Below are 217,440 nucleotides of genomic sequence, written 5' to 3' on the forward strand. Positions count from 1 at the left end.
CTGCTGTAAAGGTGATTCATTTACACAGAACAAATACCACCAGGCAGAAATCAATGTCTGCACAGAAGCTATTTTTAATGCTGTTTAGAATAGCACACACTTTTTCCTGAAATGTGTTCAAAGATCATCATTCATATGACAGAATTGTGTGTTTGCTCATGTAATTTCTGTTGGATATTTTGGATTTCAGAGAAAACAGGAGCTGCTTGAGAGCAAAGTATTGCTAAAATGATAAACATGCTACCATTTGAATTTTTGAAAGTGGCCATAAAAAGTGACACATCAGTAGTGGATTAACATTAAAAACTCTGGTGTACAACAGGAAGCAGGGTTTAAATCTGGGGAAAACAATAGGCAGTAAGAGCCTTTGTATCTGGGAAGGATTTCCTTGTTTTAAATTTGCTTGTAAACATGGCATGAATTCTGCTGAAACATGTGGGGCAATTTTAGTGATTTACATGTCTGAGAACTTTCCCTGGTGACAAAAATAGCAGGGATTTTATTTTTAAAACTTAAATAAAATCTGATTGCAGGGGGCACAAAGCCTCTATTTCTACCTACTGCATTCAGAGCTGTTAAACTGTAATATTCTCAGTCAGATGTGTAACAATGCTTCTCATTTTCAAAGCCAAATGAATCATACAGAGATACCATACCAACCAGGTTTTAGTCTTTCTTACTTCTAATGAAAATTAATTATTCTTTTAAACCTTATTTCCAAATCTTCTGGGTGTGTAATCTGTCCTGAGCAAATTTCTGATTTTTAAATCTTAATTCCCTGGTTTTCTTCTTGCCATATTCATAAAAAGAAAATTGACTTGATGTTTTAAATTTTTCAGAATGGATGTTTGGTTACCCAGTGGCACAATCACTTCTAGCCTTTTAAAACTTCTTTGTACTTCTAAATTAGTTTAAAGAAAGTTATTTACTTATTAATGATTAATGACATTTAATAATGCAAGATTTCTATGATTTTTTTCTAGCTTGGATCATACCACCTCATATAGCAAGATGTTATACAATATGAAGAAACAATGCTTTGCAACAAGTGCTTGAAATGAATTAATAATCTGGATTTCAAGGTCAGTGGTGCTGTTTGTGCCAAGATTGCTATTGTTGCTTGGCCCTGCTGGTCTCTGCAGGCCAGAAAGGGGCTTTAAAAAAACAGCCAGTTAAGAAACCAAAGTATTGCTTAATGACATACACATGGTGACTGAAGTCATGGTGCTACTGGGAAATTAATCAATTTCTTTAGTCCTCTCATAATTAGGTTTACAGCCTTTAGGGAAGAGCTATGGTTAGGAAGATAGAGAACAAATATTCCAGGGGGGGAAAGGGGGGGTCTAGGGAGAGCCAGCCTTGAAACTCTTTCCAAAATCTGGACAAATGAAAAATAGTCATTATTATGTCAACTGAATTAATATCTAAATCTAAATGCTAATCAGAACTCTCTCTGCAGTCTAAACACTCATTTTACTGTATTTTTTTCCCTAGAAATATGAGCTGGAGGCCATGGAGGCAACTTCTAGACAGGCATTTTCATGCCACTATTTCCTGGGGAGTGCTAGTTTGCCTAATAGAATCCTAAAGGTCCAAAAAAGTCTGCTTCCATGTTGTGCTTTGACATGGGAGTTCAAAAACCCAGAAAATAATTGCATCAAATGCCAAAATTATATACCTAAAGCTGGATATAAAATGATGAGAGGAGTGGTGGATCTTTTACACAGATTCACAGACCAGTTTCAAAGGATTTGTGCAAGCCAAGGTAGGACTGATTAGCTCAGGATGCAGCACAGAGCAGGGTGATTTGCCTTGTTCCAGCAGCCCAGGGTCAGCAGCCTTGCAAGCTTGCCAGGCAGTATTTTCTTTTCCCAAATTAGAAGTTGTGTGTGCCAATAGTAGATTTCCTGGTTAATTCTGGGCTGTAAATTGAGGGAGAGCCAGGTGCCCTGGCCTCATCCAGAGTCAGGACAGAGCTAGTGAGTCCAGGGGATCTCCCTGCCCTGAAATTCAGCAGGAGCTGTGAGTCCCTGGTTGCCATACAAGGGGTACTTGTGACAGTACCCTAGAAAGCAACTCCTCTATTGCAGCATCCTGCTATAAGAAGAAAGGTATGATTTTCACAAATCTAGCAGATTTAAATAAAATGGAAAAACAAACCATCACTATGGGGATGCACTATAATTGCACTCTGTGCAATATCAAGACAGGAAAACATATGCCATAGTTAAAAGAATTTTCTCACTTTGAGACCTTATTTCAATTATGAAAAAAGCAGGAAATTGATTCTGACACTCTTCTACTATTGGATTGAAACATCAGGAAAGTTTCTTTTTCAATTCTTGATGGTCCTTCAGTGCTAATGTGGCAGATGTTCCTCAGCCCAATCAGTGTCAAACACTCCTTGGTTTTGTGCATGCACAAAGTGATGGCTGACAGCACTGAGGGTATGGAGGGAGTGTTCCATGCTGCACTGGTGCAGGCTGCTGCTAATATTAGAACAGAATGAAAGCTCACTTCCTGGAGGCATCAGCAAGCTTTATTTGCAAATTTTTTTCAGTTGCATCAGACATGTGGAATAAATTATCATAAACTGCTTGTGATTAAATGTAAAGTACCAGGGAGGATTTGCAATAGTTAATCCCTTTATTTCTGGAGTCTGTGAAGAGCAAATTAAGCTGAAGACTGATACATAACTGGTTTTCATTAAACTAATGCTCTTATATTATAGAATTGTTTGGTTTAATTATGGAACATAATTTTAGAAATTATAAGCTTTAGAAGTAAGGCAGTCAGCAATGTATACTAGTCTGTAACTGATGTTATTATGCATGAACCACAAGTTTATACTGTGATACTTCTAAAGTGACATTAGAGGCACTAAAACTTATTCCTACATTTCTTAATAAACTAGATATTATTTTGTACCAATATATTAAATGGCTATGATCAAAAGATTTCCCCTCTAAATTCTACTGAAAGAAAATCCTCTATTTCCATATATTTTAATTTCAACAAACTTTTGGGAGACAGTCTTGCTTTCCATTTAACTAAAATAGATGAGATTCTGACATCTGAAAGGATTTACCTCAGCAAATGTGACTCCATGTTTAAAAAAAAACCAAAAAGACATCAAACAATCAAATTAAATTTTGTTAACATGCAAAAAGAATTAACCTCTGGACTGGGAAAGTGTCTAAATAACAAAGAAAGCAAGCAGAAAATAGTAAATGCACTTGGTTTCTCATTCAGTTCCTTGTCTCTTTCTCCTTCTTTTCCCTTTATATACCTACCAAAGGAGCAGTCCCCACTGGTGTTTGTGATGTAAATGTAGCCATGTTTGGAGCTCTGGACAAGAGGCGCTATGAAGAAGGAGTTCTCCTCCTTCAGTGGCAGAACAGGGAGCTCTGGGTTGCTGGAGACTCTCTGGGTGCAGAGAGCAGCACAATTCTGTTGGCTGAGCACATTCTTTGCCCAGCAAAGACACCAGGTTAAGTGGATTATCTGCAGGTATTGAGGTAAACCTCAACCTCTAAGCTTGTGGTTTCATGAGGCAAGGTGAGCTGATCTTGTAGTTTACCACTGCTGAAAGGATAATCTTGTTCCTTTGCTCCCAGCTAACACACCCAGCACTTTCTGTGTGTTATCTAGCCCTTCAGAGAGTCCACTTTAACCTGTTCACCCTACAGGACAAGGGCAGGATTTTCTTGAGTTAATAAATGGAATTGATTAATGAAAATAGGTGATTAGTGCTGTGGTTTGGGCAAGAAGCAAGGTGGGACCATAACAAAGAAGGGAGGAATGGCTTAAAAGAGAATGGAAACACAATGTTACTCTTTTTTGGTTTTTTGTTTTTCTCAGGTTCTTGTGGAACTACACCATGAAAGACAGCCCTGATTTATCTGAGAAGGTATATAGAAGTATTTATTTAGGTAACTGGAAAACACATCATTGTTAAAGCCAAAGCAGTAGGTAGTAGAAGAGCATGGAGAGATGTTTGTGTTGGTATGTGTGCTTCTTGTTTCCCCTATTTATAGCAAGCATTCTTTTTAAATATGTGCCCACTTAGGTAAGGACTTTTCTTGAACTAAATGGCTTTTTTGTGCATCACATGATACCTTTGAAACACTGCTTCTGCATTGAAGGATCAGAAGACTGGAATGGAAAAAGAGGAGACTGTGCACACATCCTTCTTGACAAGGGAAAGCAAAGGCATCTCTAAATTAGGTCTGATTGGTCTGATTTTCTTGTGCATGTCTTCTTTTTCCATCTGGAAATTTCTTTGTTGGAGGAATTTGAGCCATTTCTACATTTGTCCAGGATTTATGGATGTTCAGTAGCTCAGGCAGAGACACTGCAGTTTGGAGATGCCAGATATGTCCATGTTACATTTTCAGAACAGACACAGAGTGCATTTGCAGTAAGTCAGATGTTTTTTGGGCAGTAGCACAGAAACCTCCTGTGGATCTAATATGAGTAGTCTCGATAATTCCAACACAAACCAGAAGCACTGAAATATTTTATAATAAGCATGTAGTTTTCACTGTCCATGAAATCTTGCAAAGTATGGCGGCCAAGCCCTGCTGTAGGGAATTGTGGGGCTGTAACATGCAGGAATAGAAAAGAATGGAAACAAAAGTGCAATATCAGTATGTGCAGTGATCCTGGCCAAAACACAAAACATGGTGCCTTTTGTAAGTAGAACTTGCCAGGGCTATACTGAAGGCTGTGAACATCAATTCCAAGAATGCAACTTTTCCTGGAGGGTAGGAAATTTTTTTTCTGATTTTCTACAAGTTTTGCCCTACTGGATGTCCTCTCTGTTCAGCGGGTACACTGCATTCTCAAGCACTGACATGGAGTTCAGTGAGTTTAAACCCTGGGGAACAATATTCCTTCAAGTTTTGGCTGCAGGCTTTCTGTTCCAAAGCACTTCAAACATCCTTCCCCCCAGGACCCGCCCTGACTTACTGCTGGAGGTGGTACACAATCAGTAGCAGTCTCCTTCAGTCAGATGGGTGTGCTAATAAGCTAAAGACAACATGCAAAGGAAATACTATTCAGAGGTCCTGAGGTCCCAGGGGCTATGACTCAGATTTGGGACAGGGTGCAAGGAATGGCTTTATTTGGTATCTGCTGCCTTCTGCAGTGCCGTGTCATTGTTAAAAGTGAAAGGCTCACGCACCCAACTCTTTTCTCATTGTTTATAAGGGTGAGGTATGTGGATCATACTGCTGTTAAACAAACACAGGCATACAAGGTTTTCCATGTTCTAGGTGTAACTTGGCTAAGGCTGAGGAATCCAGAGCTAAGGCTGCTGTTGCAGACATAATTAACTCCAGCACCATTACGTGTAATGCAGTTATGCAGCTCCATGTGGGCCATCCACTGCCTACCCAGTTCCATGTCATGGGCTCTGGATACTTTTTCAAGTGTATAACTGTATAAAGACCTCAACATCTGAACAATTTCTAAGAATGGGGTGTTTACAAGATAAGAAAGCACAGGTGGGTGCCCTAACTGCAATTGTAGCAGCAATTATCAGCATAATGTGGCACGAGAGGAATAATCACAGTAAATTATGATTATAATCCTCTGACCTGGCATTGATTTACACAAGTTTTATAGCTGTAGTTTCTGAATGCTTGGCAGAGAATTTTGAGCATTCTAAAACCATTCCTTCAATCACATGCTTTAAGCTTAAGGTTATTTTAAAAACTTCTTTATTTGATTCAGGCTTGGGTTAATTTTATAATGAAGGAGACAAGTGCTCATTAACAAAAAACTGATGCTTTTATACTCTGTGGTTTTGCAGCTAGTAGCTGTTATTTGAGGTGAATCACTTATATGAATGCACTAATATCCACCACTGAGCTTGTTACCCACAGCAAGTTTTGGTACTAAATAAATTTTAGCTTTCCTCTGCAGTCCGGACTGAGGTTTGCTCATGTCAGCAACCACACGTGTTGCTCTGCTGGTAATTGTGAGGAGTTACTGAACAAACTCAAGGCAGGGACTGTGCATTCACTTTCTTATATTGCTGTCATGCCCCAATGACCAAAATGGAATACTGGGAATGCTGCATTTAAACCAAGTCTGACAGCAAGGATTAACTGAGACAAGCACTGATTTGAACTTGACTGTGAATGTTTCTGAAATATACAAGCAGGAAAAGGTAAATATTGAATGTGGGGGACATCCTGATCCTTTTATTTGAGCTCACTACTTAGTAGGGAGAGGGAGAAGTTACTTTTGCATTTTATGAATGCCTAAGGATCTGAGCATGCTCTGTCAAGCAGGATACAGAGCAGACTGCAGCTCTGTTCTGTGTCTGTTAAGGAAATGAGCCCCACCTCTGCTAAAATGGGCAAAACATCCTTGGTAAACAGAGCATTGGGCAGAGCTTACACAATTAGCAATTACTCTGTGAACCCAGGCTGGCCACTGCCCAACTTCAACTGAACTTTTATCCTCCTACAACATTCTGTTTAGAAACTATTTTTAAACAATAATACTCTCTAGCAACACCCATCCTAGAGGACATCAACTGCTCTGACTGTCATCTCAATTCCTGCTTAAATTGGCAACGGGAGATGCCACCTCTTACAGAAAAGTCAGTGTCCACTACTTCATATCTTATATATCTTCATTAATGAAAAGGAAACAATTGCTCCCACAATGCTGTATTGTTACACTCAGTCCTGCACAAAGGCTTCTTTAGAGTCATTGTGCCAGTGCATTCTTCATGACAGAAAGTGAGTATGTTGGAAAGCTGTCAGTCAGGGAACCTGAAATCATCTCTGCCCTCGGTTTGGATTTATACTGTGTGGCAGAGACAAGGAGTATTTTGCTGATTCCAGGTTATGCAAGCAAGAATATGCCTTAGTTACCTTTCAACAGTCAATGTCATTTTGTAATTTGACAAAAAATTAGAATCTTTAGTCACCTGCTACTTCTAATAATGTCTTAGAGCACCTCCTGGAAAGTGTTGGCAAAATAATCACTGCTCTGCGACAATTTTTGAGTTCAAATAGATGGGAACTTGCCCAGAATTTCTTGAAACAGTATTAACCACTGATGTTTTCCCAAATCAAATATCTCCTTCCTTTCCTACCAGCATATTTTGCTCTCCACAGCTTGTCAGCACTAACTGGCTGGTTACACTCTAAGCATAGTTATATTGCAGCCATGGTCTCTTTTTGAAAATAGAATTGAAAGCAGCACATGCAAGGAGGAAGTGATGTAGAGAAAACAGGAGGACAGAATTTACTTTTGTTTCATAATCCAATTGCTTTGGACACACTGAATCAATGGGGCTATTCCAGCTCTGAGAATAAGGCCTGCTCATGTGACTACGTGCTTGGAATCCCAAACTCTGCCAATTCATGCTGGCATAACTAAAGAGATTCCTGCCTGTTCTCCTAGATGCTGTCAGGCCACTGGGAGGGGTGGCAGCTGGGCAGTGTTCTTGCCCTGAGACATGCAGTCTGGGGTAGCAGAACAAGCAGCCATAAAATTCAGTTTTTACTGTCCTGTGAGCAGCAGTTGCTGAAGGCTCCAGTTCACAGTCTTTTATGTATTTTGACTTAAGCAGCTGAAAAGGTCACTATCCTGCTAGCACTCATTACTCCAGCAAAAATTGTAATAGGAGCCTCTAAACTAATCACAGGGGGTTAAACCCTGTTCGTCAGAGCTGTCACCAGTATGGATCTGTCAAAATCATTGCTTGTATCCAAGGTCAGTGAAGTCAACTAGCCAATGTGTATTTATGTGCATGTACACACATGCTTTTAAATACACTTCTGCCTGTTAACTACGATCTCCTGGTGAGCGTTTGATTCCTCTATGGTTCTGAAATGAAGCTGGTTTTGTCAGCAGTTTGTCAAATCATATACTGTGAGATTTTCCCACCAAGAGGAGCAGTAGCAGAGCAGCACTGTGGGAAAAGTGATTTATTGCACACATGTTATAAGGGAAGTTGCTCTGAAGAATATTTATATTTATGATTTACATGAGATCATGTGAGGATTTTTTCTCAAGAAAGGAGTAAGAAAAATTTAAATGGATGCAGCTCTGTGTTGGTGTGAGCAGTGGCCATGACTTTTTGTGGGAATATATGAAAAAACCTCAGAACTATTGCTCTGATTTTGAAAAATAATGTAAGAGTTATTTTGGGAGTATAGCCTCCAAATTCCTACCCTTTGGGTGTAAAGCAGGCGAATGTCTGGATTTTCAGAATAAAAAATGCTGCCAGTAGATAAATGTTTGGAATTATTTTGACTGCAGCCAGCAAATATATCTCATCACTATGGTTGCAAAAACAAACACCCACCAAAGAACTGTATCTGACACAGGGAAAATAATTAAGGGAAATGGAACAATTTGCAGCTTGTATTAAATTCTTTGCGTTCCCTCACACAAATCAGTAGTTAGAGGGGTGAACTGTGACCTTGATGTGAATATTCTGTTTGAGTTCTTGCCATTCTGACAGTAGCAAATAGGGCAAACACTACTTAAAAATAGAAAGGAGCTTGAGATGTAGCCTCCTACTCTGAACCATTTTCCATCCCACATTTTTGATAATCGATGTGATTTCAAAAACATAGTTTTGCTTTTGAGTCCAAACTGAAAATAATTTGGTTTTTTACCTCCGGTTTGGATGTAAAGACAACAGAACTTCCCAGAAGCACCTTACTGTAAGGAGTTCTGCCAGCTCAAGTGCAATGGGATCAGTCCATAGTTAAGCAAGCAATGCAGCTCTGTACCACTATAAAAAATAATTTCCTATAAAATATATTAATATGTTTTAAACCCCAAGTGTTTTAATTTAAAAAAAAAAAACAATAAAAGGAAGAAAAGAAAGGCTTGTGTATCCATGGTTAGATAACCATAAAGGAATATAAAATTCATCATAGGTTTTGGTACGTGGGGCACAGCTCACATTGGAATGACTGATGCCCTTCTATATTGATGTGTTGTGCAGCTGCTAAACCATCAGCATTTAGAGCCAGCTTGAACATGAAATTAATGCTGTGTTTTTATGAGCAGGGTTGGTTGTAAGTAGCCATGAAATATTGTTTCTTCCAGGACCTAAGGTGACACTTCTTGGTAGGGCATTCTTGGAGAGAGGAGGAGCCAGAGGAAGACACTGCAGGTACTGTAGAATTAAGTAATACCATGATCCACTTCCAAAATCTTTTTGACATCACCTTACTAAAAAGTAAACTTCCATTTTTAAATTGCGTTCATGGATACTCACAAACCTTACAGCAAGTGATTCCAAGCTGGGAAAGGAGTGAGAAAGTTCTACCTTACCTCTTTTTAAGTATTTTGCACAGGAAAATATAATTTACCTATAAATTTTAGAAAAGTAAGTCATCAATCCATTCACCTCCCCCCTCCTCAGACAGCAGTAGGGTGACATCATATAAAGGGAATGAACACAATGCTGAAAGTGTCCTGCTGGTTTGTATTAGCCTCCCTGATCTGCACATCCTGTGTAGCACCAGTTCAGCTTTGCCAGTTTGAAAATAGACAGATAGTTTGTGTGAACAAGGAGTGAACCAAGAGTTCACTGTGTGGAGAAGCTTCCCAGCACCCACCAAACAGAGAGCAAAGCTGTTGGGAACTTTTCAAAGGTAAATGCACAGTCATTCCTCTTCAGACACAGCGCACTTTCTGTACAAACTTAACATGTCCTCCTCCTTCAAAATACTAACATAGGAATGAGCAGGATGAGGGATAAAAGAGGTTAAAATTATTGTAAGTAGTCTAAGTGATACCCTTCATCCTGTCAGATGTCAAAATGCTTTCTGAAACAGATGTAGCAACTAACCTGGGAACTAAGGAGCAAGTGGGTCTGTAGGCAAGGAAGGGAAGAATAAACCCTGTTGTTTAGAACAAATGGGATAGCATGTTCAGGCCTGAAAGCACAGACTGCTTGCAAAGTTTGGTTTTGTGGGACTTTGATGAGGGTTGTCTGCAGCTCCTGTTACACATGTAAACAGCAAACCCACCTATATCTTATTGATAGTTGTGAAAGCTTCATTCTGTGAGGATGGATTTGAGAACCTCTGTGCTGAGAAGGGAGGGTGGGGTGGCATTTCTTCCCTTGATACAAATTCAGACTCTGATACTGCTAATAACAGCTATATGTGTAACTGTGGAGCTGCTAAAGATGAAATGAAAGGCAACTTAAATATTTTTTACTTCCTGAGTCCAACACCTATACCATCCCTTTTGTCTATTCATTCTGTGTGTGTTAAATTTGTGTATGTTTCAAAGTAGCTAACTTATTTTTAAATGCTGGACAGATGAAAGAAAATTCTGTTTTCCCTTATAGAACCCCTTCTTGAATCCTTTGATAAATTAACTGTGTGAAAACATAATCTTATCCTTAATTTTTAATTCTTTTTTGGAAAGCTTGAGTAACACAGTATTTATGTTTCTATGAGTAATGAAGGCAACAGCAATTTAATAGTAACTTATTTAGTGTGTGTGTGTTACTTATATCTCCACAGTCATCAACTGAAATGGAGGTGATGTTCAGCTGCTGGTGATAATAAAGGTAGTTGTATCACTGTAGTTGATCTCTGGATGCTTTGAAAATTAAGGTCCTAAGGAAGAGTAGAGAAAAGGAAGGAAAACACTAAACAACCTTGTGTTTGGACTGGTATTTGCTGAAAGATCTCAGCCCACTGGTAGGAGGCATGTTGAGCAGGTGGCTGGCAGAGATGGACAGACAGCTGGTTTTGTCTGGCATGCAGGTGTTTAACTTGACTGCCTGCAGGTTAGCTGTGCCATGCCAGATTTTCTGAGGGAATCACCTTGTTTAAGAAGAAGTGGCTCTTGTCCATTCCCATAGTGAGGTCAGTGAATGAGGCTGTGGCTGTTTTCACTTCCTCTCTGCTCATCTCTTTGACACAGTCCCAAAAACCCTAATCACCTGCTGCTGGATTTCGATGGGACAGAAAGCAGGCTTTGCAGGTATGGTACAGTGAGCTTGCCTTTTATTATATTAGAAACAAAAGATGTAACAAAGCCAGATGTTGCTGTGATGTTTAATATTGAAACTACTGTTAATGCTATATCATTCTTCTGAGAGTTCTTCTTGGTTTGATTTTGATAGACTGACAAACATTAGCTGAGCTCTGTGTGCTTTTATTTGAAATGTTTTTCAGTAGTTCCCAGATGAGCTAGAACTTGATTGTAAGTATTTTGGGATTCGCTGCTGTGAAAGTTTTGGGGTCAATCCAAAAGCAAAACTGCAGAAATCGCTGTATAACATCAGCAAAGGCAGTTTGCTCCTTTCCAAGTTGTAGTAAGCCATAAAGTAAATGTTATGCACTAGTAATAGATGTCAACTGAGAATCTTCATGAATGGTGGCAGACACACATGATTAATGTGCTGTCTGCTAGAACAGAGTGTCAAATACAGACTTGTATAAGTAGGTTAAATAAGTTTGCCCTGAGCATAATGTTGTCATCAGTGCACTTTTCCTCTGGTGCTAAGTGTGATTGCAGCCTGACTGATCTGGGAGTGCTGTTAAAGGCAAAGTTCTCCTGTTGCGTTTTTGTTTTGTGACCTGACTGCCCTGTCAAGCAATCATTTGATTACTCTTGCAATTTTTATGTTTCCTGCATGGAATCAGACCTGTAAGAGTGCAGGCAATCTCTCTTAAAGTCAGACATAAATTTCTGATGTTGTAAAAGGAGAGTAGTTGAATGTTGTTCTGACTTTGTTATCTTTAATCAAGAAATATAAATATACGCAGAGTACAATATTTTGATCTTGCTCCACAACAAAAGCTGCATTTCATTACTTTAACTTATAAAGTAATATAACTTATAAAGTTTTATAAGTAAACTTATAAACCCTCAAAATGCTAAGAAAAAGCACCAATACTGTTCTTTATGAATGCAGGTTGTGCAATCAGCCTCCCAAACATGGCACTGAAAATGGAATTCCCACTTTCATAGCTGGCTCTGTAGATTTACCCCACTGAAGTTCTTCAGAAGACAAGCATGCTGGAAAATGCACAGTTCTGGGAGAAGGTAAGGAGAACCCGCTTCTCACCACGGTCCAGCACCCCAGAGAGAAGTTTGCTAAGGTCAATCCCAGCTGGAGCCTGTACTCCTAACCTGAGGTAACCCATCAAATTTTGCTCCTGAAGGGTCATTTTGCTGAGTGCCTCTTAATCTGTTTTTGCAGTCATGCCAGAGAACAAGCTGACAGTCAATCAGCTTAACTTAAAAGAGAGGGTGCAAGCTTTGCTGTCCTCAGTCCTGTGAGGCTGCTCTGGAAGAGACAGTGTGTGTCTCACCCTTCTCCCCTGGGTACTGCAGCTCCCTATAGACTCTAACTGAGCAGCACAAATTACATGTCTGATTGTATCATTACTGGTGTTTTACTGCAGTGACTGGTCTGTTATGCAAGTCTGTGGTTGCACTGGAATCAAAAATCCATATGGCTTGGGGAATACAGGATAGGACAACAATCATTAGTGTAAGGTCAGCTTGAACCCTTAGGTGTTGAGTGGTCACCAAAAATATTTGGTTTCCCTTTAATATACTACACAGCAGATTGCCTTCTTATTCTAAGTGAAAAACTGATATTGAATTAGAAGACCTTGCTCTATATGAAGGAAACTCAGAATACTTAAAATATGGGAACATAAGGGCAGTCATATAGAATGTGAGATATGAAACAAGAGCCAAGTTAAAAAATGATTAGCTGCTTGCCAGCCAAAGAAAACAAGTCTCTGTGAGACCTAACCTGCCTACTCCTCTCCTAAGGCTCATATACCAACTCATGGGAGCTCTCCAGTGGAAATGTACATTTAATTCTGATTTGTTTTACTTGGCAATTGTATTCCTCCAACCGTACTGATTTCTGCATTCAATATTTTAATGATGCATCTCAATGAAAAATACCTAAGATCTTAGTCAATCAGTGCTGAAAAATATTACAAATATCACTTCCATTTAATGACATAAGGCATTATTCCCAATGATTGATTCAGATGAAGAGCAACCAGTGCTGCATATATAATAAGGTATAGGTAAATAATGTATTTACACAGAGGCAAAAAGATATTTCTTGTTTTGTTCTCTATTCATTCCTGATTATTCTTTCTTAGGCTTTTCTTTGTGAATTTATTCTAAGAGATGTTGAGTGCTTTGGAAAGAAAAAGCTAAGAAAACTGGTCAGTATTTTGGGTCTACTTCGAAAAGCATAAACAACCAAACTAGGTTTACCAAGTTAGTGTATTTAAAAGTAGTAATTTAGAGAGCAAGTACTTACTGAATTTCACCAGCAAATCACAGATTTGATGAGTCCTTGAACAATCCTTAGCAGAAAAATTTAGGACTGATGTGAGACATGTCTATATAAAGCTCTGAATGTATATTTGGATAGATTTTTCCACAGCTCTTTGAAAGTCTGGCCTCTGTTTTATGAAGTTTGTTATTTTTTTTAGTTGTGAGAACAGGAGAAAATTATTTGTTATTTACCTTGTTCCTTCACGTGCCAAACATCTCAAATTGAAATAATTTCTGTATTGTTGTGACTCATTCAGTCAGAGAAACTTAATGCATTTTACTCACTTGAATATTTTCACCATCACAATAGTTTTGTGAACTAGTTAAGTGTTATTAACCCCATTTTACAGCTGAAAAACACAGAAATAAGAGAGATGAGAAATGACACTTTCAAAAATGACCTCTAAAAACCATAAGTGTAAAAATTCAGGAGCCCCGTTTGAATGCAGATATCAGTCATTTTGCCAGTGTGTCCTAAGAAATTTAGCAATTTTGGTGATGCATCTTGTGACTTACATTTTAATTTCATTTGCACTTTCACCATATTACTTCAAAATGAAAACCAATGCATACTTTATTCATCAGCCATCAGATCTGCTAAGAATAAATAATACAATACTGACTTCACCATGCTGGTGAGTGCTGTGCTTCAGCTGTTTATTTAGTAGTGGTGCTATTTATAGAAAGCTCCTTCATGTGATGGTGCTGCCAGTAACACAGATGTCCCTTCAATGCACTCTATTTTAAACAGAGGTGAAAGGCGAAGGAAAAATAGAAAAGAACCCACCTTTAATATTTCAATTTAACAATAACAAGCAGGGTGTGGCCACCCTGAAACTGCAGCTTGTCAAATGCTTGGGAGAAGGGAAGGGTGGGAAAGCTCTCTGCTTACCAGTTCCACAGTCTCTTTAGTAAAAACACATCTGACACCAGTGATTGTGGCCTGGGAGATACAGTGAGAATGGGTGGTGCTTTTAGTAATTGCTGTGGATAAACAGTCTTTCTAGCATGTAGAATGTAGCAGTTTTATGAGTGTTAATGTAGTTATATTTTAGAAGATGTGAATGAAAACTCAAGAATTTTTCTCTGTTTAAAAACAAAAAAAATTCTTTCAAATACTGGTTTTGCCCCCAAGGACACTGTGAGACTCTGCACATAAAGTTTATGCAGAAGGTTTCTTCTTTGTGCTCAATCTGCTCTCCTTAAGCTGGGCACTGGGGTATTTTCAGTGTTTAAAATGAGACTTACTTAAGTTACAGAAAATGCTGTTGCTCCTATTTGACAGTTGTTTAATAGTAAATGAAATTCACGAGAACATGGGAAGGTCAAAGAGAGAAAAAATGCCCATTTTACACGTGGATAATCTTCCCTGGAATAACTTGCACTTCGTATCCATTTGGTTTTGAGCTGTGTTCTTTTGTGTATGTGTGTTCTTGTTGTTTCGGGGCAGTGTTGGGGTTTTTGTTGTGTATTTGTGGTTCAGTTTTGTTTGTTTTTAATTAGAGAGTAACAATCTGAACTTTCTATGAACTGTAAATTTAAAGCTTAAATAATATGTATTTACCTGGAATCAGCTTAGTAGAAGCTAAGCTAGCTTCATCCTAGCCCTGGAGGAAAAAAATCACATATATTTCCAGCCAGAATAGACTTCCAGTAACCCACAGTTACCCAGAACTTGCTCTCCAACATATGAGGTCACCTGGAACAAGCACTTGAATTTTTAAATTCTCCTTTTATTGGGATTTATTCATTTAGCTCTGATTCGAGAGGAGTTAGAAATGAAGAAAAAAATATGAGTGCTGTGTAGAATCAGAGTTAATGTGTTCTGCTATTCCAGAAGACTCTACCAAATAACATCCACTCTGTTTTATCTAACTATGAAGGAATTTTATTCTGAGAAAAGGGAGTATTTTTCACAGTGTGTAGCATGGTTGAGTGTCTGCCATAAAATAGACTGGTCATTCCTCCAAAAATGCTACAAGCAGGTTGTAGTGAGTCTAGTATCTAGACAGATTTTGTCTGGGTTCATTCAGCACATGGAAAAAATATTTCATCTCATTTCTTCCCAAACTGACACCACAAAGCCTTTTCATTTATTTTTCCTGACATGTTGTTGTGTTGTTCAATACTGAATGCTGTGTCCCCTGACTTTGGAACAAGCTGGTAGGATTGAGCAGAATTTCCTTTTCACAGAAGGAAAAATGAGATCATAAAAAAGAAAGTTAACTACAGAGCAGTGATTGGGCTCCTTGCACAGAAATGTCAAGCACACCTGAAGCAAATTACTCTGTAAGGCTTGCTAGCCACATACTGTACAGCTATTTTTGTTGCTTTCTATACCTTAAGGCCTCCTACAATAAATCCTCACCTAGTGAGAATCTAGTGGTAAATTTTTCAACTTTAACAAATTATAATTCTGCTGATGGCACAAAATAACTGTACCTTCCCATCTGGGTCATCTCCTTATCAAAGCAGGAAAAGATCAAACCCCTTCCAGAGATAAGCAGCATGAAAAAACTTGCAAGGAAACTAAATATTACAACTTTTTGCTCCTGCAACTTCCATTTGGGTGGGAGTGGGGGAGGAAGGAAGACCTGGAGCCAGCTCAGAGAAGGCTGTAGTGTTTCTGGAATGAATGGGAAGTGCAGGGGTGTAAAACGGAGCTGCTATCTTAGACAGGAGTCAGGCTTTACTTGAACAAGGGAGATCTCTTTCAGAGTTCACTATTGAACTGTGAAGGTAAAAGGAGAACACGATGCATGACAAAGATGCTCAAAAGGTGCAAAAAGCTTGACTTACCACTATTCTTTTGTGTCTGTGATTCTCTTCAATCTCATATCCATGTTAGCAGCTAAGAAGAACGAAAAAACCTACTTTTACACTGATCCATCTTGCTTAACACTTTGCTCAAATTGCTGCATAAGCAGCACCTGAGAAAAAAGTAAATGGGAAAATTTGGGAAATGCAATGATGGCAGAGGATCCTGATAAAATGAGAGCAGAAAATCTGCAAGTCCATCATAAATGTGGGACCACCAGAGCATCCCCCCTCCAACAGAGTCTACTTTGAAGGAGTTAGCAAATATTTTATTCTAGGACTATAGCTCTTATTCTAGTCAAGGACTACAGCAAAAAGATCACAATTTTCCCAAATTCATAGCTGACAAATCAAAGGTCTTTTCATATAAATCTTATCAGGGATTGCTGCTTGCTCACAGTGGCTCAGATGAGTGGCAGGGAATTATCAGTTTTCTGTCATGTCTTTTATCATCTTTTGTGAACCAAGATATCTGCAGATGCTTCATATCTGGGCCTCAAAAATAATTTCTAGAAAAAAGAGTGCCAGTAAAGTGTGACTTCTTACACAGTCCTAGAAAAAGTGAAGGGCAGAGGAGATGGGTGATTCCTCCTAACTGAAATCCTAATTATCAATAATCAACCATGAGTTAACTGGGAGTCACAGCACGTCAGGGGCCATTGGCCTCAGGAGATCTGAGCTTGTTTCCTGCTTTATGGCAGATCTCAGTCTCTGAAGCTGGGCAAGTGATTTAATCACTCTTGGCCATCTCCAGCAGGGGTGATCAGCTCAGACCTTTTGCCTCTATTGCCTCTGCAGGCTAAAGGCTCCCAAAATGTGGCAGTCTGTCGCTGGAGTGTAAGCTCTGTACAGCCTGATTAGACAGGGGCCCCTTGCACAGTCATCTGGCAAACACCATAACACAGTTCATAAATAATCATATTTTACAATAGTCCTTTTCTTCAGTTCCCAAGGAGAAGACGTAACACATTGTGTTAAAGGAACAACTCTCATCTGGTAATATTAAAAATGTTCTGAATGCTCTCTAGTCACCTAAGAAGTCAGATGAAGTTGTAAAATCCCTTTCAACAACTTGGTGTGATTTTAACCTGTCTTCAAGTCTGAGCTTGGAAATTCTTCCTTTGAAGAGAGTTCCTTTGAACAACTAAGATATGAAATTAATTTCTCAAAAAGTTCATGGTCTTTCAGGGTTCCAGGTTTTGTTCTGATATTTATCAGTGACTTTTAGCTTGCCAGAGTCTGCTTGGATTGAATTCATAATTTAAGAAGGGAGGATAAAGTCAGCTATTGCATGTACCTTTAATGCAAAGTGAGTTATTGTATGTGCACTGCAAAATGACAGCAATGACTGTCTGAACTATCCAGGCACAGAGAGCTGTTTCTGTCAAATACTTATGGTGTGACTGAACACATGCTCAAAGTAAGATCTTTGTTTAGTAAATATTGAATATTCCCTAGTCCTTTATATCCTGTCGTCATTTCCTTTGTACAGCTTGCAGCTGTACTTTCAAGCCTTGTACAAAAATAATTGGTTAGGCAGAGTTCAGAAGTGTGTTTAACTATGTAGCAGAGATATTTTTGGTGTTTTTTCCTCTCAACAAAATTCATGGAGTTCTGTATCCAAACTCTGTCCTGCATCCTAACTGGCCTACACCAACATCTGTATATAAAACAGTAGAATCATTCATTATCCATTTGTTGAATGTAAATATACTGTAATGCACATATAAATATATAAATATATACATATATACATAAATATAGATTAAAAATAGGGAACTTGGCTGCCATGTAGTCACTTTGTGGTTTTGGAAAACACAGGCTTTAGGGTGGAGATAGCCATTGTATTGCATTAGCTAGTTTCTCACAGTGTGAGAAGCAGCAGCTCAGAACTCTTTGGTCCATACAGTAAAACAGGAAAGCATGCAGACCCGTGTGTTTCACCAGACCTCTGAAAAGGGGTGGGTGGAAGGGATGATGGCTAATTCAGAGGTGTCACAGGTTCCTGTGAGTTGGGCAGGAATGGGAAAAGAGGGATTTTGTGTAGTGGTGAAGCCTTGCAGGGAGGAACATCCACTGAGGAGGGTGAGGAGGGAAGGAGCACTGTTCACCCTCAGTGTTCACAGGACTTGCTCCATGGCAATGCCTCTGTGTGTGCTGGGTTGCAGAACAAACATGGAAACCACATTATTGCAGGGTGGTTTTGTCAGTTTTGAGTTGTGGGCAGAGCACACAGGTTTTGGATTGAAATCTTTGTTTTATTTGCTGCCCAATTCATATTGAAATGCGTTCATTTCTTAGTGATTTTTTTTTCTGTTGTGTTGTCCACCTGGCATGTTTCCATTCTCTGAGTTGAATGTGCAGTGACTAACACTGACAGAGTTAATTAATTGAATAGTAAACATCTGTGTTAGGGCTGCTGCCTCTCTCAATTCTCACTCTTTTTAAGCTCAGCCAGAGGACTTGGGCTGTGTAGGGCTGGACAGAAGAGGAGTTTGGATGTTGTTAACATCTCTAAGTTAGGAAATGTATTGAAGGTGTAAGCACCACTCAAGTATGCTGCTGAACACTTATAAGTCACCATGATTCAGCTCAGTGGCCTACAGGTGGAAGGCAAGCCATTATTTTCACTTTTTTTGCCCTGTAGAATTCATATGGGCTTCAAAGTCAGGGGATGAAAACCTGAAAATTCTGAAAATATTTAAACTCATTAGTTCCTGAGAGTTGTTCCATAAATGATAACATAAAAGCCACAGAAAATAAATAATTAAAAAAACTCCAAACAAACTGACCAGCAACTTAGATGAGGAAGAATTCATGCTCAGTTCTCTGGGAAGACTCCCAGCCTATGAATTGTAATCCTGAATGGATAGTGTTCAGCAGGCAGCATCCTATTTTCCATCCTTACCAACTCAATTGTTGTGATTCATCCAGAGATGGTTTTTTTCCAACGTTAAGATAATGGAACAGCAAAATCTTCCATTAATATGAAATTCAGAGCCTCTGACTGAAATTGAAATTATTCTTTTGACAGAGTAGCAAAAGAAAGATGATAAATAACATTATCACACCAAGGGAAGCAATACATTTGCAGTGTCAAGGGTATCAAACCAATGATTAGCATATTCAGTTTCAAATTAACCTCATTATAAATTGTAACTATAAAATCTCTTTTGAAAAATTACTTCAAAACTGAACCTTACTCCAGACAGATAGCTGGAATTTGACCTCTTTGTAATAGCTTTATTTTTTCCCTTTTTCTTTTAATTCATTATGTTGTCGCTAATAAATACAATAATCTGTGTCTTCTGCCAAAGTACTTCACAAAATATTATCTGTCTCCCAGGAGAAGTGAGGAGATAAGTTTTGTTTGTTTGGAGTTTTTTAAAAGTGAATTTAAAAAGAAAAAAAATATTATATAACATGTATTTTATGATTCATCAGTCTGAGGCCATGTTAAGAAATAAGAATTGTTTTATTGGTGTTTTACTGCCAATTCATTTACATCACCAATTATGTTGCAGAAATAAAACTGGTTCAGGAAGGCTCAGAGCCTGGATCACAGCTTCACAGCCCTATCCCCTGGTGGGAATTTTACACAATATTCCCCCAGGTGCTGCAGCTGGGTCAGCAGCTCTCCTGGGAGCTCGGGCAGAGACAGATGGGGCTCTGTGGGAGCTGCACAGCTTTAGCCCTGCTCACAGACACCATCCAGGGCCCAGGAAGGGAACATCTCTCTATTTTCTTCAGGCAGAATACAAGCAGGAGCAGATCTGTATAACGGCTTTTCTGCTGCACAGTTCCCCAAGGCTGTTGCTCAGCTGGAAGCAAGGGTGGGTGAGTCAGCAGTCTCTGTCCTTAAGGTGTCCTTATTCTGTGCTCTATTTAGGCAACAAAACTGTTGGATTTTTCATTCAGATCCATGATCTGTGGTGGTGAACATACTGCACTGCTATTTCCAGAATAAAAAGTTGTCAGTGTAGCAACAAGGGTGGCTCTAGCAGCACAGATTTTGAGGAGTAATTTTTTTCCTTCTTTTCTCAGGACTCTGGATTAAGCTCTCTCAGTGTTATCTGGCTCTCTCACCTGTTCCAGCTGCACTAGCAGGGCTGTATTTAGTTTTCAAGGTTCAAGGTTACCTTGAGGCTAGATTCAGACCATGGTCAAGAAATGTAAATATGTGAAAGGCATGTGAGCACGTTTGGGAAATGCCATATGGTGTTCTTCCTCCTCCCCATCCTTGCCAGTGAAAGCCTGCTGACATTTTTGCCTTGAATTCTCTAGGAAAGAACAGATAAACACCAAGACAAAACTGCAGCCTAACCAGGCTCAAGCTCAGATGAGAGTTTATCCCTCTTCTGAAAACCTTAATCAGGCCAAGCTTACATGGGACTGGTGTTTGCTGACTTACTGTTCCTGCCTGTCCTTTGGGAATCATGGAGAGAAACACATCCCAGGGCCGTCAGAGATGCATCCAGGCTGCTTTAACCTGTTTTTAGTGGCTCCTGGCGTATGTCTGCATTGCTCAGTACAGATACCTGTTTTGGCTACAAGTAAGTTTCCTCCAGAGCCTGAGCCAGCACGGCTGTGCCAGGGGGGCTTTGCATAAAACTGATTGTCATGTGCTGCTACTTCTGTGTGCCACACTCTGGGCTGCACAACCCCACTGTCTGCTGCAGAACAGAGGTAACTCTCAAACTGTTCTGCCTTGAGGGGCAAAGCTTTGCTGTCCTCATACATGCTCAGGATTTCTTCTCATTTTAAATTTTTTAGTCTGTGTAAATGCTTCAGGTTATTTTTGCCTTTCCTTTTGACAAACTGACGAACTCACAGAGACAAACTTACATCTTTCCCACCAGAGAAATCAGCCCATACTGTTGTTAGTAGTGCTGAATTATGGTCATGCAATGAGAAGAGTTGGAGATCTCCCAATATCTTCCTTTCTGATACAAGAGACAGTCATCCAACAGCCAGGTATGATGCAGTGCTCCTGTTCTTGTCCTAGAGATCCTATTCTGGTGATCAAAAATCCCAGCATTGTGCAGGATTGCCCTGGAAGCCCCAGTGCTTACTGGGAATGGCTGCTCTCAGTCCTTTTCTTCCCCTTTCCACCTCCCTGCTTTCCACACAGCACCTGCTGCCCACCAAAAGTGGGTTCTGTGGGCTCTGAAGAGGGCAGGATACATGTTTCAAATCTAACAGAAGTACAGAATTCACAGGGCTATGGCTTTGTGCATCTCCAGGGAATTCAGAGTTGTATTGCAGTGCCCAATTTCCATAGCTGATTGGCTGATTTCAGGGACTCAGTTCCACCACCAAGTCTCCTGTGCAGCATGTGACTGGCTGGATGGTACCCCACATATTGATTTTAATTTGAGGAACTGATCACTCACCTGCAACTTCTAAAAGTTTAAATTTAGTTTGCTATTATTTGGTTTCTCTTGTCTGAAAATTCCCCTGGTAAAAACATTGTGCTTGCTTTAATCTCCTTTCCTGCTTCCTCAGCTGCCTCCAGCCCATTTGAGCTGCCCCTCTTGCCACCCTGGTTCAAGTAAGTAAGTCACAGAGCTGACCCAGAATCACCTAAATCAAGGTTAAAACTTCTATCAAAGTTTTTTATTTCTATTTCTAAATTGTAGCCACATTTTCCAAGGTAAAGCTCATCTATTTCTTTTCCTTCATTCTCATCCTTGCTTCTTTTTTCACACTTTCAGGCGCAGCTCTCTGAAAGCTGGTTTCAGTGTTGATGTAAAACTTTAACAGTTGGCATTTGGTCTCACTCCCACTCAGCATTTCTTTATTTCTTTAGCTGTGATCCTACAACTGTGTGTGGGCTTATGTTAAAAACCAGATCACTGAAATGGTACAACATTTATTGAGGCAGGGAGGGAGAAAGAACAAACTTGGTAAACTGACTTCACCAAGGTCTCTTAGAGGATTCATCTTCCTTCTCTCCCTTCATGGCTTTCTCTCCCCTCCTCTCTATCTTTGCCCACCTGCCACTTGTAGATCCCATTTCTTGCAATCAGCTCCTCACACCCTGTGTTTACAGAAGTTAACAAAGTTAACATCATGTTAACAAAACTTTCTGTCTTTGTCTTGTGCACCTTTTCACCAGGACAGAGAAAAGTGTATTTGTACTACTGGGGCATGTAGTAGACAGAAAACAAGCAGCACATCAGGTTAACCCAATTGCAGTTCTGTATTGTAAGGAGGATGTGTTAATGGGGCTTTTCAGGGAAGCCTGTTTGCCTCTGAGTGCTCATGGAGGATTCTGGATGGTATAATGACAGAATTTTCACATGACCAGAATTTCATGACATCATTTGTTAGCATATGGAATGCCACAAGGGAGTTCTACTTTATTTAACATAGTAACAATGAACAGCTGGCTGCATTACAGTCCTCTGTGTCAGAAAGGATACAGTCAAAATATATTAGTCTAGTTTAAAACATTCAAATTACTTTTTTGTAGGCTGGCCAGCATGCCCCGTGAGTGAGCAAAAACAAGGAAAAGACAACTCAATAGTGGAAATAAAATGTCAAACATAATGAGAGCCTGAGGTCCAAGCAGAAGAAATGTTGCTATGAAAGGTGTTAGAGGGATTTAACCTATTTAAGGGACATGGATTTTAAAGGTATCTAGTTTCCAGGACTGCTCTGTTGTCTACCAGGACTTTTAAGCCAAGAGTTATATATGATACAATGTTGATATCACTATTCTGATAAAATTATGATTTCACTTGTCTGAAAATTCCAGTGTTAAAATGTCAACTATTAGCTCCTTTTGCAGCTCTGTGAGTTTAGCAGGGACATTTGATCATTCCCAGCTCCTGGCATTGCCTTATTTGCTGGGGTTGTTCTGGAGCACCTCTGCTCCCTTCCCCTGCAGCCACATCAGCATCATTGCAGCTGCAGTGAGGGCACCAGACAGCTCTGACCATTGTGTATTCTATAGAGAATTTTAGAACCTTATGCACATTAGCACTGTGTGGTGTGTCCCAAAATGTGCCATGTGCAGTTGGAGCCCCTGTAATGGCAAACAGACTGTGAGCTGCTTCTTTCCCTGTGCAGCCTTTATCAAGTTTCCTAGTTTTTCCAAATCTCAGCTCACCAACTAGAGAATTAGGATTAAGCATTCATTTTCTCATGTGTTTGATGGATGTACAGAGTTCTGTCATCTAGCATTTGTTTTGATATGTCATTTGTCATAGCAAAACAGAAATACTCTGCACAAACCTTCATTCATGTTGGATTTTTAGTGAAGTTTACTCAAGTACATGCAGTATTATACAAGTTAATAATAGGAAGAAAGATGTCACTTCTTGACAGTTTTTTGGTATTACCCACAGACCTTTTCAGGGTGCTTTGCTAATGCAGGTTTACAAGCTGAAAAGGACATTGTGTTACCACAGTTGCTATAAAAGATCTTTCTGTAGTATTAAAACATGGGATTGACAGGAAGATTTCTCTCATGATTGGCCTGATTTTTTGTTGCTTTAAGTATGCATTGTTATACCTTGGCATTGGTATTCTTCTAATAGTTAACAGAATAACACTGCCATTAGCTTTTCTTGCCACTAGGCAGAGTTAGACATATTCAGGAGCTGGTGCCTTTGGGCATTGGTGTTTGCATTGCTTTTTCCCCAGCTTACCTGCTATTCTGCTTTGGAGGCAGATGGCCAGAAAAAGAAAGGGTTTCCAGATCTGGCCTTACAAACTGCTGAATGAACAACCACTTGAGGTTTTAGTGCACAATTAAATGTGACTTTGTCATACTTTAATGGCCAGATGAAAGGGGATTCAAAATTGGGAAGGGAAAGAAAGAAGAGCAAAATGCAGCAATAGTCTTGAGGTATCATCCTCAAAGGAGGTTTTCAACAATTGGATAAAGGACTGAATGATATCTTACAGATTTTTTTTTCCTTCAGAAACATTTTTCTTATCTGTCCATGACATTGAGAGGGAAACACTTTCCTCAGCCCCAAAGTGAAATGAAACAGAATTTATCCTTACAGTTCCCCTGAAACAAATACAAAGAGAATGACATTGTCTCACATCTTAGAGTTACTGATGGGGAAAGTGAGGACTGAAGTGGTCAGGGTGGGTGAAATCTGCTGAAATGCACTTTTGGAAATGGACTGGAAAATACAAAATGCAAAGGCTCTGCCAGTCTGCAGCAAGAAAATTACATTCCAGCTTTTCAAGCAAGAGACGTTGAAACAGAGCTGCTGCTCTTAAACACAGCTCCTTGTGCAGAGGTGTTAAATCAGTTTATTTACCTACCACAAACATGACTAGAATGTGTGAGGAGGAAGGTGCCTGCCTCCTGCAGCATCCCAGCTGAGGACACAGGCAGCAGGATGTGCAGGCAGCGCTGGTTAAGGGAGGGATGGAAACAGGAACTCGACTCAGCTCAGTCTTATGATGGGAACAAGTGAATTAGAATAAGAGATGTAGAATTTCATGTTGATTTGAACATTTCAAATTACAGAAAGGACACAAATTTAATAAAAATTTTATTGTCTTCAGAATAATGGGGAGATTTGTTATGGTTTTTGTGTGTCAGAAAATGCTGTAATTAAGACTGCACTATAAAAACAAGTGAGACGAGAGTTATTTTTAAGGTTCTCAAACTCTTTGACAAATTCTCCTTTTAAACTTTCTTGCTTTCCCCAACAGTGGGTAAAAAAAATTATATGATGTAACAAAAAATCATAATTGCAAGCCCTTATAAAGCTTGTTTAAAAAAAAAAAGTAGAAAATTAAATAAAATATATATTCTGATTCCAGTTTGCATAATTTAACAAAAATAAATTTAGGCCTCAGTGCGAAAAAGTAGCTCCCATATAGCATTTTCTATGCCTACATTTTTTAGAATAAAATGTAGTCATAGAAAATATAAAGAATAAAATATAAAGAATAAAATATAAAGAATAGCTTGACACACTTGTTGCCGAAAAATATGCATTCTAAATATTTCAGCACTGAAGAGCTAACATGTATTGCTTGATATTCCCCTTTTTGCAATTTAGCATTGCCGTTCTAATAAGGCTTTGATGTATAATATCACTTTAAAAAGTCAGTCACTCTTCACTATTTGGTCTATGCCTGTTTTGCTATGTAGGAATGAAACCAAGCAGTGCTTAGTTGATGATTAAATTTATCTATCTGCATTATTTCTGTTAATTATTCCAGGTGGGCTCTCCTACCTGCTGGGACGATACTCAGTAGTAGAGTTGTAGTGCTAAATAGCCTGCAAGTAACACTTTTTTATAAACCAGACTGTATTTAGCCTCTGTGTTTTCATTATAGCTATTTTCCAGACACCAAAAGCTGAGTTTGTTTTTTTGAAAGAGACTCCACAAGTATAAACTAGAGCTTAACTTTTTATTATTTGTAAATGTTACATGTTTTATTGCTGAAGAGCTTTATCAAAACTTTGCACAGGACATTGAATTCAGTGCTGGTAAGGGAAAATGATCCATCCTCCCTATGCAGAAAGCATTACATCATGGAGGGATGGAAACAAAGAGCTCTGAGGGACTGGGATAGGCAAACTTCCCTCCACTCACAGGAAATGGGTGAAGCCTTTCTTGAAATTATTATTCAGACATTTTGTGCTGTGAAGGAAATGTCTCCTGATAGCACAAGCTATTGGTTTCCTGTTGTGAACTAACAGTTTTGGCATAACCAAGAATGGACAGGAAGGGCAAATGATTGGGGGTCATTGGAAGAACTTATTTTAATGAAAAGACCAGACCAAGTAAGTGGGAAGAAATTTGGCCTGAAAAAAAAAAAAACTGAAATTAAAATGGGAGTGGGGGAAAGGGGAAAAAAAGGGCTCAGATGCTGATTTCTATAGTGGAATTAAACAATAATAACACCAAAAAAATGTTCCCCATGAAATGTTCCCAGGGTTAGCAGGGGGAACTCTGTTGTTGGGCAGGAAGTATTGCAGGGGGAGAAAGCCCTTTGTGTCCTACCTAATCAAGGGCCTAATTCAACAAATATATATCCGGCTTCTACACTGAGGAAAGCAATTTTTGGAAGGTTTCACAGATGTGCAATTGCTTGGGTTTTTTTTACAAGTAAGACCTTATAACAGAGGCACTTTCAAGTATTCTTTTTTCAAGCAGGGTGTATAAATAGCAGTGCCAGCAGGTCCCTGCACTGCCTGAGTGCTGGGCCAGCTGAGTGTGAGCAGGAAAAGGCAAAGGGAACACAGGCAAAGGCTTACATGACATGTTCCTTCCCAGCCTGCTGTGCCAGCAGGGAGGAGGAGGATTCCCTGGTCCCCACTGAGCTCTTTGGGGACCTGTGCCACCTCCACAGCCTTGCTGAGGCCGTGCCAGGACTGCCCTCACATGTGTGCTGCTGGCTCTTCTCTGGAGGGAACAGTGCAGAGCTGCTCCCATCTCCAAACCTTTCTCCTGGAGCATCATCACTCCAGCTCCTCTCTAAAGGGGACAGTGCAGAGCTGGTCCCACTCCAGAGCCTTCCTCCTGGAGCATCATCACTGCAGCTCCTCTCTGGAGGGGACAGTGCAGAGCTGCTCCCAGCTCCAAACCTTCCTCCTGGAGCCTCCCAGGGCTGGAGGATGGAGATCATGGCAAGGAGCACTCACTGAGCCCTGCCCTGTCCCTCACAAGGTTTCACTGCCAGCAGCAAAAAGTAAATCTAAAAATCTCTCCAGTGTTGCAGGCTTCTTTTTAAGATGGCAGCCTAAGTTTCACTTCAAACATTCCAATCATTCTATTTCTAAAAATCAATGAAATCTGCTTGGACTTCTGTGTTATGTACTTTTGGAGCAAGCATTTGCACCCTTGCAAAGATTATTTTGGTTGTATGGAAATTCAGGTTGTAGAAAGTGGCTGCCTGGTTCAGAAAAAACATGAAAAGAGTTACTTTGTTTTTGCAGATTCTTAAAAGGCTGCCTCTAAAGAGTCTTTGATGATGCCAAACCTAAAAGAGTTTGTAAAAATGTGTCTGAATTTGTCATGGGATTTAATTTATGTAGAATTTTTAAACCTATATACAACATTTTTGCTTTCTACTCTTAGAAAAATACAAACTTCAGTCACATTGGAATAATGCTTTTTTTTTAACATCTCCTTTTAAATATTTTTGTTTCCATTTAGGACTGCCAGCATTACCATGGAAACCCCCAAAAATAAAGACTCCCAGCCTTATGAGAGTACACCTGCAAGAGCAAGAACTGCCTATCAAAAGGGACTTCTTGATTATGGGTGTCACCTAAGGACATTTTGTGAGGTCAGTACGACTTTTTCTCTCAAAACTTATTGAAATTATATTCTTAGCATTGATACAATTTGGTATCTTGCCATGGACCAGTAACAAATGTCTGTTGCTATCCAATAGTGCTCTTTTAAATATACTATCTCTGTTTCAAGAGAAAAACCAGCTCTTGACAAACTGTAGAGTTGAGTTTTGAAGCTGTGAAATATCAAGATGAAATAAGCACTCATCTCAGTGAGACAAACACGTAAAATGCAGATCTAATAAGCTGTTTTAATATAAATCATTCCACTGGCTTCAGAAGGACTTGGATCAGAGTTACAAAGAGAATTGCAAGAATTCATCTGCTGCTTCCTAGTAGAGAGGTGGAGAATATTTACTAGTGAACATTGGCTACTATCAAAATGGATCTGGTTAGATTTTTCAACACTGCTAATTTTTTTTTTTTTTATTTACAGAATTAAACAGTTTGAAATTTTACAATTGCAATTAGTTCTGTGCAGTTTTCAAATTAAAAAGCTTTTTAGTTAATTGCAATGGCTCAGCATATATTTTTTCCAAGAAGAAGGCAGCTATGCTGGTAGGACTGAATTCAGATAACCTGGCAGTACATATGAATAATATTTTAAGACAATGTTCTTGTAATAACAAGCTCTCAAACCAACCAGATATTTCCATTCTTTTGGTGCCTACTCTCTGTTCTCAACTAAATGCATTGTATATTCTGCTTGCCAAATTGTTAAAATTTCCAGTGTATGAAGGCTTTTGATTTGTGTACCTTTCTGCAGTGTAGTGGCAATTTGACAAGCCTGCATCTGTAATGAGCACCACTGGGAAAATAGAGATTTTTGTTTGTTTGTTTTTCTGTATTAAGGACATTCCAAAACTAATGAAAAACTGAATTTTAAATGAAGCTAGAAATACACCTTTGTGTTATTACCAATAGCATAGGAAAATCACCTACATATTTTTTGCAGTTGTTTAAGCACACTTATTAAGCAGACTAACTTAAATGCACTCAGGTGTTACCAAGATTTGCTTTTCCCTGCTCTTTAATGAGCAAGGTCCTTGGCAGAACTGTTTTTCAGCATAGACAAACCTCAGAAATGCTATCTGTAACATCTCCATGGTATGTCTAACACCAAATGATCCTGTTCAAACCAATGGACACCTTGGGAAATCAGATGCTATTCCACATGAAGAGGAGCATCAGCTCTCCAGGAGTACTGAAGTATTAAAAGAAAGAACAAATTCAGTCCTCAAACCAAGTGTTTGCAGTACAGAGCTGTCTAGAGAGGGAGAGATTCATTCAAGCAGAACATTTAGCTGTACAGGACAAATTAGTGGCATGACTATTGATTGCACTGTCTCTGACTATAATCTCATCAGAATATTATCATTTTTCAGAACTGGAGCTTCCTGTTGTACAAATGACAAATTCTCCCAAAGAAGTCTGGTGCTTCTAAGAAGAGATATTTCCAAAAGTGCACAGGTATGTCAACAAGATATAAGAGTACTGGAGTAATTTTTGCTGAATTTACCAGCTTTAGGTACTGCACTATGAAATTTCTGGATGTTTGCAGTCAATAAGGTTTCTGTGTCACAAGATAAATGTTTCCCCAACAAATGCCGATTTGAATGTTATACATTCCCACTGCTTCAATTTTTGCTCTAGGCTAAGTAGATGATTATTTAATGTTGCTACAAGCTGTCGTATTACTTATGCTGCTCACCAAAGAGGTGGTTGTGTTTCAGCATTAGGCAGGGAGCGTTCCTGTGTGTGCATTTGAGCCCAAAAGGAGCATTCCAAAAGGTTGTTGCCTATGTTTGTTGATACCCTCTAAGGCTGATTGTTGTTGCAGACGGCAGCAGAAGATAAATTTCCCTGTGAAGGTGGGTAGGAGTGGCAATCAGATGGAACTGGGAAAGGGTTATAAGTGTTTTAAATTCTCGTGTGGCAGAAAGTGTGGAAACTGTGGATAGGTTAAAGAATGATGGGTTACCATGCAGGGTTAATTTTTCAGAAATGAAGTGGAGAAATTATAATGAAATTTATTGTAGTGGAATTTGTAAACTGGCATAAAATTGAGGTCAGTCATTGTAAAATTATTCCTCTTCCTTTGGCTGGATGCTCTGCACAAGCTGCTATTCCCCCTCCTACAGTGTTAAAATCACTTCTTTTCATTTGTGCGTGCTTTCTGGAACTGATGAGATTAAAACAGCATAATACCACTTCAACTCAATAGGGAATGATTGCAACTGAAAAGCATTTATTTATTTGATGTGAATCATTCTGTAGCACATTTCAGTTTCAGTTCTGTACTGGAGAGGAGGTTTTTTTGTCTTTTAAATATTTACTTAAATAGGAGAAGAGACATCCTCTGATGTCCCTGTCTGTGGCACCTTTACTTTGCTAATGCAGGTGAGACACACCTCTCTTCATAGTGCTGATGTATTGCAAAGGGACATTTAGGGTAGTTTCCATTATTCTAGTGTTACTACATCAAATCTTTGCAGTTGTATATGAGGATGCTGGTCAGTGTAAAAAAAAAAAATCATAACATAATGTAAGTATCATAGAAAAGGTTACAAAGAAAACAAACCAAAGAGTGGGTTTTGTTGTAATGCCACTATCTGTTTTCTCTATCTTACTAGTAGTTTTTGAAATGAAATATTAAATAGCCACAGTTTTATCTAAAAATGAAGTAGATGCTTTATGGAGAAAGTTTTGTCCTAATTAAAAGGACAGGTGAATTGTGGAGAGAATGACTTAATATTGTGGTAACCATAATATTTGAATTTTAATTGTATTAAAAAACACTGCCCCTTTAATGACAGCTTTCTTACACTAATGCATAGCTTTTCTTTTTTTTAAACTTAGCTAACAGTTCAGATCAGATCCTTTTATTCCAATTTACATACATGCCAATCATTCCAGGATGGAACTAACAATTGTATCGTAGCAAGAGTGCAAGAGAGTTTGTAGACAAAGAACATTAAAAAAAAAAATTTTTTAAGGCCAGTTAATATAACTGGAAAGAACAGGCAGGCTTTTGGACTCAAAGTCCTTTCTCTGGGTCTGAAAAGGAGTGGCAGAATCTAAGACAGAGACAAGATTAGGTCCAATTCCTCTTAGTTTAATCTAATTATATTAGCTAGGGCACTTGAGAGATAAGGGTTCTTAGCATGCATAGGGCAAAGCTCCCTCCCAGTTACAGCCATCACTCTGACGGGAAAAGTTGTGTTGCAAATTGTACATCAGTTTCCAGAGAGCTCCTGGGGTCCCTAACTGCTGGCACACACCCAGCCACACTGGCAGCACACACGGGCACTGCAATGCAGGGTCTGGGGTGGCTCTGGACAAGCCAAGTTCACATTACCATGCCAGGTCTGCACACAGAGCTCCCTGCACCTCCTCAGTGACTGTCCCACTGCTGGGGAGCTGAGTCCCTGCAGCTCAGTGCCTGGGGTTTGGGAGCCCCTCTGGAGTGTCCCCTGGGCTGCTGTGTGGACAAGATTCCAACCAGGCAAATGGGTGGATTACCAATATCCCTTGGAGTCCTTGGCCATCTGGATATGCTGCTACCACCAGGCTCATTCCTCAGCTTGATGAATGTAACGATTTTGGAAATGGCTGTGGCTGCTCCCAATCATTCTTTTAACAATTTCCTGGCCAGTTATTTTCAGGGTCTTGGCCTTTTCCTTCAAAGCTATGTGTCTTTATGTTTCAAGATCTCTGAACAGCAACTTGTACAGGTATGTCCCTTTGTGTCTACTCCTCATCTTGGAGCAATTGCCTTTTGAATGGGCTTGTGACAAAGTGACTCAGGCAAATGCTGCTCTAAATGACCTTCCCACAGACACTGAGAAAAAAGGAGACAAGCATCAGCTCTCCATTTTGCTGGGCAGGGCATACCCACTAAGCATACAGTCAGGTGGAAAGCAATGTGAGTTTCGTAATGGTGTCAGTAGCAGACCCCAGCTGCTCCCTCTGATACAACACACATAGGGACTCCCCAGACAAGGCTGGCTTCAGCACCATTTTACTCTGCAGTTCTATCTTCAGGGTTTTTCAGCCCCAACAGGCATCTTCTTGTGTATTTTAAGCTGAAAGAAAAGTCAGCAAACAAAAACTGAGTCTACACAGACACCCAGAAACAAAGCTGTTATTATAGGATATGCAACTGCTTTTTCTGAAGCATTGCTAAGTCTTATTCTCTCAGATCCGTACACACTGTCCAGTTCACATCTCAAACCACTGGGGAAAAAGAAAGTTCCCAAACGTGCTTGAAATACTAAAGCAGTCCCAGGAGGAAAAACCTAAACAAACACTGTCCCCCTCACTGAACACACCCCATGCTCCCCTAACCTACTGACACTCTCAGCACTTTCTGACTGTTCTGCTCTTCACAAGGCAGGCTTACATTGCTTGTACAGCTTTTTGTCACCCCTGTGCATTGTGTGCCTCAGTTACTGAGCCAGCTGTTCTGCTGATTCTTAGAAGGGCTTTCACAGAAAGGAATTCTGTATAAAAATGCTGCTGCTGCCCTGAGACTAGGTGGTGACTAGTGGTGACTGGTCATTAGGTCAGCCCCGGTGACTTGTGGTGCCTGGCACCACTGGTTACACAAGGGGCCAAGCAGCAGAGAGGCATTTTGACAGAATGGCTTCTGAGTGACCACTTTCCTGTTATAAATCTTTACCAGAGTATGTACATATCACTGTAAAGTAGACCAGGCATTTCTAATTTCCATTGCTAACTCACAAATGAGCTGGCTAGTTGGCTAGGGTTGGCTAGTCTTAGCCTCTTGACAGAAGTTGTAATAAAAATCAAAAGCTGCTTGTGTAAAATGATAAGTTATCACCTGAAATAAGGACATTTCAGATGCCATTTCCTTGAATATATGGTTAATAGTTTCAAATCTTAGGAAGCATGTGCCAGTTCCTACCCAGTTCATACAGCTGCACCAACTTCCGAGTCTTTGGATTCAGTTCAAATCTTGTTTTCAGTATGACAAGAACTTTTGGCAACACTGTAATTAAGCAACAAGAACTCCAGTAATAAGACAGACAAACAAGAATACCTTAGCAAGCAGGTAAAGATCTAAAGCCTTGGGAAGGGCTGGGTAAGCTTTCAGCACAAACAGAACCATAGCAAATTAAACAGGTTTGCTTAAATTGTACTTGAAAAGGCCACTCCTAGAAACAGATCTTGAGCTACAACCTAATTACTCCTTTCCAGGTGGCCCTTGCAGACAACCTGAATCCAGAATATCTAAAAGTGCCATGGTCTCGCTTCAGGCCACAGAACATCTTGTCTAGCTGGCCTCAAACTTATGGTCTCATCACAAGGACAGATGGGTTGTGGGGAAGTGACTGGGACAGGTAATGCTCAGGGCTTCCTCGCACTGCAGGATAAGGGTCTGATGCTGGGAGTGAACTTTAGTTTTTCTCCAAGTGTACTGATTATTTCAGCAGTCCCAAATATGATCCTGGGACCTGATCAGGAGTTTAATTCAAAGCAGTAAATTTGTTCTTTAGACTGTACTCAACTCACAGAGCTCCACTGGATCAAGGAAAGCCCCAAAAATTACACATTAGGTATGCACAGTTTCATAGCAAATGCAAATACTCACTTTAAATGTCATATGAATGCAGTGGATTGCATTAACAGCATGCTGGTGGCCTACTTAAATACTGGCATTTTCTTCTCTTCAGTGCATGTGCAATTTATAATAGCCAACTAACATCAGGAAGCTTTTCATGCTCCAAGGCTGAAATACTTGTATATTATACTTGTATACTGTACTACCCCCAAAGACTAATAGTAAAACAAGATAGGGGAATTCACTCCCTAGAGAGAAGACTCCTCTAGGCTTTAAGGACACATAACTTCCAATGAAAGCTTTACAGGAGAGCTGATATGTGCAGTATGACTGAGGCTCAAGACTACCCCAGTGTGTGTCTGTCTGATGAGGTGCCTGTGGCACTGCTGTAGCATTACAAACATGTACCAGTAAATCCACCTCTGAATGCACTTAATCTCCCTTGGGAATGAAGTTCATCTTTCACAATGCAACATGGTCTTCTAAACAGAAGGAGAAAGAAAAAAACATTTATCATTCTTGTGCCAGGCAGAGTTCAGCTTGAAAGAAACCGGATGAAATGTGTATCATTCATCTGAGGAACAAATCCACACTACAGATTTGTCTGAGAGACAAGTGAATGTGATCCAAAAAAGCTATCCATTTCAGAATGGGAGGCTTGAATTCAGTCCAACCAGAAAATGCATGCTGAGTAGCATCCATTTAGTCAGAGTAGTAATGGTTTCTTCTAAGAGCGCATTGCCTTGATCATTGTGTTAAACACTGTATATATAACCAACAAAAATTCCCATCTTTGCAAATGCAGGCTATCTGCCAGTTCCACAAAGGGATTTTTTTTTCATAAATAGCTACTGCAAAAGGGATGTTGCCTGCAGAGCAGGTTCTGTGTGCTCAGCCTACTGTGATCATCAGGTCTGAGGGCACAGTAAATGGAATTCACAAGCCTTTCCAAGTCACCTCCTGTGTAAAGCCCTGAACAGACAGTCCCAGAAGTGAAGTAAGGAACAACTTCCCCCTCCGCCCCTTTGGGCAGCTCTCAGACATGCCTTTAGCAATACCTAAAACAAGAAAAACACCTACAGCCACTTCAATGGGGCTGGTGGAAACAGAACGGAAATGAGAAACTGATTAGGTGGAGAGCCAGCTTCACATGCACTGAAACTTCCAACTTTTGTTCCTAACGACTTTTTAAAAACTGCTTCAGTTTTGCTAGTATTCCCTTTGAAAAAAAAAAAAAATCTTGGCCCATGAGCTCTCAGTGCCTACACAGATGAAAGCTGTGAGAGGCCTTAAATGACTTCAGCAGGAAACTACTGGGAAGGGGAGGGGTCTGTTTTCTGACAGTCCCATTACACATTTCTAGGAAAAATCTTTTCAAGTTCTGTGGACGAAAACGAAACAGAATTACAGCACTGCCTCTCTTTTGGAGACAATCAAAACAACACTTTTTTCTGCTCTCATGCTGTAGTGCTGCAAAGTAATTTCATTCTTTTTTTATCTCTCCTTCTTAGGATCTCGGGGTCAGGAATAGCACTTCAGAGTGAAGAAATTGTTAGAACCAACGCAATCTAATCTGCTCAAAAAGGACTCACGTTTGTTTCAGGTAAACTTGAGAAACACTTTGTTCTACAGTTGCTTTCATAAATCCTTCTGTCATTTCCCAAACTGTTCAGTGATCTCAGGAGTTTTCTGTTTAGTAGCAGTGACAAAGCACTCGACTACTGCAGGAAAGCTGAGCAATAACAGACGTCAGCCAACGCCACCCCCAGATCACTGGGGTGGAAGGTCATCCTCAAACAGTATTTCCATTTTCCCCTCTTGGTAAATTGCTCTGGGAAAAAAAAATCCTCTTTTTTTGGTGTAATGTAGTTAAAAATTAGGAAGTCACCACCACTAACACAAAGCTGGAATTCCTGGCTGTGTTGGGAATTTCAGCTGATGTCTCCACCCAAGCAGCGTGTGGAACCAATGTAATGGCTAACACAATTCGGAGCTTAAAATGGAGTGATGGTGCAGCTCCAGCTGTTTTTAGAAGTCAGTACAAGAGATCTTAGGAAGCATTAGAGAAGAAATAGAAACAGAGGTGATTTATGGCGTCTAGTCTGATGATGTGCACAAAGGAATATGTGAGTGACAGTGTAAAAAGCAAGGGAGAAAAGCATCACTGGACAGTATTACACAGTGCCAGGCTGAGGACCAAGACAGCCACAAAAAGTGATGACTGTTGGGACATATCTCATGGGAAGCAGGTGCATTGTTTTTCATCTGTGCTTCTAGAAAAGGCACAGTCCCCAAAGGTGAAGATACATGACAGCCTGGGATAGACAATAGAGCTTTTGTTCTGATGAAGATGAAAGGTTCACTGTGAGCAGACTTGGCCCAACTGCCCTTAACAGTTCCTGTGACTGGATTTGCTCTACAAATCCCTCAGTTATCACAAGCTGCAGCTCCCTATTTATCAGCTCATCCAAGCCAAATCTGCAAGGGCTTTTTTATTCCCGGAGAACTGAGCTGTACTGTTTGACCAAACAAGTTTCCACCTCCTTTCCCAGTCCTAACATGCAGAGAACCAAAATCACTGGCAGGGCACAGTGATGACAAGCATTTACCTTATTACCAAATATATTTCCATATAGGCCCCTGCTTATATAGTTCCTCAACTAGCTGCTAGTTCTGATGCAGATTTTTAGCAATGTAATAACTACTTAGTATTTAATGAGTATTTAGTAGTAATTTTGTAGATCTGATGTCTATCTGGAGATGTTAGACACAAAGGCTTTATCTGGTGAAGAGAATCATGGTATAAACTCTGTCCTCACTGAAAACAGAAGCTGATTTGCTGCCAACATCAATGCTTCATATTTGCACAGGGTACTGCGCTGTGTATTTACAAAAATAATTAAATAAATAGATAAGCAATGGAACTATTTGACAAGAACTACAGAGGGGTGAGACATTTAATAAAACACTTCTAGGGCTTTCATCTCAAAAAGCTAATTTAAAAGGTTGCCTATAAATAATAAAAAAAAAATCAGTGTTTCTTTGAAAAATCAAAATACCCAAACCTCAGGTAATGCAGTTCTTCACTACGAGTACAAAAACCTCTTCTCAGAACATGTTAAACCTGTACATCCCAGTTCCATATTGGCAGGTAGGACTCACTCTGCAAACTAGACCTAACTAGAAACATTTTGCTAAGCACATTCTAAAGGGCTATAATTCCCCCTCTACAAATGGTCTGAGAGTTCTGTAGTTTCTGGAGCGGTGAAATTAAACAGTTTGAAAATAAAATGTTTCGGGCTTACAGGACTCCTCAAACACTACTACAGATACAGCAGCAATTAAAATGACTAGGTTGAAATTATCATCAATTTGACTTCAGCACAGTGCTAGCTTCTTCCCTTAGAAACAAATTTAACATAATTTCACTCTGTCACTAACCAGGATTCTTTGGTTCTGATATAGTAACTATCACTAAAGCACATTAACAAGCTGAGCACTTTTCTAAAATAAAACTGTAGGACGTCAATGCAAATCAACAGTAAAAATCTATTTTAGAAGGATGTAAGAAGTAAAATAACTTAGTTACAGAGCATCTGAATGAGGAAAAGAAATCTTGTTTTGCAGCCCATTTCTGTAAACTAAAGCAGTTTGCTTTTTCCCCATTGATAGAAAAAACCTGCTAGTTTTTGGCATAAACCCCCCAACATTTAACGTGTTATTTTTGATAAGTAGATTTTGAAAAGAGCAAAATATGAAGGAAGGCTTTCATTAATCATGTAGGATATAAATTTTTTGGCAGGTGAAATTCTTTATATTTTGGAATGAATAGTCCTGAGGTAGAAGGGCTAGTTCAGAGTTATTGAAAGAGAAGTGTCCATCTTACCATCTTACAGCATTTTTCCTACAGCTGTACTGTGACCATTCTTTATGCTCCATTCTCTTGACAGGAGTGACTTTCCTTGGACATCAGTGATTAATGGAAACTCCAGATCACTCCAGTAAAATGCAGTCTCACAAGGAAGAACCTGCAACATCTCAGAGATCACAGTCTTAAAAAGGATCCAAACCCAGTGAGCAACTGCATCCTCCATAAATGAAACCTGTCCATCTTCTAAAAATCATCTCATGGGGAGGAGATGTCCACAGTAACAGCAACCAACTATAACAGCAACCCAGGAGAAGCTATGGCTAAGGTAATAACCTTTGGGAAAAGCTTTTAAAAAGTACTTTGACTATTTTAAAATAATGTTACTATCAGATAGATTTACTAGATTTTAGAAGTCTTTTTTACTCAAACTTCTTCCTGATCACCACTGTACATTTGCAAAGTATGTTTATCATCCAGTCTTCTCCAAACCACCATTATTTTCAAAGGAAAAGGGAAAAATACTGCAAAGGCTTCAATGATGTGAGTGAATTATTTCATTCACAAGTGCAGCATGTGCTCTCTCTTCTGTAATGACACAGTACAGAAAACAAGAGGTAATTAATGCAATTCCTTTGCCAAATGAGTGGGATCTTATAAAGAATTGGCACATAATTCTGATTTGAGCTTCCTTGTTTTAAACAAAACCAAACTTAATACAGAACAATATAATGTACTAACATGGTCCTTTGCCATATTTTTCTTTTTCCCCCAATACAAGTGTCTGCAAAGTGCTGGGCCTGTAATCAAAGGACACTCAGTGCCCAAACCAGCACTGTTGATGCAGCCAGACATTTCTGTGTGCTGCAGTACAGCCATGAAAGTGAACCAAACAAGAACATTTGGTCTTTTGTTGTCTTACATACCAAGAGAGAAAAGCATGGCTCTGCCTCTGTTCTACCCAATGAACAGATGTGGGTTTAATCACATACAAAAGAAAATGCTCACAAGTTTCAGACTGTGACTTTGATATTTAGGAGTAAAATTTCTTTCTCAAAGAAAGTAATTTTCATCTAATTATCTTGAAACTGTCCATAAAAGGAAGATAGGTAAGGAATTGGATAAATACACCAAATAGGGTTTCCTTTGGAGTTATTTTCTGCCACTGGAGAGAAACCTAAGGAAATTTTCATAAACAAAGCACTCGTGGCAAGATAAGAAAAGAAGCCTCAGGGTCCAATATCAGAAAGTTATAGGAGATTCTTCAATAAATAGATACTACAGAGCAGTGTAAATTCAGATGCCTCCTCTGTCTTGCTGAACTCAAAGCTGCAAATCAACTCAATACACAAGGTTAGCAAACAGCAGAATTAGGTAAAATAGAAGCAGAAAATGCCATACAAAAGCCCCAAAGGACACCTTAAGGGCTATAACTTTAATCTGGCCACTAACCTACTATCCAGCTCCCCTGCCTCCCCCCCAGCTCAAATCACCTCATAAATACCTAAAGCAGATTATCCTTCCTTCTGGGGAGCATTAGAGCTCTGCCAAGATGTGTGAAATGCAGATCCAGGGAACACAGATCTGGGGCAACTCTTCAAGACACATTTTGGAAGGATGTCCACGGCATGGAGGTGGTTGGCATTCACATCCAGAGAGAACAGGGATGATTCCAATGCCACCAGGATCTATCTCATGCACGTGGCCTCTGCAGGGATAATGTGCACAAAGGGATCTCTCTCCCACATCTGGGTGCTGCACCAGGAGCAGAGGGTGGAGGGACAGAGATGAAATCTGTGGTTCTGATGTGAAAGCAAGATGCACAATGCTGGCATCTGGCAGCCATAAAACACTCATGAGGCAGAGCTGGGCCTTGGGCTGCTGCCAGCCAGGGTGCCTAAAGGATAACAAGAGCTTGTAACACATGCAGAAGGGTCAGGATGGCAGAACACAATCATGGCCCATGCAACTGCAAATTCCCAGCTCCCCAGGGTTTCAATAAGAGTGTACCCAACATCCTAAATTAATTTTAAACCCACAGGCATTCAAAGTTCATCACAAATGACCAGGCCCACAAAGCATCCAGACACAAACCTCCCACTGAAAATCAGTGGGAGTTAAGCCCCTAAATACTCCAATAGTTCTGACCAAATATTTTCCCTTTTCCCCCACCCTTAAAAACCCCAAGTTGTGTTGTCCATTTGAGCCTCTCTTGCTCATAGCTTTTTTCAGTCCTATATTTCACTGTAATTTCTTGGGAGCATCCCAACCTGCAGTGTCCAGGCAGCAGCACCTATCTGGAGTTTCAGAGATAGCGCTGGTGTCTCTGGAGCATGCAGCACTCACTTCAACAACTGCTCTTCATCCCACTCACGCGTTACCAGCTCCATTTACAGGCACAAACTCCTCTAATGCCAGTCACAAGACAAGATTACAGATCCTGAATGAAACCACGTCTAAACTCAGTATTAAGGAAATTTCATGCAGCAGTTTCACTTACAAACTTTCTTGCAATGCCTAGGACCTATCTGAGTTTCTAAAAAGTGAGTTTTTAATTATGAGCAGAGAAACAATAGCTCACTTCAGCATGAAAAAGAATACACCCATTATTTTTCCATGCTCTGTAATTTAAAAATAGGTCAACTCATTAGCTTTAAAGCTTTCAAAAATACTAAAACTGAAACACAGGGCTCCGTTTCTTTTTGTTTTTTAAGCCAGACCCAGGGATTGAAGAGTTTTAGACCAATGACTACTTTAAGATGATGAAAGAGGATAAAGTTTTTGAACTATGAATCTAATATAGCCAGAACAGATTGATTTCATAGTAAATTTTTAAACAGAAAGTAAATTTTTAAACATTGACTAAATTTGAAGCATTTAAATAAGACCAGTGCATTAACTGCACACCAATTCAGAAGTGCTGCAGGGCCTATAATTTGTCACTCTGCACATACAGATCAAGATGACTTTTCTCACATTTTTCCATTGTGTGCATGGTCAGAATGCAAACAGGGGCCAAAGTGCACCTGAACAGCCAATTGAGAGACTTCCTATATGTAATGTGAACCAGACAGAATCAATACACACTGAAAAAAATTGACTAGGAAAAGGCAATTTCTTACTCTGTGCTTAAAACCGTAACCCTCAGGGCCAGAATTGCTCTCTTGACATTTTGTAAGTTGACAACAACAGAATTATGGTTAGTGGGACATTGAGTCCCAGTGCTTCCCAAGCACCTTCTGCATGACCTGGGGGACACCTGCATTCAGTATGAAACACAAGTTCTTCAGTGCCCAACAGGCTTCAGGGCTGTGTTGTCTATCCCCAGACCAAAGTTCAGCTGCCCAAACAAAACTGCTGGTTTAAGATCTTGATAGGTAAGTCAGACCAAAACCCAACTACTCTGAGCCATCTCATACTTCCAGTCACTTCAGCTGAGAATAATTTGATTTTAAAATTGAATTTAAGCAAGTTGTTAGTAATCACTTTTCAAGTATTTATTTTATTGAGGGAGGGAGGAGAGGAAAATCAAGCTATTTGGCTTTCCAAGTATTTAACATAAAACCCAGAAGAGCTCCATCTGGCAACCAGCAGGATTTCTAAATAATCTAAATAGTATCTACATAAGAACCAGGCTGTCTATGGAGTGAGACAACTTCAACTTTTACAGCCACAAGAAGTCTTTATTAACATAAAAGGAAATTATAAAGAATTACGTTAGAACAGGAACAAGAGCCTGGCAAGCTGACAAAAGACCCCAGGAATCTCTGCATTAATCTTGAAATGCTGCTTTTGACTTGTTGGAATATAGCATCATACTCTGCATGGTTTTAAAAAAACAAAATAAAAACCCTCTTAGGTTCAAAGGACTCAAGCACAATAAAACCAGCTCCAGGAAAATATTCAGATTAATGAAAATCAATATGTAATTCCTTACTTTGCTACACAAAAAACAACCCTTAATATTTGAACATACTTTGGAAAACATCAGTATTTAATTAAAGTCATGGAAAAAGCCCTTCATGTCCATAGATGTCTGTCTTCATTAAGAAGATGGTTCTGAGTAATGCTGCTAATTATGTAAATTAAATACACTTTTTTGAACTAGTTTTACATATAGAAAATATGGTAATTCTAATTTCCAAGTAAGTAAATACCTCAGAGTATACAGTATTTAATTTTCTGACTTACTCATGTGTAAGATCTGTCCTTGCACTTCATACCTAGCCTATCCACTTTTTGGATCATTTGTGAGTGATCCAAACCTGGTGGTGGTTTGGTGTCATATGGGAAATATTTAACTGGTCCTCAATGGCCCTGTCAAGTTGCCATTGGGATTTTCTGTCAGTTTCTTGGCAAAAAATCAAACAGTGAAACAGTGGGCCCAAAAAAACATGTTATGGTGATCCTGTGTGGATAGGGCAGCCTTGAAGCTCTGCGTTTTCCGCTATCCCTGGGCTACAGGAAGAGAATTTCTATCTTTATCATTGCCCATCTGGCACCTTTCACAGGCAGCAAGAACAAAGAAGTAAAACGTACTGGCCCCTACCATCTGCTTCTGCTTGTGAAGTCTGGAGAGAGCCCGATAGGGAAGAAAGCAAAGAAAGATAAAACCCAACCCCTTCGTTTCCCACCAAACTGTTCTGGCAGGTACACGTTGTGCCTGGATTGTACATCTCTTAGGGCCACCCCAGAGACCTCTGGTTCCCCACAGCAGCCCAGCTGCTGAGCACAGAGCATCCCAAACCCTCCCAGCCTCCTGCCAGCCCTGAGAGAAAGGCTCTGCTGGCTGAGAGTTGCTTTATTGGATCAGCCGCTGCTTTATCTAGCATAGGAAAATTCCTGTGGGTTTAATAAGAGGTATTGCCCTACAGATTTTCCCTGGTCCCACCTCCTTTCCCATCAGCCACATCCCCTGTTACTGCAAGGCTGCATACACCATGTGTTGGCTGGACCCCTTCTGTCTCTGACAGAAGTTTGGCCAAAAAGAGCAGATTTTCTGCTACTTTGATCATTTCCTGTGGTAAAAAGTGAAGGGAATTATCTGACCCAGGGTCTTTTTTTTTTTTTTTCTTTCTTAGTTTTGAAAAATAACATGGCTTTACATTTGCAAGTTCCCTTAAATAGTGTACTTGCTTTCCAACAGCATTCTGCTGCTGGTTTACTGGTTGCCTTACAAAACTTACTTTTTTTAGAACCAGAAAACACATTGCTCTGATCTCAAACTCGAACTCAGCTGCTGTATTATTACATCAGTAATGACCTTCCCCATGTTGAAGGAGCAACCACAAGATAGTATCAAATTTACAGACAATACAAAGGTGGCAGCTCCTTCCCAGTTAAAAAATTATTACATTTAAAAAACAAGCTTACTTCTCTTGTGGTGGGGATAGCGTTGTTTTTGGCTACAAATGTGCATTGCATAATGTCTTTAGAAATAAGTTAACCATTTTATTAAATGCACTATTAAGAATGCATTTAGCTATGACATATGTGATATAAGCACCCTAAAACTTTTTTTTTTTCCTTCAAGGCTCCACATCAGAAAATCTCCTGCTTGTGTAAGCCCATGACCCAACAGTCACAGTACCTGCTGATTTAAATGGTGAGGAAGATTTGGGAACAGGAGCCTAACTATGGTGCCAAGTGAGAATCACTGACCTCAATGGGCCCTGCAAGTGCACCCTGAAAACTCATCCATTTTGTATTTCTTCTGGCCCAGAGTGTACAAAGTAAGCAAACAGCATGAATCTACCTACTGAACTATTGTCTTGTGTCAGAACTAATATTCTATAGGAATAAATGCCAAATAAATTATCACAATAAACATTAAGTCTATAAATGTGGCACTACAGCATTTAGATACGGATATTCACACTTAGTAGTGGTACCCCACTTTTTTCAGCTCAGAAAAATGCCATAATGTGCAAGTTGTGCTTGTTGGCATCAAAACTCTGGGGTTTTTTTGACTTTGCTATGCTAATTACATGAGTAGCCAGATTTTGACAGATACAGTGTTAAGCTGAGACCAGGGTGCAGCGTGTGCCTCCATTTGTGTGAGCTGTACTCTCAAAAGAAATGATTGAATGTTTTGACCTGTTAAAATTACTACTGTTTTAAAACGTTACAGGAAGTCACTTTGGTGAATTTACTATTTGTGTATATTTATTTTTTTTATCAGCCTGTTAAAAAATCATGGCCTGGCTACATTTCCCACTTTATTTATAAAACTGAATCTTTCCTGAATTCACACAGCTCAAAAGGAAAGGAACATCTAAGGCAGTCTGGTTTCTTTCAGTATTAAAAAAAGAAGAAGATACGTACTTATTTATATATGTATGCATGTACCTCACTTAAAAATATAATAAGAAAGGGGAAGAAGAATCTACAGTAACCTTGTTAAAACAAAAATTGCACAAAACCACTTCAAACAAGATCTTACCACAACAAAAATCAGCGTTATCATCGTTAATAACACAGTGCCTTTCATATGCAGAGGTAATAAGGAGGCTGTACTGTGATCCATATAATCTCAATAATGTATAAATGAATCAAAAAGGATCTAATTAGTTCAGCAGCACCAAAAACTAATAAGTAGAAACATCAAAAGAGCCAGCGGGACATTCCATTTTTTTTCAGAATTGTCTGTTTTGTGTCTGGCAGGAGGAGGCCCCACCATGGAGGTGACAGCACCTGGAGCTCAAGGATGCTGCTGTGGCTGTGCCCTGCAGCTCCCAGCCCATCCCTGCACATCCCGCACGGATCCTGCCCCACCGGGATCCGCACAGGAAGGGTGGGGCGGGCTCCTCACCTCCTGTCTGCAGATAGCACATCCTGAACCAACACTGCCCCTTTTCCTCCTTCCACACAGCCCCGGCGGAAAAGGAGAACGGCCACTGGGGAGGCGCCTCGGCTCCCACGGACACACGCGAGGGAGGGAGACCAAGGAGAGATGGGCAGAGACTGCACCTAGCATGGAGCCATGGGACCTCCCTGAGCAGGGCCTGCACCCAGCACAGAGAGACTGCACTCAGCACAGAGCCATGGAACCTTCCTGAGCAGAGACTGCAACCAGCATGGAGCCATGGGACCTCCCTGAGCAGAGACTGCACCCAGCACAGAGAGACTGCACCCAGCACAGAGCCACGGAACCTCCCTGAGCAGAGACTGCATCCAGCACAGAGAGACTGCACCCAGCACAGAGCCATGGAACCTCCCTGAGCAGAGACTGCATCCAGCACAGAGCCACAGGACCTCCCTGAGCAGAGAGTGCATCCAGCAGAGCCACAGGACCTCCCTGGAGATGGCCTTGGCCTCCTGCGAGTCCATCCCGACTCCTACAGCTGCTCCTGCCCTATGATGGGAAAAGGTTTGTGTATGCACACCTGAGAACCCCTTAGCAAATACCTGTGGAGGCATCCCAGTCAAAGGTAGAACACTGTGTGCATAGATGTACTTATTAAAATAAATAATTAGAATAATAATAAGAATAATAAATACTTAGAACCTGTGTTCTGTGTGGTGAAGTATGGAAGTGGGAGGACTTCTGTACTTCACCACATAGCTGTGGGCAGCCATGCCTCTGCAGCACTCACTGCATGGCAAGAACATCACACCCTGCAGAAGTGCAGCCCGGGCTGATTATGGCAAAGAATTGTTCACACAATTCACTGAAGTCAGAAAAGTTCAATTTAAATATAAACAGAACCTAACCCAGAGGTCTGCTGTACTTAAGGAATTATTTCTCTCTAACCCTGAAGATTCAGATGTAGCTTTTATGTCCTCCAATAGATGTGTCTGTCCACTACCCAGTAATGGTTCACTCCACTTAAGTAAAAGCATCATATGCAAGAGAAACAATAATGCTATAAAACAAAGACCTTTCACTACTCCAGGTCCATTCCACACCCAAAGCCCAAAGGTTTCCTTCTTCAAAGAAATAAACAGGACAGTATTTGTTGAGGTTTAAGCCACAGTAACATTTTAAGGTGCCAATAGCTTTCAACATGGTTTGATCTGCAGACCTATTTAAAAACCCAATTATGCAATGGAGCAGGACAGAGAAACAAAACCTCCTTTCCAGAAGATTTGCTCTTCTATTTAACAGAACGTATAGAAAGCATCAGATCTCACAGGGCCAGGCTGACAACATCCATCACTACAGCTCTGGGAACTACTGCAGCATGCACAAAGCTCCACTCACACCTCCCAAGGAATTCAACTGGAGGTCAGCTGCACCTCAAAAGCCAGCCATGGTCTGCTGTAATCTGCAACACCAAACTCAAACTGCTGTGACAGAAATCTCTGCTGAGGAGCTCCAACACAAACCTCTGAAGAATTAAAGTCCACTCCAGCAAACCTTCACAATCCCAAGAAGACATATGGCACACGCCAGTCTAACCAGCAAAGTTTTCTAAGAAATCATATTGAAACTCATAGATTTAACACACAGATGGCCCACAACACCTACAAGAATTAAAATTCAAAACCTTCTCAAGAGGTAACACCAAATGCTGCTAAAGACAAACAAAGCCAGGCTGTGCCCCGCTGCAGCAATCACCAGTGCTCTGCACAGCAATCCCAGTGTATGCAGCACTGCCCAGCTGCCCACAGTACAACTGGAGCAGCTCTGTGTGCTAGGGCTAGTACTGGGAGAGGAACAGCATTTATGAAAATAAAAGAACTGAATTGAAGCCTCTATGCTGCTGTCTAGAACTTACAGTTACGTTTGTACCACCCATTCCCTGGGGGAAATGACATACAATACAAACAGGCCTAGTTGTTCAATTATTCAAGTATTAAAAGATTCACAGAAAAGCATCTGAGAAACATAACATTTTAATAGATGAAATAAATACTCCAGTACATGCAAGATAAAAACTGACATTGGAAAAAAATTAAAAATCACTTTTGTTATAGTGTAATTTTGTTTGTTTGTTTAAACACTCACAGTAGCTTTTCCCCCAGTTTGGAAATCAACACATGGAAAACATAATCCACAACCTCCAGTCCTTCCACTCCTACACACCAAATGCACTTCTAACCTAACACTTGATGCAAAATAAAAAAAAGTCATACAAAACAAAAACAAACAAAATAGTAGCTACATCCATCATCTATGTGTTGTTGGGTTTTTTCATTTTTTTAAATGAGTTAGAACTGAGGTAACCTTTTTCCTGCACAACCGAACAGCAAAATTTAGAAGGGAAATTTCGGAAGACAAGACAAGACAAACTTTAAAAACCGCACCCAGCGCGATTAAAGCTCTTTTTTTTTCTCCTTTTTCTAAGATACCCCCACCTCCCCAAATATAAAAAACTTTGAAACAGTTTTACCACTTGTGTGAAGACCTTGTTGAATAAAGGAAAATTTATCTGCAGATACTTGCTTAACTTTAAAGTAAAATAAAAAGAAGCCAAAACTGGCTACCTTTATTAGTACATATAGTTTGAATACGTTCTGCATCTTCACCACATGAAATCAAAGGATTGGGCTCATCCAAGCAAATTCTTTGGTATACAAAAAAGGGGTGAGGAGGTGGGATATTATTTTCCTTTAGCAATGACTGGGATCTAAACAGAAGATGTGGGGGTTAATTCACAGAATTGGAGTTCACTGGCGGTAAAGTCCTGGGTGAAGATCTTTCTCTTAGTGCCTGAGATAGCAGGTTGCAGCCATCCGAGACGGCGCAAGCTGAGTTCCTCAACCGTTCCCTGTAATCGCTCATTTTGGTGCTACTTTCGGGGTGTTGGGCGATATCCCTGAGGCATTGGGTCAGGAGCACACAAGCAGATACCACGCTCATGGCTCCTCCTAGGATGGCAGTTTGCACAGCTTTGCCCTCTGGATTAATGGTGGCAGCTTTACCCAAAAACTGGGGCTCAGTGGCAAAGCCCACCAGAGCATAGACGGACTGCACCAAAGGTCCACTGAACAAGACGCACCGGTTCCTGGTCAGCTCGCTGGGCGAGGTCTTGACCTCCTTGACACAGGCCAAGAGGGCAGAGGCGCTGGTGCTCATACATTTGACACTGAGTTTGAACTGCTCCTTAGCAAATTTATCCTTGGATTTCTCACTGGCCAGCACGCAGGCGTCTGTCAGGAATTTCAAGTTCTTGGACATGTTCTGAGAAACCTCCAGCAGGAGCTGAGGGCTCATATCTGCCAAAGGGGTGGTCTTCAAGACCCCGCAGCCGTGCTCCACCTCATGCCTACATCGGGTCACCTTGTAGCGATCCACCAAGCCAGGCATGGCAGGCTGGGCCCCCGGAGTCTCCACTGCAGCCAGGTAGGCAGCGTGGGCAGAGCACTCGGTCAGGGAGACCACCAGCTCCCCCATCTCCATCAGGCTTTCTCCCACCTCCCCGAAGCGTCCCATGTTGAGCTGGCTCTGGACGTCATGGGTCAAGATGGAGAGTCCTTTGGTCCTGGCAATGATCGTGTCCCTGCACTTCTCAAAGGACTCACCGAAGACAGACAGGCTCTCGGTGTTCACCGGCCTGGTCTCGCTCGACAGCAGAAGCAGATCGGCCACCAGTTGCATCTTGATCTTGCAGTGGTCGCAGATAGAGATGAGCTTCTTCCTCTGCAGGGAGCTGCTGCTGGGGATGCCGCCGCCGGAGACCTCGCTGCTGGACTTGCCGGAGCCACCGCTAGCCATAGCGCCGGGGGGGCACTCGCATGCCGCTCGCTACCCCGCTGCTGCCGCCTCCGCCGCCGCCCGAGCAGTCCCGACTGAGCCCGGCAGGATCGCTCTGCCTTTTCCGCAACATCATTCCATTAATCGCCGGGAGGCAAGAAAAGGCTCTGGGCGCCGGGGCTGCCGCCGCTCGGGGAGCGAGCTCGGCCGGGGCGCCCGCCCCGCTCCGGCGCCAGCCTCCGCTCCTACGGCGCTCCCGCGGCGGGGCGGCGCTCGCCGGGCGCCCCCGGGCCCCGGTCTGGCATCCTTTAGCTACAAATACGTATTTTTTTTTCTCCTTTCCTTCTCGCACGCTGGCTCGCCTTCCTTCCACCGTCTCGTCCGGCTCGCCGCCTGCGGGATCCTGCGCGAAGTTCCCTTCAGCGGACGCGGTACCTCAGGGACGCTCCTCCGCCGCGCGGAGTTGGGGCAGGGGCGCAGCCCTCCAAGTTGCTACCGCGCCCCCGGCGCCTCCGCTCGGGGAGCGCCCGCCGGGCGCAGCTCGCAGGGGCCGGAGGGGCGGCGGCTGCGCACCATGTGCCGCCCCCGGCGCCCGCCGCGGCCCCGGCTCGCAGGAAGCGCCGCGGAGGGTGTGGCCCGCCCGCCCCGCACGGCCCCGCCGCGCACCCGCGGGGAGCCGGCCCGGGAGGGGAGAGGGGCACGGCGGGGAGCCGGGACGCGGGGGAGCGTGGGGGGAACGGAAAAAAAAAAATAAAGAAGAAAGAGAGGAGGGGGTAAAAAAAAAAAAAAGCTCCACCGGATCCGGGTGCTGGGGCGGGCGGGCGGATCCGTTCCCCTTCCTTTGCCGCTGCCTCACTCCTTCCTGCCGCGATCATTCACGCGGGCGCTGCGCGCTCGCTCCCCGCCGCCGCCGTCCATCCCCTGCGCCCCGGGCCCTCCTCGCCGGCTCCCGCGGTGGCGCCGCCGCACCAACTTAGGCTCTTCCCGCAAACAAGGGTGGTGGCCGCGGGCTGCAGCCGCGGATGCTGCGACCCGCCCGGCCTTGCGCTCCTCCTGCCATCTTCCCTGGCTGAGCGGCCAACTCCCAGGGAGGGAAAAAAAGAAAAAGAAAAAAAAAAAAAAAAAAAAAGGGGTAGGAAATCTTCGTTTAAATCCCTTTCTCAGGCTTTCAGACAAACTACTGGGAAGCGGCGGCTGCGACGGCGCTGCCAGCCAGACGCTGCACGGCTCCGGGGGAGCTCCCCCGCCCCGCTGCCTTTGCTGTAACCTCACTTGAGCCTATCGAAATCTTTTGTGCGGTGTCACCGCCCTTCGTTTAAATCCTGCCCTCCCCCCGCCGCCGCTCCGCGCCCGCCGCCGCTCGCTCCTCCCAGGCGGAGGGGGCAGCAGCGCCGGCACCGCCCGCCCGTCCCCGCCGCTGCCCCGTCCCCGCCGCGCGGGGCTCCGGAGGGGCTCCGCCAGTGCACACACTGCGGCGGTGCCCGAGGGAGAGGCCGCTGGGAGGAAGGCGAGAGGCAGCCGGACAGCGCGGCCCGGGGCGCACGGAGCTGTCGGATACCGGGGAGCGAGGAGCCGGCCCGGCCCGGCCCAGGTGCCGCTCCCTGCCCCGGGCAGCCCGCCAGGTGAGTGTGGCGTTCCGCTCGGAGCTCCCGGCCCGCGGGCGGCTGTCCCGGGCCGGGGGGCAGAACCCGTTCCTGTGACAGAGCCCCGGGCAGCGCGGCTCGGAGCGCGGGCCCGCTTCGCTCATCCCGCGGGCTCCGGTACCCGGGCCGGGCTGGCCATGCTGAAACGGGAGCGCTGGAAACGCGGGATGGGGAACTGCCGCAGCTTTCTTTACACTCAAATACTGCTCTCAGCACAGGCCCTGACCCAGATTTTAAACCAATGAAGACGAATTTGGTCTGTTGCTCTCCCGTTTCTGTCGCTGTGTTTGAACACTGGTTACTGTTTATTAGACTTCAGCAGGGGAAATGTAAACCTACTGACACTGCTGTGCACTGAAAGCTCTACAAAGACTTCCTCTGATCTGTTTCCATTCTGCAGCACACGGAGAACTTTTTGAGATTATTCTTGTCAAAAGCAAGATGTCACGCTCAGTAAACTTGAGGCACACATCAGATTCTGTCCTGTTGTACAGTATTGGCATCGATATAATTCTGATTAATCCAAACCCATGTTGAAACCACATCTTAGATTTGTTACGTATTTTGCTGTAGCTTAAGCTGCAGCCAAATAATATCATTATTTTGTTCCTTTCAATCAGAATTCTCTTTTTAAGTCAGCCATTAATTCTAGGCATTTACAATGCATTCAGCATTAGTTACAGATGTTACAGAGCTCCAGAAGTACATTTGTCCCAATTCACAGTTAACATCCTACATTCCTACTGCTGCAGGGGTATAAGTGACCTTGAAATAAATGGAAATTGAACCAGATTCCTCACTTGCAGTTGCAGGTCAGATCCAACAATACCCTGGCACAAACAGAGTCCACCAAATGGATTCCATACATTTAAAGAACTTCAGACAACTTTATTTGCACATAATCTTTGCCATTAGCTAGAAGAACCTTTGGCCTTCTCATTGTAGAGCAGGATGAACAGAGATGTGAAAGTGGGGGGTTAACAGGGTGTACATATTTGGGGGGCAAAGGAAGCCCTTGCCATAAAGCCAGGCTTGAGGAAAGGGGTAGATTCTGGTCTATGGGTGTGTCAAAAATAGGGCAGTTCTCCACCCATCCCTCCTCACAAAAACAGTGTGAGGGAAATTCTGTTTACTTGAGTCAGATTATAGCAGTTTCAAGGAAGGTCATGATTTGGGCCTAAACAATTTTGGCTTACTGCCAGCGACTTGTTTTCAAAAGTATAAATAGGAATGATTTCAGAGTACTCTGAAAAATAAAAATCAATGGGCAGAAGAAGCCAGCTGAACTGTATTTCAAAGTATTTCCAGATACATCTTTAAATGAGGTTAGATAGTATGCAGCACAAGGAATGTCTCTCATAAATATTAACCTAGTTTATCTTTAATGAGGATTGACTACATTTAATTAGGGTTTGAAAGATTTCATTTTAGAAAACGTAGGTCTCATCCCTGGCTAGAAGAGGTGTTACATGACCTAATAATCTTTTCCATTTTTAGATGCTGCTGCCTGCCATGATGCTCTGTGTGATTTGTGCCATTCCCCAAGGACAAAGGGGAGAGATCCTTGGTTTGGACAGGTCCTGCAGTGCCTCCTGCACCAGTCTCCCTCCACAGAAACCCAGCTGGGCCTTAACCATGGCAGTTCCTGACCAGAGCTCTTAGTAACTGCTACAATATAAAGCAAATTTTTTTCTAGCTCTTATAACCCATCCACCAGACTGATCCAGTCTTTATCTGCCTCAGTATTAGCCAGGGGGAAAACTGGTAATTTTTGTCCTGTGGTAGGTGTTGCATGTGGACAGTGTCCAAGGAAGTCTTGCCAAATGCCATTGTCCTCCCATAGTAGCCCTGAGTGTTCAGTTTTTCTGCATATTAAATGTTTGGGGAAGAGTGACTTGACTTTTGCTTCTTGAAAAAATAATATAAAAATACCACCTTCATTAGTCATTTTTACCATGCAAGTGGCTTTTCCTGGAGCAGGTCCCTGTGAGATCCATCCTGCAGACTTCAGGGTTGCTGCCTAGGTACTCCTGGCCTAGCTGGAGTCCCTCTTAGTCTGTTTCCCATGAACATGCAGTCTTATTCTAAAAGGCAGCCTTGGAGGTGGATTCTCCTGGGCTGGTACCTGAGCAAGGTATGTGCTTTAAAGTGCCAGTACATGCATCTCTGAGACTTGTACTCAGTGATGTTTGGGTAGGTATTTCCTTCTAAGTCTTCTGCACATCTCTTTCAAGGAGGATGGGTTTATACCCATTTATTTCAGTGCAAAGGTGATCCAGGGGGCTTGGGCAGCTCACTGAACTGGTGTAAAAACTTGGATGATGTGACAATCATGTGGCCATGTTTGGCTTTGAAAAGATTTCACTGCCAGAGTCTGAATGAATTAACTCTCTGGGGTTCAAACCAGCAGGCATTGTCAGATACAAGGGATTAAAAGGCTTTTTAATGTGGCTTAGTAGTGTACAGAAGATTGGCTTACTTGTATGAGCTCTTCTTTTGTCACATTGATCTTTATTTTGCATTGTGCTTAGTACAACAGAATCTGGAGGCTGAAGTCTTCTTTCCTGAATCGTCTGAAAGGACCTGGCCCTTTTATTGCTTAGTAAAATATTTTATTGTGAAGGAGGAATTGATTTTTGCCAGTGTTGAGTAATAGCTGAAGAATACCAAGTTGTAATAATTTCATGAGCACTCTATGTGGCCAGGTGGGTGAGAGGAAGTTACTATATGGTGGGTTGTACTTCTTTATATTACTTTCCTGTATAGATGTATTGATCTAACCTAATAGGGAGCTAGCTGATGAAGGAATAAAAGGCAATTCAGTGGTTCCCCTGTGTCAGCTGTATGTGACTAAACCCATGAGGTGGTAATTACAGGAATGATAGCTCCAGTTCTGAGGGATGCAGCTGGTTTGTCAGGCTGTAAACTGAAAATCATAGGAGGATAAAGTTTGCAGGGACTGATGAAAGAAATACTTCCAATACCAAGGCAGAGTTTGCAGAAGAGGGTGGATGAAGATGGGCCTTCCTCTCTGCAGCAGTGGAAGTCACACAGAAGGAAAGGCAAGTTTCCAAAAATGACCAGCTTATTGTTCTTGAGATCTATTTTGTCTTAAATGCTTTGGTGCTGAGTAAGTGTTTTGTGGTCAGTGCTTACAGCCATTACTTCATGAGAGATTAAGCTGTGAGGTCTGGGTCTGTCTCGGGTCTGCAGAGGTGGCCATGGTCGATGCACTGGGATGCAACCTGAGAACTGGTCTGCCTGTAGCCAAAAACACGGATCTGGAGGAACAGTTAACTAGGCATTTGAGACAGCAAAGTGCAAACACAGTCACAAGTTTTGTTTCTTTTGTCTATAAATAAATAGGTTTTAGGATAGTGGGTGGGCTTTCACATACAGGTTTAATTAATCTGGTGTTCTGATGTAGTGGTTTGTGTTTGTTCTTTTTTTAACATGGCATAGTCAAAACCACAGTATCAAAGGTAAGAACAAATTTATTATGTAAACAACATTAATGTAAACATCCCAGTAGTGGGATGGTGGTCAGTTCCTGTTTCTCGGCTGAAAGGTAATACAGCAAAAGAGGTTTTCTTTTGTTGTCCTTTTATTCATTATTTATTGCACTGTTTTCACCACTTGCTGTATATAATCAATTGGTTGTCCCCTGCTGTTACCATGGATATTTAATACATCAACGCGGAGAAGAGACACATATTTACGAAAAGGAAAATGCAGCTACAAAACTCCTCTTGCACTGAATGGACAGCTGTGCCATATTTTATGTGAATACAGCCAATAATGGCTTTTTGCTCCTTGTTCTTGCCTGCCATCTGCACACACAGACATCCATCCTGCACCTTGTGTGTCTCGGGGCTGGTGCCCAGGAGGTGTCATGCTGCTCTTTGTGTCCCTTCTCCCTCCTGGAGCAGGTGAAAAGGGCCAGAGGCACGTTTGTAGCCTTGAAACTCAGGAGCACTCAATGCAAGAATGCCAAATGCTGTTGGTTCCAGTGGTCCAGCATAAACAGGACTCCAGGACCCTCCCTTAGACTCCTGTGTCTGGGTTTTTTTGACATCAAAGGAGAACATGGTATTTTGAACAAAATGTGCAAGGGCCCACCCTTCCTGAACTGCACTTCTGGTTCTATGTTCTGTCCTGCAGCTGTACTACTCTACAGAAGGGTTTGGGTTTCTCCCCTCCCTGCCCTCTTATAATGTATTGTGAGAGAAGTTTAATAGATGTTTTCACAGGAGTCTCTGGTCCTACACTGCTCTCATTGTGCCTCTCTCTGTGTTCTCTTAGCAGGGCTGCTGGTCATTAACAGTTTAAGCTTAGCGCCTCTAATTCATCTGAAGTTCATGTAATGTATTACTTACATTAGATGTAGGGGCCAAAACTGACCTGTAAACCTAAAATGAAATTGGGACTACAAAATTAATTTCATTTAGATTCTGAAAATTAGACTATAAATGGAATTCCTGTGGGAGCTGTGTAAATCTTTGACATGGATTTAATGTAATTCTTTTCTTAATAGGGTAACTTTAAATTGTGTAACCAGTACATAGTTTTAACCAGCACAGATCCGTAGCAAATCCTGCATTAAGATGAGTACTAAGAGGAACATTCTGTGGTGTTTCTGAATTTAAGGATCACACTGTATAGTTTTAATGTAGTTGAGTAGACAAGCATCATACCCCTTCCCCAGCCCTGAGCAGGCAGGTAATGACACAAAGCTGTGATGTCATTTATCAGACATCTCCATTCCATCAATGAATTTTAATTTATAAAATGCATGTGCACAGGATAACACAAATTCACGGTAAAGATTTATTTTATGTTCAAAGCTCAAATCAGAATCTGAATTTCAAGGTTAGTACCTGAATTAGAATTTCATGTCAGAATCATCATAGTTAATCCTTAATCTGGGAAAATTTTGAATTAAAGACTTAGTTTTTTAATTGGATTCAGGAATTCAAGATCTGACAAGCTGTGGAACAAACATTTGTATTCTTTTAATAGATGGCAAGTAAGTGTGCTTGTCTTACGCATGAAATTAAATTGAGGACTGAAATTATTCTGAATTATTCAAATGTTCACGCTCTAGATGACAGCATGTTCTGCTTGCTGTGCTGCTTTTTATCCAAGACATTTTCTTGTTTTTAAAGATGGCATGTTCAGGTCTGATTCTTCAAGTTTAATTTTGCCTGTGAGTAAATTCAGAGGGTTGGATTACAAATGCACTGTCTGTGCATGAGAGCTCGGGCATTAGATTCTCTCTGCAGGGGAACATTTAAGGTACTTGAGATAATTTGACCTATGAAAACAATAATTTTGAATGTTTTACTGCAAATAACTCATAACAACCTGACATTCTGTAAAATGTATGATAGTGCTTTTAAACAGGGAAGAATATGCTGAATGCTGGGACATCTCAACACTTGCATCCAAAATTGCCACTGCAAGGCTGCCTTGCACAACATTTAATTCATGTGGGCTTCTATTAAACATCCTTCTGTGCCAGTAGAGTTCTTGAAATGAATTGATTCTGCCAGACACAGCAAATGCTGATAGCAGGCAGCCCTTGCATGTTCATTGTCCCTTCTGCATGCTTAGGGCTGATCTTCTGTCTTAATTGTCTGTATGTCCTTCCAGGAAGGCAGGCGCTGCCTTTTCCTTAATGAAGTCAAGTTCTCTGTTCTTTCTAAGGTTTAATTCCAAGGATTGTCAAGGAACAAGCTTTAAGATTCTGCTGCGCTGTATTTGCAAAGAAAAGTAAAATGTGACAAATAGGAATCCACTTTAAAATAGAAAATTGCATATAAAACTCCACCAGCAGCTAAGACTTGAGAGAGCTTTTGGCAGTTAAAAATTCACATTTTTCTCCCAACTCATGAGAAAGAATGGTATGGAAAATAGATTTTGCGCAAATATAGTTCCAAAAATGGGAAAAAAGAGATAATTTAAAACTTCATTAACAGAACATCCTGAATGCTCTCATATTACAGCTTTGCCCAGCCCTACTCAGTAATGAAAACAGTTTACAAGGGAAGGTAGATTTGCATTTCTGGTAAAATATAACTTTATACTTAAGTGTAATACTAATTAAACTTGAGTGTAGCAGAAGCAAAAATGACAGTCACTGCTTGAGACCTTCCCTGGCATGACTAGACGGGACTTTTAGCTACAAGGTAAAGTATTTACCACCTTACCCTCACAATCTACAATGAAAGTAGCCATGTATTCTCTGATATTCTGTATTGCAATCCTGATAGTGTTAGCTGCTAGGACTATAAAAACTCTTAGGAAATGTGACGATGCTTAAGCTATAATAATCATATTGGCATGATTCAGTGGATGCTCTGATCAACACACTGTGCTTCAATAAAAGAGAATGCAATTTAATTTGCTGCTGTTGGTGGTGTGTGCTGCATTGTGTTTGTTTCTTGCATGGAAAGAGGAAGAGCAGAGGGCAGGGGCTGAGCAGGTGTTTGTCCTGCAGCTGACCCCACGAGCAGCAGACTTGAACGAGTCTTCCCAGACACAGAATTTTGCCTGAACAGAGGTAGTTGCAAAGTCAGAGCCAAGCATGAAAACTATCTCCTTTTCAAATGAAAGCTTTTATTGGCACGACAATGAAATGTATCATTTTGTTGGTGCAGTGCTGGGTATCCTGAACAACTTGTTCACCCACCAAAGGGAATCAGGTTACTTTTGAGATCTGTATCTGAATGTAGTATCAGATATTAAAGAAAGTAAGTTGGGTTAGTTTGTTCTAACAAGAAAAAACAGAATTGAAGAAAATATTTCCTAGTAGAAATTCAAGGAAAACATTTTACACTTCAAGTCCAGCATTGCAAGATAGAATCTTTTTTTTTTTCCAGTGAATGTATACACGATCCAGTAATAACAAAAGTTAGCAGAAACCTATTTCAGTAAAACCTCATTAATCACAGCAATCTGATATAGTATACCTGATGTTCATTATATTTAATGAGAGATCACCGAGCAAATGTGCTCATTAGTGGCTCTGGTGTTGGACAGCTCTGTGAGAAGTACTTGTCTAAACCCTGTTTCAGTTATGTACATTTAACAAGCTCCACGAATAGCTCTGGGCTGCTTCCTGTTCCTCAGGCACTGGCAGCGTGTCTGAAATGTTATAAAACACATGGAGCCTGCAGCCCAGGCTGGTTGGTTCTGGGGGTGCTGAAATCCTGGATCCCACATCCTCCTCTGCTCTTTCTCATGGTTCATGTGCTTGGCAAGCTGCTCCTTCAGGTGCTGTGTCTCCCTGGTGTTCTCCCTGCTCACTTCAAGAGTCAGCCAGGCTTTGGAGAGCCCCCCAAACCCACACCTCTGCCTCCTGACTGCTTGTGTTTTCTATGTGCACACCTTGCCCATAAAGGCAATGGGCTCCTGGTTCATTACACGACCAGAACTGGATCATCTGTGTTTGATACTAGTGATCTTAAAGTCCCTTCCAACCCAAACCATTACAGCATTCCATGATACAGTAACAGAATTGGGGCTGAAGAGTTCTCAACAGAATTAGTTCCTCTGCTCTGAACCTGGGTCTACCTTCAATGCTGAAATGGAAAAGCAGCCTCTTCACTAATCAGACTGCATTAAATATATACCAGCAGCAATAACTGTGATGCTTCCCTGAATTCCCAAGTTTAAACTTATTGGAATCCAAGGCGAAAGGTAGAAGATTGTGCTATTTGTAATTAAAATGCTGCCATGAGGAAAAAATGAAGATTGGAGTGAGATAAGGCTGTGCAGACATCCATGCATGTAATTTGGTTTAGATAATGGAAAAACAGCCTGTACAAAGAAAAACCCCTATCTTAATACGTTGTTGTAGTGGTCAGATGTTCTGGAGTTGTATTTTAGTAGCAAACAGCATTCATTTTAATAGTTTTCTTTTAGAAACTTAATGTTGCTGAGACAGTAGTCAAAATCAGAAGACTCATGCAATGGGCCCAGATCAGCAAACCCAGATACTTTTCATCCTGTTTTTTTTTTTTAAAAAAAGAAGCAACCACACAGTTTAGATGCCAGGCCTATCATTTATTTACTCGTTTAAACCTCTCAGTGCCCAACGTTCACTCGCTGCCCGGGCCCTGCAGGACCGCACCGGGGCTGCTCCGCCTGGAGCGGGGCTTAGTGCGGGGATAGCGGCACCCGGGGAGGCGGCGGCGGTGGCCGGCAGTGCCCGTCAACGCCGGCCGCTCCGGGGACCCGGCCCGGGCCGCGCCCAGCCCGGCCTGATCCGCCTGTCCAGCTCCTCCTCCCGGCCCGATCCTCCTCGCTGCCTTCCAGCTCCTCCTCCCGGTTCGATCAGCCCTGCTGCCCTTCCAGCTCCTCCTCCCGACCGACCCATCCCATCCCGCTGCCCTTCCAGCTCCTCCTCCCACCGCCCGATCCATCCCGCCCCGCTCCCGTTCCAGCTCCGCCTCCGGCCCGGCCGCGCTGCCCCCGCCCATGAGGGAGCCGGAGCCGCCTTCCCGGCAGCGGCAGAAGATGGCGGCGGCCGCGGGCTGGGCGCTGCTGGCCCTGGCGCTGTGTCTGAGCGCGGCGGCCGCGAGCGGCGGCTCCGAGGGGAAGCGGCCGCCCAAGAAGAAGGACATTCGGGACTACAACGACGCGGACATGGCCCGGCTGCTGGAGCAGTGGGAGGTGCGGGAGGCGCCGGGCCGGCGGTGTCCGCCCGCAGCACGCGGAGGGAGCGCCGCGGAGCCGGGGGGCGGCGGGGCCGGGCCGGGCCGGGGCAGCTCCGCGGGGCAGCGGCCGCTCTGCCCGGTCCTAGGCAGGGGGGAATCCCCGGGCCTGGTCGGGACCGGGCGGGAGGGAGCCCCGAGCCTGGTGGAGGGTGGCCGGTGCCGTATTCCTCCCTCCGAGGCTCCGGGTCCGTGTGGGGGGGTTTCAGAGTCGGGCGAGCGGCCCTCAGCCTGCCCTGCCCTGCTGGCCCTGTCCCGCCTTCCCAGAGCCCCAGCACCCAGCCCGGGGCTCGGTGTCTGCCAGCAGCCTCGCCTGCCTGAAAAGTCTGGTTCTTTCCAAGTATTGAGCGATACACATTGTGTGACTGAGGGGTGGATACCAGAAAGCGTATTAATTTCACGTTTACAGGGTAGATACGTTGTTTTGGTTTGGTGTTTCTTTCCTATCTTTCCTCATAGTAACAACTTCTAATTCCAGCTCTATCTCGTCGTTTGCATTCTTATCAGCCCGCTGGCTTAACTTTCCTTGGCGGTTTCCCATCACTCTTTTCTCCATGTGGTTGTCATGCCACTGTTGGGTTCTTTTCACTATGTTTTATTCCATCATCTTCTGATAAATGCCAGAGCACTCCTCACTGTAATTTATTCTTTCCCGTGAGGTTTTTCTCTGGAATATTTTGCAAAAAGCCCTGGAAGAAATAATAGAGAGAAAACTTGTGTTTTATGTAACACCAGTTGCAGCTCTAAGTCAAGGTGAAGTGTGTCTTGTATGTGAATTATAGATAAAGTAAGAGGAAGTATGGATGCCTGCTTTGATCCTGGTTGGCAGGTTATGGACTTGCTTATTCCATGGATTGTTACTCCATATATCCCTTTAGGAAAGGCAGTGCTTAGAAAATTGAGTTAAAATTTGAAATAAAATTAATAAAAGGCTCAAAGTTCACTTTTCTGTTAGTAGTATCAGCCAAGGACCCAGCAGGCCCAGCTTCCAAAAAATCAGTGCTTCATATTGCCCAACTTGAACCAAATTTGGCCTTGTAGAAAAAAAAAAACCTTAAAAGGTGAGCATCTCTTATTAATGAGATGGCTGAAAGGAAGACTCAAGTTAATGCTGTTGAACTGTTGACTGTGTATTCTGCTCCAGCCCTAGTGGGCAGGTCAGGAGGCTCTGGAGGGTTTTTCCTTTTCAGCTGGGGCAGGTCTCTGATCCAGGTCAGGCTGTGCTGCACAAATGCAGATGTGGCAGAGCAGCTGGGGAGTCACTGCTGGGGCTGGGGTGTCCCTGGGGAGAGGCACACGGAGCAGAGCAGGAACTGAGCTCAACACTTGGGGGTTGTTTGGTCTCCTGGGATGGTCAGGACGCACAGGGAACATGAAAGGTTCAAGGGGGTGGTGGAGCAGGAGAAAGGGCACGAGTGCACTGATGGAGTGGGATGAGAAACAAAGGGGCCACTGTGAATTCGGGTAAGAGCAGGAACTGTGCTTGGGAATGGGAGACACAGGGCATAGATCTGTACAGAATCAAATGTCATTGCTTTCAACTGAATGAAGTTACTCCAAATTCGTCTAAAACCATTGGAGGATGGTGGTTGTGACCTGCTTGGGTTCAGCCACAAGGCTGTGTGTGTGGCTCCAGCAGCTTTCCCAGCAGGGGCAGCCACCTCTGCACAGGGTCTGGTACTGCCCCTTGCACCCTGTGCATGACTGCCTGCTGATCGAGGAGAGGGCTCTGTGGAAAACAGGGATAGGCAGCAGGGCAAAGAGGCAGAGGAGCTTCAGCAGCTCAGTTGCACAGCTAGAGCTTGGATGAAGCCACCGAGGGATTTTCCTCATGCAAAGGAAGCCTGAAGCCTGGAGTCCTGGGGAGCTGGACACAGAACTGAGAATCTGGGCTGGAGGACTCTTGGTTATTGAAATGTCAAGTACTTTAAATAGTTCATGAGTGTTACAAGCTCAGGGTTTCCCAGGCTTAACTCTGATCATTGAACAGGCAAAGCAGTTAAGTGAGATATGTTACTAATGCTTTTAAAAATCAAAATGCAGGACATGTATGAGAAATTTCTGAAAATGGGGGCTGAGGAGAGGAGCAAGTGAAGGAATATGCAATTTTTCTTGTGTCTATGTAATGCTTTTCTTCTGGAACCTCGTGTTACTGTTTAAGTGAGTGAGTCTGTGTCCTGGGGTGACTTTATGATGCTGAGTTGTATCCCCATTCATCTGTTAACCCAGAAATAAGTTTTGCACCCTTAAAGCAAGGTCTGAGAGTGAAGGGGGAGGAGAAGGAGAAGCAGTGGGATGTCTGAGGCAGCTGAATTCAAAAACACAGAGATAGGAGCTTCAGCCTTTCTTCTCACAGACAGGAGAGAGCTCTCCTTTGCTCTCAGTTTTTAGCTAGCTGGGGCAGAGAAGTTCCCCAGACTGGTTTTTCTTTTTCTTCAAACTGATTGGTCCTGCTCTGGACTGAAAACACTGGAGCTCAGGCCTGTGACCACCAGGGCCTGGGACACTGCATTCCAGTGCAGGAGGGACTGAGAGGAGACTGAGTGAGTTGATCTATTGTTTAATATTATTAATTTTTATGCTTGTGAGTACTTTGCTTCTTAAATAAAGGTTTCTTTCCACTTTTCTCCACGAAAATCTTTTCCTGAACCAGTAGAGAGAGGCCACTTGAATCTGCTTTCTGGAGGGACCCCTTAGGAAGTTTCCTCCCAAGTTTGCCCTAAACCAGGACAGTCTGCTGGACTTTTCAAAGCAAAAGCTTACACTTTTCCTTCACTTCTTTCCTTTTAGATAGCTTTAAGCCCAGCTGCGTGACATTTTGTACAGGAAATAATAAATGCCATCTAGGGGAGCTCTTGGCATCTTCTGATAATATTTCCATTCAAAGTGAAAGAATATAACTTAAGGAGCATTTAGTTGAGTAGTTTGGAAAAAAATGGGTAATACATGTTAGTAGCTCATGCTGTCACTAAGTCCAAAGTCAGTTTCTGTATTTCACACAGAGTATTTGGAAATGTTTCTGTCTTTTTCTTTCAGAACTGTGGAATAGAGCAAAGCTGGCTTTGCTCTAGTCAAACCAGACTTAAGCTTCTTTTAATTGTAGAGAATGTTTTTCAATCAATCACATGAGATTTTGTATTTTCACAGTACTTTACCAATCTGACCATTCTCTGGCCTCCTGTAAAATAATGCCACCACTTAGTGGTGGCAGGGACTTTCTTGGGCTCTCCTTTCCTCCCAGTTCAGTCATTTCAGAAATTTCAAGGCATGTGAACTACTTGAAGCATGTTCCAGTCTTGCAAAATTGAAACCAAGACATAATTAGTAAGGAAAGAAAGGATAAAATTTAAGCCTCCTACAGCTTCTGTTCTGTAGTGCATAAACTTTAAAGTTTGCTGTTACAGAAATCAGGTTTTGGCTTCATGTAAGTTGTCACCATATTCAGCTCAGAGTTGTGAGCTGTTTTAAGGGGCAGCAGTTTGATTGTGCCTTTCCAAATATTTAAATGGCTGTCAGCCTCAGCAGAGGCATCAAGAGGTTGACTTTTTTCTTTTTTGTGGGAGTGATTTACTCTGGGTGATTATGTTGTCAGGCTGGGAGCTGCATCTGTGCATTAGAAAAGTCATGAAACCCTTAATCAAAGTCTTTCTGTGGCATAAGCACGCAGAAGATCTAAATTCTTGTGGGTTTAATTGTTTAAAGACACAAAGTAAGGGAACTTAAATTCTCAAGCAATCACATGATTCCCAGAAGTGAGTTTTGACCTCTGAAAGCAGCATCAGATGAATGTTTTTTCATGTATGTGTGTATGAGGCTTTTTATTGCAACTTTCCCATTTCATCTTGCATGCATAATAAATATCTGTGAAACTGAAGAAAAAATGCCATTTTATGAGTTTCATAGATGGAATTGTATTGAAATAGCCTTAAGGCTGAAATATTTGTCAGTATGAAAATGTGAATCATTTTCAGGGGAGGGTTATAAATGGAAAGAACACTCTTGGTGAAGTATCTTGAAACAACAGTCACTATTTCTTTTGGTTTCACAATCTCCATCATTCAGCTAAAAAATATTTTATCAAAGCACAGTTATTCTCTAAACAGAGATAAATTTTAAAAATAGACCCAAATTACATTTGTGGAACAGTTGAGTTTAAAGCTTCTTTGTCATTTTCAAAACAGAAAGATGATGACATTGAAGAGGGAGATCTCCCTGAACACAAGAGGCCTCCAGCACCAATAGATTTCTCAAAAATAGATCCAGGCAAGCCTGAAAGCATCCTGCAGCTGACAAAGAAGGGGAAGACTTTGATGATGTTTGTCACAGTGTCAGGAGATCCAACAGAAAAGGAGACAGAAGAAATCACCAGCCTGTGGCAGGGCAGCCTCTTCAACGCAAACTACGACGTGCAAAGGTGAGCTGTGCACAAGGATAAAGTTCTTGCCTTTGCAGAACCCTTTCTTTCTTCCTGAAAACCTTTTCAGCTGTTCATCCTTTGCTGTTCTCCATCTCCATAATTCATTACTGTTTCTGTTTCTTTGTCAGTTGTTACAAAATTTGTGGTGTTGTGCAGAAACCTCTTCAATGCTTGTGCACTGTGTGTGTGTGTGTGTGTGTGTGTAGCCCCAATTCTTTTTATCTCACTATGGTTCAGCTATTTATCAGTTCTAGCTGCAGTAGTTTGCCTCTATGTGCTTGATGGAAAATATCACACTCTGAAGACTTGTCACCACAAAAGGCTTTTTGTTCCCCTGTTAAAAAATGAGACTCTTTTTCTCTCTCAGAGAGCATAATTTTGAAACAGAAGAATGTTGTGCTCTTTATTGAGGCTGAGAAGGGTTGCAATAAGTGTATAAAGCAAATTTAATCATTAGTAGATTTTACATAGTGCCAAACTAGTTCTAAATTTGTTCCCTTATTCTTACTTTCTTGGTTACTTATTGATAGACTTCATGCATTTTATTCTTAAATGTCATAGAAGATTGTTCTCTTGTCCCCATCCCCAGGCAACAACTAGACCAGCTTTTTGCTCTTAAACATGTGCCTCAGTTATGGAGGCTCTCTGAGCAAATGCTGAAGTGTTTGAAAAGCACAGAGTTAACAGAAAAAATTTGGATTTTTCCTGTAGGTTTATTGTTGGCTCCAATCGAGCCATCTTCATGCTGCGGGATGGCGGCTATGCCTGGGAGATCAAAGACTTCCTGATCAGTCAGGAAAGGTGTGCAGATGTTACTCTGGAAGGTCAGGTTTATCCTGGCAAAGGAGCAGACGGAAGTGAGAAAGTGAAAAACAAAACAAAACCTGAAAAAGCAAAGAAGAAAAAAGACACAGAGAAGAAATCCAACGGCGTCAAAGAGGACAACCGAGCCACCAACCAGAGAGAGGAGCTATGACAGCCACGGTGCCCAGACTGAATCCTGCTCTGCTGCTCCTCGAAGGGAATCTGCTGATGAGTTCTGGCTTTTGGGGAGGAAGGAAGCAGAGACTACTGAAGTTTAAATTTATGTTGAAATTCACCAGTTTACTCATTGCTGTCGGCCATTTGTTTAGTTACAGGAAAGGTAATGCTTCATGGCAGCAATTGACTGCTTTAGTTTGTAATTTTTTTATGCTTTTGTTGTTGTTTAAAACTAGCATACAAATCTGTGTGTCTAACATCACAAACTTAATTTAAGTGGCAAAGAAGAATTATGGTCTCAGAATACACTGATGTTCATCTGTAGTAGCTGTGCCTATCTTGGGTGTGCAAATCATGGATTCACTGCTGCTGAGAGCCAAGTGCAGTGTGAAAAGATTCTTTTGGATGATGGTTTGATGGACATAGTTGGCACAAAACTGTCCAAAGTAGCAAAGAATAGTGGCCAAAGATGCCTGAAATTACAGGGTTTAGGACATGTTTGGTTAGAATGCCTGTTTGTTTAAAATAAACTCAACCCATGTGTCCCAGGAAATCTGTGCTTAGCAGTGTGATGGATGCTAGGTAGGAACTCTGCTCATGCACTCCAGATCTGTGCAGGAGGGACACTCTGTGCCTGCAGAGGTGAATGGAACTGTAGCACCTGCACGAGCAGTGCCAGGGTGGAAAGTGAAGATGAATCCAGGGCACTCAGGCTGCTCCTGCTGCTGAAGGACTGTGCCTGTGCAAGCCCCTGTTCCTTGTGCCCTGTTACTCAGGCAGTGAGCTGGAAGAAAAACATTCTAGCTCTGAAGTTAATTTGGTTTACTGATTTAATGGTTTGTTTATGTATTTGAAAAAGCTCTAGCACAGAGTTAAACTTCGAGTCAGACATATCACTTACTGATGCTGATCTGGTTAGATTTTGGTTGGGTTTTTTTCTTGGTACAGATTCCTGACTGACTTGATTGATTGTAAATGACCATTTGATTCAAATACTCTGAAGATGAGCCAATACTTTGTATAATTGGGGAGGTTTTATTATTACTCAGATTGTATTCAGTCAAATGCTTTGCTTAGAATTGTTTCCCTTCTGCCTTACTACCAGTTAGGGACAAAAGGCACCGAGTCGTGTGGTCCACATCATTTTGCAGAGGATGAGCACAGTACCAGCTGTCCTCATTCAATACTGGTATGGTGTTACTTTTTCTTTAAGGTGCTAAAATCCAAGTGACTTGGATAAAAGGCCTAATTGAACCATAATGGTTGATCTTGTGGAATACTTCAGTATCAAAAGTATGAAACTGTAACTGAGTCCTTGTTCTAAAATAAAAGATGTCACTAAACTTACTGTTTTGAGGAGTAGTAAAACCTTTTAAATAGATCTGCATTTGGTTCTGTATTCAAGAGGCAGACTAACTCATCTTTGGTTTCTGTATGAAAGGACTAAATCATGTTGATGAAGGTTCCAGTTGATTCATTTTATTTAATTTTAATTATATTTGTATGAATTTAGATTAAAGAAATCTTTGCAGCTACACTTCATTAAACAGGCCTGTACCTGTTTGAGTGGAAAATTAAATTTTTTTTCTTCAGGATTAACTATTACTTTTTTTTTTCAACAAGAAGAGTTGAAAAGAGTCTCAGTGATACTTGCATAGTTGAGCTGTGCAGTCCAATTTTTGTGCATAACTAATTTATCATCTGGATTAGCACCACCTTTCATAAACAATACTGCTTCTCATCTCAAGAGAAGAACAGAGGTCAGATGAAACTATAAAAATGAAATATTAAGGACTTTTTGCTTTTCAAAGTTATGGTATAGAGGTGACTGTTCAGATTTTGATCAGAAAGACATGGAAGTGCAGTTTTGTATTCCTCCTAATGTTGTTTCCTTTTTGATCAGGTTGGGTTTCAGACTGTTGGAGAAACAATTACTACACTATAGCTATAGCCCAGCTTTTGAGTACAGGTACTTCAGTCATTCATAAATCTACATTTACAGTAGATTGGGTCTTTCCCCTTTGTAGCTAAAAGGAGCTTTGTTGAAATTGAACCAGCCAATTGACTTTTTTTTTTTTTTTGATTGGTTGGTTGTTTCTGGGTCAGTCATGCCAAATGCAGGCGAGTCTTGTGCCACATAGCTTAATCAAATTTCAAAGTGTTTGGGTGGTTTTTTTCGTTTGTTTTTTTTTTTTTTAGGTTTTCATCTGTGTGATGACTTGACAGTTGCTTTTTGATATAAACCACAAAATGCTGCCTTCACAAAATAAATTTATTTTACTCTTCCATTTTTCTTCTCTCTTTTTCATGCTTTACACTAAACAAATACTGAAATATACCAGTAAGTGTAACATGGCAGTCTGGCTGCTTTACCTCAGCCAGTCTTTCTCTGCTATCACAGGTCATTACTCAAGAATAACCTGAATTGCCTTTTAAAACTGATCAAGTCTTTGAGAGACTTGCACTTGTCCTGGAACAGCATTACATAATTAAATATTTGGTGATGAGTTAAGAAGCCCAAACCCTATCACACACATGAATACATATATATATATATATATATATATATATGTATATATATATATATATATATATATGTATATATGTATATATATATATATATATATATATCTAAATAAATATCCTCCAAAAGTTACATAAGTCCAGGACTTATGTAACAGGAATGTTCCATCTCCTTCACCTCAGGAGATGAAGTCTTCTTTGGAGGCTTATCAGGCTTTCAATAACAGACTTTTTGGTTCCACATACAGGACATTGAGATACCTCCTTTAAAACAAATTTCAACCTGTAGGGTGGTAATTATAGCTCTTATTATTTCCTTGGGTTTTTTTCCAGTTCTGTACAGAGATACATGGCAAATCATCTGTTTTCATGACAGTGAAACATCTGCTGCCTTTCTCCTCCCAGCATAGTGGCTTCTCTGTTCTAGTGCTAGAACTAACTTTTCTGAGCTACTGTTAAATTTTTAACCCAGCTGTCCTACTCAGAAAAAACAGTTTGTCAGTGATGCTACACAGGATGTGGTTGCACTTTGTGAAGAATTTCCTATGGACAATAAATTTTTTATGTAATAAAATACTGGAAAAAATATTCTGAGTTTTGTTGATTTGGGTTTTTCTTCAAACTGCTCTGACACAACTACAACAGGATTTCTGATCTTAACTTAGAGTGGTCAAAGCACTTCTCTGAACAGTCAGGTCAGACTTGACTTCTTAGAGAATCTACTTTTCTGTCACTGTTCCTGAGCTCTTTCAGTTTTGTCCCAAAAAGGAAATCATAAATTAAAACTCCATTTTGTAAAGCTATGGAACAACCTACTTTTATCTGATATTTGGCTACTGTTCTCCATGCGTTGCTGGTAAGATTTATAAATTATTTCCATTCTTTTACATGTGGCTCATTTCCTTTTTTAATCAGGAAGTAACACTGATTAAAAAAGTGTTACTCCACTCTGTCTTTTCCAGAGCTTTTATTTTAAATTACATTGGATATTTATAGAAATTCAAAGAACTTAGTGCCTAAATAGAGGGGATGCCTCTGTTTTTAAAATGCCTAATTCATTGGTACTGTCATGTTTTTCTTTATTAAGATTGCCATCCTACTAGGTCCATCATACCCTGCTATTTGATAGTTCTTATTCTAAGATATTGAATGAAATGAATATTTTATCTTAGAGTGGATAAAATTAATTATTTTTGAATATCACTGTTTTTTATCTTTTATACTGTACCCCTTTAACAGGACAAATGCTATTGAATTCAGGTAGTACCAAATTGCCAGAAAGGAAAAGAAGGAAAATCACTCCACTTGGATTTTTGGATGATGGTATTTTTTCTCCTGCAGCAGTCAGGTGGTGGAGGGGGTTGGACACTGTGGCTCTGGAGCAGTTTTTGATTAGCATTTAAAAAGCTGCTGTAACACACAACAATCAGGCATTGCACAGTGCCAGCCTTTAGCCAGGGACAGATGGGAAATGCTTTGTTCCTTTTGGGTGTGATGCTACTCAACAGACCAGTGCTGATACTGGCTGGGTCACCAGTGGCATTATATCAGTGTGATAGGAAAACCAGATATGTTAACCATCATTTCAATTAACAGTGATAATGGTAATAATGATTTTTAATAGGTATTTTATTTATTTATTTATTTATTTATTTATTTATTTATTTATTTATTTATTTATTAGTTTATTTTTTATTATTACATAGACATTGGTATTTTGGGAGGGGACAGTTAGAGCTTCAGTCTTTTCCCCATTTTATGGACAACGGCTACAACTTCTCAGAAACAGAAGCTTTTTTCTTTCTTACACCAGAATTGTGTTTCTGTTGAAGTGGGACAAGAGACATCTTTGTTTTTTGCAGAAGAGCAACTGCAATGCTCTAATTCATGGAGTTTATAACCCAAACTTTTTTCCCCTTAGATAATTTATTGGTACCTCTCAAAAAACCTGTGGCCCCATCTGTACTGCCTGTAACATCTGCTGCTTTTAAAGTTTTTTTTATCAGGTTTTTTAATCAGTTGTGTCTGAACAGCGGCTGGAGTTTGGTGTTGGCACCCTGCCCACCAGTTCTGTGGGAGGCACTGACCAGAGCACTGAGCACTCATTAAATCATTAATATTTAAATTAGTTGGCTGCCTTAATTGGTAGCAGAGTTACATGTCATCAGGGCTCTGTGTGCATTGGAAAGAGGTGAACAGCAAGGCCCTGGAATTTGCTTGCAAGGTGCAAGGATTGAACAGCACCATGAAGTGAGCTGGATCTTACTGTAACTTTATATATAAAGTTTTCTCTGTACTAAGGAAGACTGAATTATACAGGAATAAATGTAGTGCAAGGTTTAATAGATGTATTTATGTGACAATTGGTATTATTTCTGAGATTCATGCCTGAAGGCCATCTTGTATATTTGGGATTCTTTTTAACTTGCCCTTCCTGCAACTCCATTTCATTCAACTTCTTTTTGCAAAAAAATTTAGTAATGAGTCAGTTTGCATCCCCTCATCTAAAATGATATTTCAGAAGTGTCCAAAATAGTACATATGTGAAATTACATGAGACTTTTATATGAGTACTTTATTATTAATCCTGCCAGTTGTATCCACAGCCATACCATGTGCCTTGCCAACCCTAGATAGTCAGCTGCTGTCTTTCAGGTGCTGTTCAGCATATTAATCACTGGGTGGACTTTAGATAATTGCACTTATAATAGGATGCAGTTGCTAGGACCTTAATGGAAGCACAGACATGCAAATGCTTTGGCATTTCAGACAACAGTTGAGCACAAGATCTTGAAAAAACAACTGTCACCTTTAATGTGGGTACCAGGTAGTTTGTTGCGAACTAATGAGCTGTGCAACCTAATGAGGGCAAGACCACTTTCCTTTTTATCACCACTCCTCTCAGCCTCTGTTCCCACATAACATCACCATTTAAGCCATATTGCTCAGTGCTCAGATAACCCAACTAAGGCCTGAAATTATTTCAGCCATGTTGTTATTTCTGGCAGCAGTGATAAGCCAGGACAGCCTCACTTTCTGGGATGAGAAAATCAACTTTAGATTTGTAATCAGAGCAGTTCGTGTTCAAGAGACAGAGCTGTAGCACTTGAATACTGGAACTTTCTACAGGAAAGCAGAAATAAATGAGCTGCATTCATTTCCTTAGGTGTTGCTATCAGCTGGCAGGCCCTTTGCTTTCAGGTGAGGTATCTGTGCTTTAAGAAACATTATCCTGTACTAATCCTACACCGACACAGGAGGAGAGGAGATGGGGTTATGGTGGGGCTGGTAATTTCACTGTGATCTCACATTACACCTCTGGCAAAGGAAGAGAGAGAAGTATTTGTAGGGAGCTTCCTCCTGAGTAATTTCCTATTGAATCCTGTCACCGTTCCCTTATCACAGGCCCCTGCCCATGTCCTGACAGTGCTAAGACACTCCAGCTGAGCCTTACACTGTGAAATTGTGAACAGATCCCTTTGCAGAGTGCTGCAGGTCTCTCTGCCGTTTTGTTAAGGTTATCGTTGCCTTGTTGTTGAGGTTATTCAGTGAGGTACGGGCTGGGCTCAACTCCGCGCTGAGGGAGCAGCTCCTGGAGGGTTTCTGTGAAGGAGGAAAGGTGTGGCTGCAGCCCTGCTTTGTACACATCCCTCCCCATCCTGTGCTCAGAAGGGGGGTGGCAGAACAGCCCCTGAGAGAGCTCCGGGATCCGGGCAGAGAAAGCCGGGACACAGCGCAGCGGCTCCAGTGACGGACCGGCTGCTCCCAAAGGCCGCAAGCGCTGCATGAACAGCGCTAAATCTGGGGACACGGACAGACAGCGATTCCTGTGCTCCACAGCGCTGCGGAGAATAACCAAAGCTCTGTGAGGCAGCGGAGGGAGCATCCCTACACCCCGCAGATGGCAGCAGGAGCGGTGAGAGCTCCGTTTGGCCCTTGGTGCCCGGGAGAGGCTCGCAGAACGTCAGGGCTCGGCCGGGACCGGGAGCGCCGAGAGCCGAGACCGGCCGCGGCCACCAGAGGACGCCCGCGGACAGGGAACGGCCTGCTCCGGCTAAAAAATAGATAAAAATTATAAATGAATTATATAATATAATATAATATAATATAATATAATATAATATAATATAATATAATATAATATAATATAATATAATATAATATAATATAATATAATATAATATAATATAATATAATATAATATAATATAATATAATATGCATAAATATAAGTTGTAATATATAAAAATATATATTATCTAATATATGGTTATGGCTGTTGGACTCAATGACCTTAGGGGTCTTTTCCAAAATAAACTATTCCATTATCTTCTAGTCTATAATACTCTTTTAATAATTTATGTTCTCTTTATAATGTAATCTAAATGTTAAATCATGTTATATTTTATGAAAAAAATTATATTCTTATGTTTTTTGATCTTAGGTAACTGATCCACTCAGCCATCCCTGGTCCCAGAAGGACAGATACATATGCACATACACACACAGGGCAGCAGTGATTTCTGCCTGTGTCCTGGCAGAAGGTGAGGTGGAGGGAACCCTCTTCAAATCTCCTTTTGATTCCCTAGAGTTGGGTGCATTTCCATTTTCCTGGCCTGTCACCCCACTGTACCCCAAATACAGGCCTTTTCATGGCTGCAATATCCCCCTTCCCATTCCCATCTCCTTCCCTTCCTGACCCCCTCTCTCAGATCCTGCAGCTGTGACCAGGCAGTGAAAGGTGCTATGTCTGTGTGGACTGGCCAACAAATACAGACAGTGTCTGCTTGGCCTCTTGGGTTTGTCTTTTGAAATAAGTAGGGAGACAAAAATAAAATAAGAAATTTGCACAGAATATTTATTTTGATAAACATTGTGTACTCCAAACAACTACGTGTTATTTCAGTTGTAAGCCACAATCTTTTGGAAACGACGTCCCAAGAGCTCTTGTCATCATAAACCCGACAGTCAATGCACCACCACAGTCTGTGGACATAGAGAGCTTTCAAGTGCAAAGCAGATTATCAGAAAAGACACATTGCCAACCTCCTTAACAAACTGGACAATGCTCAACTCCTGTAAAAATGCTTCATATGTCTGCAATTTAGTTGTCTTAGTGCCATTGTAATAAATTAATAGAAAATATATCTTTTTTTTTTTTCATTGGAAAGTCTATAAGAAAATGTACAAACATCTAACTCCGAAAAAGGACCAGCTGTTTCGGTGACAGGTAAAACAAGCAACTGAACAGAGGCAATAAAACCCAAACATCCAAACAAAGAGACAAACAAACAAAATGCAACCAAAAAAAAACCCACTCCACCAATGGCAACTGTGTAGGCAAACATGGAAACATCTGCAGTAAAAAGACCTTACAGAGAGGGTCACTGCAGCTCGTGCAGGGGATGAGAATTGGGAAATTCACTGGTCAGAGTTCACTGCAGCTTCTAGAACAGGCAGAGACTGAGCAGGAGTCACTTGGCACAGAGCTCTTGTGACTGGGGATGGCAGCAGGCTCCATTCTGTCTCCAGAGGACAGAAGGATGTCACCTCTCACCAGGAGCCCTGGGCATTTCCCTGCACACAGCCAGGATGCTCTGCTGGCTGTGTGATTGATTCCCTGCAGGAATTCACAGCACAGGACCCTCCCCAGCTCCAAAACAGGCCCCACCTGCCAGGCTCAGCATCACAGCACAAGCTGCTGAAGTTTTTTCTCTTAATAAGGTGAGATCTTTTAGGAAAGGAAAAGAAAATGGTTTTGCCTAAAGCCAAGTCTTATGCTTTCACCCTGAGAAGTCCCAAACCAGTAAAATCAGATGCTACACTTCAGCACAAAGGAAACAAGCTGAACAAAGCAGTCTAGGGGACAGACCCACCTGGTGGGATGCTCCTGGGTGTTTGCACTCTTAGAGAGGGCAGGAGAGGGGAAATGGCCATGGCCAGTGGAGCACTGCAGAGGGCAACCCCAGCACTAAGCAAATCCCACTCCAGGCACATCCCAAGCCTGGCTCTCCTGCCCACCCTCTGCTAAGTGCTCATGAAGGAAAAACTCCTGTTTTGGTCCATCTCCTGGAAGCAAATGTGTTCCACCAAAACTGCTGCAATCAACAGCACTGGCTCAGGGCAGGGAAAAGGTTTAGACAACTCAAGCTGACAGACCCAAGGGAATTCCTGTTAGTCTCTTCCCTTGACTTCATGGATCTGGCACTGCTGTGGCCATCATGGGACATCAGATAAACGTTTTGAATGATCACAGTTGAAACACCAGTGAGACTGATTCTTTCATGGAATAATTTGCAAAATCCCCAAACTATCATAAGAATTTTCAGGAACAAACAACCCATCTCATTTACCTTTTACAAATGTTGCCCACTCACTCTGCAAACAGCACAAATGCCTAAGGAGCATTCATTACCAGACTCTTGTTGGGAAGCTTGGAGGGAACACTTGGCTCTTTTTTTTTTTTCTTTGTTAAATACAATACACATGACATTCAGTGAATTCAAAACAATTTTGTAGTAAGACTGAAAAGAACATTTCCAGTTTCAAAACCCAGGAGAGGCTTGAGTGGAATGTAACCTACAGTATATTTAAATTTTGTTCATGCTTGCTTTAACAATCAGAGCACCTTATCTAAACCAGTATCTGCACAGCCTTTGGAATGACAAACAAAATCCTTGCTTTTTAGTCTAATTTCAAGGTAGTATTTTTGATACTGTGGGGAAAAAGAAAAACCTAATTAATAAACAAAGTAGCCCTCAGCAATTGGAATAATTTATGTGGCAGTAGGGACAGGCAGAGATAAAGTGGGGAAATAAACCCAAGTCTTACTGGCAAGATTGACATTCTTTAAAAGCTTGTCATGATGTCTTTCACACTTCCCTCCTGCCCTCAGATTTCTAAGAACAGCCACAGCCTCCAGAAACGCCTGTGTGGTATTTTGGGGCAACTGACAGAAATATCACTGAACACCAGAAACGCTTCAGTATTTTACAAGATAATTTTAACATTCCACCTTCAAGAGATGCCCCTGTAAAGTCCTGATCCACTCTGATCTGCCATCATTACCCAGGTCTTTGTTTGAAGCAGGGGGAAAGGAGGTACAAGACATCCAAATAGTGCATTGGGATTCCCACTTTAATTCTTCAGCCACCTGGAAAGATCTCATCCAGGTCTCATGTAACCCTTACAGGAGGACCAGGACATAATATCTTAAGCCTGAAGACAGGATCAGAAAGTAAAACACAGCAGAGCAGTCTGATCCTGTTCCCTCTGATGTCCTGGGAAAGGCAAGGGCAGCTCACCCTATTTGATGCTGAATAAGATGAGTCCCAGTATTCCTAGTCAAAAATTGGAAGCCTTGAATTGGGATGGCATTAGCTGGCAACCATAAACTGATCCTGGATGTTGTTGTACAGAGGGAAAGGCTGAATGGGAAAGGCTGAGAAAATACATGTGCTAATTAACATTGCTCTCCTTCTAGCCTGCAGCTGTTTGTTGAAGGAAAATTTCATATTTGCACAGCCACTATTAAAACACCTTGATCCATAGGAAAAATGCAGTTTTCTGAGGAAGCAGGAATAGGTGGTTCCATCAGTCTCTGCTGGCATGTTTTGTCCACTCCTTCTGTCATTTCTTCCCCAGCTATGTGCCGTGGGCTGCATGTACAACACACACCCCAAAGAGCTTGATCCAACCTCACAGAAGCGTTAGGGGAAGTGCTTACTGTCCAGTTACACTTCCCAGCATCCAGGAAATCACTCAAACCCGATTGTCAACCAGTCTTTGAACTGGCATCCCATGTCTACGCGAGCAGCTAGTTGCACTACGGAAAAGTCAATTTAGAGGATGGTGGAAGCAACAACGCTTGATGGTCTTCAGAGAGGATGGTGGAAGCAACAACCCTTGATGGTCTTCAGACCAAGAGCTCCCCTTCAAGAGGCAGCAGCAGGATCAGTCTGTGCCAGGAGCAGGGCCTGCAGGAACAGCCCAGGCCTCGCTCAGTGCCCCCTGAGCCAGCCTGGCCTGGCCAGCCCCGAGCACACGCCGGTCACACATGTGGCTCTTCTGTCACGTGTGGCCACTCTACTACTTACAGTGAGATTTCTTTTTCAACAGCAACAACAACAACAAAATGCTACGCTGGCGATGCAGGCGGGCGAGGCCTGCGCAGAGCGGTCAGTAGTCTGTCCGTCTGTCCGTCCATCCATCCCACAGGGCGGTGCTGGCGGCCAGTAGGCACAGCAGGGTGTCCTCACAACTTCATTTTCTTCACCACAGGAATGGGCAGCGCTTGGTAGATTTTAGCTGAGTCCTCGCTGGTGGCCAGCCTCACCCAGACGGGGCGGAAGCCGCCTTTGAAGCCCACAAAAGCCATTTTTTCTGCAAATCAGAGCAAATACATTTGGAGTGTGCCAGAACCCCAGCTGTGTGCATGGCCACACCTCATGGCTGGAGGGCTGAAGGTGCACAGAAGCCACGTGTGTGACACACACACACACAGATGGAATCATCCCTAAAGCTCCTAGAGCTGATTGCAGCAATGTGCACGTGGAGCTGTATTCTAATGCAGTATGTGATGCCCTGAAATCAATGTGCTTTGTGCCATCAGGTCAGAATGTTTCAAGAGAAAACCAGCTAAAAACAGGTTCAAACAAGTAAAAAAATCCTGGTTTAGGGCATTTAGTGGGTGAAAAAACTCAATATTTCTATTATTAAAAGGTCTTTTTATCTAAGCTTAATCTGGAAAATCAAATCCCCTGAATTATTTACTTCTAAGAAAAACTGCCAGTATGTTTTTTCTATTTACAGTTTTAAATGGAGCGTGTTAACCAAAGCTGCAGTGGATGCAACCTTTCTGAATAAATAAATTACTGGTTCTAGGATGTTTTGAGCACATGCTGATAGAAACAAGCTAGGCAAAGTTTAGAAGCAGAAAAAACGGTCCCTTTTCTGGAATAATGGGAGGTTAGAAATGAGTTTTTAAAAACTGGTTACCTTTTAACCTAAAACCCTCTCCTGCTCCAAGTTTCTCCAGTACTTTAGTCCATGGTCCTCTTGAAATGAATCTTCCTTTAGATGTCACCAGCACTATGGAGCTGAAGGAAACAAAGAGGTTTGTAAATGGGTGAAGAGTCAGAACACCTTCCTCACTTCTTTGTCCTGAGCACTGGTAACTCCTGCCTCTGTGTGGCTTCAGCTTTAATGCTTCTCAATGCTTTCCAACAGTTTGGTCACAGATTATTTTTCCAGTCATGCAAAACCCATTAGAAAGCAGACAAAAGTCACTTTTTTAAATTTTAATTTTAAACATGGTTTTCTAGGATGATTTAAATGTTTCTAACCTGCAGTTCCATCCTGCTTTGCTCAGAGAAACCCATCTTCTCCCTGGGATGCCCTTAGCAAGTCTCAAGCAATTTCTTGTTCTTTCATTAGCAGATTAAACCTGAATAAATTCATTTCCACTAGACTTTTGTTGACTTTACTTTTTTATTCCTTTCAGTGTGCTTCTCTTTAAAAAGTGTGTTAATATTATCACTGCTATTACTAATCAGGAACTGGACTTAACCAGGATTGGGATTTTTGCAAAGCAGGATGATGGCCTCTCTGAAAAGACTACATATTTTTTATATGAAAAAAGTGAAAAATTACCATGCTTCCCTGAAGTAACTATGTGATGTGATTTTTGAAACCTCTAGAATTATTTAAGACAATAGAAACACATCTGCCTGCACCTGCATGGCACTCTGCTCAAGCTTCCCCCAAGTCTCTAGAGTAAATGCCAGAACAATATCCAGTCAATCTGCCCACAGCTATTTCAGATCATTTGTCAATAAAGCACTCATATTTTTAATAAATCAGATTTCCAAACAGATTTAATAACAATTAAATATATTCACTTCCCACAAGCACTCCACAAGCTAATGTGGGAACATCCCCTTTGGTTAATGGGGTTTCTGATGTGGTTCCAATTCTCCCTCCAGCAGAAGAAGCCATTGTCCTCCAAGATGCAGGAACATCTCTTGGCTACTTATCACTTATTTCCAAAACTCTTCATTTCTGGCTGCCCATACTTAAAATAAAAAATAATCCAGCCTTTAGGCCTGGGCAAGAAATGTGCAAAGGGGAATGTATTTTATTAGTAGAATTATCTGCAATTTGAGAAAGCATATATGCAGTAAAAAAATGCAAGCTGTGTGCATCTGTATGGATCAGTGCTTTGTGAATTTAATTCTGCAGTTTGTCTATAACCCACAACATAAATGTAGCTCTGCAGTTTACTAATCACATGCAGCCCTGCACATTATCTGGGGCTCAATCAGTCCCTGAATCAAAGAGTGCATCCTGCTGCTGCCTGCATGCCCTGCACACATTTGGGCTCTTTTGGAGCCATCAGGCACAAAAATACACTGGGTGCATTGCTCTGCTGTTGGGTGATAAAATCCAAGAAAAAGATGAGTGTTCTGCAGCATTCTTGTACATTGCCCCTTAGTGAGAACAGATTGTTTACTCACTGATCTTTGATGTTGTTGACATAATTCTCTATCTGTGCTGGGATTCCTTGTAGAATGGAGTTTTTGAATGTCACTCGATCAACAACTTTTCCATGGTGTCCATCAATCACTACCAGCTGGATTCCCTCTTCAGTGAGGAAAAACCTGACACCATCAACCTGGGCAGGGGGAAAAACATCCTTCATCTCTCACAGTAACACAATTGCAAACAACCACCTGTGAGAAGCACTTGAGCCACAGGACTGCTCTTTGTTTCAAAGGGCAGAATTCCAGCTCTCTGAGATCCTGCTATCCTGCGTATCAGGAGAAGATACACCCCTTTTTTATTTCCCCCAAAATACAAAGCAGAAATGACTCGAATTTAACTCTCCATGGAAACTTTGTAAGCAAGTTTTCCATGAAGATAAAGCAAGTGGTGTAGAATTGCACGCCATTAGGTTCATTGAGAGGATTTGCTCACCTCAATGTATGCAAAGTCATCCCTCAGGTGGAAGTACTGTTTCTTGTAAGTTTCTATTTTCACTTCAATTAGGTGGTCCTTGGTCTTCTGTTTGCAAAAAAAAAAAAAAAAAAGAAAAAAAAACCAACAGATTTTCTAGTGAGAATGTCCATTACCTGAATGCTGCATTTTAATTGAAAACATTTCAAACCCTGAAATTCAATCAACAAGGAAGCTACATAATAAGCACTGACCTGCCAAATTAAATTGCTAATGAATCTGGGCACGATGGTAACCTCTCTGCTCATCCTGTCACCAGTTAAGCTGTCTCACTGAATGGCAGAGTGATTCTTACTTTGCAGAACTGACACATAATTCTCCAAGGCTTTGCTGTGTATTCCAGTTTCAAGGGCAATGAGTGAAAAAACCCAAATAACAGATAAATACCTCACTTCCTCCCCCAGAATCAGACTGGATACTGGAGACTGTGTCATGCATTATATAAATGAGAATAATTCAGCTCTACTATTCAGTCCCCTGTGTGTCACTGCTGTCCTTACAGCCTGGAGGAGCTGGAGGCTCCAAAATTACATTCACTGGACCAACCTGTCTTCCAGCCCGTCAGTTTTCACCCTGTGCTTTCAAGAACAGCACATCACATCACAGCCCCAAAAGAACAAGCACAGAGCTTGCAGTGGCTCTCCACACATTGCAAGAATCTGTTTCATATTATTTCACCTGCCTGAAACATTCCAGAAAATCAGGCACAGCATATGCTGACCCTGGAACAAAGTTTTTCTATATCTGTGTGCTCAGTATGTGCCAGATTTACACGAGCAGTGATTCTGTGATAAGAAATCAGCTGCTTTACCAGTTGTGCACTGGAGAGCTTCTTTGGCATTGGCACTTCCACTATTGGTGTCTCAATGTACTTGGGGTAGGCTGTGGCTTCACAGTCGCTGACACCAGCTGTCTTTGGGATCACAGCTTTGATTCTTATTCTCTCACAGCCCTTTACAGAGCAGAAGGCAAACTTCTCCTTCTCATTTTGAGCTTTGAGTTTCAGAAACAGCAACCTGTAGGCAGGAAAAAAAAAACAAACAGCATCTTTCAAACATTTTGTGCAAAAACCTACTGGTTTGGTGGACTCTTTCCCATGGTTTGCAATAATTTGCATTGCAGCCCTTGGCCCTGTGTTTTATAGTGCCCAACATCTCACATGCAAATAAAAGGGAACACTCATCCCAGAAATAGTTTAGGGAGCTCATGGAAAGTGAAACAGAGAAATCAGAGAGCACCTGAACACCTTCTGAGCTCTATTCTATAGTGATAGATAAATATAGAAATACATGCTTTGTATTTTAGGTCTTTCTTTCTTTCCCATTATTTTAATCCTTTAAAATAACAGGCTTTGCACTTAGTTCCTGAGCATCCCTGTCATGGTGTTTATAAATAGTTGTTGTTCAAAACAATAAGGGCTGTGCATGTCTTCAGTTAAGTTTTGTGGTCAGCACTTTACTTTTGTCTTTTTCTTTTTTTTTTCCTATTCTAATTTGTATTCACTTGGAAAAGCATTTCCCAGAGTAATTGGCAGTGCAGCAGAGGCTGTGAATGACTGGCAGGCCTGGAGTCCCAGGAAAATTAAACACTGGTCACATTCCCAGAAAACCTTCCTGGTTTGGTTCAATCCCCACTAGTGGCATCAGGCAAACAGCTCCAGCAGCATTCCCAAAGCAGCAATGCCCAAACCAGCCAGGCCTGCTGTCTTACCCAGTGTCCTCATCCCAGTAGTAGTACCCCTTGGTAGGGTATCTGTGCTCCAGTTTCTCCATTTGGGAGGTTCTGTAGAAGGTCCCAGTCTTGTATGTTTTCTTCAAGAGACGGTTGTGGATGTCTGAGAGAATGGAAAATGTTGTCCCTTTAGGATAGCAAAACCCTACTTGGATCCAGTCATTCCTAAAAATAGCAAAGACCCACATTGTAACAAGTTATAACATAACTATTATTTTCCTGGGCATGCTAGAAGCCAAACTATAAATAATTTACAATAAGTTTTTTTCCTGTCCAGTTAAAATTTTCATGGTTTAGAATGGAATAATGCAAAACAAATTAGACATAACAATCATGGTTTAGTTAAGCAATGTAGGGCAGATCTGCTCCTGCCTTCTACACCTGTGACTTCCAGGCACCAGGAATGAATTAGCTCTGAACCTCCAAAAATGAACTGAGTTATCTTACAGAGCTTCCTGGGGGAGGAAACAGGAACCTGAGATGGCTCATGAAAAGATGAACTGAATGGACTTCCTGGAACAGGCATGGTCCTTCTGGAAGAGCTCATGAGGTGATGACCTCACCCATTAGAAATGTGCAGTTACACGATTGTGCTGGAATGCTGGGACTCAGTTCACTCACTTGTTGAAGTTGATGAGCCATATGGCCAGCTCTTCAGGGGCTGTCTTGTCCCAGTGGATGGTGTAGCCTTTCCTCAGAGTTACAACTGGCTGATACTGCTGGTAATGAGTGCTTTTGCTCAAAGCCCCTTCCAAGTAGAGTGGGTGATTGTGGTAGTCATTTTTTATTATTTTCATTTTCAGGTTGGCTGGCTTGTAGGCTTGGATGTATATCTGGATGGAAAAAACAAACCAACCAAACAAAAAGAGAGATCACCAAGGATTTAATGAACTACAGTGAAAGGTTCAGATACTCAATAGATGTGAGCTGGAGCAAGTCCTATATGCTGGGCAGGAACCTGTGGGCTGTGCACTTATGTTCAATTTCTTAGGCTTCCATTTCAACAAAGCAAACTGTTTTCAGGAAAAAAAAAAAAGACTCATTTCCTCATCCACTGAGTTCAAGGGCATGTGCCAGAGGCTGCAGCAGGGCTGAGATATTCCACAGCACCCTGCAACCCTCAGCAGCAGGACAGTATCTGCCTCAGACATCTGAATTGTGCTGAACAAGGATCCTTCTGTCTGGCTTTCAGAAGCCTGAAACCCAGCTCAGTGGTTAGAAATTGGTTGTAGGGGCATTGCACACAAAAAACCCCCAACTGTTGCAAAACACAAGACAAAACCAGGCCCTCTCAGCAGAGGAAAGTGAGGGCTCTCATGGCAGCAGCACTCAGGGCTCCTGTGGTGGGAAGAATGGTTTGGTGGTCACACACAGGATGAAAGACCATGAAAGCTGAAGTCTAATTTCGACTCATCAGCACATTTCCCATAACACTGTGGGCAGCACTTCCTTCCATAAATCAGGGGAAAATAACTAGCTGACAGCCCATGGATTTATGAATATTAATCTGTGCATGCCCACGGAGCTCTCAGGAGGCTTCAGGCAGAAGTTGTTGGAGCTGTCAGCAGCCAAGGCCAAGGTTTCAGGTAATACACCACAGTATTTCCCATGTTCAGAACCACCTGTGCAGACATGCTGATAAACAAACACTGAGCACTCTTAAGTCCATTTCTACAGGTCAAGCTTTAAAGTGCCAACAAATTTTTAAACAAACCAAAGTGATAATGACACTGCAAGGTGAGCGGCCTTACCTGTGCAAAGTGCCCACTGCAGATGGAGCCTCTCCAGTCGGGCACATCAATGCAATCAGGGTGCTTGATTAACCAGTTATCCTCTTTGATCAGGTATGAGCCTGGGTATTCTGACACAGAACCATCCACATCATGAAAAACTGATGTTTTGTCACCATCCATATCCAGATCATTGAACCACGGGCCAGGTTCTCCAAAGAAGACTCTTGAGGTAATCTAAACAGAACAGTGGAACAAATTTACATCTCCAGAAAGGAATTCATCACTTAGAGTACAAGAAAAGGATGCCCTTGGTCACTACTGGCTCAATTTACCCATTTTCTGACTTAAAAGGTGTGTTTGATTTGTTAGGCAGAGCAGACACACATTTCCCTGCTGACCATGGGGGAAAGGCTAAAAAAAACCACAATTTCAGCCTCACCAGTGGGAAGGTTTATTTGAAAATTCTAGACAAAGGTTCAGGACTCGGGGCAATTTCACGAGAGCCACTTCAGTCATTGTTTGCTAACACAGCTTCAAAGTTCCAAGCCATGTGAAGTCATACCAATGTGGGAAACAGCCCTGGGAAATGGCTGCTCAGGCAACTTCTGACTGATATTTTTATCCAGCATAAATAAATGTAATGTCACCAGCCTGCCTTGTGCAATGTGAGAGCGACCAACCAACACTTTTAGGGGAATTTTGCCTTTCCCATCATATTTGGCACTGGTCAGCACTTTTCCTGACCTGTGAGCAAGCCTGCTAATTTTTTGAAAATTAGGCAACACAAATCATTTCAGCCCAACCACTTTATTTATTTATTTGTTTGTAATGTTTGGCAGCCGGATTTAACAGCTGCTAAAGGTGAACCTCAGTGAAACAGTTAGCATGTATTTGTGCAGGCAAATACAAAAATAACTCAAAAGAACAGACCCCAGGACGGGCTCAGACCAGCACCCAGAGGTTCATACTGTAATTCAAAATTTGGCAAACTCCTTTTGGCTGGACTCTGCTCTCATTTATGTCTGCAGAACTGGAGTCTGGTCTGGAATTACCCTAGTGTGCAGGGCTGCAGAATTATCCTGCATCAGCTCAGTTTCACTGGCTGTTCCCCAAAATCAGTATTTTCTGCTTCTAGGTCAGTCTGGCCTTTCAGAACAGACTTCCTTCTGTTGCTTTAATATTATACCACTGTCGAAAATAAAGAGGGGCTGATTCTTCAGTTTCTGAGCCGTACAGAAATGGAAATTATTTTCACTTCACTGTTGCTATGAGTTTTTTTTTTAACAATCCCTGCATCTGTTTTGCTGCAAACCTGATGGATACAATTGGATCTTCTTGTTATTGCACCCATCATATTTAATTGTTGTTAAGCTTCTGGCAAAGACAATGGGCAAGATTTTCTGCTTTTTGCCCACAGCCCCATTTCCAGGGCAGGGAGGGCTGTCTGGGAGGGTGTCAGGACCCAGGACATCCCTCTGGCTGTCCAGGACAGCCAGGACCCCTGCCAGGGGGTTCAGAAGCCCTGGCACAGAGCCCAAAACACCTGTGGTTTCAATTATGACCCGTGAAGCAAATTACCAACCTTAGATGAAGATCAGCAAGCCACAACAGTTCAGGTAAAATATTAGTGAGGTTATCATGGGGTGGAAAAGTAGATTTTGGAGTTTTGGTATGGGGGTTCAGGAGGCAAGATGGAGGGAACTGGGCATGTCCAGCCTTTCTCCTTCTTCTTCTTGGCCTCCATCTTCTGTTGTGATGTTGACACTTACAGATTGGTTTAGAGTAGAAGCTCACTGTCTAACATAGGTGATAGGTATTGGAAAGTAATTGTAAACATTGTATATGTTGTTTTTGGTGTAAAGACATAACACTGCCCCAGGGGCAGGCAGGGTGCCTGGAACTGTCCTGCTGGATGGACCTCGGCGGGGCAGGAGAAAATTTTTTATAGATAAGATACAACAAACAACCTTGAGACAGAGAAATTAAGAGCTCTGACTCCTTCTTCAAGCACTGGGCTGGGAAAAGAGACTTTTAACAATCTCGGGGTCACTCTGACAAGCTAACCATCCCTACAGGAGGGGACTCACGGGGACATCCTCGAAGCGGATGGCGGTGACGTTGTTGTTGGGGCAGCTCTGCCAGGCGTTGTTGAGGCGGAAGGCGAGCGCGCTCGTGTGCCGCCCGTCCAGCGCCGCGAACTTGCGGAACGTGCAGTTCTGGACGTTGATGGGCCCGTCGTAGAACTGGATCCCTCGGATGGGGAAATCCCTGGAATGCATTCAGAGAGACTTGGTCATGGCACGTTAGCATCAGGAGATGTGTTCTAGACACGCACGGTCCCACAGCACTTTCAATTCTTGCAGGCCGTAGGATGACTCCTAAGTTCCTGCTTTGGAAGAGAAGGGATTTCCCTTCTTTTCAGCTCTCTTATCCTTGCAAGTTCAGCTCAAGTTCTCTCATGTTGAATAGATCATCTTTATTTAGCCTGCACTTCTCCAGGGAAGGAAGTAACAGCAATGCCAAAGGACTGAGCTAAAGATGAATAAATTTGTGTTTGCCATCAGAAATGAGTTCTGCAGCAGTGAAACCTGAAACTCAGCAGAGCTGTGCAGATTCCTTGGGCTGAGTAATGGCAGGGCTAAAAGAAGTCCCACCACATCTTTCAAAGGGATTTGGAAAGAAGCATTGCAAATCAACTGCAATTAAAAAAAAGTTTTTGAAAATGAGGAAAAGTCCTACAATTTATAGAGCTAAGAAGAGTTGAGGAGCAGATTAATCTTTATCAGCCTTTCCTGATATCAGCTGCAAGGTAAAGAAGACACCATCTTCTTACCAATTAAATGAACAAGATGCTTAAGGTCTTTAAGAGCTAAGATAAGACGTTTCAAATTTCACTTATAACAAATAAATTTGTACCCTTCCTCGTATGATCCCTTAGAGAATTCCTGCCTGCTCCAGTGCATTTGTTCTGAGTTTCTGCATACAACATCCAAGATGAGATATGTCCACATATGTGTAAAGGATATTAGGAGAGCCATAGCAGAATGGGTTTTCATTATTGGTATAGTTTATAATAAGTCTCCAGCATCACTGCTGAGAACAAAATTGAGGCCTGCAATATGTCAGAAAAGCATCAGTTGAGCTGTTTGCTCACTGTGGGGCTACTGTAGTGACAGCACTGAGCACACACATGAGCACACGGATGCCTAGGAAGGGGCTTCTGTGAGCCTTCCTGGCAGCTGATGGAGCTCAGCTCACTGCTCAGCACTGCTGATCACACGTCCAGAGGTGCCCTGCTAGCACAGAGTACTCTTGCTGTCCTCTCAAATCCCCTTGCAAAGGAAGGAAAGAGGAGCTTGATCTGTCTTGGCAGCCTGCAAGGATGTACCTGCCAGCAGCAGCTGCACAGTGAGGACTCTGGGATTGGGAAACATGAAATTAAATCCTTTCTGTGTAATGGTTATTAAACTGAGCAGCGCTGGGGAAACCACACTGGGCTGGATTTGTGAGTGAGTGCTTTGATGTGCTGAGCAGAACTTACGGGCCGATGGGCAGGGTCCTGCCCCGGTGATCCAGACCCCCAGGCCCCCAGATCTCATTGTCCATGGTCTCTGTGCCCAGGTTTCCACTCTCACCCACAAACAGGCTGTTCTTGATCTCCTGCTTGGAGCCGTCGTCGTGAGGGAAGGTGCCACCGCTGGGAAGAAAGGGCTGGAGGTGAAAGGGCTGCTGACAGCCAGCCCTGTGCCCTGCCACCCATCCCTGCCACCCAACCCTGCCACCCAGCCCTGCCACCTAGCCCTGTGCCCAGCCCTGCCACCCTTACCTCGCCAAGGTCAGCCCAATGCCATTGTCAGCAAACCTGCCGAGAGAAGACAGATGCTTCAGAAGAGATTTGGGGTCACTTTGGTTTGTCATGTCAAACTATAACAAGCAAACTAGTGGGGAATAGCAGGGATTAATTACTGTACAGTGCTCAGGGGGACTTGGGTTTTTCCAGACTTGTTCCCATTCCAATTTTAGAAGTTTCTCTCTTGGCACATCCTGCAGAATTTGCGGATTACATGAAGCAGCAGACACACACCTGACTGCTCCAGCTGGGGTTAAGATGGTGATTACTAGCTATAGTTTACTTGCCTAATAAAGTTTTATCCCTTTGTCTAATGATCACACGCTTTTCTCTGGTAGATAAAACAATCATGCTTATCTCCTACTCCAACCAGTTTTCATTATTTGATGTTGCTTTGCCTTACACACTGTGCTTCCCTGTCTTCATGTTTCACAAACTGCTTCCATAAAAGAGATGATAAAAAAAGAGCAGGTTGGCTTCTCTTTCCTCAACAGGAATAGAGTGACCAAAACTTTCTTATTAAAAATAATAATAAAAAAATTAGAATATCTTTCTATTTTGCTGAAATTTCAGGATAAAATAAATCACAGATGTTGGTCATTGACTGCTGCTTAGAGAAATGCCACTATGAACTCATAGTTCAAGTGAGTCTTGATGGTGTCTTCACACCAGCATCACCTCCCACGTCTGTCACTGATGCTGGCAGTGACTGGGAGCAGATCCCCTCCCTGTGCTGCTGTCTGTAGGTGGCAGCCCTTCCCACCCTATGGCCTCCTTGCGTCCCTGCAGGCCACATTAGCGCTGGCCCTGTTAATGGGACACATAAATTAGATTCTAGCCATAGAAAAGGAAATGGCTCTGGCTATAAAGACAATTACAGTTTGATGGCTGCTTCCTCCAATTCACACACACTCAGAGATTTGCTGCTGGAAACTCATAAAGCACTTGGTGTTTTAGCACCCTGGCAAAGGATATTCAGCAACGCAAATGTCCCAGTGACCCGAGTGGGATCTGTGAGGACAACACTTGCTGGCCTTAGAGCAGGGTGGATTCTTGTGGGTCATAAGAAACACAAACTGCATTGCTCAATATGACATTTGTGAGTGTTCTGCTACAGCCCCATTCTCACCAGGTCACTGCTGCCAGCTTATCCCACTAGCTGCTTTAGGAGGTTTGGGTCACTCCAAGGTAAGGCAGCTCTGGCTGGGAATTGGACACCAGATATCAGCGTGGCAGCCCTTCCCACCAGGGTTATCACAATACCCCTCCTAAAGGGGCTTTTTCCTTCTTCTCCTCTTTGCTAGGATTGATATCAGGAGCCTGGCTCAGAAACAGAAACTGCAGCAGATCATCTGTTTTCAAGCACAAAACAAATATCAGCTCTAGCCAGGGCAGGAAATGGCCTTCAAAGAGCACAACACACACTTGCCCAGACTCTCCCTTGCTGCTGGGATGCATAGTTTTATGTCTGCTCCATCAGTACCTGCTTATTCAGCATTACACTGAACCACATAAAACTGATCTGTGACCAGCCTGAGCCAGGAAAGGTGGTGCATTTCACTGTTTTCTTTTCAAAGCACTTCATCTTTAATATTTAAAAAAAATAGGTTTTACTTTTAGTTATTTGCATCTGTGTGTCTGTGTGTGTGTATTTCGTCAATTGTGACAATTTATTGCTGGTCAGCATTACACAGAGACACAACCTGAGGCATCCCCAGCTCAGACAAAGCAGGTTTTGTTTGTGTAAAATAATGCCTGTGGTGGCTTAACATTTCATCTTCCTTTCAGTCCTGGCCATATGAAAGGTGCAAAGCGATATAAATAGTCTGAACCACAGCTATGCTTGCCATAAACACCAGGCTGAACTCTGAGAGTTGAAATAAGGCAAAACTCACTGGCAGTTGTCCAGCCACACATCTCCACCTCGCAGCCAGGCCCCGTGATCCTGATTCTTGTAGGCAATAAAGCCCTCAATTATTGCAGGTTCCCTGGGCTTCAGAGGATCAGCATCCTTGTGGGGGCTGTACCTGCAGGCAGAGGGAGAGAGGAAAGGTTGGTTGGAGAGGGAAGGTGGCCTTGCTGCCTGAACATCTGCTTTATGGTAACTCAGGAACAGCTTTGGGACCACTCTCCATCCACGTAGCGTGTCTGCTCAAGCTGTGGTGGCCAGGCCCAGCTGCCAAGGGAAGGAAGGTCCAGGCAAGGCAGTTGTAAAGACCTGCTCCAAGTTTCCTTTCACCATTCCGGTGTTGTATTGCTGATATATTGCTGAAAGCATGGAAAGTTTATTATTGCTCCCAAAAGTTCCAGATATATTTATTTTTAATCTCTTACAGCTATCCTTTAGCATGTTCCTGTTATTTAGATAAATATCCTTTTGTTTTCCCTTTTGAGCATTCTTATCTCCTAACTCTGGCTATAGTGTGGCCATGAGTACCACTGCCAAATTTTCTTGCTGTGGAAAGGAATTTGAAAATCTTGGAGAGGGGCTGAGAGTATGTCCTTCACTACTCCCACTACACAGGACACATGTACAAGATTTAGTGACCCTGAAGTTCTCAGTATGATGAAATATTGGCCTGATTTGGTGAAAAAAAGCAGACAGAAGCAGAAACTGCAGCAATGTGTGCCCTCAGCTGCTCCCTGACAGCCCCTGCTTGGGCTACAGGATCTGAGCAAGGTGATGCTGAGCCTGGCTGTCACTTCCCCTGTCCTGAGGCTCCTTTCTGCTCTCGGAGGAGCATCCTCCATCACACTGCACAGCTTAGAAAACCTGACAGATGAGTATCCAACTCAGTGCCAGCAACGCATGGTCCAGAGATTAAAATTCATTCCTCACCATGGAAAGCAAGGCCAAGCTGTCAAATTTCTAACAGATATTCAATAGCACTTTGCTTTGCTTAATAAGCCATCATATCAATCTAAAACTGAGCATCAGGCTGATAGGGTTCCAATAAATGAATAGTGCTTTGGCAGCTTCATCACTGTGAATTTACTTTCAGAGACAGATTTAGTATCAGCTCTTGTGAATTCCCCAGGCATTGTTAAGTACAGATATTTTGAGATGGATTCCAATTTCATTCACATCCATGATAACTACAGGGTCCAGAATTTGACTTGGACATTAAATGCTGTTACTGAATGCAGAATAATCTCTCCAATTCTGTCACTGTCCAGCCTAGCTCACAGTTTGCTCCAGCCAGCCCAACTTCAGTCATTTATTCAGTTCAGTCTTATCACGTGAAAGGTGGAAAATGGAATAAATAATCTGAGCTGTAGTTTGTGCTGCTGGGTAATCCCCAAGCACAACCATGAGTGCATTATGAATTGTTTGCCTTCCAAGGGCCATTCCTGCCCTTGTATGGCAAGGGAGAAATTGCCTTTTCTAACCACTAACTGCGCCTGTGGCAGCAGGCAGCTCCCCAAGGCACGTGTTCAGCTGCTTGGAAAAGCAGCATCAGGCTCCCAAGAGCAGGCTGCTCTTAAAATATTTTTTTAGCAGCTACTTTTACCATTGAATTAATCACTTCAATTAACTGAGCATTTAAATAATGTAAATAACATTCCCTTTTGAACATCTTTTAGCATCAGCTGCTAGCCAGGGTGATGTGGATAACTGATATCTGAGCTCCTGCCTGGGCTCTCCTGGGAAGGAAGATGGATCCCACCCCAGTACTGCTTACTACAGTAGTCTGGGTAACCCACACCCCAGAGATGAGAAGGAGATAGAGTTGTCATTCTCCCCTGCTGAGCAGAGGCTTTCAGCATGTTTCTATTCCTTACATGGTTTCTTCTGTCAAGAAATGCAGTTGTGGGGGAATGTAAGTTAGGGTGCAACTGGAGGCAACTGGTCTGTTAGGAAAGAAACAAGGAAATTTGAGAGTATTTAAGTCCTTTTACATGTCTGGGGGTTGGTAACTTAAGAGCCAGACTCAACCTCTGATGAGATATAAGGGTGCAAGTGCAGCTCTTTCATCAGCCTCCTCTGGGGCCAGCTCTGGGGAGAGAGTGGGTTCTCAGAAGCCACCAGACCACACTAGGTCTGCTGATATGATACAATCTCCAGAGAGGTTTCCATTATTTCTAAATTACTCCATTAGACCATAGAGAGGCTGTGCACAGAAATGAAGGATTGCTCTGTGTCTTTAATTGTGATTGTTTCTGCAGTGTCAGATTTGGAATTAGACTGAAATCTGAAATCAAAGCATGAGCCCCATGACATAAGCACTCCCTGTTTAAGCAGGTTCTAAAAGAATGAACAAAATTAATAGCATTCCCAAGAAGTACTGAAATTTCTTATTCCTAAAAAACTCTTGCAGCAACTCCTGCCCAGAGGGACTGTTGACCAGGCAGTGAATTTTCTTCCTTATCTAAAAAATTCAAAAAATCAATGGAACACCCTACAGCAGATGTAATATCCAAGCCAGCTCAGCTCAGAGCTAAAGGATGAGGATGAAACCAGAAGGGTGTGGGTGTTGAGGGTCCCTTATAAAGGAGAATGGAGAGATTAAGTCAGAAATGGCAAGGGGTATCTAAGTGAAGACCCTTTCCTCAAAAAGAGCCACTCCAAAGGCATTGCAATGATCCCTGTGAGCTTGCCTGGGGCAAATTCAGAGCTTTCAGTCAGTGTTTAAGAGAAGTCCTTTCCAAATCAAGCTATGCAAAACACTTTACCTCCCAGAAATCAGTGTCAGGATAGGTCTTTTGTCCTTGGCAGACGCTGGGGTGGTTTTAACGCCATTATCGATGATCATTCCAGCCTAAAGGAAAACAGAAATGCAATTATCACAGTATATTTATGAATTTTACAGCTCTTTCCATCTCCAGACTCTACCCCCAATTGTTCTAAGCCAAAGTCACCGCCATAATGCTAAGAACAGCTTCTGTCAATATCATGTGAAACAGAGGGCTGCCATGATTATCCAGACTTGCATATACCCCCCAAAATGGCTGCAAATTTCCAAAGCTGCACTTTTCTCATAATTGCATGTAATCCCACACACCTAAACCTTCAGCTTCAGTCTAAAGCCCTCAGTAACACAACATGGCACACTAAGGAGCAAATCAGCAGAGACAGCGATTAGACACAGCGGCCGTGTTTATCCCTCCAGAAGCTGTTCAGGTAATTGCCAGTATTGGCAGCTGAGGTGTATCATTAGACAGGCTGCCAGCAGATGCTCCTGGAGGCAGTATTTCAGGAGCACGGAGGCAGGGAAGCAGCCTGAGCAGAGGGGAGAGCCGCTCTGGATGCCCAAGCGCCAAGCGGAGCAGGTGCCAGCTGGCCGTGAGTGCTCCCACAAGCTGCCTTATCTGAGCCACAAACAAGCAGAGCTCCAAGGGAAACAGAAGGCACAGGCACTAATAGCTTGTGGGGCTGGAGGGAGGGATGGGGTTTGTTCTGAGGGCAGCATTCCCATTGCTGCAGACTCACCCGGTAGTTGGAGTGCGCGCGGTTGTTGGAGAATTTCCCCATGGGCATGTGCTCCGAGTAGCCGGGGGAGTACATGCCTGCCGAGGGGCCTGTGGGCACGTGGTGCAGCACAAACCAAAAGCCTGTTTCCTGAGAGAGAGAAGGGACAGCTGAGACTTTGCTGACAAGAACATAGGCCCGGGGATTTCAGGACAAACCACAGCCATTGATCCATGTAACGCTCTATGGAAGAGTTTAATGCACACGAACTTGCTCTTACATTGTAACCCATGTAAGAGTTTAACGCACATGAAGAGTTTAACGCACATAAAGATGTAAGAACACTGCATCCCATGTAAGAGATTAACGCACATGAATATTGATATTCACCCTTCTGATCTTCAGGGTGCCTCAGGTTAAGTTTTGGCATCGATACTGGAGCATAAGGGAGACTTTCCAAACTTAAAAATTAACTAATTTTTGTTTAGTGGCCTAAAAATTTAACAAGGAGTCCTAATACAGGTACCCAAGATTTGAAAGTTTTGGAAAGACCACATCTCTCTGTTTTCTTGTTTTTATGTCTTCTCAGGACAATAAGGGCTCCTGACGTGACCAAAAATGTCGGTGGAATTAGCATTAGGGCTGCCTGAAATTTCAGAGCACCATTACTGTACTGCAATCAACAATATCATTGCCAAAGGCTTCTCTGAGACTCCACAGTCACATTTATTTAATTTATTCAGGCTGCACACTGTGGAATTTTGTTAAATCCAGCTCTAGAAACAGCAAGTGACAAGAAGTTTGGAGCAAAAGTAAAACCATTCTTTTTATTGGTGGCACCAGCCACATTAATGTGTGTCTCAATCAAGCAAATTTAAAATGCCTGTGTCACAAAAACAGGTTTTATTCCAGTGAGAGCTTCCCTCAGCCTTGCAGGGCTGTCACTGGCCTGAGTTGTTACCAAATAAGAAACTTGTGCACTCACTTCAGATCCAGCAGCTGCACAGTTTATAAGGTTGTTGTGTGGGTTGGCTATCCAGAAGGTTGATACAGCACTGCAGGTCAGAAAAACAAAGAATGACATGAAAATGACACTTTGAGCACACACCAGAGTCACCCATAAACTCCCCCAGTGCAGACAGGGCTGATACCTCCCCAGATAAGGGGCCCTGCCCAGGGGAAAGAGGAATGTGTTTTTTCCTTCTCTTCTCATACCTCGTGTCCTCTGTGATTTGACAGAGAACATGGCCTTATCTTTTAAAACACCATGTATTAAATGAGGAATTTCAACTGCAATTCCAAGCCTGCTATGAAGCTGTCAGATGTCAATCATTGTTTATGATAAGGTAAATATGTTGTTGCACAAGTCACAGAAAAGAACTTTGCCCCCCCATAAGCCCTTAGGTTCATTAGAGACTCGTTTAATCAAGGAACCCAATGAATTGCCTACTAAGGCTTTCCAAGTGTTCCCCCCTATCTGCCTGTTCCAAGAGCTGCTGGGATTGATTAACTTGATTTGCTCCCACCCTCCTGCACATTTCTTTTGGGACAAAAGCATTCCATTTGTCTAATGCACATAAAAAACTCTGAACTGAAAGATTCCCATCAAGGAGGACAGATCAATCCATCCATCACTGTCCCTGCTGTGACATACAGAATTTGTTAACCACCAGGCATGGGAAACATCCAGCACTTACAGCCAGCAGACTGGCCCCTAAATCTGCTGGGTGAGATTTGCCCTTCTGCAGGATATGAACCTGTGGAACCTTTATGTCTATTTTTTTTCTTGCCTGAAGGACTTCTTAGGGGCTTTAGGCCAACTGATTTTGCTGATGCATTTCCGTTTGTCTGACTTTATCATGAAAACAGCAAAATTTTTCTATTTTGGGCGTGGGACTGGCCTGGAAACAAACAAATTTGGATTATTTATAGACCACCTCCTGCTGTGTAGGCAAGAGCAAGGACAGTGTAGTTCCACAGTGACCTGTCTTTCTGCCTAATCTGTTCTTCAGAGCCACATGGATTGGGCAGGTTACAGTGTCATTTGGCACAATCCTGTTGTTTGAATTCCTAGCAGCAGCTCTCTGCCTGCCTCTCCCAAGCTGATGGAGCCACAGCTGGTGCTCATCCCCTGAATCTGCACTGGAATTAGTGTTGGTGTACTCATAGACTTCCAGGCTGGATGAGCCCAGTGCAAAACAAGCTGAGCTGTTTTTCATTTTTTCTGACCAGATCTTGAATTCTTTTATAAAGGAAGACAGGGCAGATCAAAGTACCATAACACCTTTCCATTAGAAAGCACTCATTCATGCAACAGTCTTCAAAATTACAAAAAAATATGTCCCTATGACTATTAAACAAATTATCAGTGGAAAATGAGCATATTGGCTAATTAACCCTTATTTTAAGAATAGGGACACTAGGTGTATTTTATAAACAAACACAGATGTGAAAAAGAGCATTGCATGAATTCCTCTCTCTCCCTTGCCAAACTAAAAGTCAAAAATATCTGTGTTTGAAAAAAACCTCAGCTGTTCTGAGGACAAAATGGGTGATACTGAAATACTTTCAATATCAGCTGCCATTTGAGATGAGCACAAATGTCAGAACATGGCCCACTCTGAACTCAGCAACTTTTTGCTGAGCCATGAGCAAAATGATGGTTCAAGACTCTACAAAGAACAAGGCAGGGCTTGCACACTTTAAAAGGATGATTTACAGTATTTTAGGTGGAAACCATCTCAATGGACTTTATAGACAAAAAGTTAAAAGTACACCTTAGGTCTGTAGGCATCTGAATAGCACAAGGATAAAGACCCCAAGGAAACTGCTCTCCCAAATTTGGGGCAAACAGCCCAGATACCTACAGATATCTACATAATCCCATACACAGAATGCTGTCTGTTATGGCTAAGTCCTGCAAGGAGATGGAGATGGAGATGGAGATGGAGATGGAGATGGAGATGGAGATGGAGATGGAGATGGAGATGGAGATGGAGATGGAGATGGAGATGGAGATGGAGATGGAGATGGAGAGGAGAGGGAGATGGGAGGATGGAGATGGAGATGGAGATGGAGATGGAGATGGAGATGGAGATGGAGATGGAGATGGAGATGGAGATGGAGATGGAGATGGAGATGGAGATGGAGATGGAGATGGAGATGGAGAGAAGAGAAGAGAAGAGAAGAGAAGAGAAGAGAAGAGAAGAGAAGAGAAGAGAAGAGAAGAGAAGAGAAGAGAAGAGAAGAGAAGAGAAGAGAAGAGAAGAGAAGAGAAGAGAAGAGAAGAGAAGAGAAGAGAAGAGAAGAGAAGAGAAGAGAAGAGAAGGCTCTCACTCACCTGCAGTCCTGCCTGGGCTTAGGGATGTAGCCTGGGTAGGCTCCCTCAGTGATCAGCTTGCACATCCTGCTGTCACGGTCGGAGGGGAGCAGGGTGCTTGGCTTCACCAGCAGCCCCAGACAGTGCTCAAACGTGTTGCGCTCCTCTGGTCCATCCTCCGTAAAGAAACAATGGCCCAGGGCATCATAACCCACCACATCCTTCACCTGCATCAACAAAATAAGGGTCAGTGTTGAGGTTTTATGCTCAGCCACTGCACAATTAGAACAAACTTAGTGTGATGGCACATAGGAGCTTCAGTTCCCTTTTGAACTCAGGATCTAGAACCAAAACCAAAAGCAAGATTCCTCTCAGACGCTTCAGAGCTTATAGTCAAAGCAATAACTCTAACACTTAATTAGAATTTGTCATCACCTAGGAAATGCTCATTCCATTCCTTTCTTTGTTTGCCTGAGAAATCAGAGACTGTCTTAGCATGAGGCTGGAAAAAATACAGGGTGGGGGATGAGGAGAGGAATTAGATGTTCAAATCACATCTGGGCTCATTCATCTTCATGTGGAGTTACATGGGCAGCTACATAAAATGCAGCTCAAAAATGCAGCTGAGATGACAAGTATTTTTCCAGGCTATCAGAGAGGCAGAAATTTGTTTTCCAGACAGACTGGCTTGTTTTAGGTTTAACGTGATCTTTTTCTTCAAGCTGTTGACAGAAGCTTTGCTTGACCCTGAGACAAATCAGCTGGTGTTAATCAGTGCTGCTCTGGTTTTGGTTTGGATGCTGGTTACATCAGGACACTGCTGGTTGACAGAACAACAGGCCTCACATCACTAGAAAATCTGAGAGCAGGAATGTGAGTTTGAAGCCTAAGGAGGGGACAAGATGGGAAGCACCAAATCAGTTGTCAGTGGATATATCTGGGATATAGAAAATTAATGTCAGGTCTCCATTGACCAGGGCAAGGTCTGGATCTCTGGGCTCTTTCCTTGCTGTTCCCATCAGTCACCACTCATCAATCACCTTGGGCTCAGGAAACCTCCCCAGCAAAGGTTAATCTGCCACAGAAGTGTTCCTCTAAATGCTTCTGATGAAACACTAATTGTCAGGGGACAAGGGACAGCATTAACCCTGATAGATGGCCTGTTCATCATGGTGTCACTGAGAGACCAAGTGCATGGGCATCCAAGTGCTTGAATTGTTTTTGTAAACAGGCTTGAGACTTCTTTCACCTTCACACCTCATTCCTGGGGCAAGGAGCACCAATTTCAAATAAAATCCCAGTATTAGTGTTGAAATGATTACAAATATGTTTTCACATGAGAACAAATACTTTGCTTGCCAAATCTATTACTGGCTTACAACCACACAGACTTCTATTATGTAACATCCATGCTCCAGTGTAAATACTCAAATCTCTGAGCACAAGTCATCACAGTCAATTAAACACTGCTAAAATGACCTGCAAAATGGTACATTCCATTAAGCTACCTCACTGAGATTCACTGTTAACTTCCCATTCTAATAAATTATATATTTTGCAAGGTTTAGCCTTCTTTATTTAGGTGTAAAACATATATACTAAAGAAGAATGAACTATCCCAGCCTTGTTATGATAAAGGTTTACAGGACAGAACTTTTCAAGAGAGTGAGCAACATTCAGAAGAAGGTTTCCAACATGCAGAGGAAGTCTTTTAACCACAGAGATCTCAGAATTCCACAGAAACTTCCACCAAATCCTATCAGCTTTCTCTCACAGGACAGCAATACCAAAAAGACACATAAACAATGTTGTTGGTACATTTAGATGATGGAAGCAGTTTCCCTAGAGAAATGTTTGCCACTTCAGCCATTTATCTTTCCAGCTGGCACAACATTGCACCAGGACAGGGGCAGGGAAACCTGCAGTGCCCAGACTCAGCTGGGGCCAAGCAGGGATGCTGTCCCAGGGGATGACATCTCCCAGAGCAGCGAGAGAGAGCAGAGCAGGGTGAGACAGGGCTGTGCACTGGCACAGAGGCTCAGAGCCAATGCCTGTTGTTCTCCTAACTCATCCCTGAAAGTCCACAGAACAAGAGGGAGTTAGAGCCAGGGATCTGGTCCCTTAGGCATTTGTCACCTTCTCTTTGATTGATTATTTCCCCATAGGCCATCTCTCAGTCACCTCTGACTTGTTTCATTCACAAGCCCACTGCTGAAATGCCTGTTCCAGAATCACTCTTCTAATGTATTTAATTTTTTTCTCTGATTAAAACCTTGCTAATAGTCCATAATCTTACATTAACCATGAGCAATTTAGAGACAGATAATGCCCTTCCTGGTAAAACAATTGCTGTGAAGTATAGCTGGATTAGTAAAAGCAGACACCACTGAAGCTGTTAGATAGTACAACCTCTTAATTCCATGAAGCACAGGTCTCCCCTGGATCCTGCCAGACTTTACTGACCCCCATTAAATTTCCTTCCCCAGTGGTTGCTTCTACTTTAGCTTGCACACAGGGATCCAATGGAGAGTGGGCATCAGAGCAAAGTTCCATCCCTGGGATTGCAGTGGTGTAACTAGGTGTTTTTTTGGCCAATATATTGCAGAAAACATTGGGTAACTATTGCATTTTAAAACAATAATTATGGTGAGAAACTAATTTCTACAAATTTGTTTCCCTCTGTGCCTATCAGCTAATATGAATTTACAAGAGCAGAATAACCCACCAATGAGGGGAGCTAATGTTGAGACAGATACTTCTAACAGACTGTGCAGACCCACAGAAAAATACCTGTCATTAGAAATAACTGGATACTCTTTTCTCCTAGACTTTTCAGAATCTATGAGTATCTCTGAAGTGACATGAGAAAAGTGACAGCAAAGCAAGCAGGAGAAATTGTATGTAAATTATCTGCCTGCTTTAATGACAGTATAAAACAACTGATGCCCCTCTCCCATTTATTAAAAACATTTTCACAGGTGCTCTACAACACTCATGCAAGAAGCAGCTCTGAAATCAACAGCTCAGTGTTAAGGACATCATTCAGTCTGTGCTATGCTGAGGTTTAATAATCCAGCTGGAATTTCTATGGCTATTCCCAAAGTGTGCACATCATAAAGGCAAATCTTCCCTCAGCAAAGTACACTTTGGATCTACCTGATCTCAGAGGGAATGGATGTTACCTGGGGAAAGACAAAGCTCATCTCTGTTTGCAGGAGTGGTGCTCCTGCATGTAGAAACAGCTGGTGCTGCCCAAGTAAAGAGACAACAGGCAGCTGGGAAATGTGTACAATAACTATTGTAGTCATCAGAAACCCATGTGGGTGTCTTTGAATATATCTGAGGGAGAAGGAAGAGGAAAGGAAGGAAATGAGAGTCAGAAAACAGATGAGGAGATTGTGGTGGGATCACCTGATGAATCAAGGCATGGAGCTGCTGACTGCAGATGTGTATCAGAGCCATGGAACAACACCTAAGTGATGCAACATTTGGAGCACATTTTCTGTGATGCAACTGAACAAACTTGATCAGATTGCTTTAATTCACTGGAGCTTGCTTTTCAGCCATCAGCAATAATGATGAGGTTAAAAAAACCCAAAACAAGTAAACCTAAAGCTTCATATTCATACATTTTGATAAACTAAAATCAAGAGGGGTTATATTGACTAAATAATGTCCTAAATTACAAGATTTCTCTTGGGTGCCTTGTCACGGAGGCAAAGTATGATCATTTAGAGAATTGTGATTGTTCGATAACATCAAGAGAATCAGGTCACTTTCATCAGCTATATCAGCCCGTCTAAATTTCACCTTGCCACCTCAGCTGGAAAAGCTTGAGCACATGGACTCCTATGCCACAGATCCCCCATGGCACAGTTGTTGCCCAGAGAAAGCACAAGGGACAAAACTATTTCCAAATTCTCTGCATGAACCCATCCCTCTGACTGACAAGAAAAATGCCAGGCTCTGGGTATTTGGTTTGGCACAAACCAACTCTGCACATTCATTGTGTACCAAGCGCCTCTACTGGCAGCTTCAGCCTGGGCAAATGCCACATGACCCTGAGTGACTTATATAATTTATACAGTAAAATGTCTCTCCATTTCAGAAGCATGTTCATGGTAGGTTTTCAAGATCACGTTATAAACTTAGAAGGACAGAGGTCAAACCCAAAACCTCAGATTCATAAATAGCAGATAAAAGCTGGTCTGCTTCTGGAACTGCAATTTAAGTGCCCTTTGTTCAACTTCTGTGCATTTTAATTATCCTGGGACTCTGCCTTCCAATGCTGGCACTTCTAGAGGTATGAACTCCTAATGCACAGTCACCATCCAGGTTACAACTGCCAATTATGTTTCCACTTAAAATTCTGTTATATATAGCAGCAGGGCTCTTGACAGTACAAATTCTCCTCTTCAAGGCTTGGATATACTTTTTTCTTTTGGAATACATTTCACTGAATGGGTGAGAGTCCTTTGCCTAGAGAAACCCTGCACCTTTAAGATTTGCTTCTTGAAGATCATCCAGTCCCCCTGGACTCTTCTGCCCTTCAGGACCTGCCTCTCAAGGGACTCTGTCAACCAGGTTCCCAAACAGGCCAAACTCTGCCCTCTGGAAATCCAGGGCAGCTCTTCTGCTGACCCCCATCCTTACTTCTCCAAGAATAGAAAACTGCTGTAATTTTGTAATCACCATGCCCAAGACAGCATCTAACCATCACATCACCCACAAGCCTTTTTCTGCTCACAAACAACAGGTCCAGCATGCTTACCCCAAAAACAAAGGCACCCCTAGATCTGGGGAGAATCTGAACATGTTCTTGACAACTCTGGTGTGCTGTGACTTGTCTGGTATCCATCAGTCATTCTAGAGATTTATCCTAAAGGATTTCTTGTTATGGAGTGCAACTCTAGCAAATCACAGCTCTGTGAGTGCTCAATGCTATGACTGGCATTGCAAGCCCAAACCTTTATTACAGGAAAGATGAGGCACACTTAAAGCTTCTGATTATCCTCTTTAAATAGCAAATTCCGTGTCTGCAGAAAGATCCAACCACTCATTAGGGATGGGCTGGTCTGCAGTGCCCAGACAAATGCTCTGCCCACTCTGAGTCACACACAGCCCCCAGTGCCACACTGGCAGGTTGGGATACTCCCTGTGTATCCAGGGTGGGAAGAGTCAGGCTTTGGCTTTAACAATAAAACACATCATTCTGCAATAATTAAGCTGCATTCATGCTATGAGGAAACTTTTTCCCTGCTGTCTTCATCTCTAAGGCAGACACTGGAACTTCTTACCAGTAAACCATTGGATCCATGGATTGTGACGCAGCGGGAGAAGGTGTGGTGGATGGAGGTGTCCTTCACATAGGTTGGAGGGTTGTAGCCTCCTTTCTCATCCACATCTCCAGCCATATGGAAATGAATGGGGTAATGCCCCATTGTCTGCTGGCCCATGTACTTCAGTTCCAGACCTTCAATGTGGGTAGCCTTAAAATCAAGACCAATCTGGAGAACAAAAGAACAGAAGTCAAGAAACATGAAAGTCTGATGAGGGCAAGGAGAGGGAACACAGGCATAGAAAGGGCTGCATTGTATCTACTGAAGGATTTACTGTGTGGAGGGGAGTGTGGGGCTGCAGGGTGAGGGAGAGAGGGCCATGGTGGCTCAGGAGAGCAGAGCTGCTCTTTGATTTCCCCACTGCTGCCTCAGACACATTTAATTGCAGAAGGAAAGTAATTTATATTTATAATTTTCCATGTGTTTTAGCCAGCTGGGTTCAAATTGAACTTCCTGTGCTAAGCACCACCAAAATCTAGGGAAAACTGGGATTGGAATGTGGAGAATTTATCTCAGGTGTATTGATCACCAGCCTCAATGTCTGCAGGAGCATGACATGCACTTCAAAGCTGAAGGACAGGCAGCAGCCAGAGGGTGGATCTGCTGTACTGTGGGGAGAGTTTGTTTGCTCAACGGCTGATGAGGAATTTTTCCCTTCCTGCGTCTCGCTTTCCTTGCTATGTGAAGGCGTGGCTGGAAGGAGGAAAGAACAAGCCAAGGGCTCCAGGCTCACCTTGATGTGTCCCCCGAAGGTGTCGAAGTCAAAGAAGGAGCAGAGCTTGCTGCTGTACTCGTAGCACTGCTGCTCCATCTCTCCCATCACCAGCACGTTGCGGCTCAGCAGCCCCACCTCCGCCCGCATGTCCACGCCGTCCACCACCTCGCCCATGTGCAGGTACGTGGCCTTCCCTAAAGGAACCAGATCCACTCTCAGGTTACTCTGCCACTGCTGCTGCCTTCCCTGGGCTTCCTGTGGTGGGGCTCATGAAAGGAGCAACCCAGTCAGCACAAAGTGCTGGCTGACACCTCAAAGGAGGGAAGGCTGGAGCACAGGTGACACCAAGGCTTGGTGGGATGTTTGTAATGGAGGAAGTGGGATTTTTGGTCTTGGGTTGCTTCATTTATCCAGGGGGTTAAACCAACAGCCTGTTAGACAAAACACATTTCCTACCTTGAAAAGGAACTGTGGATTACAAGCCGCTGTGTGTGAACATCCAGTGCAAAAAAGCCCTGATGATGCAGCTGCTGGGAAGTCTAAATCACCAAGGTTAGCACAGCATTTCCCACAATGAGACACAGGGAGCTGCTGAAACCCCACAGCACTGCTCTTGGGCAGGCATCAGCCAGATCCTGCTAACACCATGGCTGTTGATGCCAGCAAGGAGCAGAGTGGGCAGAAAGCCCTGTAGGAATTGTGACAATCAGCCCCTCACCAAGTCTGTGAGCTGTAAAACCTCAGACTCCCTGGTTTCCCAAATCTCTCCATTTTAGATCTACCCTCACTTCTCCAACTTGTTCCCAAAGCTTCCTCCTACCCTAGTGCAGTCAGAGTCAATGGGATCTTCCATCTACCCCAAGCCACACCTTTCTTTGCCAAGGAAAGCTGTTAATAACATCTTCCACACACACCCTCCTCCATGGAGGGGTTAAAAGCACAGAAAAATTTCCCTGGCCTGACCAGAAAGGGGGGAAGTTCAGGCAGTGGGGATGTCTAGAAAGCAAAGTATCTCTTTGCTGTAATTTCATTCAAACATATTCCTACTACCTCCTTCCTTCCGCAGGTTTTTGCAGAGAAAAGTCAGCTGGGAAAAGGTTCACCTTACTGACTCCATTCTGTATTATTCCAGTAAAAATAAGTAATAAACTCTTTAAGTAAACACTGAACTTTGAGGAATGCTACACTTGCATGTATTTAATTTCCATTGAATCGTTCAAATCCTTAATTAGAAACAAATGGCAAGCCTGAAGCCTGGCTATCCCTGCACAGCACTTTATGCTTCAGCAGAGGTGCCAAGTCAAGGGGAGGATTTTGAACACTGAACCAATATTATTTTTAACCAAAATATGATGCTATGAATGTATGAAAAAGATAAGCAAACACCACTTACTCCCTCTTCCTCTGAAGCTGGAAGCAGTGTAATTTGATGGCAATACTGGGGTTTGGGAAGGGTGAGTGCTCCACCCTGCTCTCCCACTGCTGCCTTGTGAGACAGGGTTCACACCACAATGTGCCTTCTGCCTGTGCACCTCTGCCTTCAAAACCATCTCATCTTGTGAAAAACTCTCTCTGTTAACTAGGGCAGTGGTGGTGGCCAAAGAGCTGCCTGTTCATCTCAGAAATGAAGGGCTTCAAGGGACCCTGGATTTGCACCTCTCCCACTTTTTCAATTGTCTCCCTAGAAAATCCTGGACTTCCCCATGCCTGTGTTGTTGCCCTGCAGCCAGTGAGCCTCATCAGGTGTGTGGCCAAAACCAGACTCAACCCACCCAAAAAAACAGCAGCTCTGCTTCCTTTATCCATATACATGAAAAAAGCCACTGCAGTGAGTGCCCTCCACATGAGGATACCCCATGCTGGAGCTTTGAGTGAATCTGCAAAGGAGCACAGCTTCTCCTTATGGAACCTTTTTTAAGCTGTTATTTTTCAGTTTTCCCCAGAGCTGACCCCTCCTTGATTTACTGAAATGCAGGAAGGATTTTAGATAATCATAAGAACATACTATTTGAAGCCACATCTCCAGGATTTGTGGCAGTGAAATTAGATAGGCAGTTTTTTATTCCTGTGTTGAGCTCTAGAATAATAAATGTCATGCTTGCATGTATTTAATTTAATTTAACACCAGTCCAGACATGCAAAACAGGGTAAGCACTGACAGGAATGTTAAATACGGACTAACCAGTTTCTAAATATAACTTCTTGGGTGCATGTTTTTCACTCCATGCTTTTGCTGATTTGACATGTTTGGAGATAAAAGGAGAGACGGAAAGCAATCCCCTTCCAGAGTAAAAGCGGATTTTGAATAATAGCTCCTTTAATAGAGTTCTGAAAAACAAACCACTTCTCAAGGCAGACAGAAATTCAAGCTCCTGGCAGAAACAGGGTTGAAAGGAGACAGAGGCTGGCATGGGAGCCCTTGTGTGCTGTAAATGAGTGCTGGGAACCAGCACTACAACACTGGGCACTTCCCATGGGACCTGGAGCACTGTGAGGGGCATTTACACACACGTGGCACTGCCTGGGGCATGTGTGGTGGTGGGCAGGGAGAAAACCCACAGAAGAGTCTGCTTGCTCTGTGGTGGGTTCAGGGAGCTCACACCACCTCACTCTGCAGAGCCACAAGTTTGGAGTCTGGCTGCTGCTCCCAGCTGGCACATGGAGCCTTCCCAGAGAGCAGCCAAGATATCTGAGACCCTGAGCACTGACCAAGGGCAAACCCCAGCCAGGGGTTTGCAAACGGGCACTGAAGTGGTTTGATGCTAAAAAGGCAACCCTGTGCTTTGAAAGTGGCAGGGATGTATTGCTGCTTCAGCATCAAAGGCAGGGCTGTGATTTCCCAACCACCAAGAAGCCCTGAGGCCACTGATTCACCTTCTCCTCCTCTGGGTGAGGGTTTGCTGCATCCCTGATGGCCAGAGACTGCCCTGCCAGCCTTGTGCCATGCTGTAATCTAAACCAAACACAGCCTTGCAGTGGCACAGATCAGAGACTGCCCTGCCAGCCTTGTGCCATGCTGTAATCTAAACCAAACACAGCCTTGCAGTGGCACAGATCGCATCTCCCCATCACAGAGCCACAGGAAAAGCAGCCTGGCTGTGCTGCTACATGTGTCAGAGCAGTGCCTCCAGTCAGCACAACGTCGATTCACAGGGAAAACTTCCTTCATACGTGGGCTTGCCTGGTGGAAGTCTTGATTCAGCAAAATATGAGCACATTCCTGTGCTCATTACTCAAGGCAGTGACTATTGAAGTCAGTTGTTGGTAAGGATAAGGTAATTATTAAAAGGAAATGTACATTAAAATAACCATAAGATGATCCACTCAGCAAGGGCATGCTTATGTCAACAAAGCAATTCAAAGCAAACGGTACAAAGGAAAACCTGCCACATGTGAAGCCAGCCATAAAACCTGGGTCTTGGGCCTTATCAAACCTGGGAAGGGTGGGATTTTGAAACTATTTCAACTGCTGCAAATGTGGAAGAGTGCTCAGATCTGGTGGGTTAGATCTCTCAGAAAACCCTCCCAGGTACACTCGTGCATTCCTAAATCCCTTGACTCTAAATGGCCCAAACTGCTAAATCTCCCTTTGAGAAGTAAAACCAGCAGTTGAAGGTCTGGATTTGGTGAAGATAAGTAAAGCTGGGATTCTCCTGGAGTATTTCTTTTTCTCTAAAGTGTCTTTTCTTCTCCTTTTGGCTCTCTAGGGATAAGACCCAGTACCTCATGGTCTTTTGATGTTTCCTAATCACGTTTTTAAGGCAAATGCTAAACACAATTTGTCTGTTCAACCCACAATCCAGTGACAGTGAACCCTTCAAGGCATCTTTAATGTCAGTTCAGCTCATTGCAGATGCCAGCCCAGATCTGACAGATTTATCATTTTTGCCAAGCACTTGTCATCACTGGTGGTAATGCCCCTATGGCTTATATTTAATAACAAACAAATGTTCATGCTGGCATCTTTCAAATCCTCATTATTCTGAATTATCTTGCTGGGGTTTGCTGTTGCATCCCTAAGCCACAGGGCTGTAACTCAGCATGGCTGGGGTGAGCTGGCTGGCTCTTTGAGCCACACAGCACAACCTGATGTCCTAATCAACAAATATTCCTCCAATTCATAACTTTTACATGGAAAATTAAGTTTTCAGCAAATAGACATAACAGCAATCAGGCACAAACTCTACTCTTATGAACATCTATGTAAACCAGAATTAGATTCTGTCAGCTCAGCTCCCAGGCAATGCCCCAAGGTAGAAGGAGCTCTGAAGGACTGTTGGAAATCACAATTTCACAAGATTCCCTGCCCTGCCCTCAAGCACCAGGGTTGCCTTAAAAAAAGAGTTTTTGTCAAGTTCCAGCCAAAATGATGCCAGCTTCTGAACAGAACACCCTAAATCTCTAAAAATATCTGAATTTTGATAGTGGAGTAAATTTTCCCATCCTGACAGCACCAGATAAATGCTGACACAGGCTGTGAATTTGTGGAACAACTACATATTTATACTTTTAATTCAAAGTTCTTTGTATGAACAAGATCACAGTAAACTCCTTATCTCTCTAATATTTGCAACCCAATAAGCAGGACTGAAGAGATGTATGCTTGAATTCATAGGTTCCCCAGCATGTGGGATAATTGGAGTAATTATGCCAGGCACGAACAGTTTTTTCATCCTTTATCAAGAGCATATAGGAGCACAAAAGAGCACTTCATCATTTCTGTTCCATGGTGAAACTTATCAGCATTAGTAGAAACTTCATACAGAGCAACCAAGATGAAGATAAGACTTGTTTCCCAGAGAAACTAGACAAAATACTTGATCTTTCCTACTATCCAGTTCTACAATAACAACACAACCCTTCCTTCCTTCCTCCCTCCCTTTGCCCTGCACTGTTGTCCCTCCCCAAACCTTGTGAAGTTGGGAGATCAAACACTTTTAATCTGTTCCCACAGTGAAAATAATCTAGGCACAAAAAATGACGAGTTAAAAAAAAAAAAAGTGTTAAACAAAGAAAGCAAGTGGAGGGAAAAGCTCCATTTAAGGGAGTGACCATTTGGGAGCAGGACCTGCAGATCTGGGTCCTCATGCAAACCACACTCACCCATGGGAGACACAGTCTGTACATTAGGGCAGTTACTCCAGTAAAAGTGCAAAAGATCAGAGCCTGTGCGCCCTCCCTCACTTTCTGCACTGAGATTTGCAGATGTCCATAGTTAAATAACTAAATCCTCCCAGAACCTGATGGCAACTGAGTATTAACTCCCTTAAGTTCTTTTGAAAAGCTCTAATCAATCCATTTCTAGGCAGTAAAGAAAGTCTGAGTTTCAGCAGGAAGTATCAAATATAAATAGGACATGAGCTAACTAATGAGTTTGACTTTTTTGGCACAATATGCTAAACCATGTCTATTAAAATACCATTAAATTATGAGAGCATAAATTATATTAAACCTTGATATGCCAAGTGGCTGCCACACCAAACTGGCTGTCCACAAAGCAGAGGTTTTCTCCCTTTTTATATAACAAAGAGACTCTTAAGCAGTTCAGATCTGACATTTAAGATTCATTTTAAAAATAAATAGAAAGGAGAAAAATAAAGATTAAAAGGGAAATAAATCATCATGGGTAGGAATGGTTTTATCATTTGTCTTTCAAAGGGCAAACTTTTGGAGTTCTCAGCTGCTTAACTAAACCTCTTAGGAAAATTAAGCCTTTTCACTTATTACAAATGACACTCCCTCTGAGATCCTGTGTATAAATGTATATGTGGAAGGCTTTTCTCAGGAGGAGCAAAGCAATCTTGCCTACCTCCACAGCAAAAGGCAGGCAGACATTTATGATTAATGTTATTCTACACCCAATTACACCTGTGCTAAGAGCAGGGTCCATTAGTGGTCCTTATTCTGGCTAATTACCTGTCGTGGCACAGGGCAGGGGATGAAGAGGCACCATGGCCAGGCACAGCAGCTCAGGGACACCCTGGCCCCCAAAGGCAGGGGACATCTCAGCCTTGCCATCTTGTATTTCATCCAGACTGAACCTGGATTCAGGCAGATTACTTTGTTTTCTAGTGTGAATGTGTTTTTGTTACAAGAAAGTTGGAAGTGATTTTTATAATTGGACTAAATTTCGCCTGGATTTATAAATCAGTGAAATCCCATTGACGTCAGTAGAGTTGCCTGGATATAAGAGAGGAGAGACTTTGGCCCTGGTATTCGTGTCATTTGTGGTAATAAAAGGAATGTCCTAATACTCCTAAAGAGAAATTGGAGACCAAGAGCACAATTGCTTTAACAAGTGTTTCCACTGCTTCTTTGCTTGAAATTCACATGAACTTTTTTGGTTTTAACCCACTGTTTGTTTCCTTAAACTAACCTAGCTGCCACTGTTGCAGAAGATGAATGCAACTACATGAATTCCACAGATCCATCAGATTATGGGAAGGCCAGGACTCCTACACCATCCTTATTTTTACTGGCAATCTTCCAAGACCATCTTCATGATGTGACTTGTATCATATAAATCTGAGTCCAACAGCTCAAAAGTTGCTCAAGAAAAATATTCAGCTTGGAAATGCATCTTCTTTGAAAGCAATAGGCATTTGAAGTCATAAGACCATGATACATTCAGACTGTGAATAACATTTTTCTTGGCCTAGTGCACATCTCCAACAATGATGGCCAAAGTTCTGTGGGGAGGCAGATGCCAAAGGAAGTGTGCTGGTACCTGCCAGAAGAGGTTGCATCAGAGATAATGCTGAAGTGGTTCATTTCAGAGAACCAAGTGAACTCCCTGGTGCATTGGATGTTCCAAGTGCCCCCATGGTTTCTCAGAAAGGTCTTACTGTAAATGCAGCAATGCAGCAAGACCTCTGCCTAGAGCAACAGCCCGTGTGGAAGCAAAGATAAAGTCACATCCATGACTTACCAGCAGGCAGATGCTGCCTCTGAAAGACAGACTCATCTACTACAGACTTTTACACTGTAAAATAATATTTGCTTTTGTAAATGACAGTAGCAAAATAATCCTCATCTATTCAGATAAGGGGCAGTTCGTGTGCTCTTTCCATGCTCTGCTTATCAGTGTGCCAAAACAAGGTTCTAGAAGGGAAAGACAACTTCACAGACTCAAGTGAAGATTAAATCTCACACTCTAGGTTTTAGTTTTATGCTCGTGCCGGTAATAGTCTGTGCTTCATCATAGTAATGCTTCTTAATTGGATTCTGTGTCCAGAGGCCATTCTACAACTATTGGACTACAAAATACATTAATCAAAAGCAATTTGTTTTGCATTTGAGCTGGTCACCTACAAGAGGAAAATGCTGGGGCTCTACAAAGGTTCCCACTCCTCTTCTCAGGCTGGCCCTGGCAGCACCCTGCACTCCATCTCCCCAGGGCAGAGGCTCAGGAAAACTCACTGCCTGCCAGAAATGTTTGGTTAACACACCACCTCTAAGCAATACTCTCTGGAGACACAGTGAACGGGAAACAGTAGCTTCAGCAGTACAAAACAGTATTTCTAAAATGTAAGATTACAGTTCTTGTTAAATAGAATTTAGGAAAGCAGCCAGCTGGAAATTACTTCATAGCCTTACAGTGTCTCACAGGCTGCTCCTGCCCTAGCTCCCTGTTCCCATCAGCTGTGCTCATCTGCTTTCTAGGAAGTGGTGTTTCAAATGCAGTTAGTGCAAATCTCAAATTCATAACCTGTATCTCTTCCTCTTAAGTGAACCCACTCAATAGCACGCTTGGGGACAAAAATGGAGTCAGCTATGAAAAGAGAAGGCAGAAAGGAACCAAAATCAAATTAGATTGTTATCAAGCATGAAAGTTATGTATCCCAAAAGCATCTAACAACCAGCCATCAAATCCAGGTGTCTTTCAACGTTTTTCAGTTCTTCTTGGAGTCACCTCAGTGCAAAGGACAGAATTTGTGATCTGCAGTGCCAGGGTGATAAGATGAAGCAGCTCACCTGCTACCTTGACCTGGGTGGGCTTGCAGGCTCTGCAGGGCAGCACCTGGAACTCCTCAGCCTGGTACATGGAGTAGTCAGTGCTGGCCACCACCAGCCTGTCCCCAGGGCTCCAGGAGCTCACATCATCTGCCAGGTTCAGGATCGTGCTGTTCACGTTGGTGTCCACAGTCACCGTCAGCTTCGGTTTCACTGAAAACCCAAAATGCATGGTGGGCAATTCTGTCAATCTCATCAGAAAAAGCTTGTTCTTTCCTTTCTTCTTCCCCCCACAACCCCTCCTTGGAGTGCCACCAAAAGTTATTATTTTCTCATGTTAAAAAGAAAAAAAAAGTTAACTCCTTCAAACATGTTTTTTACTGGCTTTGGCTTGGCAAGCAAAAAAACAGGAAAGTACTTTTCTTCAGTTGCAGGCAGGTGGATTTTCCACTAACGCCAGGATAAATTTAAATGTAGCTCTTAGTGGCTCATTCTCACCACACCCACTTAGCAGCAGCTCCTGTGGGCGTTGGGTGCTGTTGTTTACAGCAGCCAAGTGGTCTCTAACCTAATGATGGTTTTTTCCAGCAAAACAACACGTTTGCCACCCTTCTTTTCCTGCCCGCACCAAATATCCTAGTGACCTGTCTAGTGACCAGGGTAAGGACAGGAGTGTTGGAATGATTAACTACAAAATGACAGTTTCAAACCCTGTTGTCTTCACAGGTTCTGATTGACTAATCCTACATCATCCCAAAATGTTTTTGAAAAAGACAAGGAATTTACAGGAAAGAACTTGTCAAACATTTCTCACAGCCTTGCTGGGTATTTGAAAAACCACCCTGCTGCTTCTGTTAGTACTCAGGAACTTTTCCAGAGATAAATCTTCAGCCATTCTATCTGAATTCATATCCATAGCCCAGCCCAAAGCTTTAGCTTGGAAAAACTACAGAAGTTGTTGTGACACCAAGAAAGAGCCAGTCGTGAGGGATGTCTGCTGTTCTCAGTTCTGTCTTTCAGCGGTGGGGCACATACCAGATTTGCCACACAGGAACCTGACTCTGTAGTTGTGGCAGCCCTCTCCTGTCTGGTCCTTGCCGTGGCACAGGAATTGGTAATCGTGGCCGCCCTTGTAGAAAACCTCCGTGGTTAAATCTGCTCCATCAAGAGTCATTGCCTGGAAAAGGGATGGAAATACAGCTCAGGTACTGCTGTGAGTGAAAGGATTTCACCAAAACATCTGAGCCATCAGAAGAGGCCTTTGCTTAGTTATGTGTGGTGGCATAAGCGCTGCCTAGCAAACCCCTGTGTTTGTGCCCTCCAGGCAGCACTTCCAGCTGCTGCTCACACACAGCTCCTGCTGAGGTGCACGCCTTTTCCTGTGTCTGTGTGAGACCATGGGCTGTTTGGGAGGAGTTTGGGAGCTTCACAAACAGCTGCCTCAGTGCCCTGGATTTTCTCTTGCCACTGGTTTGAGAGCAGATGGAAACGTTGAACACGGATGCTTGCACCCAGATGAACCCATGGCTTCAAGCCTCTGCACTGCTCTCATTCCATTGCTTGTGGCTGGGCTCTGGATGAACCTTGCAGAAGAAAAGGGCTAGGGGTTTCATTTCTCCATTGCATGGATCAGTCTCCCAAAAAAACCCCAAGGGTGCTGCAACACTGCTGCCTGTTCCAAAAGAAACAAGGAGAAAGTGGCCTTTACTCACAGGCAAGTACCAGCCTGTAGAGCTGCCTTGAGGAGTTGTTATCTTCTCAAGGCTGTATCATGCCAAGAAGCAGTGAGATATGAAACCTCTCTGCTGTTCCTGCTGGGCCAACGTCTCAGGGTCATGTCAAATTTCACATTCTGTCTCCAGAGCTTGCATTTCTCTCGACCCTTTCACAAAAATGTGTTGCATTGCATGGGGTATCCAAATACCACGTGCATTTTGGCAAGGCACCAGGAGAAAAGCCATCTTTCCATGAAGGGGCTGATCCTGATTCTCTCACTCATGCAGGCTTTCCTTATTAATGAATCCACCCCTGCTGCCATGTGTGGAATTAGCACCATCAGCTGGAGGAATGTGCCTCTGGCTGTGCTGTTCTGCTGTTATTATCATCATCATATCTTCAATTTTCTCCCATGTTCCAGAGCTGGGCCAGGCCAGCTGCTATAAATCATGCAGCTTTGTAAAAGCAATGAGCAGCACCAGATTACAGTACCTAAGGATTTGCCCTAAGATCTGCAGGATAAACTGAAAAATGTCTCACTTTTAATATACATGGAGGGAAAAAAGAAAAAAACAACTTATTTCACAGAAGAGGGGGAAAAAAGGTTTGTTTCTAGAGCAGAAGAATATCTTCTTTCTGTTTTAACACACATTCTAGAAGGGGATGCATCATAAACATCTGACCCCTGTTTTGAACTAAGTTGTCACTTCTAATACACGTATATGGAAGCAGAAATGAATGTGGATTTGGTAAGACCTGGCAGAAAATTATAGGGCAGTTTTTTCCTTTCTGTTCAAGAGAGATCCTTTATTACATCTAGCCCTGGAAACTTTCACTCATACAGTCAGCATTCCCATTTACTTCAATAGCCACATTCTTGTGAATAAGAACAACTCCACTGGCTCAGAGCACACAGGAACCTTGGGCTCAGCCTCACAGATGTGAAGGATTTTATTGTCTTTTTCTAGGCACTGCTTCTGCTATAGGTAGACATAAAAAGTATATGGTGAACATACCCAAAAAAATACCTTCATTTCTTGCTAGGCTTTTTTGTCCTTAAAGGGGTTTTTTGCAATATCAGAAAAGGTATCTCAGCATGCTGGCCTGATGGCATAATTATAACGCTTAGCTCCAAACAGAATTCAAATTTCTTTCCACAGAGATAAAACAATTGGTTCCAAGAAATGGCTGAAAGCTCAGCAATAATTTTGACCACCTGCTACAGCTGGTAGTTACACTATCTTGTTGCATTTTGTGATTAATTTTTTAGGTAGGGTCCATTCCAGGACCATTTAAAACCTTTGAAATTTTCATGTGCTTGCTCCTTTTAATCTTCCAGCAGGGAACCACATATTTCATGATAGCATCTGTGCTGTCCATGACCCATCTGTACACCTTTTCATGCCAGGAGCTGGAATTTACTGAAAGGAGCTCAATTCTACCAAATTTGTCCCAGAACAATACGAGATTGTATACAAGATCTTATGGGTTACGTATTAGAGTGGTAAAATAATGGGTGTATTTTATTTAGAAACAAAAATTACTGACAAGCACAATTATTTTGGGAGTCCAGTGCCAGTGCAAAGAAGACTTGCCCCTCTGAAGTGAGTCGTTAGCCTGCCTACCTGGATGTCAACGGGCTGCCTGCAGATTTTGTCAGGATGAGCAGCTTTGAAGTCAGACAGCTTCTCCATGTCCTTAGATCTCGCTTTGTCAGGCTTCACGAACCACTCTGTCCATTCTACATCTGGAGACAAGTGCAAACAAGTATAGACATTTGAAAGTCAAGCTTAATGAGTGCAGCAAAAATGCATGAAGCATAAATATGATCTCCGATATCGTTCACAAGTTTCTTCACTGATGATCTGATTCATGCCTCTTCCTGCCAGTCTGTCAACCACTTTTAATGATGCTGTGAAGTGCAACCAGCCCGGGGAGAGCAGAGTTATTAAAAGCTTCATAATTGGCGTGTGCACTGTATTAATAGATACACATTTTGGATCCGTGTCTGCCTTAGCTGCCTCCTCTGATCTTCAGATCAAGTTGCACCAGCTACTGTGTGTTGTCTGAAACATGGACATGATGACTGTGCAGGGAAAAGAAGAGGTTGTGTGTGATCCCTGAGACCACAGGAGATGGAATTTCATACCCAGTGCAGAAAAGGGAAAAGGATCCCAGTTATTCAGAGGGTCCTAGAGACAACTGGGGGGATAATCTGTGAGTGTTCATTAATTGGTTTAGTGATGACATAAATAACAGCTAGCAAGGCCACTCTTCCCAAATGGAAAAGGATTGCAGGAAAAAGGATGATTCACCCTATTTATCAGCTGCCTAGCACCAAGGGAAATAGCCCACAGACCCCTCACCTTGAACCCACTCGCTCGTTGAAGAGACATTAAAATGTTCTCCATTCTCAGCTTTGAAGAGTTTGAATACTTTGGCCACAGCTGAACCTTTGTGACCTGTTAAAAAACAAAAACATTAGTAAAATCATTGAAATCAATTGGAAAAATCATTGAATGCAATTGATAAGAGTAAGAACTGAAAGTAATTGTGCTTATTTGCATACTTTGACTACATTATTCAAAATTAGCCTTGCACAAATTCCAGAAAAATTTACTAATCTTGCAATGAGGCTTCAGACACTTTTGTAATTGCATGGATAATGAGGAAGAAAAACTTTCAAAAATCAAGAGAGGATAAAACCCACAATTATTTGTTATATATTACTATTACATTATTATTTTTATTTAATGTTGTAGCAAGCTGTGTTATTCATGTCATGAGAAGACAGAAGAGTGAACAATGTTCACAGGAGGACTTGAGGCTACTGATTCAGGACACACTGATTAAATTTTCAGCTGGTGTGAGTGAACTGGGTCTGTTCCACAGATTTGTGTCTTAAGAGAGGTAGTGTCTGAGCTCAGTGAAGTTACATGGATTTACACTGGTGCAGGATCTCACCTTTTATCTAGAGGTTTGGATAACCTAAGCTATCCCTCACTCAGCTGCTTCAGATGCATTAGTGGGAAGAAGCAATATATAAAGAGAGCATTCAATTAAATGTGTCAAAGCACCAATTGCTCATAGCTTTGATGTAATGCAGTGCGAAGTAAAAAACACCATTGACCAAATTATTCTCAGCTATAACTCCAGTAACTCCCAGACATCACGTCAAGACAGAATTTTGTGCATTAAATACCTTGATATTCAATGTGGTCTTCAACAGAAGAGGAGGGATTTCCTTTAATGGTAATAAAACTCCAGGGGTGCCTGGAAAATGAAAATGAGAAATGATCAAGTAATGTCAAGTATGAGATGGATATTTCTTATAGCCCAGTGTTCCTAAATTTCTCAGAGGCACCACATCCAACACAGTTTCATTAGTGTCACAGGCAGAGTAGTTAAAATAATTATTATCTTACCACTCTATATTTCTTCAGTAAATATATCAGAAGAGAAGCAAGTTTGAAGACAAATCCCCACTTAAAACATGCCTGTAACAAGTGTGTTTGTTTTTTAAATGAATGTTTGAAGACACTTGTGTATGACAGACCCAAGAGACACTGGCAACTCCTTGGGGAGCCTGAAAATAAATCCTCTGTGTGTGATTACATGTTTATACACTGAACAATATGAAAAGAAGCCACTGCTTAAATAAATTTAGCTCATGCTGAAACCTTGTATATGACAATTGTCTTTGGAATGACCCATAAGAGTTTCTAATAGACAGACTGGCTGGCAAAGGACAGTAAAAATTCTTAGATAGTCTCTGCATATCTGGTTTCCTTCTTTGAATATTGAGCATTGAACAAGGATAAAGGTTTACAGCTCTGAATTGTCTATTCAAACCTGATCCCAAGCCAGAATTCAGTTCATTATCATCTGATGGTTTTTGATCAAGAGGGTTCAGTAGCTATCAGCCACCCTGGAGGATGAGAAAACAATGGAGACAGGGACTAAAGTGCCTCCCAACCTTGGGGCTGAGCCCAATTAGGAGGGGTCAGGGGCGATTTTTATCTTCAAAGTAGAAGCAGTTCAGGCATATCCGCTCTTAATGAGTAAGAGAATAAAAAATATGCTTTTAGGGTGGTAGGGAGACTGCCCTGAATTACCAAAAACTCCCATGGATTAGGTCATGTCTCTATAGCTATAAACATCTGGTCATTTCAATTGCATCAGGAGTCTTGCAGGTCACCTTACATTGGTGCAAGTGAAGTTCCAAACCAGAGTGGTTTGGAACTGCAGAACAAAACACATACAGACATTGAGAGAGAGCCACTAACACACACCCAGATCACGAGCTGGGCTTTGCTGGGATTTGCTGGGATTTGGTGCTGTGGGGGCAGCAGGGGCAGGCTCGGGGTGAGCTCTGGTGCAGCCCAGGCTGTGCCATGGCCCTGGTGGACACTGCTCAAGGGGACACTGTCCCAGCAGCATCCTCAGCCCCAGCCCTGGCCAGGCTGGGTGGGAGCTGCCAGCACCACTGCCTCGGGAGCTGCCAGCCAGCCAGATGCTCCTGCTGGAAAATCTGCCTTTGTGCCAATTGCTGAAGGCACTGACAGGCTGTGATCTCCATCCAGGGAGAGAGGGGGATGGGAGCAGGAAGGACACTTTATCACTCAGCACTCAGGATAGACGTTTTGTTATTATTATTATTATTTTGGTAAACAAAATTTGAAACAAATGACAAAATATTATGATGCCTCAAAAATAATCTCAAAAAAAATTTTTGAAGAATAAGGAGTTATTCACTTCTGCAGCTCAAGGTTTGGCCCCATTTCATGTGTTAAAATACTTGTTTCTCCCTGTTATTTTGCCACTAAAAATAGTTTTAAAGTCGTTCAACCCTGACACATAAGGACACATGCAATCTGTTTGGGCTGTATGAAATGAAGCGACCAGGAAGTCCAGAGCCAAGCAGGAGATATTTATGTGGAATTCCAAAGAGAATAACTATGTCATCAAGTGCAAAAAGGCTTTCTCTTCATTTATTAGTAAAAGGGGGAAAAAATGGCTCACACTGAAAGAGTAAACACACTTTTCAGAAGGAAAACAATAGGAGAGGAATGCAAGATTTTCCTTTCATTCCTAATGAATGTTCTGGACTCAGCAAACAGGGATTAAAAGAGATTCCAGGAGCACAGAAACATTGCTGAATAAATCAGCATTGTGCATCGGCTCTGCCACAGCAAGGGGGAGTTGCACAACTTTACAATCTGGTTGAACACTGAGCGAGTGGAGATGGAGAGGAATTTGCCCATTAACCCCCCCCAGCACCCCCTCCAGAAACCAACACAATCTATGACTGAATCGCACTCTCCTTCTCCCAGGGATGCCCATGGCCAGCCCCAGCCATCCTCAGGAGCTGGGAAGATTTGACAGCCAGGATTGAGCAGGAGCAGCCAGCAAACCCCAGGGCTGGGCAGGGAGTGCTGACAGGAGTGTAAGAAATAAAAATCCATCTGCTCTGCTCAGTCAGAGCCTGCCATGGCCACAGAGGGTGAAATGTGTACACACGTGTGTAATTTTCTCATTCTGAACATTTTTTTCTAAGGTTCTAAAAAAAAATTTCCAAAAGCACCTGTCAGTGCATACATCCTTATTCATAGTTATAGATGTATCTGAAATGCAAACCACTATATCTGAATCTTGTTACACTGAAGGGGAAGTTCAATTTGCTTTAGAGGAAAAGCCTGGACACACCTAAATCTGCCTGTGTTCCACTGTGCCATCAAACTGCCTTTCTAAGTCTGGCCCCAGCTGCCATCCAGACAATGTGGTTTTTGAGAATTGATGAACTTAAACTCTGAGAACACTCCTAAAAATATGCTCTTTTAAATAATGCACCAGATATTTTTCCACACACCAGTGTGCTGGTGGAAGACAGTGTTGGCCAATTACTACTTCATTATTTATCCACATGTCTCTTGTGGTATTTCAGATAACAGCATGGCAAGGATTAGCCTTTTGACTGCAAACAATAGCAACACTGAAAGTCACACTTCCATGGATGAATTTCTGCAGTATTTCCATTATAAACATTGATGGCAAAATGTTGAAAAGCTTGCATTAAAACACCACAGCAGCCTAAAAAAATCAAGTGCAATTTACTTTTATAAACATTTGCAAAAACCATCAATTCCTTCCTGTAGCATCATTGGGGAAAAAAAGTATAATGTTCAAAATTCAAATTCTGTTTCTTTAATTCCAGCATTTGAAGAAACACCCAGCAGGCTACTGGGCTCTAATATGGGGTCTAGATTTGAGAGCAAGAATTGCACTGATGGAGACAGCCTGGTTTTGGAGACCATTTCTGTCTTTCTTGTTAATTCTTTGAAATGTGTTGTCTGGTGCCCAGGAGTCCCTGTAACTTTTGACACAACCTCTTCGTCACCCACCCCAGATCTTGCTCCATCTGTGTGTGCCCAGCTGACAGATGTCTCTTTCCATAAACTCCTGTATTGAAACACTTCTCCCTACAAGGCAGATTTTGTGTGTGTGTGTGTTCTGCAGACACTCTCTTAGTGCCTCATAAAAAAAAGCCTACATAAATTCAGATAAACACAGAAAATATAATGGCTACAGTTGGGTAAATAGCAAATATTCTCAACAGTCTGTGTGCCAACACAGACACTGTTTTGGCCACAGAAGTATTTACAGTCCACACCATAAATCCATGTTTGCTAAATTTCTGTGCTGCACAAGTCCCCAGACCTGTACTGGACAAGCAGAGGAATGTGCTGTATGTGTGTCTGTATGTAGCCAGGGCTACACAGCAATTATTGTACCCTCCTTAATGCTCAGCCCATCTAATCCTCTCTGTCTGTATGAATATGCCTCTTAAATCTTTGGGGGATGGCTTGAAAATAAATTGGAATAAGCAACCTGTGGGAACAATGTCTTGGAAAACAATCTTTTTTAATGTGAATCATATGCTATTCCTCAATCTGCTAATAAAAATACCCAATATAGACTCTGAGTGCATCTGAAACTATCCAATTAACTGCTAAAACTGCACATTGAGATGTTTCCCTCTTTTTTTTTTTTTTTTCCCATGTGAAAGAACTTTGTGACTTTGAAAGAGTGGAACTATTTGGACATCTCAGGAACATAATAAAGCCTCTGTGCTGGGAGAACTGGCAGGACTGGCACATACCTAAACCCAAGGTGGAGGAAATGCTTGCTGCCCAATTTGGTCATTGCTTTCCTGGCCAAGTCATCCAAGTTTCTGGATCCTTCATCATTCACTGCGACCGACAGGATCATGCCATTTGCAACTCTGCCCAGATACTGAGCCAGGCGGACACTTTCCTCTTTTGCTCTGTAGGTATCAAACCTGAAACGGTCAAAAACCCCCATAAACATTTACTGCAGCAATCACCACACCTTTATGTACTGAAAAGCAAGTGCTGTAAAGAAAGTACTCTTTTGTATTGCTCACTGTAATGTTACACTGCTGCAAAAGCACTTGTCTAGCAGGGTGTCTGTTAAGCCAAATTGATTAAACTCTAATTGACAAACTGCAAGGTATAATAACACTGCTCACTCTGTGGTCTAGGAGGAATTGTACAGACGTGCAATTGCACCCATTTGAACAAGATGCTGAAATGAGTGTGTTTGAGCTTGCTGAGATGCCTGCTCCCCCCCATCCTCACACCCAGGCAGCCAGAGGGTCACTCACCGATCAGAATGGACAACTGCCCCTGTCCTTGGGTCAATGACATGGACAATGACACCCCGGTGGCCCCAGCTCCTCTCGAAGTAATATCCACCTTCTTCCATGCCACCAGGATGGAGAGTCTTGTTGAGGAAAGTCCAGGAGAGCTTTTTCTTTCCGTGGATCTCAAGGGTGCCGCCTTTGCTGACTCCAAGGTACTTCTGCCCAAAGTAAGGATCTGGCTGGCTGCCGTCATCCGCTCTGGAGCAGGAAAGGAGGAAAGGGACCAGGTTTGGGTTTGTTCTGAGTCAAGGAACCCTCTCCTTGTGCTGCCATGACCCAAGGAGAGGTCTCAAAGTTTGCTGTGCATTTCTTTCAGGTATTCCAAGAATCAGGAGCTGCCCACGTTGTACAGAAAATAAATTATATTAAAAAATAGTAGCAGCTACCAAGGACTAAAAGCAATCTGGAACATAGCTTATACATGCTATATTAATTATATCCAGGCCAGAGGAGGCCTGGAGCCCAGACTGAATGGCATATCTGTGCTTTTGAATTCTGGAGGCAGGCAAGACCCTAATCAGGAGCTAAGAGGTCCAGTGATTGTTAAATGTTAATTTAGCATCCTTGAAATTTCAAGAGATCCTTTACCAATCTGCAAGACAAATGTATTATCCTTCAGCTCACAACTCCCATATGGAAAGAAAGGAGGCTTAGAGAGGAGAACTTTCAGACAAAAACAACTCATCCGGTTTTAAGCCTATTCTGAAAAATCAGTCTGAGTTGTGGGAAAGTGCATGCTGATTCTCTAGCATGCCCAAACACCCCAGTGTTCATATCCCAGTAGAAGAGAAAAAAATCCCAAACCTGCATCAATTTTGTGGGCCATTTAAATTGTTTAAAAAGCTACTGAACTTTCCACAGAGCACTGATGATAAGTATACCTGAGAACATGCAATTTTAAGGAACACTTTCATTCCCTGATGTGGAAGGGAGATGCTAGAAGGTTCTAAGGTAGTATTTTACCATGCATACATACCGCCCATATAAGATGATAACCACATTGCCTTGGTAGGGGCACAGCTCACTGCCGATGTGCAGCTCTCCATCATTTTCAATGAGGATGTGTCTTGTACGCAGAATGATGGGCTGCACATCATCTTTGATCACCAGTTTTCCTAAACAGAGAAGGTTATGACATTTGCTTTATCACCCAGCAGCTCATGTGATGTTGTGGTATCATTGTGCTAAACTGACATCTCAGTTTTTGAAGTTTTTCTCTTCTTACACCCCAAAACAGCTCTCAATACAATTCCTGAAAACATTGGTTTTTATTCGGTCCAGTTCTTGAAGAGTGCAAATAAAATTTACATGGAAGAGGACCAATTCAAAACTGAGAAATCTAGAGTTAAGATGAACGAAAGCTATTCATGCCAGCAACACTATGGCTCTGTCCTTGGAGACAAAGAGGGACATAAGCATCTGCCCTGTCCTGAGGCCCTGATAACACAACTACTGCAGTGTGATGCTATCAGGCCAGTGCTTTGGTAAAAAAATGTTTTTGAAGCAAATTGCAGAAGTTACACTGAGATTCTTGTGTAAATTCTCCAGACAGGACAGAAATTAGCCTGGTTACAATGGCTAAAGAATCTCAGCACTTCAGCTACCACCCAGCCCTGTACTGAGGTGTATTTGCCCAGTCACCACTCCCTTCTCAGCAAGAAGCTGTCCCAGCACAATCCCCAGTGATTTAAGCAGTCCCAGGGGAAAGCAGAGTGCAGGCAGCCTTAGAGCAGCAGGTTTTACCTCCATCAGTGATGTGGATGGAGTGCACGGTCGCAGAAGAAGAAAGCAGCACCTTCCTGCCATTGCGGATTTCAACGCGGTTTTCTTCGTTGTGCCCTGGGTTCCACACTTCTAACTCAGGCTCTCTGTCAGGACATGTGACAGCTGCTTCTGCTGGGCAAACATGGAGAGAGGGGACAGTCAGTGTTTGTTTGGAGGGGGACAGGAACCTGGGTATCTTTACAGTATCATTCAGCATCGGCCTCTGCCTGACTCCCTGGAGCACAGCAGTGCCTCAGTGCACCAGGGCACATGTGGGTCACCACCAAAAGAAAACAAACAACGGCTTAAACTGATGGTTTTCTGTTTTCTGGAAGAATGGAAAAACCCAATGCAAAGGAGCCTTGCAGAGGATGCAGTTTCTAGAAAACTACTGAAAAGGTACTTTCACTGAGCCCTTCCTGCAGTGACATTTAGCTCTGTTCACACCATCTAGACACAAAGCCCAGGGAAGGTGTTGATAAGAGGATAAAACTACTACCTTTAAAAATGCCCCCCAAAACCTGCTTTGTTTAATATAAAAATGTTAAAATATGTTTGCATTATATATTTTCATTTGAGATGGAAAGAGAGATCAAACTAACATGGAAACACCAAGCACCAAGCAATTAACAGTACATCCAGTAACAGAGAACAGCAGGAACCTCACAAGTGTGCCTGGCTTTGTGAGCTTTTCCAGGCAGAAGAAATAAGGATTCATTCACTTTGGGATCACACATCTGCAGTCTCCACACACCAATTTGATGATGGGCTGCCATGACGTGCTAGTCTGAACAGCTCTCATACCACATGCAAGAGTCTCATGTTGCAACTATTTATTTCAGATAAAATATTTCCCTGGTACAACCTCAGTTGATATGTGAGCCTCTAATCAACAAATATGATATGTCTTACTGTAATCAACAAAGCTGTGAGTGAGAGTCTCAAGTGTGATGCATATTTTCTGAAGGTAGAACCTTTTCTAATCCCTGGAAGCTGAGGTCAGTGGAAGTTTGAACAATGAGCCCTTTGCCTTCAGAAAGGGCTGGGAGTTCTCACCAACTCTACAGTTTTTATTAATTAAAACAAAAACACCATGGAGAAAAGTACAGGACCAACAAATCAATGATGATGGTCATGGGATAAACACCTTGAGCTCAGCAGGGTTATGTCTCTGGAACTCGGTATGGTAAATTGGGTGGGTTTTGACCCACAGGTAATGGAAATGCCTCCAGGTAATGGAAAGGACAGTGATGTGAATCCAAGCAATGAAACATTTCCTGCTACTGGTTCAGTCAACAGGCAGCTGTTCTGTGCTGCCACTGTGGAACTTGAAGGACATCTGTAATTCCACTGCAACAAAAACAAAATCTGCCCATCTGCATTCAGTTTCCCCTCACATTCCTCCACCAGCTTCATATCTTAAGATAACAATAGAATTGGACCAGTCATGGCTTTAAAGACTCCAGAGCCCCAATAAATATCAGTTTTCAAGGTGAGTGAGGGATGTTTCCTGTGGGCTGCATAGACCTGTCTCTGCAAACTTTTCCCATATACACGAAGAAAATCAGAGAGGGACAATAATCTACCAGACAGCAAGTCAGATACAGATAAGCATTCAGGAGCTGATTTTGATACCGCTGTGCCAGCTGGAAGCTGGAATTGCATTAATAATGTCAGAGGCACTCCCTCTGATTTACAGTAATTGAGAAAAATGAGGAGGTGTTTCTGGGTTCCTACCAGAAGCCACACAGAATTAATAAAAGTTAGAAAAGATAAATATTTCAGACAGGGAATGGGGCTTGCATTGTAAATAGATGTTCAAATATAACTGCAATACACACTGACAACAATTAAAAACAAAAAAAGATCTGTTATTTCCCTGAGAATAAGGATAGTAGAAAAAAATTGCTCTTGATGAGAAGTGATATAAACCAAGAGAATCCATTCAAATGTAAAGGTATAATGTAAAGGTATAATTTATCAATTATACCTTAATTAACCAATTCAAATGTAAAGGATAAAAATCTTGTTCATTTTTCCATTTGCTTGAATATGCTGCTATGCAAGGAGCTTCCTGCAGTCTCAAAAGATGGCTTGTGCCCCCAGACTCATTATTTTGAAACAGAGAGGCACACAGGGAAGACTAAGGGGAAATCAAGAGGAATTCAGGCTGGTGTTTGGGATGACAAACAGCAAAAGCCAACAAACCAGAAGCAGAGGACCCAAATTCCCAGTTTCATTAACCAATTTGTAGCAGGAACTTTGCACATCACCAGCATCTGCTGTGCCAATGGCACCATCAGGCTGAGCATCTTCTGCCAGCTGGTCCAGTTACCTTGACAGCTTGATTACTGCCTTCATTGTCATTTTTTAAATAAAAGTGCAAATTCTTCCCAGCACAAGGAATTAACTGAATGTTTGCTTCTTGACCAAAAGGGCCTGAGCATGACAATGAGAGGTTGCTCCATGCAGCTGCAGTGTTTGGGGCAAGACATATGGGCTCTTTGTTCCAAACAAATCCAAACCTCCAAACTAGCTGGATATAGAATATGTAAATCAAGCTCCCCTTTCCCCCTTCCCTAAAATGATTGTTAAAAAACAGCTTGGAAGAGACAAAACCCAAGGGACAGGGATGTCCCAGGTCAGAGATTTTTGCTCTCCACATCTGGGCTGGAGGAATGCAGGAGAGTGCTTGCCTTCACCTCCCTCAGCCACAGCTATTAGACCTGAGGTTTCTGTTGCTATTTCTTTGTGGCAGTTTGTTGGGTTTGTGTTTGGTTTAAGGATGTGTGGCAGAGTCTGAGGCATTGCTGAGGGGACTTTCACCTGCTCAGAAATTTCAGTCTTTGCCACTCCAGCTGCCCTTGACTGGGTAAATTGGCACACCAGAAAACTGCTTTTCTCCTGAGTTTTTTCACTCTTCCCTTGACTCTTTTTATACAAAAAGTGAAAAGCTGATCAATTTAAACCTATTTAAAAAAGCGTTACAAACCATACCCTTTTTCCCCATGGCAAGAAAACTTACCTGTGCTTACTGAAGACACTACAAACAGGAAAAACCCCAAAATTCCAGCCAGACACTTGGAGGTAGGTAGAGCCATTCTTCAGGATTTTCAGTTCTCTGGATGGATAACTGTGAAAAAAGAATATCAAGAAAATGTCACTTTCCCCCCCCCCCTCAGCTCATTCTCTAAAAAAAAAAAAAAAATAGAGGAAGAAGAAGAGGTTAAATCCAGTTTTATGCCAGACCACCTCTGCGCCTGTTCAGCTCAATGGCTGAAAACACCTTTGCACTGATTCAGGACCAGCCTGAGCGGAGCAAGGAGCCATGGGCAGCTCCTCACCCTTTGTTTGGTTTAGGATCAACCCACTCGGGAATCCAAATAGACACTGAGAGAGCAGCCACCAGCTGTAACCAAAAACGCCTCAGGAATGTGGCATAAACACATCCAGTGTCAGGGCTCTCTGGGGCTGCATATTCACATGTGCTAGAAAGTAATGAAACACAACAGAGAAGGCGTTTGCAGAGTGACAAATTTTCCTGGAGTAACCTTTCAGTGGCACCTCTCTCCCCCCCGAAATACCCACACATTTTTAGCAGTGGTGCTCTGTGTAACCCCCAGATAAACTGTACTCACACTTCCAACCTGAAGCATGCAGTTTCTTAGATTTCAGATCTAAGAAAATATTGTCTGTTTAGTGTGCCAGCTCAGAATTTTCTTGCAAAAACCAAAAGCTGCTTTTGAAACCAGTCTACCTAATGTTGTTTTTGTTTCTTCCGTAGCCAACCCCCAGCAAAAACAAACAAGCAGTGTCATGAAAGTCAAAGTTAGAATTAATGTGATTCTCTCTGGTCTCCAGTGATTGATTCTGCAGCTCTGCCCCGGGCTCATGACAATTTATTGACATGTGTATTCACAGGGAGGCAAGGACACCCACTTCTGTATTCATAAGGCACTGTTTAAAATTCACATGTAGTCCTTGGAGTCTTTAGGTTTTATCATATAAGCCAGTGTCTGAGGAATATCAAAGACATTTATTTGTAGCTGTCATGTCACATCCCACTGCTGAAACCAGACAAATGTATGCATCACACAGTTTAGTTCAACACAAAAAAAGAACACTGAAAAAAAATTCCAGGGTACCCCAATTCCTTTAGGGCAAAAACAAATGTTGTTTTCCATATCACTTGTTAATATAAGCTAAACAACAACAAAAACACAAGACAAAGAATGAAAGAAGCCAAGATTTATTCTGGAGCAAATTTTGTGGTGTATATGTAAAACACATCTGTACCGTTCATAAAGGTGCCACAGCTCAAAGTACAATGACAGGTTCAAAACACATGTAATCCAATGATTGCAGCAAAAACAGCTCTAGGACCAGATTTTACAGGAAATATTTTGCCAGGGAAATGTTTGTTTGCTTTGGTATAGTGTATTTGACAGCCCTGAGCTCTGGAAGCAGCATAGACTCAGGGCTTGGTGGAGTCTATCAGGTGCTGAAATGCTGTTAGAGAGCAGTGGAAGAGAGGAATGCACTTAGCAGTGCTATAACTTTGAATAATGCACATTATCAGAGAGCAGCGCCGTCGCCATGGAATTCGTGCCAGAGCCAGGCTGCACGTGTCTGACATTTTAACAGCATTCACCATCAGCTTTGGATAAGCCAGAGCTCTTTCAAAGAAACATTATTAGAGGTACACCCAAAGTACAGCAGTCACCATTAAAATGCCAGGATTTATTAGTGATTATTGCACAGCCTGATCTGCAGACCCAGTCATTAGGCTCTGCTGGAATGATTGAGGAAGAACGAAACAAGAGGCAATACCACAGGATGGTCATTGCAGATAAACAGCATTTCTCACAGTGTGGACACAACTGTGTGTTAGTGCTCCACAAAGCCAGATTCCCACCAGTGAGGTTTTGCCCATAAAATATTCTCAGATGATACAAGGTTTCACAGGAATAAAAAGAAGAGACTGGTTTTTTGACAGTGGCATGCATTTGCTCTCCTATTGCTGTGTAGGTAGCAAAGAAATGTTTTTGTTCTGGCTCATTAAAAGCTCAAAGGAGTTTTTTTTGAAACCTTACCTCTGAAACAGACCTGCAGCAAACTGGTAGGAAACTACATCAAAAAATTTCTCAGCCTTTGCTTTCTTTAGAGCCAGGAACTGCACAGTACTCACCATCAGGTTGTGGAAAATGGCTTCTGATTTTTTATCCCTTGTTGCTCACCAGGGACTGCTTCCCTGATTGCATCCATCTTCATCAGCAGAGCTCAAAACAAGCAATCAGACACTGGGAAGACATGTCATTTTCAGAAGCATCAGTTGTGTGCCAGGGCTTTGATGTTTTCACAGTGTCTGATCTGCCCCAGTCCACAGAATATCCTGCTTATTCTGTGACTGAGGCAGGGTGTTTGATTCTGAGTTCATTGCAGTGTTAGTATGAACTGGCACTTGCCTTGGAAAGGCTGGGAGCCAAGAGGGCCAAAAGGATCTGACTCCTCTGATTCAGCTCTGACTAACAGCGGGCTGGAAAAATGCTGCTCGGAGGATAATCTCAGGAATTTTCCTTCCAAACCTCTCCATTCAGCATCTTTCCCAAATACCGGGTCCAAGCATGTCTGGTTTGATTGTTCAGTATGAGAGGAGGAAGAGATAGTGACTGCCTGGTCCCTGAGGTGCAGGAGCAGACTCAGGAGCAGATATCTCCTGCCAGGCAGCGCTTCCCTGGCTCAGCACTGGGAGCCCAGGGGATAGATACAACCACACATCCTTGAGCAGGCTCCAGCTCTGATGTAACCACCAGTGTCAAGCAATCTCCCTGCAGGCTCTCAGAGCACAAGGGCCATGCAAGTGGCTGCCTGAGCCTCACATCTCCAGCCTTCCTCAAATACCATCTGGGACTTCTCTCTTGGGCGAGAAAAGCTTTTCTATCTAGCCATTAAAAGCTGCCTGGCAATGGCAAGTGGGACTCATATCCTTGGATCTGGCAAGGCAGACTCTCTGAAATGATTCCCAGCTGCTGAACCTTTCCAAAAAAGTGAACAATGGCAGCAGACAATGCTAAAAGTAGATGCAGGAAACCATCAGTCCTCAGCTGGCTGCTACCAGGTGTCAGCAGCGATGCTGTACTGGAAAGCACACTGCAGAGCGGAATCCCTTCCAACACCCTTCCCATGGAGGCAACACACTGAGGACAATTCTGAGAACAAAACAGTGAAGAAAAGCTCTGAGGAAGCTGGATCCTCATATGGTGGGGTCACACAGACACCCTGAATATGAAGGGTCAGATCAGAGCTTTCCAGGGTCATTCAGAAACACACAGCCCCTTGCACAACTCTGGACCAGCCACCCAAACCTGGAAACAAAATTTTTTAAAGTTTCTCCCAATATTGGGAGAAGTACTGCTTTCTCCCAATACTGGTTTAGAAGTGCTTTCTACGACTGACCTGACACTCTTTGGAGGATGCACCTTCAGCATCTGCTGGAGGCTGCTCCTTTCAGTATGTCAGGCAGGGCATAATGGGATCATTCACAAACCATTAAAAAATGAGGCAAGGACTGGAAAAAAGCAGCAGCTACCTGATCTCTCCTGAAAAGGATGTCAAACAGGGGCAGCAAACCATGTGGCCCCTGTTGCTGCTACTGCCCAGTGAAAAAGACCACCAAGCTGCATGGGGGCAAAGCGGGGATCCAGCACCATCCCCAGAGAACAGGAAAAGCTCACAGGGAAAAGGAACCTTTTACCTGATGGGGAGTGAACTCCCAGCAGACACTAAAGTGCCCCAGGGGCCCCTCTGCAAGGAAGATGCTCCCAGAGACCCTGAGGGCTCAGTGCCAGGGCCACGGTGCACCAAGCCCAGAGCACTGATGCTGAGGCTGCAGCAGCTTCTGGTCTGAAGCCTTGCTGCATCTTTCCTCATGCATATGCAGGGAGGCCAACATAGATTTGGAAGCTGCTCCCGAGAGAGGGAGGAGCTGTTGAATTAACACCTCTGCTCCCTCCTTGCTGACACTGCAAGGCAGCAGGTCCCCTCACCCCGCTCGTGGAATTCTGCATTTCAGCCCCAGCTGGGAAGATGGATTTGAGGTGCACGTTTGCTTTTCTGACCTGAGAACATGCCAGCCCTTGCTACAGTGACATACAGAGGGGATTTTCACACACCCAGCCACAGGCACAGCTAAAGCCTTCAGAAAATAAACACAGGAATTTCTGGGGATTGCTAATGGAAATGCTGTTCAGTCCCAGAGCATGGCAGAGCAAAGCTGCCTCTGCTCCACATCTTTTTCTTCTGCCTGCCACCCACACATCAGCTGCTCGTTTTTACTAGCAAGAGGAGGAGGATTAAACTCAGGAACAGACTTTAATTCTCAATGAATCAATACTGGAGTCAAAAGCAACATTCTGACTGTTTTCCCAGTGAACCTTGGTTTCTTATAAATTTATCTAATAACTTTCCCAACAAGAAGGTTCTGCTCACATATTCTGTATAAACATCGCTGCAAATTCCTTGGTTCCTAATGTCCATAAAAATAGATTCTGAATGAGGAGCAGGAGTTAGAGGAAACTTTTACAATTAATAAATTAAAGAAAAAGAAGGTGTTTGCTAATTTGTTGTAATATTGGCAAGCTATTTTGAGACAAATAAAAGGGGAAAAGTAAAGCTATACTTTTTTTGAAGAATTTACTTTTTTTAAAGCTATACTTTTCTGAAGAATTTACTTTTTTTTTTCTCAGAGGCTTACAGACTTTGAAGAGGAAAGGAAGCAATTTTTGGCTCTGTTTAAACAAAATCATTTGCAATTCCCATCACTCCACCCATCCGAGGCTGACTGAGTCCCAGTTTCACATGCTTTCGAAGCGCTCAGCATTTCACTGAATTAAACCCTCCTCCAGCACATGAAGTTTCCAAAGCACCAAAGCAGTGGGAAGCTGAGCCCCGTTTGCTGAGGCTCAGGGTGCACTGGCTCTGCTGTGCCTGCTGCCAGCCAAGCTTGTGCTGCCAGGGGATGCCAGAAATGCAGAAATGATCTGGGGATGACCAGAATGACCACACACCCTGAATGCTGGGATGTGCTGGACACACCTGGATTAGCTGTGAGTCCACAAGGACACACACACAGTCCCTGTGGACTGCAGCACAGTGTTTGGATATCCTCAGGAAACCCCAGGAGGAATAGCACAGCTTCCTTGCAACACAACAGCCATGCAGCACTTACCCCACAGCTTCATTCACACGGGCTCCTGGTGTGTGCCAAGTTAGCAGCAGCCTCTGGAAACATCCCCTTGGATGCCCCTGCAGTCCCTGGAGGAACAGTACCCTCTGCAGAGCGTCCCTGGTCACAGGGCTGTGTCCCTCCCAAGGTAAGGAAAGCGAGTGCTGTGGCTGGAGAGAATCACAGCATCCTGAATCCTCTTCAAACTGCTGCTTTTAACTACCCAAATAACTGCATCAGGATGTAAATATTTTTCTTTTTGCTTTTGTGGTACTTCAGTGTTTGCATCTGGCTCGCCACGACTCCACGCCTTCCTCTCCAGGACATTTGCCATTTGCTCTCCTTCTGGGGCGGGAGGAGGAATAGAGATTTTTCAGAGGTTTAGGCACATTCCTCTCCTTCCTTCACCAGGCTCTTCCTTTGCCAATTGTTTAGTCTCAGCCTGGGGTTAGAGCTCTGCAAAATTTTATTGGGATCCAGGGTCTGGACATGTCACAGATTATCAAATAAATCTCCCAGAAGCTAAAAGCTTGCTCTGTGAGTACTTGTTCCAGTGCTGGGCTTATGCTTATGAGCCAAAAACATCTTGCTTTTTCCCCACTGTGCAGCATCAGAAATCACAACAATTAGGTATTAATAGGAGTTCCAAAGGACTTCAGGATCTCCCTAGAGGGTCAGTGCCAGCTGCTCAGGCTATTGTACCATTCTCAGCCCCACGATGTCCCATGCATCATGATTTATCTTACCTTAACTGAGCAGCATCCCTGATTTCTTCACACTCTGGCAAGCCAGGCAAACCCAATGCTCACCTCTCCTACCTGGTGTGGGGATGGAGCCACGGTTTCCTTTTCTGCCTGTAAACCTTCTAGCTGTCCTCTGAGCCCACATCCCTGGACCATGGCAGAATGGGTGTGATGGAGGCAAGTGTCCCATTCCCATTCAGAGGCACAAGTCAGCTGGCCAGCACATGGATGCCAGAGCAATCACTCACCAGGGAGCAGAAGTCTGGCCAACAAAACTCTAACCTTTCCCTGCAGCAACTTGTTTGGCCATTTCTGAGAATGCCAGAGAAACAACAGGACATCAGTTACACAACCTTCACCCACCTGCTTGAGCAGCCCTTGTTATTCAATAATGATCTGAAATCACCTGTCCCTTCACTATTGTCACCAAGCATCATGTTCAAACCCAAGTGACTCTTTCATCATTTCAGGGTCACCTTGTGCCTAGCTGCAGTCAGTGAGACCATTGGTTTTTTCTCACTTTGCATATAAATCTCTTATTTTTGTTTTTACTTCAAACAGCTGCAGCATAAACATAAAGCAAAGAGAATTAACCAATAATAGTGACAATATTTCAGTCCTCAATGGGAGCCAAAAGTCAACACAAGCATTGCCTGAAAGGAACACAAAACTTTAAGCAGCACATACTTTATCCTGGGTTTTATTCCTGTAGGTCCTTAATTAAGTGTTCACATCAGCTAGACAAACATCATTTGAGTAGTCATTAGCTTCAGACAGAAACATATTTGTAACTCCTTGTGCTCTGTGCTCAGTTTAATTAGAAGACATTGCCACAAGACCACTGCACATTGACCAAGCAGAGGTTGCTGAGTTCACCTAAGATGCAGCAGCAGATGAACATCTTTTTTAAAAAACATTAAAAAGACATTAATGGTTAAAAGCAGGAATAAAGGGAGAATTCCCTACCTCTGCTTATATTTCCCTGGAATTGCTAAATTTCCACACCAAATTTCATTTGTCTTCCCACAGTTACCACAGAGCAACTCTTGCCTTTAAAACTTACCTTTTGATCCCAAATCACAGATATTTTGAAACACTTCCCCCAGGGAAGGGCAGCCCACAGGCTGCTCCTGTTCTTCTCTGTAAGGCACAGATTGAAAAATAAAGCTCTACCCCAGAGGGCCAGGTGAGAATATATTTATTGGTTATAAAAGACACAAGCAAACACATGAGTTTGGTACAATCCAGTAAGAACAGCAGGTTTTGGTGGTGCTGCTGCTGGGCTCTGCCTGGCTGGTGCTCCCCAGCAGTGCCCCAGGGCACCCCAGCCTTTGCAGGGATGTGCTCCAAGCAGGTCTGAGAAAAAGCAAATTTTAGCGGTTCAACAGCATTACCAGGACACTGATATGCTTACAGCTTCAAGGGAACATAATGGTGAAGAGAAGCAGCTTTCTGATAACCAGCATGATTAAAGACTTTAATCCAGGATGGCTTGGCTTGTCCTTTATGGCCAAGCCTGGCAAAACTCCCTGAAAAACAGACACAAGGAGAGGAGTGACCCTCTGGGTGTGGCAGTTCACTCACCAGCAGCACAGCCTGGGATCCCTCCACACATCATGGACCTTTCTTAGCCCTTCTTTCACTTCTTGAATTAAAATTACAGAACATACAGGAGAGAGAAAGGAAGATGGAAGTGGGAATGAGCCTCAGTGAAATTGTAAACTTGCTGCCTCATGGATCTGCTGGAATTTCAACAAGCTAAGCCAGGTACCCAGATGTCAGTTAGCAAAAATATTGTTTTACTCTGTATTTTTAAATAACAGTGTTACTTCTACTTATTTGACTACCTGAAAATGGTTAGACACTTTGAATCCTTCTTTTATTAGTTTGCATCTGTTTCATCCTGTTATGCCTTGACTATCCCTCATGTCAGCTCTGCTCTGGTCCTCTGCTGTCCCAAAGTACAAAGGCATTATGTATTCTTCCATTTTAATAATAATGTCTTGTGTTTATATTATGTTTTTCATTGCAAAGACTCCCAAGGCTATTTGCAGCTGGCTGGATCGAGACTATTCCTGTAAACACTCCTAATTTAAATAAAGTTTTGCAAAACCAGGAAACAAGACCCTAAATCCTGATCCCGCTGGGGTCAAGAGGATTGGGTTTTTTTTTTTTGCATTATCCTTGGCAGAAGCAATGTGTGCTTGGGAGAAATGCTCCAGCCTGCCCTGAAATGCAGTCCTGGAGCTGTGAAGTCAAAATAGTCCAAATACCTGAAGCAGCAGGAGGAGGCTCATGAGCAGAACATGATTCCCCAGACTGGAAACCAGGGCAGGCACATGGGTGAGCACCCCTGCCCTTAGGAAAAGCAAAGCAGGGGCAGCTTGGGATCAGCCAGCAGCAGCTCAGCCCCACTGCCAGCACCAGCGTGCCACCAAGGTGGCAGGGACAGGACAAAACCCCACCAGTGTCCCCAGGGTGGTGCTGGCCCTGCCTGAACCAAGCTCCCAAAACAGCCAAGAGGGTGGCACAGGTGGTTCAGGGAACAAAGTTTGGCAAAGCAAACAAACAAACAAAAAAAGCAGATTCCTTTTTAATAAAAAAATTCCTTTCAAAAGTATTCAGGGCTTTGATGAAAGAATGAAAGAATAATGTTTCAGGACAAAAGCAAAAAAGAAAACATCAAACTTTTGCTTTTCAAAGGATGAAAGAAGAAGCAGCTTCTCACGAATCAAACCTGAATCAAAATGAAATCACTGCCTCTGCTGTAAAGACTGTGCTGTCCTCCCTGGAATGCTCATAGCAATGAGCTTTGAAATTTCAACCAGAAATTGATATTAGTTTCAGTAAAGCATTGGGGGAAAAGTCCCCAACCCCTGCAACCAGCTCTCCTACCTCCATCCCAAAAAACAAGAAGCTGGAAATGCAGTCAATTTTCCATCTGATCTCTGAAATCTGCATCAAGTTAGGTGGCTGTTTTCTTGATTTCCTTATCACTCCCATTATTCATCCAAACCTGGACTCATTAGCCTCTACTTTTCCAGCAGGAAACCCAGCATGGATTTGCTGGACCAATGATACCAATGGATTTCCTGCAGCAATACAAGGTAAAATTACAATAAGGATTCTCCCAAACTATTGATTTCACCATCCTTCTATCCAAAACAATAAATAGCTCTTATTTCACTGCAGACTGCTTTCTCTTTCATCAACTTTTCAGGTAATGATTGTTTTTCCTCACAAAGAATTGGAACTTTCAAGATGGAATCTTTATCAAATGATTCTGTCTTAATTTTTTTGTTAGAAAATCAAGCTCCCTTTAGGATGGAAAATTTGCAGCATGCAACATCTCACTGGCAAAGTGGAGTAAAAATCCTGAGATAACTCTCCTCTTTCTCACACCCCTAAGCCGAGAGGCTTTCACTGGGTTACACTGGCATATTGTGGTGGGAAGGATATTGATAAGCACTGTATAACTGCTGTACATTTTTGGGTGGGATACACAGCATTAATTCTTCTGGGCTTTCCAACCTAATTAAAAGCCAAAGAAACATGAAAAGCAATAAAAAGCCAAAGAAACATGATAGAATAAATACATTTGCCTCCTTTGTGGAAGATAATAGGCTTTGCTGAAGCTAACCTGACAAAAACTGACATTTCAGACAAGCCCAGCAGGTCTGTGATATTTCTAGAGCACACAAGGATAAGTGATCTGAAAAGAAGGACAGTAATTACTGCATGATTGCAAAATATTCCTTCATTAAGGATCTTCAAGACCTTTAAGCTCCAATACAGAAAAGTATGTAGGAGCATGCTTGACTTTAAGAACACCTAAATCCCCTTAATTTCAATCCCATGAAAGCTCTCCCAAGTTTAAACCTCCATTTAAATGATTCTAGACTTAACCTGTGCCTCACATGGAATCAAAACAAGCCCAAATGATTGTGAGTGCATTTGTGAGTTATGGGAGTGCTGAGACTCTGAAACCATCTATATCCTGGCTCTGATTCTCAATCAACCTTCAATCTTTGGTCTCACAGATGTCCTTTCAGCCCCCAGTGAGTTGTTCCTGCAGGGAATGGAGTGGTTACATTTAGCTGAATGCCTCACTGCAAAATCTTACCAGGAAAACAAAGTGAATGTACAGACATTGCATGTGTCTGTGTCCCTTCATGCACATCTGAGACATGCACACACTCATGGGCAGAAATGCAGATGTAATAACTCAGCAGTGCTCAAATCTCTGGCCATGAACTGCTCAGAAATGCCTTGGACTGAAAATCTGTTTTCTGGCTACTTGACCTGCTTCTGCCAGCAGCCAAGAATATATCTGTCCATCTCTGTTGTTCCCTGTTTATGTGGCAGCAGAAAAACCACAAGGAATGTGGGACAGACATAAACAGGGATGGTCCAAGCCATTGCCAGGGCCCACACAAGGCAGGAGATCCAGCAGGCAGGCAGGACCAGTCACTGGCTCACCCAAGAAAATCACACTGGAAAATCTGGCACACCTATGGTTTTCATCTGTCACAGGAGACAAAAACAATCAGTAAGAATAAACAGAAATGGACTTGTTTCCAAAATGGAAAACTGAATCACTGGCTGCCAGGAAGTGGCTGGGCATGGGGATGGGTGCAAGTGTCATTGCAAGGATCTTATCTCTCCATGCTAGAAAATGAAGAAGAAGAAATTGCCAGTTTTCTAGAAAACCTTTTTGTCTGCTCTAATCTGTACAATCCTGAGAGAGAAATGCTGCTCGTCTTATCTGGCTGATGCTTGGGATTTGTGCATTTTAATTTGTGCCAGATTTCCTCAGAGCACAGGTTTGGTTACAAAATGACATCATTTTCCTTTCTTTGTCTATCAGCCACAGGTTGCTACACGAAGTGGGGTCTCAGCAGTTTTCTTACCTCTCTTTTATGGATGTCTGAACATTTTCAGTTACTGCAAGGGCAGGGTTTTCACAGGTAACTGTGTCAAAGTGCTGCCTACCTGACTGCTCCTGAACATTCATCCATCACCACAAAGAATATCCCAGTGCTGGTGAGCAGGAGCACTGTGCCATTTACCTGCAATGAAAAAAGCAGAGGTAGGTTATATAGAAGCAGGCTGAGGAGCCTTAGACTGTGATCCTGCTCCTCCACAAGGGAGTTACAAGCCAGGAAAATATCTACATTTTAAAAATACCTATAATTTTAAATGTATCATTGGCACAGATGAAGTGACATCATTGATTGTTGGTCAGTGGAAGGAGGAAGCAAAACCCCTTCTCAAAGGGGTACAAAACCATGAGCAATGAGGTCACCAGCATCTTCTGTGGATTAGTAAGACACATACAGGAAGCCAAGAATCCTGAGAGTAAAATGCTTAGTTCAGCCTTAATAGAATTTCCTTTCATGTGGGGAAAATTACTGTCACTGGGCAAAGCAGATTTGCCCATGGAGCAAGGGAGAGGTGCTGAGACAGCAGACAGGGGAATAGAAATTACACATGCTTTTTTTGTTGTTTTCCCTGAAAATGTAAATATCCAAACCAAACTATTCCTTCTTGGAAGGCCTGTCCCAGTGCCTCAAAATTGTAGCAGAAATAGCTCTTGCTCTTCTCCTACAGGAAGAACTCCTTCCCCAGGTTACACATCTCAAGATACGCCATGTTTTTTACTTTTAGAAATACCTGAGCAGCCTGGCACTGGTGTGTCCTCCCAACATCTTGGGGACAGCCCATGCTGAGAGAGCAGAACCTCCACCAAGGAGAGGAACAGCAAGGTCAGGCTGTCAGATCACTGAACCCAGGGTACACAAGACTGCAGTGCACACAGTTTCCCAAAGCCTGCAGGCACCAGGAAGTTCACATCCCATCAATCTGAAACATGCATGTCTCCAGGGAATAGAAGGCCCGGCTAAATGTGGGAGCCAAGTGTTAAAAAGTGACTTCTGCAAGATGTCAGAGGATGCTGAGTGCTATATGGGGTCAAGGGTAAGGGAAACACAAATGTCCAGGCCATGGGTGGGACCTGGGGCAGGGCACACCACAGCCAGCTCACTCAGCCCTTGGGGAAGCTTGGATCAGAAATGTAAAACATCTCTGACTTTTGCATTTCGTTCAGCAAAACAAGAACAAAACGCGTCCTCCTTCATTTTCCAAATGTTCTGTGCCTTTCAAGATTTAGGGTAAGAATCCCCCTTTAGGCACTAACCTTTGCCATTTTCCCTTACCTTAGAAAAACAACACTTTGCATGAAAGCCTCAGAAAAGACAAGGAAGCTTTGAGGATTCCCCACCTGTGCCACGAGTGCTGCACACACAGGTGTCTGTGCTTCACCACGGGCAGGATGCTGCCTCCACTAACACCTGCTTGCTGATGGCTTGGAATACATTTTTGACTAGCAAGAAACCTTGGCTGCTCATGTTCCTTAAGGATGCTGTACCAGCTTTGCTTGGCATTTGTTAGCATTAATTATAATTCAGTAGCACGCAGGCGTGTGAGCCTTGGCAGTGTCCTTGCAAGAATAATTTCAGTCAGCCTTCTCTGTCTAGACAGATATAAGGGACAACCTGACAGTTCCAAACCTCTTTAGTAGTGAAATATAGTTATTTATATCTTTTAGTGCAATGCCAGCAGAGATAATCAGAAAAACAAACTTGTTTTTTCCCCCACATCCTTTGTAAACAATGGCTTCTAGTTTGCTTTTTCCTCCCCTTCCTCTACATTAGAGCAGTGGTGTTAATTCTTCTTCTGAGGTGATAAAAAGCCTTTTTTTCCCCCCTAAGAGCTCAAATCCTCATCTGAATAGAATAGGAACTCCCAGTGACTTTAATTGAGTTAATTGTAAGGGAGAACAATGTACTTGCCCCTTCCAAGGGAACTTCCCATTTCCTTCTGCCAAGGCTCAGCAAGATTCTGCAGTGACTTTCCTTGGAGATAAAGCTTCCCCTATTTAACCTCTGCTTCAAATCCAGTAAGACACAAAATACCTTAATAAATGCAGATGTAAAGTGGGTTTGTATGTCTGTCCTGCCAAGAGACTGGATCTGGATCCTTATGTTCTCAACTAAGGGTGTGCTGCTGATAGCAACCTGAAATTACACCTGAGACAGCCTTAGAAATTGCCTTGCTAACTGGTTTTCATCAGCAAAACCACACTGGCTATCAATGCCCAGATATACATGATCCCACAAGTAAGAATCCTTCACTCAAATTGTGATCCTGATTCACATTTAAGTGTTCAATATCATTATTTATAAAAGGGCTGTTGCAGTGTGAGGGATCCTCTGATAAACACTCTGGCTTGAAGTAAGTTGAGCATGGATTTCACACATTTTGCCTGGCTATAAAATCAAGTGCAGATCTGTACAAGCCTGAGATACTTCTGCAGGATTTAGAGTGGGGTGAATTTACAGCAAATGAACAGAAAAGCTGCCTATAGTTTCTCAGTTATTCCTGTTAACTGGAATTACTTGCTGGCTTGAAACACAGCAGCAATTCAAAGCTCATCTAAAATAAGCCCTCCCAAGAGTCCTTTCTGGTTTAAAAGAAAGGAATGAGGGGGATAGGTGCCATGAATGTGCACCCAGGTGGTCACTATGCCCCAGGCCTGCTGATATCCACCAGAGAAGGAGCAGCAGCTGTGCTGAGGCTGTTGTGCAGGGGGACACAGATTTGCTTGGAGTTACCAGCACCAGCTCAGCCCAAACCATGCATGACAGAAGCTCCAGGGCAGGCAGGGCTTCTGGCCTTTGGAGCTCATTTTTATTTCCAACTGTTCCAAGTATGTGTTCAATCCTGTCCATTCTGCAATTCAGGCTGAGGAAATTGTATAAACAGCTCAGTTCAGCTCCAGGATCAAAAAGATACATGAGTTTTACAGGGATTCTTCCTTCTACCTCTTTTAAAACTAAATATTTTTTTCTATTTGTCTGGAAGAGAGACTGAGTAAGCTTGGTTCCTTTCCAAGGATCCAACATGTGGGGTTAAAAAAAGAAGGGGAAACATCCCACTCATCATGAAATAGTCTAAAAAACAACAACAGGAAAAGAAAAAAGCCAATCCCATAACTTCTGGACTCTGAAAGGCTGAAAAATAACTGCTGAACTGAAGAGAGAAGCAAAGTGCTGATACTGCCAGAATCGAGTCAGGTTAGACCCATCAGTCTGCATGTGCCAGCTCCAGATGGCTGCTGGCAGCTCAAGGCTCTCCCCCCACACGTGTGACCATTTTCCTGCTATTTAGTAGTAAACAACATGTTTACAGAATTTGGGCAACCTTTTTTTTTTTTTTTAAAAAAAGATTTAATTACCAAATTGGTGTTTCACAATTCCTGTGATGAGAGAGACCTGGCCATCATCAAGGAGCCTGGTGAGCAGGGAAGGCATTCCGGGATTCGATTGCTCATGTGTTATGGTTGAATGAATAAATATATCCCATCTTATTTTCAAATCTGGCAACTGTGGATTGATCCCTGAAGTAGCTGCTTAGTCAGGTGAAGCATCATGGGACTCATGGTTAAACCACAAAACACTTTTTTTCCTGCCTAACTATTTTAGCTGACTGAGAAACACAGTTTCGTAATATGTTTTTTTAACCAAAGGTGTCCTCAAGCCTCACAAAGACACTGCAAGAGTTTCAGGAGTCTTCATGCCTCCAAAATAAGTGTTTTGGTGCTCACCTTTTTTCACAAAATCTGATGTTTAGAATGGGATTCTTTTAGAAATCTCTTTTTGTGGGCATATGAGGAGGTTGAAGCTTCACAAACTGTGGCAATGTTGGTCTTTCTCATGGCCCTTTGGGGTACAATGGGTTTAAACAAATATTTACACCATGCTGCAATGTAAGCAGCAGGGATGCACAAGGAGCCCAGTCCAGCCTAGAAATCAGCCCTTTTCTGAGCAGCACTGCCAATCTCAGCTCAGGTACAGACACAGACCTACCCCAGGTACTCCAGCTTCTAAACCCTTTTTGGCCTGAAATCAGGGAGGAGATCATGCAAGGCAGACAGACCTGAATTTTACCTGTGAGAAGGAGAAAGGAGGAGCTGGGGTAAGAAAAAGACCCCGAGGGTTTGCTGCCCAGCCAGGGCACAGCAGGGCTCAGCCCTGTTGGGTGGAAGAGGCACTCACCAGTTCCATGTGCTGGACACTGGGCACTGTCCCTGTCCCCTGCTGGGACACCTGCCACCACCTGGACACAGCCTCCCTGGGATGGCAGAGGGTGACACACAGCCAGTGTCCCCTGGGATAACAGAGGGACACACAGCCAGTGTCCCCTGGGATGGCAGAGGGTGACACACAGCCAGTCTCCTCTGCTGACAAAAAGGGCAGGCAGGGGCAAAGGGAAAAAATGCACTTAAGGGCTTGAGTACAGAGAGATGGTCTGCAGCCAAGAGTACAGACTTCAGGGGAAAACAAAGAAATGTCCTCTGAGGTTCTCTTTCTGCTCTAAAAAAAAAACACAACAAATCCTCCAAGCCAAAGAAAATCAGATTTTTTTTTTTTTTTGCTTTGTCTGGAAACAACGGCTGCTTATTACAGAGGTCTGATCCAGGGACCCCAGGCGACCTCTGAGAACTTTGAGTCAGGTGCAAGCATGGCTTAAAACCAGGGATTTTCTCTTCCTTGCCCTGCAAGGCTGAGGTACAGCCAGTCACATACCCACTCTGTCTCAGTGCTGCAGGAGAGGGAACCAGCATCCAGCAGACATTTCTCCTGGGGCACAGATTCAGGAATTAGAAAAGTAATCTCCAACTTGAACCAGAGCCACAGTCTAAAGAGACCTGCTTCCTCCACTTTACAGTGAAGTTTATTATTATGGTTTCCATTTTCTCCCTGGCTGTTTCTTCAATGTCAGTTTAGAATAACTAAGGATAAAGTTAAATCATCTTTTAACTCCTGTTTCCCCAAATTTAGGCTTACACATTTACAGCAAAATTGCCCCTATGTCTTTCCTTCATCCTGTGGTTCCTATTTCCACCCTCTTTCAGATAAAAAAAAGGCTCCAAACTAGAAACCTTTGGTACAAGCCTCAGAGGCAAAGCTGCAGATACAGTGCAATTCTTTTATTGACAGAAAGAATCTCCCACAAAAGACCCCAACACCCATTCCTGTCAGAGAGGCACTTGTGCTGTGCAAAGCAGAAAGCCACAAGAAAAGAAAAACTAAACACCAAGATAATCACCTTTTTGGGGTTTTTCTCCTTTTTCCCCTCTTAAGTGGCTCAGCATGTAACACCAAGGTGCCTGAGCCATGGTTTTCTTTCCTTGTGTCACCAAAACCTTCCAGGATTTAAATGCATTCTTTGAACTACCTGCATTCCTGGTAAAAATGGAAAATATAAATTTGGCTTAGAGAAAGGAAGCACCACCTTCATCGTCTGCCTCTCTGCATTCTACAAAGCTCAGAATTTTTCCAGAGGATTCCCTGAAGTGACCCAACACCCATCTCTGCCTGCAGAGCAATAAATGAGGGGAAACCAGTTCATTGTGCTGAAATCAGGGGTCTGCATGCCTGGACCTTTACTCTGCTTTACACATGGACAGCAATAAAGGAAAGCTATTTTGGCCTTTTTCTGTTTTTTTCATCAAAACAAAACAAAGCTATCTACAGGATGGGAGAGGGGACAGGCTGTTCTAAAATAATAAATCAAAGCTACACAAAGACCCATCAGCTTAAGCCAGATACTGCCCTCTAGATTTTAACCAGCTCCAGCTGTGTCATAACACAGCACAGCTCAAAAAGGGATATATTTTCAGATGATCTGGCCTCTGACTAGAGGAAATGAAAGAAATGCACCAGAGCCATATTCATGGAATATTTTTAGGATGGAGTCCCAGGACATTTGGCTGTTTCATAAGGGTGATTTGCATTGCCTTAGCACATTTCATCCCCTGAAGTCAGCGTCACAAAAAGAGCTTGTCACTCCCCCAGATGCTGGGAACCAGCTTTGGTGCTGTGCTACACTGGCTGCCACCCCCCTGAGGAATGAGAAGAGCATCAGAAAAGGAAACTTGAGGGTGAAAGAATTTTTAAAAATGAAAAAACCACAGCTGTGACCATCCTGAGCTGCCGGGTCATTTGGGAATAGGAGTGCTACAGTCCAGGGTGCAGGTGAGCAGGCTGAATGAAGCAATAAAATCAATTACCAGCATTGAAAAGATCAAATGAAAAGCACCTCATTTGGAGTTTGTGGAGGAAGAGATGGAAATAAAAACTGTCCCACCACAAAGGGCTTGGGAAGAGCTGAGAGAAAGCGAAGGTTTTAGAATTCATCCTCTATGTAAACATTGGAACGATTAAAGGAGTTATTTTCTGTTTAAATTAGTGGTGTTTAACAGTTTCCTATTTAGTTCTGCACTTCAGTTCTGTTTCTTGAGCTTGCACAAAACCCACAGTGAACGCAGGAGCAGCAATCAGGCACAGGTTGGATGGGGCGTGGAGTCCAAAATAAAACAGATCCATGCATATCTTCATCTGCCCTGGCCAGAAATGGAAACACTGAATTCATGGGAGACCCCAAACTACAAATTCAAAGCAATCTCAGAGCCCTACCTGAAAGCTGGGGGAACATACATAACTTTAGATGCTTTTGTGCTTAAAAACCAGCACAAAGGAGACAAACACACTTAAAACACAAGGGATAGAAGTCAGGCTTGATAAATAAAATGCCAGCAGAACATTTTATTTATCACACAGGACCAGTTTTTGGTCTTCTACTTTCATTCTTAGGAGTTCTTTGCAGGAAAAACAAATTAAAATATTTTTAGGTAGAAAGTCTAACTTTCCAGTTTAAATAAAAGTCATACTTATATGTGTAGAAAACGAACTAACTTAAGCTATTTAAGGTATTTGCACCCCAAAACTAAGTAATTGTGTTCACAACCTTCTCTAGTGCAAAGGTTCATTTCATTTTATACATAAGGAACAGTCGTCTTTTTTTTCCATTCATGTTCCTAATCAGGCCAACATTTTTTTATGTTTTTACAAAAAAATTTGGAGTTTGAAGGAGGAATCCTTAATATAACTCACTAAAAGTCAGTGTTTAGTGGGTCTCAACAGTTTCAAACATTACTTTGAAAATTTTTGAGGATTTGCTGACACCAGACTGTATAAAACCTGACATTTCTGCCCCTCTATTACTGTCATTCAACAATCCCCACAGTGCACTTCATGCATTTTTACCATTGAGTTTATCCTGCTTATTTTCTTTTGGAAATGGATGGATGAAACAAACCCAAGAAGTCTTTGGGGTTTTTTCACCAAGATATTGGCATTTGCAGTTCTGGCTCTTTCAGGTAAAGCAAAAACCTCAGACAAAGTGTTGGAAAAGTTCTGTTTTGGCAATGAGCAGCCTTCCTGGGATAAGCAAAAGCATAAAGAGGACAAGGGAAAGGCAGAAAAGCAGGCGAGAGGTTTCCTGTTCTGTAACATGTGGCAGATAGAGATCTGCACGTACACACATCCATACCTCATTTACAGCCCTCAGAACACTCCTCCAGTTCAACCCTGAACTCTCAGGAGCAAAGACACCAGAGAAATGTGATCAGAAATGTGATCAAGCAGCAAAGCAGGGGAGACTGCCCCGAGTGGGGGGATGCAAGGCCAGTCACGTAACTTGGAGATGAGATTTGGCTGGGATAAAGACACAAAAAGTGCAAGTCTGGGGCTCTGACTGCCTGGGAGAGGATGAATAACACTTGTTCAGTATTGTGAGCAACACACAATATTGGCTACATCAGGTGCAGTGTGAGTCCTGGGCAAATGGGTTTCATCCATTTGGGGTTTCTTGTTATCCTGGAGGTCAGTCCTGGCTGTATTTTAGTAAAGGGGATCTCTAAGCTGATGAATGTTTTTCTAGAAAACAGCCCCAGCATGTTTATTGACGTGGTGTGTCACACAGCTGATGAACATGGAAGGGCACAGTCCAAATCCTGACCTCACTGATGAAAATCTGGGGTAAACTAACGAGGGAATGCCATGGAGTACAACTGAAAATTACATCTTTTTTTCCTTGGGCTTGAAAAAACAAGAGAGTTCCATCCAGTGAGTCAGTCTCCCCCAACTGTTATTACTCCTATTTAAAAACAACCCCTCTGACATTTTGGTCAACATCTACGTGAGCTGAACTTTCAAAGGGAGTGAGAGAATTGGGAATTTCAAACTTTCCTGTTCATAATATGGGAACCAGGCAGAAATCCCCACATGCTGCTTTGGTAAGTTTGTCTCTTACAGACTGAAGTTTAAACTTCAAAGGACCATAAAAAACGCTCAGCCCCTATTTAGCCTTCAAACCCATCCCAAGAATAAATCACAGGAGGTCAGTGCTTCTTGCTCTCACTCAGGATACAGCTGGTTTTTCTCTCACAAAAATTCTCCCAACAACTTGCCCAGCACTTGGCAGAATCCCCTCTGGCGCAAAACCTGCTTTCAGGACAGGCACCTCATCCTCAGCCTGGTGAGGAAGGAGGAGTGAGAGCTGCCCACACATCTCCCTGGTGCTGGGAGGAGCAGAGCAAGGGCTGAAGGGACCTGCCCATGGCTCTGCCCCTTTCTCCCTGCTCAAGCTGTTTTCCTTGAGCCCCCATTCCCCACCAGCTCCCTGCAGCTGTCACTCACTCCTCTTTCCTTAGATTTTGCCTTTTTTTTTTAAGTTTTCTGCCTTCAGCTCAAGCCCAGTAAACACATCCAACCTCCACAATGACAAATATGGCTACTGAATGAACACCCAGCCAGTTTTCCCAGGCCCTTGTTAGCCTCTTCTGGAGGACTGCTTTTTGCAGGGACTGTAACAATTCAGGTGTGTGTTTAGCTAACTAGAGTCAGGTATGTTGGGATTTAAATGCGTTTCCTAAATACTACTATTTATTTTGATGGCTATTTAGGGAATGCCATTAAAAATTCAAAAGCATAGGCCTTATCTTAATACAAATTAAATTTTTTTAATCCACATCTCCTTAGGCAAAAGGAATGGATTTTGCTTTTGTGAAGCTCAACAAATTACAGGAGGGATCCTGCCCTGAGGTACAGATCTGCTGATCCTCATGAAACCCAGGTCTGACTCAGACAGCTTTTGGCTTGCAGACAAATGTATTCAAGCAAAAATAAGAACTTCCTGAATTTAAGCACAGTACATCATTTTATGATCTCTGTTCCCACCCTACATGTTTCATGGAGGAATCCCATGTCAGTTCAGTTCCTATCTCTTTAAAGTCTTCCCAAACTCTCTGTCACAGACTATTGTGTGTTTTGCATTTTCCTGCTGCTGTGCCTTGGGTGCACATGAGGTGCTCCCTCAAGACCCCCAAGCCCAACTCCCTGGGCCAGGAGAAGGGTGAAAGCAAGGAAACCCCTCAGGTTTCGTGTGCCAAGATGCAAAGTGCCAAGCAGCCTGGTTTGCCACAGCACCTGGGGCTGTCTGATGCTCAGATTGCTCTAATTCCTGCTGCAATGTGACCATCTCAGGAAGGATGTGTCTCCTCAGACTCACCTTGTTAATCCCTTGGTAATTCAGAGGACAGAGATCAGCAAGGGAGGCAAGGAGGGAAAACCTCAGGGCTTTAGGATCACTTGGAGATGGCAATGCCAGCACAGGCTTCACCCAGCTGCACTGAGTGCTGCAATCTGCAGCCTGGTGTTCTGGCATGTGCTCTAGCTTCTTTCCAATTATAAAAACAAATGTATATAAATCTTGTGGCTTTCATCCATGGGTTGATCTGTGGGTAGTTTAAGGGATTTAAATAGACAGGAGGGAATTCAAATAGATCTGCTGACTTCTGTGTTGTGTGGATGATTAACTCTGAATCACAGATGTTATCAGGAGGGGCAGGTTATGAAACCCAAGTAGCACTTTACTTTACTTTACTATTATTATTGGAAGTAGTGGTGGTGTTCCTTGTATTGCATCCAGATCTAGGGGATGGAGGGGTCAGAACTCGTGCATGTACAAGAACAAGAAAGCATTCACAGCCTTAAACTGTGAGCTCTGCTTTGAAATACTAATTATGCCTTCCTGAGCATTTGTCAATCTGGGAAGCAAGAGGAAAAGCTAATCTGAAAAAGAAACAATTTAGGAAATATCTCTAAACTGGGCAAGACTGCAACAAGCACATTCTAGCCTTGTCTTGTTATCTTTGTTTTTCTCCAGACCTTATCACCGCTAAGGAATTTAATCACAAAAATGACAAGTAGCTGAAAGTATGAATCAGACTGGCACTGAATAATCAGCCATAGGAAAAGATCTACCTACACAACCTTGGCAAATATAAATATAATGAGTCCCCCAGAGCCTGAGTGCAGACTTGGGCTGTGGAAGTTTCCCTGCACTGAAATCTCCATCTCTGGATGGGTTGCAGCCTCCTGGAGGCTTTGTGTTACCCAAAGTCAAAAAGGTCCAGGGTATTTAAAGAAAAGCTAAGACACAAGCTCATTCTGGGCTCTTGAATTTGCAGATAATTAAGATTGTTCACTGGTGAACATGATAAGCCCCTGCACAGGTTTTTAGCCCGTGAAATAGAGGAGCTGAGCAGTGAATCTGTGCCCATCCCTGCACAAACAGCACAGCAGGAGGAAGGCTGAACACATGCCTGGGCACTCACATGGGCATCTGCCCTCTTGTTTGCTGTTGACACAAAATTTGGCTCTCCCCTCTCTGATTTCTTTTATGAGTCTCTCATAAGGGTCCAACTGCTTCACCAAGGCACCAAAGGGCACTGTGCACCTCACTGTACACCTCCAGGCACATTTCCCTGGATTCTCCCTGTCAAACCACGGCAGAGAGCCCTAACAAGGGAGAATCCTTCCCTCTGAGCCTCAGCAGAGCACGTGTGAAGGTATTTCCCTGTTCTCATTAAAAGCAAGGAATGCTTCATCTAACTGCCACTGCTTTCAGGCTGCCCCAACAACATGACTTATTACACTATACTTCAGATATGTGCTTTGAGGAGATATAATTCTTATCTTTAGATGTGCTGATAGCACAAAGAAGCCTGGCTGACTTACTGAACAGCCCTGTGCCTTTGATAATAGTATTTACCTTTGCTTAGAAAATTTGCACAGGCACAATGCCTGGGTCATTAAATTGAAGGATTAAATTTCTGACTTTGATTACTGTATGAAATACCAATCTTTGCACTGCTCTCCAGCACCCAAAAGAAGGCACTTACTGACAACCAATTAATGTTTTGCATCCTCTCCTCCAGGCTTACCAGCCTCTCCTCCATCTTCTAACAAGCCTGATGTTCCCTATGGACCTTTGTGCTTCAGGATAATAATTTTGAGGAAAGCCTTAATAAGTCTTACAGATAAGTCTCATACTTTTGTGAAGCAGAAAAAAATACCAACACCCCCCTCCCACCAAAAAAATCTACCTCAAAAACCTCACAGCCAACACTGCCCTGCAAAATTAAAAAAAAAAAAAAAAAAAAAAGAAAGCAAACCAAATCAACCACCCAAGGAAAGGAAAAATACAAACAGCTTGGAGAGGGTGGAGCCATGGAAACCACTCCAACAAAAAGACAAAACCTTTGGAGATCTGAAGGTGCATAAAGGTTTTGCACACACTTTTTCTGCCCTGAAAGAAACCCTCAGCAGATCTGGACTGATTCTGGAGCACAATTCATTGCTGGGCATTAAAATTCCAGCCTGTGCTCTCCTGTTCACTTGCCAAAACATTCAGAGTTCCTTGCCCTGCACATCCCTTTGCAGAAGCATCAATACCCATCCTCCTTCTCATCCTCACACGGAAACTCCCAGGCATGAGGCAGACAAGTCTTATCTGCAGCTTCATCAGGCATTTCTGCTGAGCCTGCAATGTTCCCCAGCAGCCTGAAAACACAACCTGCAGGTCTCCACCAGGGCTTTGTGTTTGCCCATCAGTCAGTGAGAGACAGATTCTTCTGAGAGACACAAACCAGTCCCTCTCTCCCTGGGAACAACACTCGCAGGCATGGAGAAGCCTCTATGCAGCACGTGGAGACTCTGGAATTCTAGTTTGATGGAGGCAAAGAAAGTGCAGGATCACTCTAAAGTTGGTTGAATTGGAATCAAATGAGGGGGAGGAGGAGGAAGGAGGAAGGAGGAAGGAGAGGAAGGAGGAAGGGAGGAAGGAGGAAGGGAGGAAGAGAGGAAGGAGAGGAAGGAAGGAAGGAAGGAAGGAAGGAAGGAAGGAAGGAAGGAAGGAAGAAGGAAGGAAGGAAGGAAGGAAGGAAGGAAGGAAGGAAGGAAGGAAGGAAGGAAGGAAGGAAGGAAGGAAGGAAGGAAGGAAGGAAGGAAGGAAGGAAGGAAGGAAGGAAGGAAGGAAGGAAGGAAGGAAGGAAGGAAGGAAGGAAGGAAGGAAGGATCTGCTGGCTGTGCTGTAGCTGGTGTCCTCCTCCTGATCAAACCCACCCCAGCAGTGCCTCTGAGCTCACTGGACAAGATTCCCAGCTCTCAGTGCTGCCAATTTCAGCTGAGTCATGTGAATTCATCCCCAGCAGCTCCTGCCCACCCCAGGAATCTGGGTGTTCCAGCCTTCTCACAGATGTCTGCACTGGCACAAGATCTGCTGGGTCTTTCTGCCATGCCTCAGATGCAGGGAAAGTGTTAATCATGCAAGCATCCAACATTAATGCTATCCAAATCCTGGTACACATCTTAAATAAATTAAATAAATAATAAATTAAATAAATTCTTTATTTCCCCTCTGGCCTGGCTTTAGCCAGCCCAGTGCAGATCACTCTGGAAGTGTGAGGGCAGCCTGCAAAGGCAGCATCCTGGACACAGCCATCCATCAGCTTACAGTGACAGGATTGAAAACACTTCAACTGGTCACTCAGGTTATTTCTGAAATTATTAACCCTAGAAAATTGCTGTTAAAGTTCATCCAAATGTGATTTCATTTGCATCTCATGTTTGGCACGAATGCTACTATTTTAAGAGAACATTTTTTGGAGGTTATGCAGTATTTTGAATTTTAAAAGAACAGATAAAACATTAAGCCACTTGAGACAGGTAAAAGTCTGGTTTTCTATCTCTGATTACTCTGGACTCCACAATCTGAGATTTCTTTCATTCCAGAAATCATTGGAATACAATGCTTAGTAGAGTTCATACATGAAATTGCTTAGGCAGGCACTTACTTTCCTTCAAACTCCAAAAACCCCTTTTTATCCTTAATTCCTTCACCCTTCCACAGAAATCTCATTTTTCCATATTTTTCCATGCAGTCTGGAGATTTCACTATTGCAGCAGCCTTAAGTCTCACACCAGTGAGCATCCAGCATACTTGAGTGTAGACAGAGCAGCCACTCAATTAATTCCCAATTATTTCTTAGCAAGATGCCCCAAATGAAATAAAGTCAAATTGTGGTTTTCCTATGTTACAGTTTATTTCTTGCTTGTGATTCTTCAAAACAGCTACCTTGCCAACAATTTCTGGATCAGAAAACTCTACAAACCTTTGCCCAGCTCAAATATCTGGTTTTGTACAAGACAAAAGGAACCACAACCACATTGTGGTTTTCAAGAGTAAAATGTAGTTAAATGGATGCTTGAACAAGAGCTAAAGCTGAACTTTACCAAAGCCCTGCCTTCAAATTTAAATTCATGCCTGAAGATTGTGGGCCAAAGCTTTGGCAAGTGTGAGCTGGCCATCAATGACCTGGCAGAAGATTTAGCTCTGCAATAGCAAGGAGAGAGCTCACCATTTCAGACAGATAATAATTGCAGAACTGAGGTTGTCCATGAGCAACTAGTAGGTTTTCCTCTTCCTTAAAGTGCACAAAGATGTATTAATACAGATAAAAGTGATTTAATTCTGAAAATTCGCTGTGTGGAATTTTTGAGTGGCCAGACACTGACCATGCAAAATCATGGCTCTACTGCTACTACAGGTTTAAATCAAGAGTGCCAGGTGTGTGTCACTCTGGAATGGGCATGGATAAAGGGGAAACACTGCCCTTCTCAGGTGCATTCCCATGGGCCTTCATAATGGCATCAAAGGACAAGATCTTTAGATTTTTTTCAGCTCCAAAGTTCAGGGGAAATAAACAGAGCTCAGGCTTTGGCCAAAGCTCTCCTCCCCAAAGCCCCAGCAGGGACACTCTGCCAGAGGAGCAGGGATGGGTGTGGGTTTGGATCATACTGGAGGGACCTGGGAGCCCTCCAGGGTTTCCAGCAGAACGTGCTGCTTCACGTCCCCAGTGCCTCTGCTTCTTCCATGCCAACTATCTCAAACCTGCTCTGGCAACCCGAGCCTCTGTTGTGTGTAATCAGGTCAGGTTTCACTTGCAAACCTCTGGTTCTTTACCACAGTGTGTTTTTAACAATAACTGAGGGCTCAGACAAGCTGCAGAAGCCAAGGTGATAGCCAGGCTTTTTGTGGTGCTCATCCCTTGCAGCATCTCTGTGCTCCATGGCAGTGCCCACCCCTGCTGATCTCTCTCCTAACTGGAACCAGTGCAAAGCACAAGTAATTTCACTAAAGTAAGAACAGCACTAAAAACCATAAATGAAATCAAGCAAAATGAAGAAAATTACAAGGGAAAAAGCAGCATCTAAAATGGATATTCCTCATCTTTATACAATGCTAAGAAAAGAAAACATGGGAAATAAATACTGCACAGCCTGCAATCTTGCTGTGCTCAGACCTAACATTTTAAACCTGTTTTTCTAACACAATAATTCCAGTGTTGTTTGTATTACAGAAGATGCAAAGTTTTGTGCACATTCTGATGCATTTCTGCTCTTTATATATATGGGAGATAAATTATGTGAGCAGTGACTAGTACAAATAAATGAACCAGAGCCAGAGCTCTTCTGGAGGGATTTCAGGGACAGCAGGCCAGGACTGACTTGGATTCTATTTCAAAACTTTCTGGAAAGAGAAACCTCTCTGCACATCAGAAAAGCTGGACTAGAGTGAAAGCAGAAGCATCTCTGTGCATCAGTTAGTGTCAAAATTTAAAACCTTGCTTCCACATGCTCAGAAATTGCTGAGACCATCAAAAGGTCACTTATGAATATTTTGAGAAAATAATAAAGCTTTGCAAAACAGAACATTTTCTATCAACATAGGGCAGTACCTGTTGAAGTTGCTGGGGTCCAGGATGACATTTTCTGCCATTCCAGTGGAGGATTTAATCATGCTGGAGCAGGACAACAGGCTGGCACTGCTGGCACTCCCTGCAGCCACACGGGATGGGAAGGGAATGCTGCTCTGGCAGGGGCAAAGTCAGGATCCTGGGGCATCTGGCCTGGATGTAAAGCTGAGAGTGAAAGGAAAATGACAAACACGTCCATTAAACCAGCCAGGCACAGCCTAACATGTGCATTTGATCATGGCTGCCTGTAAATGGTTTCTGCCAATGAGGAGTTCAGAACACTTGGAAAGTCACTGAAATGTTTCCAGTTCAAATCAAAAGGTAAACCAGAAATAGCATCTGCAGCCATCCACAGGGACACCGTGAAGTGAGATATGAGATGTACAGTGCCATAAAAATGCTCACTATTCAAAATCTTTAGGGAGAAGGGTAATCAAGGAAGCATCACAAAGTAACTCTTTTCTTATTAATTCAATAACTGCACTTTAAAACAGGCTGATTCCATTGAAAATAGAGAAAACTGAACTTATTTCAATGGACTTTGGACTAGGCCCAGTTATCTAATAGAATCCACATCTTTGCTCTCAAGTAGCACACTAGGCTGAAATTCTGGGGGCTAAAACTTGATGTCCTGACTGCATGACCTTATAGATTAAAATACCAAAGTCCAAGGCTTCAGCAAAGCTCTTCTTGCAGGGACCAAGAGATGCCTCTGACCTGTAGCTCAACTCTACAGAACAATTACAAATCCACATTCCAGGTTTGTGCTTTTTCTGCCCTACCATCACTCAAAGGCAACTTTCTGTGGCAAATGTTAGTTTTAAGGCTGAATTTATGACACTGCCCTGCTTTCCCCCATGTGAAATTCCAGTGCAAAAGGAGGATGCACAGCTAGTCATACAAATCTGTCTCTGCATGCAGGGCTGTTTCAGGCAGCTTGTCATGTTCCCTGAAGGGTTTCAGATGCACAAAGGACAGATGAGGACATCTATAATCCTGTTGCCTTCACTCTCCTACAGTGTAGAATAACACTCTTTGCATCAAGAACTTGAAACATCCAACATAGAAATCCATGGTAGCTCACAAATGTCTAAGCTTCCACATGAGCATCCATCCATCAAAATTATTTTTAAACTCAATTTGTGCCTTTGAGATAGATCTAAATGGAAGCAGGGTTTTTCATCAGATTTTGATTTCACAAGGATACAAGTGCAGCCAAGACTAGCAGAGAGGTTAAGATTCCATCTATCAGGATATCTGCCTGCTAATGCAGAGCACTCACATCTCCAGATCTGCTTATCCTCCTCTTGTTTGCAGAAACTGAAAGCTCTGCAAAACCACACTATCCCTCATTTGTTTGTATATGGGGTTATTTTAGTTATGGATTCAAGTGAGTTCAGCCCTAGTTCCAGTTTCATGCTCAGAAGGATCTGGCCTGCTCTTGTGTTGATTTTGAGCTCCTAAGGATCTCCAATAGATGGACCACATTTGCCTACCCCTCCTGGATCCAGCAGCCTCGTGCTGAATGCTTAAATTAAACATTTGGGTCTCATGCCAAAGCAACAGTCCAAAAGTGGTTATGAAACTTTCTCAGATATTCAGTCCACTCCTCCTTTCACACCCTTACACTTCAGTGATGAGAAGCTATTCTGAGTGGTATCTGCAGTTACTGGAAGATTAAAGTGGATCCCAGAATAACATTAACATAATTTTTTCCTGATGCCTGAAACTATTGATCAAGTAATTCACTCCAAACATCATCTCTGGGCAGTAATGAATTTGCTCATTCTTGATGAATCAAGAAAGACTAAATTATTTTACAGTCTGATAAAAAAAAGCCTTTTTATCTATGAAACCAAGAAGAAAAACCTATTTTGCATTCACATTCAAACCATGGTTGGAAAGCCAACAACACACAACACAATAAACCTCATTTCAATCTCACTTGGCCCATCAGGATGGGATAGTGCTGAGGTCAGTGTGGGGGATCCATCAGGTACATTCAGACCTGAAATCCCATCAGTGTATTAATTGTTCTCACTCCAAACAGCATTTTCTAATGAAAACCAGTTGGAATGAACACTTATATTGCACTCACTACAAAATTAAATGCACCAATGAAAAGCCAAGAAAGGAAGGAGATGCACTCAATGGGTCCCAAAGATTCCTAGATTACAGGTTACCAAGGACAAAAGATTCCTTGTGTAAAGATTTAAAAAATAATGGAGAGAGCTATGCATGGCTTAAGCTGCTTGCTATTATGAATGAGCCCAAAGAAGTGTTGGAATAGTTTACACAATTCTTCAATAAGGTGATGAGCAAAGGAGGTCAGAGATTTGTTGGTAGCATTTTCCTCCAGTCACAGGACCAAGTCACAGGTCTGACATTAGGGATAATGATCACAGATGTTTGGAGAATTAAATGGTCATAATTAGAACAAGGAAAATGCCACATATGCATTATAGAAACCTTGCAAATTTACTTGTAAATGACTTGTAGAGTGTCATTTGGTGTCCTGCAGTGACAGTGACAGTGGCCACTGAGTGAATATTCCCCAGAAATGCAAAACAACAAGAGTGTGATTTTCAGTCCCATAGAAATACAACAGTGTATCTGACAGATCCCTGAACATGTTTCCTACTAAAGGAGGTTGCAGCCCTCATCAAGAAATCCATATCCTATATGAAGAGACAGTTTTGCCCATGTGGAGCATCACTAAGTCAATAGGAATGAAAAATCCATCCACTTTCTAGAATGAAAAATCCACCTTCCTTAGAACCACCTCCATAATTTCTGGTTACTTCTATCAAAATCTTTAAAAGAAAATGGGTCACAAAGAGACTTTAAAAAAGAGAAATGGTAACAGATTAATGTGGTAGGAGAAGAAGAGCTGGTTAAAACATTATAAAATGTGAGGCTTCTAATTGCTTGGGTGGTTTAATTGACATTGTTGCCATTTTAGCTGCTTGACACTTCATGCTGAAGAGATGTGTCAGATTCCCCCATGCTTACATGGCAATTTTCCCAAGTAGATTGTGAAACTGAGAAGATAAGTTCTTTACAATTCAGGGGGATCTGCTATTCAGCTGGAGAGCAAGTATGAAGATAAGCAACATGCCAAGTATTGGAAATTACAATCTTGATTTCTGAGAAAAGGTTTTCTTGCTTTCTTGTTTCATTACTCTTGCTTTTGTCCTGTCATGCTGTCAGCTGTCATGTTGGGGCAAAAAACCTTAAAAATGAGAAGATCAAAACATACCTTCTCCCTTTCTGGTTGACTGACTGCTCAAAAAATGTTAATATCTCAGGGAAAAACATTTTCTCAGTGAAATTTCCAAGTGAAGGCTTTAAAATTCTTGCAGAAAGAAAAAAAAAATGTAGCTCTCTTTCTCTAGGACATGCTGGAATGTCACTGGCATCGGGAAAACTACTTTGATTTTCAACTGATGTGCATCAGTTGAACTAAAACTCTTTATCCAAATAGAGACATCATGAACTGAAACACATCTCACAGGCTTTTCCTTCTTCCCAATGTGATAATCGTCAAGCACCACAGATATCCTAGGGCTGTGCAGTTTCCTGTGGCTGAAAAACCACTGCTTGCTACCTCCTCTTTTGCTTGCTTTAGATTTCAGAGCATCAATACCAAAGGCAGGCACAGAGGCACTGAGCCCACAGAACCAGCTGAAGATGTGAAACCCAGAGATGGAGGATCAGCACAAGTGCAAACATTCACTGCAAGGACAGAATTAACAAAAATGGAATAATTTCTACTTCAGCCAACAGCAATGGAGTGACTGAGTGAGCAGGTGTAAAATCAACAGCATTTCCTACAGTATTTTAGAATTGCAAGGCATCATTATTTTTTTTTTTAAATTCAGAACTGGCACTAATTTGGCTGTGTGGCAGGCTCTTATGACTGTCTAACACCTTTTTAAGCTTCTTAAAGAAAACAGCACATACTGCCAAAAACTCTGCTTATTTTAATAAAGACTAATACCAAGAAAGAGCAGTTTCAGCCTCCCCTGATGTGCTGTTGTGAAATCTGCAGGCAAACAGTGAATGCACAGCTTCAACTGCCCGGGGGGAACCAAGGCACCTGTCTTACAATTTATATAAAAATCAGAAAAGGTTTAGGAGTCTCATTTACATTGTAACAAGTACTGCAGGTGTCAAGGAGTCTCCAGTTCTGTGCCACTGGAAATCTCACACACCTGCATGGGGAGAACTATGAAGACTCTCTCTACATTTTTCTTTCTTTATTGGCCTTAACAACAGCTGGGAATCAGGTTAATGGGATGAAGTCTGAGTGACTCAGAGACTGCCAGAAGATGTGGTGCTGACAGCTCTTGTGATTTCCCTGTGACTTTCCCTCTATTTAGTGTTCCTCGTTTAAATGAGTCTTGCTTTATTTACATTACAACATGAGAGTTTCAGCTGTCATTAAAGAGCAAAAGGGTTGGTCCTGTTTGGACAACAACAACCCTACAGACTGCAGAACCAAACAGGGAGGACTAGAAGACCTGCTGGTTCCTTAGTGAATTTCATTATGTTAAGGTGGTCCCCAAACCAAACTAAGGCATTTCTGAGTGCTCCCTGCTGAAGGAAGCCCTTGGACACCACAGGGAAAATGAGATTTGATGCTCCTTGGAGACACTGAGGAGGCAGCACCACGAACCCACCACAGAGGGTGGGAATATCAGCCTGAGCTGCCAGATTAGAACCCCCCAGGAAAGCCCATCCCCAGGATTTCTGGATCCAGAAACCCTGCCAGAGGAATTGTTTTTCCCCAGATGTTTCCTTTCTTGGGCGAATTACATCCAGGAGAAGAGGAGCATGAAATGGGACTGAAAGAAACCAAGCAGAAAGGAATTAACTGTACTCCAGGCACTTAGCTCAGAAAGGATTTGCCTGCAATGTTAGCTGAAGGACTTGGATCTGAGTTTTCCATGCCAAGTAGCCCATCCCTGGAGTGACTGTCTTGGGCTGCATTCAGCAGCCCAAGAACACAGGAAGAGCAGGAACACAGGAGTCACTATTTCCTTCAGCTGAAGGGATATTTTCACCTGCTTGCACTAGGGGAGAATACAAGTTCTTGTCTGCCAGAGCTACTTGAAAAAGAACAGAAAAACAGATTTTGTAATAAAGTTGTTAAGATCAAAGCAAACCATCTTTCTCCATAATTGGATTCACTCTTTTGGGCTTTTGCTATGAAGTATGACAGTCAGAATTTAGCAGACAAACAAGCCACCAGTCAGAAAGGGTGCTGAGAATCAGAGTGAGGATGAAATATTCTAAGAGTTATCCTCTTCAAATTAATCAAACCCTGCAGCACGAGACCAATTTCTTCTACCCTGCACATACATATATTTCCCTCCCCAAAACCCATAAAGTGAAGCATTTAATATGACCTTTACTCATCCTGCTGGATGCTTTTTAGTTGAAAAATGCTGGTAAGTAATGGATCCCAGAGAAGTAAATGTTTATGCTTGCCTAAACCTAGCCAAGGAAATTTTCTATGGTGGAAAAACTGTCTCACCATGGAGAGTGCCATAACCAGGAGGATATTAATAGAAATAAAAATATAAATGCCTACTTGTTTGCAACTCTGAATTTAACTGTTAGGTTGCCAGAGCAGGGACAATTATTTCTCCAGAGACACAGAGCCAAATAAAGTGCCAAGGACAAAACCCTGTTTCAAAGGGACTATTTCATAGGAGCCCAATCCTGTTTCTGCCCAGCCAAAACACACCAGGGTTTTTAATTCCAGTGTTTAGATACTTAAATAGCAGCTCCTGCTCTCTGCTGTGCAGCTAAAGCAAATGCATCCAACTCTTTTAGCTTAAGGAGACATGAATACTCTGTGTTTGACTGTGACATTCACTGCTGGCAAGGGAATGTCAAGGATGCCAAGGCCATCTCTGAGCCTGTCATTTCTTCATGGGAAATGAGAAATTGGTGTGAGTTTGCATCTCAACCACCCTGAACACAAGTAGGATGTAGCAGAGAAGAAACACCTTCCATGACTGAAACCTGGTTCACCAGAACAATCCACTGGAGCCCCACAATAGAGTGGACAAATGCCTGGAACAAGAAAACACCAAACTTTCCCCAGCTGGATTTCAACTTGCAGCAGAATTATACAAAATTTACTGTTCACCCTTGGTGTGAGAAGCAGAATGCCTGGTGCAGGCTGGGCTGCCCCATTACCTGTGAGATTCCCAGGAGAGATTATCCCATTCCAGCAGGGTCTGCTCTGCCTCTGGGGGTGTCTGAATGCCCTCACCCAGCCATCCACACCATGGAAAATGCACATTTCCATTGCCACTGTTTCCCAACCACTGGCTTGGTTTGCAAAAAAACACTTCCAGTCCAACCTAGAGGAGAAAATAAGGTGAAAAATCATCGCTTAGCTCAAAGTAAGGATTCAACTTTGCAAAACTCTGTTTTGACAGTGATAGGGTTGGAACTAGGAAGCTCCATAGTCTGAGCAGGGTTTTGGTTTGCCTCTTCTATTTAGAAAATTTGCCAGCCATGTTGGTTCTCCCTCTCATTTCTTAATCCCAGGAGATATTTCCACAAAAATTAAATTTTGGTTCTTTGAAGTGCACCCACACCATCATGTGTTGTTTGAAATCACACAGCAATAAACTGAACAGTGGTAAAAGAAGAGGATGACTGAGAGTGTAGGAAAATATTGAATGATTATGAAATTTACTGAGGAATATCACAGCTGTTAATAAAGAAAGAAAAACCTAGCTATGTGGGGAATTTTCTCATATCTTTTCAATGTCCCTTTTAAGTGGTTCTGTCAGTGCCATTTTTTTTCTAATTGTTCTTCCTAAACCCCCATAAAACTTATAAAAGTTTTGAATTCTCAGAATTGGCTCTCATGCAAATTCTAATATATCCCATGATTTTTAAAATATTTTTAGGAAAGAAAAATAACAGGAAGAAGCTTTATCCTCATTGTGCATAGCTCTGCTCTCAAGATTCTTCAGCAGCTAAGTAAAAATATCTGTCCTGATATGAAAATACATCAAAACAAGGAAACTGCAGATGTTCAGCAAAAAAAGTGTGGAATATTTTAATGTCTGCAGATGAAATTATGACAGGGTGTGAAGATTAAGTTCCGAAGTAATCAAGAAAATAATTACTCCAGGTCAAGCACTCTGAATGAATCTGCCGGCAATGAATATCAAAGCAGACAGCATAAATAACCACAGGAAAGTGCCAACCCAAAGGAGTGTCATTTGTTCCATTTACCCCAACTCATTTTAATTGGACTGTGCACATGAATAAGAATCAGGGTCAGCAGGATTAGGCTGAAAGTTTATTAAGGGCTTTAAAGGCTTTAGTTTAACAATAATAAACAGAAGGGCTTAGGAGAATAGGAGGGTTATTGTGACTCTGAGTTGGATGGGAAGTCCATCACTTTAAAAAAACCCAAACACTGCAGCAACAACTACTTGCAGAATAAAAGTCTTTATGCCTTTAAAATGAAATTAAACCTAGAACCATTTTCTGCCGCCTTCTTTTCTAAGTATGAATCTCATAAACAAATACCTGAGGCAGTCTCCTTTAAAGGAGGCTCAAACACTTGGAAGTTTAAGGTGCAGTTCTGGGGTTTTTAAAATCTTTTCTCACTGCACTACAGGAAGTTTTCACCCAAAAAGCTACTTGGCCTTGGCCTAGGGGGATCCCAAAACTTATTGTGGGTTTTTTTTTCCTTCATTTTAATTTATGAAAGATGAGATATTAAAAAATGTAAACACCTTGCAGCAGCTCATAACTCCTTTACAAATACTCAGTGATGGCACTCCTGGAGTTGCACATGAGAACAGGCCCTGCACTGGGGAGGAGAACAAAGCCAGCTGCACTTCAAACCAAACCAAGGCACGGCCAGTACATCCTACACTTGATCAGCACTCTCAGTGTTTCCATCCAGCAGCAGACACTTTGGGTGCTAATTTTATTCCTATCTCTAACATTCTCCTTTGAAAAGTCTGAAAGTCAGAATTGAAGTGGAAATTTTAATGAGCAGTGTCACTTCTTTTGCAAGCCTCAAGGTTACCTTACTTTGGTGCACTCTGGGACAGGAGGGCTACTGAGTTTGCAATTACAGCTGTGGCAGTGGTTTTTTATAATTTTTCCTAAGTGAGCACACAGGAACAGAGACTCTGCTCCTCAGGTTTGTTCACATGGAGCTAGAAGAAGGTGCAGAGACAGGTCGTGTCTGGATACCACACTGCTATTCAGACACCTAATTTTCACTAGGTGTGGCCACCTCTGAGAGACATATATAAAGGATACTTGAGTTACCTGTCTGAAGCCTGACAGAGTTTGTAATCTCTTAAGAATGTGCTAACTCAACCTGTCCAAAGGCAGCACACCTACACACCTGCAGGGAACCCTGATGACTGCACTTTCTATTTTAAAAAACAATAAGGTGCTGGAAATCATTGCAATAATTAGTGACTTCTTGTAACACTCAAGTGTCTGCACAAGCTGCCAACGAAAGACATCTCACTATAACTTTAATAAAACCATTTTCATCCAGCAGGAATCTTCCTCTCATTTACCCCTCAAGGTCTCTGTCCCCATGGCTTTTCCTCTGCTAGAGTGATGCAAACCCTCTCCCTGCCAAGTCCCTTTGGTCAGGAGTCTCTTTAGGGCTGGGACTGGTTTTTTTCTGTTCTCTATCTCAGGAAATAACAGACTTCAGCTAACTGTCTGCTTTTCTTTTTCCCATCATGAGCTGTTTGCAAATGTGTGCTTTGACACAGAAACCCAGCACTAAAACAACACAGGCTAAACACAGCAAAGCCAACAAGAGGAGGTGCCCATCTCCCAGCTAGGCTGGCCTGCAGTCCCATGGGAGCTGCCAGTCCATAGCCAGGGGTCAGAGCAGCCCCTGAGAGCTCTCCTGGGCACCACAAACCCACCCTACACAGCCCACTGGGGTTTCTTTGGCAGCAATAACTCCTGAGATGAGGTAGGGTTGGCACAGGTATGGGATAGGATGCGATCCACCCTGAACTCCTGGCTGCAGGGACAAAGTGACCAGGGGGACGTTCAGCAGTGGGTGTGAGCTGGGACAATTTGGGAGTCCTGCACCTGTTGCAGGTGGTGGGTCCTGCTCCTCACCTCACCCTGTGCCTCAGAGGGACACAGGGGTGAATGGGTGGCTGCTTTGTGACTAAAAAGAGATATGTCAGCTCTTCTCAAGCAGTGGTGCACGAAGTGTGGGCATGGCTTGGTTCTGGGCTATGGCACCTTCCTTGGGCTCTCCAGATCCCGCTGACTGACAGAGGTACAGGAGACCAAAGCCATCAGTGATCCCTCTGCTGGGCCACAGCCAACTGCTGCTCCCACTGCTCTGGAAGAACTTTTTGAAAGCATTCTTCTCAAAACAAACCAGCTCAGCAATAATATTGCAATGGATAAATGGATAGATAATATGTGAGATTCAGCTTTGTCAATGGATAGACAATTAGAATCCTTTGTGTGGAGTGTGATGTTTAGGTCTTCTGTTCTGCTTCACTGTTAGGCTGGAATTAAACAAGACCTGACTGGCTTTATTATTTTGTTGCCTAACCAATCTGCTGATTAGTCTGATTAATTACACAATTATCCTTCAGCATGACTAATAGTTTTGTCATCACTGTTACAAGTTGCAGTAATGCTTAATTTCTTCTTAAAGAACAACAGTAAAATGATTGTACTTTAGGGAATTAGTACTTAGCCATCCTTTAAAAACTAATAAAATGGCTAATAAAACTAAGAAGCCTGGAGATGGAGAATTAATTAAAATGGTTGACAGGCTCTATCTTAACTAGGCAAAGATATATTACCCCATAGAGCAATAAGCAACAACAACAAAAACATAAACTGTGTGTGATCCTACAAGTGTAAAATCAGATGTAGCACATCTGGATTCAATCCACACAAAATAGAATCAAAGTGAAAATTGCTGGAATGCAAGTGCTTACAAACACACATGGCAAAGTACCAGCTTCAGAAGTTGATATTTTCTTGGAAACATATAAATAATAATTAATTATTATTAATAATTAAATTATTAAATAATTATTTAGATCATGTCATTAGGGTTTGTTTGGTTTTTTTTGGTTTCTGGGGGTTTTTTTGTAATAGGCTTACACTGCACTGGTTTAATTTGCTTTGCAGAATTATTTAGGAAATCTTCTGGACATTTTTACTTTGAAAACCTCAGATCCTGAAGGTGTTGCAGTACTGAACTGCCTCTCAAACAGACAATGCTGCACATCCAGCAGGCTCATTGGCCTCAGATGTTGTGACTGTATTAAAGAGTTGCATTTTCAGCCATTCAAGGTATAATCAACCCTTTGCCAATATGTATAGATGTCACCTGTCTGACCATTCTGGTGAACAGTCCTAAAGCCTTTGTGGAGGAAATTTTCCACTCTCTTCCACTTCACTGAGCAAACTCTTTTTCTCTAAGCTCCCCTGCCCTGTTCCATGTTCATTTTGTTGTTAATGTTCCCCGTGACCATCTTATAACCATTTCCCCAAGGGAACACATGAAGAAGGAACAGCAAATTACCCCTTACTCTTGTTCCAAATGTCCATAAAGCATCCAAGGCAATTAATATCTTCTCACCAAAATGCACAGACACCGTGTTTTTTACTTAGAGGAGCAGTCAAGTGACTGCCATCAATACCATCCTTTCATGAAATACCCCCTGGTTGTTGGTCTGAAGTGCACCAGAGAGGGGACAGATAAACCCTCTGGTTGCCAGAGGGAGTGATATTGGTCAATCTCAGAGCAACGGAAATTTTCCTCAAGGTAAAGCCAAACCTCAGGCCAAAGTTTCTGCAGTTCATGGACATCCCAACAACTATGGACCTCATCTGAAAAAACCTCAAGAGGTCCTGAATCCTGGAGAGAGCCAGGTGCAATCCATCATTTCCAAAGCCAAGCGTGCAGGGTCATGAACCCTACAGGAATCCAGGACAAGGACTGGAATTGCTCAGCATTCTCCAGCTTCTGCCAAGGCAGAGATACAGAGCCCCATTCTGTTGTCACAGCACAGGGGAAGTCCCTGTTGTGCACAACAGGAATTTCACAGCTGAAATCTCAGAAACTGGGTCAGGGCTTTGCTTCTCAGTGCATTTGCTATTTCTGTAGAGTTGTTTTGCAGTTTATTGGCTCCTGATATCTTCTGTGTGACCCTCTCAGCCTCTGAGACCAGGTCCTTAGCAGGTCCTCAGCAGCTGGCAATGCTGCACTACCTGACTTGTGTTCTGGGTGTTCTGATTACAAACTGAAGCCTTTCTCCAATGCAGGTTTCTTTGTGTATGTCTGCCCAGGCATAGGATATCAAATGTTACTTGCTTATAAATAACCTTCATTACTAAGAAAGGGGTTTCAAAATTAATTGATGGCATTGCACCAATGTAACACACACGTCTGCCTGGAAATCCTGCTCTAGGATGGATCTCTCACCACTGTTAAAAACTTCAAAACCTATCACATCTAACAGCAAACATTTCTTCTTCTCTCCCACTTTTGTCCATCAGGATCTGTGACACATTGTTCTGGGGGCTGATCTTTCATGGGGGATTTTTCATGAAGAACCTTTCAGTATCTGTCAGCTTGCCATCCTGGCAGACCCATCATAAATCTGGAATCCATGGACAGAGAATGTCCCAGGAGATTCAAATACAAGCACCTTGATGCTGCACCACTGAAGCACCACACAAGAGCCATTTGGCACCAGTCAGATTCCCTAATCCATTCTCCACTGACTAATACACCAAGGAGAAAACTAAATCAAACACATCCAGTCAAGAATGCTCTCAAGCTGCTGGCCTGCAGAGTAAGTTTATTTGGATGCTTATTATTTCTGGCCTGAACAATAATTTAAGCACCTGGTATAAATTACTCATTGGTAGCCACATTAATTCCTGGGGCTTTTCTTCTACCTTAAGCCAACGCCAAGAAGAAATGGCAGAAGAATAACTCACTTGTTTCTGGGCAGTGTTCTGTGTTCTCCATTTGCCCCTTTTCCCCAGTAGCTGTTTTGGCCTCTCTGGGAGCCAAAGTTGCTGCTTTCTCCAACAAAAATGGAATATGTAACCTCCAGGCTGGAGCTGCTGTCTGTTGGGAAAGTCCCATCACTGCAAGCAAAGAAACACCATGTAAATATGCAGCACAGCACACCAATTAACACTTTTAATTGCACCCCAGACACAGTAGAATTTGTGTCTTTAATTTGGAAAAAGGTGCATGCAGCTCTATAAGAGCCTGCTCTAAAGCATGTTTAGAAACCAGTTAATTTCTAAACCAAGTTAGTGACAAGGCAGCTTTGAGTTTGAGCATCAGGACCTCCTGTCCAGGAGCTCCTGTTCAGCAGGAAATGTTCAGCAATTATCATGCATTCCCCAGGCATGCTGAGGCTAAGAGAATGAAAGGCTAAATTGCCCCTTGTATTTATGGCTGCCCAGGGAAGGGTTGATGTGGTCCAGAGGGGAAATGGAAGCTTTTCTCCTGTCTTACACTAGTTAACAGGGGAATGTCTCAATTTCCATTCTTGAGCATGTTACACTGGAGGAAAAAATGGATAGAAGACCCATTTTAAGAAATTACCTTGCCAGAGTTAGTCCAATTCCATTGTCTGAAAACCTGGAACAGAGGAAAGACAAGGGTGTAAATGATGAGCAATGTCTGCAGTGAATTTGGCCTACAGACCTATTTATGCCTGTTGTGGGGGGAATGATTTAACAGTAACCTACCCTCAGCTGCAGAAAATAATGTCACCATCTCTGGCCCAGGCCCTGTGATGATTTTTTTTTAAGAGCATTAAGACCATCAATCATGGCAGGAACTCGTGGCTTTTCAGGATCAGCATCTTGATGTGGGCAAACCTGAAGAAAGAATCTTGGTTAATGCACCACAAGGGACACAAGAATCAACTTCAGACAGAGGCAGAAATGCCCTGTAGATATTTTTGTCTTCCAGTTATTGGCATGATGGGTCTAAAGAGGTGATATGTCCTGAATCAGAGTCAGGATATTAGCCTGATTTCAATTTTGAGCTTTGGTGTAAAGCAGAAAACAAGAAACATTCATAAGGATGAAATTCTGGCCCAGGTGAAGGAGCAGGTGATTTCTCCCTAGACACCAATGGGCCCAGAGCTGCTCTTTAATTTGATTCAATGTGATTTAGAGGCATAGAAAACATTTTTCCCAAGTCACTCAGATCCTTTTGTGGATGTCCCTAGAGGGCTCATTGAGAATCCTGCCGTTGATGTTGGAAAATCAATTAGCCACTTTCAGGAATCTCATTCAGCAAAGCTAATAGAGTAATTGGAGCTGCTCTCCTTGCATGTACAGCCCAAACCCCCAAATGCTTCTGTGGCTGCTGAAAGCAAAAAGATTCTAGCTGGGAACTGGGTGCACCTAAATTGCTCACAGGGTGCATTCAAATTGCTATTTCTTGCCACAGTGGCTGTTAATGGTAGATTTGTGCTGTGTTTGGGGAAAAATGACCATTATTTTTTCTGAGTCTACCCTCACCTTCTGCCTCTCCCAGCTAAGGTACAAAGGCACATTTCTCCTTGGTGCACAAGGGGGTGGCCCTGGCAGGGAAGTATCACAAGGGACACACAGCCATCCTTTCCTTCCAGCCTTATGGGAACATTATGTTGATAGGGTATGATGGAGGAGAGAAAAAGCCAAGGCTTGACCAGGAGCAGCTGATTTCTCTCAGCATCCTCACACAGACCCAAAATGGCCTTAATTTACCTGCTTCCACTCTGCAAAAACCTTTGAGGCTATTTATTTTCCTCATTAATCCCAGGCCAGTCTCAGCAGCCTCTCACATCACCTTTCAGATGTAAGTTCTCCTAAGCAATTAGTGATAAATATTAGAGTTTACAAACCCACTAATGCACTAATGGGATCTGGATCCCCTTCCACATGCTTCGGTGCTTAGTCCTCACAACCCCAAGTGCATGGGTGTCCTTTTTGGCCAGCAATAACACAAACAGTCCAGTGCATGGCCATGGAATAGTTTACTCTGCACATCAGAGAAAGCTTGTGTGTTTTTTTCAGAGGCTCCAGCCGTAATGAGGCATTAATGATCTGCTAAATGCAGTGCAGGAGCCAAGATGCAGTACAACTATCCAAAACACCGAGCCATGCAGTGTGTGCTCACCTGGCACCATCCACAGTGAGATCCTCCCTGGGATCTTCAGGCTCTCGTTGTCTTTACTCCTTTTCCAATAAACAATCCGGCCTGGAAATGCGCACGCCTCCGATTACTTGAACAGGGACCAAAGATGATGGATTTTATCAATGGCTGTGGGCAGGCAGGGCGTGCAGGCACAGGAGCAGCAGCAGCCAGGCTCTCCCTTCCCTCTGGGTCTCCTGGCACCGCTCAGCAGGACACGAGCACAGGATGTAGCACGCTGAATTCGGGACACAATGCCAGATGTTATCCATCAGCATCTTGGGCTCTCTTCTGACCCAAGCAAGGCTCTGCACTCCCACTCTCCCTCCCTCGCAGAAAGCAATGAGGGACCCTGCCAAGCTCTTGATAACTTTTTGGAAAAAGAGTGTTGTTAAGAATTAAGGCTTTAAATAAGGAGTGACGAGTCCCCCGACAGGCCAAAGAGAACATGAGCTGCTGCAGCCAACTCACAGGCTTTGGGCTACAGCAGCATGGACCAAGAGGTAAAACATACAAAGCACAGCAAACAAAACCAATTTTTATGGAGAATATTGAGAAATAAGTTTAAAATGCTTCTTATGCCTTACAGGTTATGTTTTCACATCAACAGTATGTTTGGGGGAAAGTGTTTTTCTTGGAACCACCCTTGAAATTTTGGTCTCATTTTCCAGAGGTGATGAGCAGTTGTTGGCACAAATGACTTTCCCTCATCCCCTTAGATCCTGGCATCACTGTGGCCAACAGCAGTGCTGAGAGTGCTGCCTGTCTGTCCTGAAATCTCACTTAGAGTAGGTGTGCCCATAGCCTGGGACATTCCCTCTAAAACAGCCACACAACTGAAGCTCCTGGAATGGGACCTGCACTCCCCTTAGCTCCCTCTTCAATATTTTGAACAAACAGGGCCCTCAAAAATTGATTGTGTCTTAATACAGTGTTAAAAAAATCAAAATGTGAGAGACCCACAAGCATCACAGAGCAGCACACACAGTCAATGCCATGCTATTATATTGACAGAGACATAAAAAACATCACTTGCCTTGAAAATCGAGTGGGCTCTGCTGTAGGGGATGTGTTCAGCCTGTCCCTCTGGATATTTTCCATCAGATTGCCTGGTGAGGACCCAGGGGAAGAGGCACCATATCCCAACATCCTAAAATACAGAAGGAGGTGTGAGGAATGGGGCACTGCCATCAGTGATACAGGCTGCCCTGGATGCAGCTTTCCACACTGTGCTGGCCAGATTTCCAACCTGAGCCTCCCAACTTGTGGCTCCTGGGGGACACCAGCAGCCACAGCTCCTGCTCCTCCCAGCTTAGCCTTTGCCATGCACAGTGCAGCCCCAGGGCACACACAAGGGTTATAAAATCATTTATTGTGGATGAAATTCAGGTGGTTTATAGAAAACAGTCAGGTCTGTACAGGTATATAAAGCGCAAACGTTTTGGGTAAACATAAGAGATAATAATAAGAGATAATGAGAGCGTATGTATTCATATAGAAATATAAAATTTTATCATTAGTTAATAATTTAATAGTTATTTAGTTAGTTATTTAATAGCTAATTAGTTAATAGTTAATAATTTAACTATTAACTACAAATAAAAATCAATATTTTCTAAGAGATCTCACACACCAGTTCCAGGCATAATTGTAAGAGAAATCAGTGGAGAAGTGTAGGCAAATATTTGTTTTTAACAGAAAAAAAGGGTGCAGAAATACATATCCAAATTCTATGTCTTAGTAAAAACATATTGCTCCCGACATCAATAAATAAATGTAGAATATTTGGGAAGTGGAGGCAAAGCACAGCTCTGCCATTAAATGGTTTACCTGAGCAGCAGCCACTGCATTCTCTATTAAGCTGTTGTTTGGATTTGCAATCCAGAATGTGCTGACAGCCCTGAAAAATCAAAATCAAAATGATCCTAAGCAGTTACCAAACAGGAAGGGATACATTTTCATAGCACTGCCCTGGACTTGAGCCACAACTCTCCTATTGACTTTAAAACTCCACACAACCTTTTAATGACACTCTTTAAGGAAAATAAACCATCTAGTAATGTCAGACATGGTCATTTATGGAGCCACATGCTGAACCTATTGTGAATTATATGGGAGCATTAACACAAAATCCAAGCTCTGTTCAATGCAGCTGAAGGAAATCCAAGGGTTGAGGGGTTTTTTTTAAAGTTAAGAAGCTTTGGAAAATGTCTGAAAATGAAACTTCTGGTCTGTTTTTTGAAACTTTAGGGGCAATGGCAGGAGTTAGGGATTCTCTATGAATTTATGAAGCTTCTACGTGAAAAAAACAACCCAAATATCCTTGCAAGACTCAAGTGGCCCATTAAGAAGAAGATTAGGGAGATATAATGTTGATGTTTGTCCCAGTAAGGAGTTTTTCTTCAGAGGGAAGCTCAGTAGTGGTACACACAGAAGCCAAATATAACTATAAAAACATTTTCATCTGTTGTCTTACTTCATTGGATAGCATCTTTTGCAAGTAATTAATAAAGATCATGTATAAAAACACTGCTAACCCTCTATCACTGAGAGGTGCCTCCATCAGCCCTGGAGCTGACTGGAGCTACAGGCAGTGTGCATCAGTGTGCACTGATCTTAAAACTACTCTGAGGAAGATTACATGCATAATTAAGGGGAAATTGCAAAATACTGGATTTAAAAACACCCTCAGCTCTCAGAGAGAATATTTGATTCAGTGTCATAGAGTAAATATCAAAGATGCGTAAAGATAAGTGTGTCTCCCATGATAAACCAACAAATCAGCATGGTTAATCTAGAAATTTTTATGACTGCAACATTTCCAAAATTAAATAAGATACTCTTTAAAATGCACCATGCAAAGTCATTTATATTAACGAGATTCACTTTCTCAGAAGGTGCGGGGCCACTTCTTTCTTGTAATGATCATCTTGGGTAAAGATAGTATTTTACTATTTCAGTCTATTTAATATTAATTGACATGCCCAGGGATATTGCATTAAACCCTAATTTGACCAAAAGGGCTTAGCACAAGCCTCCTTTGATGTACAGTCTTATGAAGATAAATTCAGAAATCCTTCTTTTAAATGTAAATGCTAAATCAGGCTAGTTAAAATACCAGATATTTGTTACTAAATCTTCCAGAAACCTTAACTTTGTACTCAAATGATCCCTGTCAGCATTTACATTCCCTCTTCAGGCATACAAAATTCCTGTTGACGTCAGTGATGTCTGTGCAAGACTGCAAGATTAACTAATATTAACCTACTTGGTTATTTTTGTATACTGAGGGATACTTGAAAAAAAATCCATTTCGTGGAATCATATCCTGTAATTTCCCCTTGATGGGCTGCAACTCTACACAACATCTGGAGTCACAAACACTGCGGTCCCCATAGGTACAGCTCTGCTGGATTTCATTGTTTTCCTGGCAGTCACTCCTCAAACTTGTCATCTGCTGCTCTTGTTCCTGCCTCAGTGAGGTGTGCAAAAGAGAGTTAAACGTGAGGCACAACAAATTGAGGCACACAGGTACCCAGCTCCCCCTGACTGGGTGTTGGAAACCCAGCAGGACCCTACTGCACCTTGGAGTGAGCCGCAGGTTGGGTAACAGAGAGCTGACACTGAGCGTGTCTCTCCCAGCCAGCTGGGGCTTGGAATCACAAATTGGAAATGGATTTAGACAAAAATGCAAGCGTGCCTGCAGCCTGCTAAGATCAGTGAGCCTGGCCACTTCCAGCCTCCCAAATGATGGGCAGGGCAGGAGGAGGCCATGGAAGACTAACTCTGGACAGAAAAGCGCAGCAACAAACTGCTCATTGTTTCAAACAGCATTTCAGTTGTAGGGTTTCATTCTTCTGCATTTAGCTGCAGTTTGGCTAATTGTGCTTCAAAGGGCTTCATGAAAAGCCAGACTTGTATCCAAAACCAGATTTTAGCTTCAATTAATATGACCAGTCCCATCTTCAGGCTTGCAGGGCAGCCCTGCAAAGTCACACACACAAAACTGCAGAGTTCACTCTCGAGAGATCACTCTCGTGACCAGGACTAATGTGATTTAAAGATCACTTCCATTAGCACTCAGAGATAAAGGTCCATGCCATCAGAACAAAACCCCAATAACTGATCAATTCCAGCATATCACTGATAGAAAACCCAAGCCTGGAAAGGCACCCACCTGCAGCACTGTCACAGCGACATTTCACTGTGTGTGCCAGCATGAAACACTGTCCCCAGCACCAGCGCTTCATGCTGGCACACGAACCACTATGGCCAGCACCAGATGATGAAGGCACCTCCAAACACTGAATTATAAATAGTCCAGCAACACAATATTGGTGACCCTTCTGCCCTGCACATTGGCCAGGACAGGCTGTGCACGCCTGACATGTGCCCAGCCCTGGCACAGCCCAGCCTGCTCCCAGCTCCCCAGGAACCCCAGCTGCTGCTGGCCTGCCAAGCCTGGCTCAGAGCAGCAGATGGAGAAGGGGAGTGCAGGCATGACCCACACACAGAGGAGCACAAACCACTCTGGCAACGTGCATCTAAAATTACATGCTCTAAAACCTCGAAATGGGAGGGGAAAACCTCCTCTCTGGTTCACTCTGCCTCAAGGGCTGGAATTTCATGATCTGATGCTGAAGCAGGTGCCTGTCTGTGTTATTTAACTGCCTTGCTCTGATACACATGCTGCTCTCTGGAACTGCAAATTATTTTAAATTCTTTTAAAGCAAAGCTGCTTATTACATTTTAACTACTCTTCATTTAAATGACTACAGATCAAAGCCACGTGAGTCTTTCAAAGAATCACATATTTAATCTTTACTATAAAATCTTCTCACTGATTCAAGTACTCCAAGCCCTCAGGGCCACATGACCAGGGCTGGATCTCACTTCGATTATTGATTGCTCAATTGTACCCCACACATAATAATAATAATAAACCCTTGAGTATCTACTCTGTTCTGATAAAGAGCAAGGCCATGCACCATTCTTCTAAGGACCATTATTAGCATAAGGCTTTTTTTTTTTTTTTCATCCCAGATACATTACTTCAATTCCAGAGCTTTAATACCCAAGCAGAAGAAAGCAAGTTAAACTACATCCCCACATACTGGACAAGCCTCCTGTTAACCTAAGGACTCTGTACACAAAATTAGGCTCTACAGACAGAAAATCACAAATATGGGAAGGCAATCAAAAATTGTGAGTGATATGAACACAAATCAAGTTAAGAATACATGAAGAGTGTTCCTGTGCTGTACAGGTTCTATATTGCATTTTCATGAATACATTCTTTCAGGGGACCCTTTCACATTTCTATTTTGTGTCTTACAAAGATTTTTCAGTCCTTACAGGACTGAGGAAAAGTTGCCAGGAAAACCACAGGAGGTCAGGGAGTGTCAGCCTGAGCACCCACCCAGTGAATGAGGAAATGCTCACAGACACCAAAATATCACTCAGGGTCCTGCAGAGCACACAGCAACTGCACATGTTGGGACTGGAGCAGGAATCTCTCTTTTCCAGCTGGGACATGTGTGGCTTTTGTTGTAACCATTTTTTCTAGGTTCAGAATGCCCTTGTGAGGATCTAGGTCAAAGCCAAGCTCCTGAGGACCTTCCTGGCACTTAAGTGACCATTTGGGTCTGTTCTGTTCATATTTCATTCCCTTTGTCACATGAACATTTTGGGATATATTTTATTTTATCCTGACTTGAACAAGCTCTGTCTTTTTTATCTCATTGCAAATTAAAGGTCCATTGCTTCAGTCAGCTCCATTTATACTTCACTTCTTTAATTTTAAATTAAAGTTCTCATTATCACAAACTGTCCAGAATTACCATGGCAAAGATTTCCCTGTATCTGATCACACTGTATCTATCTGATCATATTAATTAGGCTGTGCTGAGAACATGACATTTATTTCAAACAGCTGCACTGCCAGAGGAACAGTCCTACCTCAAACAGAGGTGAAATCAGGACATCTCTTGGGGAAAATATGCCTTATTTCAATATTCTGATTTATCTTTGTGTCACAGATGGCTCTTGCTATTTAGTCCTGGCTATGCAAAGAACTGAACTTGCTACTAATAAAATAGGTGTCTTACCACAAGGCCATGAGAAGCAGTGGTGATAGCCAGGTTATTGAGGTGCATTGGATGTTCATCTCCTCCTCTCTCATCCACATCCAGGTTATTGAGGTGCATTGGATGTTCACACCCTCCTCTCTCATCCACATCCTCAGCCAGGTGAAAATGCACAGGATAACTGCCCAGGACTTTTTGCCCCATGTTTTTCAGTTCCACTCCTGACGTGTGAACAGAGCCAAAATTCTTTAGGATCTGTTGAGACAAATGCAGACCCAGGTAAGGCATTACAATAGAAACACACACATAAAGAAAAACAGGTTTGGGCTTTTTTCCTCTCTCATTAGGCAATACTTTAGCAGAGTGAAGGCTGGTCCCAGGAGGAAGTGTGAGCTCCCTGCTTGCACACAGAGCAGCTCAGGGCCTGCAGAGCCGTGTGCCAGCAGCTGCACCCCTCGGGCAGGGGCTGCCAGGGAGCAGCTGCCAGGCAGCATGTGCAGAGTTTAGCAGGAGCAGTGACAGACACGCTGCTCCTGCCAACTGCAGAGAGGGGGAGCGTTTGCCACCAGGCTGCATTTCCTGGCAGCTCCTGCTGCCGAGTGATTTCAGCCCAGACCTGCACAGCTCCTCGGTTCCCACCACCTGGTGCAGGAGAAACTTTGCACAGAGCCCCTGCAGGAGCAGGGCTGCACCCAGGACACATGAGACAACCGAGAGGCAAAGCACAGCAGGCTGAGAGCCAGCTCTTCTGCAAGCCAGGGAGGCAGCAGGTTTGCTCTGCAGGCGCCACAATTCCATCAGTGACAGCTCTGCATGGGCCCTACTGACAACAGTGCTGCCAAAGAATCCCCTCCGAGGGAATCCCCTAGGAGGGCATCTTTTTGAGACATAATGAGGAAAATGTCTCCTTGCAAGTTAGTTTTTAGGCCAACAAATTTCCCCCTTTTTCATAGACAAATACACTTTTTCACACACACACAATGGTAATTTGATGCTTTATATTGCTTTACAAACCAGGGGAGGAACTATCTGAAACCACCTACAAGGAAAAGTATTAAAAATCACTCACTTTAATGCACCCTCCGAGTGTATCAAAAATTGGTGTTAATATTGTCCATTACAGGAATTTTGCATTTCTCCTTGAATAAATATGTTTCTGGTCAGAAAACCAACTTCTGCCCTCATATCAACACCATCTATGACTTCTCCAATGTGAAGACAAAGTAGGCTGCCTGTAGAAACAAGAAAACTTATTGAACATAGCATTTTTATTATTGAATTATTCTGGCCAAGTGTACACCTTTCCTTTAAGCAATCACCAAGTCTGGGGACATGCCAGTTGTTAGTATCTGATCCCAGAGGCTGCTACAAAGGACTGCTGCCTCTGCTACAACTTTCAAGCCCTAAAATAAAATTAGGGCCTTCATGTCTCTTGTGTTTATGGGACAAAAACTACTTTAAAAGACAGGTAAATGTAGAATGTAAAAGACAAGACAAAATATATTTAATAAATAAATATTTCATACCATCAATTTTCACCTGACCTTTTTTCCTTGGGCAAGGAAGGAGATTAAACTCTTCAGCCTGATGCATAAAATAATCTGTGCTGTCAGTGACAATGCCAGGTCACCAGGTAACCAACTTGTAACCTCATCCACCAGATGAAGAATTATTCCTTTGGACATTTCCACTTTAAATCCACTATGAGGCACACCTGAAAAATGAAGCAATCAATTATTTTTACAGCTGCACATGGCAGAATCATGCAATTAGATGAAGAGCATGCTGATTTACTTTTGATCTAGATAACCCTTTGCATGATAGAAGTGCTCCAGCCATTAAATATCTTAGTGCCATCTCTTTGTAGAAAGTTAAAACTTTACTTTGAGAGAGTACTTCTGTTAGCTCAGTCAACATCCACATGAGCCAAAGACTATGGTATGATTATCATACCATATCATACCATTGTTCAGATTCATAGCAGCCACACAGGAAAAGCAGAGCAAAGCAACAGGAGATGAGCAGTTGTCAGGGAAGACTGAACCTTTTATCCATCCACTGAAAGCAGAAACAGTGAAACAGGTGCCGTCCTGTGTGAGGAAATCTCTTTGGGCGATGGCTAACCCTGTTCCACTCCTGTGATACTCCTGCTTATCTTCTGCTCTGGAAAGCTGATCCCTACCAGCGCCCAGGACTGCCTGAAGGAGACAGGGAAGGAGCAAACCGGTGACATTCCGAGCCCTCCACCCCTCAGAGAACTTGGGCAGGAGGGAGCGTGCAGCATGGCACAGCTCCCCTCCCTCTGGCACGGGCGGCCCGGTGCATATTCATCCCCCGGGTACCCTCCACATCCCCCCGGGTCCCCGCCGCCCCCCGCCCGTCCGGGCCCCGCTCCGCCCCGGGTCGGGCCGAGCCCCCGGCGTTGCGGAGCTGTCCATGGTGGCTCCGCTCCCGCCCCCGCCTCACCTGTAGCGCGGGCGGACGGTGCCGCTGCAGCCCCTGCGGTCCCGCAGCAGCAGCAGCCGCGTCTCCGGTGTGAGGCTGCGGGCGGCCGAGTGTCCCAGGGCTGCCGGCACCATCCTGCCGGGGCTGCGGAGCCAGGAAAGCGTTGAGCCCGGCCGCGAGTGGCTGTGGAAGCGCCCCCGCCTGCAGCCGTGCCGTGCCGTGCCGCCGTCCAGGCTGAGCCCGCCGCTGCCCCAGCGCCTCTCGGGGCCGGCCGGGACAGGACAGAGTCCTGTCCGGGAGGGCCCGGGAGCGGCAGTGCCGGCCGTGCGGCTCCGGGATGCCGCTGGATTCACGCACACCGAATTCTGCCCGCAGCCCTCCGTGGCCGCCCCCTCGGTGGCCCGTGAGCCGCAGGGGCAGCGCTCTGAGGGCAGCGCTCCGGGCCGGTGCGCCGCTCCCGCCGTCGCGGATGAGGATGCAGCGGGCTGAAGGTGATGGGCGGCCCGTGGGGGCGGTCGGCGAGCCCCGGGACATCCCCGCAGCACCGGGCTCGGGGCTCCGCTCACCTCGGTGGCGGATGACGAGGGAGGGAAGGCGGCGGAGCCCTCGGGGCGCACGGCGAGCCACGGGCAGCCCGGCAGGTGTCGGAGCGGGGTGGCTGCGGGGCGAGGTGCGGGCGGCGTCCGAGCAGGGCCTGCAAGAAACGGGCGGAGGCAGCGGCGGCGGGGCCGGCGGGGCGAGGGGCGCGGAGGGCGCGGTACCGACCTGATGCTGCGGCCGAGCTCTGCTCCACGGCACGTCCCGCGGCGGCACCGGGTCCGGGTGTGGAGGAAGGGCAGGAGGAGCCGCGGCTCCCCGGGGCTCCCCCGGTCGGCGCATCCCGGGCGGTCCCGCAGCCGCTACCTGCAGCCCGGGGCGGCCGCAACACGTGCGCCGCGACTTTGCACGGAGCCGCCAAAAGACACATTTTGCTATGGATGTGTTTTGCTTTCGTTGTTTTGGGTTTTTTTCCTTCTTTTCCCCCTTCACTTAGCGTCGCAACGGCGAAAGCAGAGCCCCGTCCCCTCTCGGCGCAGCCCGGAGCGGCGAGCAGCGCACAGCGGCGCGGACAGAGGGAGCCGGAGCGGCACAAACCCAGCGGCCGCCCGACGAGCGGCTCCAAACTTCTCTGCACACACTTACCTGTCCCGACAGCGCCCACCGCGGACTCTGCCCGCAGCCGCTCGGAGCCGCCGCACCGGGCAGGGCAGGGCAGGCAGGCGCAGGCAGCTCCCGCTCCGCCGCTCCGGCTGCCTCCCCTCCGCCTCCCTTTTTATATCCATCTCCCAACCGCTGGCGGTGCCCGCACTGTTTACAGCGGCTCAGCCGCTGGCTCCTCCCAGCCGGGGACGTTCCCTCCAGGCTGGACGTATATCTAAGAGCGGCGCCTGATGCCCCGCTGCAGCACGGAAAGGCTTTCCCAGCTCCGAGGGCAGCGGGCTCCTCGCCGGGCTCCCCCCGGGTCTGTGCGGAGCTCGGCCGGGCTCAACAGTCCGTGCAGAGAACGCGGCTGGGTGCCAGCTGTCTCTGCAAGGGCAGAGCGCTGAGGAGCACCCGTCCCGATGTCCTAAACCGGGGCTTGGCGTGCCTTGGTCCTTCTTGGGAGGCAGCTGACCCCTCTGGCACCTTCCCTCGGGGTGTTTCACCCTCTACTGTCCTGTGTCTGGCAGATCTATGGATGATGCTGTAACGCAGCAGCTGCTAAAGCTCCCCTGACAGTGAGTGAGCAGAGAGGTGTTGGCCACTTCACCACCCATCAACCTGTACTGAGCCTGCAGGGAGAGGAAGAGGCTGAGAAACTGCTCCGACAAGACACAGACACAAAACCCCCATGTGCTGGCACTGCCTTCCTGGCTTGGAAGGCTCCAGCCTCAGTGACCATGGCACTTGTCACACCTGGCATCAATCTCACCTGGCACTGACCGTCACACACTGCCTTGTTTTCCATGAACCACAACATCACGTTTTTCGTAGGCTCTAAAATACAGCACAACTGAGCTTCTGGATGACACATAAACACAGAGATCTGCTTTACTGCAGCCACAGCAGAGTTGTAATCCCTCACCTCCACTCCAGAGCCCAACATCCCGAGGACCAGCCAGAAGTGGGGAGGCAAAGGCTGCAGCCACTGCTGCTGCCCAGGGCCAAAGCCAAGGAGGTTCAGAGCCACAGGTGCTGTCGGTCTCAGAGACATTTGTGTGCCATCATCTGGTCAAACTGTTCCAATCTGTCACCTCTGAAATTTATTCTGGCGCAGGATTTCTTCTGACAGAGGGCACAAAGATGCCATAGGCATGTTAATAAGGAGCAAGTGCTGTCAGGCAAAATATGGGAACAGACTGGAAGCAGAGGGGGTGGGTGAGGGGCACAGCCATGCCCCCTGCTCCAGGCAGCAGCTCCAGTGAGGGAGTGACACTCACTTGTGCTAAACAAAACCCATCCCCTCTCTTACACCCGGTCCTGGGACCCAGAGAATTGCTGAACCTGAAGATAAGCCCAGAAAAACAAATCCAGATAACACTCCCTTGTTTCAATACTCCACAAACACAGGGAAATGCTAGAGCTGCCACCTTTGCTACCAGCTGTTCATCTGTCATTCAGTGCTGGCACTTCTATTCCTGTCTCAAATAGCTTTTGTCATTTTCCTTCCAAAAAAGCAGCATTAGTCAGCGTTGTGCCTCCCCCTTATCTGAAAATGACACATATGAATGCAGGTCATGGGAACACAGAGCTGTTACCAGAAGTATAGGAGGTTTCACTCCATTTTTAAGAAAAAATTTATCTACTGGTGGAAGTTTCAGGCAAGACAAGACAAATAAGAGTATTTTGTCTTAAAACACACTGAATTCTCTGAACTGAATGTTGGCAGAAGTGCAAAATTTGAAGAGGACCTGAACCTTTTAAATCTGCCAGGGCCCTAGAAATCTCACACATTGTTATTTAAAGTATTTACTTCATGCAAAAGATTTCACAAACTTGCAAGCTAAATAAGAGATATCAACTAATCCAATCAATTAATCTAACATGGTAATAGCTGAGGTAAGTGGAAAGCACTTGGTGAGTGCTAAGCTTTGTGCAGGCCTTACAGAACAATCAGCAAAGCCAAAGTCACTCCTGCTTACCTGGGACTTTTCCTGAAAAAGCAACCAAAATCTTGAAGGTGTGAGCGCTGTTTAAATCCATTAAAGGCATTTTCTCTGGTGTAGCCAGAAATAGACTAGTTTGAATTTTTTTTTCTTTTGAGAGAGAGAGAATTACTCTCAGATAAAATATTTCAGTGCCATTTCACCCCATATTAAGTTTTCACTGTCCTAAGGAATAAAATTTCAGAATAAAAGGGACTGAACATATCACCCTGTTTTCTAAAAGTTGCTGTCTCTTATCAAGGTAAACACAGAACCCCCATTACTATCTGTAGAGTGGTGCTTGGCAGCTAAGCTCTTTCCCTTTCACTCTTTAGATTCCATTTTCCCAAGCTGATTTCTGCTTTGCAGCAGCACCAGGATGAAGTTTACCCCGCAGCCCTCTGTTACAGAATGCATCCACAGCGTGAGAACACTCCCGAGCAACCTCACACCTGCACATGAGAAATCATGACTAACGCTCACTGCCTCCGACACACGCCTGGTGTAACTCTTCCTCACAAAAATAACCAACCTGATCCCTCCTCCGAGTGCTGCTGAGAGTTATAAACTGTGCTTACCCTCCTAACAAACAAAAATGGGTCATTTTCTGTAATGGGCTGCCAGGGATGAGACAACCTCGGCCGTCCTGTGTCTTGGCGTGTTGCAGTGCTTGTGATGCTTTGCCTACAAACACAGCTGGAGCGTTCAATACCAAATATCGATGGCTGAGATTTCCATGGTAAGGCCAGGGCGGAGAACCAAGCTAATCTGAGTGAGTGGTGTGCGGGAATTCACTCGCAGGGCACGGACATCCCTGCCGAGGGACTCAGCTCTGGCACACAAGTGCAGGGAGGCTCCTTCTGTGTGATTTTTTCCCGGGCACACTCCCTCGCTGGGCGGTTTCCTCTTTCCTTCGAGAAAGGAAGGAGGTACGGAGGCAGCATCCCCTGGGCAGCACCCCGTTCCCACGGAGCGCTGGGGGCCCCGAGGGATAACTCCGGCAGCGGGGGGCACGCCACAGTGTGCCAGCCAGGAGCCCCCAGGGACACGGACACGAGGGGGGACACACAGGGGGGACATGGGGGGGGGGGGAATACAAGGGTGACACATGGAGGGCACGGGGACACACGGGGGGACACGGGGGGGGACACGGGCGCCGACCGTCCCTGCAGAGCCGCGGGCGGCCGGGAGGCGGCGCTCTTGCACAGCCGCTGCCCCGCGGCCCGGCCGGAGCCCGCGCGGCCACCGCGACCCTGCCCATCCTGCACTGACCCTGCCCATCCTTCAACAATCCTGCCCATCCTTCAACAGTCCTGCCCATCCTCTATCGATCCTGCCCATCCTGCACTGACCCTGCCCATCTTCTATCGATCCTGCCCATCCTGCACTGACCCTGCCCATCCTTCACTGACCCTGCCCATCCTTCAACGATCCTGCCCATCCTTCATTGACCCTGCCCATCCTGCAGGGGTCCTGCCCATCCTTCACTGATCTTGCCCATCCTGCAGCAGTCCCGGACATCCTTCACTGATCCTGCCCTTCCTCCAGTGGTTCTGGCTATCTTTCACTGATCCTGGCCATCCTCCAGCGACACTGCCCATCCCTCACTGATCCTGGCTATCCTTCACTGGTCCTGCCCATCCTTTACTGGTCCTGCCCATCCTTCGCTGACCCTGCCCATCCTCTGCCAATCTTGCCCTGATCCTGCCCATCCTTCAGCAGTCCTGTCCATCCTCCAGTGGTCCTACCCATCCCCTGGCAATCCTGCCCATCCTTCACTGACCCTGCCCATCCCACTATTGATTCCTGCCCATCTTTCCCTGACCTTGCCAAGCCCAGCTGTCTCTCAGCCCAGGCACTGAGTGCAGTTCCTGGCACAGCACAGGACCCACCCAAACCAGGCTGCACCCAGCAATGCCCACCCCTCACCTGCACTGCTGTTCCTGTCAGCCAGCACCAGAAAGTGTTTGAGATACCAAATCCACATCTCCTCCTTGTGTACCTACCAGTTTGTTCCTCTTTGGGCTTTATTGGCATTTTTCTTGGTTTAAACATTTGCTTCTGGATAAGAGAGAAAGCTTGGACTGCTGGCATTGAGACAACACTCCCATATTCCTGAGGAGCTGGAGCATCTTGTATAGCAAGAACAACTTCACCTTGTGCTGGATCACCTTGAGGGCACTGATGTGAATTTTGAGCAGGTTGGCATTTTGATCACAGCTGCAAAACCAAGAGAGATTCCTAGGTCCAAAGGTATCCATAAAATATATCTGAAGGATTTAAGGAATACTTCACTGAACAAGTGCTTTTCTGGTGGCTTCTGGCCCAGGGTCTGACTTAGCAAACTTCTCCTGTGATAACTCAAGAGAGAGCTGCTTCTGACCAGGCTGGAGGGTTTGTAAGGGCCCACAGTCCCAGGAAGGGTTTTCTTACTGGGCAACAGTCTTTCAAAATCCATGTCCCACAGAGAACTTCTGGGATTCGGGCTATGTTCTGAAATAATTATAAATACAGTGAACCTATTACACATAAACAATAAAGAATCCCAGAGAGTTTGTTTCCTCAGAAGATATGTGTACAAAACTACATTTATGGATGTTCTGCTGCAGTCCTGGATACAGATCTCTGCACCACTTTGACAAACAGTGAATATTTCAACAGGCCAAATCAAGAGATGTATGATAAATATGTTTTAGGTAATATGTTTTAGGTAATAAGTTTTAGGTAATGTAATAATGGTTATATATAATTTTTCATTTAAAGTACTCTTTTCTTTAATGCTCAGGAAAACTATCTTCATTATTAATACAAACCCTCAAAGACTGCACAGATTTCCCCTTCCCCCTCCCCAAAAAAACTTAACCCAATCACCAAAAGAAAATTTACTATTCCATATTAATTTTCTGAAAAATATTTTAAAAAGTTGTTCAAGATGCTGTTCTTGTTAAAGACTGTTTTACATTTGATTGAAGAAGGAAATTTCTATATTTGCACTGTTGGTCTAGTCCCAGGGTCCAGCACAGACTCTGTTTTTCCAACAGATGTAACTTGGGTTTAAAGGCTCCATTTTGCTTTCTGGCTTCTCCTTGTCTCTGCCTGCTGATTAAAACCATTAGTCTGGTGTACCCAGGTGAAGCTGTTGCTGCTCAAAGGCCACAGCAACTTCATCCTGTTGATAGAAAGGTGCTGTAAGGGACAACTGGAACTCTATGGAGATTACATTTTCTTCTAAAGCAGTGCCCCTATCCAGCTCTCGTTCCTCCGGGCCGAGCCCAAAGGTTCAATTTACACTCTGGGAATGGATCAATAAAGCAATTACATGCAACATAAGTAGGCTGGGACTTCACGATAAGTAGGGCTGCAAACACAAAAGAAAGCTCTGATAATTAAAAGGGACAAGGAACCCAAAACTCAGCGGCATGCTGCCAAGAGTGTTTGAAATGGTGAATGTTTTAATGTAACTGCATCCTGCTGAAGGCTGGAGGTCATGTCCTGGGAGCCCTGGAATGTGCCTGAAGCCTTCCCTTTCATTTCTAAGCAGATGACAAAATTTTTTATACTGTTTTTCTATTTCCTAGAGGGGCATCCCAGATCAGCATGTTTGAGAAGCTTTAGGTTTGTTATTTATCTGATTCAAGATTAAAGTTATCAACTTTCAAGTAGTTGTGACTTAGGGTCCAGGGCATTGCTTGCCACTTGTAATTGTATTAGTTAAGCGTTCTATTGATATGTTGGAATTCCATGTATCAAAATGCACATTCATGGCTGTAACTCATCCCTGGAATATAACAGTGTATTACTTAGCTTAGTCCTAGCAGTTATATTTTACCATACAGAGGAGGACATTAGGCACTGCTGCCATCCCACTGGTCCTGGTCTGAAGCAAAGATCCCAAGGGCAGATCCAAAGCATTCCTAATGGCACTGCAGCAGCAGAGTCACTTGAAATGTAAGTGATGTTAAATCTTTTAGCAACTCTGCAAGTTCCAAGAACAAACTGCCATGAAAAACGTCATTTAGGATAAGCAAAACTATGGATAGATGTCTTCTTAGTTTAAAGCAGCTCTTAAACTAATAAGGCCTAGAAACAAAAGGAGAAAATGAAGGAAGACCCACTGCATGCAGTCACCTCCAGAGGCACAGCAAACCAAGCCACCTATGTTTGCCTTGAGGTCCAAGTGTAATCCAGAGGAGTGTGCTCCTTCCGCTGCTTCTCCTGACAGAGCAAGCCTGGGATCCAGCGGCTCCGCGCTCCTCCTGTCCCCGGCAGCGCCCTCGCCCTCCGCCCACCACCATCACCGCCATCACCATCACCGCCATCCGCAGGAGCAGCAGCGGGGCGGCCCCGCCGAGCCCTCCCCGCCCCGCTGGAGCAGCCTGGCCGGGCGCAGCGCAGCCCGAGCGCTGCTGGGCGCGGAGCGGGGGATCCCCAGGACACAACCAGGGCACGGCCCGGGACAGCGGGGATGCTCCGGCCTCCGGAGAGAGGGAAGGGCGGCCCCGTCCCACGCAGGGACAGCCAGCACACGGCTTCACTCCAGTGATGCGCTCCCAGCCCCCAGCGCCCCCGAGGAAACCCAGACCAAAGCACTTTTACCCTTCCAGGAACCACAAGGTAATTTATAATTGACCTTCTAATGGTATAGGGGTCTTCTTGGAGTTTCTTTTTTTAAAGACAGCAGGCATGTTACCCTTACACTTCCTCCAAAATTAATTTGATTACTGCATAAACTCATCTGCAAAACTGCAGAGTCAAGGGAGAAGGGCTCACTCTCCTGCTGCAAGGACCAGCTCCTGCTTTTTACTGTGGTACCCAAGCTGTGAGACCCAAGTACAACCTCCTGCTTTGAAATTCACACCCATCTGACCTCAGTATTACCACTGGACTTGGAAAGCAACACGGACCCAGCAGGGAGTTTCTGTGCCTGACCTCATTCCCAACAGTGGAGCGCCCACCATCAAAGAGCCACCCCACCCTTATCCAGGGCTGGAGCACAAACGACTGCATTGGAGCTAAATTTCAGAGCTAAAATGTTTGGAGAGTTCCACATAGGATATAGAGAAATGAGTTAAATGGGCTTAACTGAGATCATTGGCTTGCTTTCACAGGAATAGACCTGGGGAAGAAAGTGTTTTCCAAGTGAGAACAATCGAGTTTTCCGGCTGAACGAATAACCAGAGGAAGCAAGTACATTGGGTCTCTACTTCTATGTTTAGCACCATTTAGAAAAAGCAAATGCAATACAGAGTTCATAGATGTGTACAATGCTAAGCATAAATACAGGTTTGGGTATTTGGAGTTCCAGGGTCAGCACCCCGAGCAGAGCTGGCACAAGTTACAGGAGTGACATGGAAGGACAAGGAACAAAACCGCAGCAGAGGCGACACAAGTAACAGGCCTCCAGGTGAGCACAAGTTAAATTTGTATCAGTTACATAAATTTTGGAACAATACATATCAGAGTCCTTGAAAAACCACACCTTTGAAGCTGTAACAAATATTCTCCTCCGGCTTTTCCAAAGCACAAACACGAGACAACTACTGAGAGTAAACAGATGTAGCACATCTTACCTTTCTGCAAACAAGCTGTACATCACCCGTGGCTGCACTACACGAACAAAAATGGTCAGTCACACAGGAAAAATGGACAGAGCATCCCCATCAACAACAAAATGTTAGTGATCATTCACACCTTTGGGAGACCCGTTGCATAATTTATCCAGGCACACAGAGCCATTTTTACAGTGACACCTTGATAGCTCTAAAATATGCATAACAAGTTCTTGTAAAGGCTCACATTATACATTTAAATTACATCATGTTAGCAGTTTGCTGGAACAGACTATTTTTTTAAGCCCAAAATTTGTTTTTCATAACCTCACATCATCACCTTTCCTATAGTTTAAAAACTAAAATATTTAAAAAAATTTTTAAAACATCTTTTTCTTTAAAATAATGAGGACCTGAAATTCACTGTCATGGATGAAAATGCATCTTCATGACTTGGCCACACTTTTTCAACTAATAGTTCCAAGGTTGACCAGCAGTCTTTTGAAATGCTTAAAACTTTGATACAAGTTTATAATACAAAGCAGCTCACTATCAGCATTTATTTTGTGCAGTGCATACATCAGAAAAAAACCAGAATTCATTTAAGAACTATTGGATGAGAAGAGGGTTATAAGGAAAATTATTTAAGGAAAGAAACAGGTAAACGAATTACTGAATTAGAAGAGAGGAAAGAAGATCCATACCAGTGGACCAATGATAGGTCATTAACATTTTAATTAAGAGCAAAACATCTGTGTTAGTTTAATGCAGATGAACTTCACAAACCAAACCAGACAATGCAGAAGCCAGAAGACTGAGGCCCCTCTGAGAATCAGTTAAGAAGGAATTCAGGTAAATAAAAGATAGTACAAGTGGAAATCCATGTTCAGCCAGGACATTGTGAGCTGCACCTGCAGCTGCAGAGAGCATGGGACATAAAAAAACCATACTGAATTCATATTCAGGGTTCTCATTAACAGAGCAATACTGGCAAAAAGCAAAGCAAATGCAAAGACAAGTCACAAAATTACTTCAGAAGTTGGAAAAGTATTAATCAAAAGAACAATTTATAGGGAACAGGTTAGAAATAGCAGTTTGTTAAAAGGTAGCTACAGACAGTCACAAGGAGAAGAAACATTGTAGACTGAGGTTTCAGAGCAACACAAAGTTCATTGTGGGTACCAAAAACCAGAGCTAATTAGGTAAAAATCCCCAGGTCACTACAGGGACAGGCTGACTCTTTCAACATTACCTTGAATACCTGTACCACACACAGCAGCTTGGTTTCACAGGGCTACAGTCCCAGGAACAACACATGTAGGAATGGAAGAAAATCACTGTGGATTTGTGAAGGTACAATAAATATATATAAAATCAGACAAGTATCTGAATATTTATTTAAAATACAGGAGGGAAGTGCTGAGCTTGAGGTGGGGATTAGGCAAAACCTGGCAATTTTGGCTGGCAAAGTCACCATGAGAACTGCTGGGGTCCCTGCTGCTTGGGACAGTTAAAAGTCACAACTAGACAACACTGATGCCCAAATCCAGTCTAAGGATCCTGGTGATGTGGCCCAGGATGCATGTCCTCATTTCACTGCAAGTGAAAATACAAGTTTTTCCTCTTTTGCAGTAATAGGGCCAAGGCAATAATCAAAGACAATGCACACTTGCACTGAAAATTAACTGCAGGCCTGTTGTAGGAATTCATAACAACTATGTTCAAATATTTCTTCCAGGCAATGAATCATGATTTTTCATCTCTTAGAACCAGCTGAACACCACTTAAACATAACCTCTTGCACATTGGATTTACATACCCAGCTTACTCTATCAAGTAATGCTGTTACACTTTCCTCATGTATGAAAATTATGCACCAAATAAGATTCCAAACTTGAGCAAGCTCTAATCCATGCATCCTTTATTCCATTACAATCACTGTGTTGCACTCTAGCAACAGGACACAAACTGCAATCAATCGCAATCAATTTATACAACAATCTGAGGCTTACAGTACATTTAAGGCCTTTAAATTTGGAAAAATTAGACCTATCCTAGCAGTGTAACAATTTTTAAGTGTTTTGCATTTCTGATGCATAATCTGTGCGATTCCAGTGTCAAAGAATCAAATTACTCCTAAACTAAAAAGATCAGCTCAATGAAAATTTAGTTACATAATTCATCAAAACATAAATGTGTAAATTCTATTTTTTTTTCTTGTCCTGGAAACTTTATAAAACTTTAATAGCAAAATAATATAGGGATAAAAACATATTTTAACAAAATGTATTCAATCATATACAAACCAGAATTTTGCAGTTTATTGTAACTAGACTTAAATTAAAACTACCAATTAAGAATCTATGCACAATGTAAATTCAAATATGTACAGTACTTTTAAAAAGTCTACAGGAATGCTTTACAGAAGGAAATGTCTGTTATGGCTATTATTCAGACAATCTGAATATTAAAATGAGTTTTCTAGTAGTAAATTTACACATTTATTTTTAAACAAAAGCAGTTTTGTCCCTAGATCCTTTAAGAATATTCCAGTTATGTTTATACAACTAATGGAGAGGTCGTTACAGAGTTTAGCCCCATATAGTAGTTTGTTTATTTTCAGGTAAAAGTATATTTAAATAATTTACTTGGGAAGATCAGTAAGTTAACAAAAGAACACTAGAAGGGAGGAGGGGGAACTTCATCACAATAACTTTCCAGTTACAATACCACAGCTAGAAACTTCACAGAGAAAGTACTCCCTTAGATTGAACCCATGATTGTTCAGAACAAGCTGTAGCTCATAACAGTTGTGTTCTCCACTCCAAGAACACAATGGGGAAAAAGTCTTTGTAGGACAGAATTATAAATGATCTGAAGTGAGACAGAGAAAACTGATCTTCGATTAATACAGCACTAGGTAAAAAGTGTCCCCATAAGCAGCTAGGATTCCCACTTCCTTCAGGGCAATGAAGCTAAAAATTGTTGGAATTACAGTAGTTGACCATATTTGTGTGCATTAGTAGAATCATTTCCAGATAGAAAAGACAAATTTCATCAGATGTTTGATTAGAACACCCCCAAGACAGGGTATTTCTTCATAGTATAAAGCTATTACAGCTATCCAGTTAAAGCATGTGCAAAACCAGGTAATTTCTTCCGTTCACAGTAACTGAGGTAAAATCAGGTAGGCTTCTTCAGGAGTTGGGAAGTTCATGAGATATGAACTGTTTTAGTCTCTCTAAGTACTGTGCATAAAGCTCTATGTCATTATGCCCAGCCCCTTCCACCCACAGGGGCTCTACTGCTCGTGGACACCGCTCGTACATGGCCAGGCCATGGGAGAAATCGATCACCTCGTCCTCGGTACCGTGGATGACCAGCACAGGAGAGGTCACTTTAGAGATCTTGTCAATGCTGGGGGAAGGAAAAGAAAGACACAGCTCAGTTTGAGGCTTTCAGTTTCACATCATTAGAGAAAGCAAGCTTAACTGTTGACAAACAACCCAGTTACCACACGATATTTTTAAATGGCTGCAGACCACTGGAATTGTGCACAAGTGAAATGGGACAAGGCTCATTCCCAAAACATAAGTGTGAAAAAGGAGCTTGCAATGCCACCACCACCATCCCACCAGTGTTAACAGGAACAAGCTTGAGTGGGCAGCATGCAAATAAAGTTTGGCACCCAAAAACCACCCACCAAAAGAGTTACTATCACACAAAGCACTGTGAGGCAAGTAAGATTCGATGGGACATCCTGCAAGCATGGACTCTTCTCACATGACACATTATCACCTTCCAATTTAACAGCTTAGGAACTAATTAAATACATTCCAGTCATAAGATTTCATTAACAACAACAACAAAAAAGGCTTTGGCTCATGGAGCTTAAACCTGTCTTTGAACCCCCAAATTAGGCAGATTCAGCAACAGGAAAACAATCTGTTCTATTGATGGTTTAAGTTCAATCAATGAAATAGAAAACTGTGGGAGAAGAGCAATACACAGGGATATTTAACTGCAAACCACAGAAATCACAATTTCCTTTATGTAACCAGCCTCCTTGCCAGCTGTGACTGCAAAGTGGCTTTAGAGTAACATTTTTCCTTTTGTCCAGCTACCTTTAGCCGACCAATATAGCTTGAGACTACCTGTCACAGGAAAATGGCTTCTGAGGGAACCAAAGAGTGACAAAGGCACATTCCCACTGAAGGGGTCAGGCCAGAAAACCCCAATTATGAAGCATCCTGGTAGCACATGAACTTGCAAGCAGTGAGGAGCAGCTTTCTCTGACTCTCCTCACACAGGCCCCAGCTTTTATTTCCAGCCAGCCATTTCATGCTGGTAATTACCAATGACTCCAAATCTGTGTAGAGACACCACTTGCTAATGAACTCTCAGCTTCCTACCTGCTCCACTTCCATCAACAAATGCAGGAATGGAGAGAAATGAGTGCTGCTACTACTCAATTTTATGGGAGGATAAATCTATTTTTTTATGGTAGCAAATAAAAGGTGTTTGGATTCTCCAGCTCTTAAAGAACAAGAAGGCATGCAATTTTGGCATGACCATTGATTTTACAAAATGATCAAGACTGCTTAAAAGTATTTTAAAAATACAGATGCCAGCATACCCTGACTTAAAAACAGGTTCAAAAAAGTTTTATGAAAATATAAAGCTAAGTAAAATATGTAAACTGAAGCACTAAGCACTTATAAACCTCAACATTCAGCATTCTAGAGAACTGCCATTGGTATTGAGTGTAAACACATCTCTGTCTCTGTCTCTGTAGCTGTCAAAAAAACCCTCCAGGTTTCATGCCATTTAAGGTACTATTTAAAATTAAAATGCAGCCTTATTTCACTTTTCTTGTGTGGAACTTGAGCTGTGTGCAGCTACACTGAATAAAAAAAATCCCAACATAAAAGAGGCATCAGAATAATGCAGATTTTGTTTTTTCCCATAATTTTAATCCAAAAATTAGTATCATAGTCAATGTAAATACTTTATGATCAATATGTTGCATAAACTGAAGTTTTAAGCCCATGAAAGGTCTGGTATAAAAGATCCATCAGCTAAAACAGCTACAGAGATATTTATGCATAATTTTTGTGACTAGACAGTAAGTTCTCATTTATTGTAGGAAATCCCTTTCACTTCAGTATTCATATAATGAAACTTTTTTTTTCACATATATTCACAGACCATTAAGCCAGATAATATTTATATTTTGCAGAAAACTGGAAGGCATCCCATTGCCAAGTCAGCGACTCATAAAGCAGTATTTAAACTGCACATTAGCCTTACTTAGTATTCTCAGCCACACAGCTCTGCAGCTAGAAAAATCTACAGAGACCAAATTCTCATGGTGTCCCAACGTAAAATGCACATAATAGCAACTCACTGTAGGTGCACACAGAACTATTTTGTTTCCCACTGTGAAGACAGACAGTTGAGCTGCACACACTCATAAAGAGCACTGCTGTTTATTTTCACTGCTCCCAGTACCAGGGAAGTCAGACTGACAGCAATGAACAGCTCAGTAGGGCAAGAACAAAATACTCAAGTGCTACAGCACATCTGCTGTCACTGTTCCCCTTCCCACTTTTCTTTTTAAAGCTGTTGTTTGATTTGGCTTGTAACAGCTAATCACTGTTACTTCTGTAATCAGAGCTATGTTTTAAGGCTTTGTTTTTTCCTCTCTTGCAGAAGCATTTGTAAATATTGGATTTCAGGTTTGAGAATGATGAATGAGCTGGAGTTTAAGTGCTTCAAATTCAGTCTACACCTCCAACAAGTTAATTAATTAACTAATAATATGCTTGAAAGGATTCTAAACATGGGAACTGTGAGAGCCACTATTACTTCATCACCATTCTTTCTAGCTGTTCTGGCTTATGGATTTTTACCTATGGCCTCCCACATTTGCTAATTTTAATCTGTTGTAACCAAAATAAGACAAAAATAGGAAATGCAATAAATATTCTTTACTATACTTATCACAAGCATGACTTCGTGAAGTAAAGCCAAGTTTTGACCAAGACTTCAGTGAGTGTCTGTTTTATCTTCTCCCTTCCATGGACCACTAAGCTTTTTACTTGTGCTTCCCCCTGTCCTGCTCTAGAGACACTGGCTTCCCCTCTCATATTCTCCCATAATTTAAACTGGATCAAATGAGAAATTCTAAAAGATTCCCAGAAAATCTGCTGCTCCCATGACCTCTACTATTCCCAAACAGTTGGGTACTCCAGGTCTGTTGCAATTGCTTTCCTGTGAAAACTAGACTATAAAAGCAAATGTTTTATCTTAAAACCAGTTGTATATAATTTTCTAGAGCTTCTTAAAACAAGTTTAATATCTTCTAAAAGATGAGACAGGGACTTTGTTTTGGTCACAAAATCAGGATCCTACAAGATCCCCCCCCTGCAGGGAGGACCAAATATAAGTCTCAGTATCTAGCCACACCACCAGTCCATTTTAAACACCATGGTGAGCAGAAAACTCCCCTTGCAGCAGTGGCACATACCTTGGGAAAGCATCAAAGCAGTAGGTTTTCCTGGTGTCAGGAAAAGCCACCCTTAAGCCAGACATCAGGGGAGAATGGAGGATCACAGCTGCACACTCGTACCGAGATGCCAGGTCTACTGTGGGGACAGTACCAATGCTCTGGCCATACAGGATAATGTTCTCAGGACTGACACCATACCTGCAGAGAAAAGAAAGATCCCTTTAAAACAAAAAAAGCCAAAACACAGCATATTTCACATCCATTGAATACAGAAAAGAACACATTTCCAGTAGAAAATAATTTGTGTAAAACACGTCTTTTTGACAGTCTACACCATCTACAGTGCTGTGGTCACTGCTGTGACAATGAAAAGCAAACCCTGCTATACCCCATGTACACCTGGAAGGTTTCAATTTCCTTACAAAGCTTGCAAGGTGTATAGCAGGCCTGGAGGATACTCAACTTTCAAGGAGCTAAATGATCTGGTATGTGCCAAATGAGACAGTAGAAGAAAGATCAATTAATAATTAAAATTAAGAATAATCCAGTACTAATCGTCCAATTACAGGCTGTCAGGACTGCCTTGTTTCATGATGAAGTATAACTAGACTGGATTGTGGCCTCTGTGAAACTGAAATTTTCTTAATATTTTTATACTGCTGAGCATAAGGGTGCTTTTGGCATCTACTGTTATATGAATAAGCAACTGTATAAAAATATCTCTCAGGAGTAAAATTTTATCCTCTTGGTAACCAAGCAGCAGCTGATGCTGGCAGTCTGTCACCACAGCCACAGGCTGATGTTTTTAAAGAGATGTTGTGCAGCTTTTGTAGCAGATTTTTTTCTCTCTTAGTGTTAGACATGGTCCAGCACACAGCAGGGCCTGGCTGACTCGGTTAACAGGACCTTGGAACAAAATCTTGGCATCACAGACTTGGTTCCAGCTGCTGGGTGGGGAGGGCTGGAGGCATGCACCCCAAAGGCACCACATGCATCCAGCCCATCTGCCAGCTGTTGCATCATATTAAACACAGGCAGAAATACAACAGCATCAGGGATACACAAGAAAACAGGACTGGAACATGATCACCCACATGGCATTTCAGTGGGCATGGAATGATATTAATGCTGGTAGGTTTTGCAACGCCACCCTGAACAGCAGTATCATGATAAATGTGAAGTTTCCTTTCTAAAAGGTTTACAATATAAGCAGAATGTGGAAACAGATGTTTGAATGAGAATCACAGGATAACAGGAAAGCATAGAGTGACAAGAGAATTCAACACATCCAATTGCCTTAGTATGGCAAATTTCTCCAACACTGACCAGCTTTAGACTCACTCCTTTTGATGTTATTTTGTTTCTGAAAATATCTCATATTGTAGGGGGAGAAACTTGCTGTTGTGGCAATAGGTACTCCAGAGAAAAAGATGTTTCACAGTATGCCAGGTAAAGTCAGATACAGTCTATAGCACCATTTAAAAAGCCCAGAGATACATCTAAATTTAAAGTAGCCCTTCATCACTACAACTATTCCAACTCCACAGAAAGGAAGTGTGACAATCTGGACAAAATGAATAATTGTAAAAGGGTATTAAGACACTGAGTTAGTGCACTCTTAGCCTGTCATTACAGCAAATGTCTTCTGCTTTACAATCCTACTGACTAACAACTAAAAGAATCTCTGGGGCTGTTTTATTTAGGGACAGTTCCCCTTTACAAGACAGAAGAGTTACTGTAACAGATTTATCTTTTAAAGCCCTTTGCCATTAGGTCATCAAGGGAGACATGGTGCTTACAGCAAACATCAGCAGAAACTGCTACATGTAATATTTATTTATCCTGAGGCCAAAGGACACAGGACAACTCATGAGCAAAGGGCATGAATAATTGAGCTGGGCAAGGTCCTCAGAGCTGAGGGTTTGGCTCCATGATGCTCTCTGTTCTCACAAACACTGCCCAGTGGTGACTCAGCAAGCCCAGGTACAAACCCACCTGGGGGCTTTATCTTTAAAACACAGTTCTTAAAGCAGAGGCTGGGTCCCTCCCCCACTCTCTGCAAACTTCCTTGTGTTAGATCCTTGCACAACAGGGGCAGTGATACAGAAAGTGAAAGAGAAGAGGGGAAGGGCAGATATGGGTAAGAAGGCAGCAATGAAAGGGAAACTGGGTGACACAGAAAAAGGGAAAGAATATGGTAGAAAAAAGCAAAAGACACTCTGGAAAGGAGGAATCCTGTTACAGTCTGCTCTCCTATTAAGGAAGAAAGTCTTTCCACCAGCTAAACAGCAGCCCCTAAAAATAACTTCCTTGAAACACACAAGCTTTGGTCTCTGTGGAAACAGAGCTCCATCGGAGGGAGCAGGAGAGCCAAGGAAAATTTCTGGATATGCTTGGGCACTTCTCCTGTGGAGCCCCATCACAGAGTTCTAAACAAGCAGGGCAAGACAGCAATGTGGAAACCAGCCTTCAGCAAAGCCAAAGCAGGAAACAACTCAGTTACCATGGGCATATGCAAAACCCTGCTTTGACAAAGGGGGGGGAAAAGAGAAGAAAAAAGGGCAGGCATGCTTTTTTTCCAGAAGGGAACTCCATTACTGAGAACTGCAGCTACTGCTGTATAAATCATGCAAGCATTTCTGCTTCCCCTTTCCCATGAACAGAAGTGGGAAAGCTCGAAGTTCTCCAGCCTATTCCAGTCTCAATACATGGTGTGGCTTATACATTCCAGTTACCTCACAAGCAGTAAGCTCCCTGTACCTAGAGCTTCAGTCCAGGTCTAGCTAAGGTCCCAAACACCCCACAGTCTATAATAACAGTAGTTTGGGGTTGGTTGTTTTTTTTTTTTCCCTGTGTTTCTGCCTCAGTAAATGAGGTTTACCAGCATTTCTGGTCTCCCCATGCTAGCATGAAGTACGTGCACAGAAGCTGGTTATTAAGAATCCACACTCCAGACTCTTCTACTTATTCAGAGTAATAAGAGACCTCAGTCATGCCAGCAGATCCCCTGCTTGGCTGTATGGCTGTGGCTCAGGACATGTCCCTCCTCATTTTCCTCATACAACAGCGATGATGGCATCAACTGCCATGCAAAGTACCTCAGACTTCCTGGATGACAGCACTATGTGCAAACCATGTATTATCTCAAAGCATCTTTAATTATGAGCCTGAGATCCCGAATCCCTGCTCCCCCCAGGGCTCCAGCTTTGAGCCATAGAGCTGGAAAGTCTACCATTGCTATTTTTACTCTCTCCTTGCTCAGTGCAGAGTGCCAGTGGAATGCTGCTGCAGGGACTCCAGAGTGTCACAGCTGAAACCCTGCAATGTTCACAGCCAAAGCTGCCAGTCCTCAAAAATGCCAAGTACATATTCATTAGTGAGGCCAGTCCTTTTGCCAGGCTTACTGAATCCATGAAGTCAGCCTCACCTTGTATTTTCAGTTTGAATTTTTATGACATTTGCTGTCCCTTTGCCCCTTACCTGAACAGGAAAGCAGAGAGAGCAGCCTGTACTCAGTAACAGCAATAAATCAGTTTGCAGGAACTGTCCATGCAGGGAATTTTGATGACACAACCCCCACTCCATAATGCTATGAGACTTAGTGTTTAACTGCTGCTAAACTCAGGCAGGGAGTGATGGGCGAGTTCTTCCTTACAACACAAAATACATAAATTTACAAGGCCAGGAAAATGAGGTAACCAGCTCCTGCATTCTCACAAGGGGACTGAGTCTGAAACTGGGCACTCCCTTCTCCAGCAAACACCAATTAAATAAATCATTTTCAAGACACAAAGAAAATCCAGTGGACATCAGGAATAACACAAATCATGCCCCAGTTTGGAGGAAATAGTGACTTCTAGAGTACCTTTACTAGAACATACACGTACTCAGCTCTTCATAACCTGTTCAAGTCTAGTTCTTCCTGTCTGCACAAACCCATTTGTCACAAAATACTATTTATCACCTTTTCGAAATGAATTATCTCTAAGCTTAATAATCCAGAGAAATTTAGATCACTTGCTAAGAACCACAGATAGGTATTTTCTAGCATCATTATACATTTCCATAAGGTATCCATATATATTTTCAGAAATAAGTGGCTATTTAATCCTGTATGAATCTAAAGAATCTAATTTCGGGGGTAGAAAGGAAAACAAAAATCCTCAATTAGGTAAGTCACAGGGCAGATTGCATATATTATGATTTTATGCTGTGTGACTTTTACACTAAAATAAATCAACATTAGCAACTTAGTCAATAATGATTATTGCAAGAAATTTACAATATCAGATCAAAACACTGCATTTTGCATTGTGCTTCAGCAAGTACCACCCCAGCATGTCAGCCAAAATATTAGAGAAATTACAGCAGATTTTCAGTCTAAATGCCAACATGAATTTGAGAGGAAGGCATTAGATTAAGGATTTTTTGAGTTAACCATAACAACTGTCAAATGAGAAAAATCAGATTTCAGGATTCACAGGAAACCCTGGCACACAAAAAGTGTCCCTGTGCCAGTTTCTCCAGTTTCCCTGAATTCACACAAACACAGGTCTAAAATTCTTCACTGTTTTACTGACACTGACACTTTAAATCATGAGATTTCCTCCTTCTCTACCTTGTTCCTCTCCAGACCTACAAGTGCTATGCAATTCAAGTTATGGTACACCGCACTCTATTTCACTTCACATTTTCATGAGCTTAGAGCCAAAACTGGGTTGTACTCTGGCTTATGAAGCTGCAAAAGAGAGAGACCAATTTTTCTGGCCTATGTCCCAGCACACTGTCACAGGAGCAAGTAATTCCACAAATGTGTTCACTCTCAAAATAATTTAAATGGCTGGCAGAGAAATTTAATCAAGGACTCCACCACAGTTTTATATCACTGTTACTTTTACTACCACACCAGTGTCATTTTTGATTATGCCATGGAGAAACCCCAGCGCTAACCAATATAAGCTGATAGTGGGATAACAGAATGAACCTTTGACTCTTGGAAATGCCCTCTTACAGGCAATTCTGGATGGTATTAGCAAATATCACACTCCTACAGGCTTGCTGGACTCTGTGACTGCAGCACTAATCCAGTGATGTACCCGCTCCTCTCTTCGTATCAATAATAAATGGATCAAGTAGAAGCAACTTCTAGGCACTTCTGAAGATGATCATTTGCCCTGCAGTAACTTAATTATACCAAAGCATAAAATCACTGCAGCTGGTTCTTGATTACAGTCCTGTGACAATCAGTGATCTGTTATCAAACACTGAGAACTGTGCTCACAGTTCAACCAAGTCCTGACAAGGATATTGAGTATCACTGGGAGCTCAAGCATCCATGACAAAAGCGGGGATCTACACACTGCTGACTAGTGAAGCCACTGCAAGCTTGCCCTGAACAACCAGGGGAGGTAAATGGTATTTCATAGCATTCTCCAGTACAAACTGTAATGAGATTACATTTTAAATTAACTGAATTATGCTAATCTGCACTGAGTGGATTTGGAGTGACAGTTGGATGACTTGTTTTTTTAATCCAAACAACACTAGTTTGTCTAAAAATTGTTCCTTTTTGAAATACAGCCTTAAGTCCCATTTTGTTCATCTGCCTCAAACATGGGCTCCTGAAGTTGTCATGTTTCAAAGTGGGAAACACCTCTGACCAAAGTAAAACTGCTCAGGACTCAGAGCAAGCCAAGTGCTCTCAAACAGTAAATCCACACCTCCTTTTTTCACCCCAGCTTCACCCTTACCAGGAAGTTCCTTTTCCCCCAGGCAAAAAATAGGCAATCTGTGTTTGCACATCTATTTATGTTTTTAAGGAACTAACAAGTAAAACCTCCTTTGTTTTCTCTCGTACTGAGGACTCAACTGTATTTATAACATGACTTTTCTCCACCACAATAACCCAGGATAGTGATTTTGGTGTTTGGTTTATGATAGATTGCTCATTTGTCTAGCACATGAACTAGCAATTTTATGTATAAACAACAAACGCCATTGCTTCTGCCTGACTGGGGGTTTTTGTGTTTGGTTTTTATTTCCCTAGATAGCAGGGAAGCAGGAAATAGAGTTTTCATTAAATGTGCACTGAAATTTAAGCAGGAACTTGTGCCATGGGCATGCTGATGTAACAGAATAACTTAGCCCCTACAAGTATTAATTCTTTCATATTGAGTGAAAGCAAGAAGGCCACTGACAAGCAAGAAGGACTCTTGTAAAACATCCAAGAAAAATGAGCAATGATGTGGCTCAGGCATGTGTTGAAATCCCACCTTCACCATTGCACTGCTGTGTGAAAAAAGGAGAACACTCCAAACTCATTGCACACTCATGCAATGAGAGGGAGTGAGCACCTTCCTAAATTAATTCCTAAATAACCACTTCTAAATGCTGGGAATTGCTTTGTTTCTCTAATCACAGGGGCAAATATACACCAAACCCACTGTAAGTTGAAATACAAGAAGCTAATGGAAATAGGACCTAAATACATGGATATATTCAAACATAATTCCCACTGCCACCATTTTCTTTGCTTTAGCTCCCTTAAAACCAACTGGAGTTCTGCAGACAGCACTGGCACAAGATTATAGTTTTGAATTTGAACAAACATGGGAGCTCATGGTTTTCCTGCTTCTTCCAAAGTGCCTTCTTAGGCCAATCTTGATTGACACCATTTAGTCCCATGACACAACAGGTAAATGGCATATAAAATTAATTTTTTACTCCAATTATTTTAAAAATAGAGCACTGGAGTTAACTTTAATGAATGCAAAAGTATTTTGCATTTAATTAAGATGCTCTGTAACAAATAAACCTGGAATACAGAAAAGACTGGAAACTTTGGCTGGCTACTGAGCTTTATGACCACAGCATAAATAATTCACAAATACTCAGTCAGCTACTTCTAGTATATACTCTTTACTGCAAGCAGTGTACAAAACCTATACAGCCATTCTCTGAGGTACATTTAAATAAACTGAGACAGCAGAAAAAATTCAGCTATTTTCACATAGCTGCTCAGTCTATAGTATCTTCTGAAGGAATTCACTATCTTCACCCTCAGTGTCAACCTCATCTCTCTCCTGCTGGGCTATTTTTACTGCAACTGCACACACACAGCCCATGCTCTAATACAGCAGAGCTAAGATAGATCACTACTCCTCACAACACTTGATGTGTCATTAAAACTCCAACCATCTTTTTACTGATGACAAAAGGCTGCACTTTTGGGTATCCTACACTCAAAACATGAAAAACAAGGTAAACTACTCCTTCTAATTGTGCACCTAGTAAGGGTTGTTATGAAAAACAAGGAAGATTTTATGATATCCACGTACATTAACACATTATCTTTACATTTAAAGACTGCAGTTAGAACAAGTATGTGTCAACTAACACAGAAATTGATTCTCTAGGAGACACTAAGCAAATATGAGTACAAATACTAATACTGGTTTTGCATTCCCACAAGTTTTGTGCTTTCATGGCTGTTTCTTCGATTTCAGCTACTTCCAAACTGGAGAGCCCTGCCTTGTTCCTGAGGCTGAAACTGCACAGAGAGCCAATGCATTTTGGCCACCTCCCAAGCCCATCACATCACCCTCCTCACCAGCCTTGGCTCAGCACTGGGAAACTGAGGGTTTACAAGCCTGGAGGAAACAATCCTGCAGCTTTCCACAGTTCTCAAACCACTTTTGTTCAGGAGCACTGTCTTCTCCTTCAGGTATTTCCATCTGTTTATTGAAGCCCCTGTTGCACCTGTCTCCAGCACTGCTCTTGCCAGGACTCTTCACATCAAACACAACTCCTTGATTTATTTCCCTTGCCCCTACACACCTGAAGCTCCACACTGAGGTGAGGCCACCCTGCTGTGGCACTAATTGCCATGAGCTGCACCTGGGCAAGGCTCAAGCCTCTGACTCATGAGCTGGGATTATTCCTGGCAGGAGCACAGTGGCTTTTGACCAGAGCTGCTGCTGCCTGTTCCACCCATCTCTGATATTTCACCCCTACCAGCAGCTACAGCCCAGCTGCCCACAAAGCAGGGAATAACTGCTCCAGTGCACAAACCAGGACAGGGAAAACAAAAAGAAATGGCTCCAGTTAAGTTTCCTTTCAATGTATCAGGCTGTAGTATCTGAAAATAGCTATCAATGTATAAGCACAGAATGAAATAAGAGTAAACCTAGCCTGTAATGGATCAAACTGCAAAGCTCACCAAAAATGTCTCACCAGAAGGTTTGCACAGCTGGTTAGTCACACACACTGTAACTTCATAAAAAAAAGATATTCCTGACCTAAGGATATTAAACTAGAAGTAAATCTCTAAATTTGGCTGAAGGCAGTTAGTTGCCTGGATGCTATAGCAGCATTAAATGGTTTTCTCATATTTGGAGACTAATATTTGGAAGTTTAGGTGAAAAAAATTCAAAGCAGAGCACTCAGAAACTTATATCGGTAGAAACTGGCCCTTGAACTGCTCAGATAATGAATCCCACCACTCTTTGAATTCAAATATTTTCTTTTGTGTGTGGGGTTTCTGTTTTGTGGTTTGTCTGTTGTTTGTGCTTTTTTCCATTCTTGCCTTCCTTTTGCATGCTCTTTTATCTGTTTATTGTAATTTTGTTTATGCTTCAGTCTCAAAGTAAAAGCATTTCCCTTACAGGTTTTACTAAGATCTTCACATTCTCAAATATTAGCGCATTAAATTATTTGGTTTTGCTATGATTATTTGATATAGCTGACAAGCCATTAAATGTGAAATATGTGGCACTGATACAGCATTTTCCTTACATCACTTACAGACAAGTGTAGCTGTATATAAAACACAAGCTGGTAAAAAAAAAAAATCCAAGTGTTACCTCCATAATGCTGACAGTGGAGAACAAAGAAAAAATTGAACTGTCTACACAAACAGCAGGTGCTCGTATCCAAAATCCTATTACAGCTGACATTTTCACACTGTTCTTCAAAGACCCCTGCAAATCTCAATGCTGTCTCTCCCACAGAGCAGCAGAGCTGGAGTCCAAGAGGATTACACAGGAGCTGGAATGGATAAGGCCTTGCAGGAATGCAAAGCAGACAAAGTGGATGCAGCATTTCTGCCATGCAGAAGCATTAGTGTGGCTCAGGCAGTGATTTGAGTCTCCAAGAGAAAAGAGATGAGATCAGAAAGGCAGGATGGAGGACAAGAATGGCACAGAGCTCCTGACACAAAAGTGATCCATCACAGCAAACTGGTCCAATGCTCCTAAAAAGAATCAACAGCAATGAAGGCATCTGTCCCCAGAACATGAGTCTTTTAGCAGCCAGCATTGTATGAAGGTGACTCAGCTGGCAGCAGAATTTCTCTCTCCTTTATAGACTCACACTAATATGCCCAAGCACTGTAGAAGAACCAAGTTATTAGGGAAGAATGAGCTCCTCTCAAAGAAATGCAGTAACTCACACACTGAAGGGCTCTGTAGAGAAGCCCAGTGCAGAAGTGTCCCAGTTTGTGTTATCCAGGAGGCCATACATCCTGCTTGGATAGCCCTCCTTCAATTCCCTGGAAACATTTTGTGTTTCTCTGACTTACTCTAACCATTTCCACAGCCTTGAAGAAAGACAGTATTTTCTTTTGATTTAAGAATCAAAACAATAGGCTCTTCCTCTGCAATGACATGTCTCGTGAATCATAAACAGGGAAAAATCCTACTTGGATAAATGACACTGTAACCTCTATTTTTCCCCACCCCATGGTAAGTGGAGAAAACACATACCAATTTTTTATTTGCTCAAAACACTGAGCTTTGTCACAGTGTGAATCTGCATATGTTTAAACATCTGCTTTCAAAAAGTGCCAAATTCACAGCCTTGCAGAAAAACACAACTCTCCTGATGCATCTCTCCTGTCTCTCTCAATTATCCATTTTCAAGTGGATTCATTAAATATTCCAGCAAATACCAAGAATGATAAGTGGCAAATGGAAGATGACAGTCATTTCATGAAAGCAATTTATTACCTGAAAAGATTAATCCAGTATCTTTTCAGAGACAAGAAAACCTCAGTGTTCTGGCTTTTTCTGTGCCGTTTTTATATTGGCACTCTTGACTTTTAAATCAGACTCATCTATTCCTTTCTTCCCAAGCATCCTCATCTTGCACATGCTCCTTTAATGAACTTTTAGCACAATCAATGTTCAACCCCCAGTAACAGTCAATATAAACCTAAGATGATTAAAAAAATATATAGCAATCACTAGGATTAACAGTACCATATGTTTTAGAACAGCAGACCACAGATAACTAGTTCAGAGCTTAAAAATCAAATTTCCTAGCCACAGCCTTTATCACCACAAACCCAGGGGCTAAATCCCTCTTCCCTTCTCTCAGTAAATACTACTTAGAATTCTGTACAATGAAATTTAGCACAGAGTCAGTTTCTCCTGTGTACTTCTGTTTGGTTGAAGTGCTTATAAAACCTGCCTTGTGCTCACTAAGAAACTGAAAAGATAGCACAAAAAAGTAATTTTTTACAGAAACATACACCTGCATTTAATGATATGTAGAAACATTACACATTAGTAAACTTAACCTGCCTTAAAGCAACAAATGTTATTTTAAAAATTTGGAAGAGTACATCTGTACATCCAGAAAAGTACAGACTTTTGAAACTCGGATGAGAAAATTCAGTCCTGAAACCAGGTGATATGTACTTGTTCAATTTATCCAGCTGTCTTATCTGGGATCATCAGAATCTACGGAGTAAAAGACATTTTGTCCACATTGTGTAAATCAAAAGGTTTGAAGAATGATCAAGCAGCACACTTGGAGACTTCATTTTCTGCCAACACACCTAGTTAACAGGGCCAATTGCTTTTGTAGTTTTTTAGTGAAAGATTTCTTGCTAGTCAAAACTTTTTCCTCTCTAAAAAGGATGCTTACCAAGCAATTACCAGCTATGCCACAAGAAACAGAAGTACCTCGAAGTGGATCAAGGACAATTGTTAATGTAATCACTTAAGGTCATTATTTCAGCTGATGCTAAAGGTAGAAACTGATCTGCAGCTGCATCTTTGAAATTTAAAAGAATTTAAAAGAGAAGAAAAGCAGCTTCTGGAAGTTATTCATGCCCCTATTTGCCTCTGTCTCTGATGCAGTCCTTGTAAAGCATGTAGGCTCCCTGCTTGACTGCATGCAGGATCACCACAGAACAACTGGTTATGCAGGAAAAAATGTTAGCAATTCCTGTCCATGCCACACCAGCACTTCACTGCCTCCCAATAAACCAGCACAGCATAAAGAAGTCTTGTACTGCTGGGGTTTCTATTTTTGAAATAAAAGATAACAGCACAGTGCTTGGAAAAGAAGTGTATTAATGTCTGTGTTACTACTCAAGTTGGCATTTGGCCATGTAGGTTTTTTGCAGTTCACCATTTCACAACATGGACACTTTCAGTTACAAGCTACTACTCCTTACTCCCCCAAAACACATTTTTCCTATTTAGCTCTGCACAGTTCCATTTTAGAGTTCCAACGGATATCGTGTTTCCCTTTCTCCTAATACCATAAAGCTTCCAAGAGAGAGGCTAAATAGGAATATGAAATGAGAATTTAGAAAAAAAAAATTAAGGAGGAAGTCTGACCAGTTCTACAGTGAAGAACAGGAAAGAACATAGCTCACAAGGCCCAGAAGGACCAGGAATATTGGAAAGATGAAAAAGAGAGTAACAGAAAACAAATGATACCTGCTAAATCCTCCTCTGCCCCTCAAAATTCCAGTAATTAAATGAGCTAAGTTTAAGCTAACACCTTTATTTCAAATTAACACGCAAATTAATGTACTAAAAATAAAAATAGAAAATTGTTGTGAAAGTCAACCAAAGAAAATAATACTCTTTAGTGCAGCTCCTCCTGCTGCTGAAATGCAACAAATTTAGAACTATATCTAGGTAAGAAATATCCACAATACTTGGGATTCATGTTCTTTATTAGAAATATTGGAGTGGATTTTTGGATGGAAAGAGTAATTTCCTGAAATAATTGGAAGGTGCCAGATCCTATTTGTGTCAATAGTGTCTGTTCAATGCTCTACACAAAATGATCTACAGATCTTAGATGAGTTGACAGAAGGGCATCCAATTTGGAAGGGTGGGATATTTGGCACCAGATTCCTTCATCTCAGGATAAAAAAGAACTCAATAAATAAAGGAGGATTTACAACAACCCACTTGCTCTCTACAAAACTCTATGAACATTTGGGATTTATGACAATATTATCTTTCAAGATCTATCAAAAATTCAGATCCAAATTATCTTCAAGTATGTTCCATCACCTTCATTTTTTATTAATATAAATACAAATCACAGCAATTTCTTTTTCTAAAAGCCAACTTTGTGCCTTGCATTCCTTTACAGATAGTAATTTCTACATTATCAGATTGATTTTTAGTACAAATTTCAAAGAGAGGATAAAGAACTAATTGTACTGGGCCTATGCACAGCAGTCTTTAGAAGTGAACATCACATTACATGAATAATTAGCAAGAGTTCAGGGGAGAGGGCAGACGGTTTTGCTATCAGAGAAACAGAAGGTTGGAAGCTGGCAGAGACAGAGCAAATCAAAACCTTGTAGGCACACTGGACAGGCTTAAGGTTGAGACCCCACTTGATATCTTAAACTGCTGTAGTGACTCCTGAAAGGGTGCTGCTGACATCACAAAGTGCTGCCTGCAACACATGGGTAACTACCAGTGTATTTATTAACCAGTGTGAGCAAAGGTTACACCTTCATAAACCCCTACGCATAAAAATAGCAAAACTGAAGCTGAAACATTAACCCACCTCTTCCCACAACGCTGGTACTTTTACAGTTTGTTAAACTTGATGAGATGCTCACTCCCAGACTGAAACAGTAACTTTTTCTGTAACTTTAACACACATTAAAGCCCATGCTTTATCAGAAAAAGACAAGCTTTTTGCAGTAGGGAGCTACAACAAAATATACTACAAACAAAACGTGTAATACAACTTAAATACCCAAGTTGAGGTACATTTCTGTCTTAGTGGAAGAAGGAAACTGACGGCTCTTGAGTAGCTGCCTCAAGGTAAGAATTGTCCAGGGAACACCTCCAAAGTAAATATTATATGAAATTAGCTACTTCTTTCAAAAATAATCCAAAACAACACTTAAAACTTACAAACACCTTTGTGAGAAATGAAGTTCTAAACAACAAATAGCATGCTGGAAAAAAACTTCTGTAATTTGCCTTGGAGAACACGCTCCAAATCCAAGAGTATTTTCTTGAAAGATGCCACTTTTCCCAGGCTGTCCTAAAGCTAAAATCCCACTTAAATTCATCAGATGTTGGGGATGACTATACAAAGTTGGGACAATGATTAAGTTCTGCCCAAACTATTCCAGTGCTTAAGGCACCAAGTTAACCTCTCAAACTTTCCTTTAAAGTATAAATGGTTCTATACACCATTTTGGTTATAAGTGCTCAACAGAATTCACTTTTTATTGTTGTTGGCTTTTATATGTTGCATATTATTAAGGCTTGCAATATGTAGTGTAATAGACAAAATATCTTGTTTAATTTATGATAAAGAACTATTAAAATGCATGGAATAATGCCAAAATAATCTGAACTTAATCTCAGTTTATCTGCACACTGGGAAAAAACCAGCTGGTTTTGCATCTTTGCTGATGTTGAACACCGTTTTTCCAGCTCTGTAAGGACATTCATAGCAAAGCTAACTAGAAGTTAGGAGGAATAGTTAGATTCTCTAATCTAGCAAAACCCATTGTAAACAACCTTATTAAAAGGGAAATATTTCAAGTCATACTATTTAAAGGTGCTTTCCTGAGAAAAGTGTTGAAGTTGGCCTCAGACCTTTCAGATTTATTGGCTCCCATGTTCCATTACTCCACTGTTGTTCTGCTGCACACAGAAAGAAATGGCCATGCCATAGAACAAAGTTAAAATTAACTGGTCTAACACACTGAGATCTTAAGAAATGTGGCAGTATCCTCTAAAATAATAATAATAAAGAGTATTTTAGAGCTTCTGGCTGGCACTGCATGCCTTGAGAAGGGTCACTTGCCAGACACTGAGGTATGGAGCTCAGTTAGCAGCATGCCTTGGCTGATAAATAAGGCTCCTATGAGTCAAAGTTCTTAAAGTAACATTTCTATATGTAAGCAGGATTTTTAATAAGGCATAGTAAAACTAATCTTCCTAAGAACATAGCTCAAACTGCCTAATGTTAAATCAATTCCTAATCAACAGCTGAAAATAGAATTTTCATCTTGAAGGTACACCTAGAAAGAACTTCAAGAGACTGTACCAATAAATAATATTAATGTCAGAAAAGCAGACAAAAAGCTCTTCTGACAAATTTGCAATACAAAATAAAAACCAAAGGCAATACTTTGAGATTACCTCTCATTTAAATTTTTCCCTCTAGACTTTGAGACAAGTATACTAACTTAAAACCTCATCTTCCACATCAACATCATTCTTCATTTATTAACCCACATGGAATTCCCCTTTTTGAAAGTTGAGAGGATACAGATTTATTTGATGATTATGGGGATTTTCCCAAAGACATGCATGTGCTTATCAAGAGACATGAAACCAAGGGTGGGAAGGTGAGCGGGCATTGAGCCAGATTTTGCTGTTTAATCCAATTTTGTGCCTTTGTATTATTCGGTCTCATAGTCAGCAAATCCAACCACAATGTTTAATTCTAACAGGAGAACCTTTGTTCTGTAGAGCTAACATAGTGGTTAAAAATATAAAGATATGGATACAGATAATGCCAGTATAACTCTGTCATTATACAACTGACCTATGCCTGCACCTTTCTGTTATTGTTTGTGGGCAGCAGAGCTTAATGTGCAAATAACAGTAACCCATTTTTCTCAAATTAGCCCTTGGAATAAAGAATGCAAAGATGTTCCTCTGTCCTTAAGCTGACACTGTGCACTATTCATCCATCCCATTCTACATTCTTTGCCTTCTGTTAAAAGCATCTTTATTCCTCTGTGTTCACACAGCATTTCCTGGGTTTATAACCCCATTTCCCATTGCTCCCACAACCTGACACACTGAAAAAAACCACTGCCAACAAACCACTCAGTTTTAGTCAGGAATGAAATTGAGCTTCATCATCAGATGTCAGGCTGAGCATGCAAGACCAATGTAAGTCATTCATCTAAAAACTGGAAAGCAGGGCAGTCGAGATGAAGCAGCAGCAAATGGGTCACTGCAACATTCAATTCACCAGTGCTCATCTGCAGCAATCTCAATTATCCACCACCAACTGACACAGGAGATACAGGCAGATACTGTCTATTGGTTTGGTTTTGTATTTTAGGCCATACAAACCCAAGCTTTAAGAGTCAGACAAAAAACAATTCTTAATCATTTCAGACACCAAAGAGCCATCAGCACTCAAGACTGTAAAAGTATTTTTTCCTAGATTCAGTTCCTCATCTTGTACACAGGTGGCCTTAATTTCTCTCAAGTTCAGTGACAACTGAAGCATCTCCTAATCCACAGGAAAAGATTTCTGATCTTCTTAGGGGCTACTTGGAAAAGCAAGCCTATATGTATACAAGCACGTTAGATACAACAAATCTGCACCTTGTTTTATGACTCATTTCAACTGCTTCCAATGCAGCCTTGTAATTAATTTACATTTGTGAAGGAGGGCAGAAAGGATTCTTAGTTATTCATTAAATTTATTATCAGCTTTGAGAAAAAAAACCAAAAAAATCCAAAAAAACCAAACCTCTATGTTATTTGTTCATTTTCTTTACTAGTGCTGCATAATGTTGAGACTGTTGGCCTTTAAACCAACAGAGAATACAACTGTGGAACTCAGAAATAGGTTTGGGGCAGGGAAGAAAGTCAGTATAATCACACTGGCACATCACAGTACAAGGAAATAGGGAATTCAGACTTTAGTCCCAGCAGTGAGACTCCAAACAGCCAGTACTTGGCACTGCCCTTGTACTAGTCCATCTCCACATGAGGAAACATCACAGGACTGAAATACCCCAGAAAACGGAAAAGGGCCCGCTTTCTTCATTCAGTGTGGACACAGAAATATCCATTTGCTGACTGTCAGTTCTTCCCACAAAGCCAGTTGCCAGCAGATAACCCCTTGCATACCCTGAAATGGTTTCCACCTATCCATTCCCACAGCTACCTACAGTCCTGGACAGCACTGCTACTTTTTTTTTCTTTTGCTTTTTTTACTTATGTTCACAAGTAATGAACCAGTGTAAACTTAGCCCAGCACTTCAGAATGTTTCTAAGCAGCAGAGTAACATAGAGTAAAGAGTGAATTTTGGAGGTTTTTTTGGTTTTGAGGTTGTCATGGACTGGAGGCTGACCCTGGCTTCAGAGCAAAGCCACTGAGGAGAGTCCAGCTCAAACTCCCCTGTCAAGAACAAACTGAACAAATCCAAGAGCTACCAGCAACATGCACAGGTCAAACAGCCAGGGCAGAGCAACCACCAGCTCAGCTTCCAAAGGTGACATTCTGTACCTAGAGAGAGAGAGAAAAAGCTGCCTTTCCTCTGCACTTCATGTAATTTAGTGCTAAAAAGCAGACAGTTACTTCAGCATGGAGGGTTTAACAATATGCTCCTCTAGGAATCTTTTATGTTCGATGCTCTGATGATGTTGAGAACCAGGTCCTACAACCTCTGTACCAATATCTCCAGTTCAGGCAGTTGAATTTCAGGACTATCCACACTCAGGAGAGCATGTACTGTTAGCCAAAGGCTCTTTGGCAGCTTATTTTTCTTCCCAAAGAACACCAGTTGCAAAACATTCTTGACAGCAAAAAGTTTCCTTTTTTTTTTTCCTTTTTAAACAAGCTTTGATCTCGTAGTCCTGACAGAAACAGGGAAATATTTAACAAAACTACTTTAACTTCAGTGACTAGAAGATGTAATACAACACCAAAGCTCAGTAAACATTTTGAATAACTTTGAACATCAGAGCACCTGTTTTGAACAGTTGCTGGTATTTGTCCCAGGGACACTCATCATCTGAATTAATCTTTGCTCATTGCATAGACAGCAACAGCAGAGGATTGTGCATGCATCTATTTTTGCTCCAAGTTATAGGCAGCCTTTCTTGAAGAATTGACCATGGCAGGAAAAGTTTTAGAGGATAGTAGATTTAAACAATCCTTTGGAGACATTGTAACAACATTATTGAAAAGAACAATCTACCAGCTGATGCTCCATGAAGAAAGAAAACTCTGTTACTCCAGGACTACTAACTGTGACTCTGCCCAGCACTGCCTTTTGACATGTCAGGATTTAGTTGGTAACTTTTGATAAAAACCTTTAAACATCCAATCTAGAGAACTTGGCTTAGATCATGTACAAAATATGGTGCAAGTGAAGCAAAGCAACATCTTTGCAAAATTCTGTTGCAAAGAAAATTAAAGTAGAAATTTACTATTTTGATTAGGAAAGGCAAACATCCCCTGAAGCTGCTATTCACCTGGAAAGCTGTAAGCACCTCTTCACATCAGAATGGAGACAAACTAAACTGACACAACCTCAGAAGATTAGTTATCACTCTGGCCTAATCCAATTAGGTGTGTTCCTGATTTTACTCAATGTAAGACTTCTCCACCAGCTCCTACACAGGAAACAGCAATAATCTCCAGATAATCAGCACCACAAAAAATAAAATTCCTGCATAATTAAAAGTTTGTGCATTTTTTAACATTAAATTTGGCAAAATAATTTTAAAAGCCACTTAAACATTTTATCTGCTAACCAGAGATCAAAGGCCTGTGGATTTTACTACACCATTTCACAATTCAATTCCTTTCATCACACCATATTGACCAAGAAGAATAGGGAAAACTAAAGTGAACCAATGCTCTCCTATGGATTGAAAGACAAATTCAAATGCACCCATTTTGAGAATTAAGTACTTAAACATTACAATACCATCTATCATTTATTAAAAGCTTAAAAAAATACTTATATTGCGCACCATGAAAAACAAATTAAGCTGTATCTTGTTAAATGCAACAGGAACAGCTCTTCTAGGCTATTTATTAATTACATTTTCTTCACTTCCTTTCAGGATCCAAAAGATGGACTAACAGGTTCTGCTCTGATACTTTACTACAGAAACAGAGGCAGTGGGGCAGCAGAGCCTTCTTTCTTTTCACTGGAACTTTAAAATACTTCACCAACCTTCTTTAAATTTTTAGGGAACATACAAATTGATTTTAATATAAATAGCATGTGATTGACAAAGCAGCCATGGTTTTGTGCTTGAGCACTGAACCCAAGCCCTACATGTGCATCCTGTTTTTAAGTACTGTACATTGTCTTAATGTAAAAGTGTTAGAAAGTTCAACCTTCCCATGTGGGATTCAGGAAAAGGGGGGAAGAGGAGGACAATCAAGTCATTTTGCACAGATGTTGCATTAAGACAATCAGATATCAGGATAAGAGACACAGCTGAGCAAAAAGCAGCAACTTAAAACCACATGGACAATAAGACAGTCTGATATACATTCTCTTCAATTTGGTTCTGATTTTGAAACAAACAACAAAATCAGCCCAATCTGCCTAAAATAAAACACTTACAAAAATATATGTAACAATAAGACAGAAAATTCTTTCTGAGAAACATTAAGATACCAGATGGAAATTTGTAAATCAAGTGGAAAAAAATACATATAAAAGACCAAATTAACCACTGATCAATACTTGATAGTGGAATGAAAACAACCAATGCTACAATTACAGCCTCTGAAGAAAAATCTATAAAAATACATTCTAAGGGAACAAAACTATAGGTCAACATCTTTACTGGGCTGGAAGACAGTTAGAATTCAAAATTAGTAACATTATCCTTTAAGACAGAGTTTATTCATGAGAAGAAATACTAAATTCCTTTAAATTAAGGAAAATAAATTTCCTTTACAAAGACTAAAAGAATGGAGAATAGTTGAGACTGATGTTGCAAAGACAGGCTGGTAATTGAAACTGAACAAAAGAATTTGATGATTTTGTTTTTTCATCCACTGTTTTCAGATAGCTTTATAATCATCTGTTATGCCAGGTTTGATTCCTAAACGTGTATGTGATAGCAAGATCCCTGTTTCGGGACCTTGAAAGAATACAGTCACAATCTGCAGCCATGATGGCAAAACAAACTGATGTCTTGAAAGGCTGACCTAGAACAGAGGCTAGACAGAGCTAAAGGATAAAGCAGGTATTTATTAAAAGGCCTTAGTGGATACACCTTAGGCAGTACAAGAGCCTGGCCAGGGCTATGCCCAGGATGAGCCCAAAATGTCACAAAATGGACAACTGGTTAGTAGGTCTCACACTTTTATAAGTTTTGGTCCATTTGCATATTGGAGTTGATTGTCCAATTATAGCCCCAGGTTATGAAGCTCCATCCTCAATGTTTTCTCTCTTCAATTCACCGTTGTTTATACTTTTTGGGCCTGGAGCTTGTAACAGTTGTCCTTGATCTCAAGCTGGAAAAGGATTGTTTTGACTACCTACCCTGTGAAGAGAACTTGCTAACACTTAATACGAAGCTCAGAGTTACACACTAAAGCGGCGCAGAATGTGAAAAATATGAAAGCTAAAACTTAAAGCATCACTGCCAGCTCACCATCATTTCTAGAATTTGAGAGCTTTCTCCAAGCACAGGGTTAATCCCCACCTTCCTCAAGGCAACTTGCAAAACATGCAGGTAAATTAATGATTGCCAGGTATCAGTGGTACTTCAGAGGCACAATTTAAAAGGAAGAGTCTCAGACTTCCAACATTTTAATGATTCTTTTCTGCTGCCAGGTGGAACGTCTGGTGGATTCAGAAGAGCAACAGCTTCCCACAGAACTTAGCACAGATGACTAAATGCTTTTGATGGCACAGTGAACCTCTATTTTAAGACTTCACTTTTAACTTTGCATTACAGTTCACTACCATATGACTGGAGGCCAAACGCCAGGAATTTGCATTAAGAATGAAAGCATACACAATCTCCTGGAGCTACCGAGGAACTGCTGCAGCAGAAATGCTATAACATGACATTTTACCTCAAGAGGCATACTTGGATTTGTGCTGCAGAATATTTCACTAATTGTGAGCCACTTGGATTGAGGACTAGCAAATGATCAGTCTTGTAAAGTTCACACTGTTACTCGGAGAATTCATCAGCAGAAAGGCTGATGGAAAGGTTTCACTCATACCTGTAACCAACACAGTCATCTGTTAATAGAATTTATTAACTTCCTATTGAAGGTTACACTTTACAGTGACCAACTTCTTTACTGGGCACCTAAAATACTGTAATCTTAAAATCACAGAACTGTTAACATTGGAAAAGATTTCAAAGAGCCCTGAGTCCAACCATGAACCCAGCACCACCATATTCCCAAGTGCCACATTCACTTGCCCTTTGAACTGTTCTAAGGGTGGTGATCCCACTGCTTCCCTGGGCACCCAATTCCAATGGATTTTGGCTCCTAAAAACCTTACCAATGCTAACTACTCTAAAATACGGAATTAACAAACATGGCAAAGTAAGAGCTGGGAAATTTCAACCTCTCAATTAAAGGTGGAAAGCAGAGCCTAGATTTTGTATAAACCACTCAAGGGACACTAACAGAAAACTACAAACCTGTCCAGTCACAAATTTATTGAAGATCCTCTAAAAGCAAGCTGGGCATGTGGTGGAATCACCTACTGGGTCAGGTTTCTTAAAAGATTTAAGTGAAGGAACCCCTGGTTTCTGGGCCTATGTAGAACATAACCATATACTAAATGCCTGTCAGCACAGAAGCACCTCCAGGCAGATGTGAAAGCACTTTTTCAGACCTTGAGAAGGTTTAAATGAAACAATATCATCAACTAAACATCAAGTGAAAAACAAAAAAACACACATTAAGGAAGAGAGAAGGACCACCACTTCCTAGGCTTCGTTTAGATGTAGCACTTTTCCTCCCTTGAATCTTATTTACATCACCCAGATGTGTTGTAGTGGCATTTAATAATTTATTATGCATACACCATATCAAAATCACTTCTTTACATAAGACCATGTTATTTATATTCAAGGAAACAAATCTTTTTTAAAGTCCTGGAAAACAAGCCCAGAATCTGGTTTGCTCACCAAGCAGACAGAACATGCTATGGAAGGGTAACTTCTCCCTACACCTTTCTCCCCCCGCTCTTTGCTTGACTTAGGCAGAGCAATGTCAAAAGGCATTTGGACTCCACAACTAACCAATCCCTGGATTCTTGCAAAGCCAATTATCTAAATTAGTAACAACTCTTGTCACTATTTCTGAAGCTGGCACGTATCCCCAAGATAGACATTAAATACGCATTTCATGCAAGCCAAGTTTGTCTATGAATGCCAGAGCCAAGAACTAAAAACGTTCATCACTCTTTTCTCTTGGCCTACTACAATTTAAGCTTTTTAAAGCTCTTTCTTTCAGGACATGTTCTGTGAGGTCATACTTTAAGAACCACTTATGCAACAGCAAAAGGAGCTCATGGTTTCTGTGGACAGAAGTGGGAGGCCCAGGGACAGCCATCAGTCATAGCAAGGAGCCAGAGGCAGCAGTTCTGCTCCAGATTTTCTAGACGCCAAGGGCTCACTGTTTCCACTCACCATGCTGCCTCTTGCCAGAGCCTTCTCACTGTTGCTCCATCCCTTTGGATGCCACATACCTTGGCATCTCCAGGCAGAAACCCCAGCTCTCCTTCCAGATGTCAACACTTCTTCCTTCCAGCCCACTACCATAAGCATCGGATAGCGTTGTTTGGAAGCCAAAATAGAAAGACTTCTATGTTGCAGGAGCTTGCACGAAACGCCAAACATGTCACACAACACCATCAGTTTCCTGGTAAGCCAAATTCAGGCAGAGCTTTGGCTCACCTGGGTTACCTCCAAGTGTAGACAGTGGCAGGCAAGGTTTATTGTACTCTGCAAGTTCAAATTGCAACCAATATGTCCTACTCAAGATGGAGATTTTCAATGGTGAAGCAATGGCTAACAAAAATTACAACCGAATAATCCTCTAAATCTAGAAAAAGCCAAAGGATGGAGGTTTGCCCATCGTTTTAGCAAATGAAGCCATTCAGTAAATCACACTGTAGCTGTTCATGGAACATCTGGTCAGGCCGCCAAAGTAACTGAAACCATTTACAAACCCTTCCCCTCCACTCAGCAAGGTTAACCGTGCAGACTTATTAGGATTAAAGGGAGATACAGAAATACCTTGTCCCCAATATCCATTTACCTTGTCCTGAGGGCCTGCCAGGCTGCATCAATGTCTGCATACAGGTTTTTCTCAGAGGGCTTGCCGGTGCTCACCCCGTAGCCAGAGTAGTCATAGGAGAAGACGTTGCAGTTGATGCGGGAGCCAAGGCCAATGTAGAAGCTGCACATCTGGCCCAGGTCCACAGCATTACCGTGCGAGAAGAGCAGCGTGTACCGGCCAGTGGGGGCACAGCGAACGAACATGCAGCCCAGGCGGTTATCTCGGGCCGTGCGGGAGAAGAACACTTCCACGGCATCCAGTTCCCGCTGGGAATACTGCCAGTCGGCCCGCTCGCTCAGGTGCAGGCTGCAGGTGCCCGATCCCGTGGGGGTGCCCGCCCCGGCCGCCGCCCCGGGCTCCTGCTGCTGCTCGGGCTGCAGCACGGTGTACGTGGGCTCCGGGGGCAGGAAGGCCAGCTTGGCAGCGATGCGGCTGGGGCAGGGCGGGCAGCAGAACAGCCAGCACAGCTCGCCCAGAGAGAAACCGTTCATTCTGGGGCCTTGTTCTGGCATCAGAGACGCCGGAGAAAAGCTAAACCTCTCCTGGAAAAGAAGTCACACGGAACCGACCCAGAGCCCTCCTCCGGCGCGACCTGCCGCCTTCCTGCGAGGCCACCAGCTGCCCTCCCAGAACGCAAACAATGGCAACCTTGGAAGAACTACAGTTCAGCAACAGCAATGCAGCTCTTCAAAGCCTGGAAACTGCTTATACAAACCCAAAACACAACCCCACGAAACACAGATGGGCTACAACCAGCCCTCAACCCCCCCGCCGCAACTAACGCTACAGCAAATGCAACTCTCTAAAACCCGACCCTAGACCCCCCTCACCGCACGTGAGCCACACGTACACATTTACAAAATGAATTCCCCGATACCACGGCTCAGAGCGGCGCACCGGCCCCCCGCAGGGAACATGCAGGATCCAGGGAAGCACCTTCCCGCACACAGCGTACCACGCGCGGCCCCACCCGCTCCGCCCCGGCCCCCGGGACGCCCCGCGAGGCAGCGAGGGGCCCCCGCAGCGCCACCGCCCCCGGCCCGGCCCCGGCAGCGTCCGAAGGAGGAGGAAAATGAGAAGGAAGAGCAGCACGAGGAGCAGGATGAGGAGGGTCGCAGGGGAAGGGGAAGGCAAGGTCGAGGCTCAGCCGCGCGCGGCCGCGGGCAGGGCCATGCCGGCTGCGGCGCGCAGGCAGGAGCGGGCAGCGGCCATGTCCCGGCTCCCCCTCCGCGCCGCCGCAGCGCTTCCGGGTTACGGGCGCGGAGCGGCGCCGCCGCAGGTGCCGGGGCGGGTGCGGGGCTGTGCCGGGCCGTGCCCGCAGCGGCGCCACTTGGGCGGGGCGCCGGGAGGTGCGGGAGCGGGTCCCGCAGCACCGGCCGGGAAACAGGAACCACCGCCGGGCCCTTTAAGGGACCCCCCCCAAACCCCTCCGCCGGCCGCCCACCCTTGCGCGTGCGCGGCGGGCCGGGGGCGAGGGGCGGCGCGCGCAGGGCCCATTTGGCGCTCTCTGAGGGGTCCGCGAGGGGAGCCCCTGCTCGGGTCAGCCTGGGCGCTCTGAAGGGTCTGTGAGGGCACCCCCGGCTCGGGTCACCCTGAGCGCTCACACCGGGATAGTGTCAGCCCTCAGAGCAGGGCCCGGCGGGGTGAGGGGCTCTCCATGGCCCTCAGCATCGCTCCTCAAATCACCCAAGCTGTGCAGCAATGCCAATGGAGCTGCTCCTCTGCAGTGCCCGGCGCTCCGCTCCCCAGCTGCCCAGCGAGCTGTGCCTCCAAAGCTTAAAAGCTTTGGAGGATCTCTGGATTTGCCAGCAGTTTCAAGAGATACCATGGAAAACTTGAAACGGTGCAATTGCAGAAGCCTCCTTTCCTTAGAAAATGAGGGTAATGATCCGTATCCCAAATAATTCATTGAATAAATTAGCAAATTGCTTAGAGCGTATGGCAGACCCCATGGATAAGTGGTACAGCATCTCCAACGCGTGCTTCGACCATGAGAGCAGAGCACAAAGACTGTGGGCAAGTTTGTGTGTAACATTCTGTTGGTAACACAGGGTATAACTACAGTCCTTAATTAACCAGCATTGCATGCTTACTGAAAAAAAAAGTCACATAGCCAAAGTGAAAATATAAGGAAAATTACACATGTGCAACTGCACTTACCCTGCAATTCTTATGCTTCCAACCAGTGTCCTGACTTGAGACGTGGTGAGCGTGTTCATCCCTTTGTATTGCTCTCCTACTGTTGGCCATTACCTAAGTGCTACCTATGAGGAACAAAGTTTCAAAAATTCAGGGACTGGGGTCATTTAATAAGTTACAAACCTGAGATGCCCTTCCCTTTCATTTTCATTGGGTAACACTTGCAAACTCTAAGAAAACTCAGTTCAAAACGGGTGTGCAGAAAGTACACGTGGTTTTGGTCATGTGTGATACTCCTTTGTCTTTGGAACTGGAACGTCAAAAATGAGCTCAGCCCCTATCCACAGCAGCCTTTGGTTTTGCTAACAATGGGAATTTTAGAAATGCTAAAATCAGCCAGCAATAATTGTATCTATGCTGACTGTTAAGTGAGAAAATGAAAGGGAGAAATGTGTTATCTCCATCCAGCTTGAACTTGTGGCCTCTGGCATGGAGAGGCTGTTCCTCCAGAGGACAGAGAATACCCAGTTAATTACACGTCCCACTGGGAGGGTGACAGGGTCCAGAGATCAGGCAGGGTAGTAAAACGTGTCCCACCTACTTGATGCTGTGTTCCTTTGGGTGTCAGAGACAGCCAAGGCACCCTGTATGGGTCAGGGAATGATGAAAAATACTCCTACTCCACAAACTGCGATAGGAAAACACAGAATAGATAAACGAGGGACCCTGTGAAATTCCTTGAGGATGACAAACACCCTCAAACTTCACCTCAGCTGTTACAAGAGACACTATTGATAATCTGTGGGAAGACTGATACAACCCTGCGAAAAACCTGACTATACCCTGAGAAGTGATTTGGCAGATGAGAGCTGTGAAGAGCCTGTCTAGTGCTGCCTCTACGTGTCCCTCTCCCTGCACACACACTGAAACTAAGATAAGAGCTGGAATCTGGGCATCAGCACCAATTGAAACCAACCTTCCTCAGAATCCTTCCAAAGGCTGTGTGACTCACCCAGAGCCAGACAGCAGAAGTTGTTATATTGTGAGTAGATTGCTACTCCAAAGAATAGGCAATTAAAAGGACAATATTTCCCATGTGCCACCCTGGCCCTTCCTTAGGTCATGCTTGCAGTAGTGAAATTAAAGATTTAAAGTGTCCTCTTTGAATCAAAGGGGAAGTGTTATGAATTTGCTCCTTGAGCTAACAGGGCTGTCTAAATCACATTTACTATCAGCCTTTAAGTAATTTTTGATGGACCAAGAAAGATGCCTCAGGTGAGCAGGGAAGATCTTCAAATAACTCCCAAAAAGGCAAATACAATAAACAGAACACACTGTGGTTGGTTATGTCTTGATTATTTCCATGTCCTGTAGCCTCACCATGCCTGTTTCAAGGGCAGAGCACTTCGCACCACACTTCCTTTTCCTGAACACAGGATAGACAAAAGAATAGGCCAGAAGACAGTGAGACTGTAGCCAAAGAAGACACCTGGCAGCAGCTCAGTGAAAATTATGTATCCTAAACATTAACTATGCCTGACTTCCTGCTGTCACAGCTGGAAAAACACTCCCCATACCTGCACACCTGCAACTACTGTCGGCTTCAGGACTGGTTACAGACACCAGGCTCAGACTAGGAAGTTCCTCAAAGCATTTCTTCCTATTTCCTGGACAAATTACTGCTAATGTAATTTAGTAACTGTGTATCCCAGGCCTGTTCCAGGATATGTTAAAGCAGTAGCAGAACTGACAAGCAATGGCTCTGTCAGCTGAAACAAAAGGCAGGAGATCACAGTGAAATCTATCAAACTCAGGTGCAGGGCAAATAATGAACCACTATTAATGAGCACACATGGCTGTGTTCTCATCAGCCACATCTCTGTCGAGTTCTTTGCAGTTTCTGGAAAAAGGTGTGCTTGAAGGAAGTATTTAAAATAGAAAAATTAATTTGCTTTGGGAATGGAAGACTGCCCCAAACACAAGAGAACCAAATGTAGTGGGAGGTGGTGTGTCTGGAAAAGAATGCATGTGCAACAGAGGGTGGCATCAAGAACTTACTGGAGACATACCACTCTGGTGCTACTGAGAGGATGGATCATAGAATCAGAGAGTCATTCAGGCTGGAAAAGACCTTTAAGATCCCAGAGTCCAGCCATTAACCCAGGACTGCCAAGTCCATCCCTAAAGCATGTCCCTTAATGCCACGTCTACACATCCACTAAATACATGCAAGGATGGTGACTGAACCACTCCCCTGTCCCAGTGCTTGACAACCCAACCCCAGCAAAGAAATTTTTTCTAATATCCAATCTGAACAACTTCTGGAGCAACTTGAGGCCATTTCCTTGTCCTATCACTTGTAAGTTGAAAGAAGAGGCCAACCCCCACCCAGCTACAGCCTCCTGTCAGATAGCTGTAGAGAACAATAAGGTCACTCCTGAGCCTCCTTTTCTCCAGGCTCTGGTCTCTGTATAGCCAAAACTTGAAGATATAACACCTAAATTAATCACCCAGGGTAAGCAGGCTAAATACAGCCTTTGGTAGATGGCCCATACTTATGTTTTTTCTGTTGGGTGTATCCTTCCCTACACTGTGCCAGCAGAAAGAACTTGGATTACTTATTTCTCTTTCTGCACCTGAGCAAGACTGTAGCAATTTTCTGCCACATAAACCCGTGTAGCATTAAACTTACAGGTCTATATAGACAAAAATGTATCAATTGCTTTACCAGAATGAATAAAGAAATGGTTAAAATAGAAAACTCATGGAGCTTGAATGATCAATTTCTTCAGAAATATGAGTCTAAGACAAATTACACTCTTCAGGGTTTAAAATAGCTTTCTTCTAGGTCTGCAGGGTTTTAGTCAAGACTCAGCTATCCTCAGATTTGCTGTGAATACAGTATGAGAAGAATGTGGAAAGGAAAACAAAGATGTACAAGCATCAAAACTTATGGGAGGGATGGTGGGGGAAGGGAGAAGTGGCAGCTATGTGATAATATACAATGAGGGTTTAGAGTCTTGATTTGCAGTGACTGCACTTTATGCCTGTCACTGGCAAATTGACATTTTAAAGATATGTTCTTGACTGCTTTTTCATGTCAGTATCTTTGTTCAGGCTATATCTAGGTTGATGAAAGGAATTTCAATTAAGGATGAAATCTTTTCCATACTGTATTGAAATGCACAGGGTGGGAGCAGAGGGAGAATGGAGCAATGAAAGCTCTGTAGAGAGTTCTTTAAGGCATCTTGCTGACACAGGACAAGATAGTTTAGGAATGCCTGGGGCAGTGCACTCTGCAGTGGTTTACTGAGCCTTTACAAAGAAACAGTGTGCATTCACCTTAGTGCCTACTGCCTGAGGCCATATATCATTCAAACCGGGGACTAAGGGTTTAATAAATCCCAATCTAGTTTAGTCCTCAAGGGAATAGCAGTCTGGAGTCATTCAGGAGTGGCAGGGAAGGTGGCCACATAATGTGGCAGGAAAAGGCTGATTTTCACCCTGTGTATGTAAGCAGTATCCTGGGAAATGAAAGGAGTTATAAATCTGCATAGTGAAAGCCTTAGGGAAAAGAAGTGTGAAAAACAGTAAGACATGGATATGAAGACAGCTCATGAGACACAGAGAAAAAAAAAAAAAAAAAGAGAAAGACAATAGGAAAGTGAGTGCTGTGGGGAAAAAAGGAATATTAATTGCACAAAACCACATCAAACCCACTTTATCCACCTACCTTGCAATTGCTTAATATTTGGGGTGAAATACAAACTAGCTCCCACTGAGCACTTTCACGGAGATGTATTTCGCTTTACATGTTTGTCCTTGTCCACCATTTTTCCAGCCTATGTCATGGTGAGAATTTTTAGTTGCTGATATATCCAGAATGCTCACCCAGCCCTTGCAGCTGGGCTCCAGCTGTCGTGGTGCCCTTCAGAGTGCAGCTGATGCACACTCCACTCCCACCCGTGCATTCAGAGTGGGTAACAAGTGCATTCCAAAGGCTCCTTAGGACCTCTGTATGTACCTGTCAGTGGTGCCTTCATTCAGGTCTGAGTCTGGGCATTGAGGCGTTACTGCTCAACTAAATCTGGACAGAGGCAGAGCTCTGTGTCACTGTGGCCAGACCCATAATCAAGCTATCTATTAAAAGTCAATTTGTGTATGTCTACAGCATTACAGAGTCATTAATGTGACTGAGGCATAGACATACATTTAATTCACTACAATAATTCAGCTATTAAGATGATCTGATTTATCAGCAAGAGCCAGAATGGCTGTTCACATGGTTTACCCATGTCCAGTTAGTCAGGGCTGAGGCTGTCATATATGAAATCCTGATCTGAGCATTTGCATACAACTGCCAAATCCCATGTATGTTACAGGAACTGAAGTGGAAAACTGCCAAATTCTCTGCAATAATGTGGGAGCTCTGATGGTATATCACACTATTCCCTGGAAAAAAATTTAAAACTAGACCAACTTGTTTTTATGTTTCCTCACTTTCCAGAAATCATCAGAAAACATATGCTTCATTTCATCATAAACCTCCAAGGCATTTTCAAGGTCAGTGGAGATGGAGTTCAGGCTCCCATTCAGGAGTACTGGTCATGTAATTAAAATAGAAAAAACATATTTTGGCTTCTGCATGCTACTGTGTGTCAGAAATCAGCAATGCTTTCTTGGAGTATGTGGGCTCTTCCAACTGCATGTCAGTCTTCACATGCAAAGTCTGAACCATATTCTTCAGCTGGAATAAACTTATGATAATTAGCTCCAGTTCAATTTTTAAAAAGCACAAGCACAGAAGGGCCAATGGTGATTATTTAAAATCTGTGGAGGTCTATCAATTTTTTTTCTTTTTGACGTCACTTAAATTTGGGCTTCTGAAATCTTACAAACCAAAACCACCATTAGTCTGAGACCATTCCTGGACTTCCTGAGAGATGTAAATTTGAAAAGTAGGTCACGTTTTCACCTGAAACATGCATTTGAGACTGACAACCAGACAGTCCAACTCTCAAGCATTACCTACTCCTCCTTTCCTTCTCTTTAAGCTCTTATCTCCCCTATTCTCCCCAGAAATCCTGGATAAAGCCTGCTGTTCTGTTAACATGCTTTTATCAGTGCATGAGGAAGCAGAAAACTGAACTGTGGAATACATTCCCTCCTTGGTGGTGCTGCTGGGGGTTACTTTACCCGTCACTAGACCTTGGTGGCACTTTCTGCCTTCTATGGCAACAACAGCACAGTACCAAGAACTGCTGCCTGTCCCAAGTGTGATCTTCGATTTTGTGGCACTCATCTGGAATTCTCCACCCTGATGTTCTGAAAGCAAATAGAGGAAATTTTGAACAGATACCCTGTTACAGTGAATCTGGAGAGAAGAGGTGAAGTGACCAAAACTGCTGCAGTGAACCAGTGTATACTCCACATGCAGCACTGGCTCAGTGGACTGGGGCCAGTGGAAGCAGCAGGGTTAGAGACAGATGAGCAGAGATGCTCCTCTCTGTGAAAAGAGTGGTAGGAGGCAGCAGAAATGACACATTCTGGCTTCAGTCCTCACCTGCCTACAACTATTACCATTACTTGAAACCAAATATTTTTCCTTTTAGCTCAAGGACAAATTCTGAGAAGTGAAGAAGAGGAGATAGTGAGCTGAGAGTCCTCTGTGCTGTCTCAGAGTCATTTTGTGGGCAAACTCAATTTCTCCACATTGCCTTTTAGTCACTGTGGTTTCAAAAGGTCAGACCCTGATGTTAATTGTCTAGGGGGAAATTTCCTAGAAAAGCTTGGTCCCTAATGTCTAAAAAAGCAGTGCAATTACATCCAACATCCCACAATCAACATTAAGAATAATTTCTTTTCCTCTTCACTGCAGTTATTTACATATTTATCATTGCCTCTGTTCTGTAATTTCTTCAGATTATTGCAGTTCCTTCTACTGTTTCCTTCTTCAATTTCTGAGTCATTCTTCTTCTTCATCTCTCTGAAGCTGACCCACAACTCCTCTCAAATGCTGCAGGCTGGATATGGTACTCAACTGTGGTCTTACTCATGGTGAGTAGAATAGTAGGATGAGCTCATAGCTTGTAGACTGCACTTTCACTGATCTACCCTAGTATGATATTTGCCTTTTTTTTTTTCAAGTGCTCCATGACACTGCTGTTTACCATTGAGCCTGCAGTTCTCTCTCCCTCACCTTTCCAGCTAACTCCTGCTTGCTCTGTTGGCTCTTTACTCCATTTCTTTGCAATTGATTATTCCTACCAACACAGAGACCATGGCAGTTGTCCTTATCAGGTTGCAGTTACACACCTCTAACACAGTCAACACATTCAGTACCTGCAGAGCTGCAAACAAACACAGTGCTGAGCACAGAGCCTTGGTCAGGTCACCCCAGCCTTTTTAGGAAGCAATTAATATTCTTATTTTCAGACCCCTTCTTCTCTACAGAGAACAAATGCTGCCATGGTTGGTGGCCAGGCAGGATGACTGGGAAGGTTTCCCTGGGAGCTCCTTACACTGCAACTACTGTGGGGCAAAGTGCCAGCCTTAGCCCAACCCATATCCCATGAGACAGCCCTCTGCTCCTGAGCTTTGAAACATGACAGGCAGGACCAAATCTCACATTCCTCCAAAGAGAACATTTATTTTCTTTTTGACTCACAGTACCTGAAAATAAAAATCAAACCATAAAAACTATTTACCGTCTGATGAAAAAATAACTGTTTTCAATTTTTTTGCTGAACCTGTTATACATCTGCTGATATATATGGGGTACTTCAGGGCATATGTACTTACTCAAAAGACAGTTTTTTTCCTGGCGTGTATAAAGCTTTCCACAGATTTGTCCCCCATCTTCCAAAATCTCACACTGGTTTATATGTGATTATCAGACTGTACACATGTGAGTGCTGGCAATACAGAACAAGCCATGTTGTTCTTCATACCTTTGTCTGACAGGGGTGTTTAAAGAGATGTGCTGCCAATCACTTTGTCTGCAGGAGTCAGGGTATGTAAGTACAAAGAGACTCAATACTTACTGGTGAAGCAGCAGCAATGAAATCCAGTGCCAGTGACGTGGAGGCTAGACCCACAAAGAGAAAATCCAAGCTACTGTGATAGCAGATTGATGTTAAGTAAGTAATTAGAGAAGGAAAAATGAATGAAAAAGGAAACAGATGTAAAAGTGCTTAATAGTTATTTTGTATCTTCTTGCCAAACATATCTTGTTACAGTTCTGTTACTGCTGCTTTTAAATCTCTGCTAAACAAAATGTATCAGATATGGAGAGCTATGACATTTTCCTTCAGGGCTACAATCCCGGTGGTTCTGCCAAGCTCAGTTTATTGCATGAACCTGCCCGGGTAAATAGTTAATGAGGTAACAATTACTACAATTATAAGAAAGAAAAAAGGTAGATAGTCAGTTCCATTTGGTTGAAGTCTTTAGGTTTTAAGAATTAACACCAAGGTACTGACAAAATACATGGTAATTTCCTGAGGAAAGATTAGAGGCTTGTGCTGAAGATAAAACCCCCACAGCATATGTTTCCCTGCCTGGGCTTTCATGTATTAATCCTATATGGATTGATGGTGTAATTAGAACAATTCCGTGACAGTCACAATTTGATGAGCACCATCCTATAGCTAAGCACACATTCCTTACTCTCCCAAGACACAGGAATCTGAGTATCATACTGCTTTCACTTGTCCAGTATCAAAAAGAGTTTGGTGCTCATGTTTGTCAGCAGGTAATAAAGGATTCCACAAATGCCATAAGAGATGATGCCTTACAACCCTCCAGAGCTGTGACCAGGCTGACAGATCTTTGTGCACTGCTTATCAAGAGATGGCTCTTCCTTCCCACAGCTCTCAGCCTCGTTCACATCAGCAAGGCTTTCAGAGACTGCATTGATGAC

At 42.9% G+C, this 217,440-nt stretch overlaps 4 protein-coding genes, 2 long non-coding RNA genes and 1 pseudogene across 7 annotated transcripts; 3 read left to right on the plus strand and 4 right to left on the minus strand.

Annotated features, from left to right (window-relative positions):
- The first annotated feature begins 983 nt into the window (after positions 1–983).
- On the plus strand, positions 984–9,154 carry LOC135452521 (uncharacterized). The gene is made up of 3 exons (XR_010441642.1): positions 984–1,082; positions 3,862–3,910; positions 9,088–9,154. It is a non-coding gene; the product is annotated as an uncharacterized LOC135452521 (long non-coding RNA).
- Positions 9,155–11,884: 2,730 nt separating this feature from the next.
- On the plus strand, positions 11,885–44,376 carry LOC135452520 (uncharacterized). Its single transcript, XR_010441641.1, has 7 exons — positions 11,885–12,054; positions 27,279–27,411; positions 28,804–28,888; positions 34,514–34,605; positions 36,953–37,198; positions 42,404–42,602; positions 43,534–44,376. It is a non-coding gene; the product is annotated as an uncharacterized LOC135452520 (long non-coding RNA).
- Positions 44,377–45,685: 1,309 nt separating this feature from the next.
- On the minus strand, positions 45,686–48,592 carry TLNRD1 (talin rod domain containing 1). The gene has a single exon (XM_064722693.1). It carries the CDS (start codon positions 47,528–47,530, stop codon positions 46,463–46,465), a length of 1,068 nt encoding a protein of 355 aa, XP_064578763.1. The 5' UTR covers positions 47,531–48,592; the 3' UTR covers positions 45,686–46,462.
- Positions 48,593–57,530: 8,938 nt separating this feature from the next.
- On the plus strand, positions 57,531–66,378 carry MESD (mesoderm development LRP chaperone). Its single transcript, XM_064722695.1, has 3 exons — positions 57,531–57,828; positions 62,051–62,283; positions 62,998–66,378. Exons 1-3 carry the CDS (start codon positions 57,634–57,636, stop codon positions 63,260–63,262), a joined length of 693 nt encoding a protein of 230 aa, XP_064578765.1. The 5' UTR covers positions 57,531–57,633; the 3' UTR covers positions 63,263–66,378.
- A 4,251-nt stretch (positions 66,379–70,629) lies between these two features.
- On the minus strand, positions 70,630–171,103 carry CEMIP (cell migration inducing hyaluronidase 1). 2 transcript variants are annotated; one of them, XM_064721989.1, is made up of 29 exons: positions 171,016–171,103; positions 121,081–121,188; positions 118,035–118,184; positions 117,268–117,406; positions 116,253–116,489; positions 115,728–115,907; positions 111,771–111,841; positions 110,935–111,030; positions 110,194–110,315; positions 107,888–108,029; positions 106,874–107,065; positions 98,918–99,093; positions 98,143–98,352; positions 92,867–93,072; positions 90,512–90,581; positions 89,548–89,676; positions 88,791–88,876; positions 86,012–86,143; positions 84,093–84,128; positions 83,808–83,963; positions 82,354–82,534; positions 80,285–80,500; positions 79,155–79,366; positions 78,513–78,698; positions 77,614–77,818; positions 76,764–76,850; positions 76,304–76,461; positions 74,787–74,887; positions 70,630–74,171 (listed from the first exon to the last, which is right to left on the minus strand). In XM_064721989.1, the coding sequence occupies exons 2-29, from the start codon at positions 121,154–121,156 to the stop codon at positions 74,044–74,046; spliced, it is 4,080 nt and encodes a 1,359-aa protein (XP_064578059.1). In that variant the 5' UTR covers positions 121,157–121,188; positions 171,016–171,103; the 3' UTR covers positions 70,630–74,043. The 2 variants fall into 2 exon arrangements, with proteins under 2 accessions (XP_064578059.1, XP_064578058.1); XM_064721988.1 differs by having other exon boundaries at positions 118,035–118,187.
- LOC135452428 (uncharacterized) lies at positions 128,206–167,592 on the minus strand (annotated as a pseudogene).
- Positions 171,104–180,440: 9,337 nt separating the features above from the next.
- On the minus strand, positions 180,441–208,758 carry ABHD17C (abhydrolase domain containing 17C, depalmitoylase). Its single transcript, XM_064721983.1, has 3 exons — positions 207,360–208,758; positions 185,076–185,255; positions 180,441–181,963 (listed from the first exon to the last, which is right to left on the minus strand). The coding sequence occupies exons 1-3, from the start codon at positions 207,890–207,892 to the stop codon at positions 181,744–181,746; spliced, it is 933 nt and encodes a 310-aa protein (XP_064578053.1). The 5' UTR covers positions 207,893–208,758; the 3' UTR covers positions 180,441–181,743.
- Positions 208,759–217,440: the final 8,682 nt, after the last annotated feature.

The sequence above is a fragment of the Zonotrichia leucophrys genome, chromosome 10, assembly GCF_028769735.1.
Source record: "Zonotrichia leucophrys gambelii isolate GWCS_2022_RI chromosome 10, RI_Zleu_2.0, whole genome shotgun sequence".
Classification (NCBI taxonomy): domain Eukaryota; kingdom Metazoa; phylum Chordata; class Aves; order Passeriformes; family Passerellidae; genus Zonotrichia; species Zonotrichia leucophrys.

Excerpts from the sequence above, each read along its gene's own strand:
- ABHD17C (XM_064721983.1), bottom strand. The coding sequence starts at position 207,892 with ATGCCAGAACAAGGCCCCAGAATGAACGGTTTCTCTCTGGGCGAGCTG. Across the intron at positions 185,256-207,359 it reads TGGCAGGCCCTCAGGACAAG|GTATGGTGTCAGTCCTGAGA; the intron begins GTAAATGGATAT and ends TTTTCTCTGCAG. Across the intron at positions 181,964-185,075 it reads TGCTTTGATGCTTTCCCAAG|CATTGACAAGATCTCTAAAG; the intron begins GTATGTGCCACT and ends TCCTTCCCCCAG.
- MESD (XM_064722695.1), top strand. The coding sequence starts at position 57,634 with ATGAGGGAGCCGGAGCCGCCTTCCCGGCAGCGGCAGAAGATGGCGGCG. Across the intron at positions 57,829-62,050 it reads GGCTGCTGGAGCAGTGGGAG|AAAGATGATGACATTGAAGA; the intron begins GTGCGGGAGGCG and ends TTTTCAAAACAG. Across the intron at positions 62,284-62,997 it reads GCAAACTACGACGTGCAAAG|GTTTATTGTTGGCTCCAATC; the intron begins GTGAGCTGTGCA and ends TTTTTCCTGTAG.
- TLNRD1 (XM_064722693.1), bottom strand. The coding sequence starts at position 47,530 with ATGGCTAGCGGTGGCTCCGGCAAGTCCAGCAGCGAGGTCTCCGGCGGC.
- CEMIP (XM_064721988.1), bottom strand. The coding sequence starts at position 121,156 with ATGGCTCTACCTACCTCCAAGTGTCTGGCTGGAATTTTGGGGTTTTTC. Across the intron at positions 107,066-107,887 it reads GTTCCTGTGTGGCAAATCTG|TGAAACCGAAGCTGACGGTG; the intron begins GTATGTGCCCCA and ends TTGGGTTTTCAG. Across the intron at positions 89,677-90,511 it reads GTGCAGCTGCTGGATCTGAA|GAAACAGGCTTTTGGTTTGT; the intron begins GTGAGTGCACAA and ends TCTCTCTCTCAG.